Source organism: Salvelinus fontinalis, chromosome 23 (genome assembly GCF_029448725.1).
Source record: "Salvelinus fontinalis isolate EN_2023a chromosome 23, ASM2944872v1, whole genome shotgun sequence".
NCBI lineage: Eukaryota > Metazoa > Chordata > Actinopteri > Salmoniformes > Salmonidae > Salvelinus > Salvelinus fontinalis.
This window is the reverse complement of record NC_074687.1, coordinates 15,407,558-15,695,915: the sequence shown is the minus strand read 5'-3', so window position 1 is coordinate 15,695,915 and position 288,358 is coordinate 15,407,558. Positions and strand designations below refer to the sequence as shown.

Below are 288,358 nucleotides of genomic sequence, written 5' to 3'. Positions count from 1 at the left end.
AGCCACATTCCACCTGCGTTACACTTTAACCAGCAGAGAAGCAGAGTCAACATAGTATGTAGCCAAAATACACCACCCCTCCAAAATACACCACCTCTAGCACAAAATACACTGCAGTACACTGATAAAGGCTCTCCTCTGGGAAGGCTGGATTAACCTTAAGAGCTAGGCTAGGGGAACTTGTGAGGGATTTTTGTGTGAGACCTTTCTATAAATCAAATAGGGAGGCACTGCAATATGGTACTATGGGTACCTCTGAGAGAGGGATAAGCAGGCTGCAGTGGCCCTCCTCTCGACTGGCGAAGCATAGGTAGCTGTCGGTGGTGAAGAGTGTTCCTGTCGTGTGACAGCGGGCATGGGGCGTCCACACTGAACACAGCGCCACCTCCTGAAGACGTTCGCCCCGCGGTAGCCGAAATAGAGCCAGGACATACGTCCTTAACGCCTGCTCCTCCAGAACCCTGAGGGGGAAGAGTTAGAGGGACACTCAGAAATAAATACTTAGCTGGCAGGGGGGGAAAGAGATACAGTGTGACACAAACAGTGAAACGTTCTGTTGCAAATGAGTGACATGTAGGAATTCAACCTCCATGATAGAGAGAGGGAGAGCGTAAATGAGAGATTGTGGGTGAATCCTCACGGCCTTGTTGCCTTTAGTGACCCAGACATTTCTGACAGAGAGAGTCAGGAACACTTGAATGGTAATTCCACCAATTTTCAATCTCATTTTCATTATCTCCAGCACCATACAAGTGTCTACATATGTGGAAATGGCGTATTTCTACATTTACTTCTACTCAATGACATCATCAAAAGTTTAAACATTTAAAAAACATTGATTTTCAAACACTATGAGATTCACGGTGACGTGGGGAGCAAGAAAATACCCTCCCTATGGCTAGAAACTCATTGCAGGTTTTGGAAATCACAGTTTCTTTACTTTTAATCCAACCCTGTTTTATTAGGACCTTTTGTTCTTATCTTTTTAACCAATGATCATTGAAACGCGTTTTCAAATCAAATCTTATTTGTCACATGCGCCGAATACAACAGGACCTTACCAATTGGAGCCTCCCGAGTGGCGCAGCGGTCTAAGGCATTGCATTGCAGTGCTTGAGGCATCACTACAGATCCAGGTTCGACCCCAGGCTGTGTCACATCCAGCCGTGACCGGAGGTCCCATAGGGCGGCGCACAATTGGCCCAGCGTCATCCAGGTTAGGGGAGGGTTTGGCCAGGGGGGGCTTTACTTGGCTCATCGTGTTCTAGTGACGCCTTGTGGCGGGCCGGGCGCCTGCAGGCTGATTTCGATCGTCAGTTGAATTGTGTTTCCTCCGACACATTGGTGCAGCTGGCTTCCAGGTTAAGTGGGCGGGTATTAAGGAGAGCAGTTTAGAGAGTCATGTTTCGGTGGATGCATGACTCGACCTTTGTCGCTCCCAAGCCCATTCAAAAGTTGCAGCAATGAGACAAGATCGCAATTGGATATCACGAAATTGGGGAGAAATAGGTGGACAAAAAATAAATAAAGTAATAAATTATTAATTAAACTAAATAAAAAATAGTAACACAATAAATTAACAATAACCAGGGGTATGGGGTAGTCGCGGTAATTGAGGTAATATGTACACTACCGGTCAAAAGTTTTAGAACACCCACTCACACAAGGATTTTTCTTTATTTTTACTATTTTCTACATTGCATAATAATAGTGAAGACATCAAACTATGATCTGTTTCAACTGTCTTTGTGATTGTCTCCACCCCCCTCCAGGTGTCGCCCATCTTCCCCATTATCCCCTGTGTATTTATACCTGTGTTCTCTGTTTGTCTGTTGCCAGTTTGTCTTGCTTTTTCCAGTCTGCTTTTCTCACCCTCCTGGTTTTGACCCTTGCCTGTCCTGACTGAGCCCGCCTACCTGACCACTCTGCCTGCCCCTGAACCCGAGACTGCATGCCAACCTGTCCCTTTGGCCCCCTCTGGATCACCGACCTCTGCCTTACCCTGACCCTGAGCCTGCCTGCCGTTCGGTACTGTTGACCCACATCTGGTTTACTGAACCCTGCCTGCCTTGACCTGTCTATCGCCTGCCCCTGTTGAAATATGTTTATTCGACAGGGTCTGCATCTGGGTCTTACCTTCATACCTGATAATATTTTTTTTTAACAAATCTAAATATATTTTACATTTGAGATTCTTCAAAGTAGCCACCCATTGCATTTATGACAGCTTTGCACACTTTTGGCATTCTCTCAATCAGCTTCACCTGGAATCCTTTTCCTACAGTCTTGAAGAAGTTCCCACATATGCTGAGCTCTTGTTGGCTGCTTTTCCTTCACTCTGTGGTCAGACTCATCCCAAACCATCTAAATTTGGTTGAGGTTGGGGGATTTGTGGAGGCCAGGTCATCTGATGCAGCACTCCATCACTCCTGTTGGTAAAATAGCCCTTACACCGCCTGGAGGTGTGTTGGGTCATTGCCCTGTTGAAAAACAAATGATAGTCCTACTAAGCCCAAACCAGATGGGATGACGTATCGCTGCAGAATGCTGTGGTAGCCACAGTGATTAAGTGTGCCTTGAATTCTAAATAATTCACAGTGTCACCAGTAAAGCACCCCCACACCATAACACCTCCTCATTCATGCTTTACAGTGGGAAATATACATGCAGAGATCATCCGTTTACCCACACCGCGTCTCACAAAGACACGGCAGTTGTAACCAAAAATCTCCAATTTGGACTCCAGACCAAAGGACAAATTTCCACCGGTCTAATGTCCATTGGTCGTGTTTCTTGGCCCAAGCAAGTCCCTTCTTCCTATTGGTGTCCATTAGTAGTGGTTTCTTTGTAGCAATTCGACCATGAAGGCCTGATTCCCACAGTCTCCTGTGAACAGTTGATGTTGAGATGTGTCTGTTACTTGAACTCTGTGAAGCATTTATTTGGGCTGCAATTTCTGAGGTGTGTAACTCTAATGAACTTATCCTCTGCAGCAGAGGTAACTCTGGGTCTTCCATTCCTGTGGCGGTCCTCATGAGAGCCAGTTTCATCATAGCGCTTGATGGTTTTTGTGACTGCACTTGGAGAAACTTTCAAAGTTCTTGAAATGTTCCATATTGACTGACCTTCATGTCTGAAAGTTATGATGGACTGTCGTTTCTCATTTCTCATTCTCACGACTCATTGGGAGCTCACAGAACAGGGCTCCGGGCAGCCGAGCGGAAATGGAGGAAAACTCGCCTCCCTGCGGACCTGGCATCCTTTCACTCCCTCCTCTCTACATTCTCCTCTTCTGTCTCTGCTGCTAAAGCCAATTTCTACCACTCTAAATTCCAAGCATCTGCCTCTAACCCTAGGAAGCTCTTTGCCACCTTCTCCTCCCTCCTGAATCCTCCTCCCCCTCCTCCCCCCTCCTCCCTCTCTGCTGATGACTTCGTCAACCATTTTGAAAAGAAGGTCGACGACATCCGATCCTCGTTTGCTAAGTCAAACGACACCGCTGGTTCTGCTCACACTGCCCTACCCTGTGCTTTGACCTCTTTCTCCCCTCTCTCTCCAGATGAAATCTCGCGTCTTGTGACGGCCGGCCGCCCAACAACCTGCCCGCTTGACCCTATCCCCTCCTCTCTTCTCCAGACCATTTCCGGAGACCTTCTCCCTTACCTCATCTCGCTCATCAACTCATCCTTGACCGCTGGCTACGTCCCTTCCGTCTTCAAGAGAGCGAGAGTTGCACCCCTTCTGAAAAAACCTACACTCGATCCCTCCGATGTCAACAACTACAGACCAGTATCCCTTCTTTCTTTTCTCTCCAAAACTCTTGAACGTGCCGTCCTTGGCCAGCTCTCCTGCTATCTCTCTCAGAATGACCTTCTTGATCCAAATCAGTCAGGTTTCAAGACTAGTCATTCAACTGAGACTGCTCTTCTCTGTGTCACGGAGGCGCTCCACACTGCTAAAGCTAACTCTCTCTCCTCTGCTCTCATCCTTCTAGACCTATCGGCTGCCTTTGATACTGTGAACCATCAGATCCTCCTCTCCACCCTCTCCGAGCTGGGCATCTCCGGCGCGGCCCACGCTTGGATTGCGTCCTACCTGACAGGTCGCTCCTACCAGGTGGCGTGGCGAGAATCTGCCTCCGCACCACGTGCTCTCACCACTGGTGTCCCCCAGGGCTCTGTTCTAGGCCCTCTCCTATTCTCGCTATACACCAAGTCACTTGGCTCTGTCATATCCTCACATGGTCTCTCCTATCATTGCTATGCAGACGACACACAATTAATCTTCTCCTTTCCCCCCTCTGATAACCAGGTGGTGAATCGCATCTCTGCATGTCTGGCAGACATATCAGTGTGGATGACGGATCACCACCTCAAGCTGAACCTCGGCAAGACGGAGCTGCTCTTCCTCCCGGGGAAGGACTGCCCGTTCCATGATCTCGCCATCACGGTTGACAACTCCATTGTGTCCTCCTCCCAGAGTGCTAAGAACCATGGCGTGATCCTGGACAACACCCTGTCGTTCTCAACTAACATCAAGGCGGTGACCCGTTCCTGTAGGTTCATGCTCTACAACATTCGCAGAGTACGACCCTGCCTCACGCAGGAAGCGGCGCAGGTCCTAATCCAGGCACTTGTCATCTCCCGTCTGGATTACTGCAACTCGCTGTTGGCTGGGCTCCCTGCCTGTGTCATTAAACCCCTACAACTCATCCAGAACGCCGCAGCCCGTCTGGTGTTCAACTTTCCCAAGTTCTCTCACGTCACCCCGCTCCTCCGCTCTCTCCACTGGCTTCCAGTTGAAGCTCGCATCCGCTACAAGACCATGGTGCTTGCCTACGGAGCTGTGAGGGGAACGGCACCTCCGTACCTTCAGGCTCTGATCAGGCCCTACACCCAAACAAGGGCACTGCGTTCATCCACCTCTGGCCTGCTCGCCTCCCTACCTCTGAGGAAGTACAGTTCCCGCTCAGCCCAGTCAAAACTGTTCGCTGCTCTGGCACCCCAATGGTGGAACAAACTCCCTCACGACGCCAGGTCAGCGGAGTCAATCACCACCTTCCGGAGACACCTGAAACCCCACCTCTTTAAGGAATACCTAGGATAGGATAAAGTAATCCTTCTAACCCCCCCCCCCCTTAAAAGAGTTAGATGCACTATTGTAAAGTGGTTGTTCCACTGGATATCATAAGGTGAATGCACCAATTTGTAAGTCTCTCTGGATAAGAGCGTCTGCTAAATGACTTAAATGTAAATGTAAATGTTTCTCTTTGCTTATTTGAGCTGTTCTTGCCATAATATGGACTTGGTATTTCACCAAATAGGGCTGTCTTCTGTATACCACCCCTACCTTGTCACAACACAACTGATTGGCTCAAATGCATTAAGATGGAAAGAAATTCCACAAATTAACTTTTAAGAAGGCACACCTGTTAATTGAATTGCATTCCAGGTGACTACCTCATTAAGCTGGTTGAGAGAATGCCAAGAGTGGGCAAAGCTGTCATCAAGGCAAAGGGTGGCTATTTGAAGAATCTCAAATATAAAATATATTTTGATTTGTTTAACACTTTTTTTGGTTACTACATGATTCCATGTGTTATTTCATAGTTTTGATGTCTTCACTATTATTCTACAACGTAGAAAATAGTAAAAATAAAGAAAACCCTTGAATGAGTAGGTGTTCTAAAACTTTTGACCAGTAGTGTACATGTAGGTAGGGATAAAGTGACTGCATAGATAATAAACAGAGAGTAGCAGCAGCATATGTGAAGAGTGTGAAGGATTGTGAATGTATATCTGCAGTGGTGGAAAAAGTACCCAACTGTCATATTTGAGTAAAAGTAAAAATACCTTAATTGACCTTGGCTGCTGGTGCGGGGTGGAATGACAGGGCCCTGATGGACCACTACCGATGCAGCCTTCGGGAGGACGTCCGCCGGGAGCTAGCTTGTCGGGACACTACACTCTCCCTCGACGAGCTTATAGACAGGTCGATCCGACTGGACAACGTGCTAGCTGCCCGCGGGCGTTCAGAGGGGGTCCTGTCAGTTCCACCTCCCAGCTCTCCTGCTCCAACTCCGATGGAGTTGGGAGGAGCTGCATCTAGGGGGACCGGATCACGGACTCGCCCGTAAGTTGGGTATTCCGTTGGTGCAGATAGACCCACCTTTCCCCGTGCACTCCTTAGATAGCCGACCGTTAGGGTCAGGGCTGGTCAGGGAGGCCACAATACCGCTGGACATGGTAACGCAGGGGAATCATAGGGAGCGGATCAGTTTCTACCTTATTGATTCACCTGCGTTTCCAGTGGTGTTGGGGATTCCCTGGTTGGCTAGTCACAATCCCCTCATTTCCTGGAGACAGGGGGCTCTTCAGGGGTGGTCAGAGGAGTGTTCAGGTAGGTGTATAGGAGTTTCCATCAGTGCCACGTCGGTGGAGAGTCCAGACCAGGTTTCCACTGTGCGCATCCCCCCAGAATATGCCGATTTGGAGATCACTTTTTGTAAAAAAAAAGGCAACCAAATTACCACCCCATCGACGGGGGCATTGCGTGATAAACCTCCAGGAGAACGCTGCACTTCCCAGGAGTCACGTGTACCCACTGTCTCAGGAGGAGACGTTGGCTATGGAGACATATGTCACGGAAACTCTGAGACAGGGGTTCATTCGGTCCTCCATGTCACCTGTCTCCTCGAGGTTCTTTTTTGTGAAGAAAAAGGAGGGAGGACTGCGTCCGTGCATTGATTATCAAGGTCTAAATTCGATCACAGTGGGATTTAGTTATCCGCTACCTCTCATTGCTACGGCGGTGGAATCATTCCACGGAGCGCGTTTTTTCACAAAACAGGATCTCAGGAGCGCGTATAATCTGGTGCGTATTCGGGAGGGAGACGAGTGGAAACCAGCGTTTAGTACCACATCAGGCCACTATGAGTACCGCGTCATGCCGTATGGGTTGAAGAATGCTCTAGCCGTCTTTCAATCCTTTGTCGATGAGATTCTCAGGGACCTGCACGGGCAGGGTGTGGTGGTATACATTGATGACATCTTGATCTATTCTGCCACACGCGCCGCGCATGTCTCCCTGGTGCGCAAGGTACTTGGGCGACTGCTGGAGCATGACCTATATGTCAAGGCTGAGAAATGTGTGTTCTCCAAACGAGCCGTTTCCTTCGTGGGTTATCGCACTTCCACCTCGGGGGTGGTGATGGAGTGTGACTGCATTAACGCCGTGCGTAATTGGCCGACACCGACCACGGTAAAGGAGGTGCAGCGGTTTTTGGGGTTTGCCAATTACTACCGGAGGTTTATCCTGGGTTTTGGCCAAGTGGCGGCGCCTATTACCTCACTGCTGAAGGGGGGGGCGGTGCGTTTACGGTGGTCGGCCGAGGTAGATGGAGCTTTCAGCCAGCTGAAGGCGCTGTTTACTGACGCGCCCGTGTTGGCGCATCCGGACCCTTCGTTAGCATTCATAGTGGAGGTGGATGCGTCCGAGGCTGGGGTTGGAGCCATGCTGTCACAGCGCTCGGGCACGCCACCGAAGCTCCGCCCCTGCGCTTTCTTTTCTAAGAAGCTGGATCCGGCGGAGCGGAACTATGATGTGGGGGACCGGGAGTTGCTAGCTATGGTAAAAGCCCTGAAGTTGTGGAGACACTGGCTTGAGGGGGCTAAACACCCTTTCCTCATCTGGACTGACCACCACAATCTGGAGTATATCCGGGCGGCGAGGAGACTGAATCCGCGTCAGGCTAGGTGGGCCATGTTCTTTACCCGATTTAGATTTACCATCTCTTATCGACCAGGGTCTCTTAACACTAAGGCCGACGCGCTGTCCCGTCTCTATGACACTGAGGACTGGTCCATCGATCCAACTCCCATCCTTCCAGCTTCTACGCTGGTGGCTCTGGTGGTATGGGAGGTGGACGCGGACATCGAGCGGGCGTTGTGGTTGGAACCTGCGCCCTCACAGTGTCCGACCGGCCTCAGGTACGTGCCGCTTGGTGTCCGTGATCAATTGATTCGGTGGGCTCACACACTACCTTCTTCAGGTCATCCGGGGATTGCGAGGACGGTGCGTGGTCTTAGGGGTAAATACTGGTGGCCCACCTTAGCTAAGGACGTGAGGCTTTATGTCTCCTCCTGTTCGGTGTGCGCGCAGAGTAAGTCTCCTAGGCACCTGCCCAGAGGGAAGTTACAGCCCCTCCCGGTTCCACAACGGCCCTGGTCTCATCTATCGGTGGACTTTCTTACTGATCTTCCCCCATCTCAGGGGAACACTACCATTCTGGTCGTTGTGGATCGGTTCTCTAAGTCCTGCCGTCTCCTCCCATTGCCTGGTCTCCCTACATACTGCGGAGGCTCTATTTACCCACGTCTTCCGGCACTACGGGGTGCCGGAGGATATCGTATCTGATCGAGGTCCCCAGTTCACGTCCCGTGTTTGGAGGGCGTTTATGGAGCGTCTGGGGGTCTCGGTCAGCCTGACCTCTGGTTATCACCCCGAGAGTAATGGGCAGGTGGAACCAGGAAGTGGGTAGGTTTCTGAGGTCGTATTGACAGGACCGGCCAGGAGAATGGGCGAGGTACGTCCCATGGGTGGAGTTGGCGCAGAACTCACTCCGTCACTCCTCCACGAACATATCGCCATTCCAATGCGTGCTGGGCTACCAGCCGGTACTGGCTTCCTGGCATCAGAGTCAGACCGAAGCTCCTGCGGTGGAGGAGTGGGTACAGCGCTCTAGGGAGACCTGGCGGGCAGTCCAGGACCCTCTTCAGCAGGCCGGTGGACGGCAGAAGAAGAGCGCTGGCCGCCACCGCAGTGAGGCCCCTGTGTTCGCACCAGGGGACAGGGTCTGGCTCTCGGCCCGAAACCTGCCCCTCCGCCTGCCCTGCCGGAAGCTGGGGCCGCAGTGTGTGGGGCCATTTAAAGTCCTGAGGAGGATAAACGAGGTGTGCATCGAGGGGTCCCCGGCGTACACGGTACGAGCTATTCTAGACTCGAGACGCCGGGTGAGGGGCCTGCAGTACCTCGTGGACTGGGAGGGGTATGGTCCGGAGGAGAGGTGCTGGGTACCGGTGGGGGACATTTTGGATCCTTCCCTCTTGAGGGACTTTCACCGCCTCCACCCGGATCGCCCTGCTCCTCGCCCTCCGGGTCGTCCTCGAGGCCGGGGTTGGCACGCTGCGGGAGCCGCGCGTCAGGGGGGGGGGGGGGTGCTGTCACGAATCCCGCCGAAGATGGTGCCTCTTCCTGTTCGGGCGGCGCTCGGCGGTCGTCGTCTCCGGCCTACTAGCTGCCACCGATCCCCTTTTCTGTTTCATTTAGTTGTGTCTAATTTGTTGCACCTGTTTTGTGTTTAGGTCTGGTTGTGGGCTATTTAAACCCAGTTGGCCCGCCGACTTTTGTGCGGGCTTGTTTTTCTGTTTGTGGTGTTTCGTTTATTCTTGTGGTGTCTGTTCTTATTCAGTTTAGTCTTGTTTGTTTGGACTGGGACTTTACGCGCCCTTGTGTGTGTGGCGTGACCGTCTCTCTGGTATTTTGGAATATTAAATCCACGTCCTTTTTGAACTACCCTGCTCTCTGCGCCTGACTCCTTCACTCACCACTTTTGAAATCCTGACATTAATAGAAAATGACTCAAGTAAAAGTAAAAGCAAAATTATTCTTGAGTATGAGTCTAAAAGTATTTGTTTTAAAATATACTTAAGTATCAAAAGTAAAAGTATAAATAATTAAAAATTCCTGATGTTAAAAAAACCCGATTACACTATTTTTTTTTTTTTTTAAATTTACGGAAAGCCACGGGCACACTTCAACATTCAGACATAATTTAAAAACGAAGCATGTGTGTTTAGTGAGTCCACCAGACCATAGTCAGTAGAGATGACCAGGGATGTTCGGTTGATAAGTGCTTGAATTTCACAATTTTCCTGTCCTGCTGTAAGGTTCTGATTTTCTTTTCTTAGTCAACCTTGTGTTATTTTTCTTTGTGTTCTTGAACGTAGCCCTGTTTCTTTGTGTTCTGGAACATAGCCCTGTCTTTCATTTTTGGTCATTGATTTCACCAGCTCCCTATTTAGTTCAGTTCTTTCTGTTTGTATGGTTGTGAGGTATTGTTTTTGACTGCCTACCTGTGTTTGACCATTGCCTGTGACCACAATTCCTGACTTCTGCGAAGGCTTAATAAACATCTGCGCGTGAATCTACACCTTTTTCTACCTGAGGATTCATTACACCTGCTAAGCATTCAAAATTTAACGAGTACTTTCGGGTGTCAAGGAAAATGTATGGAGTAAAAAGTACAATATTTTCTTAAGGAATGTAGTGAAGTAAAAGTAGTCAAAAATATAAATAGTAAAGTACAGATACCCCCAAAAAGACTTAAGTAGTACTTTAAAGTATTTTTACGTAAGTACTTTACACTACTGTATGTGTGTGTGTTGGAGTGTCAGTGTAGTATGTGTGAGTGTGTGGCTAGAGTTCAGTGAGTGTACCTCAAGCCTGTGCAAGAGAAAAATTAGAAGAAGTAATGTAGACACTGTTTTGGTGCTGGAGATAATGAATATGAGGTTAAAAAGAGTTGCTCTTGAAATAATCCACATGTACCCACAGACAATTAGATAAAGGCAGACTATTTTGGTCACTGCAATGTAGATCAGGAAATTTTTCACTTCCTGTTATGGTATTGTGATGAGGAATTTACATAAAGTCACTAGTTTGAATGATGGGGGAGGGACAAAAAGATCACTCATTTGGGAAGGGTTGAATGTGAGGAAGTTACCAAATTAATTATTAAACAGTCTGTTACACCCATAGAGAGAGAACTAAATGCTCTAGCCCAGCTCAAGTACAATGTTTACCACCGCAAGCTGTCATTTTACACACAAAACCTGAAACTGAAAATGTTATGGTGAATGTACTACAGGTGGAACATAGACATGCATGCATGCATGCACACATGTACACACACACAGAGAACTAAGACTAAACGAAGAACAGGGGTGTATTTATGAGCTACCTTTCCAAGCGAAGGTATAATTTCCCACAGGATAGAGGTGAAGGGCCTTCCAGTCACACTGAGACAAACACTGATTTATAACGTTCGGTGCAGTGCTGTTTAGTGGAACGCGGCCCATCAATCACTACACAACTGTTCTGAGACCAGACGGAACTCAAAACACAGGCAGTGGAAGGAAGGAAGGAACATTGTAAAAAAATATATATTTTCCCATAGACTAACCCGATACGCTGTATTCCTGTTATGGCTGAAACACCTAGGGGCAAAGTCTAGGTATTTACAAGTCTTTATGAGCTCATCAGCCTCATATAATGTCTGTCTGAAGAACATGACTGAACGTCCCTCTCGGCTCAAAGGAAGATTAGTTGCACTATGATGCTATGGTTATACAAAGGATGGTCGGAAACTAAAGGGAAGTAAATCAGTTAAGATATGAGGGGTTTTCAGGAAGCGCTTGATGAGGTCTCTTTTGACCAAACAGATAAGAATGAGAACCTTATTAAATTACTGTTTATCAAACTGAATAATCAGGCAAGCAACTGTTCTAATCCTCTTAGATGATGTGAATCTGAACAAAGCGAATGATACAACCACACAAAATCCCCTGCCCTCCTTTACACTACAATACAATACAATTTAAACTTTTTCTGCGTTGCCTCCTGACCTCTTGGTGATTTTGGAGGACTGCTGGAGGACTCGGTCCAGCTCCAGGCCTTCACTGTCCAGCAGGCGTCGCAGGGCGATGTCAGCCAGCTGACCAATGACCCCAAACGCCTCATCCAGGCTCAGGAACATGGAGAAGTCCCGCTGGCACCGCCGCGTCATCACACGCACCATGTCCGTCATGAGACCCGTTGAGAACCGCTCCAGCCTCGTCACCTCCGCCCACGGGATCACAAACTTCACTGAGGGAGAGAGAAGCGGTCAACCATTCAAAGTTCACAACCATTTCACAACCAGTAAGACTGGGGGCTATTCTGTGTGCCAATGAAAGGAAGAGCATTTAAGGGGACTGACCTTCCTTTCCCAACAGGAAGGAGTAGAAGGCCATGTGGTTGATGCTGAGGTAGAGCCAGCCCTGCCGGGGGACCCGCCCCTTCCAGCAGCAGCAGGAGTAGGTGGTGACCAGCTTCTCTGAGGAGGGCAAGCCGAAACATAGCTCAAACTTCAGCAGCGCCTCCCGGAACTTCTCAGGCTCCTCCTCCTGAGCCGCCTGCCTCCCCCTTACCTCCTCCGCTATCAGACCCTGGGGGAGGAGGAGAAATAAATGAGAGAAAGAGAAAATAAAAGGAGAGCAAGAGACACAAATAGAAAAGAAAGTCAGGAGGAGAGAGATCAAAAGTTGAGATTAGGTTGAATACTGTGATTTTCGATAGTAGGCCTACAAAGTACAGTGTATCACAGGTCTATAGTAGGTCTTATTCTAATAGTACAGTACCTTGATTTTCCCTTTTACGAAGCTGGCGACATCCTCCTTGTTCTCAAACACTGAGAGAGAGTGGAGTAGGTTCTGTACCAGCCAGTCCCAATGTCTGTTCATCTCTCCGACAGCAGCACCTGTATAACAACACACACACACACACATACAACACCCATCAGAGAGATAGATACACAAAGAGAGCAAGAGAGAGAGCTAGAGAGAGAGACAGACAAATATGAGAATCAGAGAGATAGAAAGTAAAGGAGAGAAATGTCAGAGCTTACCACAAGCTATAGTCCAGCTGACCTGTGACCCAGGCATCTGTAGTAGGATACGGAACGGTGTGACCCGGGCATTGGAGTCCAGCACTGAGTCCAGAGCTCCCACCAGAAGACCTGGACAGACCAGAGCAGTCAGACACAGAAAGAGACCAGAAAATACTGAGAAATACCATCTGACAACACATACATGTCAATGAGCTCATTGACATATGGGAGAGAGAGGCCACATTATACCAACCCATATAAACTGAAATCACATTTTCAAAGGGTAAGACAGTTGTATTAAGCTCATAAGGCATTAATAAGATATACTCTAACATACATAATCAATGGTTAGCATTAGTGGAATGACTTTTGAACAGCAGGAAGGTTACAGATTGTGCCTTTAAGCAGATGGGGCACAAAGGTACCTATTACACATAACGGCAGAAGGCTAAAGTCATTACCATGTCTATCACAGACCAAGACATTCCACAGTGAGGTGCCAAGCAGAAGAAGATTGGCACTGGATAGGACATAAACTGGTACAACTTACGGTCACTAACGGTCTCATAATGGCCACATTATGTGAGAGCATAACATAGGCTTACAAGCTATTGAGAGACTCAACACAAGTATTGCGGTTCTCTGTTTGTCACTATATTGGTCCACTAGAACCGATGGCTAATAGTATTGGATTGGAGACCCACCCCCCAACCCATATCCACATATGAAGCCCCAAAGCCATGGCCTAAAAAATACAAACTTAACAGAGCCCCTAACATCCCATCCAATATGTTTGACAGTGACACCCCAGTTGACATTCAAGAGAAACTGCACTACTCTACCCCAAGCTTTCAATTTCCATCCAGACCTAACTAATTTGTACCTATTAGGCGTTGTGAAGGCTACATTAACCCTGGAACCAGCATTTAGGGAGAATTACACATCCAGTCATCCCCACCAGTCATCAGCCTAATGGAACCAGATAGGCTCACTAATACCCCGAGGTAACAGAGCCTACACTCATCATCATAGTATCTCTTTAACTCCACTGCTATTCATGGTCATGCTTTCCCACTGAGGCCAAAGGCACCAAACACTAGTCCCTCTTGTCTAGTTTTAATTCTGGGTTTTCTTTGCCATTTTCAACAGAATGGAGCATTTAAGGAGCGCTACTAAAAACAGTCCTAACAGCAACACATTACATCCCTCAACTACAATAAAAAATCAAGTTAGCAAGAACAGTCTGTTAATGACTTGGCCAATCAAATGTGTAATAAGCACACAGCAGGCAAGACAAGGCATTAGGCTTACTACGTTCAATAGGATACAGTCTAGTCTGTATGAGATCACTATCTAGTGTTTGGCATTCTCACTCCCGCCCAACCGCCCGCCACAAAAGAGGAGAGGGACGGAAGACAAACTGAACTCCTGACAAATAACCCTCTCCTGGAGCACTGCCCATTCCATTCCAGACCACACCACATCTATAAGCTCTGCCCATCTGCCGCTCTGAACCATGACGAGCTGGCAACACAAACTTATTTGTCACCAAACCGCTTACATTGTAAATCCCAACTTAAACTACTGTAAATCATGTATTTTGTTCTGCTTAGATAGTTCACTGAGTTTGTATGGCTGTGGACAATGGACATGTACAGTGTGCTCAGACGTAGAGAGAAAATAAACCCTATGTATATAAATAAATAAAAATTCCCTTGTAGCAAAGTGCTCTTTGTGAAATAAGAAGCAGAAGATAGTTTAGCTAGTGACACAAAATGATAGAGGTTGTAGATGTTTTTATGTTTTATCTTAATCGAATCATGGATTTCTTCTTCCAATTAATATTGTATTGTTATTCTCTTCATATAACAAAACATACTATGGTGTGGTTTTGTAAGAAGAGCCAACCCCAATACAAGTAGGACTTTATCTGACCTTTCACCATGGCGACAAACAAATACTGTAAATTATAACCAATTGCCGGAAAGTTTTTATATTGTTCCTTTTATGAGATGTCTACTCTATATCCTCCTGTCCTTGATGTGTTCAGTTATGTATGAAAGTCCCAATGATGATTAAATAAAAACTAGACCAGGTGGCACCTTATCAAAGTTCATCATCAGACAAATATTGTATCGAACTTAAAGAAATCAAGGAAGACCTGAAACAAAATAAATGTCTAAATACTATATGCAAAAAGTTGCCTGTTATTGCTCCAAGGTGTTGACGACACCAAATATGGAGAAAACACTTGTTTCCCAAGTAATGCTGTGTAAAAATCCTGAGCCTATTTAAAGTGATACATTGTAGCCCTGATTATAGCAAACTGCAACATTGTTTCTAAATGATTTGTTACTGTGTTGCAAGTGTATCCCGTAGACTGGTGTATCCATATAGGCTGCCAAAGCTGCTGAAATCAGACGACAGACAGTGAGATGAAGATGGGAGGGGGCGTATTACCTGTAAATTTCCCCCCTGTGTCCCCATGCCCTCTTCTGCGCTGCAAAAGGAAGAATTCGTTAGATTTTTCTGTAATCCAAAGCTTCAATGCATTTTTCAGCAAAACTTCCTCCGGATTCAACCACATTCTTTCAAAACAAGAGATTGACAAAGAGAATGGACGAAAACAAAACAAAGCCGATTGTAGTTTTTGTTGTGCTATTGATAGAATGCACACTTCTTCAGCAGTTCCACGCGTCGGAGAAAATTAGGTGATTTTCAGAATCATCCATGACTGATCTCAAACGCTGTCCGAGATAGCAGGCGTCTTGTGCTCATATTTTCTCTCACACCGGTTGCAACTGTAGCCTACACAGCGAGCGTCTTATTTCCGCATTTAACCCAACCTTTCCTTCCCAACATCCTTCCCATAGTTCCGGCGAAAGCGAGGAAGTTTAATTTCACTGTCCCTTTGCTTTGTGAATAGTTATTATGCAGTAGTAGCCTATTCATTGAACATCATACAAAACTAAATCTGGGAATATAATTGGATTGTAAACACATTGTTTGTCCATATTAAAAGGGTTTAGTCATGTGCCATATGCTGTCTGATGTGTGCAAAAAATACGTCAGAAGATGATGTACAGTATCTATTATATCAATGCTGCATTATGCTTACAATGACAGAATATTTGTTTGCATTCTCTTTATATTATAGTTTTAAATGTCATAGTCTTTGATCATACCACACATTCATTTAATGACATCAATGCCACTTTGCTTTTCAATGATAAAGTACCTATAGAGTCTAGACAATATAACAATTTACATAATGTTCTATATGGACTTATATATCCACCCCTATAGGCTACTTCTGTGTTAAAATAGAGGTTGCAACATGCATGCTTGACATGTAATCAACAAATACAGGATTTCTTTATGATGTCTGTTTTAAACTATGTTTGATTTGATTAGAATAAACACACATGGTCAGAGTTGTCAAAGGCCCCTATCATAAAATACTCTATTCAAATCAAATGTTATTTGTCACATGCTTCGTAAACAACAGGTGTAGACTAACACTGAAATTAAGAAAATGATCATATTTTAGAGCAGCAATCTTATCGAGTGTCACAAGATCAAGACTGACATAAAGATTTATAACCATACCCATAATAAAGGATTTGAAAATATATTTGCACAGTAGAAAATTTACCTAAGTATATGATTCATAAATGCGTTGTCTATACTTGCCTCTACTCATCAAAACTACATTGAAAATAAACAAATACAGTATAAGTATATCATATTGAAGCACATCTACACACCAAAAAACAGGCCAACAATTTTCAGAGATGTTTTGGACCTCTATGCCACCCCCATAAATTTATGCTCAACCCAGACACTGACAGCACAGCAGTGTGATTTTCAGGTGCAGCTGTTGTCTCAATCAGATGCCACACATGGAATGTAGTACAGCGTTCCCACTCCTAATATAGACATACAGGACCTAAACCGGATATTGGTGCAACCTTTATTATTGTCCCTTGAATGTCTTGCCCTAGCCAGGTTTATGATAATAATACATATAAAACAGGTAATAGAATAGATTTGTCATCAGAAAAATAAATTATTTTGTAATGATTGTATATTTGAGATATATGACAAGTATTTAAGTTTTGTCACATTAAAGATCTTGTTTTACTCCGGAAGAAATATGGGTGAGGTCCTTCTATTTCCGCGTCTGGGACGAGCAGTGGTGTTTTCAGCGTCTGGTTTGAACTGTTAAAAAATGCAGGTTGGTAAACTTAGATAGCTAGAAAAAGTTATAACTCTGATCGTAATTATGAAGGACATAGCCGATGTTTCGAGTAATAGGATTATCTGTTCGCACGCCACCTCGATTGGCACATAACGTTATTTAGCCCTTGATCATGACTCCCAGTTCCACTATAACGTTACATAAGTCATTGTTGGAGGAAGGCGTCTTCTGTACAGGGGCGTTTTGTTAAGAGCCCCAACGCTCAATCTGAACACTAACACGCGTCTCTTGCGGTACGGTTTTGGATGCATAAGGACCTTATCTTTCATATCAGCGATAATACATATTCTAAAAACCTAAATGTTACATGAATACACACAATGTTACTGTTCCCACATGGCGATATATCCATGTTGCAGCGCTTGTTTACGATCACGGAAGATCTGTGATAATTAGTGATCTAGCGTGCTCGAACACCTGTATGTAAACTAACTCGGGAAATGTAGTTTCGTCTGATGGATTCATCTCTAGCAGTATGAATCTGTGAAAAACTGCTACAGTAAAAGTGTATAATTTATCAGAATATTTTTTTTCTCGCTGATGAAAGATAAGGGCCATTTTAAAACAATAGTGTCCAGATTGTAGTTCACATGAGCCAGTCGGGGGCAAAGCTAATGACTAAAAACTTTAGGGAGAAGGCAGAATGCTTAGAGTTTGAGAGCTAAATGTTGGCTAACTAGATGGCTAAACATTAGGTAATGTTCGCTAGTAGTACTACCAAAGAGCCTAGCTATACAGATGCTTTTTTTTTAAACTCTGTGGTAGTACAGAATGGCAAACAGCCAAGTTACAATAAAATTCCAACATGATCTCTTATTTCTCAGGACCCCAATGCAGATACCGAGTGGAATGACATCCTGAGAAAGAAGGGGGTCCTTCCTCCCAAAGAGAAAACTCAGGATGAGGTTGAGGAGGAAGCTCTAGAGAAGCAGATAGTTCTTGAGCAGTCATCTGTTGGTAAGAGATGGCTAGTTATAGTTGGCTACCTCTATGGGACTAAGTTTCTACTGAACTGATCTAGGGAAAACAAATTTTGATGTTATTCTTCACTAACAGGACATGGTTTAGGAAGGCTGATTCTTGGCCAACATTTAAGAGCAACATATGTTAGTTGTTTTAATAACTTAAATGGTACTTTTTTTGACTTGCAATGCATATGGTGTTTTGTGACCAGTGAAAACCTATGAGAGCATGACTCTGGACGAGATGGATGAGAACGAGGATGACTTCAGTGAAGAGGACGAGGCCGCCGTCGAGATGTACAGGTCAGTGATCTCTTTAAAGCATCACTTAAATGGTACATGCAACAGGGGTTGATAAGAATGAACGGCTGCCGTATTGCCTGGGGCATGTGAGTTGAGCAATCAGGCAAGTTGACCCTGTTCTGAGATTGTTTGCCCCATTGGGCAGATGTTTTTCAGCACCCTAAACTGATCTTTCTGATTAGCCTACCTTTCTTTAGACTCTCTGCATTTCCCTCTTACCAGACAGAAGAGGCTTGCAGAATGGAAAGCCACCCAGATAAAGAATTGCTTCGGTGAAGTAGTGGAGATATCTGGGCAGGACTACATCAAGGAGGTGAACAAAGCTGGAGAGGGAATCTGGGTCGTGCTCCATCTCTACAAACAGGGGTGAGTCTTCTGCCATTCTCTACCCTCTCTCTCTCTCAAAGGATTGCAGTAGCAGTTGAGCACACCAAATCATGCTCTCAAAAAGTGATGTTTGATTTTTGACAAGATCTGATAGACCAGAAAATTGTGAAAACATTGATGACCAAGACCTTATTTGAAAATCATGATTCAAGGTTTTCATTTAGCCTAAGCCTGATTTACAGTGGTCCATTTTAATTTGCTCTGAATAGACCTGTCTACCAAAATATCTGATTTACCTAATTTACTCATTGTGACATCTGTTGTCTCTAACATGTCCTGTTCTAATCTTCTGTCCTCCCAGAGTACCTCTGTGTACCCTGATAAACCAGCATCTATCAGAGCTGGCCAGGAAGTTCCCCCAGACCAAGTTCCTCAAGTCCATCTCCACCACCTGCATCCCCAACTACCCCGACCGCAACCTGCCCACAATCTTTGTCTACCACGAGGGAGAGATGAAGGCACAGTACATCGGGCCTCTGGTCTTCGGAGGCATGAACCTCAAAGTTGAAGGTAAGAGACAGTCTCCTTAGCTATACTCTCAAGAAGGACGTTTTATTTATACTAAGTTAGGATGGTATTAGTTACATGATATGAAATCTAGCATAACACCCTCAGTTTTGTTTGTTTTATTAGTGACAATCTTTTAGATATTAAACTATCCATTATCCTATCATCCTCAGAGCTGGAGTGGAGGTTATCGGAATCTGGCGCTGTCAAGACAGACCTGGAAGAAAACCCCAAGAAGCAGATTGAAGACAAGCTAATGTCGTCGATTCGATCCACTCTCCCCACACGGAAAGACAGTGACTCGGAAGAAGAGAACTAGCCCCCTAACCCCCAAATAACATTAATCTAATGCTCCACTGTCACTGAATGGGGATGGCTCTCTCCTGTGGTGATGTATTAAAATGCACACCTCTTCCTATGCTTACCGCAGAAAGGCTCCATCAGAGTTCTATGCCTTCCCGGTTAAAGGATCTCTTGTGTTAAGTGATCATTCTTCTAAATCAGATCGGACTCTTCAATAGGGTTTCTACAGAACCTTTGGTTGAAGATTGTATTTCTTTTGCATATACATTTTATAATATGACAATAAAAATGTATACATCTAATTGTTAAATTAAATGTAAGTAGCCATTCACCCATGCCGTAATCACAGTTGACAGTTTTTTAAATAAAGTGTTTGCTGTGATCTGTGTAACCATCACATGAAGGACTGCTTTGGCTATATTTGACTCTTGTGTATGTTCACTGTTCTGATAGCGATGTACTTAATGCCTGTATGTGTAATTGCCACCTCATTTTAAATCACAACATATTTATGTTCACCAATGGTAATCAGGAAGACACTTTACATTCTGCAATGCAGTCACATTTATCTTAATTTATTTCTTAAAAATATCAAGTCCATTGCCAGCGAGAGCTGAGAATGCTGCTTCTGTCTGTCCACCATTTTGTGTTCAGGGGTATGCAGCTTGCTGGTGTTTGCCTTCCAGTTATTGCACAGTCAGATTTTTACATCACACCTTCAGGGAGATCCCGGAGCTTCTGTGTAACAGGGAAGAGCGAGAGCCTCAGTTATAGTTTTGGTACATTTGAATTGTCTTCCTTAAAATAATGGTCCTAACACCAGTCTGGGGATGCTAAATGGTCCGAGGTTCCATATACTGCGTGTCTTAAATAAATTTATGTATGCCTTGATTGAGCCTTACTGACTGGCCTCACCCACTGCAAAAATTGGTTGGATCAATGTGGAAAACTAATTGGATTTGCAAAAAGTAATCAACGTAAGGGAGTTCTCTTTCACCAAGCTTTTAACCTAAATCCAATGACATGGTGAAATGTTTTGTTGTTCACATTGAAATCATGTTATTTGATAACTCTACAAACTAAATTAATAACTAGATGTTGAACTGATGTCTGTGCCCAGTGTGCAGGCTGTGGTCCTCTGCATCGCTGACAGGGAATAACATTGTCTCAAAAGGAACTTTTTCAGTTTCCTAAACTTGAGCTTCAATAAGATGATTCTGCTAACCATTCAAGTTGAAAAGGGACAGAATTCTTACCAAAAGCAGGAGCTGCTTCTTTCTCCTCTGAGACAGTTTTGGTGACAGGCGCATCAATGGGTGCACTGAATGGGACTAGAGAGGGAAAAGGCCTGTTAGACCAATCACATATCAATCAATTGCATAATGTTGCAATATAATCTAAAGATACAGTGCATTCGGAAAATATTCAGACCCCTTGACTTTTTCCACATTTTGTTACGTTAGCCTTATTCTAAAATATGATTGTTTTTTCCCCCCTCATCAATCTACACACAATACCCCATAATGACAAGGCAAAAACAGGTTTTTAGAAATGTTTGCAAAGGTATAAAAAAAAGAATGGAAATATTACATTTACATAAGTATTCAGACCCTTTACTCAGTACTTTGTTGATGCACCTTTGGCAGCGATTACAGCATTGATTCTTCTTGAGTATGACGCTACAAGCTTGGCACACCTGTATTTGGTGAGTTTCTCCCATTCTTCTCTGCAGATCCTCTCAAGCTCTGTCAGGTTGGATGGGGAGCGTCGCCGCATGGCCATTTTCAGGTCTCTCCAGAGATGTTCGATCGGGTTCAAGTCCGGGCTCTGGCTGGGCCACTCAAGGATATTCAGAGACTTGTCCCAAAGCCACTCCTATGTTGTTTTGGCTGTGTGCTTAGGGTCGTTGTCCTGTTGGAAGGTGAACCTTCGGCCCAGTCTGAGGTCCTGAGCGCTAAAGCAGGTTTTCATCAAGGATCTCTCTGTACTTTGCTCTGTTCCTCTTTCCCTAGATCCTGACTAGTCACCCAGTCTCTGCCACTGAAAAACATCCCCACAGCCTGATGCTGCCACCACCATGCTTCACCGTAGGGATGGTGCCAGGTTTCCTCCAGACGAGATGCTTGGCATTCAGGCCAAAGAATTCAATCTAGGTTTCATGAGACCAGAGAATCTTGTTTCTCATGGTCTGAGAGTCCTTTAGGTGCCTTTTGGCAAACTCCAAGTGGGCTGTCATGTGCCTTTTACTGAGGAGTGGCTTCTGTCTGGCAACTACCATGAAAGCCTGATTGGTGGAGTGCTGCAGAGATAGTTGTTCTTCTGGAAGGTTCTCCCATCTCCACAGAGGAACTCTGAAGCTCCGTCAGAGTGACCATTGGGTTCTTGGTCACCTCCCTGACCAAGTTTGGCTATGCGGACAGCTCTAGGAAAAGTCTTAGTGTTTTCAAAGTTCTTCCATTTGAGAATGATGGAGGCCACTGTGTTCTTCAATCAATCAAATGTATTTATAAAGCCCTTTTTACATCAGCAGATGTCACAAAGTGCTATACAGAAACCCAGCCTAAAACCCCAAACAGCAAGCAATGCAGATGTAGAAGCACGGTGGCTAGGAAAACCTCCCTAGAAAGGTAGGAACCTAGGAAGAAGCCTAGAGAGGAACCGGGCTCTGAGGGGTGGCCAGTCCTCTTCTGGCTGTGCCGGGTGGAGATTATAAGAGTACATGGCCATTTAAGGCCAGATTGTTCTTCAAGATGTTCAAACATTCATAGATGACCAACAGGGTCAAAAAATAATCACAGTGGTTGTAGAAGGGGCAACAAACAGGTCAGCACCTCAGGAGTAAATGTCAGTTGTTTTTTCATAGCCGAGCATTCAGAGGGGACCTTTAATGCCATAGAAATGCTTTGGTACCCTTCCCCAGATCTCTGCCTCGACACAATCCTGTCTCGGAGCTCTACGGACAATTCCTTCGACCTCATGGCTTGGTTTTTGCTCTGACATTCACTGTCAACTGTGGGACCTTATATAGACAGGTGTGTGCCTTTCCAAATCAATCAATTGAATTTACCACAGCTGGGCTCCAATCAAGTTGTAGAAACATCTCAAGGATGATCAATGGAATCAGGATGCACCTGAGCTCAATTTCCAGTATAAAAGCAAAGGGTCTGAATACTTACGCAAATAAGGTATGTTTTTTTATTTTTATACATTTGGAAAAAATTCTATAAACCTGTTTTCACTTTGTCATTATGGGGTATTATGTGTAGATTGAAGAGGATTTTTTTTTTACTGAATCCATGTTAGAAGAAGGCTGTAACGTAACAAAATGTGGAAAAAGTCAAGGAGTCTGAATACTATCCGAAAGCACTGTAAGTTGACAATTTGTACAGTGAGGAGTCTTCCTTTACTTACCGCATGCTGTATAGAGCCTACCGAGTTTGCCTTTGAATAGTGAAACAGGAACTGACCAAAAGAGAATATACGAAGTAAACACTCTGTTCCAAAGAGTGTATTGCCTTTTTGAAGGATATGGTATATATGTACAAGGTAGGAATAACATTTTTATATTGTTGAGGAACTTACTCTTTTGAATACATTCTGAACTTGCTGCTGTGAGGGGAGAGGGAAAGGGAGAGAGTAAGCATCCTGACAGAACCGATATTATAAATGATTTGTGATAAGATTGAGTCATGCAGTTACTTAGCCTTACCTCATTCTGATCTCTCCACATATCTCCCACATCAGTCTGGATCCCAGGACCCTGCAGCAGGCAAACCAATGGTGATCAAACATAAGTCTATAAGACATCACTAAACCCAAGAAAACCTTAAATCTGTTGGACATGACATCCATTGTGTACTATACTATACAGGTTGCAAAGTAATAATCATGTCTCTGTAACCTGTGTATCCAGCTGATGAAAGTAGGCTAAAGTCATAAATGTTCTTATGCCCCTCATGTCCCTCTCATCCCCCACCAATCTAATTCAAGTTACAGTGTGACTCACTTCTGTGTTCTCTACCCCCTCAACACATCTACCCTGCCCCAGCCACCACAAGAAAACTATTTAATTTGAATGGAATTACCTGCAGACCACCTACTCAGACACAGAATAGATTTTTCTAGAGGTGTGCAAATAAAGCAGCCCATGATGTTTAAACAGTGAGAGGCTGCGTTTACACAGGTAGCCCAATTCTGATATTTTGCCCGATTATTGGCCAAAATATTGGCAAAATAATTATTGGCAAAAGATCTGATCTGATTGGTCAAAAGACCAATTAGTGGCAAAAGATCAGAATTGGGCTGCCTGTGTAAAGACAGCCGAAGATACAGACCGAAAGCCAATTTATGCTTGATCCGATTATGTGGTCAGAGGCTCCATAGGCATGCAGAGGCCAAATTGAGTTCCGTACGCAATGCAATGCGCCTCCCAATTTTTGTAACAATGAAGAGTGCTCCGTTTAGCTCTGTATAGCTCCGCATTGACATGATTGGTTGACGGTAGGTGGTGTATAAACACAAACTCACTTCCTTGACAACTTCCTTCACAGCTCAACTCAACAGCTCTGTGCTGCTTCGTGAAGCGCAAAAATAATGAATGCCCTGACTTCTGCAGAGGTCGTATCAACGTAAATGATGCACGGCCAATGCAGCGTCTTTAAGGCTACTCATAGACAGGGAGGCCAATTTCTGATATTTTTTCAGAGTTGATCGATGAAAAGACCAATTAGTGAAAAAAACATCAGAATTGGGCTGCCTGTCTAAATGCAGCCAGAATGATACGCATGTGATACGCAAAATGTTGACTCTGGTATCAAATAAGGGAATGTAATGGTAATAAATGAATAATTATTCGTTTGGAAACTCATTTTAAAATAACCTATTTGTTTAAAAACTAATTTAACAATGCCCAATTCTGATCTTTTTTTTCACTAATTGGTCTTTTGACCAATCACATCAGATCTTTTTCTCAGCTGATCTGATTGGTTTAATAGACCAACTAGCGGGAAAGAATCTTAATCGGGCTGCCTGTGTAAATGTAGCCTTTTCCCCATACCTTTGTCAAAACAATTCCATGTTCACACTCTTTGCTGGGATTAGCTTCTAAAGATAGATAAAAATTGTCAGTTTAAAAAACATATATTTATAATGTTATTAATCTATAATAAACATCAACATTAACAAAATGCATGTAATTGTCAACTATTATCAACAATATCAATGAATAGCTAAACCAAAAGAGAAATCAATTGAATGTTGAAAACCATTTTTAGAAGACTTACAATTAAATGATTCGTTTAAAATAAGTTATATTGAAATATTGAAGTTAACTTAAATTATATAAATAATATTCTCTCACCTGTCACCTTCCAACATCCAAGGCACCAGACCAAATGAAGGAGGCAAAGTTGTCGCAGATACGTTGCGCTCATCTCGAGCTATCAGATTCTCATGCGCTTTGGTGAGAGTATAGCTTCTCTGTGTGTGGTTTGGTGCTGCAGGAGTAAGTCTTGTTATATCGCAAAATCAGGTCCTAGAACTGAACACTAATGACTTTCTAAACCGAGAGAATTATATAGGCTATAACTTTGATGGGAGACGCATCATCTCCCACGTAGAAGTGACCAATCAACGTCCCACTGGTCTCCTTGATCATCATCTGAGTCTTAGAGCGCAGGTGTCCTCTCTCTTGCCTGTCAGACAATAACAAATTGTGTAAGTCAATTTTGATAATGGTTTTTAAATACATTTAGATAGGAAACTAAATAAAATAAAATTCATAAAAAACAGGATGCCGCTGAATATAAAATCAAAATGGAGGTTATAAAATTGGTCTCCAATTTCTTCCCAGTGCACTTGATTCAAGGAAATGATCTTTGGATGACCAGATGATGATCATGTTCAGTCAGTCAAAACCATGAAGTAGGCTACCAAATAAATGTATTATGTAGGCCTAACTGTTTAAACATCCTTTTTACTCTGTGATCCTGTGGAAGTGACACAGAGTTGAAATGTCGACATTTATTATCATATAATTTGTCTCCTCTAATCTCACTACATCAATTGATCAGTGTTGTGTACATTTACTGATAAAATTAGTATTTTTCATTAGATTGACTACAGAGAGTTATTGTGACTGTTGGGGCCCGGTTTCCCTGTGTAAGCATGAAAGCTGAATGTGTCGGTCAGTGAATCGAGTTTCTCCTGGATTAATCTGAAACAATATTCCAGAGAGACTGTGGATTAGCTGTACCTGCCCGGTGGACCTTGGATGGAAAATAGCGTAGAACACTCAAGGGAGAGACCCAGACCCCCACCCTCGAACATATAACGTCTCTATTCTGGGTCAGTTCAGTTTGTGTTAATTAGTAGTTATGGTTGCATATAACATGGTTATGAATGCTTATGAAATCCTATAGTCACTGCGCTCTATGATGGAACCAATAGAAAAACAAGAGCTTTTGCAGTTACACTTCAGCTCAACATATTGATCATTACATTTAGAACAGGTCTTTATTGTATGTTTGTCTTTGTTATAGGTCCCCTGAGCGGTGATTGTATGTTATATCAACCATATTGGAAAGGACTCTTCAGTTCATTTTAGAGACGAGTCACAGACAGGTGGGAGAGATTTATACCATTAATAAGCCATTGTATCGATTTGCCAGCACTTTCATCTGGACTGAGGGACCAACTACAGCCAACCCAGAGACATGATGGACACCCGTGTATGTGTCTATCTTTCCTCAGTTTTTTTTATTTTAACGACATTCATTGTGGAGGAATATTTTGTGTTTTGTGTTCCCTCATGGAAACTTACAATCAACAATCAGATGCTTTCCCAATCCCCACCACACTAGTAAAACAGCACACGTCACACAAAAGCATTTGAGACAGCAATCATCACCCCAATCATCCCACAGCCCCACACACAGACTGACATACAAACAAAATAGCATACACTCAAGCAAACACATTAATGCACAAACAGAAAGGAGTGTACTGTCTGAGATGACTTGACCCTCGGCATTGATCAGCCCCCTGCATTTAATTAATTAGTCCAACTGATTCTAATCACCGCTAGTCATCAACAGGAACCTTTCCTGTTCAACTCTATTAATCACTTCCACTGTTCCCACAGGAAACTCCAGAGAGATTCCACACATACAACTAAAACCTCACATGAGAGTGATAGAGTCGGAGATGCAGAGAAAGAAATGCCAAAAAGGAGAGAGGTAGAATGAGAGAGAGTGCAGCTGACTGATAGCCTATGCTTATATTCCCCATCAAGGGTGAACCATGTTTTGTATGTGCAGTGCTGAGACTGCCTCAGGGTCTGAAGAGTCCTCTAAAGAGGGCCACCATCTCTCTCGCCTCTTCATCACTAGATTCCTGTTTTTGCTGTTGCTGTTATTTTCAGGGCAATCACACTGTACGATGATTAAATCATTTGCATATGCTTGACACTGCATGACTATTGAGTGTTGCATTGACGCAAGTGTTCACGTCACAGAACTCATTGCTCCTCTGTTCGATGATAGCACACATGAAGAGTTTCATTCGAAAACGGTATATATCCATTTTCAGAAATGTTGGTAAATTAGCTTTTATTGTTTAAAGAAATTCTGAAAGATATTGGTGTGTTTTTTCATGATCTAATCATGGCATAGGGTTGTTCAATGACAGACATGTATTTGTTTGAAATTTTAATGGTTTAATATCAGAGACAAATAATCACGTTTTTTTTGTTGCTAACTGCTATATGTATATCCGCTTCACTTCCAGATAAATAGTTCTGCTAGGTACCTCAATTCAATACAGTAATATGAGATCTGTATGTAAAACATTTCCATTTTAAATTTGAGTCATTTAGCAGATGCTCTTATCCAGAGTGACTTACAGTAAGTGCATTCATCCTAAGATTGCTAGGTGAGACAACCCCATATCACAGTCAAATATTAGGATACGAACATTCCATTTCAGCTAAACAATGAATATGCACTAAGTGTATAAAACATTATGAACACCTGCTCTTTCCATGACATAGACTGACCAGGTGAATCCAGGTGAAAGCTATGATCCCCTACTGATTTTACTTAAATCCATTTCAATCAGTGCAGATGAAGGGGAGGAGACAGGTTAAAGACCTTGAGACAATTGAGACATGGATTGTGTATGTGTGCCATTCAGATGGTGAATGGCTTAAGTGCCTTTGAACGGGGTATGGTAGTAAATGCCAGGTGTACCGGTTTGTCATGAACTTCAATGCTACTGGGTTTTTCACGCTCAACAGTTTCCTGTGTGTATCAACAATGGCCACCACTCAAAGGAGATCCAGCCAACTTGACGCAACTGTGGGAAGCATTGGCGTCAACATGGGCCAGCATCCCTGTGGAATGCTTTCAACACCTTGTGCATGACCCGATGAATTAAGGCTGTTCTGAGTATAGCGTTTTGCAAAAAATCTAATTTTCATACACATCTAAAATCTATGAATAAAAAAATCTGAGAACAGTAATATTTTACACACACATTGTCACGTTCCTGAACGGTTTTCTGCTTTTTTGTATGTGTTTGACGGTCAGGGCGTGAGTTTGGGTGGGTAGTCTATGTTATGTGTTTCTATGTTGGTAATAGGGTGACCTGATATGGCTCTCAATTAGAGGCAGGTGGTTTTCATTTCCTCTGATTGAGAGCCATATTAAGGTAGGTGTTTTCACACTGTTTGTTTGTGGGTGGTTGTCTCCTGTGTCAGTGTATGTTACGCCACACGGGACTGTTTCGGTTTTGTTTGTTTGTTTGTTCGTTTTATGTAGTCAGTTTTCCTGTTCATGCGTTCTTCGTGTTTCATGTAAGTTCGTCGTCCAGGTCTGTCTACATTGTTTATTGTTTTGTAATTATTCAAGTGTTCGTCGTGTTTTCTGTTTTGTTGATTAAAAATCATGTCTTATCACAACGCTGCATTTTGGTCTAATCCTTGCTACTCCTCTTCGGATGAGGAGAAGGAGGAAGCCCGTTACAGAACCACCCACCAAACCCGGATCAAGCAGCGGGACCACGAACAGTGGTCCACGAAAAAAGGATTGCAGGATTTCTGGAGTTGGGAGGAAATCATAGAGGGAAAAGGACCCTGGGCTAAGGTGGGAGTGAATCGCCGCTTTGAGGAGGAGGAGGCAGCCACAGCCCAGGACCGCAGATATGAAGGTACGCGGCTAGCAAGGAAGCCCGAGAAGAAACCCCAAAAATGTCTTGGGGAAGGGGCTAAGAGGTAGTGGGCCAAGGGCAGGTAGGAGACCTGCGCCCACTTCTCAGGCTAACCGTGGAGAGCGGGAGTACGGGCAGACACCGTGTTACGCAGTAGAGCCCACGGTGTCTCCTGTACGTGTGCATAGCCCGGTGCGGGTTATTCCACCTCCCCTCACTGGTAGGGCTAGATTGAGCGTTGAGCCGGATGTCATGAAGCCGGCCCTACATATCTGGCCACCAGTACGCCTCCTCGGGCCGGCTTACATGGCACCAGCCTTACGCATGGTGTCCCCGGTTCGCCTACATAGCCCGGTGCGGGTTATTCCACCTCCCCGCACTGGTCGGGCGACGGGGAGTATTCAACCAGGTAAGGTTGGGCAGGCTCAATGCTCAAGGGAGCCAGTACGCCTGCACGGTCCGGTATTTCCGGCGCCACCTTCCTGCCCCAGCCTAGTACCACCAGTGCCTACACCACACACCAGGCTTCCAGAGCCCTGTTCCTCCTCCACGCACTCTCCCTATGGTGCGTGTCTCCAGCCCAGTGCCTCCAGTTCCGGCACCACGCATTAAGCCACCTGTGCGTCTCCAGAGCCCTGTACGCACTGTTCCTTCTCCCCGCACTCGCCCTGAGGTGCGTGCCCTTAGCCCGGTACCACCAGTGCCGGTGCCACGCACCAGGCCTATAGTGCGCTTCGAGAGGTCAGTGTGCCCTGTCCCTGCTCCCCGCACTAGCCTGAAGGTGCGTGTCCTTAGCCCGGTGCCTCCAGTTCCGGCACTACACACCAGGCCTACAGTGCGCCTCATCCGGTCTGAGCCATCCGTCTCCCCAGCTCCATCTGAGCCATCCGTCTCCCCAGCGCCATCTGAGCCATCCGTCTCCCTAGCGCCATCTGAGCCATCCGTCTCCCCAGCGCCATCTGAGCCATCCGTCTGCCCAGCGCCGTTAGAGCCGCCCGTCTGTCCCGAGCCGTCAGAGCCGTTAGTCAGTCAGGAGCCGCTAGAGCCATTTGTCAGTCAGGATCTGCCAGAGCCGCCAACCAGACAGGATCTGCCAGAGCCGCCAACCAGACAGGATCTGCCAGAGCCGCCAACCAGACAGGATCTGCCAGAGCCGCCAACCAGACAGGATCTGCCAGAGCCGCCAACCAGACAGGATCTGCCAGATCCGTCAGCCGGCCATGAGCAGCCAGATCCGTCAGCCGGCCATGAGCAGCCAGATCCGTCAGCCGGCCATGAGCAGCCAGATCCGTCAGCCGGCCATGAGCAGCCAGATCCGTCAGCCGGCCATGAGCAGCCAGATCCGTCAGCCAGCCATGAGCAGCAAGATCCGTCAGCCAGCCATGAGCCGTCCAGCCAGGATCCGCCAGAGCCGTCCAGCCAGGATCCGCCAGAGCCAGCCATCCAGAACTGCCCCTCAGTCCAGAGCTGTCTCTCTGTCCGGAGCTGCCCTTCAGTCCGGAGTTGCCCCTCTATCCTGAGCTACCTCTCTATCCTAACCTACCTCTCTGTCCAGAGCTACCTTATCCCGGTGCTGCCCCATATATCGACGGTACCCTTTAAATTAAGTGGGTGGAATAGGAGGGTGGTCATTCAGAGGGGAATACGGAAGCTGGGATTGACTATGGTGGGGTGGGGACGTCGCCCAGAGCCTGAGCCACCACCGTGGTCAGACGCCCACCCAGACCCTCCCCTAGACTTTTGGTGGTGCGTTCGGAGTACGCACCTTGAGGGGGGGGTTATGTCACGTTCCTGACCGGTTTTCTGTTATTTTGTATGTGTTTGACGGTCAGGGCGTGAGTTTGGGTGGGTAGTCTATGTTATGTGTTTCTATGTTGGTAATAGGGTGACCTGATATGGCTCTCAATTAGAGGCAGGTGGTTTTCATTTCCTCTGATTGAGAGCCATATTAAGGTAGGTGTTTTCACACTGTTTGTTTGTGGGTGGTTGTCTCCTGTGTCAGTGTATGTTACGCCACACGGGACTGTTTCGGTTTTGTTTGTTTGTTCGTTTTATGTAGTCAGTTTTCCTGTTCATGCGTTCTTCGTGTTTCATGTAAGATCGTCGTCCAGGTCTGTCTACTTTGTTTATTGTTTTGTAATTATTCAAGTGTTCGTGTTTTCTGTTTTGTTGATTAAAAATCATGTCTTATCACAACGCTGCATTTTGGTCTAATCCTTGCTACTCCTCTTCGGAGAAGGAGGAAGCCCATTACACACATGAAGGTACCGATAAGCAATCATTTCTGATGAAACATTGGTGGATATAATGTTTTGGAAATAAACTCTTCACTTGCTCCTTCATAAATATCAGAATACAGAACACCAATTAAACCTGTTTTTTGCGTTCTACTCATTTTGCCATCGGGCAGGGAGACATTTTTGCAGCTTTAAAGCTAATTTCCTGCAATTCTACACATTTTGCCATGCATTATGCCATGTTAATGATATGAGTGAGAGTGTCTAACAAAATCAATGGGGGCCCCCTTTTGCACCTTGTATATTCTGCTATTCTAACTCTCAACATTAAGGTGAGACCACGACTGAGTTCCCAGCGGCCGGGGGCCCTATGCGACCGCTTATGTCGCTTATTCCTGGAGCCGGCCCTACGTGTGTATGTGTGTGTGTGTGTGTGTTACAGTGAGTGGGAGAGAGTGTGTGTATTTGTGTCCTTGAAAGGATGTGTTTGTGTTGTGTGGGTGTTGTGCTCTCTAGTAGGGATTAAGTAAGCCCTCCCTTGGTCAGACCTGTCAAACAGCGAGTTAACAACAGCTGGGGGAGAGATGAATGCACAACAATAAGACACAAAGTGATGACCTAACCCATTTCAGTGAAGGACTCAAAGGACAGTGATGCACCTCTCCCACAGCGCAGCAACCCAACACACTAGTGTTAGGCTGCATCTAGTCCCCGATTTGCAATTGGCCTTCATGGGACTATGGGGATGGCTGAGGAATAAGATTTGCCTCAGGCACTGCACTCCAATGGAATCTCCCATGATTAATCCATTTCAGTTTAATTATACACAAGTATTTGATGTGATTTGATCCTGATCTCCTACGCACACTCAGCTGAGTAGTAAAAGTTAACATCACACAAATTGTTGAGTTTCCTTAATCATGTACTAATTATTGGCTCCCAATCCTTCCTGTGTTTTAGATGTGTCCGTAAATGTTACAATATCCACCTCACTCTCCCTGTCATTGCTCGGTCTTAACCTCTCAGGGAGTAGAGAGTGTGAACACCTAATTGAGTGAAGGTGTGAGTCCTTCAGCAGTGTGTCAATTAGCCTCACAGAGAGACATGGCTATAACGGAGTATGACATTAGCACATAGCAACATGACCAGTTCCAGGGACAGGGCACAAATGAGTCAAATGTCAGGGGAACCCTAGAAGGAGTCAAATCACCTGTCCCTGTTCTTTCAGACAGTGAATATTGTTTTATTGACTAAATGACTCCAAACACACTGTCTCACAGCTGAAAATGAATGTTGTCTTGCCTTAAAGGCCCAGGGCATTTCCTGTGTTTTATTTATATTTCCACACTATGTGGTTGGAATAATACTGTGAAACTGTAGGGGGTGCGTACTGGCGGCAGAGAAGTCAGGCGCAGGAGAGCAAAAACTGATTTACAACGGCGCAGTTTAATAAACAAAACCACAGTAAACAAAACACTAAATCAATGGGTAAACAAAACCTGTTACACACCAGCATAACGTGCACAAGCACTACAATAAACAATTCCGGACAAGGACATGGGGGGGAACAGAGGGTTAAATACACAACATGTAATGATGGAATTGAAACCAGGTGTGTGTGGGAAGACAAGACAAAACAAATAGAAAATGAAAGGTGGATCGGCGATGGCTAGAAGACCGGTGACGTCGACAGCCGAACACCGCCCGAACAAGGAGAGGGACCGACTTTGGCGGAAGTCATGACAGAAACTGTGAAAATGTTGATAATGTCCTTAAGTGTACGAGCTGTTTGAAAAGGCCACCTGAAATTTCAGCCTGTTTTGGCCTGCCTTGGGACATCCCTACCCTAAACCCAAAGCCTAAGCCTAAGCCTAAGCCTAACCTTAACCATAACCCTTACCTAACCATTTAAAATGTCAACTTCCACGGGGTAAGAACGTCCCAAGGATCACAGAGAGCATGGACCGTCTTATGTGTCTATTCTCACTGAAATGTCTATGAGCAAATTAGTTAGCATTTAACCCAAAACAGTCTAAGCCCTGTCTAAGCCGGGGGAGGGGGTACTACTAAGCAATTTGGAATTGTTTTAAGGTTATACCAAGGATCATTTAGCTATTTGATTTTGAATTTTAAGATCTGTTGAAGTATCTCAAAAATATATAAAAAAATGATTTGATGAACAAATATTTTGGGCCATACAGCTATTAGCCCATACAAACACATTGAAAAACAGATTCACTATGTGGAACAACCAACCGATTGTCACAATGGCGTGTATAAGTGGCAGAGGAAGTCAGGCGCAGGAGAGTCAAAATAGAGTGTAGCATGGAGTACTTTAATAAAAGTTCCAGTAATAAGCTCCATAACACTCACTAAAAAATATAATACAAAATCTGGGTATGAAGACCCATCGCACACTTATACACAAAACACACAACACTTGACAACGAACAATCTCTGACAAACACATGAAGGGAAACAGAGGGTTAAATACACAACAGGTAATGAAATGGGATTGACAACAGGTGTGTGGGAAGACAAGACAAAACCAATGGAAAATGAAAAATGGATCGATGATGACTAGAAGACCGGTGAAGTCGACCGCCGAACACCGCCCGGACAAGGAGAGGCAACGACTTCGGCAGAAGTCGTGACATTACCCCCCCCCTGACGCGCGGCTCCAGCAGCGCGTCGACACCGGCCTCGGGGACGACCCGGAGGGCGAGGTGCAGGGCGATCCGGATGGAGGCGGTGGAATTCTTTTAACATAGAAGGATCTAAAACGTCCTCCACCGGAACCCAGCATCTCTCCTCCGGCCCGTACCCCTCCCAGTCCACGAGGTACTGAAGGCCCCTCGCCCGACGTCTCGAATCCAAAATGGATCGAATAGCGTACGCCGGGGCCCCCTCGATGTCTAGAGGAGGCGGAGGAACTTCACGCACTTCAGCCTCCTGGAGCGGGCCAGCCACCACCGGCCTGAGGAGAGACACATGGAACGAGGGGTTAATACGGTAATTAATGGGCAGTTGTAATCTATAACATACCTCGTTCACTCTCCTCAGGACTTTAAACGGCCCCACAAACCGCGGACACAGCTTCCGGCAGAGCAGGCGGAGGGGCAGGTTTCGGGTCGAGAGCCAGACCCTGTCCCCTGGTACAAACACCGGGGCCTCACTGCGGCGACGGTCTGCGCCAATTTTCTGGCGCCTTATGGCACGCTGAAGGTGGACGTGGGCTGCCTCCCAAGTTTCCTCAGCGTGCCGAAACCAATTGTCCACCGCAGGAGCTTCGGTCTGACTCTGATGCCAAGGAGCCAGAACCGGCTGATACCCTAATACACATTGAAAAGGGGTAAGGTTAGTAGAGGAGTGACGTAGCGAGTTCTGGGCTATCTCTGCCCAGGGCACGAACTTCGCCCACTCCCCTGGCCGGTCCTGGCAATAGGACCGCAGAAACCTGCCCACATCCTGGTTAACTCTCTCCACCTGCCCATTACTCTCGGGGTGAAAACCTGAGGTAAGACTAACCGAGATCCCCAGACGTTCCATGAACGCCTTCCAGACCCTTGACGTGAACTGGGGACCCCGATCAGACACTATATCCTCAGGCACCCCATAATGCCGGAAAACATGTGTAAACAGAGCCTCCGCAGTTTGTAAGGCCGTAGGGAGACCGGGCAAAGGGAGAAGACGACAGGACTTAGAAAACCGATCCACAACGACCAGGATCGTGGTGTAACCCTGTGAAGGTGGAAGATCAGTCACAAAATCCACTGACAGGTGCGACCACGGCCGTTGAGGAACGGGTAAAGGTAAAAGCTTACCTCTAGGCAGGTGTCTAGGAGCCTTGCACTGGGCGCACACCGAACAGGAGGAAACATAAATCCTCACGTCCTTAGCTAAAGTGGGCCACCAGTACCTCCCATCAAGACAGCGCATCGTCCGACCTATCCCAGGATGACCAGAGGAGGGTGATGTGTGAGCCCAATAGATCAATCGGTCGCGGACAGCAGACGGAACGTACAGACGACCAGCTGGACACTCAGGAGGAGAGGGCTCTGCACGTGACGCCCGCTCAATGTCCGCGTCCAGCTCCCACACTACTGGCGCCACCAAACACGACTCTGGGAGTATGGGAGTGGGATCCATGGGTCGCTCCTCTGTGTCATACAGCCGAGACAATGCGTCTGCCTTGACGTTCTGGGAGCCTGGTCTGTAAGTAAGCGTAAACACAAAACGAGTGAAAAACATGGCCCACCTTGCCTGGCGAGGATTTAGTCTCTTCGCCTGCCGGATGTACTCCAGATTGCGGTGGTCAGTCCAGATGAGAAAAGGGTGATTAGCCCCCTCAAGCCAATGCCTCCACACCTTCAAGGCTTTTACGACAGCTAACAGCTCTCGGTCCCCCACATCATAGTTACGCTCCGCCGGGCTGAGCTTCTTCGAAAAGAAAGCACAGGGGCGAAGCTTCGGTGGCACACCCGAACGCTGAGAGAGCACTGCTCCTATCCCAGCTTCGGATGCGTCCACCTCTACTATGAATGGCAAAGAGGGATCCGGATGAGCCAACACAGGCGCCGAGGTAAACAGAGCCTTCAGTTTACCAAAAGCCCTATTCGCCTCGGCCGACCACTGCAAGCGCACCGGTCCCCCCTTTAGCAGTGAGGTAATGGGAGCTGCAACCTGACCAAAACCCCGGATAAATCTCCGGTAGTAATTGGCAAACCCTAAAAAACGCTGCACCTCCTTTACCGTGGTTGGAGTCGGCCAATTACGCACGGCTGTAATGCGGTCGCTCTCCATTTCCACTCCTGAAGTGGAAATCTGATGCCCTAGGAAGGAGATGGATTGTTGGAAGAACAAGCATTTCTCAGCCTTGACATATAAATCATGCTCCAACAGGCGACCAAGCACCCTGCGCACCAAGGACACATGCTCAGCGCGTGTAGCAGAGTATATCAAAATATCATCGATATACACCACTACACCCTGCCCGTTCAGGTCCCTGAAGATCTCATCTACAAACGATTGGAAGACTGATGGAGCATTCATCAACCCATATGGCATGACCAGGTACTCATAATGACCTGAGGTGGTGCTAAATGCCGTCTTCCACTCATCACCCCTCCTAATACGCACCAGATTGTACGCACTCCTGAGATCCAATTTTGTGAAGAAGCGGGCCCCGCGCATTGACTCCATTACTGTATTAATCAAAGGTAGCGGGTAACTATATTTTACCGTGATTTTATTAAGGTCTCGATAATCAATGCACGGGCGTAAACCGCCATCCTTCTTCTTCACAAAAAAGAAACTCGAAGAGGCGGGTGAAATGGATGGCTGAATGAACCCCTGACGCAGGGATTCAGAGATATAATTATCCATAGCCACTGTCTCCGCTTGCGACAGAGGATACACGTGACTCCTGGGATATGCAGCGTCTACCAGGAGATCTATCGCACAATCCCCCTGTCGATGGGGTGGTAATTGAGTCGCCTTCTTTTTACAGAAGGCGAGTGCCAAATCGGCATATTCTGGGGGAATGCGCACGGTGGAAACCTGGTCTGGACTTTCCACCGTAGTAGCACCAACGGAAACCCCTACACACCTACCTGAGCACTCTCGCGACCACCCCGTGAGAGCCCTCTGTGGCCAAGAAACAGTGGGGTTATGAGTAGTTAACCAGGGTAGGCCTAACACCACAGAATACGCAGGGGAATCAATAAGGAAAAGACTAATCTTCTCCTTGTGACCCTCCTGCGTTATCATAGACAAAGGTGCGGTGACCTCCCTGATAAACCCTGACCCTATTGGTCGACTATCTAAGGCATGAATAGGGAAAGGCATATCCACAGAAACAATAGGAATCCCTAAACTATAAGCTAAATTTTTATTAATGAAATTCCCAGCCGCGCCTGAATCTACTAGCGCCTTATACTGGGAATGCAGGGAAAAATCCGGAAAGGTGACAGAGACAAACATAAGTGCAGCAGAGGGCTCTGGATGAGTATGGTGCCTACTCACCTGGGGTGATGCCAGAGTGCCCTGCCTGCCTTCTCTATTCCCAGAGGAACCAACCCGGCACCGATCACCAGTGTGATCTCTGCGATCATAGATGGTGCTCGAGCGGGTACCCCCTCCAGTCTCCCTGCGCACCATCCCTCCCAATTCCATAAGTTCGGGAGAGAGAGTGCGAGAGGATGGAACAACCAGACCCCGATCTAGACGTCCCCGAGTAGCCAGCATGTTGTCCAGCCTGATGGACATATCCACCAGTTGGTCGAAGTTGAGGGTGGTGTCTCTACAGGCCAGCTCCCGACGGACGTCCTCGCGTAGACTACAACGGTAGTGGTCGATCAGGGCCCTGTCGCTCCATCCAGCGCCGGCAGCCAAAGTCCTAAACTCCAACGCGAACTCCTGAGCACTCCTCTTCCCCTGCCTCAGATGATAGAGGAGCTCACCTGCTGCTCTGCCTTCGGATGGGTGGTCGAATACCTTCCGGAAATGGCAGATGAGCTCCTCAAAATGGTCCAACGCCTTATCCTCTCCACACACAGCGTTGGCCCACTCCAGGGCTTTCCCGGTAAGGCAGGAGATGAGGGCGAAGCTTTTCTCACGGTCTGTTGGTACTGGAGAGACCGTGGCCAGATACAAGTTCAGTTTTAGGAGAAAACCCTGGCAGCTGGTAGTATCTCCATTGTATCCCGTGGGTAGGGACAACTGGATCCTGTTCTGTTCCGGCGGGGAAAAAACGTTCGAAGGAATTCCAGGGGGTGGTGGAGGTACTGGACACGCTCCCTGTCTCTCCCAGCGGTCCATACTCTGGACAATGCGATCCATGACAGCGCACAGACTGTCAATCTCCGCCGCGTGTTCCAGGACGCGTTCCTCAACCTCCATTAGTGAAGTGCCTCCTCCTGCTGACTTCATTTTTAAGGTCAGAGATTCTGTCACAATGGCGTGTATAAGTGGCAGAGGAAGTCAGGCGCAGGAGAGTCAAAATAGAGTGTAGCATGGAGTACTTTAATAAAAGTTCCAGTAATAAGCTCCATAACACTCACTAAAAAATATAATACAAAATCTGGGTATGAAGACCCATCGCACACTTATACACAAAACACACAACACTTGACAACGAACAATCTCTGACAAACACATGAAGGGAAACAGAGGGTTAAATACACAACAGGTAATGAAATGGGATTGACAACAGGTGTGTGGGAAGACAAGACAAAACCAATGGAAAATGAAAAATGGATCGATGATGACTAGAAGACCGGTGAAGTCGACCGCCGAACACCGCCCGGACAAGGAGAGGCAACGACTTCGGCAGAAGTCGTGACACCGATAGTCCCCCAAAATAATCTATAGGAAGTTTGTTCTGAAGTGTCTGTCCTATATCTGAGAGACATAAGAAAGATCAGAAAACATTTGTTATTTTTTTTATATATATATTTTTTACATGTATTTAATCACTCATTTTTGGTACTGGAGACTCATATCTCCCTCACTAGCTTTAAGCACCAGCTGTCAGAGCAGCTCACAGATCACTGCACCTGTACATAGCCCATCTGTAAATAGCCCATCCAACTACCTCCTCCCCATACTGTATTTATTTGTTTATCTTGCTCCTTTGCACCCCAGTATCTTTACTTGCACATTCATCTTCTGCACATCTACCATTCCAGTGTTTAATTGCTATATTGTAATTACTTCGCTACCATGGCCTATTTATTGCCTTACCTCCCTTATCCTACCTCATTTGCACATGCTGTATATAGACTTTTTCTACTGTATTATTGACTGTATGTTTGTTTATTCCATGTGTAACTCTGTGTTGTTGTATGTGTCGAACTGCTTTGCTTTATCTTGACCAGGTCGCAGTTGCAAATGAGAACTTCTTCTCAACTAGCCTACCTGGTTAAATAAAGGTGAAATAAAATAAAATAAATAAAAAACTAAACAATCTCCTGGTGAGGGCTGGGACTAAAAACAAGCAAAAGATAACTAATGTAAAATGTGTCCGATAAAATGTATATGTAAGTATTGTTGTCCATTGTTCACTCCAATTAGGGGAGGTGTGGTAGGGTTACAGAAAATAATAAAAAAGGAAAATATATTTAAAAAAATATTTATATTTAAAATTATATATATATTTACAGAAAAGATATATGTGGGACTGGAAATGATGGAGACAATTACATTGATAGAAGCGACAATCTATCTGCAAAATTAAAGCTGATCTGTGAGGCATGTGTGCGTCCTAGAGCAAAATAACTGACATGTAAGTGTTCATGAGTGTCTCACCTTTCCACAGAGGGGTCATATTAGTGGGTAGCCCAAACTGTTCGGGCGCTACTGACAGGACTTGACAGATTGGCTGTACCGACTACAGACAAGTCCCAAGACACTTGTGGGGAGTCTCATCTTTCCATAGAGGGGTCCTAACTGTTCAGACGCTACAGACGATTTCTTGTGATAAGAACGATTTTCGGGAAGTCTCATGGTCTGACAAACACCAGTCTAGCTCTGTCACCTTTTATCTCAGATGCGGAAGTGCGACATCGGAGGATGCGGTGGATTGAGACAGATATCACTAGTTTAAACAGACAGATTATTATGGTGATTTTTGTATTATGCTAATTAGATTTCCGCAGGGGCGGTGACATAAACTCTAGTTTTTTAAAATGTTTGTCTAGTCAGCTATTTAAACTTCCATTGGTCACATAACCACCTTTGTTGCAAAGTCTCCATGACAATATATTTTATGTACAACATTAACTAGGGGTGAGTCAGGCCAGACAGGGAAGAGCCAAGTCTAGATTTTATGATCCAGTTGATTGACGGTCATAAAACTTCCTTCCAGGAATTTGACACTGTGATGCTGTCATCATGAGTCTGTTAAACTGTATATAGATTGACTAGGTTTGTTATCATTGCCCAATCAATGACAGAACACTTCTCTCTTCAACAAGGGTCATATTCTCAGTTTATGCTAGGCTGGAACCTACGCATCTGTTGATGACTAAATGGTTTATTGTCTTACATCCAACGGTATAAAAGGGTTTAAAATGTAAAATGAAAACAAAACTGGAATAAGGAAGTAAAGGATATGGTGCCATCTTGTGGTGTAAAATGGTGGTAGACAAACCTATTCTGTTTAGAATCAGATAATGGACATGTTAAGAGGTTTAAGAGCTCTTGGCACAAGTCCTAAACAAGCACTAGTGTTTGCTTGAGCTCTGGCAAGATTTTTCATCTATCTCATCAAAGCCTAATTTATTTCATATGAGGGACATAGCAGTCTAATGAACTATGTGACTGAAATGTTACTGACTCAAGAATATGACAGTCCCCATGCTCCATGTCCCAGGACACTACATACACTACATGATCAAAAGCATGTGGACACCTGCTCGTCTAACATCTCATTCCAAAATCATGGGCAAAAATATGGAGATGGTCCCCCCTTTTGCTGCTATAACAGCCTACACTCTTCTGGGAAGGCTTTCCACTAGATGTTGGAACATTGTGTTCTTGACTCCACGTTTGTTTATCCCATGTGTAACTCTGTGTTGTTGTTTTTGTCGCACTGCTTTGCTTTATCTTGGCCAGGTCGTAGTTGTAAATGAGAACTTGTTCTCAACTGTCCTACCTGGTTAAATAAAGGTGAAATATATAATTATTTTTTAAATTGCTACGGGGACTTGCTTCCATTCAGCCACAAGAGCATTAGTGAGGTCGGGCACTGATGTTGGGCAATTAGGCCAGTCAACGTTCCAATTGATCCCAAAGGTGTTCGATGGGGTTGAGGTCAGGGCTCTGTGTAGGGCAGTCAAGTTCTTCCACACCGATTTCGACAAACCATTTCTGTATGGAACTTGCTTTGTGCACAGGGGCATTGTCATGCTGAAACTGGAAAGGGCCTTCCCCAAACTGTTGCCACCAAGTTGGAAGCACAGAATCATCTAGAATATCATTGTATGACATAGCGTTAAGATTTCCCTTATCTGGAACTAAGGAGCCCGAACCATGAAAAACAGCCCCAGACCATTATTCCTCCTCCACCAAACTTTACAGTTGGCACTACGCATTCGGGCAGGTAGAGTTCACCTGGCATCCTCCAAACCCAGATTCATCTGTCTTACTGCCAGATGTTGAAGCGCGATTCATTACTCCAAAGAACGCTTTTCCACTGCTTCATAGTCCAGTGTCGGTGAGCTTTACACCACTCCAGTCGACGCTTGGCATTGCTCATGTTGATCTTAGGCTTGTGTGTGTGCGGCTGCTCGGCCATGGAAACCAATTTCATGAAGCTCCCGACAAACAGTTCTTGTGCTAACATTGCTTCAAGAGGCAGATTGGAACTCAATAGTGAGTGACGCAACTGAGGACAGGCGATTTTTACGCGCTGTGCGCTTCAGCACTCCCGTTCTGTGAGCCTGTGTGGCCTAACACTTCAGGGCTGAGCCGTTGTTGCTCCTAGACGTTTCCACTTAACAGTAACAGCACTTACAGTTGACCGGGGGAGCTCTAGCAGGACAGAAATTTGACAAACTGACCTGTTGGAAAGGTGGCATCCTATGACGGTGCCACGTTGAAATTCACTAAGCTCTTCAGTAAGGCCATTCTACTGCCAATGTTTGTCTATGGAGATTGCATGGCGGTGTGCTCGATTTTATACACCTGTCAGCAACGGGTGCGGCTGAAATAGCCGAATCTACAAATTTGAAGGGGTCTCCACATAAATGTATATTTATAGTGTAAGAAGAGACAATAGGCAGTACATAGTGTGAATCATTGACTAACCTATTAGAGACTACGTCATCCACACATGACAACAGAAAAACTGCGCTTTAAATGAATTTAGATTACACAGATTATATAAAAAATGGACCATGCTATTTTGCTCTGAGGAGGATGAGGTAGTCAACACCAGTACAAAACATGTAGCCTATAGACACAAACATACGTCACAGTTTATAATGATTGCTTTTGGCAGGAAATACAATTACCTCTAAATGCTCAAGGGAATGGAAAAAGGGTTTGTAAAATTGATGAGCATTTGATGTGTCATTCTCAAGGATAATGTGTTGCTATTTTACCTGGATAGAATACGACATAATATAAAATTAGGTTTATTTTTGACACCTGCTACACTGGGGATCAACTGAACACTGCTGCCATAGCAACAACACCATGAGCACTCTAAACCCCCTGACTGCAGCTGTGTGTATGTGTGTGTGTGCCTGCGTGAGTGTGAGAGAGAAGAACTCATTAAACAATCATCCCACTCAGCCCCTCAGTGGGATAGATGGTTGTTGTGGATGTTTTGCTGCAGCATTTTCTTTCATAACCTCAGTGAAACACAGGCAGGAGGACTGGGAGGCTGTGTTCTTTAATGATACCCTGACTGCCACGTGCTGTGCTGCACGTGGTGGAGGTGAGGAGACCGTGCTGCAGGTGGGAGAGAATCTGACAGGTGATCATAGAGAGAGAACAGGGACATGCGGGGCCGGTTGCCTCGTCCAGCTGGGACTGCATGTGGTGAAACGGACTGGGGAAATGGACAACCTTAAAAGAACATTGTATGTATTCACTCCCTCAATTGAGTGAATTACAGATTTTTTATTTTTTATTCTGCCCAAAACAAATATGGGTTGTTGTTGAATTGCGTAGGCATTTGCATCTCTCTCTTTTGCAACCCTGAAAAACATTTTAAAATGTAAAATAGTTATACATCATACATGTTTTTGTTAATATTGAACTGTTGATGATAAAACATAATGCAAGTCCTTTATCGTGCAAAACTTGGTGTTTGTGCATTGTTTAAAGTTCTGAAGGTAAGCAAATTGGCTTGTTCCCGTAGATATCTATTATCTTGAATGCTACAATGTAAACAAAAATATTTAATATATTGTAGATCAATAAAAACAAAGAAGGCTATTGAACTACTTTTTTCTTTGTACAAATATATGTGTCTCTAAGTGTTATGTCATTGGTGTTAATGAGTAAATGTCTTGTAACGGGTTAATGACCTTAGATTTTGTCACGTTCCTGACCGGTTTTCTGTTATTTTGTATGTGTTTGACGGTCAGGACGTGAGTTTGGGTGGGTAGTCTATGTTATGTGTTTCTATGTTTGTATAAGGGTGACCTGATATGGCTCTCAATTAGAGGCAGGTGGTTTTCATTTCCTCTGATTGAGAGTCATATTAAGGTAGGTGTTTTCACACTGTTTGTTTGTGGGTGGTTGTCTCCTGTGTCAGTGTTTGTCGCGCCACACGGGACTGTCTCGGTTTATGTAGTCTGTTCCTGTTCGTGAGTTCTTCGTGTATTTATGTAAGTTCCATGTCCAGGTCTGTCTACTCCGTTTTGTTATTTTGTTTATTATTCAAGTGTATTTCGTTTCGTGTTTTTTCGTCTTGTTCAATAAAATCATGTCATTTCACAACGCTGCGTTTTGGTCGAATCCCTGCTCCTCCTCTTCGGATGAAGGAAAGCCGTTACAGATTTGAGCATCTGATTTGAGCATCTGTGGCCTCCATTCAAGAAAATTAAATTCTAAATGACCTATGATTTCATCATTGGTGTTACACCGATTACTGGTGGCCCAATGTTATCATAATTGTAAAAAAAAAATGCTTAAAATTAAGATGCCATATTAGTTGACTTAGTATGGGAAGATGTACCCAAATACATTTAAATATATATACAGTACCAGTCAAAAGTTTGGACACCTACTCATTCAAGGGATTTTTTTTATTTAGACTATTTTCTACATTGTAGAATAATAGTGAAGACATCAACTATGAATTAACACATATGGAATCACGTAGTTAGCAAAAAGTGTTAAACAAATCAAAATATATTTTAGATTTTAGATTATTCAAGGTGGCCACCCTTCGCCTTGATGACAGCTCTGCACAATCTTGGCATTCTCTCAACCAGCTTCATCTGGAATGCTTTTCCAACAGTCTTGAAGGAGTTCCCACATATGCTGAGCACTTGTTGGCTGCTTTTCCTTCACTTTGCGGTCCAACTCATCCCAAACCATTTTAATTGTGATTGTGGAGGTCAGGTAATCTGATGCAGCACTCCATCACTCTCCTTCTTGGTCAAACAGCCCTTACACAATGTGGAGCTGTGTTGGGTCATTGTCCTGTTGAAAAACAAATGATAGTCCCACTAAGCGGAAACCAGATGGGATGGCAAATCGCTGCAGAATGCTGTGGTAGTCATGTTAGTTAAGTGTGCCTTGAATTCTAAATAAATCACAGACAGTGTCACCAGCAAAGCACCTCCACACCATCACACCTCCTACTCCATGCTTCACGGTGGGAACCACACATGCGGAGATCATCCGTTCACCTACTCTGCGTCTCACAAAGACACGGCGGTTGGAAGCAAAAATCCCCTGAACAGTTGATGTTGAGATGTGTCTGTTACTTGAACTCTGTGAAGCATTTATTTGGGCTGCAATCTGAGGTGCAGTTAACTCTAATGAACTTATCCTCTGCAGCAGAGGTAACTCTGGGTCTTCCTTTCCTGTGGCGGTCCTCATGAGAGCCAGTTTCATCATAGCGCTTGACGAAACTTTCAAAGTTCTTAACATTTTACGGATTGACTGACCTTCATGTCTTAAAGTAATAATGGACTGTCGTTTCTCTTTGCTTATTTGAGCAGTTCTTGCCATAATATGGACTTGGTCTTTTACCAAATAGGGCTATCTTCTGTATACCACGCCTACCTTGTCACAACACAACTGATTGGCTCAAATGCATTAAGAAGGAAAGAAATTCCACAAATTAACTTTGAACAAGGCACACCTATTAATTGAAATGCATTCCAGTTGACTTCCTCGTGAAGCTGGTTGAGAGAATGCCAAGAGTGTGCAAAGCTGTCATCAAGGCAAAGGGAGGCTACTTTGAAGAATCTCAAATATAAAATATATTTTGATTTGTTTAACACTTTTTGGTTACAGCATGATTCCATATGTGTTATCGTAGAAAATATTAAAAATAAAGAAAATCCTTGAATGAATAGGTTTTTCCAAACTTTTGGCTGGTACTGTATATATTTTTTTATTAAATGAATTTCCCCCAAATTGCCATGCCCAAATGCCACCGCAATCCAAAGAAAAACCATTCATATTAGTAGTGACAAGCAATAAAAATAATAAAAGGAGATGGAAGAAATTCTGTTTAAAATAAAATATATAAATGTCATATGTAGTGTCAATTCAATTACGTTGCAGTCAATGACAATCAAAACAATAACTATGCCAATGGCATTCCACAAATCCAAATAAATCTTACAATGAAATAGGCATAGCCTTGATTAGAGGGGATTACATGGGGCCAGCCCAATGCACTGGTGGCTAAGCCTTCACTTCCTGAGTGAGTGAGTGAGTGAGAGAGAGAGAGAGAGAGTGAAAGAGAGAGAGAGATTGTATTCTGGAAGTACTGTATCTACCTGTGAGGGTATCTAACTGGGCTGGTGGTAGAATGTTTTTTATGTAAAATCTGTCATTTTATTTGACAATGGGAAAAATAGCTAATGGGCAAATACTGGAGTACAGGTTTAATTGAACTAAGCCATTAGAGGAAGTATAGCTTTCTTCAGCCTCAAGTCTCTGTCAGCCTAGTTACCAGACCTGACCGTCACATGTAGCCACTGAAGGCATATCCCAACCCTGGCTAATCACCTCATCAAGTGGTCACATCACGTGTAGCCACTGAAGGCATATCCCAACCCTGTTTAATCACCTCATCAAGTGTTCACATCACGTGTAGCCACTGAAGGCATATCCCAACCCTGGCTAATCACCTCATCAAGTGTTCACATCACGTGTAGCCACTGAAGGCATATCCCAACCCTGTTTAATCACCTCATCAAGTGTTCACATCACGTGTAGCCACTGAAGGCATATCCCAACCCTGTTTAATCACCTCATCAAGTGATCACATCACGTGTAGCCACTGAAGGCATATCCCAACCCTGGCTAATCACCTCATCAAGTGTTCACATCACGTGTAGCCACTGAAGGCATATCCCAACCCTGGCTAATCACCTCATCAAGTGGTCACGGCTGGCAATTTGAGGCTAAAGAAGTGCAAAACCAACATGACTGTTGTTCTCCCATAGCCCTGTTTGCCTCTTATTAAGCTCAACAACAAGCCCCTAGTTATAAACATGATATCTTCAGGGGAGGTGGTGATAGCATCTCTCACGGAACTAAACAACTGAGAGATTGTCTGGGAACAGCTTTATCAAAAACCATGCGGATGAGGCCTCAACCCTTTACTTTCAGATTTGCCCTGTTCTTTCTTTGTTTCGGACTATTACCAAAACCATTGATGTATGATAAAGTTGCCTATAACACAGACTATAGTATAGCAGTCTTGTTAGTGGACACGGACTGTCCACTATCTGAAGCTCTTTTCCAGCACACCTTGATCACACCATTACTTTTTAAATCTGACCGTGAGACTTCTCAATTTCAGGGCAATGGCAGCATACTAAAACCAAACACAGGGAAGCCATTATACTCAAACTTCTTTTGTGAATTTATTTTGTCCATTTGCAGGCTTGTTTAACATACATGGTCTGTCTGCGTACCTTTTAATTATATGTTAATGTTTCCGTTTTTAACATTGTGTCAGTATAAAGTGTCGATAGAAAGGGGGCTTTTTATTTACTTTTACCCCTCAGAACTACAGCTGTGGATCTCTGCTGATCTAGAATCATTTTTGCCTTTTTCAATCATAGTGAGTAAGATTATGTGGACAGATCCTGGATCAGCACTCCTACTCTGATGCGTTGTGGATACGGGCCTATTGCTAATGATATTACATGTTAAATGTATTTTACTGGTATTTCAAGATGGGCAATATAAACCAGTGACATGTCACTCCCTTAGGTTTCTACATCTATAAATATGTATTCTGAAGGATGTGTTTTCTTATTGTCATGAAATATAATTTGGAAGTTTGATGTACATTGGGGAGAACAAGTATTTGATACACTGCCGATTTTGCAGGTTTTCCTACTTACAAAGCATGTAGAGGTCTGTAATTTTTTATTATAGGTACACTTCAACTGTGAGAGACGGAATCTAAAACAAAAATCCAGAAAATCACATTGTATGATTTTTAAGTAATTAATTAGCATTTTATGGCATGACATAAGTATTTGATACATCAGAAAAGCAGAACTTAATATTTGGTACAGAAACCTTTGTTTGCAATTACAGAGATCATACGTTTCCTGTAGTTCTTGACCAGGTTTGCACACACTGCAGCAGGGATTTTGGCCCACTCCTCCATACAGACCTTCTCCAGATCCTTCAGGTTTCGGGGCTGTCGCTGGGCAATACGGACTTTCAGCTCCCTCCAAAGATTTTCTATTGGGTTCAGGTCTGGAGACTGGCTAGGCCACTCCAGGACCTTGAGATGCTTCTTACGGAGCCACTCCTTAGTTGCCCTGGCTGTGTGTTTCGGGTCGTTGTCATGCTGGAAGACCCAGCCATGACCCATCTTCAATGCTCTTACTGAGGGAAGGAGGTTGTTGGCCAAGATCTCGCGATACATGGCCCCATCCATCCTACCCTCAATACGGTGCAGTCATCCTGTCCCCTTTGCAGAAAAGCATCCCCAAAGAATGATGTTTCCACCTCCATGCTTCACGGCTGGGATGGTGTTCTTGGGGTTGTACTCATCCTTCTTCTTCCTCCAAACACAGCGAGTGGAGTTTAGACCAAAACACTATATTTTTGTCTCATCAGACCACATGACCTTCTCCCATTCCTCCTCTGGATCATCCAGATGGTCATTGGCAAACTTCAGACGGGCCTGGACATGCACTGGCTTAAGCAGGGGGACCTTGCGTGCGCTGCAGGATTTTAATCCATGACGGCGTAGTGTGTTACTAATGGTTTTCTTTGAGACTGTGGTCCCAGCTCTCTTCAGGTCATTGACCAGGTCCTGCCGTGTAGTTCTGGGCTGATCCCTCACCTTCCTCATGATCATTGATGCCCCACGAGGTGAGATCTTGCATGGAGCCCCAGACCGAGGGTGATTGACCGTCATCTTCAACTTCTTCCATTTTCTAATAATTGCACCAACAGGTGTTGCCTTCTCACCAAGCTGCTTGCCTATTGTCCTGTAGACCATCCCAGCCTTGTGCAGGTCTACAATTTTATCCCTGATGTCCTTACACAGCTCTCTGGTCTTGGCCATTGTGGAGAGGTTGGAGTCTGTTTGATTGAGTTTGTGGACAGGTGTAACGGCTTTCTTCTGTGGACGAAGGAGAGGACCAAAGCGCAGCGTGGTTAGTGTTCATCATGTTTAATAAAGACAATAAACGTGAACACTACAAAATACAAAACAACAAATGTGAAAATCCGAAATAGTTCTGTCTGGTGCAGACACACGAAGACAGAAGACAACCACCCACAAAACCCAACACAAAACAGGCTACCTAAATGTGGTTCCCAATCAGAGACAATAACTAACACCTGCCTCTGATTGAGAACCATATCAGGCCAAACATAGAAACGGGAAAACTAGACACACAACATAGAATGCCCACTCAGCTCACGTCCTGACCAACACTAAAACAAAGAAAACACAAAAGAACTATGGTCAGAACGTGACAACAGGTGTCTTTTATACAGGTAACGAGTTCAAACAGGTGCAGTTAATACAGGTAATGAGTGGAGAACAGGAGGGCTTCTTAAAGAAAAACTAACAGGTCTGTGAGAGCCGGAATTCTTACTGGTTGGTAGGTGATCAAATACTTATGTCATGCAATAAAATGCAAATGAATTACTTAAAAATCATACAATGGGATTTTCTGGATTTTTTTTTTAGATTCCGTCTCTCACAGTTGAAGTGTACCTATGATAAAAATTACAGACCTCTACATGCTTTGTAAGTAGGAAAACCTGCAAAATCGGCAGTGTATCAAATACTTGTTCTCCCCACTGTAAGTGTTTGTAGTAAATTCAAATGGTAAAAAGATTGTGATTAGTTTGACTTATGACTTAAGACATAAGACAATTGCCAGCAGCATACCACCCTTGCCCTGTGTAGGGTGCAGTCTTTCGGATGGGATGTTAAATGGTTGTGCTAACACTCTGGGCATTAAAAATGGCACTTATCTTAATAGTAGGGGGGTTAACCCTGGTGTCCTGCTTAAATTCCATCAAGGCCACCTAATCATCCCCCTCATTTCTAATTGGCATATCACTCCTCACCTGATGGGTGATGAGCGTTGTGTCACAAAAATGGTTGCCATGCATCACCCAGGTTGGTGGTGCACATTGGAGGTGGGTGAGGTGATTTCCCTCGTACTATGTAAAGTGCTTTGAGTACCTCAGTTGGTAGAAAAGCGTTATATAAATCTAATATATACAGTATAATACATCATCCACACAACATAGGTGATGAACCTTGCATAAAGTGTTAGGGAAAGGCAAATTAGTTAGTATTGTATTATCACTGTTTTACCCAAACAGGTATGCCAAGCGAACAACTTTCCTGTCTGATGCTCCAGATTGTTTTTTAATTCTAGGTAAGTGGCACCTGGGACTTTTCCCAAATATCTTTTTTCTTTTTTCTTTATACTTAAAAAAAAGGGCTACAAAGGGTTTTTCCGGCTGTTCCCATAGGAGAATACTTTTTGGTTCCAGGTATAATTTCTTTGGGTTCATCTACCTGGAACCATAAAGGGTTTGTTCAAATGGCTATCTTATTGGGACAAATATAACCCTTTAATAACCGAATAACCCTTTTAGGTTCTAGATAGCACCTTTTTCCCCCTAAGAGTGTAGGCATTAACATCCTACGTTATCCTGATAATGTCAAAAACCTGTTCTGTGTTTGTGGTCTCCAAATACCAGTAAATTATATGGTCAATAACCCCAACTGTATTACTGGCTCAAATCTGCCACTTTGCTCAAACAAGTTCAGCACCTCTTGGAATTATTTTATGCCAACTATTATGAAATCTAACTCTTATGTCAGCATCTTATAACATTACTACAGTAGTCATGGTGACTCATGAGATACTGTGTAAATACTCATTACTTAACTGTGATGAAATGCATATAATAGTGAGTTTCTTCCTTAGGGGAAACCTATGGACTACTCTTCTTAACAAGAATCTCAGGTTGGCCCTGGATTATTGTGCTACGGGGATTACATGGTTCTTGTAGTGGAGGTTTGGGCTTTCCTTCACCTCTCTGACTTCTGCATGCATACTGACCAGGAGACCCTACGGGCCTGTTCTGCTTTTGCCTTTGTCTGAGTTTCTGTGCCCTGTTATAAAACTGTTATACATTGTTATACAGTACATAACATGAAAATAACCCTAAGTATTTCATCAGATGTGAGCAATAGACCTCATGAACAGGGAACACTGTGTTCCTTCCTATGACAGATGGATTGTGTCATAGACTAGACAGGTCATACAAAATGAGAGAAGTAATGAGTTTACCCTGAGGAGTGCAACATCTGTGTCATATAACCTTAAAACAAAACATGTTTTCTTAAAGATAAAGGATTTATCTTTCCTGTGATTGTTAATGTCCGAATTTCTATTTTCTTTGTTAAGTTTAGACCATCCCCTCATTAAGATTGGTAGAGCAGCAGCATCATAAGTGTGTGAAATGTTGGGAGATGTGAGTCATCATAAAAGCTGAGGTCATCCTTATGCAACTTTGAAATTACATAAACATTGTTACCTGGTTTAGAGTTGGAGAGAGGAAGAGATAGTTAGGGAGAGTCATCCACAGCAATTACACATTGACTCTGAGATATGATGATTTGTGTTCTTATTTGTAGCTACTTAGCCTGCTACCTGAGGTGGACATATTCTTGTCATCATATTTATCATATTGAATAATGGCTAAAGTTTCTGTTTTGACAATGGCTAAATGTTCTGACATCCACCAGTAATTCTGCCCACATTTTCAAAGGATAGGATTGCACTCAGGACGATAGACATTGAATTTTTTTTAAATACAAATCCATATGCTAAGAGTATAAGAATGACAAAGCTTTTTTGAACCACAACAAAATAGATTTGTGCAAAATAGATGCACAAATTATTCAACAGATTGTTTATAGTATACAAATAGCCTGCTGCCTAAATTACATTTGAGAGGTACTGTATATCATTGTGGACATCGTTTTCTTTATCTAAAGCAATAACCTTTTGCTGTTTTCTGTGTCTTTTAAATCACAATATGTTTTGGCAGTGTTCTCAAACAAATGTAAGGGTAATTCTAGCGCTGCTTCTTATATAAAGGATTACATAAAACAATGCACCCCCCCCCCTCCCACCCCCCCGTGATATAACCAGTGCAATTCTAATGAAGATGAAACAAATAGGTCTAGGTAGTCTATTACCATACCTGGATAGTGTCGCTAGTCAGATATATTTCTCTAAAACATAGTGTAACGATGATAAATGTCAGGTTGTTACATGAACTGAGTGCCCGGCGATCAACACTGACGTTAAGTGGTTATGCAATGTTGATATGTTATACAAGTGAGCCATTTAATGGACCAATAATGTTTCACAGTTACCGTCACGTGCTTCCCTGCGCTTTGTTCGGCGAATCATCATAGCTGAATTTGAAGTCGCTAACTGAACAACAGTATGGAGTACGGCGAGGACCAGATACTTTCATTTTAATTGAATTTTGGCATGAATTGTTATAACCGAACAAGAAAAGTTTGAATGTCAAGACCTGGGCAGAGAAACTAACTAAGCTTTCCAGCTACAGTGAGCGCGAGAGGTTAGCCAGCTAGGGAAATTCATTGGGTTGTTTCAGGTCTTACATAAAAACAGGTAACGTGAAATTGCACTCGGAACTTTGCTCTACAGAACGTTACTCCCAGGAAACCGTCCTTTTGCCTTCTAATGACTTTTAAAGTCTGCCAACCTCCGATGAAGGATTTGAGTTGCCAACAATGTTTAGCTGACTAGAAGTACATACCTGGCGTTACTTGCTGTTATTTGGGGAGGCGTAACGCCGTTGTCAGCCAAACAAGAGGATTGACTCGACTTCTACTTCCTCAGTTCGTGAATTACTGTACTAGTTTATTCAGCAAAGCTGGGTAGGTAAATCGGCATTACAGTGCCGTAACAGAGTCCGAATATATCGCTTTTGAAAAACGGGATGTCTACATACAAACTAATTTGACATTTTAGCAAATGCTTGGTGCGTAATATATTCGGCTGTCGTGGAATGAGGCCTAACCAGCTCTTCTATTGGAAAACGACACTAATCGTTCAATATGGCACATGCAACGTTATAGTCTGAAATATTTGGGAAGTCTACATACAAACTATTTTGAAATTTTAGGAGTCACCAGTTTGGTGCGTATTCTATTCGGCTATCGCGGAACGAGGCCTAACCAGCTCTTCTCTTGGAAAACGACAGGAGTCTTTCACGATGGCACATGTAACCTTATAACGTTAGTCTGAAGACGTTTTGTGAGAAGGAGTGTTTTTGAACACAGTTTGCTATGTGTAATATTCCAAGATGAACATGGAGAACGTAATCCAATCTCACCAGTCGGCGCAGTTTGTCCACCCGGTATACAACCCTGGAGCAGCGGGTATATGCCCTGAAATGCTCGAGGTGGCAGAGGAAGCAAACCGGGCAGGTGACTACGACCTTGCTGCAGAGATCTATAGTTCTCAGCTGGCGGACCTCCAGCATCCAGACCGGGGCCTCTGTTTGCGCAAAGCTGAGGCTTTGGCCCAGACCGGGCGGATAGCAGAGGCGCTTGACTCGTACTGCACCGCGGCCAACATTGGCGAACTTCGGCCAGGCGAATTGCAGCTTCTGGTTGAAAACATAGCACGGACTCTTCGCGAGAAGGAGCTGACGTTAAACATTAATTCGAAGGCAACGAGTTGTCATAATAGTGGGAATGGAAACAATGGGGTTGAGGCCGATGGGACGTTTGAGGAAGAACCCTTGGACTTGTTTTCATGTCGCCTTTGTAGGTGTTTACTGTCAGAACCAACCACCTTGGAGTGCGGCCATACGTTTTGCAAACATTGTTTAGAAGAAGAAACTGTCAAAGACTGCATACAATGCAAACATAAACTGAACAAAAGAGACGGACAGATCCTGTCCATTGGGTTTAGAGTAAACGTCATTCTCAGTAGTTTGTTGGATAAATGTTTCGACTCTGAAAGTAAAGCCAGGAGACATTGGATAGAAGGTGAGGTCTCACGAAAGAAGCACGATTACACTGATGCCCTGGACAAATACAACAAAGCCGTAGAACTGGGTAAGATAATGTAACATTTACAATAAGTTTGAATAAGCAATTGTCGAATTCATATGTTTTAGAACAGATTGTGTATTTTATGTTTCCCTTTTACCTATTTAAAACCAAATATATGGGAGTCTAGATGACCTACTTATCACTACTCCGCATTGTGACTTGCCTAGTTAAATAAAGGTTACATTGTGTCACCGATAGTGGGTGACACTGTACCCATTTCAGTTCTCGAAGAAATCCTTTCATAAACCCAGTAGCCCCACCCCCCCTTTATTACCAAACCCAAATTTCTTTCCTGAGTCACATACCCCATGGATTTATTTAATAATGTTCACATAATGGTTATGCTGTTAAATTAAAATTGTCTGGACTACATGTTGTCTTTTTCTCACTGGCTATGTAGAATAAGTAGGCCTTTTATTGGGACAAATTACATTATTGGATGTAAGCATGTTGGCATTTGTCACGAATCTTGACCTGGAGGCAGCTCTGCAGAGTGGTCAGGTCACTAGCTAGCATGTTGCACCTTTAAAGCAAAAAAGAAAATAGTTGTTTTCTAGATTTCTATGATATAGCTAATTTTGACTTAGCAGCTGGCCCATCTAGTGAAAATTGCTCTGCCTCCAGAGCAAGATTCATGACAATCAATGTCAACCTGCCTTAGGCAACATGGTCTCTGGAGCAGAGGCCATGGCAGCCTAAATAAGTGGCACATCCTTTACATCTACATAGGTTATCTTTAAAATCAGCATTGCGGTGATTCTCAGTTTCAACCATGGCAGTAGAAAATTTTGTTTGAAAAACATTATGCATCTGCAACAATTAACTAATTTTGAAGACTAAGATGCCTAGTTTGACACAGTGTCTTATTTTAAATTACATTTGACATTTTTGCCTGAATTTTGTAAATTTTCACCCAAAATTCTTATTACAGAAATGCCTCTGAATTAAATTCTCTGGTTATTTTACACAATTTTACTTTACAAAAAAACAAATTTATTTGCATAAAACACAAAGTTGCTGCAGTTTCTTCCGTAACACTGATATGATTTATACTAGTTGAGGCTTACATGAAACTATAATATTTATTATCTAAAAACATGGGACATGCTTCTCATTACGTAACACTTAAAAAAAAAAGTTGCTGTAAAAACTCCAATCATTTTTTAAAACAGTTTTATTCACCCATGATGCATAATCTATTCTGAACAAAAATATAATTACAACATGTAAAGTGTTAGGCCCATGTTTCATGAGCTGAAATTAAATCCATCCACCTGACAGGTGTGACATATCAAGAAGCTGATTAAACAGCATGGTCATTACACAGGTGCACCTTGTGCTGGGGACAATTTTCTGATTCACGCCCCTACATTTTTTAAAGGTATCTGTGACCAACAGATTAATATTTCTATTCCCAGTCATGTGAAATCCATAGATTTAGGGCCTAATGAATTTATTTCAATTGATAGATTTCCTTACACTGTATGAACTGTAACTCAGTAAAATCTTAGAAATTGTTGTATGTTGCATTTTATATTTTTGTTCAGTGTTATTTTTGGTGATAGGTTGAAACACATGAAACACTCATGGACATTTTAGCTAGCATGCTGATGAAATTATTGAATAACATGTATGTGTAAATTTATTTTGCAAGTCTCACGCAGGCAGTGTGATCAGCATGTTACATGCTGACTAGACCCGGCACGAGCATGTTGATTTTGTCCATCCACACTAGGAGCAAAACTCTGAACCAACTATATGAAGTTGGGGACAGGTCGAAAAACATGAAACATTTAGCTAGCTAGCTTGCTGTTGGTAGCTAATTTGTCTTGGGATATAAACATTGGGTTGTTATTTTACCTGAAATGCACAAGGTCCTTTTTTCTGGATATTTTGTAGAATTTTCACCCATTTTGTGTCACACAAAATTGTGTGTTTTCTACTCCCAACAATTAATCCTCAGATAAAAGGGGAAACCTAATTAGTTTCTAGTAATCTCTCATCCTTCAGTCTTATTATTCTGTGGACTTTATATGGTGGTTGGAAACCAAATTTGACTGGAATGTTTACCTCAGTTCATCTTTCAATCACCCACGTGGGTATATGCTCCAAAAAAACAATAAGGAGATGGGAGAGGTTGGACTTTTAGGGCATCATGCGTCAAATGGAACCACATTCTATTTTAGCGCCTGGCTACGCATACGCTCGCTAGCAGTTTGGATGAAATGATTGAATAACATGTATGTGTACATTTATTTTGCAACACGGGCAGTGTGGTCAGCATGTACGCTAGCCTGGCAGACACGCGACCCACGTGTCTACACAGCCAGCTGCGAGGACGTAGAGCGGCTGGTGTTAGCAAGACTACAGTTACTCTCCATTACCACCCTTTTTACACCAGGCCAAAGAAAGTTATTTGGTTACCAGGTGATCCAGCATATGATTTCTAAGATGATAAAATGCTGCTACAGAAAGAGACCTGTTTTTTAAACATTCATTTAGTTTTGCATTTATTTCTGATTTTAAATGTAACCGTATTTCAAACCATGTACAAGTCCATTATTATATTGGCGTTTGGTAACTGTAGCATATTATTTGCTCCAAACACAATAAAAATGCAATGTGGTACGTTATGGCATCTCTTATTTCATTCCATCGGTGAGATTGTGTTGCATAGGGAGTTGTGTGTGCAAACAATTCCGTAATGGATTCTTGCCTGGGCTTTGTTTGCTCTTGTGATGGCGCTTGTTGGCCTCTTCCTAAGTTTTTGGCATTCATCCATCATGCTGTATTACATACCTGTGTTTCAAATGGTGGAATAAGTTGCATGTATTTCCTCGAGTGGCATCACCTGCAATATGGTCATTATTTAACCCAGTAATAACAAGTCCTCTTTTGCAACCCCTGATGAAAGTTAGACTCTTATGAAAGCTGTACCATGACAATTAATGCATTACCCTTATCTCTCTAAAAGACACTACTTTTTAAATTAAAGGGTTGTCCACTACTGCTATTGAAATATTCCTAAGTTATGTTAAGGTATTATTCATTTAGGTTTTCAAATTCACTCCCCTTTTGTATGAAAAACAGTATAAACCACAGACAGGCCCCAGTTAGTTTTATTTTCTCCAACATGCTCCACGTGTTTCTCATTTTAGGCAAGCTGCAGGCATGCAGGTCACTCCTAAAGTCTACTTGTTAGATTTTACTGCATGGTCGGAACCATAAGCTAACCATGTGTATGTGACCAATAAAATTTGATTTGATTTAAAGTTAAAACACCAGGTCAGCCCTGAACAGTTCACTCCATATAGATAGCCAGGAGTTGTTTTCCCCAACCTTGTGACCTGAGATTTACCAGGATAAACTTGGGCCCGTAATTAGCCTAACTCCCTAGAAAAAACTCCTGTGTTGACCCTTACTACAGAGAGAGCATTGAGGCATAGTCAGGAAGGAGAGCGAGCCAGGCTGAGGCCCTTTGGTGCTTCAGTAGAGGCCGGCCCAACAGCATAGCACAGAAGCTCTGACTGACCCCATTCCTTTTGCTTTAATGTCAGCTACTGACCTGCTTATTTAAGTCAGGAGAAGGGGGGGTGACACAGACTGCTTTTACCCACAGAGGCGTCATATCCACTGAGCCAAAGATTCATAAACTTTTACATGTTAAAATACCGCCTTTTTTATCCCCAATTTCGTGATATCCAATTACAATCTTGTCTCATCGCTGAAACTCCCCAACGAGCTTGGGAGAGGCTACGGTCGAGTCATGCGTCCTCCAAAACATGACCCACCAAACCGCGCTTCTTAACACCCGCCTGCTTAACACGGAAGCCAGCCGCACCAATGTATCGGAGGAAACACCGTTCAACTGACGACTGAAGTCAGCCTGTAGGCGCCCGGCCCACCACAAGGAGTTGCTAGAGCGCGATGGGTCAAGAACATCCCAGCCGGCCAAACCCTCCCCTAACCCGGATGACGCTGGGCCAATTGTGCGCCGCCCTATGGGACTCCCGGTCACGGCTGGTTGTGACACAGCCTGGGATCAAACCCGGGTGTGTAGTGACTCCTAGACCGCCGCGCTACTCGGGAGGCCTCAACTTTTTACATTTAAGTAATTTACCAGACATTCTTATCCAGAGCGACTTATAATAGTGAGTGCAAACGCCATGCTCTACCAACTGAGCCACACAGGACAGAATCATTCATCAGAATGTTGACCCTCTCGTCTCTCCCCTTCTCACTAGCCAGAAGGTTGTTGCATGTCATTGTAGACCTATTCCTGGCACAGACTGCATGGTCGACTATGGTGCAGTATTTTGATTCAAGGGAAATGCTCCGGATTGGTCCAGTGTTCCCTACTCATACTGTGTGGGGTGAATAACATCCAACGTCGCATTACATTTCTGCAGAAAAGACACATGAAATAAGTTGACATATTGTTGCATAGTAACTGATACTGTTCTTTGTGGTCTTGTATACACTGACAACATTGTACCTGTGTGGAAAGGTGTAAATGACATTTTGTCATTCTTCCTGTGTTCTCTCTGTTCTACAGCGCCATCTATAGGTAGGCTACTGGGACAGCGTGCTGAGCTGCACATGGACAGTAGGAACTACAGCCAGGCCATCCAGGACGCAGAGAGCTTGTGCAGACTCAAACCTCTCTGTCCAAAGGTGAGAGAAATTGATATGTAACGCAATCTACCTAACCCAGCAGAGTATAGACCTAGACCACCAGATGGTCTCTGTATATCTGGGCCTTGGATTAACCTGTCTCTAGTCGTGTCATGAACTACCCATCACATCTCCACAGCCACAGTCTAACCCAGTCAGCATCCAATACACTATACGTGCTCAGGACTGTAAGTCTGTGAGTTTCGATGCTACAAGCTTGTGTATGTTATAATGCAAATGACAGCAGCTGATAGACATGCAAAATAGATCATATAGACTTGAAAACCAGGCACTAGTGTCAATAGGGAAGAGCTTATGTTGACTAGGTTGAAGAGCCCCTGGAAATCTAACCCAGGGGTTATGACAAGAATTACCTTCTATTCCCATGTTTCCCCTGTTTTTAAATGGTTCTCTCTTAGGTCGTTTAGGCCGCTCACTGTAACAATATTTAGATGATAGATTATCAGTGTTTTGAAAATACTTTAGAGGTTTAGTTGAAATGCCATCAGAGTATTTCCTACTCACTTTGGTGTTTCCCTACTCAAAACACCCTCTCATCTGTGTTTTTCCCCAGGCCCACTACATCAAGGCCTCAGCCCTGAGTAAAGCCAACTACAATGATGAGGCCTTAAAGGAGTACTTCATGTGTGTAGCACTCAAGCCTGATTGGGTGAGAGTGAAGCTGGAAGCTCAGAAGGTAATACACAAGTTAAAAAAAACTTTTGTCCATCTACTTCAATTACAGACTTAACCACAAACGTAATGCCCCTTAATGTCACATCACAATTATATAAAAATGCAGTATTACTATGTACGATATGACAGTGTAAATCTGTCTCCATGCTTACCAGACCGGATTAGTTTGGTTTTAAATCCTGCTCTGCTCCACACTAGTTGATGACGCAATGCCCCCATTCCAGCTTTCTTAGCTGGGGAGCTATTCCAGGCCTATCCCCTGCTGTCACTGTGGCCTGTTTTAGTAGCTCCACTGCTGTTACATATTCACTGCAGCATGTACTGTCCGGTGGTGTAAAGTAAAAATACTACTTAAGTTGGTTTTTGTGGTATCTGTACTTCCTAATTTATATATATTTTTTACTTTTACTTTTCATTTTCCCTAAAACCCAAAAGTACATTTTGAATGCGTAGCAGGACAGGAAAATGGTCCAATTCACACACTTATTAATATCCCCTACTGTCTGTAATATGGCGGACTCACTAAACACACATGCTTCGTTTGTATATTATGTTTTACTTTGATACTTAAGTATATTTAAAACTAAATACTTTTAGACTTTTACTCAAGTAGTATTTTACTGGGTGACTTTCACTTTTACTTGAGTCATTTTCTATTAAGGTATCTTTACTTTGACTCAAGTATGACAATTGGGTACTTTTTCCACCACTAGTACTGTCACTATGACAAGGCAGTCTGTCCAGTTTGAGCCATTGTCCTGTATTTCCACCATATTCCCTTTTAAACTCTGGGTACTAGTTATAAGCTACTTATGAATGCTATGACATTGTATGAGCGTGTTGACTGACAGTGTGTGTTTCTGTAGCTGCTTAGTGAGCTGTTCTCGTCAGCGTTTGAAAAAGACGGTCAGCCCACTCCCCTACATCCCCTACAGGGTGGTCCCTCCACTCGCCGCCTTAAGCCCCCCGCCCTGCTCAGCTCTCTACACCCCCTCACCACCCGACAGAGGCCTGGCTGCTCCTCTCAGGTCGGCACACACACACACACACACACTTACCTCCCCACACACCTACTTCTCCTAGTAACTCCAGTCTTCTCCTCTCCAGGACCCAGCATTCAGTGCGAGTTCTCCTTGCGAGGGTCCCTCCTACTCCTCCAAACACCCCCTGTCCCCCAGCAGTGAAGCTGAGAAGCCTCTGCTAGAAGACGCCAAGAGCCTGGCCAGTGTCCTGGCTGCCCTGCCTGCCCCCCCAGGAGGCCTCAAGAGGAGACATAGTGGGGACAGCCCAGCCTTCAACGCCCCCTCCAAACTGCCCAGACCAGATCAAGCCTATTCCTCCTCTCACCCTCCTGCTGCTTCCCCCGGGAGGAGGACAGTGACTGCAGACCTGCTCGACAGTAGAGATATGGAGTGCTCCCTCTGTATGAGGTAAGAGGACCACCAACCAACCACCACACAATTATGCATTTACGATTAGCCACTCAGTGTTTGATTTTCAGTCAATACTGACAATTACTTCAACTGATAAAGCCTATGTTATTGTGTTTCCTTCAGGCTGTTCTATGAGCCCGTCACCACCCCCTGTGGACACACCTTCTGCCTCAAGTGTCTGGAGCGCTGTCTGGACCACAACCCCAATTGCCCTCTCTGCAAAGAGAACCTCTCAGAGGTAAACACACACACACAGGAAGTAGCTGTACTCTGTATGTGGATAGATGGCTTAAGGCAGACCTGGTGATTATGAAAAATGATGGCTTAGGGCTGTCTGTAATACAATATAATCTCTGTTCTGTGTTTGTTGAGTGTCTGAGGTATGGTTTAGCGTGACCAAAACAAAGTTAGCACAAAGCTTCCTCCGACACAGGGAGTGAAGTAGGATATTGGGACAATATATAATTAAAGGATAATTCACCAAAGACATGGATGATCCAGTAGAATGTGAATGTAACGTCCTATTCCTTTGTGTTCTGTATAATACCAGTATCTGGCCACTAGAGGGTACAACAAGACCCTGCTGATGGAGGAGGTGCTGCAGCGTTACCTTGGAGACGAGCTGGAGGAGAGGAAGAAGATCCACGAGGAGGAGATGAAGGAACTGTCGAAGTGAGTCTCTCGCACTCACAAACGCATTAGCACACAAACACAAATATAATCACTTTACATAGCCATTGATTTTATGGTAAATTAATCACGTAGTAGCATCGTCAGTGAGTTAACTGCACTTCAACAGCCCTGCCTTTTCAGCTAATTGCTGACCAATCTTGTATCCCTCCTTACACCCTAGCTTGAACCAGGAAGTGCCAATCTTTGTGTGCACCATGGCCTTCCCCACCATCCCCTGTCCATTGCACGTCTTCGAACCATGCTACCGCCTCATGATCCGCCGCTCCATGGAGACCGGAACCAAACGGTTTGGCATGTGCATCGCTGACGAGTTGAAGGGTTTCGCTGACTATGGCTGCATGCTGGAGGTCCGGGATGTTAAGTTCTTCCCCGATGGGAGGTCCGTGGTCGACACCATTGGAGTGTCCCGCTTCAAAGTGCTGAGCCACGGTCAGAGAGACGGATACAACACGGCCAAGATCGACTACCTGGAGGATAAGAAGGTGTGTGTGTTGGTGTGTACTGGCTAATGCTGTGTGTGAGGATGGTTTTGCATGCATGTGGATACAAAGAGTGCATTAGAGGTATTTGGATAGATCTAGATAGATATTCATATCCTCACTTTTGTACGTTTTGTGTATGTGTTTGATATGTGTATGATTGGAGTGTGTATGTGATCCTCAGTCTTCCATCCCAACCGTGTGTGTTCCATTGTGTGTGTACTTTGTGTGCTAACTGTATTATATATTTTGTGGTCAGGTGGAGGGCCAGGAACTAGCAGAGCTGCAGAAGCTTTATGTCTCTGTGTACGACCAGGCCAGTGGCTGGTTCACCTCCCTCAAAGATAACATGAAGAGCCAGATAATCAGCCACTTTGGACACTTGCCCTGGAAGGACCCTGACCCACAGGTACGACACTAACCTAACCATTTCACACACACACACACACACGTCTCTCCTGGTGAGAATCACACTTGTATGTCATATAGGGATTGAATGGGCTGCATTTATCCCTCCCTCCAGAGTAATCCCAGTGGTCCAGCGTGGGCTTGGTGGCTGTTGGCTGTTCTGCCTCTGGATAACCGTGCCCAGCTCACCATCCTGGCAATGCCGTCCCTCAAGGACCGCCTCATTGCCATCCGCAGGGTCCTTATCTTCGTCACGCGCAAGAGACCCCGATGACCGCTCAGCCGCCTCCATAACCGCTAGGACCATGCATGGTCATTCACTTGTTCATTAAACCCACTCATCAGACTTGATATGAGGGCGATGCCTTTGACTCCCTTAGACATTAGGTTTGACTGAATTATGTCACGCTATCTCTCAGCTTCCTCTGTCCCCTCTCTTAGGGAGGGAATAAGATGTCAAGATAATAGAACTGGTGACTGTCATGATGCACCAGAACTAAGCTGACCACATAACTGTGTCGAGTCCATGATGGTGTGACTTATACAATTTTCTTAATATTGTACATTTAGTATAAAAACAAATATTTAAAAAAGACCTGACACGTACCAAAAGATAATTTGTTTGACTGAAAAATAATACAAATCGGTATTGTATTGGGTTGTCTTTAGTTTGGATGTTGTTATGTTTCTGTTCAATCCCTGCTGACTATGGTGAGAGACACATGTAAGACCAAGAGAGATAGAAACCACCGAATGGAGTAGAAGGTCTACATATGAGAATGTGCTCCTGTTTAAATGGCTTTTCTGCACTCATTTCTACATGACTAGGGATATAGATGCAAAACCTGAAGCTCTGCGTCTAGCCCAGGCATGTGCCTCAATAGAGTGGTGAAGTAGTAGTGCATCTGAAAGAAATGCAAGCGTCCTGAAATTGGTATGTATGTAGATGGAAGAGATTTGGGGTTAAACTCAGTTATTGGTAGACATAATCTAAATGTAACTTTTTTTTATTTTATTTATTTTTTACTTTCAGTAAAATTAAGACATTAAAACAATTTCCCTACTGTAACTTGACATTGTTTATGAACATGTAATCAAACTATGATAATCTGAATGATAGTCCAAAACAACAATGGTAATGTATGTACTGTAAGTGTCTCTGGGAAGGAAATGGGGTTAAACTATTCTGTTTCATGTCTTGTTTCTCTTCTGCTATGTATATTATGTGTGGTCAATGTGAATTGGATGATTTAACTGTGTGATTATCAATGTTAAATCTGAGGCCTTTACAATGTCTTATTTAAGTGTAATTATTTAGTTGTTTCTCCTGATCTGTATGACACGTGTAGCGCCTCTTTTGGCTGGTGTTATGACTTGTTTATTTCTGAAAGGAGATATAGCAATTTTTTTCTGGATCAAGAGATGCCTGAGATGTATTTGGTTTCTGATTGTTTTCCTTGAAGTGTTCAGAAAGAAAGATTTAGCTATCGTCATTTCATTGCAATGTGACATTACATGACCAAAAGTATGTGGGCACCTTGTTGAACATCTCATTCCAAAATCATCGGCATTAATATGGAGTTGGTCCCCCCCCTTGCTGCTATAATAGCTTCCACTCTTCTGGGAAGTCTTTCGCAGCAATGTTCCATCATTTAGTGGGTGACTTGCCTCCGTTCAGCCACGAGCCTTAGTGAGGTCGGCACTAATGTTGAGCGATCAGGCCTATTTCGCAGTCAGCGTTCCAATTAATCCCAAAGGCGTTAGAGGGGGTTGCGGTCAGGGCTTTGTGCAGGCCAGTCAAGTTCTTCCACACCGATCTTGACAAACCATTTCTGTATGGACCTCGCTTTGTGCACAGGGGTATTGTCATGCTGAAACAGGAAAGAGCTTTCCCCAAACTGTTTTCGCAAAGTTGGAAGCACAGAATGCCATTGTATCCTGTAGAGATTTCCCTTTACTGAAACCAAGGGGCTTAGCTCGAACCATGAAAAATGGCCCCAGACCATTATTCCTCCTCCACCAAAATGTATAGTTGGCACTATGCATTCGGGTAGGTAGCGTTTTCCTGGCATCCGCCAAACCCAGATTCATCCGTTGGACTATCAGATAGTGAGCATGATTCATCACTCCAGAGAGTGCGTTTCCACTGCTCCAGAGTCCGATGACGGCGAGCTTTAGACCACTCCAGCCGATGCTTGGCGTTGCGCATGATGATCTTAGGCTTTTGTGCAGCTGCTCGGCCATGGAACCCCATTTCATGAAGTTCGTTGAGAGCAGTTCTTATGCCGATGTTGCTTCTAGAGGCTGTTTGGAACTTGGTAGTGAGTGTTGAAACCGAGGACAGACAATTTTTACTCACTACGCGTTTCAGCTCCGATGTTCCGTTCTTTGAGCTTGTGTGGCCTACCAATTTGCGGCTGAGCCGTTGATGCTCCTACACGTTTCCACTTCACAATAACCGCACTTACAGTTGTTGACCAGGGCTGAAACTTTATCAATTGACCTGTTGGTGTCTTATGACGGTGGCACGTTGAAAGTCACTGAGCTCTTCAGTAGGGCCTTTCTACTGCTATGTTTGTCTATGGAGATTGCATGGTTGTGTGCTCGTTTTAAAAATTTTATACACTTGTCAGCAAACGGTGTGGCTAAAGTAGCCGAATACACTAATTTGAAGGGGTGTCCACATACTTTTGTGTGTATATATAGTGTCTCTGAAGAGGAAGCTGAACCAACTAAGCCACAATACAAAACGTATTAAGAGCATGTTTTGAGGAGACCGAGAACATTACATGCAAATGACTAATCGAGGAAGATAAATCTCTGGAAGTATTTATTAAATTTTTTGTAGAATACCCTAAAACGTGTCTACTGCGAGCCGTTTTGAGTCATTTTCTTAGTGTTGTCTCTACTTTCAACCTGGTAAGTATGGGATAGATTAAATAGGAAATGTTCTGGGACTATTGTTCTTTTGACATCTGCAGCTCCATTTGGCTTGTTTTACTTAAATGTCTTGTTTTATAACCTGTTTACTTGCTGTTGTCTGTTTTATCCTGGAAGGTTTTATTGAATGTTACTTTCTGGCCTTGATGTGGACGCTCTGCTTACGTAACTTCACAGGGACTGTTTCACTTCAGGCAGTGTCTGTTTGGGCTGATTTATAAACCAGCCATAACAGACTCGGTCTCAATCAGTCTATACAAATCTCAGCCCTTGGTTAGAAAAATACACAACTATAGATTGACTCCCAATTATGCTTGCCCAATGATGTATTAGGGTCAGGAGTTTTTGCTCTTCAGGAATAACTCCAGACCCAAACTGAAGGGCAGTCTAACACTGGCCTGGAGTGAGGCCTGCTCAGATTAAAGGGCCACCACCTACTTGGCTATGTTAGTTTTCTAACACAAAGGAAGAGGATCATTTATTTTCCAAGACATTAAGATTTAGTTTGGGTCACCCTTCTGTTTTTGGGTATGGCTTATATGAGCAGCTCAGGGGGAATGACAGAATTTCAAAGTTTTTCATTTTTCTCCTGGGCTCTGTCATTGGAGGTGATTTTTATATAGACTCCACAGTGTGGCTGTTGCTGGGCAAGGTGAAGTTGCGATCATAGTTATGGTGGCAGTGGAGAGTTACAGTAGATGAGTCACTGTGTGGATTTTTGGGGTGCTGAGTTGACAGACATACAGACAGAAACAGCTCAGGTTCTCCCTTTGTAACAACAGGCCGACAGATAGACCAGACCACACCCCAATCTGACTTTGACGGTCACCTAGATGCTCAGCACAAATGTCAATATCAGGCCTTGGTTCATAAGGTGAACATGTTGATTCAGAACAGTAATCTGTTGCCCAATAGATTTGAGTAATTTGAAGTATGTGTGTATTGTGCAGTGTGTTTACATCAATCAGCTTGAGAAAGTGTATAGCTTACAGTCTATGTATGTTTATATATGGTTTAAGGTATATCTAAACGCATCTATACATGAGACAGAAGCACTAGGGTTGAGGGGTCTCTGTAAAATATTTGTGTGATATTTTTGTTGTGGTAGGAGACTTGTGTAAGTCATCATCCAACTGTCATCTCAGGCTGATCCTGCTGCAGCCCTTTCCTGTTTCCGTCAGGCTGATCCTGCTGCAGCCCTTTCCTGTTTCCCTCAGGCTGTTTCCCAAAATAACATGACCAACACACCCTCAAACACGAAGGTGCGTACTCACTCACTCAGTGCTGCCTGACAGTACAGAAGCCTGCAACCGTAACCTCTGATCACTTTATCTTGGCATGATGCTTGAACCAACAGATCCCATGAGATATTATGTTTGATGGCATCTCATTTGATTTTGATTATATTTTTGTAATGAACCTATGTGTGCGTGCGTGAAATTGGAGGTGCGTGAAATTGGCTGAGGGTTTTGAGTTACACACGCACCTGTTTGCTGTACAGGTCCAGAACCAACAATGCCTGTTTTCCCCTGCCTGCTGCCCAATTATGCAAACAGTTCCTCTTTTCTGCTTTTCTCTGTGGCTGGAGGAGGAAGAAGTAGATGAGCACGGTGTGACTAATCTACTGTAACTCTCCACTGCCACCATGTGGTCAAACATTACTGTGGGCCTCCACAGCTATGAGCGTCACTTCACGCGTGTGAGCAAGGTGTGACTGTTATCAAACACCACAGATTGTGAAGGTAGTTAACTGTAAGGCTGTAAAAATGGGAAGAATTTAATCGCTCTGAGTGTTCGTTCATTTGCGCTCCCAAGTCGGTGCCTCCCGCCTCTTCAATGTGTCTGCTCGTTTTCCATTCTTGCTTCCAAGTAGGTGCTCACACACACACTGCCAGGCATCCCCCCCCCCCCAGGTTAATTTATGTTGCTTGGCACTGGTCTGACTTGATCGACGGCTTCAGTTGGGTCACAGTGTGTGTGTATGGAAGGAGGGGGCTCACTGTTGCTGGGACAGACCACACACACAGTTGAATCTCTTCTGTTTACCCAACCATCTACAGTATCTTTTCTGATGGAAGGGCAGATCTGTTGCGATAGACAATGTTCAATTATTATGTCTGGATGCTTAGATATTGAACTTTACTGTACTTTTATAGACTGTAATTATTGATGAGACATTATGGGAATCTTTTGGATCTGCTTGCATGAGAGAAACATAAGAACTGTTTTATTCCCATTTTGCCAATTTAGATTTTATGAGGGAATACAATTTGGAAAGTGACATCATTGTAATGTATAGGGTATTGACATTGAAAGTACATGATACACAGTGTACAAAACATTAAGGACAACATCCTATTATTGAGTTGCACCTCCCCCCTTTTGCCCTCAGAACAGCCTCAATTCGTCAGGGCATGGACTCTATGAGGTGTCGAAAGAGTTTCACAGTGATGCTGGCCCATGTTGACTCCAATGCTTTCCACAGTTGTCAAGTTGCTTGGAAGTCCTTTGGTCCACCATCCATTCTTGATACACACCAGAAACTGTTGAGTGTGAAAAACCCAGCAGCGTTGCAGTTTTTGACACAAACCGGTGTGCCTGGCACTATCTACCATACCCTGTTCAAAGGCACATCTTTTGTCTTGCCCATTCACCCTCTGAATGGCACATACACAATCCATGTCTCAATTGTCTCAAGGCTTAAACATCTTCATTTAACTTGTATCCTGCCCTTCATCTACACTGAAGTAGATTTAACAAGTGACATCATTAAGGGGTCATAGCTTTCACCTGGTCAGGCTGTCATGGAAAGAGCAGGTGTTCTTAATGTTTTGTACACTCAGTGTATATGAGATAGAATAACAATAGACTGCAGTATGAGTGATGTCGCAGTGCAAACACAGAATGAAATGCTCTTATGTTGCAATGACAACCCTTTTGACTGAGATGATCAAATCATAAAAGCCATGTGATGCCAGAGAAATAGAATTCAACCATGTATTACATCACCTACCTGCCTCCAGCCCACACACTCAGGAATCCCACTATTACAACCCCACAGAAGTGAACCAGTCATGTGGCATGTAACATACATAATTCAATACATTTTCCCACAGTCCAGGGCCTTAGCAGCCTGGTCAAACAATACCCAGCATGTCCTATTTCTGGCAGCTAGATGAACTGTGATGTCGCCACATTGTATAGGCAGCTGTGGCCATGAGAACTAGGGGGCCACTTTTAACGATGGCTGCAAGATAAACACGGTTACAGCCTTTAGTACTGTAATGTTGATGGGACAGTTAGACTAACCTAGTTCATCATCGAAGACTACTGTTATATAACTTTATGAATTTTGGGCCTGTCTTAGTTGAGTCACGGGGTACATGTAGGGAACTGATCTGTGTAAAGAGCACCAGGATTTGGGACACAGGGACTGCCTGCACACTGACAATTCAGCCATTCCGGATGACATGAGAGGAGCTTGCAAAAATTCTGCTGATATCTGTTGTGGTGGAAACAATGGGACATGATGCAGGAAAGGGGACAGAACCCAAGAAAAATACCAGGGTTGACATCAGTGGTGAAATATTTATCACTGCTTCCATTTCACATGCTCTAATTAACTCATCTGACAGAGCTGGCGGTTGGTGACATTCCCAATGTTACTGTGTACCCTACAACACAGGCCTCTGAGAAAGATGGAGGGTGTTCTTGTAGGTTGATGTTGGTTTTGAGAGGATGTATTGATTCAGGATGATTCAGCCGTTTAGCTCATTTACCATTGTAAATATTGTCTGCACTAAGGCGACAAGACTTCCTTTTCTGAATGACAGACTGTTTGTGTAATGGACACGATGGGAGACAGAGAGTTGGTTTCAAGCGCAGGGCGCAGCAGGAGTTTATTTGTAAAGGACCACAGGAGGAGGCAGTTAGCTGGGTCCAGGGGCATGCAGAAGGTCATACACAGGGGGTCCAAAAAGGCAACAGGACAGGCAAGGAAAAGGCTAGTAACGTCATCCGGGAGATCAGGCAATTGGTTGATAACAGGAAATCTGATAGGCTAAAGTACAGGCAGGGAATAGCAAAAGGCGTAGTTAGTGAGGCAGGCAAAAACTATCATACACAGGATTAAATTACAGGAAAAACAGCGCTCCGTCACAAAACAAACAACACCTCACAATAACGGGGTGCAAAGAACTGAACAAAATAGTGCGTGTGTAACAGTATAAATTTAAACCGTCCCCTCGCCCCGACACGGGCGCGAACCAGGGACCCTCTGCACACATCAACACCCACGAAGCGTCGTTACCCATCGCTCCACAAAAGCCGCGGCAACATTACTTATAGGTTTCAGAGCAAGTGACGTAACTGATTGAAAAGCTAGTAGCGCGTACCCGCTAACTAGCTAGACATTTCACATCCGTTACACGTGATAATGACATACAGGTGTGTGACCAGGTGATCAAAATTCAGGTGATTGGAATCTGGGCTGGGGATCTATGTGTTTGAGAGTGAGTATAACTTTAGTACGTCCCCTCACCGAACCAGGGACCCTCTGCACTCATCAACAACGGTCGCCGACGAAGCATCGTTACCCATCGCTCCACAAAGGATACGGCTCTTGCAGAGCAAGGGACAACATTACTTCTATGTTTCAGAGCAAGTGACGTAACTGATTGAAACGCTAGTAGCGCGTACCCGCTAACTAGCTAGCCATTTCACATCCGTTACACGTGATAATGACATACAGGTGTGTGAACAGGTGATCAAAATTCAGGTGATTGGAATCTGGAGAGTGGGCTGGGGATCTATGTGTTTGAGAGTGAGTTGGAAGCAGACGTTACAGTTTGTCGTTCTTTTTGATTGATATCAAATCAAATTGTGTTGGTCACATACACATATTTAGCAGATGTTATTGTGGGTGTAGCAAAATGCCCATGTTCCTAGCTCCAAAAGTGCAGTACTATCTAACAGTACACACAAATCTAAAAGTAAAAGAAGGGAATTAAGAAATATATAAGTATTAGGATGAGCAATGTCAGAGTGGCATTGACCAGAATCCAGTATATACATATGAAATGAGAAAAAACAGTATGTAAACATTATTAAAGTGACTAGTGATTTAATATCTATGTACATAGTGCAGCAGCCTCTAAGGTGCAGGGTTGAGTAACCGGGTGGTAGCCGGCTAGTGATGGCTATTTAACAGTCTGATGGCATTGACATAGAAGCTGTTTTTCAGTCTCTCGGTCCCAGCTTTGATGCACCTGTACTGACCTCGCCTTCTGGATGATAGTGGGGTGAACAGGCCGTGGCTCGGGTGGTTGATGTCCTTGATTATGTTTTTGGCCTTCCTGTGACATCGGGTGCTGTAGGTGTCCTGGAGGGCAGGCAGTGTGCCCCCGGTGATGCGTTGGGCAGACCGCACCACCCTCTGGAGAGCCCTGTGGTTGCCATCCTAGGCGGTGATACAGCCCGGCAGGATGCTCTCAATTGTGCATCTGTAAAAGTTTGTGAGGGTCTTAGGGGCCAAGCCAAATTTCTTCAGCCTACTGAGGTTAAAGAGGCGCTGTTGCGCTGCCTTCACCACACTGTCTGTGTGGGTGGACCGTTTCAGATTGTCAAATCAAATTTTATTTGTCACATGCGCTGAATACAACAGGTGTAGACCTTACAGTGAAATGCTTAATTACAAGGCCTTAACCAATGATGCAGTTTTAAGAAAATACCCCAAAAATGTAAAGTTAAAAAAAGTAAGAGATAAATAAGAAAAACAAATAATTAAAGAGCAGCAGTAAATAACAATAGCGGGGGTACCGGTGCAGAGCCAATGTGTAAATGTGCGGGGGCACTGGTGTTGAGGTATTTGTGATAATTATGTACATGCAGGTAGGGTTGTTAAAGAGTCTTTGACGGCAGGTAGGGCTGGCTGGAGTCTTAGACGATTTTTAGGGCCTTCCTCTGACACCGCCTGGTATAGAGGTCCTGGATGGCAAGAAGCTTGGCCCCGGTGATGTACTGGGCCATACGCACTACCCTCTGTAGTGCCTTGCGGTCGGAGGCTGAGCAGTTTCCATACCAGGCAGTGATGCAACCAGTCAGGATGCTCTCTGGTGCAGCTGTAAAATCTTTTGAGGATCTAAGGACCCATGACAAATCTTTTCAGTCTCATGAGGGGGAATAGGTTTTGTCGTGCCCTCTTCACAACTGTCTTGGTGTGCTTAGACCATGTTACTTTGTTGTTGATGTGGACGCCAAGGAACTTGAAGCTCTCAACCTGCTCCACTACAGCCCCGTCGATGAGAATGGGGGCGTGTGATGTGTACACTGAGTACACCGAGGAACTTGAAGCTCTTCACCTTCTCCACTGCGGTCCTGTCGATGTGGATCTAGGGTGTCAGGTAGGGTGGAGGTGAAATGATCCTTAACTAGCCTCTCAAAGCACTTCATGATGACAGAAGTGAGTGCTACAGGGCAATAGTCATTTAATTAAGTTACCTTTGCTTTCTTGGGTACAGGAACAATGGTGGACATCTTGAAGCAATAAGATAAGAGTTAACTGATAAGAGAAAACTGGCTGAAAGCCTAATCTAACAGACAGAAGAGAGAGAGAGCACATAAATATATTGTGAGTTACACCTTACCGTAATATAATAAACGGTTTATTGATACATTGTAAACAAAATATACTGAACAAAAATATAAACGCATTGGTCCCATGTTTCATGAGCTGAAATTCAACTCTTAATGATCGGCTATGAAAAGCCAACTGAAAATTATTCATGATTATTATTTGACCATGCTTGTCACTTATGAACATTTTTGAACATCTTGGCAAAGTTCTGTTATAATCTCCACCCGGCACAGCCAGAAGAGGACTGGCCACCCCTCATAGCCTGGTTCCTCTCTAGGTTTCTTCCTAGGTTTTGGCCTTTCTAGGGAGTTTTTCCTAGCCACCGTGCTTCTACACCTGCATTACTAGCTGTTTGGGGTTTAGGCTGGGTTTCTGTACAGCACTTTGAGATATTAGCTGATGTACGAAGGGCTATATAAAATAAACTTGATTGATTGATTGAATTAAAGATCCCATACACACACAAAGCTTGTTTCACTCAGAGTTTGTGCACAAATTAATTTACATCCCTGTTAGTGAGTATTTCACCTTTGCCAAAATAATCCATCCACCTGACAGGTGTGGAATATCAAGAAGCTGATTAAACAGCATGATCATTACGCAGGTGCACCTTGTGCTGGGGACAATAAAAGGCCACTCTAAAATGTGCAGTTTTGTCACACAACACAAGGCCACAGATTGACAATTGGCATGCTGACTGCAGGAATGTCCACCAGAGCTATTGCCAGATAATTTAATGTTCATTTCTCTACCATAAGCCACCTCCATCATAGTTTTAGAGAATTTAGCATTACGTCCAAACGGCCTCACAACCGCAGACCATGTGTATGGCGCTGTGTGGGCGAGCGGTTTGCTAATGTAAACATTGTGAACAGAGTGCCCCATGTGGTGGTGGGGTTATGGTATGGGCAGGCATAAGCTACGGACAACGAACACAATTGCATTTTATCAATGGCAATTTGAATGCACAAAGATACCGTGACGAGATCCTGAGGCCCATTGTTGTGTCATTCATCAGCCGCCATCACCTCATGTTTCAGCATGATAATGCACGGCCCCATGTCGCAAGGATCTGTACACAATGTAAGCTGAAAATGTCCCAGTTCTTCCATGGCCTGCATACTCACCAGACATGTCACCCATTGAGCATGTATGGGATGCTCTGGATCGACCTGTCCAGTTCCCGCCAATATACAGCAACTTCACAAAGCCACATGAAGAGGAGTGAGACAACATTCCACAGGCCACAATCAACAGCCTGATCAACTCTATGCAAAGGAGATGTGTCATACTCATGAGGCAAATGATAGTCTCACCAGATACTGACTGGTTTTCTGATCCATGTCCCTACCTTTTTTAAGGTATCTGTGACCACCAAATGCATATCTGTATTCCCAGTCATGTGAAATCTTTAGATTAAGGACTAATTTATTTATTTCAATTGACTGATTTCCTTATATGAACTTTAACTTGGTAAAATCTTTGAAGTTGTTGCATGTTGTGTATATAATTATTGTTCATACCTAGTTTAGACGTAATTTAGGTTGGCTATATGCATGGATGGCAGGTAGCCTAGCAGTTAAGTGTGTTTGGCCAGTAACCGAAAAAGGTAGCTGGTTTGAATCCCCAAGCCGACTAGGTGAACAATCTGGTAATGTGCCCCTGAGCAAGGCACATAACCCCAATTGCTCCTGTAAATCGCTCTGGTTAAAACGTCTGCTAAAATGTAAATTGATGTCGTTTTATGAAGACTACAAAAAAAAGCTTAAAAATACATTATTGTGAGCTAATCAGCATGGCACATAAATTCAGCACGTTTGGATTAATTTCTGTTGGGGATAGGGGGAGCAGCGGCTCCCTCTATCTCTCTACTGCCCTCACTCAGGCCCTGACCGATTCAGCTTCCTCTGTTGGTGATGCTTTACAGGGGAGTGAGTGAGAGAGCGACAACAAGAGAGGGAGGCAGGGGGAGAATAGAGAAAGCAAGCAGTACTGCCAGCCGCGGTAGCTCAATATGGAGTAACAGCGTAGGCTCGACAACGACGGGAGTACAAAGAACAACCCGCTTTGGATCGAAATTACATTAACAAGGAATAAGGGATCACTTCCAATAATGAGATTCGACATTGCATATACACAATCAACTTGAAGGGAATAAAATAGACTTTGCAATTTCTATTTATTATTGAAAAATGGCGAACGAGTCTCCAGCTAAAAGTCTAGTTGACATAGACCTTGCCTCTTTGCGGGTGAGTGCAATACATCTTATCTGAGGATGTACATTGTTTGCTGCCCAAATCCATTTATTGACGCAACCATGGGCTAAACCAGGGTAAAATGTGTTACAAATGGGATGTGTTGTTCTTGGTAGGATAGGGGGATAAATTCCTATTTTTCCTTTGTTGGCAATGCACTGGCATGTGAGGCAAATCTGGCGCTACTGCCTAATTGAACGAGTTGTAACGTTGGCCATGATACTATGAAAACCACCCATCTTTCAAAGTTATTTGGTAAATGTTAACCATTTGTTAATTTCATTTTACAGGACCCAGCTGGTATTTTCGAACTGGTGGAAGTGGTCGGCAATGGCACGTATGGACAAGTATACAAGGTTTGTTTGCGTTTCCCAATTCCATATAGGCAATATATAGCCTACTGTAGGCTGTCAGAGGCCACCGAAAATAGGCGGAAACTGTAAGCGCAAACATGTATTTTTTTTCCCAGTTTGAGAGAAGTGGCAAATAGCCTATAGACGGTTGGACCGCACTGGTCCGCACTGGATTATTACTGCGCTGAGATGTAAGGTATAGACTAAAGATTTAGACATGTGCATTTCCTTTTCTTTACAATTTTGTTGTGTGTTTTATTGTGTTAGGACTAACTAACTGCAACCCATCAGATTTAACAAGCCAAACCAGCTCTAATTTGTCTGGCGATCCTTATCATAGGCGCCTGACCGACTTCTTCCCGTGCGCTACTGGGTGTGCACCGTTGCGCATACTGTATTCAGATCCAATGCAGTGTTGAGCTATTGACATGCCACTTACAGTCGATTAGCAAAGTATGGGATTCGATGTGGAAGCGATTGACCCGTGTAGCCCAGTTGGTAGACCATGGACAGGGTTGTGGGTTCGATTCCCACGGTGGACCAGTACGAATAAAAAATATTAGAATGTATGCACTCACCACTTACTGTAAGTCATTCTGGATAAGAGCGTCAGCTATATGACAACATGTACAATTGTACCGATAGTATCTAGCTACAGCCATCACGTCTCACCGGAGTGGATAGAGCAGCCTACCTAGGCTACATCACATCCTGTTGTTTTGAAGCTGCTGTTATCTGGTAGAACGGAAGGGAGATTGGGAGAATATGTCCAGACCTGTTGTCATCTGATTTATTGGCCACAAATGGATGCCGATGGAAAATGATCAGACCTTGGTCAAATGTATTGCTTAAAAACTTTTGAATGGCCAATTTGATCCTCACTTGATTTAGCTTGCCTGGCAGTCTATGCAATGGGATAGTCCCAAAAGTGCAAACTCAAAGCCAAATCAATTGTACCATATTAATTTTCTTATATTAATATTTACATATGTAAAATTCTTTCAAATATATAAAAGCATTTAAAATATGCATTTGATCCGTATCAAATAATCTGTTAAATGAACATTTGGACAATTGAGCCCTCTTCCGAGTGGCACGGTCTAAGGCACTGCATCTCAGTGCTAGAGTCGTCACTACATAGGCACAGACACATGCATACAAACGCATGATAACATACGCACTATACACACGCACACATGTATTTTGCCTTGTAGATATGTGGTAGTGGAATATGGGCCTGAGGGCACACACTTAGTGTGTTGTGAGTTCTGTAATGAATGTATTGTAATAAAATAAAAACATGTATAACTGCCTTAGTTTTGCCGGACCCCAGGAAGAGTAGCTGATAATAAATACAAATACTACAGACCCTGGTTCGAGTCCAGGCTATATCACAACCGGCCGTGATTGGGAGTCCCATAGGGTGGCGCACAATTGGCCCAGCGTTGACCGGGTTTGGCCAGTGTAGGCCTTCATTGTAAATAAGAATTTGTTGTTAACTGACTTGCCTAGTTAAATAAAGGTTAAATAAAATAAATAGTGTTTTATTTATTCATTAATTAATGGAAACACTCCAACATGGATTCATAATAATGTACACTATACCCTACTGTATACCATGACTGGGCTGACCAGGCCTGATTCATTGCAGATCACAGTCAGGGGCCTAGTAAAGGACTGAGTCAATATCCCCTGGTCCCTTGGTGGGGTTTGTTATTCACACACAGTGATCAAAGCAGACCTCCATCAGCCCTACATAACTGTTCAGCAGCAGGGTATGATAAAAAACATGTAATAATCATACCAGAGGACATTGAGAGTGGAGATACAGACCGCTCCTTCCGCAGAAGGTCAACATCAAGATCAAGATGCAACCATGAGTTTTCTGTAGTGTCATTATCTTGATTCTGGGTCATTCCAAATGATTTCAATCACTTTCTGACCTCACCCCTTTTGATTTGAATGAAACCTTTCATACATGTTTGGCCACCATCTTTTCTTTCTTCAAGCGTATGCAGGCACAACAAACACCTCAGATCATGTAAATAGGGTTTAAGCTACAACATATTTGAACATCATTTTTTCATATTTAGGTGAGATGACTCGTATTTAGATCATTTACTTTAATGCTTAAATTTTGTAAAAAAATGTAACACTTTTTTCTCAACTAAATCATGAAGCAGTTTGACAACCCTGTTTAGAAGCTTTAAAATTATATCAAGCTGAAGCGATTATCTTTTTTAGTGATGAAGGGTGGGGTATGCCAAATGGGTCAACTTTGAGCACCTCTATCTCCAAAAAGTCACTTTCTGACCACTTCTACCATGGGCAAACATGTATGGAAGGCTTCATTCAAATCAAAAGGGGTGAAATCAGAAGGTGATTGAAATCATATGGAATGACCCTTCTGTCTAAAATCATCCACTTTGCATTTGGGTGTGTGCTGACAGGAAGTCTTCCTTTTAGGGACAGTAGCACTATTCTCTGTACAGAAATCTGAAAACATACATTCTGTAGCAGCCATTTTCTCTTTAGAGCAGATGGTATCCTTCACTGAATGATCTTGGTTTTATATGAAATCATTTCACCATAAGTAGCTAGCTACAATGTCTTCTTACATGCTGACTACACCTCTCACGTCACGTGTGCGAGAGTTGTAATTTAAATGTACACATACATGTTATTCAGGCATTGCACCTACAGTGCTCAACAAGCGTCTGCGTAGCCAGGCACTAAAATAGAACTTGTCTCTAACGCTTGACGCGCTGCAAGTCCCGCCTCTCCCATCTCCTCATTGGTTTTTAGGAGCATATATGTGGGTGAAAGACGAACTAATGTTCACACTCCATGTCACGCCCTGGCCATAGAGAGGCTTTTATTCTCTATTTTGGTTAGGCCAGGGTGTGACTAGGGTGGGCATTCTAGTCTCTTTTTCTATATTTTCTATTTCTTTGTGTTTGGCCGGGTATGGTTCTCAATCAGAGGCAGCTGTCTATCGTTGTCTCTGATTGGGAATCATACTTAGGCAGCCTTTTACCCACCTATGTTTCTGGGTAGTTGTTTTCTGTATAGTTTAGTTACCTTACAGAACTGTTCGTTTTTCTCGTTGTTATTTTTGTTCAAGTGTTCTGATTTAATAAAATATCATGAACACGTACCACGCTGCGCTTTGGTCCAGTCATTTCCAGGAAGAGGATCGTGACACTCCAGTCCAATTGGTAGTGGTAATGCAGCTTTATGTTGGTTGCCAATTACCATATAATGTCCGAAGAAGAAGAAGCGTGGAGGAGGAGAGATTACTAGAAACAAACTCGGTTTACCCTTTTATCTGTGGATTAATTGTTGGAGTAAAGGACCTTGTGCATTTCAGGTAAAATTACAACCCAATGTTTATATCCCAGGACAAATTAGCTAGCAACAGCAAGCTAGCTAGCTAAATTGCCATAAATCAAAACCAAATAATATTTTATTAGTCACATGCTCCAAATACAACAGGTATAGATAGACCTTACAGTGAAATGCTTACTTACGAGCCCCTAGCCAACAATGCAGTAAAAAAAAATACAGATAAGAATAACAAATAAAAGTAACAAGTAGTTAAAGATCAGCAGTAAAATAACAATAGCGAGACTATATACAGGGGGGGTACCGGTACAGAGTCAATGTGTGGGGCCACCGATAAGTTGAGGTAATATGTACATGTAGGTAGAGTTATTAAAGTGACTATGCATAGATGATAACAACAGAGAGTAGCAGCGATGTAAAAGAGGGTGTGGGGGTGGGGTGGGGGGGGGGGCAATGCAAATAGTCTGGGTAGCCATTTGATTAGGTGTTCAGGAGTCTTATGGCTTGGGGTTAGAAGCTGTTTAGAACCTCTTGGACCTAGACTTGGCTCTCATGTACCGCTTGCTGTGCAGTAGCAGAGAGAGCAGTCTATGACTATGGTGGCTGGAGTCTTTGACAATTTTTCAGGCCTTCTCCTGCCACCGCCTGGTGTAGAGGTCCTGGATTGCAGGAAGCTTGGCCGCATTGATGTACTGGACCGTTCGCACTACCCTCTGTAGTGCCTTGCGGTCGGAGGCCGAGCAGTTGCCATACTAGACAGTGATGCAACCAGTCAGGATGCTCTCGATGGTGCAGCTGTAGAACCTTTTGAGGATCTGAGGACCCATGCCAAATCTTTTCAGTCTCCTGAGGTATAGATTTTGTCATGCTCTCTTCATGACTGTCTTGGTGTGCTTGGACCATGTTAGTTTGTTGGTGATGTTGAAACCAAGGACCCAAGGAAATGTTGAATGCTTTTCGACCTGTCCCCAAATTAAGATAGTTGGCTCAGAGTTTGTTTTGATATTTCAAACTGTGTGTCCTGATTGTGTCTGGTGTGGGTGGACAAAATCAAAATTAGCGCGATTTCGGTCTGGTCAGCATGTTAGCTCTGGGGAGTGGCACAAACAATTTGCATTCGAGGATGCATAGGCTATACATGTGTTTACTATATATAGCCGGGTGGAGAGTCAAATCATATTGACTTGTCTGCCAATGTCGTGAAGGCCCTTAAGGCTGCCGATGGATAAAGCCTAATCATTCCTGTGTGTGTGTTTTACTACTATGCAATGCACACTTTGAAGACTGCCTATGCACGTCTTGGTGAGCTAGTAGAGGCCATAGACTGAATAAACTGTTCTGAGTTCCCCTGGTATTGGTGTGTGTCTCTGGAAACAACACAGCATGAAGAATAAGTCTATATGCTTTGGGGGTTTAAAAAGCGTAATTTTGCTCTAGCGCAGGGCGGGCATGGCAGTAGTGAGACCATGTCATTAACTGGGAGCCAGGCCGTTTAGAAATGCTCTGTAACACAAATTGGCCTTGACTTTTGGAGTTTAACTTCCTTAGGTCTTAGTGAATCATCTCACTTGCTGCAAGTTTGGCAGGAATAAACCAAGCTTTTCTTCCATGAACCACATTCATTTAGTGGCTAGGTGTGTGTGTTTGGAGTTTGCACATGTTTTGATCTATGGCTGTGTGTTTGTGTTAGGATCTGCATGTGTATATTCGATCCACAACCCATTTTGATTGGCCATCATACTCAGACTAGCCAATGGCAGCTGTGTGCCTTTGTAGCTGTGTGGACTGCAGCTGTTCTGATGGTAAGAGGGAGAGGGAGAGAAAGAGACATCCCTTAATCAAAGGTGCTTTTGTTTTGAGGGTAAGTCCCTGCAGGAGTTGTAATGGAAAAACAGCATGCATGTCTCACACTATCTGGTCCTAAAAACATCCTACCCACACTGCCAACAGTCAGCAAGGAAATCTGGCATTCCCCCGTGTGGGTAAATGGTTTAACCCAATTATAACTCCTCATAATAACCATCTAGTCCAGGGGTTCTTAAACTTTTTCAGCCTGGGACCCAAATGAGAAATTCTATGTTTTCCTGGGACCCAAGCTTACAAAACACGCAACTATACGTAATATCGGTACATTTCATTGCCCTTATGCCCATTAACAAATGCAACATAACAATTCAATTAAATACCCATATAAATAGCTACTCATGTTTCTTTCCCCATTAAAAACACTCTTACATATTTGTCTAGGTTGGAACTGTTGCTGTTAAAATACAATAAATAATTTAAAATCTGAACTGGAATAAACTGATTGATCACATCACACAGATGTAGACCAGAAAACACACAGTCCTAATGAGAGGTGTGTGACTGGTGGAAGTTTTCAACAAGCAGGTCTATTCTGGGCTCAGTTTTTGACAGTGTAACCCTGAGGTCATGTTCAGCATTGAGTCTGTTGCATTACTTGTTTCTGTCACGTTCTGACCTTTATTTTCCCTTGTTTTGTCTTTATTTAGTATGGTCAGTGCGTGAGTTGGGGTGGGCAGTCTATGTTATTTGTTTCTATGTTTAGGTTTGTTCATTTAGCCTGATATGGTTCTCAATCAGAGGCAGGTGTTTTGCATTGTCTCTGATTGGGAGCCATATTTAGGTTGCCTGTTTTCACTGTTGGTTTGTGGGTGTTTGTTTCCGTGTTAGTGTTTTTCACCACACGGTACTGTTTCGGTTTTCTGCACATCATTTATTGTTTTTATATTTCAGTGTTCAGTTCGTTTTTAATAAATCATCATGAGCACTTACCACGCTGCAAATTGGTCCGATCCTTGTTACACCTCTTCAGAGGAAGAAGAGGACGAGAGCCGTTACAGTTTCTTAAGTATGCCAGAGTTGAGAACCCTGACTCACATAGGTATGTGAAGCCAAACTGTATCAGAACATCTACTGCTTTCTCAGCCAGGCAGGAGACAGCAACCTGCTGTAGATGAGCAACCCAGAGGTGTGTGAGTGTGTTTGCCTCAAAAAGCATCTTGCGTCAATCAATCTATTCCAGTTCAGAATAAAAATGATTACTTGTATTTTAACAGCAACAGTTTTTATTTTTTTCATCTTCATCTGTGTTGTTACTTAGGGTAGCACTATCAGTAGCTAGATAGCTTGCTTTGGCTAACGTTAGCTAGCTAGCTATTAGCTGTGTAGAAGGGGATTGTTTGAAAGAGAAACTCACATTGACTACTATGAGAGATAGTATACTCCCTTATTTCTGCTTATCATCACCTGTTATAAAATGACTATAATGCCTTGCTAGCTGACTTACTTTTCCACTGTCGAAGCACTGTTTCCTGAAGCATTCTGCCCTGTTCTGAAAGAACTCCCTGGGTTTACCATCATACTGTGGATGTTTGGTCAGGACCTGTCATTTTTTATTTGTTCGTTTTGAGAGACTCACTTCCCTGCACAAAACACATTGTTGGCGCTCCTTGTTATTTATCAACGTTTGTATTAAACCAAGAGAGAGAAACTCATTGCTGTATTTGCGTTTCATGACAATTGAGCTCAGTCAGAACTGGCTAGTTTGCGTCAATTTGATGATGGCGGTTAGTGATGGCGAGTGGGAATGATAAGCCAGTGGCTGAAAGCGCTTCATCTGCTGCTGAACAACAGCACTGCAGTGTGTGGGTCGCAGAGTGATCCTCTGCCAAAAAAGATCTGGTAAACCGTGAAGCACACGGGCATCTTCCACCCACTCGCGCAGCTGCCAAACTGAGCCGAGACACCGCTGCCAAACTGAGCCGAGACACCGCTGCCAAACTGAGCCGAGACACCGCTGCCAAACTGAGCCGAGACACCGCTGCCAAACTGAGCCGAGACACCGCTGCCAAACTGAGCCGAGACACCGCTGCTAAGCAGAGAGTGCACTGAACAGAGAATGCAGTTGTACTTGGCCAAAATCAATTCCAGTAATTAATGAAATAATTATAAATTTACCCTGACACATCGCGACCAACCATTTAACAGGTTTGGGTCGCGACCCAGACTTTAAGAAAGGCTGGTCTAGTCCATTCTACAACTATAATGGGTTGGCAGCATTTGAATGTCTCCATTATAATCCATTATTGATCAACAGTTCAGTTAATTCTAGTTAGTCTGACATGGTTATTTTTAAGGAACTTGGTCATTGTCATCTTTGCTGTAGAGGATGTTGGATGTTAGTCAGACGTGAGGAAGTAGCAAAATGGTGGAAGTCATCCATGTAATGATGAGAAGTAGGTTGCTTGGCCCGCCACAGTGTATACCACAAGGTAGTTCTCCACACTGTCTGATTCATTGTCATTCTGAGTTTCGATTTTGGACACAGAGAAAGACATCAAATGAGTCCAATTTATGTGTAGATGATTGTATGCATCATCAGAGATTCTTGAATTTGCTATGCACATACTTACATGTATGTGCCTCACCCACACCTATGCATAACGCATCCGTTTATGGCTGCACCTCAAGATCATATCCCGTAGTTATCATTACGTTTACAATGGAAAACTCCAGTTCACATTTTTGGATCATTGCGGAAGGAAGGTTCTGTGTCAGTCTTCATCTTTTCCATTCATTTGAAGCACTTAGGCGTGATTGGCTGAGCTTTCTAATTGAACTGTGGCTTCTTTTTTTTCTCCGCCTTCTCTCCGGGACCAAGGGCTTTTGTTGGGGTCGGGCAGCAGTACTGTACATCACAGAGGAAATACTGGCAGAGACGGCGTTGGATCACTTTACAGATGGGCCAGGGGGATGTTGGCTTGGCTCCGCAGAAGCTGTCAGCTTTAGAGATCTCACCCTCTCCTGACCCTCCACCTCCTCCTCCTCCACCTCCCCTAGGTCTACAAGAGATGATAGATAAGGTTGATGAGGGAGAAAGTGAGCTAGGACTAGGAACTGGAGGAACAGGGTTAATGGTCCATGGTGGGAGGTGTGATACGGTGCAGTACCAACTACAGACTCTTGTCCATGTAGTTTGTAGTGGGTGCCTGCACTCCCTTAAAGCAGTCTAAGGCTAAAGGTACTATAAACCTGGCAAGAAGGAAGGCCTGATTTTAACCTGATTAATTTCCCCCCTCTGCTGATTCAAACCATCATCCCTGGTGGTGCCTTTAAAAAAACAGTGAGCGAAAGTGTCAATTAAACACTGGCTTGCCCCTTCTCACAGTAATCTAGTGTTCACCAGTCAATGTTGTTAGCTACAACCTAATTTACTCACTGTTTGTGGTTAACACATAGTTTCCCCCCTATTACCTGCTCAGGTGTAGGTCCTTCATGAACATACCGGCTTTCTACCCAGATTAAGTCACTGCTACTGCATACTGAACCACTGGCTCGACTCGCACTAAACAAGAGTTTAATAGAGGGACTGCTGTTCTCCTTTCCTTCCCAGAGCCAGCCCACCCAAGCACAGAGGCTCTGCCTACTGCCTAGCCCCCTGACAGCCTGCTGTGAAAGGTGGAAAAAGCTGTAAACACACAGTGGTCTACCTCTCTTCTCTCCCTCCGCTCTGGCAGTAGTGGACCATCCCTGACTGTGGAATGCAAGGCCTGGGTAGTGTCTATGAGAATGTAGAAAGGGTACGGGGGTAGAGAAGGGAGGAAAGGGGGAAGACGAAGTAAAAAAGAAAGTAAAGACGGGAGAACAGGAATGGAGAGGGAGAGGGACAATGAGGTTAAATGGGAGAGGTTGAGTGGAAGGTCATTGGTTTGTGGTCACTGAGCAAATCTAGCCTACTTCACAGCCCAGGTCACATGACTCAGTGAGGAAGATGGGGGAAGGGATGGTGGGCATTATGGCTGCAGTAATCCCACAGCAGGTGACGCCACATGCCGAGAAAGAGGGAGATAAATAAATGGAGACAGACAGAAGATGCGGAAGAGAATAGGCAAGGTTCTGGGGAGCTACTTGGTAAGGAGGGCTTTCAGTCCATCCAGTAACACACACTTGCAGTCTAGTTTCATTTTATAGACTGTGGCCTGGCCTTTGGCCCAGCATTGACTGCCCTCAGGTCAGCTGCCTGGCTGGCTGGCCGGCCCATTATCTCGCCCCATTCATAGCCACATTTAATGAGCAGCTTGTGGGCCTTTTACCCCCTAATTTAGATCTTACCCCCATCTTGTCCTTTTACCCCTCCCTCTTTTAACTTGTCCCCCTGATTATTAAGATGGCTTTGGTCCTTCCATCTACCCAGCTAGACCTCCTGGCTTACTAGCTAGTGACCCCTCCCCTCACCCCCCCTGCCCCTCCATGCACCATGCACCATGCCCACCCACTCCCCCATATAAAGGTCATGATAGGATTATGAAGATGCAGTGAGGCGAGTTGAGACGTGATCAATAAGGGCCAAGCATTGATGTTCGCTCGCGTGCCTCCAACAAAATAGAATTTTCTCAAGCACTAGCTGCTTGTTTGTCCTGATCGCCTTCAATGTAATTCATTTCCAAACCATAAGCATCTTTATGTCCCCTGTTCTCTGTGGGTGAGGAGACAGATTGTTACACAAAGCACTTAGTATGTTAATGTTCTGTAATAGAGCGCGCAATTGAATAATACGTTCTCAAAATGAGGTAGATAGAGTGCTGTTCTAGCTCCCAGAGACAGGAACAGTACTGATCTTTTCCAGTGTGTTTCTGTGAACACCATTTCCTCTGTGAGGACAGTTCACTGGATAGTTTCTTCACATAATTAACATTGTGTCTTTAAAAATGAGGCTGCAGCTCTATCCTAGAGAGGATTAGCTAGACATGAAGCCTGCAGGAGTCCATAGGAAGGAGACCAGTGGATGGCTAAGTATGCGTTGAGTCATAGGTCTAAACAGGCACGCACATACATCCAAGGGAACCCATGTCACTGTCAGTTCATCGTGTCATGTGTGTTCGATGTGTCTTGATAGGCCTCCCGTGTGACACACCACTCATGTCTATGTGGGGTGGTAGGCTTTAGCTAAGTCAGATGTCTCTCCATCTCTCTTTCTTTCTTCCTCCCTCTCTATCTCTCTCCCTCTCTCTGAGACCAGGCTAGATTGATTCTTAATAGTGGTCTGTTAGACCTAGAGAGCCTGGCACTATCTGGCCTCACAGACAACTCCTCCTTCATTCTGCTATCTATCTCTGACCTCCTCCTGACTGATAAGGCCTCTGTCCCACACCAAAATGGCCGCCGTGGCCGGCCGGCTGCTATCAGCTCCATGTGTAGCAGAAAGACAGAAGCTCTGGAGAAATCCCACGGGGCTACCCTCTGCCTTAGAGCCCAGCTCGGGCATGAATTTTAAGCCCGAGCCCTAGCCATGTCCGTGACGTTCAGGCCCTACCCTACCCAGGCCCGATTGCTTCTGCCAAATTGAAGGCCCCAACCCTGCCCGAAACCCAAAATAACTTCCTTGTTAGTAAATCCATTAGCTGCTCCTATCTGTCTCTCCTTCACTCTGCATGCACTCTGCTCGCTCTGCATGCGCTCTGCTCATGGCGACATAGCAACGGCTCCGCTTGGGCTTCTCGGCTGCCCTGCTTAATGATGAGACATTAGACAGCAGTTAGCTGTTAGCTCATTTTCGTCACTCTGACCAAACTCAAGGAACATTATTATTTTCTGTGTAATAACCTCTCCTGTCTTATATTTGACAAGGTCAAAGCACTTCTAACAACATTTTATGATCTTAGTCAGATATGACTGTACAGCGCAGCAGAGCACAAGTAAACGGCTCAGCTTCAAAATGTTAATGATCAATTTAGTGATACCCGAGCCCTGCCCGTACCCTAGTTACTGAAGAAAAAAATAAGCCTTACCCTGCCCTAACCCGATGTATAATGTTGGGGCCCGTCGGGCTCGGGCCGGGCAGCTGAGGTGGGTTTAGACACAAGGAGATAGTATGGCTGGCCTATGTATTCGGTCCATTAGTGTTGTCAATCAATCACAGTCCGATGAATGGTGATACTAGCACTTTTAGGATGAGAGACATTGTCCTGTGGCTGCTGGCTGCATGACATGCACTAGCTCTTGGATATATATTCTCAGGATCTAGCTCTTGGATATATATCCTCAGGATCTAGCTCTTGGATATATATATCCTCAGGATCTAGCTCTTGGATATATATATCCTCAGGATCTAGCTCTTGGATATATATTCTCAGGATCTAGCTCTTGGATATATATCCTCAGGATCTAGCTCTTGGATATATATCCTCAGGATGTAGCTCTTGGATATATATCCTCAGGATCTAGGTCTTGGATATATATCCTCAGGTTCTAGCTCTTGGATATATATCCTCAGGTTCTAGGTCTTGGAAGTGTAACTCATTTTCTTGTGTGGGGTTAATGTCAGTTCTGCATTGTCTGAGGTTTTAGGGTTTAGCATTCTACTGTATGGGTGGCGATTTGCCATCTGGACTGGGTATAGGGGATAAAGGAGGGGGGTTAGAGGCTGATGCAGTCTGTCTGGTCTATGTGGGCACAAGGATTTAGGGAGATATTGGGGAATGTAGTGGAACTTGAATAAAAAAAGAAGACTAAAAACAACAGGTGTCCATGGTATATAGTCCAACTCTCAGTATTGAGATTGTGTTGTGAATAAGGCTGTATTCGTTTCCCCTATATTAATTTAGCAGTGGTGACTTGACACCACTGCTGAAAAATCATACGGGAAACACTGCTGTAGTGTTTCACCCCACAAGTGCTTTGGTTTGTTTTAATGGCATTTTGTATTTACCTGAAAGAGAATCGTGATGGATTACATAAAAGTTGTATCTCCTGGAAACACATTTCTGACCATGCCCCTATTGTCTTCCATTTTGTTGAACTTACACTGACACAAACTGATCCATTTTATCAGTTTATTTGTAAATACAAAGTTTAATTTATATTTTATTTAGAAGTTGTCCTTCACATAACCCTCCCTCCCACCCACCACACACACACACACACACACACACACACACACACACACACACACACACACACACACACACACACACACACACTTTAACATACTTCCATGCGATCTCCATCTGTCCTTGATTCTTATAATGGCTGTTTTTCTTTATTGAGGACAGCCTCTTTCCTTTCAGACCCTTCTCCACAGTCAGGGCCAGGCAGCTGGTTGGACTGAACGGTTTGACTGACTGACGGAATGACTGTGGGCCTCGTTAAGTTTGTTTTCATCTGATTCACAATACTTGAGCGCTGCCCAGGTCACCTGACTAGAACCAATGCCTGTGATTTGAGCAGAGTACCAGAGCACTTCCTCCTGTAGCTGGGCAGACTCTCTAAACACCCGAGAGAACGGGGGCTTCAAACGCACATATACACACAAAGATACATCCTCATAGTCTATCTAACACATACATACTCCCACACACTCTGATGCAGATTCACAGAGTTGAATATTGACACTCTCTCGCATGCACTGACTGTACACACATGCTTGTTTGGAGAGACTGACTTGCTCTCTCTCAAACACAGACACACACACACACACTCTCTCCCACACAAACACTTATACAGATAGGACCTACAAATGCACATTTAAATGATTTGAATACACAGAGTAGCACACGGATATAGACAACCAACATGTTTGCTACAGTGGAAGTGGAGGCGGATAGTGAAAGCCTCGTCTCATCGTAGGCAGTAGTTGTGGATGCAGCCGTGGGCATGTTGGCAGGAGAAGGGCAGCCTCTCTTGCCCTTCCTCCTCCTCTTCTCTCCTTTGTCTGTACCAACTCTGTGCTCTTAACTGAGACACATTAGCAAGGTGTTCTACACGCCAGCACTGCCTCTCTCCTCTCACCTTTCGCTCTTGTCTCTCTCCTCTCCTCTCCACCAGCCAGCTTGTATACAGCACTGCCTCTCTCTCTCTTGCCTCTGTCTCTCTCTTCTCTGCCAGCCAGCCAGCTTGTATACAGCACTGGGACTCCCTTCACAAGGGTGCTGCTGAGGTATTGAACTGAATTCACAAAGACCTCCTTGCTCTCTCCACAAAAGCCTTGCAGTTCCGACTAAGTTCGGCTCAGTTGCACAGGTGGTGGGGGTGTATTGATTGAGGGGGAGTGGGTGGTAGGTTAGGGGGGGTTGTATAGTTGTCATGGCGATGAGTTGCCGTGGTTTTGGCTCTGGGTTTGGGCTGAGGATGGCACTGAATTTAAACTCTGGCTTTCTGTCATGCAGCACTGTTGTCTCTAGCGAGGGTTAGTGTGTGTGTGTGCACATTATTTTTTTTGTGTAAAGGGTCACCTGCTGTTTCCAGTTCCAAACATAGATTTTCTGTGTAGTGAAAGTCAGGTGTAAACTGACATTTAACTAAGTGGCCTGTAACTACTACTCAACCCCCAACCTCCCCTCCCCTCCCCTCACCCAAAAACAAAAACACACTTTCAGCCCTCACCACATAACCCACAGGGCAGAGGCCAGACAGAAAGCAGGGCTAGCACCTGCCCCCCTCATCTCTCTGTCTGCAGGTAAGCCCATCAGATGGTGTCTTGCTCATCCCCTATCAGTTTCATGTGGAGCAGGGCCGTACCCTGAGGACACAGGGAGGTAGAGGAGTTTAGGCAGGTCTTTAAATGCCTGTGCTCAAGGACCAGCTGGCAGAGGACGGGTGGGGAGGAGAGATCTCTGGGTGGTGTAATAGAGAGAAGATGGACCAGGGTTTCATTGGATAGAGGTGTGTCACTGATGGTGAATCCCTAGCTCTATTGAATGAATGGCCATGCCCTTGAAGGTGTCCCAAGACTTCTGGCCTGCTGGCTGTTAGTTTTCACCCTTCCCTCATTCTCTCTGTTATTGTCTTTCTCTTTTATTCTTTCATTTTAAATCCCCCATTTCCCTCCCCCTTTCATCCTCCCTTCCTTCTCTCATCCCGACATAGCGGTAGCTGTGCTGTGTACTAGTTATGTGCCAGGGGGCAGACAGATGCAGTAGCAGACAGTGGTGGGTTAAGGCTGAGGGTGAGTGCCCTGCCCTAAATAACTACTTCTGCACTGTACTCATCTCAGGGGCTGAGACTGGTGTCTGTTGCGTGTGCGTGGGTGCCGGTAACACACGTTTATAGGGCAGACTCACTGAAAAGACTGAGACTGACATAGTGCCTTCTGCATGACCAACAAGTCACCATATTATGTGTGCACATACGTTAGGTGCCTCATGTGATGTCGTGTGAGAAGGTCACATTGTTTTATCTCGTTGGTTCTGAAGTACTGTATGTACTTGACATGGCCACTTTAGAGATCTGAACAGTTGAGGCGTTACAAGAAACTGTTTCAATGACCAACTGTGCCAGCTGATGTTGCTCATTAGTTCAGGTTCACGTTTTCCATACACACACACACGCGCGCACACAATATCCCACTTACTTATGAGGGAAAAACAGACCCATGATTGCAGAGCTTAAGGTTGGGTCAGAGGTGATATTCAACAACAGTAATGCATTACAGTAAATATTCTGTGCATAATTGGTGTGTGTGTATTTGTTAGAGGTCGACCGATTAATCGCCATGGCTGATTTAATTAGGGCCGATTTCAAGTTTCATAACAATCTGTAATCGGCCTTTTTGGACACAGATTATGGCCGATTACATTGCAATCCATGAGGAAACTGCGTGGCAGGCTGACCACCTGAGTGCAGTGCAGTGTCAAAAGGCCCTTGTGGCTGCAAGGAGCCAAGGTAAGTTGCTAGCTAGCATTAAACTTATCTTACAAAAAACAAATTAGTCTTCACATAATCAATAGTTAACTACACATGGTTGATGATATTACTAGGTTAACTAGCTTGTCCTGCCTTGCATATAATCATATCGGTGCCTGTTAATTTATCATCGAATCACAGCCTACTTCAACTTCGCCAAACGGGTGATGATTTAACAAAAGCACAATCGTTGCACAAATGTACCTAACCATTATCATCAATGTCTTTCTTAAAATCAATACACAGAAGTATATATTTTTAAACCTGCATATTTAGTTGAAAGAAATTCATGTTAGCAGGCTATATTAACTAGGGAAATTGTGTCACTTCTCTTGCATTCACTGCAAGCAGAGTCAGGGTATATGTAACAGTTTGGGCCACCTGGCTTTGCGAACTGTGTGACCATAATTAATTTGCCAGAACTTTACATAATTATGACATAACATTGAAGGTTGTGCAATGTAACAGCAATTTTTAGACTTAGGGTTGCCACCCGTTCGATAAAATATGGAACGGTTCTGTATTTCACTGAAAGAATAAACGTTTTGTTTTTTAAATGATAGTTTCCGGATTTGACCATATTAATAACCAAAGGCTCATATTTCTGTGTTTATTATATTATAATGAAGTCTATGATTTGATATTTGATAGAGCAGTCTGACTGAGCGGTGGTAGGCAGCAGCAGTCTCGTAAGCATTCATTCAAACAGCACTTTACTGCATTTGCCAGCAGCTCTTAGCAATGCTTGATGACTTCAAGCCTATCAACTCCCGAGATTAGGCTGGCAATACTAAAGTGCCTATAAGAACATCCAATAGTCAAAGGTATATGAAATACAAATGGTATAGAGAGAAATATTTGACGTGTCATAATTCCTGTAATAACTACAACCTAAAACTTCTTAACTGGGAATATTGAAGAACTGGGAATATTGAACCACCAGCTTTCATATGTTCTCATGTTCTGAGCAAGGAACTTAAAACTTCTTATGGCTGCAATCCCGTTAACGGGATCGATATGACAACAGCCAGTAAAAGTGCAGGGCGCAAAATTCAAACAACAGAAATCTCATAATTAAAATTCCTTAAACATACAAGTATTATACACCATTTTAAAGATAAACTTGTTGTTAATCCCACCACAGTGTCCGATTTCAAATAGGCTTTTCAGCGAAAGCACCACAAACGATTATGTTAGATCACCACCAACTCACAGAAAAATTCTGCCATTTTTCCAGGCAAAGAGAGGAGTCACAAAAAGCACAAATAGAGATAAAATGAATCACTAACCTTTGATCTTCATCAGATGACACTCATAGGACTTCATGTTACAGAATACATATACAGTGGGGAGATCAAGTATTTGATACACTGCCGATTTTGCAGGGTTTCCTACTTACAAAGCATGTAGATGTCTGTAATTTTTATCATAGGTACACTTCAACTGTGAGAGACGGAATCTAAAACAAAAATCCAGAAAATCCCATTGTATGAATTTTAAGTAATTAATTTGCATGTCCAAAAGTTCCGTAACAGTCCGTAGAAACATGTCAAACGATGTATTGAATCAATCTTTAGAATGTTTTTAACATAAATCTTGAATAACGTTCCAACCGGAGAATTACATTGACTTCAGATGAGGATGGAAGAGAGCTCCCTCATGTGAACGCGCATGGTGAAAGCATGGTCAGGTCATGGCAGACCTGACTAATTCCCCTCTCATTCGGCCCCCCCTTCACAGTAGAGGCATCAGACAAGGTTCTACAGACTGTTGACATCTAGTGGAAGCCGTAGGAAGTGCAAACTCATCCATATCTCGCTGTGATTTCAATGGGATCTTGGTTGAAAATCGACCAGCCTCAGAATTCCCACTTCCTGTTTGGATTTTTTTCTCAGGTTTTTGCCTGCCATATGAGTTCTGTTATACTTACAGACATAATTCAAACAGTTTTAGAAACTTCAGAGTGTTTTCTATCCAATACTAATAATAATATGCATATATTAGCAACTATGACTGAGGAGCAAGCCGTTTACTCTGGGAACTTCTGTGCACCTTTCATCCAAGCTACTCAATACTTCCCCTGCAGCCATAAGAAGTTAAACATTAGCTTTTTTACATGGCACATATTGCACTTTACTGTGTTTTTGCAATATTTAAACCAAATTGAACATGTTACATTATTTATTTGAGACTAAATAGATGTTATTTATGTATTATATTAAGTTAAAATAAGTGTTCATTGTTCATTCAGTATTGTTGTAATTGTCATTATTACAAATATATATAAAAATCGTCCAATTAATCGGTATTGCCTTTTTTTGGTCTTCCAATTATGGGTATCGGCGTTGAAAAATCATAATCAGTCGACCTCTAGTATTTTTATTTATTTTTGATCCCCACTCTTCCTGGGGTCCAGCAAAATAAAGTAAATGTATGCAATTTTAAAAACACCACATATCTACAGTATTAAATCTGCGTGTGTGTGTGTGTGTGTGTGTGTGTATGTCTGTGCCAATGTTTGTGTTGCTTCACAGTCCCCGCTGTTCCATAAGGTGCTTTTTTTCTGTTTTTTAAATCTAATTTTACTGCTTGCTTCAGTTACTTGATGTGGAATAGAGTTCCGTGTAGTCATGGCTCTACGTAGTACTGTGTGCCTCCCATCTCTGTGAAGTGACCTCTTGTGGCATGTCTTGTGGCGTATGCATGGGTGTCAGAGCTGTGTGCCAGTAGTTTCGACAGACAGCTCGGTGCATTCAACATGTCAATACCTCTCATAAATAAAGTAATGAGGAAGTCAATCTCTCCTCCACTTTCAGCCAGGAGAGATTGACATGCATATTATTAATATTAGCTCTTTGTGTACATCCAAGGGCCAGCCGTGCTGCCCTGTTCTGAGCCAATTGCAATTTTCCTAAATCCTTTTTTGTGGCACCTGACCACACGACTGAACAGTAGTCAAGGTGCGACAAAACTAGGGCCTGTAGGACCTGCCTTGTTGCTAGTGTTGTTAAGAAGGCAGAGCATCGCTTTATTATAGACAGACTTCTCCCCATCTTAACTACTACTGTATCAATATGTATTGACCATGACAGTTTACAATCTAGGGTTACTCCAAGCAGTTTAGTCATCTCAACCACATTATTTATTACAATATTTAGTTGAGGTTTAGGGTTTAGTGAGTGTTTTGTTCCAAAGACAATGCTTTTAATTTTAGAAATATTTAGGGCTAACTTATTCCTTGTGTATGTGTGGTCTGCCCTAGCAACAGTGGCCCCCTCCCTCTTCTGTGTGTGTGTGTGTAAGCATTGGATGCATGGAAGATCTATGCACTCATAAAACACTCTCCTTCACTACCTTTCTCTCCCTTTTTTCCTCCTCCCCTCTTCCCACTCTGTAAATCTCTGACTTTCTTTTATCGTCATGGCATCACTCTGCACTGTAATCATTCTGTAATTGCTCTCTCTCTCCCTCCTCTATCTCTCTCCCTCTCTCCCACCTTCACCCTCCCCCCTTTTTTCTAACACCCCACCATCCCCTCCATCTGATTAAAACAAGCCCTTGACAACCACTGTTGTTTGGTCCCATGGCAACTTGAGAGGCAGGCTGCGATAGCTGCTATATTTGGCGGTTCCCCGGAGTGAAACAAGAAACTGAGCTAGTGAATCTGATGATCAGGCCCAGTAGGTAAGGGTTAAGGGCTTCAGGGGTGTTCATGGCAAAGTCTTGCCGAGCTCTGTCTCTCTGTTGTTGTGCACAGTTGCTTTGGGACAATTTTTGAGCTCTGGCGTCTCGAACCTACAGTGCTTTATAGGGGAGTTTGTTGCGTTTGTACCAGCACTATTCCATTGCTGAGAATCAGGGAACCCCGCTAAAAACCACAGTAATGTAACATTTCGGTGAGGCAGGAACAGATCATGTTGTGCTGATATGACTCCTGTCTGCCCACCTGCTGAGTAGTGGCTACTGTTGTCCTTTGAAGTGCCTTCCAACCACCACTCTGTTTTACCCCTCAGCAGTATCCATTCCTTCCATACCATTATAATCACACCCAAACTTCTCTGTCCTTGTGGACTGTAAGCCCAGGGCAATGTTTTTTTTTATTTTTAGGAAGGATTCATTTTGTTTGTCTTCTGTCATCTCATGCAAAGCATTCTGGGAGGATAATGGAGGAGGGGGAATTGGGGACAGACAGGCTGCTGATGATGATGATGAGAGTTGAATGATGATGCAAGGGCGAGGCAAGTTCACCTGAACAGATCTCTACAACAGGAGCCCCTACTGTTTGCTCAGTTAAAGAGAAACAACATTTCATCAATGCTCAAATCTGTGTTTCTGCAGGAGATTTAATGCTAAGCCCCTGAACAGAACGCTAGTCTATCGCAGTGCCTTACCCCGAATCTATCTCCTTAATGCCAAGTAGAGATGCATCAGGTCCCATTCTTACAGCCTTTGGTATGACTCGGCCAAGGACTGAACTCACAACCTCCAATCTCAGAGCAGACACTCTAACCACAAGGCCACTGAGTTGGCCACCATTACATACAACGTCATGTATTGCTTTAACACACACACACACACACACACACACACACATTGAAAGAACCTTTGCACTGTGTGCATGTTTATAGAAGGAAGAACCCAGGGTGGAGCTCTGCTCCAACATTAGGGGTCAAAATGCAGTCTGCTATTATTAGCCTTGGAGTTATAATGGTTGGGTGTATGATTAGTATGACAATACACATATACATACTTTATCTAAGACAACCAGGTTTCAGCCTCCTCCTGAGTGTATAGCTAACAAAGCACACAAGAGAGTCAGCTTGTTTCATATGACATTGTGCTTTGACTGTATGCTGTTCTGTAAACCCCCACCTTAGTGAGTGGTACCAGTACAGGACTCTGAGGTACACCCAGGCTGAGGACTTGTTATTGGGTCACTGGCGTCAACTGGCTCTAAGCCCCTGGTCTGGAGGTGGATGTGTGTTGAATGTGTCACCCTCTCACTAAGAGGGCTGGGGTTTGACCCGGTGTGACAACGAGCATTAATATCTCCTTGTTGACATGTTGGTATGTGGGGTCATTTTGGAACAGAGAGGGTGGATAAGCTTCATGATGTTTACTCCCCATCCTCTACCTCCCAATGCTAAGGCTTCAATGGGTGTCACAAGGACCACATTGCAAACTTTCTTTTTTGGTAGAGGACAGGACCCACACAATTTGGGCTCTCCACTGTATTGCCCGAACAGAATGCTCAGTCTATTTTATCACAACTTCTATGGACCACGTCACATTTGCTGTCTATGCCTGTTCAGTTCTTGGTAAAGAAAGTCAAATCAAACCATTTGGGCTGTCTATACAGCTACTCAGCTTTGGGGGAGAAGCTCTTCTCTGAAGCGGCTCATTGTCAGAAGAGCCACCATGGAGTGCCGCGAGGAAGAACATCTCTGTGAAACAACACCGTGCACTATGTTCTTCTCAAGGACTGTTATCCGATCTCCATTGTATTGTTTCTCACTCGCCACTTTTCTTTACGTTTGTTTTTACTGGAGGTTAAAACAGCTCTGTCTTAATTAACTGAGCCTCGCCCTTCCCTGTACCAAAGAGACACTTTTTGTTACAGCCTGCTGTGAATACGAAACCTCCTCATCACAAGACCTAGATTTAGCCCGGCCCTTTGAGGAGGTGATAAAAATGCCTGTGTAAAAAGTTCCAGTGGTTTAGATATCACCCTCCTCGTTCCCACAAAATGGAGGGTTATGGAGCTGTGAGGCCTGGTGGATCCAAAGGCCCCGACAGCAGCTTCCTGTCTGGAAGATGTGGAGAAATGACAGAGCAGGATAGATCCTAGAGAGACAGAGTTTGTAATTTGGGTTTCAGAAGCTCTTGACTCTCCCTGTCAAGATGCTGTCATGTAGTGGAGCTCTGTGCTACTTTTCCTATAGCATCCACTGACACAGGTCCAGAATAGCTCTTCTTTCTTTAGAACACATAGTTATCCAGGCTCCTACCCTTCCTAGCCACTCCTTAAGGAATGACGAGTCCAAAGAACTTCCATGGAGGTAGGCTAGGAAGCATGAATCCTGATTCGTCATTGTCCGGAGTGTCTTCCATACCACCCTCTATATACGATCCTCTGTGATTGGAGCTTGGCATGTGCATTGACATTATGGCTCAGTACACTTAAAATGATCTGGTATGAGAGGTCTCCTAGGCCATGGGAGGTTGGTAGTGTGTGTGCCCACGTGTGTGTGCGTGCAGCGCTCTCTCTCTTTACCTGTCCTCTCAACCTTTCCATCATATTACTGCCACTCAATAATGCAAACACATAAATATATACGTACGTAAGTGATTAGAAATAGTGTGGATGTGACCTTCGACCTCTATAGATTGCTTATTACGACAGAGCTAAATCAGGGTTATGACATTGGCTTGTTTCCACAGTGATGCAATCCTTGCGCTCTGTAGTGCACCTGAAGCCTTATGTTTTATGGGAATGTGCATATAGGTAGTCCCTCAACACAGGCGCCAGCACAACCCCAGCACTGGTGTGTGTCCAGTCAGGAAGGTCACTAACACGGCACACACACGCGTCCAGTCACACATTAATTTACGAATTTACTGATACTTTACACTATGCGCTCGCATGAGAGCTGAATATAGGACTACACACACACACACACACACACACCTCCCAAATGGCTTGATTAAGAACACACATGCTTTCTGGATTAACCCCCATAACCCAATGGAATGGAATGAAAAGAAGAGAAAATACTTCCATGTGTCTGCTCTCTCTCTTCAGTGGGCATGTACTGTAGCTCTATTGGATAGTCAGTTGAACAGTAATCATGCCTGTGCTTTTAGAACCCAACAGAGGTTAATAGATTTCTGTAACAGATAGGGCCGGCATGAGAATGAGTCAGGTGGATGGGCATTTGATTTCCATGGGAGTCAGGTTTTTTCACGGGACCGCCTATGTGTCAGCGCCATCATATCAGATGTCGCCAACAGAGATGGTCACCTCGCTTCGCGTTCTTAGGAAACTATGCAGTATTTTATTTTTTTATGTATTATTTCTTACATTGTTACCCCAGGAAATCTTAAGTCTTATTACATACAGCCGGGAAGAATTATTGGATATAAGAGCAACATCAATTTACCAACATTACAATCAGGAATACAACTTCCCCGAAGCAGATCCTGTCTTCGGACCACTACCCAGGACAATGGATCTAATCCCAGCAGCTGTCACGATCGTGTGGCGGATTGATGGACCAAAACGCAGCTTTTGGAAAGTAAGCCATCTTCTTTTATTTTTAAAGATGACGAAAAATAAACACGATACGAAACACTTTAACAAAACGAACAAAAACAACAAACGACCGTGAAGCTAAATAATGTTGTGCACTTACACACACAGGCTACAAACGTTCTGACATAGACAATTACCCACATCACATGAAAGCCTATGGCTACCCTAAATATGGCTCCCAATCAGAGACAACAGAAATCAGCTGTCTCTAATTGGGAACTCATTCAGGCAACCATAGACTCTCCTAAACAACTAAACCAACATAGACAACGCTAGACACATGCACTACACACAAACCCATACAATACACCCAACATCCCCTTTACCATATAATCACCCAAAACCGACAAAACACAAACATTCCCCATGTCACACCCTGACCTAACTAAAATAATAAAGAAAACAAAGAATACTAAGGCCAGGGCGTGACATAACCCCCCCCTTAAGGTGCGAACTCCGGGCGCACCATTACACAGTCTAGGGGAGGGTCTGGGTGGGCTTCCATCCACGGTGGTGGCTCCGGCTCTGGTTGTGGTCCCCACGTCACCATAGTCCCTATCCGCCTCCTTAGCTTCCTCCAAATGACCCCCCTCCACATTAACCCCATAGCATTAAGGGGCAGCTCCGGACTAAGGGGCAGTACCAGGGTAAGGGGCAGTACCAGGGTCAGGGGCAGTACCAGGGTCAGGGGCAGTACCAGGGTCAGGGGCAGTACCAGGGTCAGGGGCAGTACCAGGGTCAGGGGCAGCACCAGGGTCAGGGGCAGCACCAGGGTCAGGGGCAGCTCCGGACTGAGGAATGGCAGCTCCGGACTGAGGAATGGCAGCTCCGGACTGAGGAATGGCAGCTCCGGACTGAGGAATGGCCCATGACTGGCTGACGGATCTGGCTGCTCATGGCTAACTGACGGATCTGGCTGCTCATGGCTGGCTGACGGATCTGGCTGCTCATGGCTGGCTGACGGATCTGGCTGCTCATGGCTGGCTGAAGGATCTGGCTGCTCATGGCTGGCTGACGGATCTGGCTGCTCATGGCTGGCTGACGGATCTGGCTGCTCATGGCTGGCTGACGGATCTGGCTGCTCATGGCTGGCTGACGGATCTGGCTGCTCATGGCTGGCTGACGGATCTGGCTGCTCATGGCTGGCTGACGGATCTGGCTGCTCATGGCTGGCTGACGGATCTGGCTGCTCATGGCTGGCTGAAGGATCTGGCTGCTCATGGCTAGCTGACGGATCTGGCTGCTCATGGCTAGCTGACGGATCTGGCTGCTCATGGCTAGCTGACGGATCTGGCTGCTCATGGCTAGCTGACGGATCTGGCTGGTCATGGCTAGCTGACGGATCTGGCTGCTCAAGGCTAGCTGACGGATCTGGCTGCTCATGGCTAGCTGACGGATCTGGCTGCTCATGGCTGGCTGACTGATCTGGCAGATCCTGTCTGATTGGCGGCTCTGGCAGATCCTGTCTGGTTGGCGGCTCTGGCAGATCCTGTCTGGTTGGCGGCTCTGGCAGATCCTGTCTGACGGACGGCTCTAGCGGCTCCTGTCTGGCTGGCGGCTCTAGCGGCTCCTGTCTGGCGGACGGCTCAGTAGGCTCATGGCAGACGGGCGGCTTTGCAGGCTCATGGCAAACGGGCGGCTTTGCAGGCTCATTGCAGACGGATGGCTCAGATGGCGCTGGGGAGACGGATGGCTCAGATGGCGCTGGGGAGACGGATGGCTCAGATGGCGCTTGGCAGACGGGCAGTTCAGTCATCGCTGTGCAGACGGCAGACTCCTGCCGGCTGAGGCGCACTGTAGGCCTGGTGCCGGGACTGGTGGCACCGGGCTGGGGACACGCATCTCAGGGCTAGTGCGGGGAGCAGCAACAGGACGCACAGGACTCTGGGGACACACAGGAGGCTTGGTGCGTGGTTTAGACACTGGTGGTAAAGGGCTGGAGACACGCACCATATAGCTAGTGCGTGGAGGAGGCACTGGTGGTACTGGGTTGGGGCGGGGAGGTGGCGCCGGAAATACCGGACCGTACAGGCGTACTGGCTCCCTTGAACGCCGAGCCTGCCCAACCTTACCTGGTTGTATGCTCCCCGTCGCCTGACCAGTGCGGGGAGGTGGAATAACCCGCACCGGCCTATGTAGGCGAACCGGGGACACCATGCGTAAGGCTGGTGCCCTGTACGCCGGCCCGAGGAGACGCACTGGTGACCAGATGCGTTGGGCCGGCTTCATGACATACGGCTCAACGCTCAGTCTAGCCCGGCCGATACGTGGAGCTGAAATGTACCGAACCGGGCTATGCACACGTACAGGAGACACCGTGCGCTCTACTGCGTAACACGGTGTCTGCCCGTACTCCCGCTCTCCACGGTAAGTACAGGGAGTAGGCGCAGGTTTCCTACCTGACTTCGCCACACTCCCTTTAAGGCCCCCCCCAAGAAATTTTTGGGTTGTACTCACGGGTTTCCAGCCTTGTCTCCGTGCTGCCTCCTCATATCGCCTCCTCTCGGCTTTAGCTGCCTCCAGCTCTTCACGAGGAAGGCGATATTCTCCCGGTTGAGCCCACGGCCCCTTACCATCCAGTATCTCCTCCCATGTCCAGGAATCTTGTGTAGGTAGGTCCTGTTGCCGCTTTCCATGCCGCTTGGTCCGATGGTGGGTAATTCTGTCACGATCGTGTGGCGGATTGATGGACCAAAACGCAGCTTTTGGAAAGTAAGCCATCTTCTTTTATTTTTAAAGATGACGAAAAATAAACACGATACGAAACACTTTAACAAAACGAACAAAAACAACAAACGACCGTGAAGCTAAATAACGTTGTGCACTTACACACACAGGCTACAAACGTTCTGACATAGACAATTACCCACATCACATGAAAGCCTATGGCTACCCTAAATATGGCTCCCAATCAGAGACAACAGAAATCAGCTGTCTCTAATTGGGAACTCATTCAGGCAACCATAGACTCTCCTAAACAACTAAACCAACATAGACAACGCTAGACACATGCACTACACACAAACCCATACAATACACCCAACACCCCCTTTACCAAATAATCACCCAAAACCGACAAAACACAAACATTCCCCATGTCACACCCTGACCTAACTAAAATAATAAAGAAAACAAAGAATACTAAGGCCAGGGCGTGACAGCAGCTGAGCGAAAACAACGGCGACACAGAAGGGGCAGACGGAGTGGTCTTCTGGTCAGGCTTCGAAAACGGGCACATCGCTCTCCTCTCCCGAGTATACTACAAGCCAATGTCCCGTCTCTTGACAACAAGATAGACGAAATTCGAGCGAGGGTTGTCTTCCAGAGAGACATCAGAGATTGTAACATTCACTGTTTCACAGAAACATAGCTCTCTCTGGATATGTTGTCGGAATCCGTTCAGCCACCGGGCATCTCCATGCATCGTGCTGACAGAGATAAACACCTCTCTGGGAAGAGGAAGGGCGGGGGTGTATGTTTTATGATTAACAACTCATAACAACATACAGGAACTCAAGTCCTTCTGCTCACCCGACCTAGAATTCCTTACAATCAAATGTCGGCCATTCTACCTACCAAGAGAATTCTCATCAGTTATAGTCACAGCTGTGTACATCCCCCCTCAAACGAACACCAAGTTCGAGAACAATGAGAACAAGAGAACAATGCTACCTAAATTTTATCAGCATATTGATTGCACGACACATAGGGCTAATACTCTCGACCACTGCTACTCTAACTTCTGCGATGCATACAAAACCCTCCCCCGCCCTCCCTTCGGCAAATCCGACCAATCACGCCATCTTGCTCGTCCCAGCTTATAGGCAAAAACTCAAACAGGATGTACCAGTGACGAGAACCATTCAATACTGGTCTGACCAATCGGAAGCCACGCTCCAAGATTGTTTTGATCACGCAGACTGGAATATGTTCCGATCAGCCTCGCTGGACAATATTGACCTATACACTGACTCCGTGAGTGCGTTTATAAATAAGTGCATTGGAGACGTCGCACCCACTGTGACCATTAAAACCTACCCTAACCAGAAACCGTGGATGGATGGCGGCATTCGCGGAAAACTGAAAGCGCGATCCACAGCATTTAGCCATGGAAAGAGGTCTGGAGATATGGCTGAATATAAACAGTGTAGTTATTCGCTCCGCAAGGCAATCAAACAAGTGAAATGCCATTACAGGGACAAGGTGGAGTCGCAATTCAACGGCTCAGACAAGAGACGTATGTGGCAGAGTCTACAGGAAATCACGGACTACAAAACAAAAACAGCCACGTCACGGATACCGACGTCACGCTTCCAGACAGACTTAAACACCTTTGCCTGTTTTGGGGATAATACAGTGCCACCGTTGCGGATCGCTAACCAAGACTGCACCCCCCCCCCCCCCCTCTCCTTCTCAGTGGCTGACGTGAGTAAAACATTTCAACTTGTTAATCCTCGCAAGGCTGCTGGCCCAGATGGCATCCCTAGCCGCATCCTCAGAGCATGCGCAGACCAGCTGGCTGGTGTGTTTACAGACATATTTAATAGCTCCCTATCCCAGTCTTTTGTTCCAAAATGCTTCAAGATGGCTACCATTGTTCCTGTATCCAAGACGGCAAAGATAACTGAACTAAATGACTACCGCCCCGTAGCACTCACTTCTGTCATCATGAAGTGCTTTGAGAGGCTAGTCAAGGATCATATCACCGCCACCTTACCGGCCACCCTAGACCCACTTCAGATTGCATACCGCCCCAACAGGTCCACAGATGACGCAATCGCCATCACACTGCACACTGCCCTATCCCATCTGGACAAAAATAATACCTACATTTGAAGTCGAAAGTTTACATACACCTTAGCCAAATACATTTAAACTCAGTTTTTTACAATTCCTGACATTTCATCAAAGTAAAAAATCCCTGTTTTAGGTCAGATCACCACTTTATTTTAAGAATGTGAAATGTCAGAATAATAGTAGAGAATTATTTATTTCAGCTTTTATTTCTTTCATCACATTCTCAGTGGGTCAGAAGTTTACATACACTCAGTTAGTATTTGGTAGCATTGCCTTTAAATTGCTTAACTTTGGTCAAACGTTTCGGGTAGCCTTCCACAAGCTTCCCACAATAAGTTGGCTGAATTTTGTCCCATTCCTCCTGACAGCTGGTGTAACTGAGTCGGGTATGTAGGCCTCCTTGCTCGCACATGCTTTTTCAGTTCTGCCCACAAATTTTCTATAGGATTGAGGTCAGGGCTTTGTGATGGCCACTCCAATATCTTGACTTTGTCCTTAAGCCATTTTGCCACAACTTTGGAAGTATGCTTGGGGTCATTGTCCATTTGGAAGACCCATTTGCGTCCAAGCTTTAACTTCCTGACTGATGTCTTGAGATGTTGCTTCAATATATCCACATAATTTTCCCTCCTCATGATGTCATTTATTTTGTGACGTGCATCAGTCCCTCCTGCAGAAAAGCACCCTCACAACATTATGCTGCCACCCCCGTGCATCTCGGTTGGGATGGTGTTCTTCGGCTTGCAAGCCTCCCCCTTTTTCCTCCAAACATAACAATGGTCATTATGGCCAAACAGTTCTATTTTTGTTTCATCAGAGCAGAGGACATTTCTCCAAAAAGTACTATCTTTGTCCCTGTGTGCAGTTGCAAACTGTAGTCTGGCTTTTTTTGTGGCGGTTTTGGAGCAGTGGCTTCTTCCTTGCTGAGCGGCCTTTCAGGTTATGTCGATATAGGACTCGATTTACTGTGGATATAGATACTTTTGTACCTGTTTCCTCCAGCATCTTCACAAGGTCCTTTGCTGTTGTTCTGGGATTGATTTGCACTTTTCGCACCAAAGTACATTTATCTCTAGGAGACAGAAGGTGTCTCCTTCCTGAGCGGTATGACGGCTGCATGGTCCCATGGTGTTTATACTTGCGTACTATTGTTTGTGCAGATGAATATGGTACCTTCAGGCGTTTGGAAATTGCTCCTAAGGATGAAAGAGACTTGTGGAGGTCTACAATTATTTTTCTGAGGTCTTGGCTGATTTCTTTTGATTTACCCATGATGTCAAGCAAAGAGGCCTTGAAATACATCCACATGTACACCTCCAATTGACTCAAATGATGTCAATTAGCCTATGAGAAGCTTTTAAAGCCGTGCCATTATTTTATGGAATTTCCAAGCTGTTTAAAGGCACAGTAAACTTCTGACCCACTGGAATTGTGATACAGTGAAATAATCTGTCTGTAAACAATTGTTGGAAAAATTACTTGTGTCATGCACAAAGTAGATGTCTTAACCGACTAGCCAAAACTATAGTTTGTTAACAAGAAATTCGTGGAGTGGTTGAAAAAATAGTTTTAATGACTCGAACCTAAGTGTATGTAAACTTCCGACTTCTACTGTATGTAAGACTGCTGTTCATTGTCTACAGCTCAGCATTCAACACCATAGTACCCTCCAAGCTCATCATCAAGCTGGAGGCCCTGGGTCTCAACCCCTCCCTGTGCACCTGGGTCCTGGATTTTCTGACGGGCCGCCCCCAGGTGGTGAAGGTAGGAAACAACATCTCCACTTCTCTGACCCTCAACACTGGGGCCCCACAAGGGTGTGTGCTCAGCCCTCTCCTCTACTCCATGTTCACCCACGACTGCGTGGCCATGCACGCCTTCATCTCAGTCATCAAGTTTGCAGACGACACAACAGTTGTGGGCTTGATCACCAACAACGACGAGACAGCCTACAGGGAGGAGGTGAGGGCACTCGGAGTGTGGTGTCAGCAAAACAACCTCTCACTCATCGTCAACAAAACAAAGGAGATGATCGTGGACTTCAGTAAACAGCAGAGGGAGCACCACCCTATCCACATCGAAGGGACAGCAGTGGAGAAGGTGGAAAGTTTTAAGTTCCTGGGTGTACACATCACAGACAAACTGAAATGGTCCACCCACACAGACAGTGTGGTGAAGAAGGCGCAACAGCGCCTCTTCAACCTCAGGAGGCTGAAGAAAGGATGCCTGTTACCCAAAACCCTGACAAACTTTTACAGATACACACTCTAGCGCATCCTGTCGGGCTGTACCACAGCCTGGTATGGCAACTGCATCGCTCTCAACCACAAGGCTCTTCAGAGGGTCTGCACAACGCATCACAAGGACAACAACCACCCAAGCCACTGTCTGTTCACACCGCTATCACCCAGAAGGCAAGGTCAGTACAGGTGCATCAAAGCTGGGACTGACAGATTGAAAAACGGCTATCTCAAGGCCATCAGACTGTCAAATAGTCATCACTAACTCAGTGAGGCTGCTGCTTACACTGAGACCCATCACTGAACACTTGTGACTAACCTACAAACAAATAAAAGTACGAACGGAGACGGATCCACAGTCCCTTCCCCGATTTCATGAAAGGGGGGGACAATAGACCACCCCAAATGGGTAATTTTCTACATTTGCAAGCAGCGGGACAGGTACTTCTATGTATGCTCAGGCGTGCACACTCCCTCAACATTATCAAGACAGAGAAACCCGATACATGCTCATTGATCACATGGAGCACTCCACACAAAAGACAATTAAAACATTTACTAAACTTGTAATTGATGGCTATGAAATAAACCCAAACTGTAGCAGGTTGTGAACTCTGCGAACAATGTTTCCATTCCGATAATGAAAAAAGTAAATTACGGTCATTAATACATACATTAACAGAAATGTATGTAACCAAACGATGGGGATTAACGGTACGTTTACTACTGGTGACATATGTAATGGGGAGTTGATAAAAGTAATCAGGGCAAACGGATAACACAATGAAACAATGAATGCACAGGGATTGTAGGGAGACAGTTGAGTGCATTCTGGAGAGAGACTCGCCAAATCTAAGCCACACACCACTCCCCTTCTTGCCTCAACATTTTAAATTATACTCAACACATTACCTTCACACATTTTAGATGCTTTTCACTGACAGCTGCAACTCAATGACCAGCTAGGCCTATTGTCATGCGCGCTGCCCAAATTGTGGGATTCCCCAAATAGGTGTAACGTCCTGACCAGAGTTATTATGTGTTTTGCTTGTTTAGTGTTGGTCAGGACGTGAGCTGGGTGGGAATTCTATGTTGTGTGTCTAGTTTGTCTGTTTCTATGTCCAGCCTAATATGGGTTCTCAATCAGAGGCAGATGGTAATCGTTGTCCCTGATTGAGAATCATATATAGGAGGCTTGTTTTTGGTTGGGGTTTTGTGGGTGTTTGTTTCCTGTCTCTGTGGTTGTCTGCACCAGATAGGTCTGTCTCGGTTTTTGCACATTTTGTTATTTTGTATGTTTGTAGTGTTTCACTTGTTCTTTTATTAAACATGTTGAACACTAGCCGCGCTGCACTTTGGTCCTCTCCTTCACCTATGGAAGAAAGCCGTTACAATAGGCATAGGCCTATCTACAATCAACAGCTATTTTTTTAAGAAGCTAATGATCCTCGGTGGCTAAGTCATGCTCTCTGGTGAAGAATTTTGAATGATTTTATTTAGACAGGATTTATTTTTGGCAAAACATCAATTTACTTTAGGGGAAGCCAGCATCCGAACAATACACCTGCCAACTTTCCTTTCCAATTCGCAAGTGGCTGAAACCAGAGATCTGTATATAATGATGAGATGCTCATGTCTCCGCTCCCTAACAATGGGAGTTGTTGTCCCAAAGGCAGAAAGGCAGGCTTATTCTGGACATATTTTGGCAGAGTGAACCCTCTCGCTTCGCCTCTTCCTCTCTGCTAAAACTATCTCATCTGGAGAAAGCATCCGAGCGATCAAAACAGCGCCCCTCTGTCTTACTATATGTAGCCCATGTATCTGATGCTGTCTGGCCAAAAAGAGTATGACATGCCATACTCCAGACAGCATCAGATACATGGTCTACACATACTGAGACAGAGGGGTGCTGTTTTGCTAGCTCTGATGCTTTATCTGAGATTAATGCGTTTTTCTGTCGGCACGTGTCTCTGTCAAATAAATGATAAATATGTATATATTTTATTTGGACGAAGGAGGGTATGGTAGGGCAGGCCCCCCAAGGCTCGCCCATAACTCCAGTACTGGTAGCAGTGCTCTTCTTGCTTCACTACCCAGTCAGAGAACTAGGCCATTGGCTTCTCACAGACTGAAACAAAAAATACCAAGCAGGCAGGCAGGATGAACAGCTGACCACTATTGGCACACGCGTGTAGTCAAACAGAGCTCTGTCAGACAACAGACATGCATCAGTGTTTCGTAATGGTTGCCTGTATGACTAGCTGGCTGCACTCTATCCGATGGGGCTTCTGTCCTTGAAATGGTTGATGTGTAAAATTCTTCTGATACGCCGTTATCTGGTCATGCTAACGGTGCTGTGAGTTTATCTGTTAGTTGATTGGTTGACTGGTGGTGATGTATTTCGGGTTGCTCAACAGTGCAGTAGGTTAGTGGCTAGATGGCATCGGCAATTTCAATCAGTAATCATGTTGTTCTGGGTTGTCTTGCATTTATGGTCTGGTTTTATTCAGTTCCCCCGTCTGATGTTGAGGGCAATTGTCACTTCTCATAGCAATAATGCATAATAAAGTCAGAGCTTGTAGTATAAATCATACCAGAAAGCCAGACCTAGCTTCTCCTCTTATTCGCTAAGAGCTAGGCTAGCGCAGCTATTAGCACTCCCCATCAGTTTGAGGGCATAGGGGCTAATAGCTAACACAGACAGCTCCTGCTAATCAAGTTAGTGCTTTCACCTGCTCTCCCCTCTCTGATTAGCCGTAATATTGGTTCCAGGTTTGAATCAATCAGGTTCGGGCCCTTAAGGGTATAGATTCCATTGCAAAATCAGGCTTCACTTCTCTATTCTCTCAATTTCTCTCCCTTTCTCTATTCTCTCAATTTCTCTCCTTTCTGTTTTTTTTGTCTCTTTCCTCTTACCTAAATACTCTGTCCCTTCACTGACCCTGACTGTGTTTACCAGTGTGACGTAAACGGTCAGCTGATCTGATTGGATGTTGGATCAGAGGGCAGTATGGGATGGGAGGAGAGAACATGCTCTTTGAGACTATTGTATCATAACCCTTTCCCTGATACAGGATGTAAATGTTGAACACAATCTTTCTGTAGGCGTCTCCAGTGACTCCATAATAGTTTGCACCTCATTGGATGAGAAGGGGGTAGCTGCATCCCAATATGGCGACCGGCGTATGGGTGGGTGTGTAGAAAGGAAAGTAGTGGGCGTGTGGAAAGGAGTAGGTGAGTCGAAAGTGCTCTGCTATAGGTTAGACATTTTTGATTGAGTGGTGTTTTTTCTTTCGTTTCTTACGACACAACTACCGTACATTGAGCTACCGTACCGTGAGAGTTAGGACTTCTGTTTTTAATAAGCCAGAGGATGAGTCTAAGTCGTATTTCACTGTTAGTTTTACAAATAATTGTAGAATTTTAGTTATACAACTGGGTGTACTTGCGTTGTATGGTTGTGCAGCTGTCACCCTGATATTGGCTACTAGGTCGCTACTTTCCACACCGTTGCCGTTCATTCCCTCCCCATTGAGTGGTAGACTATGTATGCATCAAGGTGACATCTAGATGGTTATCAATGTTAGTTATTTGTTGTGTAGGCTGCTATTCTACTCGAAAATAAAATAATGTAAGAGAAAATAATGTCCACGTTAGCTACTGCCGGCGACACGACTGTGGTACCGAGTAGGAAGCACTTCAAGCTTATCGACTTGTTGTGCTGCCCAATCAGCCACACAAAACGGTCTTGAGTGGCAACAAATACCCTGGTCGCCATATTGGGCTACCCATACATGCATTGGAAAACAGGAATGCCAACTAGACTCTAATTTGGGGCATAGAAAATAGTGTCAAAGGTCGTAGAACAGTAGTTGGATGCCCATAGTGGTTTGGGAACGCTATTTGTTCCTTGGACAGTTTGTTGCAGTAATTAGTAAGCACTCTGGACAATGGATCTGATTTGCATCTAGCAGCCGCTTTAGTACCCATCTTCCTCAGCCTCCAAATCCTCATTATTTTGTTTCTCAGTGTTAATATAAGAACGTTTTCATTTGAGCCCATTTGTTTTATGAATTCTCTCTGATTCCTGTCTCTATAATTCACTCATCCCAGATCCACACTCTCTGAATGAGTCATAAATCATAAACATTTCCCATCTCTCTCTGGATGAGGTGGATCTGACGGGGCGAGGCGGCGCTCCAGACGATAGCGCTCTGTATTAACGTGAATAATAGTGTTGGACAGCGCGGTAATCCTCCTGTGTGCTCAAGGCTTCACCAGGCTTTATTCAAGGGCTCAGGCCTGGCCCAGGGAGAGAGGGGGGACTGGGGGGAGAGAGAGCAGCACTGCCCCTGCCTCTCCAGCTCCACCCTTCTGGCTGTTTTCACTGGTGATCCTCCTGCTTCAAATGAGGAATGTGAGGAGGGGATGGGTGGATGATTGGGGGGGGGGGTCCTCTTTCTGTCTATGTGTGTGTCTGTCTGTCTGTAGGCTACACACCATAGAGCAGGGAATGCATAGTGGAGCTGCAGTCTTTTCCTAGCTTCTCGCTCCTGATGGCTGGTAGATGGTTGAAGCAATGCTTCCCTATAAGGTTCTAGGCAGTACAAATAGGAAAGCAAAGCAGCAATCAGGGCCTCTGGGCCCAACATATTCACTGGGTTGAAGATACCAGTCATGCCTTTGGAAACCAAAGCAGCCATTTTGAGCCGTATGTACAGTCAGCCAGTCAGTAAACTCACAATGTTAAAGTGTATCATTTAAAGCCGCTGCAAAATGGATGTCCATTTCCCTGTCTCCAAACGGTCTTATGTTTAGATCTGAAGGTGTTTAGAATGTGACTCTGTGGTACGTCTGGTGGATGCGTGATGATTTACTTCACACTATCCAGAGTGATGATTTTGGAACACCTTTCATGTTGTGGTCTGTCACCGCTTTTAAACCGTATCCATGTCAGTGTGTGTAACTCAAACCCCAGTGTATCTAAAAATGGGCTGAGCACCCTTAGGTGATGGAAAGTTGTGCCACTGCCCAGAATTGAACTTCTTACTTACTAGTTAGTACTTGACCTGATAGCATGCGCAACACACACTTTCACCAATAACAGACCAATGCACACATGCATGCACTCCCTCCTCCCATGCCTCTCTGGTCAATTTTTGCAATTTATTAACATGCATTTTTGTCCTCAACTAATAGATAGCCTATTTATCTCCTCACGGCCTCTCCCCACCCAGCTCATATTATAGATATTGTATGTCTGAGAGTGGTATGCTTTTTCATTCTTTAACTCCATAGATCTTACCTGAATAGCAGAAGCAGCAGCCCAGCCGCTCTGTGGGAGTGGAACAGCAGTACTAAGAGATTTCTATCTGTTTACAGGCCAGCCGGTACTCCTCCTGGCTTGTTGCAGCTGCACTGTAACGATCAATAGAGGTTTATTATTGACCTGGAGGACTCCCACACCCCTCCCTGTCTCTCTCTCTTCTCTTCTCTTCCCCTCTCTCTCTCCCCCTGAGCAGGGCTGTTTTCTTGGCCTACTTACACAGAGCTCCCTGTTCAAACATCCAAGACACAGCAGACCAGACCAGATCACTCTCTGCATCTCAAATCTCCACATTTCTACCTCTCTCCCCGTGGCTGGAAGAGCAAGCAGCATCTCTCCATCTAAAACCCCCTTCATTTCAGACCATTTTCTTAAACCATCTCCATTTCAAAGCAGCATCTCGTTTGCTTCGCCACATCCCTGTTTTCATCACCAGGGCCATTCAGCAGTTCACCACACACCTCTCCATCTCCCTCAATGGAGAGTGGTAGTGGTGTAATCCCCTGAGTCTCTTGCGTATGACTCTACATGACTTTACAGACCGGTGCTGCACTAAAGTGCAGGGTGGTTGCATGTGTTTGTGTGTAAATCAAGTCAAATCAGCATTTATTGGTCGCATACACAGATTTGCAGATATTATCACAGGTGCAGCGAAATGCTTGTGTTTCCAGCTCCAGCAGTGTAGCAATGTTCCCTCACATTTTTTTCGCCACTGAGCTAATTTCAGGTCTGCTGAGCGCAAACTTAAATGTTGTGAAAATTCTGTGCAACTTCCAGCGCCATTTACTGTGAACACTGAGGCTGTACCTGCTTTAAGTTAGTTTTAACAATGACCATATAGGCTACTGTGGCTATTTGATCATAATGTAGGCCTACCATAGTGGACTACCATAAAAAACAATGGAGAAAATGCACCCCATATCATTTTAACATGGAAATAGCTGTTCTATCATTCAGCCTACAGTAGCAGCCAATGTGTGGTGTTCAATGTAGGCCTACATTCCATGAGACTTTAAAAAAAACATACAGGGCTTGACATGAACTTCTTTATCCAAGGAGGTTACTGAAAATGTTGTGTTTGACGCAAGAAACCACTTTACAAAATAAAATGCATTATTATTCCCATACCATTATTACAGAGAATAAGAATCATTTTGCTACCCTCTGCCTACTGGCTACTTAGCTTATTCAAGCCTGTCTCAAAATACAACACAGCCCCTTTAAGACAAAAAAAATATCTAGAAATGTACACGTTTTGTGCTTTTGTAGGAAGAAATCACTCCCCTATTGCTGACTACAAATGATCTATAACAGGGCTAATAACTCACTAACTAGCAAAGGATATGAACAAAATGTGCACACGTGGCTACATGCAGCTCTCGCTTTGATCTCAGAACAGGAGCATGTACTCAGAACCGCTCATGCTGTAAACACAGTCCAGTTTAAAGATCAGGCACAGATCCATATATGGCAATGGTCTATTTGCATATAGGCCTACTGCAGCTTTGATTTGTTTATGCCACACCGGTCTGTGTAGAGTACGGGCTGAGTAGTGTGTGTCAATGCAATAGAATCCTACTCCGATGCGTTCTGCCTACAACAAAATCTTTTGCATAGTTTGTTTTGTTGCATTGAAAGTGGCTACAGTAAAGGTAAACGTTGATAGTGTTAACAGGGAAAACTCTAGAACAGAGTTCACCAACCTTTTCTGAGTCAAGATCACTTTCTGAGTCAAAATGCAAGCCGAGATCTACCGCTCCGATTGTTTTTTTTAACATGACTTAAAAAACGTAAGCCTGTGCAACATTAACCAATTTAAAACAGTACTGTAGCAGTGAGGTTTGTGCAGTAAGCTATGGCCCAATACATTATCAGCGCATATTGGATTTGCTTGAATTGCCCTGCCAATTCTTTGTTCTTCAGGTCGTTTAAAAATATATATATTTGGGGGCCTCCCGGGTGGCGCAGTTGTCTAGGGCACTACATCCCAGTGACTCTGGGTTCTTGTTGTAGCGCTGAGTGGAAATGGGAAGAACGTGCATTTTATGGCTTATAAAGGTGTTGAATACAAAGTGTTGACAGTGCTGAGTAAGAATTTAAGCATGAACTCACTCATAAAAACAGCAGCTCTTTGCTGTATTCATTGACAGTCTCTCTCTAATCATTGTTTTAAACATTTTGAAATCTCATTTGTTTGTAGATTTCTTATGCCTGCTATACGTTACTGCAGACACGGTAATCTGAGGCATCCGATTGGCCAGCGGTAAGCTTAAAGTGCACCCTTTGCTCTCAGGGCCCACTGGGAAGACAGAATTTGTACCTTCAGACACATGAAATGGTTCAAAATCGCAACCTTTTGCCTAACTGGCACACAGAGCAGCTGAATCGGGTACACCTACCGCCAAACAGCCCAGAGGAATAAAAAAAAAGATAGAACACAAGGCTTTAATGTTGGGTTTTTTACATAAAGGTTTGGTGGTCGACTAGGAATGCCTTGGAGATCGACCAATCGATCCCGATAGACTGGTTGGTGACCACTGCTCTAGAAAGTTGAGTGAAGTTCAATCTCGTGCTTCTCTCTGTGGGCTGATATTTCTGTGCGGCTGCACACGCACAGCTTAGATGGAACATTGCAGTATAGTAATACTACCTAAAAAAACCTCAACCATATGCACATAATCCAAAAAGAAATACATTTAGAAATATCAGAACGAGACATGCCAAAGTCCGGAAAATAACTATACAGTACTAGTCAAAAGTTTGGACACACCTACTCATTCAAGGGTTTCTCTATATGTTTACTATTTTCTACATTGTCAAAATAATAGTGAAGACATCAAAACTATGAAATATGGAATCACACATATGGAATTATGTAGTAACCAAAAAAGTATTAAACAATTCAAAATATATTTGAGATTCTTCAAAGTAGCCACCCTTTTCTTTGATGACAGCTTTGCACACTCTTGGCATTCTCTCGGCCAGTTTCATGAGGTAGTCACCTGGAATGCATTTCAATTAACAGGTGTGCCTTGTTAAAAGTAAATTTTGGTGACTTATTTCCTTCTTAATGCATTTGAGCCAATCAGTTGTGTTGTGACAAGGTAGGGGGATGGGGGTATACAGAATATAGCGCTATTTGGTAAAAGACCAAGTCCATATTATGGCAAGAACAGCTCAAATAAGCAAAGAGAAACTACAGTCCATCATTACTTCAAGACATGAAGGTCAGTCAATACGGAAAAGTGCAGTCGCAAAAACCATCAAGCGCTATGATGAAACTGGCTCTCATGAGGACCGCCACAGGATAGGAAGACCCAGAGTTACCTCTGCAGCAGAGGACACGTTCATTAGACTTACCAGCCTCAGAAATTGCAGCCCAAATAAATGCTTCACAGAGTTCAAGTTACAGACACATCACAACATCAACTGTTCAGAGGAGACTGTGAATCAGGCCTTCGTGGTCAAATTCCTGCAAAGAAACCACTCCTGAAGGACAACAATAATAAGAAGAGACTTGCTTGGGACAATAAACACGAGCAATGGACATTAGACCGGTGGAAATCTGTCCTTTGGTCTGATGAGCCAAATTTGAGATTTTTGGTTCCAACTGCTGTGTCTTTGTGAGACGCAGAGTAGATAAACGGATGATCTCCGCATGTGTGGTTCCCACAGTGAAGCATGGAGCAGGAGGTGTGATAGTGTGGAGGTGCTTTGCTGGTGACACTGTCAGTGATTTATTTAGAATGGAAGGCACACTTAACCAGCATGGCTACCATAGCGTTCTGCAGTGATACGCCATCCCATCTGGTTTCCGCTTAGTGGGACTATCATTTGTTTTAAATGTCAGGAATTGTGAAAAACTTGAGTTTACTGTATATACAGTTGAAGTCGGAAGTTTACATACTACACCTTAGCCAAATACATTTAAATTCACTTTTTCACAATTCCTGACACGTAATCCTATTAAAAATTCCCTGTCTTAGGCCGGTTAGGATCACCACTTTATTTTAAGAATGTGAAATGTCAGAATAATAGTAGAGAGAATGATTTATTTCAGCTTTTATATCTTTCATCACATTCCCAGTGGGTCAGAAGTTTACATACACTCAGTTAGTATGTGGTAGCATTGCCTTTCAATTGTTTAACTTTTGTCAAACGTTCTGGGTAGCCTTCCACAAGCTTCTCACAATAAGTTGGGTGAATTTTGGTCCATTCCTCCTGACAGCTGGTGTAACTGAGTCAGGTTTGTAGGCCTCCTTGCTCGCACACTTTTTTTCAGTTTTGCCCACAAATTTTCTATAGGATTGAGGTCAGGGCTTTGGGATGGCCACTCCAATACTTTGACATTGTTGTCCTTAAGCTATTTTGCCACAACTTTGGAAGTATGCTTGGGGTCATTGTCCATTTGGAAGACCCATTGGCGACCAAGCTTTAACTTCCTGACTGATTTGACATAATTTTCCCTCCTCATGATGCCATCTATTTTGTGAAGTGCACCAGTCCCTCCTGCAGTAAAGCACCTCCACAAAATTATGCTGCCACCTCCCCGTGCTTCATGGTTGGGATGGTGTTCTTCGGCTTGCAAGCCTCCCCCTTTTTCCTCCAAACATAACGATGGTCATTATGGCTAAATGGTTATATTTTTGTTTCATCAGACCAGAGGAAAAAGTACAAAAAGTACAATCTTTGTCCCCATGTGCAGTTGCAAACCATAGTCTGGCTTTTTAAGGCGATTTTAGAGCAGTGGCTTCTTCCTTGCTGAGCAGCCTTTCAGGTTATGTCGATATAGGACTCGTTTTACTTTTACGTTTTACTTATTCTTCCAGCATCTTCACAAGGTCCTTTGCTGTTGTTCTGGGATTGATTTGCACTTTTCGCACCAAAGTACATTTATCTCTAGGAGACAGAAGGTGTCTCCTTCCTGAGCGGTATGACGGCTGCATGGTCCCATGGTGTTTATACTTGCGTACCATTTATACTTGCGTACCGTTTGTACAGATGAACATGGTACATTCAGGTGTTTGGAAATTGCTCCCAAGGATGAACCAGACTTGTGGAGGTCAACAATTTTTTTTCTGAGGTCTTGGTTGATTTCTTTTGATTTTCCCATGATGTCAAGCAAATATGCACTGGGTTTGAAGGTAGGCCTTGAAATACATGCACAGGTACACCTCCAATTGACTCAAATTATGTCAATTAGCCTATCAGAAGCTTCTAAAGCCATGACATAATTTTATGGAATTTTCCAAGCTGTTTAAAGGCACAGTCAACTTAGTGTATGTAATCTTCTGACCCACTGGTATAGTGATACAGTGAATTATAAGTGACATAATCTGTAAACAATTGTTGGAAAAATGACTTGTGTCATGCATAAAGTAGATGTCCTAACCGACTTGCCAAAACTATAGTTTGTTAACAAGAAATTTGTGGAGGGGTTGAAATTCGAGTTTTAATGACTCCAACCTAAGTGTATGTAAACTTCCGACTTCAACTGTGTATATGTATATATACATAAGTTTATGTCTACATGTAAGAAAAGCAACCAAACCATATGGTGGGCTAATTCATAGCACTAGAGATTGATTGGTTTGGTTCTGTTATCTGGAATGCAGTGCTTCTACATGAATTCCTCCTCTGCGCTGGTCCTCTTGTCTCTTCTCTAACCCTTAGTGTGTGTGTGTCTCTGGGAGTGGGCTGGAGTGGTATGCAGCTACTGTATGTCACCCCACTGTGTGTGTGTGTGTGTGTGTGTGTGTGTGTGTGTGTGTGTGTGTGTGTGTGTGTGTGTGTGTGTGTGTGTGTGTGTGTGTGTGTGCGCGCAAGCACTGTAGCTCGTACGGGGATGGTTATAACGTCACATTCCAATAATCATCCTGTGATGAATCGTTGTCTCTGCTAACTCAATGATTAGCATAATTAACATAAGTATCGTGACATGCATTACTGGATCGATCAATAATGCCTTATTGTAGATGCAATAGCATGTTAACGCTGTGGGACCTAATAATGCTAGAGATTTACTTGCTGAGATAGAGAGAGTATGAGGCAGTCTTAGTAAGCTGCATGGACAGTTAGCTCTTAGTTTGTATGTGTGTGTGTGTGTGTTTATGCCTCCAGCTTTGGGACAAGGGGTTCTTTATTGCAACCGTCTGGGCTTGGGGGACGGGACAAGGGGTCCAGGTGCATGCACCCCTAAAGGGGTCTAGGTTTTTGGTCACTCGAGGACTCCATACAATTCCATGTCCAGGACATAGGTTTGGTTAAGTTTAAATTTTAAAACAATCCTAATGTGACTTGGATTAAAGGATAAGCGCCTAGACTGGTGCAAGAAATATGGTGGAAGGAAACTTTTTCCCACGTTTACACCAATCCAATGCTTTTTTAACTTTAGTAGTAGATGTAAGAAGAATCAAGTACCTCAACCAATCAATATTTTCTGGTTCATCTTGAAGAAGACTCTGTGTTCCATAGAGGTGGTCATTCGGTATGCCAAACCTGATGACAAGCTTAGTATTCTCTCCAAGAATGCTCAGGATGCAGGGGAAGAAACCAGATCCAGTGCCACAACTTTGGATAAACAGCCATCCTTGCCTTGCAGAACTGGAGCGGTGACTCTGTAAGCATACCCCCCTTTACCTCTTCCAGGTATTTCCGCAGCCCACAATGGGCACTTAATGCCCTGCCAGGTTGAGCCTCTGGCTGGACAGTGACCTCAGACACAATCTTCGATGTGATTAAGCTATATTTCTGAAGAACTGGTTGAGATGCTTGCTGGATTCAACGTGCTGGAATCTTGCTGGTGTCCTGCTGCTCCACTACTGTACTCTCTAATTTGCTGAAGTACAAAAGACTCTGCTTCCCTCATCAGTGGCTCCATCTCTGTTGAGAGAGACTTGGGTCCATCAGGCAAGCTGCTCCAGGGGTTGAATCAAAGTTGGCTGCCAGATGATTCAGTATGCATGCAAAGCGCTCACTCAGTGACTTCAGGAGGACCTGTGCCAACTGTTTTACAACAGTAGTTGACTGCAAGTGTGCCTCAAAGTTGAGAAGGCAAGGCACCGCAACTGGCTGTCAGTTTGAAGTTGGTCGGTGTGGATTGCAAACGACTCCAGCAACTTCACAAGCTGCTCTAGCTTGGCCCAATCACACTCTGTGCTCGCCCTCAGATTTTCTTACCTATTAGCTACTGATACCAAGTGATACTGATGCACTAGCTAGGCATATTTGAAACACCGGCATCTACTGGCAGCATTTACCTGCCAGATTCAGAAGCTCGAAAACCCCATTAGAAATAAAAGCTTAACACCATTACATTTTAGCCCAAAGTCTAGAAGAAATAAACTAAAACTAAACATAATTTATGATCTATTTTATTTTACGATTTTTATTTTTTGCATGTTTGCATTGGCTTATTGATACACACAGAAACATATTAATGTATATGTGTTCGAGAGCGTGTGTGTGTGTGTGTGTGTGTGTGTGTGTGCTGGTCCAGGATGACTATACTCCCCTGGTATTTCCTGAGGGAAGTGGCTTTCTGGGCTACGTCTAATCTTGCTTTCATCTTCCTCAGACACGAGACGCTGAACGACACACTTCCTATACTCTAATGCTTTTTCAACTTTTAACTATTTTTCAGTTTTCTAGTTTGGTGTGTTCTGTACTTGATAGCGCTGCTTTTGTGTTCTGTTGCGTTCTTTGTTTGTATTGATTTCCTCCTATTGTGTGTTGGCTTCTGTGTGTTTCTTGTAGTTCCACTCCAAGTCTAATGGGCACGTTCTATTGGCTACTACATAAACAACAGACTGACACATTAATGCTAGTTGTCATCACCATCACTGATATCATTGCCTCCATGACTTTTAACGTCACTATCGTCGTCATCAGTAGCAGCACTGTCATCATTGCCAATATGACTACACTTATTTTCCATTTGTTCACCTTAATGTCCCTTTCCTCTACTCTGGTGAAGACACACTGCTGCTCCCCTCTCTACTGCTCTCAGTCAGAACAAACACCCCTCCCATCCCCCATCTCTGCCTCCAGTCAAACACAACAACAGAAATCGAAAATAGTCTCACAGAACACTCATAGGTCCTCCTCTCACAGCATCTGTACTAACTAGTCCCAGTCGGTCCTGGACTGTCAAGATTATTTACTGCATATCAGCATAATTCATGTTCCTCTATTTGTTGCCATTTGTAGAACAAGAGGTGAGGTAAGATAGTTGGGGATGGGGGTTGGGTTTTGGTTTGGGAGGTTGACCAGACAGGAAGCCAAATTGTGCTCTGGTCCTTTAATGAGGACTCCAGATGAACCCCCTGTGTGCTGGGGTCAGAGGGCAGAGGTCAGATTCTCATAAGTATTATCTTATGAACTGGTCCCCATCGTCCTAGAAGGCTTCATTACCACATCTCCTTCCCTTGGTGATTACTGATAGGTGAAGGGGTAAGAAGGCTGAAGGAAAAGAGGCCTTCGAGACTGTTATGGAGGAAGTCACTCCAAAATGATCTGCTTGTGGTCAAAGATGCAGGTTTTCCACAGTCAACTGAGACGGTGGATTTTTAAATGTAAATTAAACACAGAATCCAGTGTTTCCCCGATATTCATTTAGCAGCGGCTGGTAAGTAGAAAACAGTGCAAGATTTTGGCAGTTAAGCCCACCCCTTTAAGATCAGAGTGACAAGTTACAACCTATATCTTTAGCAAACAGAGTGAGCAGTGGTGCAAATTAGAGCCAGGATTGCACAGCCACTGTGTGTTCTTTATCATCTCCCTACAGTGCATTGGCATGAATCAGTTATATTTCCGATGGTGTCAACATCATTTTGCCACCTGCTGAAAACAATCCTAGGGGAAACACTGCAGAAGCCCATCTGTTATATTTGATTTTATATACTGACTATATTTGACTGTGACTAGATGCAGCTGGGGAAGGGAACTCATAGTGACTAGATGCAGCTGGGGAAGGGAACTCATAGAAAAAAGAAATACTCACATGGCTGGGGTATTATTGTCCTTTGTGTGTGCGTGTGTGTGTGTGCGCACGCCTGCGCCTGTTTGTGTGTGCACCTGTGTGTTAGGCAGATAGAGGGCAGACACAAGGCTGTGTGTCTGTGGAGTAGAGGAACCTGAGCAGATGATGTCATAGTGGAGTGGGCCTCCTGTGATTGGTCTGGGTGCTGCCGATATCACCTCTCTCACCTTGGAGAGGACACACACACACACACACTTCTACACATACTCCTAAACACACACAAACACACAAACTCCTACACACACTCCTAAACACAAACACACGTCCACAAATGCACACACGCACACATGCAAGCACATACACAGCTTTGAGAGTGAACTGGTTGGGTGCCAATCACTTGTGGGTTATTTAACTTCAAAGAGACCTGAAACCAAACCTCACGATGGAGGGATGGAGTAAAAGAGTGAATGAGAAACAACTCATTGAGACAAGCCAAAGGCTGACACTGACATCATGACAGGTAGTGATGAATTCTGATCTCCAGTCAGGGGCGCCTATACCAACCCTCCTTACCATATGCACCCAGTCACCCTCAGGCCCTGTGTGTTAGTCTATGGGTGCGTGTGTGTGTGAATCTGGATAACCGCTAAGATCCGCAGAAACACTTGGCCCTCAGCCTCTTTCTTTCTTTGCTCCCTCTTATTCCCCATCTCCCTCTATCTCCCTCTTCTCCCACACCACCTCTGCACGCCCACGTCTCTCTCACACACTCATGTACTTGAAATTGCTAAAAAGCCCTTGGAGGGAGAAAATGTGTTCTACAAATTCTCAAGGTGAGGAAATAAGGCTAGACTGATTAGGCAATAAGCACTGGATATGTATTGTGTGTGTCTGCATGCTCATACTGTGAGTGTGTGCTTCATGTGTTGTACGTGTGTGTGTGTCTGAGTGTATGGTGTTTGCCCAGAGTGAAAGAGCCCAGTGGTCAACCTCCATCAGGTTCCATTAAACAGCAGCATCCATCTTCCTCCAGCATGTGTGGCCATTACACCAGCTCTGCTGAGTCATCCATTACCCCCTGACATACACACACACACAGGTGTGTGTCCATTACAGTCCCCAGAAAGCAACACAGCAAGTGACAGAAGAGAGTGATCGAAGCCATTTACTGGTCTTCAGCCAACCCTTCTCACACTGTGGTTAGTGATGCACCGATATGACATTTTTTGCCGATACCGATATCTGATATTTTCCTTGCAAAAACAAAAAAACAATACGAAAACCGATATTTACAGTTTTAACAGTCTTTTAAGCATTCTAGTACAGTTAAATAGTTAACACACACATGGACGCAGCGGTCTAAGGCACTGCATCTCAGTGCAAGAGGCGTCACTACAGTCCCTGGTTCAAATACAGGCTGTATCACATCCGGCTGTGATTGGGAGTCCCATAGGGCTGCGCACAATTGGCCCAGTGTCGTCCGGGTTTGGTCGGGGTAGGCCGTCATTGTAAATAAGAATTTGTTCTTAACTGACTTTCCTAGTTAAATAAAGGTTACACACACACACACACACACCACACTGACCAAAATGTTATTTTGTTGGCATTTACGTATGTCCCCATTACCAGTAAAACACAATAAAAACCTATTTCTTTCACTTACTTGCTGTACTGCAAACCGCAAATTCCACTATTGTGCCTAATCCTTATTGTGGCTAGCTTCACAACACATAACCCGGTCAGGTCGAGCCTCACTAGCCAGATGAAGCTCGCTGGCTGCTATTTATTTTCATGAACTGAAGTTCAATTTCAATAGGTGAACAAGTGGCTACCTTGCTAATACTTACTCACAATAATTCCTAAATCATTGCTAAGAATAGTGAAATGACTGCAGTTTCTACTGGTCATTGTTTTCAGGCTGGTTGTATTGGTGCTATCTAGGTACCAAGCTAAAGCTAGCTAGCTACCCCAGAAGTTGCGGTCAAACAAATAAATCTTTATTACCAACGTTCGTGGCCGGTGTTTGCTTGTTTGCAGACTTTTTTGTTCAGCTTTGACAGTGCTACTGATAGTTGTTCAGCTTTGACAGTGCTACAGAACACACAACATTCTATAATAGAACTGTGTTATTTGACGTCTCAAATTAAAAGCGTATTTAACGTGTCAAATAGTGTTATTTGACGTGTATCTTTTTTGACACGCAAAGACCCAAACGGCGTTCCCTAGTATGTCGGGAAGCTAAGAGTAGTGACTCTATTACTCTGTAACTCTGGTAGGGCAACATCTGAACAATAGCGCACTTGGTAACGTTAGTGTGTACCGGTGGTCGACCAGTCGAGAAAGCCAACATCACCCACGACAGAGGACGGTTGATTGTCAATGGCAATGAATTCCATTATCTTGGCGTTAATGGATTTTGCCCTTGAGTTGTCTCACTAAAATGTTCTTACTCTTTCAAATGACTGTTTGACTTGTTGACTGCTCGATCCACACAGCAGACATTGTGGGCTAGGTTAGGAATGCTGTGTTGCACGTGTAGTGCAAAATTTTACATGGCGTCATTACGTCATGTACCTACGTTATATAGGTATGCACGTCAGCTTTGACATTGGTTTTGCACATCGGCGTTAACCTGTTTGGGCTGCAGGGGCAGTATTGAGTAGCCAGATAAAAGGTGCCCATTTCAAACGGCCTCGTACTCAATTCTTGCTCGTACAATATGCATATTATTATTACTATTGGATAGAAAACACTCTCTAGTTTCTAAAACCGTTTGAATTATATCTGTGAGTCAAACAGAACTCATTTGGCACAAACTTCCTGACCAGGATGTGGAAAGTCTGAAATCGAGGCTCTGTTCTACTTCCTGCCTATAAATTGGCATGATACGTATTAGTATACGTGCACTTCATAGACCTTCTCCTGGATGTCAAGAGGCGGTGAGAGAAGACATTTAGTGTTTATCTTGGTCTGAAGTGGAATACAAGCTCTTTGTATGATGTGTCCCCCATTTCTTGTTTTCTGGAGAGCGCGAAGAGGGACCTGGATTTGCCTTCTGTTTAGCTTCTGTTATAGGCGACTAATATCTCCGGCTTTGATTTTATTTGATACATGTGACCATATCATGGTAAAGTATGTTTTTTCAATAAAGTTTCATCAGATTATTGAACTTTTTTCGGGAGTTTTGCCGTGTTCCGTTCTCTTCCGTTTGTTGACATGGAGAGATTCGCGCTACTTGGCTAGTGTGCTTGCTAAATCGAGAGGGAAAATGGACGTTCTAAATCCAAACAACGATTGTTCTTGACAAAGGACCCCTTGTCCAACATTCTGATGGAAGATCAGCAAAAGTAAGAAACATTTTATGATGCTATTTCATATATCTGTCGTACATGTGAACTAGTCGTCGGCGCCCAACTTTGGGGCACTCTAGCTATACCGAAGCTGGATGTCGTAATGAAGTTATTTTTTAGAATTCTAACACTGCGATTTCATTAAGAACTAATGGATCTATAATTTCCTATACAACATGTATTTTTTAGTTATGTTTATGAATAGCTATTTGGTCAGAATATGTGTGTCAGAAAAAGTGTCAGAAAAATATCCGGACGTTGTGGAAAAAGTAGCTACGATAGCAACATGTATAACCACTGATTTCAGCTCTAAATATGCACATTTTCGAACAAAACATAAGTGTATGTATAACCTGATGTTATAGGACTGTCATCTGATGAAGAATATCAAGGCTAGTCAAAAATTATGTATCTTTTACTGGTTTGTTACGATCGCTAACTTTTACTGCTGGGAAATGGCTTGTCTTTCTGGCTTATGTGGTAAGCTAATATAACGCTATATTGTGTTTTCGCTGTAAAACACTTAATAAATCGGAAATATTGGCTGGAATCACAAGATGCCTGTCTTTCATTTACTGTACACTATGTATTTTTCAGAAATGTTTTATGATGAGTAATTAGGTATTTGACGTTGGTGTCTAATTATTCTGGCTGCTTTCGGCGCAATTTCTGATTGTAGCTGCAATGTAAACTATGATTTATACCTGAAATATGCACATTTTTTCGAACAAAACATAGATTTATTGAATAACATGTTATAAGACTGTCATCTGATGAAGTTGTTTGTTGGTTAGTTTGGTTGGTTCTTGGTTAGTTAGGTTGGCTTTGTGCATGCTACCTGTGCTGTGAAAAATGTCTGTCTTTTTTTTGTATTTGGTGGTGAGCTAACATAAATATACGTGCTTGTTTCGCTGTAAAACATTTTAAAAATCGGACATGTTGGCTGGATTCACAAGATGTGTACTTTTCATTTGCTGTATTGGACTTGTTAATGTGTGAAAGTTAAATATTTAAAAAATATATATTTTGAATTTCGCGCCCTGCACTTGAGCTGGCTGTTGTCATAAGTGTACCGACGTCGGGCTTGCAGCCAGAAGAAGTTCAACTAGACTTCTAGCCGATACCGATGTTGGCATTTTTAGCTAATATCGTCCGATTCCGATATGTTCACCGATATATTGTGCATCCCTAACTGTGATGGTTTCATCAAGGTAATAACATTGCTGTTCGATGACCATTCTACACTATTGTTGAAAGACCATTTCAAGGCATGAACATCATATGAACAGTATAGGAATTATAAACCTGCAATTTAGATTTATCTAGGTACCGGTATGTAACAGTGATGGGACTTTTCCTGTTATGCTTACAGGCTGCTCTTTGTGTTGTACCTATGTGTGTTTGTGTGAATGTGGACTGGTGAGACATTCTTTAATCCCCACAGTCATTAGACAGATCACCAGATTAGATTACCCCCTCTCCCAGACAGAATCCCTCAGGACCACAGCTGCCTTACCCCCTGCCTGACATTAAACAGGGAAATAGGCAGTCCATTCTGTTTGATTGGGGGTTGTGAGGGTTTGTGAGTGTGTGGTTCATTTATGGGGCCTTGCTGAGATTTCTGGTCTGGTGTATCCCTGGGCAGCCAAGGGTGGAGTGTTAAAGTCTGTCTGGTAGCTGGCAGTGTCCTCGTGGGGTGCTGTGCGGTCCTGTGTTGCTGCAGCTTGGTTGAGTTCCCTGCCCTAAGTGGGGTGTCTTTGTCAGTGCCTGAGTAATTTTAAATACGCATCTCGACTCAGGCAGGGTTGCCAAGTGCTGAGGATGGACACACACACTAGACCTGTCACTCTTCTCCTTCTTTCCTTCAGCCTTCTCTCCTCCCTATCGGTAAAAATGTGGTAGGACACGTTGTCATGGTGACTGTTGCATGCAGGGCACTGAAAAGACTAAGCAGACTGGCGCTGAGAAACAGACCCCCAAACTTAGCACTGACATATGGCCCATACAACTGTCATGACTATGGGATTCTCTGTCTTTTCATTCTCCATCTCTCTCTCTTATATCTAGCTTACTGTATTCTATTCAGCATTTGATTCGGATTTTGCAAGGAGGTTTTTTATTGAGGTTGTGAACTCATGTCTTTCTTTGCTCTAGTCATCCTTTTAGTCTGCTCATGCTCCCAGTCAGACCAGCAAAGCCCTGTAACCCCCCCATTAACCACCTCCCTTACTATTCCGCTACTTCCTCTGTTAACAGAATATATTATGTCATTGAAGATTGCAATGGTTAGAATGATTTACATTCTGAGGTAACTAAAGGCTAGCATGGGGCTGTAAAGATGGACGTAAAGATGATATCTGCATTATAGTTTCCATGATTATCATGTGAGGTGTCCACTCATGGTTAGGAATGAAATAATCACCAGTACTGTGTCTGGAATCAAGCACTCAAGCTCTTTCTGACTGAAACTACGTCACTTGGATACTTTGCATATCAGGGCTGAAATTATGTTGTTCACTCATCTCACTCTCTGTCTCTCTCCCGGTCTCTCTCTCTGTCTTTGTCTCTTTCTCTGTCTGTCTCTCTCTCTCTGTCTCTGTCTCTCCCGGTCTCTCTCTCTGTCTTTGTGTCTCTTTCTCTGTCTCTCTCTGCAGGGCCGACATGTCAAGACAGGGCAACTGGCGGCCATCAAGGTCATGGATGTCACAGAGGTAAGCCTTCGCTCGATTGGGAGAGTTTTGTGTGTGATATAACAGAGCGCTGGTTTGACATTCACTTCCATTCATTAGGAGTTCCATGTTGGTTCCCAGTGCTCATATACTACTACTTCCTGAATAATCCAGGGATTTATGACATCACTGTCTAATCCTTTATTGGACTTATTTTAGACATTATATTCCCTCCAATAGGCTCCTCAGAGGAACATTTCCTTTTTAAGAACCAAAGGAGTAGATAGTAAAATTACATCCCATGTCAGACCTGGTGTCAAGACCAAATCGGGTTAGAAGCTAGGATCACAGAATAGTACTTGACTCAAGGTTCCAGCTATGTTTGATCATAAATACTCTATAGCCACCCACATTATAGCCCATGTAGATTTGGGACATATCCCAAGTCGATTTTTATTGCATCTGAGGCCCTAGATATGTCTTAAATATAACCAAAACACAAATAGCTCGATAGTAGTAGTTGCCAAGATTAACCTCCACCGCCCCCCTGCTCTCTCTCCTTTCCTCAATTCCCCTAGTCAATATTTTCCCTCCTAAAATAGCTATAATATCAGGTTTATATGAATGTAGGGCTTCAACCTCCGTAGTATTTTTCCTCTTCATGCCACAAAGCTGAGTTTGTGTTTGGAGCTGGATGGAGTGAATAGCTAGCTTTTCACGTGGCGCTGACTGGTAAGACACTTCAGGAGAGCGGTCACTTCCGCTAGCAAGACAGAGGTCCGGAGTTCGTGCCAGGTATGGGCTGAATCGGGAGGAAGTGGTACTCGATAAGCAAGCAGCGTGACATCCTTTAGAACTGCGTATTCAGATCATCTGGGGTCTTATGTTACGGGGTGAAAACTGTTTTCATGGGCACACAAATCCAAAATGATGCATGCGATTGCAAAATCGAATGAATGCACCAATTTGTAAGTCGCTCTGGATAAGAGCGTCTGCTAAATGACTTAAATGTAAATGTAAATGATGAAACCGCGTCTCATGAGGATCGCCACAGGAAAGGAAGACCCAGAGTTACCTCTGCTGCTTAGGATAACTTCATTAGAGTTAACTGCACCTCCGATTGCAGCCCAAATAAATGCTTCACAGAGTTCAAGTAACAGACACATTGCAACATCAACTGTTCAGAGGAGACTGCGTGAATCAGGCCTTCATGGTCAAATTGCTGCAAAGAAACCAATACTAAAGGACACCAATAATAAAAAGAGACTTGCTTGGACCAAGAAACACGAGCAATGTACATTAGACCGGTGGAAATCTGTCCTTTGAGTCCAAATCTTAGATTTTTGGTTCCAACCGCCGTGTCTTTGTGAGACGCAGAGTAGGTGAACAGATGATCTCCGCATGTGTGGTTACCACCGTGAAGCATGGAGGTGTGATGGTGTGGAGGTGCTTTGCTGGTGACACTGTCTGTGATTTATTTAGAATTCAAGGCACACTTAACCAGCATGGCTACCACGGCATTCTGCAGCGATACGCCATCCCATCTGGTTTGCGCTTGGTCCCACTATCATTTGTTTTTCCACAGGACAATGACACAAAACACACCTCCAGGCTGTGTAAGGGCTATTTGACCAAGGAGAATGATGGAGTTCTGCATCAGATGACCTGGCCTCCACAATCACCCAACCTCAACCCAATTGGGATGGTTTTGGATGAGTTGGACCGCAGAGTGAAGGAAAAACATCCAACAAGTGCTCAGGATATGTGGGAACTCCTTTAAGACTGTTAGAAAAGCATTCCTCATGAAGCTGGTTAAGAGAATGCAAAGAGAGTGCAAGCTGTCATCAAGGCAAAGGTTGGCTACTTTGAAGAATATAAAATATATTTTGATTTATTTAACTTTTTTGGTTACTACATGTTATTTCATAGTTTTGATGTCTTCACTATTATTCTACAATGTAGAAAATAGTACAAAATTAGGAATGAGTAGGTGTGTCCAAACTTTTGATTGGCACTGTATACACAACACATAAAATGGCACATAAACAGGCCAAAACGGCTCCTACAGTGAGAGTGAAGGTGGTGTCAAGAATCTGAGCTCAACACAGTAATACACACTGGATGTGACTCAGCAGTTTCCTACACTACGTGTTGAAGAAGAACTTGTGAGTCATCACTATTTGCGTTACACACTCATCTTATCTTGGCATACTGCATATAAGAAGTTTGTGTGTGTGTTTGTGTGCGTGTATACTAAGTGTGAACAGAAAGACAGACCCAGACTATTGTCACTAGGCAAATGTTACAGACAGTATTTGTCTACATGACAAAGCATATTCCTACTCTGTTACTAATTGAGAAAAAAACATCCAAGCACCCTCCTTTTATTTCACATGTCAATAACGCAAAAGACAATATTAAGAAAATAACGATTAGGACAGGGAGAAGGATGGATAGAGTGAGTAGGAGGACAGAGAATGAGAGACGGATTCTGTTTGCCAGACTGTCTGAGTATTGGCGTGTGGCTTGTATTTATACAGTCCTACTGGTGATCTACACTTGTTAGAGATCTTTCACACATCAACTCTTTTCTGTGAAGAGAGTTTTGGAAAGGGGTAGTTTTCTCCCTGTTCAGCTGTTTTGTAAAATAAACACTTCAGTTGGGGTTTGGGCATTTGCCAAGAGAGGGATTTAGTTGGGTTGTGGTAGCATGTTTATTTTTGAAAAGCTTGATCTTCTATCGTTGTCCTGCAGGGGGATAGGCTAGTCTAGTGGATTTACAGGATTCAGTACATATGATATGCGTCATCCAGGAACTCCTGGTCAGCAGAAAACATCTGCTTGTAGAGCATGGAAACAGAGACCCAGATTTTTCTCTTGAAAATGTATTCCTAAAAAAAAGCTATTGATTTCAAAGTTTAACAAACCATACACCTCTGTAAAAAGGCAACTTTTAAAAATTTCCACAGAGTTTACCAAGCACATTTACAGGAAGAACTGTGCAGATACAATGTTTGGTAACAGAATAAAACTGAGGGAGATTGTACTGCATCTGCAGTTTTTCCAGTAAATATATATTTTTTAATTTACTTTGTAAATTGTTCAAAGTAGTCATTGTGCATATAGTTGTATGGTTTGTTAAACTTGAAATCAATGTTTTTTGTTTGGCATACATTTTTCCGTTACAGTGGAATTGCCCAGTACTATTTATCTGTGTATACAATGGTATAGTACTACTTTAAGAAGCAGAGAGCCAGGTAGCATCATTGATGTATGTGTAGTGGTGGTGCACACCAGTTATAGGGTCTACGCCTAAGATGGGAACATATCTTTGTATTGTAAACCCAGTACTTCTGCCCAAGCTCCCTACCATGTATGTGTGTTCCGTGTGTTCCTGTGAATATAACATATTACAGTAAAGCTACAGACAGCTCCAGTATAGTTTTAGCTTCACTCTACTCTACAGGCTCATTTCAGCATATGTGCTCTGACCCAGATACCACTTCCTGTCCTACATACAGCACAGAGAGAGAGGGAGGGAGAAGAGTGGAAGAACGAAAGAGTTTGTTTTTCTTTCCTCCTCTCAGAAGGGTCATTTGAAGTGCAGTGGGATCATGGGAGGGTTTTAAGTCGCTCAGTCACTCGTCTCTCATCACCTCTCCTCCCTGCTGTCTCCTTTCTCTCTCTTGCTCTCCCCTTTTCTCTTGCTCCCTTTACCGTCCTCTTTCTTGCTCCTTCTCTCTCTGTCTTGCTCTCTTCCCATCACTACCCATCTCTCTTCTCTCCCTACCACTCCTCTCCCTGCCTCTCTGACTGTATAACTTCTAATCACATTAGCTGTACTAGAGCCAGAGGACTGTAGTATCTAGAGTCCTGCTCCTCAAGCTAACCTAGCAGAGAGGCTGCTGTTGGAGGCTAATTCACTGGGATTCAATAGGAGTCAGAAGTTATTAGAAAAATCCCTGATTCAAACAGTCTCTCCATCTTTCCTCTCTCCCTCTTGTTTGCTCTCTTCTTTTTCTCTCTCGTGCACTGTCTCTCTCAACTCTTCTCTTCTCACTGTCTTGGCTCACTCTCTTAGCTGAATATCTTTATTGTAGAAAGTGAGATAATGATGGTGGGAGGTAATAAAAAGGGTGACCCATCCCCCTTATTCTTTCCATTGTGTGTGATACTATCTGTAAAATGGCCACCCTTGTTAACACCACCATCATTATCTCACTTCCTACACATGATTTAGAGTTGTGAAAATGGCATCCGGACTATGAGAGAACTGGGGGATAGAAGATGTGGTGCTGAAAATATGAGGTTATGGAGAGTGCAGACTAAGAGAAGAATGGCACTGGAATGCATAGCGGATGTTTCACGTGCTCCTGACCAATTCTGCTATTTTGTGAGCTCAATTTTTTTGTACATAATGTCTCCTCCTCCATTTCCATGACCGAAAAGAGCTTTTGGACATCAGAACAGTGAGTCAGCGGTACAGGACATACTGCTCACCCCCGACCTGGCCCTGATCCGGAAGAGAAAGAGACAGCGATATAGAGGCCGATGCGCGTGCACCCTAATGAAGCTACGGCGGAAAGTAAATAATCTGCCTCTACCCTCTGTTCTATTGGCGAATGTACAACAATCACTGGAGAACAAACTGGATGAGCTCCGTTTGAAACTATCCTATCAACGGGACCTGAAAAACGAATATCCTATGTTTCTCAGAAACTAGGCTGAACAAGGACATGGATAATATTCTAGCTGGTTTTTCTATGCATCGGCAGCACAGAATAGCAGCATCAGGTAAGCTCAATGGATGTGTGTCTTATTGTTAACATCAGCTGGTGCGCAATCTCTAATATTAAGGAAGTCTCAAGGTTGTGCTCGCCTGAGTTAGAATACGTTATGATAAGCTATAGACCATATTATTTACCAAGGGAGTTTTCATCTATATTTTCCATAGCCGTCTATTTACTGCCACAAACCGATGCTGGCACTAAGACCACACTCAACAAGCTGTATAAGCAAACAAAACAATGCTCATCCAGAGGCGGTGCTCCTAGTGGCCGGTGATTTTAATGCAGGAAAACTTAAATCTACCAGAAATGTCACCCTAGCAACTGGAGGCTACAAAAATCTAGACCACCTACCTTTACTCCAAACACAGAGACACCTACAAAGCTCGCCCTCAATTTTGCAAAGCTCATTCCTGCTTACAAGCAAAAACTCTTAACAGGAAGTACCAGTGACTCGCTCAATACAGACGTGGTCCAATGAAGCCGATGCCAAGATACAGGACTAGAATATCATCAGGGAGTACCACATAAGTCACCGGCTTCATTAATAAGACGATGAGTAAAAAAAATGGCAGGTCATCCCAGCAATAGGAAGACAACATGTTGAGGGAGCATTATACAAAGTGACGCTAAATCAATGTTTTACCACTGCTAAATCAATGCTTTACCAGCCAGAATGGTTTGAGTGAATCATACACTGTGTGTGCGCGTGCCTGTGTGATAATATTGGTTTATTTGGCTCCATTATCATTTACGATATAGAACGTGCCATTTTCACTTCCATGCTCGTCAACATTCTCGTTGTGACTGAAAGTCAATAAATGGTGGTATTTACCAGGCTCAATCTGGTTGAATAAATAGCAGTCTGTTTCTGTTATTGTTGTCATGATTACAACAAACTTCCCCTCTGGAAATGCCATGAGGGGTAAACAACCTATGGAGTGTCAGTTCATAGACCATCATACACAAAACAAAGAGCTCATTAGGGTGTGTGTGGTTGGTTGTTTGTCACCGGGGGCTCTCAGATGAGACTGTTATCAGTTCACATTTCTCTAGGACGTGTTCCCTGGCCAGGACAAATAGAACAATGAATATTTGTTTTGTTTGTTATGATTCGCTCCATTACTTCATAAAATTACTCCCCCCCCCCTCCCTCAATTCTCCAGGGCAATGGGAATTTATTAGCTCTATTAATGTTCTTTCTCGCTCTCTCTATCTCTCTTTTTCTCTCTCACTCTGTGTGTGTGTGTGTGTCTAGGATGAAGAAGAGGAGATTAAACTTGAGATTAATATGCTGAAGAAGTACTCCCACCACAGAAACATAGCCACCTATTACGGAGCCTTCATCAAGAAGAGCCCACCAGGACATGACGACCAGCTATGGGTGAGTGTGTGTTTACCTAGTCTATCCCTCAGTCCCAAATACCTTTACCTAAAACTCAAGCCTAAACTACTTGGACATCTCCAGCATAAGGCCTTCATAACGGTGTCATAGAATGACATTGCTAGTTTGGTTCAATAGGAGGTACCATCCTCACTCTACCTACCTCGCCATCCATAGTCCTTGTCATGTGTTGCTGCCTTGATATGTTGTTGTCTTAGGTCTCTCTGTATGTAGTGTTGCGGTGTCTCTCTTGTCGTGACGTGTGTTTTGTCCTATATATATTTTTTTAGCCCCCGTCCCCACAGGAGGCCTTTTGGTAGGCCGTCATTGTAAATAAGAATTTGTTCTTAACTGACTTGCCAAGTTAAATCAAGGTTCAATTTAAAAAATGAACAGTCCTCCCTAAAGGCTGGGTGGTTTGAACTCCCCCTTCCTCTCCTCCTTTCTCTGTGGATCAACAATAGCCCTCCCTCCCTCCCAGGTCAGTCCCTGTGTGTTTGCCTGCTAGTGTTACCTTTAATGGCCCCTTTCAGACTCTGGGGCTTTATATCTCTCAGAGATAGAGGTGCTGCTGAGAACGAGCGACCAGCAAGATAAGGGAAGGAGGAGGGATGGAGCGAGAGAGAGGGATTTAACTATAGGTTTCTCCAGGCCAGAGTTACTCCCAGTATATTGCCATCCATCTCTGCTTTACTTAGAAAGAGAGGGAGGGAAAGGGAGTGAGGGGTTCTCTCGCTAGACTCAAGTACCATGCAGTGGTGTAAATGACTTGAGTAAAAATAATTAAGTTGTTTTATTTGTAAAAACATTTTTTTACTTTACTATTTATATTTTTGACAATTTTTACTTCACTACATTCTTTAAAAAAATGATGTACTTTTCCTTCATACATTTTCCCTGACACCCAAAAGTACTCATTACATTTTGAATGCTTATCAGGACAGGAAAATTGTCCAATTCACACACTTATCAAGAGAACATCCCTTGTCATCCCTACTGCCTCTGATCTGACAGACTCACTTTGTTTGTAAATGATGTTTGAGTGATGGAGTGTGCCCCTGGTTATCTGTTAGTAAAAAAAACAAGAAAATGGTGCCGTCTGGTTTGCTTAATATAAGGAATTGTAAAATATTCATACTTTTACTTTTGATACTTAAGTATATTTTAGCAATTACATTTACTTTTTATACTTAAGTATATTTAATACCAAATACTTTTAGACTTTTACTCAAGTAGTATTTTACTGGGTGACTTTCACTTTTACTTGAGTCATTTTCTATTAAGGTATCTTTACTTTTACTCAAGTATGACAATTGGGTACTTTTTCCACCACTGGTACCACGTCTATTGTTTTCACCTTTTACATCTCCACTGTTATGGCTGCATTGTGTGTGTGTGTGTGTGTGTGTGTGTGCGCGCGACACGCAAATGTGTACATGACTAATTGGCTCTCTCTCTCTGGGTCTCTAGCTGGTGATGGAGTTCTGTGGTGCAGGCTCCATCACAGACCTGGTGAAGAACACCAAGGGCAACACACTGAAGGAGGACTGGATCGCCTACATCTCCCGTGAGATCCTCAGGGTGAGTCTACTTTTACTTCCTACACGTTCCCCCTGCTGCTGCATGCTGGTATCTGTGGTCTCATGATGGTCTGTGTTTCTCCTCAGGGGTTGGCTCACCTGCATGCCCACCATGTGATCCACCGTGACATCAAGGGCCAGAACGTGCTGCTGACTGAGAACGCTGAGGTCAAACTTGGTAAGTTCACTGGTTTCAACCGGTTTGAGATGATTTGATACAAGAGGCTAGAATAGTTTAAACTGGTTGAAATTACTCTAATTCAAACTGAGGCTGGTTTGAAACATAATACAATGGACTAAACTAGTTTGAACTGGTTCTGACTGGTCTTCTCCCCCCCTCCTCCAGTGGACTTTGGTGTGAGCGCCCAGCTGGACCGGACAGTGGGCCGGAGGAACACCTTCATCGGGACACCCTATTGGATGGCGCCCGAGGTCATTGCCTGCGACGAGAACCCAGACGCCACCTACGACTACAGGGTAAGATGCACTCAATAACACCGTGCCACTATTTGCTAATGGCTGTCAATGTCTTGTTGTATGTAAAGTTAGTTGATTGATAGCTGCTTGCGTTTGTGCCATTGTATGTGGCTGTGTAGGCTGATGGGACAGTACAGACAGTACAGTAGCAGGTTGGGGTAGATGTTGTCATGACCAGAGAGGGTGGTAATTACCACCCTATATAGATGCATGCACATATAGATTCATATACACACACACACACACACACACACACACACACACACACACACACACACACACACACACACACACACACACACACACACACACACACAATGGTAGCTGTGTCCATGTCTCTCATAGTGTATTTTCTCCTGCAGAGTGACTTGTGGTCCACTGGAATCACAGCTATAGAGATGGCTGAGGGAGCTCCTCGTAAGTACAGCCACTCTATTACCACCCATAGGGCGGCGCACAATTGGTCCAGTGTCGTCCAGGTTAGGGGAGGGTTTGGCCGGGGTAGGCAGTCATTGAAAATAAGAATTTGTTCTTAACTGGCTTGCCTAGTTAAATAAAACATCTCCCAAAAAATTATTATTGGACTTCAACAGTACTATTTTTTCCAGCGAGCTAACCTGGTTGAAATGATCGGTGTTTGTGTTGTCTTGTCTTCCAGCGCTGTGCGATATGCATCCAATGAGAGCGCTCTTCCTCATCCCCAGAAACCCTCCTCCTCGACTCAAATCAAAGAAATGGTATGTAACTAATCTATGCCCTTATGATTTCAGACATTTAAACCACCTTTTTACAATCCCACTGTGAAAAATGATACTGGTGAAACTCTTTCATAGCTCAGCTGACATCACCTGGTAGATACAGCATAGGCTCATAAAAGTAACAAATGGCTCCTCTCCGCTCCTCAGGTCTAAGAAGTTTTGCAGCTTCATCGAGGGCTCCCTGGTGAAGAACTATACCCAGCGCCCACCCACCGACCAGCTGCTGAAACACCCCTTCATCAGGGACCAGCCCAACGAGAGGCAGGTCCGCATCCAGCTCAAAGACCACATCGACCGCACCAAGAAGAAGAGGGGGGAGAAGGGTGAGTCTTAGACATACTAATACACACTTGTCTTCTCTAAGACATCTCTAGAAGACATCTGAAACATTCTCACCCTTTCCTCTCTTCTCTAGATGATACAGAGTATGAGTACAGTGGGAGTGAAGAAGAAGAGGAGGAAGCTCAGGAGCAGGAGGGGGAGCCCAGGTAACTAACTCACATGGATCAATCCCAAAAAATAGCCAACATACTAATAGCAAATGCGTTAGCTAACATGTCTTTTCGGTCCATAGCGCTCTATATTAACGTATGTCTTTGTCCTGTAGCTCTATAGTGAACCAGCCAGGGGAATCAACCCTGCGTAGGGACTTCATCCGTCTGCAGCAGGAGAACAAGGAGCGCTCGGAGGCCCTGCGCAGACAGCAGCTCTTGCAGGAGCAGCAGCTCCGGGAGCAGGAGGAGTACAAGCGCCAACTACTGGCAGAGAGGCAGAAACGCATCGAGCAGCAGAAAGAGCAAAGGAGGAGGTTGGAGGAGGTATGAGAGAGAGCGAGTGTGTCTGTGTGTGTCTAAGTTTGTGTATGTGTGTGTTCTTCCACCCTGTTTAATTGTGTGTGTGTGTGTTTGTTCCTCCAGGCTGCACCCATAAATTGTGTATGTATGCATAACATGTTTGTGACCGTGCTAGAACAGTCAACACACTCCCCATAGACGTTTCTCTCCTCTGTTGTGTTTTCAGTAGTGATTAGTGTGTTTGTGTACAGCCTCTGGGTTGTGTTCCCTAATTGGCCTTTATCTCTTCCAGAGGAAGACCAGAGAGCTCTGTCTCTATCTTCGCCTCTCTGGGAGACCTGGGCCAGAGAGACTCTTCTTCCTCAGTCATTAGTTACTAGAACATGCTAGAGGGAGAAAGCTTCTGTTTGTCTGTTGTTTTAGTCTGCAGAAATCAGCACAGCCAATTCTCTGACCTATGCCCTATATGCAATAGTCCCCATGATATTACCATGTCTAATGTCTCAGCTTGGAACCTCTTTAAAAGACACACACCCTGTAAAATGGAGTCAGAAAATATATCCTTCCATGTGTGATTTTGACCTACTGTACATTTTTCCATACAGTTTCACATACAACTTGACAGCCTCAAGCTTTCTTATGATTAATGAGCAAATGCATTTATGAATCATATTATACTGTAGGTTCAGGGAATCCTTTTGGGCTAGTTGACCAAGGGGCATGAGAATGTGTGCTCCTGTTTTAGATATCCCCATCTGCCAGTTGAAAGGTTAAAAATGGAGACATGCTACTTCATGATGCAGCCAGGGACCACCATAGTGTACTTAATAAAACTAGAGACCACACACACAGTGTCCTGCAGGTCTTACTCTACTGGTGTAGAGCTACTTACTGTACTTATAGAGATGATTTAATAAATCAATGCTAATGAGCCAATTTTTAAGAGACTGCCAGCCATACTGTAATTTGATATGGTGATGATAAGCCTACAGGTAAAAGTTGACACCTCCATAGTGTAGTTAACCAACTCTGAACCCTGGAAAGCAGGACGAGCACAATAAGAAATGGCTAGCTTATCTCATAATGGCCAGATATGGTGACCATAAACAAGACAGCTAACTAGCTCAGTGTGTTAACTGATAGTGATGTCAGTGCTCCTGATACCTGCTCTCTGTTGCCCTCTGTGGCTGTCCATAGCAACAGCGTCGCGAGCGGGAGATGAGGAGGCAGCAGGAGCGTGAGCAGCGGCGCCGCGAGCAGGATGACAAGAGGCGTATGGAGGAGGTTGAACGCCGGCGTAAAGAGGAGGAGGAGCGCAGGAGGGCAGAGGAGGAGAAGAGGAGGGCTGACCGCGAGCAGGTAGGAGAACTCTCCATTGACAACACTCTCCTTCATAGTACTTGTAGTCTTCCCTGACACTTGATGACCTGTGTGTCTGTGTGTGTGTTTTTATTGTCAGGAGTACATCCGTCGCCAGTTGGAGGAGGAGCAGAGGCACCTGGAGATCCTGCAGCAGCAGCTGCTCCACGAACAGGCCATGCTACTGGTGAGACCAAACTCTGTAAGCCTATCTATCTACTTCTATCCATCTAGATATCTCCCATTATCCATCTGTTCTTCTAGCCTTCTAAGTCATTGGATTGTAATTTATGGGTTTCGCTCCGTAGTAGCGTGTTGGAGAATGGCTAGCAAGTTTTAGATTTATTGAAGTCACACTACTCTAACTGTCTCAAGAAAATCTGGTTCGAGTATGTCACAGTATGGCAGATCTGAAGGGAGCTAACTATTGAGCTTGGAGGTTATGAATTCTCTGGGCCAAGTTGTGGAAGTCAGTGTTTATTACAGTTCTTAAGTGATGTCACCAGGATGTGTCCTATCTACAGGAAGAGAGGGGTTTCATTGTTTCTTTCCCAATGTTCCTAATTCTGCTGAGACGGTGTGTTAGCGGATCTGCGTGGCAACGTGTTTATGTTGTGTATGTTGTTGAAGGCCTATGTTCCTCCAGGGGTTTGAGAAGAGGACATTAGATCATGTGAGGATATGATCACTCACCTCCTTCCACACCATCACTTAGTTCACACCAACATTGTGTGTCATTGATTCTGTTACACGGTCTTACTGTCCCCCACCATGTCTTCTTACTCATCATCAACTTTTAGCTCAGTCATTTTTCCTTTACACTTTAAACCAATATTTGGGCTACACTGGAATAGTCGATATTCTCAAAGCATTCAAACACTTAGAATAATTGGGTCCCGGTGAAAATACAAACCCATTAATCAGTTTCCTGGTTACATGGATACAGCTTCCACCATTAAGACACCACCCTTCATTCTACAGAACTCCTTCAATTAGAACAGCACACGCCATGGAAAGTTTAGATGATGCACCACCACACCTCCCTGCACTCAGGAGCACAAGTGGAAGGAGCTGGAGGAGCAGCGTAAGGCCCAGAAGCTCCAACAGCAGGATCAGTCCTACCTACTGCTTCTCCAACAGCAGGATCAGTCCTACCTACTGCTTCTCCAACAGCAGGATCAGTCCTACCTACTGCTTCTCCAACAGCAGGATCAGTCCTACCTACTGCTTCTCCAACAGCAGGATCAGTCCTACCTACTGCTTCTCCAACAGCAGGATCAGTCCTACCTACTGCTTCTCCAACAGCAGGATCAGTCCTACCTACTGCTTCTCCAACAGCAGGATCAGTTCTACCTACTGCTTCTCCAACAGCAGGATCAGTCCTACCTACTGCTTCTCCAACAGCAGGATCAGTCCTACCTACTGCTTCTCCAACAGCAGCCCAAACCCCTGCCGCCAGCCACCAACAGGCCTCAGTCCCCACAGCAACTGTTGATTCAAGAGAGGACCAAGTCCCCACAGCAACTGACTTCTGACCCCAAAGGCCCCGCCACAATCGGAGAGGTGAAACCCAGCTCCGTTGCCATGACACTGCTGCTGAATGCTACCATTGCTTGTGCTGCTGCTGTCATAAACAGCTTTAAGAATACTATCTACTGTAGGGGGTGCACCTCTGTGGGGCATGTGGCTTGATTGCTGGTGTGAGGGACTTTCACTTTATTGGTCATATTAATATTCTTGCTCAGGATGAGACAACGCTCAACAGTTTCCTGTGTATATCAAGAATGTTCTACCACCCAAAGGACATCCAGCCAACTCGACACAACTATTGGAAGCATTGGACTCAACATGGGCCAGCATCGCTGTGAAACGCTTTCCACACCTTGTAGAGTCAATGCCCTGACGAATTGAGGCTGTTCTGAGGGTAAAAATTTGGGTGGGGGGGTGGTTGTAAGCAACTCAATATTAGGAAGGTATTCTTAATGTTTTGTACACTCAGTGTAGAAACTACAGATACAGCCCTGTCTAAACTACCGACCCATATCCTTTCTACATTCAAATGGCAGTCTATTAGCATTTCACCATTCCCCAATCTGTCCAATCAAATATTCAGTGAAGAGTACAGTTTGGGATTTACATTAGCAGACGCTCTTAGTGAGTTACAGTTAGTGTATTCATCTTAAGATGGATATGTGGGACAACCACATCGCACACATCACATCACAATCACTTTATTGAGGAAAAATACATACTCTATCAGCTAACATGCTGACAAGACTGGACACGTCGCGTGCGCGAGCGTCGCAAAAATAAATGTAGAAATCCATGTTATTCAATTATTGCACCCACACTGCTTGCGCACGCCAACGAGCGTCTGCGACACCAAGGGCTAAAATAGATGTCGTTCCTATTTCTGACGCAGATCGCGCTGCAAGTCCTGCCTCTCCCATCTCCTCATTGGTTTATAGAAGCAGGTACCCATGTGCCATCTTCTCATTGGTTATACCCATGTGGGTGATAGAAAGACGAACTGTTTTGCCGGTAGTCGTGGTAATACAATGAAGGTTTAGATGCGATCACCATATAACTTAAACAATGAAAAAGCCTGGAAGGAGGAGAGATGACTAGAAACGATTCGGTTGGCCATGTTATGTGTGGATTAATTGTCGGAGTAGAGATCCTTGTGCATTTCAGGTAAAATAACAACTCAATGTTTATATCCCAGGACAAATTAGCTAGAAACAGCAAGCTAGCTAAATAGGACAAATTAACGTTAGACAGCAAGTGCAAGCTAACTAGCTAAATTACCATACATGTTTAATGCTTTTCGACCTGTACCCAAATGAATGTCATTGGTTTAGAGTTTGTTTTGATATTTTAACCTGCGTGTCGTGATCGCGTTTGGTGTGGGGGGGCAAAATACATTTATGCACGATAGCGCACGATGGCACACGCACGCAGCCGGTTTGGGCAAGGTGTAAGTCAGCGCTAGTAAGGGGGGGGGGGGGGGGGGGGGGGGGGGGGGGTGTTTGATGGCACAAGTGGGGAGCCCAGCCGACAGCGAGTTGCAGTAGTCCAGACGGAAGATGAGGAGTGCCTGGTTAAGGACCTGTGCCGCTTCCTGTGTGAGGTAGGGTCATACTCTACGGATGTTCAAGAACATGAACCAGCAGGAGCGAGTCACTGCTTTGATGTTTGCAGAGGACGACAGGCTGTTGTCCAGGGTCACGCCAAGGTTCTTTGCACTCTGGGAGGGGGACACTGTGGAGTTGTCAACTGTGATGGAGAGGACTTGGAGTGTGGAAGCTTTCCCCGGGAGGAAGAGCAGCTTCATCTTGTTGCGCTTGAGGTGGTGGGCCGACATCCAAGCTGAGATATCTGCCAGGCACGCAGATATGCGTGCCGCCACCTGGGTGTCAGAAGAGGGAAGGAGAAAAGAAGTTGAGTGTCATCTGTATAGCAATGATAAGAGAGACCATGTGAGGATATGATGGAGCCAAGTGACTTAGTGTATAGAGAAAAGAGGAGAGGACCTAGAACCGAGCCTTGGGGGACACCAGTTGTGAGACTACGTGGCGCAGACACAGATCCTCTCGATGTCACTTGGTAGGAGCGGCGTGCCAGGTAGGATGCAATCCAAGAGTGTGCAGAGCCTGAGACCTCCCAGCCCTGAGTGGGTGGAGAGGAGAAACTGATGGTTCACCTTGTTGAAGGCAGCAGATAGATCCATAAGCATGAGAACAGAGGAGAGAGAGTCAGCTTTGGCAGTGCAGAGAGCCTCCGTGACACAGAGAAGAGCCGTTTCTATTGAGTCAGCCGCCTTGAAGCCTGACTGGTTAGGGTCAAGAAAATCATTCTGAGAGAGAGTGCGAGATTTGGCAAGAGACAGCACGCTCAAGTGTGTTGAAAATAAAGGGATACCAGTCTGTAGTTTGACGTCAGAAGGGTTGAGTGTTGGTTTCTTGAGGGGAGTGACTCTGGCCATTTTGAAGTCAGAGGGGATGCAGCCAGTGGTCAGGGATGAGTTTGAGGAATGGGAGAAGGTCTCCAGAGATGGTCTGGAGAAGGGAGGATGGGATGGGGTCGAGCGGGAAGCTTGTCGGACTGCCGGACCTCACTAGTTGCAGGATTTCATCTGAAGAGAGAGGGGAGAAAGAGGTCAAGGTGAAGGGTACTTCTGTGTGAGTGGGACCATTGGACACAATAGGCTGAGTGAATGAGGAGCGGATGTCGTCAACCTTCTTTTCAAAGAGGTTGACAAAGTCATTGGCACAGAGGGAGAGGGAAGGTGTGGAGAATTGAGGGTTTAAAACGGGTAAAATAGTTTCCTAGGGTTAGAAGCAGAAGCTTTACATTTAGAGTTATAGAAAGTGGCTTTAGCAGCAGATACAGAGGAAGAGAAGGTATAGAGGGAGTGAAAGGATGATAGGTCCTCCGGAAGTTTTGTTTCCCTCCATTTAAGCTCAGTGAGTCACTCAGCCACGGAGCAGGAGGGAAGGGCCGAGCCAGCTGGGAGGAAAGGAAACAGTGTGAGTCATAGGATGCATAATGGGAGGAGAGGAGGGTTGAACAGGCAGAATCAGGAGACAGGAGGAGAGAAGGATTTAGCAAAAGGGAGAGAGGACAGAAGAGGAGAGAGTAGTGAGAGAGAGAGCAAAGATTGTGATAGCGCATGACCATCTGGGTAGGGTTGGAGTAGAGGGAGAAACAAAGTAGTGATCAGAGAGACCTGGAGGTTGGTTGCAGTAAAACTAGTAGGCGTACAGCCTCTAGTCGTGCGAGGGGACTGGGAAATGGTGGGAGGGGACTGGGAAATGGTCCGTTCAAAAGAGGCAAGGAGGGGAAAGGAAGTTGGAAAGAAATTAGGCAGCGATAGATGACAACAATGTTAAGCTTGAAATGGACAAGTGACAGTGACAGCATGGAATATAAATGAGGGTGAGTGAGGGAGAAAAGAGAATCCCCACTTAGGAGAAAATAGTAGCCCTGTGCCACCTCCACGACGACCAGATGCTCTTGGACTATGAGAGAAAACATAGTCATATGAAGAGAGAGTAGCTGGAGTAACAGTGTTCTCTGGTGTGATCCATTTCTCCGTCAGAGCCAAAAAGTCAAGGGACTGAATGGCAGCATAGTTCCAAACGCTGCCAGTGACCAGGAATTCCACATGGGTTTTGTGCCCATGGTACACTAAATTAGAAGGGTTGCAGCCAAGGGGTGGGGAGTGTCTGTAAAGCCTACAGGGAGAAGAGCAAACAGGTATAGAAAACAAGTACATAGTTGCCAAAGATACAAAAGACTATGCAGAACAACTCGGCAGAACCATCTTTGTTTTTTCGGCAATGCTCTTAATTTTGCAACGAGCCGTCGCTGATAGCTCCCGCTGAAAAAACGGGAGCCTGAAGTACTAACACTAGTTGCTGATTTCCTTGTAGAGGTAAAGAGCACACCTCCCGGTACCTATTGCCGGTACCAAATTGGATGCAGTCTATCACAGTGCCATCCGTTTTGTCACCAAAGCCCCATATACTACCCATCACTGCGACCTGTACGCTCTCGTTGGCTGGCCCTCGCTTCATACTCGTCGCCAAACCCACTGGCTCCAGGTCATCTACAAGTCTCTGCTAGGTAAAGCCCCGCCTTATCTCAGCTCACTGGTCACCATAGCAGCACCCACTCGTTGCACGTGCTCCAGCAGGTATATCTCACTGGTCACCCCCAAAGCCAATTCCTACTTTGGCCACCTTTCCTTCCAGTTCTCTGCTGCCAATGACTGGAATGAACTGCAAAAATCACTGAATCTGAAGACTCATCTCCCTCACTAGCTTTAAGCACCAGCTGTCAGAGCAGCTCACAGATCACTGCACCTGTACATAGCCCATCTGTAAACAGCCCATCCAACTACCTCATCCCCATACTGTATTTATTTATTTATCTTGCTCCTTTGCACCCCAGTGTCTCTACTTGCACATTCATCTTCTGCACATCTACCATTCCAGTGTTTAATTGCTATATTGTAATTACTTCGCCACCATGGCCTATTTATTGCCTTAACTCCCGTATCTTACCTCAATTTGCACTCACTGTATATAGACTTTTTTTTCTTCTTTTTTTTGACCGTATTATTGACTGTATATTTTGTTTATTCCATGTGTAACTCTATGTTGTTGTATGTGTCGAACTGCTATGCTTTATCTTGGCCAGGTCGCAGTTGCAAATGAGAACTTGTTCTCAACTAGCCTACCTGGTTAAATAAAGGTGAAATATATATATATATTTTATATATATATATATATATATATATATATACTTTTTTTGATAATTGCCTAGGAGAGGAGAAACCACTCCCCCTCCAATACAGCCACTGATTACAACGGCAACAGTCGCAAATTGCCCTGCTACTTAATCCTGGTTAATGTGTCAACAATCATCTGCAAGTTAATATCAGTCAGCAGTTCCCACACCAAGTAGGCTACTGTGAAGACAGGCAGCACTTAAAGTAGATGGACCTAGATAGCAAAAAGACGGTACTAGACAACAACCGATTTAAGACAAAAATGATACTTATCACTCATGGAGATATCAGGAGTCGTCTGGCTATAGAATGAAGCACAGCTGATAAATGGAGACAGACGCCTGTTGTCAGATAGAGATGCAGCATCTTGGACATTTTTTAACTGCCCACTTCTTTATATTTAGATCCTCTTCAAACTAAATGATTATGAACATAAAACTTGAAGCTGTGCTTTGTCAGTCAACGCCTGCTTTGCAACTACTAAAACCTTTTATGATGTTTTAGGTTTTGAATCAATTACCAGAAAGATCTCATCGTCTCTATTCATCATTCAATTAAACCTATGTAGATAGATCATTTGGGGGGGGGGAAACATACTGTATATGAAATGTGTAGGGTTCTGTCCACTTTCAGTCCACATCCATCTGTACTTATTTCGCTTCCTCACACTTCTTAACATTTTACACACATAATGCCATTATTTAGTCATCATTCCCCACCGCCCCAGAGGTTTGTAAGACAATGTCGTTAACATGATTGCCACGTTTTCCTAACAGACATGAAGATTACATAAGTATTATTTCCAGTCATTGAAGCCCTTTCGAGGGTATAGTAACATGGACCACTCTGTTCCGGGAGGGGGGGTCACCTCAGCAGTTCTAATAAATGCTGCTGTTGTCGCTATCCTAGAGCTAATGACCCAGTCTGATGTAGAGGCGGCTCATTTGGCATTGCTCTGCTGTGTATCCCTGGTTCTACCCTCTACTGCCTGACCTGCTGCTTACATTATCACCTGCAGGGAAAGAGTCAGGAGGACAGGGGTCTAGAGTCTGGATTTTGTCTGCTGAATGGTTGAAACTAACCTGTCTCTCCTATCCTCAGGTGCAATACTAAACAGGTCTTGTTTTATTGACTGTCTTCTGCCAGCAGGCCTCCTTTGATGCACTAATACATGATGAACAAGCCTCCCCTGTTGTTCTTCGTGTCATAATATCTCTCTCTAGTTGTCATGTTGTGGTAATGCTTTCTAGTCCCTGCTAGTGTGCCTGTTCTTCATGGGGGTCCTAACTGATCTTACTACTGACCCTCCCACTGTTGCTGTGGCTCCATCCTCTTTGGTCTGGTGACGGTAAATGACTGTCCCTCTCTCTGTCCTTGCTGTCTGTCCCTCCAGGCCGATGAGAGGTACCGTAAGAACATCCAAGGATCTCCTCAGGCTGTCCAGGTTAAGGTCCAGCCCCCAGTTCCTCCCCGCGCCGCTGAGACCGTCGCTAATGGAAACGCCCTCGTGGCCGCCCCGCCCGCCATGCACAGACCCATGGAAGCCCAGGTAACCAAGACGGCAACCAAGATGGCCTACCGGCAGTAGCTTATTCCTCCTTTAGCTACACTGTCCTTTTCCGTAATTATTTTTTCCAATCCCTAATTCTTTCCAGGTAGTTCTAACAGGGCGGTCTCTCTCCCTCTCTCTCACTCTCTCTCCGGGTTGTGTATCAGTAGTGGTGTCTAACTAGCTACATTAGATGACTGTTTTTGTGTTCACTATCTTTCTCTTCTCCCCCTCCCTCTGTTCTAGCCTCCGTTCTAGGTGAATTATTTCACTGTGCGGAGAAATGTGGGCGTTGTTCTCTGTCCCTTAATGATGACATAGTTGAACTTCCTGGTTCCTTAATGGGTTCCTCCAATGTCTTTGATGCTTCCCTGGGTGACAGCCTATCCTCCACCACTGTGTTAGTATGAAGTCCAGGCTGCTTGCTTCTGATCTGGCCACTGTTCAATACCAGCTTCACCCACTCACTCTACCTCTGACTGCCTTCTGTATTATGTGAGTGTGTGTGTGTGTATGTGAGTGTATGCATTGCCAGGTTGGTTGAGATGGTGAATTATTTATAAAAGTATAGCTGTTACATTGGGACTGTGTGCTAAACAACACAAACACATCCAGAATTCATCTTTCTGTTTTCACAGTGACTCAGTATATTTCTCATCTCATCTGCTCAGGGAGAAAGACTCAACCAGCTCAGCCTGATTACAGTCATTGTTACAGTTCACCATTCAGGGCAACATTCTTTTTTTGGATAATGTCATGGTGATTAGATGAAACATTGTTGAATTTGGTGGCGATGATGATGATGTAATTGATTGCTACATTTTTTAACAGAGCCATTTAAATGCATTAGTCATTTCACTCGTTAGTGACACGTCATTAGAGACCGATATGAAGCGTGATGACATGGGCTCGTTACAAAAGACTCATTTGTTGAGGGATACGTCTCTTTCTATGGGGCTTCATGTCTGAGGGCTTCTCAGTGCATATTTGAAAGTAATAGGACATGGAATAAATTCAGCTATAAACCTAGTATTGATATGTTCCTATTGGATGATACTCTTCTCAGTTACTTTTCACCAAAAAAGTCTCCTTGAATATGTGCATGCCATATGTGAGTGTGTGTGTGATTGTGTCTGTCCATGCATGATGCTAGCTCATCTGTGAATAGCTTGTTTATGTGATCCATGCTCATTTTCACAACTGGTGATGAGACTGACGCATCATGAGCACCAAAACAGGTGGAGCTGTCATTGGCTGTCTGTGATGTGAACCAATCAAATCTGTCTTCCTAAGACTTCATATTGGTTGCATGACTGCTCCACCCATTTTTATGCTTCCTGAAGCTTCAGTATCCAATCACTGTCTGCTGCCTGTGTTTGTGGTCTTGTTCTCTAGTTGTGTCTCCCTCCTCCTCCCCCAAACCTCCCCATTCCTCCCAATGTGTCCTCCCCCTCTGATGAACCCCGTCTGTCTATCTGTCTCTGGAAGGTCCAGTGGTCCCACTTGGCCGCTCTAAAGAGCAGCATCGCCACTCCCCCTGTCGCCTCACGCTCTCATTCCTTCAGTGAGCCCATCGTTCCTGGCTTTGCACACCTCAACCTGCGCTCTCAGGAGCAACACCATCAACCTGCACCATCACCATCATCATCATCGCTCGCACGCACTGACCTGCAGCCCCACCCCCAGCCTAGGGCCACTCCCCTCGAGAAGGCCCCCACAGACGTCTCCCCTCCCAGGGTAAGAACAGGCCTATCCCCTGGCAAAGGCGAGTAGACTGTTAGTCATTTGATGACTTTACTAGGAAGTCTAAACTGTAGACAGGTAGTCACTAGATGGCCATGCTGGAGAGGACAATATTGGAGTGAATGAGCAGAGTGACGTTGTCTCAGTAATAGCTAAGATGGGGCGACCTCCTCCTAGAGCTCTGCTGCCCGACCCGAACCCGACGGGCCCCAACATTATACATCGGGTTAGAACCCGACGGGTTAGGGCAGGGTAAGGCTTATTTTTTTCTTCAGTAACTAGGGTACGGGTAGGGCTCGGGTATCACTAAATTGATCGCTAACATTTTGAAGCTGAGCCATTTGCTCATGCTCTGCTGCGCTGTACAGTCATATCTGACTAAGATAATAACATGGCGTCAGATGTGCTTCAACCTAGTCAAATATAAAACAGGAGAGATTATTTCACAGAAAATAATTGTTGCTTGAGTTTTGAGTGATGAAAGTAGCTAACAGCTAACTGCTCTCTGTCTCGTCATAGAGCAGAGCAGCCCAAGCGGAACCGTTGCTATGGATACTCAGACCCAGAGCCGCCATGAGAAAAGCACATGCAGAGCAAACAGAGTGCATGAGCGAGTGACGGACAGAGGAGCAGCTAATGGATTTACTAATAGAGGAAGTTATTTCTGATTTCGGGTTTTGGGCCGGGCCTTCAATTTGTCAGAATCATTCAGACCTTAACGTCGCGGGCATGGCTCGGGCTCTGACTTAGAGCTCTGCACAGGCTTGAATTTTACCACCTCCTCACCCTGGCCTGCTGAGAGGATTCAGAGAGAGCAGAACGTTATGAAAGGATTAGAGGTCCATTTTCTGTTCTCTATTCCCCCTCTATTGTCTCTCCTCGCAGAACCTTCTCTCGTTCAGCCTCCCAGACCTCAGAAGGAGACTGTTTTAGAAATAGCAGAGAAAGAAAGCTGCAGCAGCAATCACTTGAATGCTGAGTGCTTTTGCATCTCAGCATTTTAGAAATGCTCCCAAATGAATGGGACGCTGGAGGTTATCACAAATGAGGGGTAGGATTCCGTCTGTTCAAGGAAAATATTCATCCTGTTGAAATCCAGACGTTGGCCCCTTTTTTGCCCCCATCTGCACAAATTAGAGATGGAATTATTGTCCTCTCTTCACACAGGGCCTACCTATCAAACATCACTTCCTCTTCGTTGGTGAGGTATGAGTATGTCATTTCATGTCCTGCCCCCTCCACTTCCCAAGCGAGCCTCTGTTAGTGTCTCAAATCAATGTCAGTGTTAGTTAGTATTCTTCTGAATGGAGTGGCTGTTTGTTCTGCTCTGCTTTGGATACTGCGCCCTGTTCTTAGGCTATTTTCCCTCCTGTCCCCTGGAAACTACTACAGAGGAATGCTAACAAATCAATAATATAACCTGACAACTGTGTTTGTGTTAAGTCAGGGGTTGATAAGGGAAGAGTGTGGATATAATGCTGTCTTTTGCTGTGTATCAGACCTAACTCTTTCAGTGGGGTGACTTTACACAGTGTGGGTATGGGTGGAACATAATTTGGACATTGTAGTAACATTGTCGGGACCTTGTAAGGACGTCTTAACAGTGTGTCCAGCGTTTCTGCTCCTGGCACCCCTATGTCACGCTATCTCGTGCATACACGCACTCCGAGTGTGTGTGTGTGGCCGTAGAGTTTGTGTGAGAGCTGGCATCTGTCTGTATGGAAGGTTCCTGTGAGGACAACGTCCAGGTCTCCAGTACTGTCACGCAGGGACTCCCCTTTCCATGGCAATGCCACGCCTAGCAACCCGGTGAGCCAGAGGATAGCCAGCAGGTACCTTTTCATGTCCCTCTTTCTTTTTCTATCTGCCCTTTCTCTGTTTCTCTCCGTCCGTCTCTCTGTGTCTGTCTCCCCCTCTATTGTACTATTTCACCATCCCCCTCTCCTCTCCTCTCCTCTTGTCTTCGAGTGTTCAGTACTGTAATGTAAAACCTCTTCACTGTGTGTCTGCCTGTTCTCTGTGGAGTCCTGGTCTTCTCTGTGTGTGGATACTGTGTGGGAGGGTTTTATGTAACATTACTCACTGCTCTGCCCTGTGATACATATCCTTGTCTCCTATTTGTTTGTTACCTTTTCTCTCTTAGCAATTCTCTATAATGCTGAGCCTCATCTCCTGTGAGACTTTGTGTGCATGTCTGTGTCTATGAAAATGTATGTGTCTATATGTGTCTGTCTATTAAAATGTACCGTATCAGGCAAAAGTTTGGACACCTACAAGTTTTTTCTTTATTTTTACTATTTTCAACATTGTAGAATAATGGTGAAGACATCAAAACTATGAAATAACACATATGGAATCATGTAGTAACCAAACAAAGTGTTAAACAAATCAAAATAGAATTGAGATTTGAGATTCTTCAAAGTAGCCACCCCTTTGCCTTGATGACAGCTCTGCACACTCTTGACATTCTCTCAACCACCTTCATGAGGTAGTCACCTGGAATGCATTTCAATTAACAGGTGTGCTTTTGTTAATAGTTCATTTGTGGAATTTCTTTCCTTAATGCGTTTGAGCCAATCAGTTGTGTTGTGACAAGGTAGGGGTGGTATACAGAGAATAGACCTATTTGGTTAAAGCCATATTATCACCAAGTCCATATTATGGCAAGAACAGTTCAAATAAGCAAAGAGAAATGACAGTCCATCAATACTTTAAGACATGAAGGTCAGTAATTATGGAACATTTCAAAAACTTTGAAAGTTTCTTCAATGGCAGTCACAAAACCCATCAAGCTCTATGAGGAAACTGGCTCTCAAGAGGTCCACCACAGGAAAGGAAGACCCAGAGTTACCTCTACTGCAGAGGATAAATTCATTAGAGTTACCAGCCTCAGATTGCAGCCCAAATAAATACTTCAGAGAGTTCAAGTAACAGACACATCTCAACATCATCTGTTCAGAGGAGACTGTGTGAATCAGGCTTCATGGTTGAATTGCTGCAAAGAAACCACTACTAAAAGACACCAATAAGAAGAAGAGACTTGCTTCGGTCAAGAAACACGAACAATGTACATTAGACCGGTGGAAATCTGTCCTTTGGTCTGATTAGTCCAAATTAGAGATTTTTGGTTCCAACCGGCATGTCTTTTTGAGACACGGAGTAGGTGAACGGATGATCTCCGCATGTGTGGTTCCCACCGTGATGCATGGAGGAGGAGGTGTGATGGTGTGGGGGTGCTTTGCTGGTGACATTGTTGGTGATTTATTTGAATTCAAGGCATTCTGCAGTGATACGCCATCCAGTCTGGTTTGTGCTTAGCCGGACTATAATTTGTTTTTCAACAATGAGTTGGGATGAGTTGGACCGCAGAGTGAAGGAAAAGCAGCCAACAAGTGCTCAGCATTGGTGGGATCTCCTTCAAGACTGTTGTAAAAGCATTCCAGATGAAGCTGGTTGAGAGAATGCCAAGAGTGTGGAAAGCTGTCATCAAGGCAAAGGGTGGCTGCTTTCAAGAATATAAAATATAAAATATATTTTGATTAGTGTAACACTTTTTTGGTTACTACATGATTCCATATGTGCTATTTCATTGTTTTGATATCTTCACTATCATACTACAATGTAGAAAATAGTACAAATAACTTAAAACCCTTGAATGAGTAGGTGTGTCCAAACTTTTGACTGGTATTGTATATATTTTGCCTATATGTAAAGTATGTGTGTCTGTAATATAAAACCTCTGTCTCTCTCCACAGTGCTGCAGCGGAGCCGCATCTGCTGTGGGAACGGGTGGAGAAGCTGGTCCCCAGGCCAGGCAGTGGTAGTAGTGGTAGTACTGGCAGTTCCTCTGGCTCCAGTAACTCCAGCTCTCACAGCGGCTCAGGGGAGAGATTCAGAGCCCGCTGTGAGTCTTATGTTCCCTTGATACACACACGCACACACACATGTATAGTCTCATGAGGAGTTTCTTACATACACACTCTCAAGACACACACACATAACTATTGTATACAAAGTACTCAGTTATTGGTAATCAAATGATAATACATTTAGCACCACATTGCAGCATTGGATTACAGTATATGATTCATTAGAGTACATTAGCCATTGAATACACTACAAAAAAATTCTCCACATAGCTCTTTAGTTTACTGACCAGTATCCCCGCTGTCCCCCTCTCAGCTTCATCAAAGTCTGAGGGTTCTCCCCTTCAGCGCCCAGAGCATGCTGGGAAAACCCCAGAGGAGAGGAAGGAATTGGTCAGACCTAACCAACCGGTGGTGAGATCTTACCACCGTAAAACTATTGGACTAGCTGACTAGTGTACAAGCTAGTGTACTAACTAGTGTTGAATGAGACCAAGTGTTGTGAGAATTCAAAAAGCGGTGGAAATAACAGTTTTGAGTGGGAATGACGGTTTTACAATGATCTGACATAGTACTTTGTGTGTTTCGCCCTCTGCGCTGTGGATTACTGGTACTCATGTGAATTCTGTAGGGGAAGTGGTAAGCTAGAGTGAAATAGTGTGTGTTTGTACTGACAATCTCATTGGCTGAAGGGTTCTGTACTAATGACTTGCCTCTCTCCTGATTGGTGCTTTTTTACTCATGCTCCTTTTAACCTCTGTCTCCTCCCCTATACTTCTTATATTTATTTCTATTGGATCATTCAATCTCTCTCATACTTGCAGCCCCTTCCTTCCTTGTATGCTCTGGTCTGGTCTTGTCATCTAATGACTCACTAACCTCTTCCAGCCTTGTGGACAGATTGGAATTATGGCAGCAGTGTGTAATTACTCATGTGGCGGCAGGGTATCCCGAGCTGACAAGGTACAAATCTGTTGTTCTGCCCCTGAACAAGGCAGTTAACCCACTGTTCACTGTTCCTATCATTGAAAATAAGGATTTGTTCTTAACTGACTTGCCTGGTTAAATATATAAATCTCTTTTCTCATCTCCTGTTGGCTTTGCTACTCACCGGCCCACTCCTCATTGGCTGGCGCACCTGTGATTTCACTTCCTCCCCAAGCAGCTTCCTGCATCCTGTCTCCTGCATTTAACCCTGCAAATGACCCGGCAACAAATCCACAACCCGGAAAACGAGAGCTAAAAAGAGAGAGAGAGAGACTGAAAGAGAGGGGAAAGGAAACAGAATTTGACCTCTAACCTCTGACCCCCATCCTCCTTTCTAGGACCTGACGGCACTGGCCAAAGAGCTGCGTGCAGTGGAGGATGTTCCACGCCCCCACAAGGTGACGGACTACTCCTCATCCAGTGAAGAGTCGGGGACCACAGATGAGGATGATGATGAAGAGGTGGACCAGGAGGCAGGGGAGGAGTCTACCTCAGGACCAGAGGACTCTCGGGCTGTGTACGTAGAGGAGGACTTGTAACTGAACCCTATCCCTACTCACAATGACATCATATTGCAATGACATTTGAGCGTGTGATTGCGGTGAAGGGAAATGAATGTGATTAGAACAATCTCCTCCTGATTCTCTGTTTATGCCACCTCCACCTCCAGCTCTTCGAGGCTGAGCAACGGTGAGACGGAGTCGGTGAAGACTATGATCGTTCACGAGGAGGGCGAGAGTGACGCTAAAACCACACCCTGTAAAGATGGCACTCAGATCGTCAGACCGGTAAGGCCAACACCCAGGCCACACCGTCCACCTTTCTTATAACAACATATCAGTCACACACTGTAAACGTTTTTAGTTATTTTATTGTGATATTTCATTCACTCATTTGTCCCTTTATGGTTTATCCACTGTGTTTAATATTGTGTTGGACCTTGCTTTGTTATTTGTTCTTTCATTGTTTACTTTGTGTTGCTGGTGAAGCCAAGGGGTCAGGGTTAGAATGGAAAGGGCTTTGTTAACCTGAAGAAATGCACCGACTCCCAGTATTAACCACCGGTTCTCCCATTGGACGACAGCATAGTCCTGCAACAGATTGAACATCATAAAATGCCTCCAATAAAGTCATAGAAATAATTTAGAGTAAAATTACACGTTTGGTCTCTGTTATTGACAATTCTCCTTTCCTTAATCCCCAAATGAATGTGTCTGAAGTCTCTTACGGTAGTAGACTGTAGCTTCAGTAGCCTACTTCAGTAGACTAGTCTTCCCTTAACACAAGTAGCCAATAGAATCCCTCCTCCTCAGGGAAAGAAACTTAGACCCAAAGTGTGCCCCTGTTCTTACTTCCAGAGTGCAGGTGACAGCAAAAAGCGACCTGTCCCCAGCCCTGGTCAAGGCCCTGTCCTTGGCTTTGTCCCCAGCCCCGGGCTGATTCACCCTGCCCTCCAGGGCCACCCCGGTCTCCAAGGCCATCAGGAGAGAAATGGCTTTGCAGGCCGCATTCACCTCCTGCCTGACCTGATCCAGCAGAGCCAACACTCCCCCTCCTCCTCTGCCTCCTCCTCCCCCTCCTCCTCCAGCCTGACCAGCCCCACCATGTCAATGTCCCCCCAGAGCCCCCTGGACAAGCTCAGCATGCTACTGGAGGTATGTCCCTCTTAGCCTCCTTCTGGCCCATGGTCCCTGGTCCTCCCTCAGGCCTGGGTCTGTTAGGAACTGGTTGCATCTGGTAGTGCTCTCTCTCTCTCTGTCTCTGGCCACCTAGTGGTGTTGTCTCTCTCTCTCCCTCTCTTTCTCTCTGTCCACCTGGTAGTGCTCTCTCTCTCTCTCTATCTCTCTGTCTCTGGCCACCTAGTGGTGCTCTCTCCCTCTCTTTCTCTCTGGCCACCTAGTGGTGTTCTCTCTCTCTGTCTGGCCACCTAGTGGTGTTCTCTCTCTCTCTGGCCACCTGGTAGTGCTCTCTCTCTCTCTCTCGCCACCTAGTGGTGTTCTCTCTCTCTCTGTCTCTGGCCACCTGGTGGTGCTCTCTCTGTCTCTGGCCACCTAGTGGTGTTCTCTCTCGCTCTGTCCACCTGGTAATGCTCTCTCTCTCTCTCTGTCTCTGGCCACCTGGTGGTGTTGTCTCTCTCTCGCTCTCTCTCTCTCTCTGGCCACCCGGTAGTGCTCTCTCTCTCGCTCTCTGTCTCTGGCCACCTGGTGGTGCTCTCTCTCTCTGGCCACCTAGTGGTGTTGTCTCTCTCTCTCTCTCTGGCCACCTAGTGGTGTTCCCGCACTCGCACTCGCACTCGCACTCTCACTCTCACTCTCTCTCTCTCTCGCTCTCTCTTTCTGGCCACCTAGTTGTGTTCTCTTTTCTCTGGCCTCCTGGTAGTGCTCTCTCTCTCTCTCTGTGTCTCTGGCCACCTGGTGGTGCTCTCTCTCTCTCTCTCTCTCTCTGGCCACCTAGTGGTGTTTTCTCTCTCTCTCTCTATCTCTCTGGTCACCTAGTGGTGTTTTCTCTCTCTCTCTATCTCTCTGGCCACCTAGTGGTGCGCTCTCTCTTTCTCTCTCTGTGTCTCTGGCCACCTGGTGGTGTTTTCTCTCTCTCTCTCTGGCCACCTAGTGGTTATCTCTCTCTGGTCACCTAGTGGTTATCTCTCTCTGGCCACCTAGTTGTGTTCTCTTTCTCTCTGGCCACCTGGTAGTGCTCTCTCTATCTCTCTCTCTTGCTCTCTGGCCAGCTAGTGGTGTTCTCTTGCTCTCTAGCCACCTAGTGGTTATCTCTCTCTGGCCACCTAGTGGTTATCTCTCTCTGGCCACCTAGTCGTGTTCTCTTTTCTCTGGCCTCCTGGTAGTGCTCTCTCTCTCTCTCTGTCTGTGTCTCTGGCCACCTGGTGGTGCTCTCTCTCTCTCTCTCTGGCCACCTAGTGGTGTTTTCTCTCTCTCTCTCTATCTCTCTGGCCACCTAGTGGTGCACTCTCTCTTTCTCTCTCTGTGTCTCTGGCCACCTGGTGGTGTTTTCTCTTTCTCTCTCTCTCTGGCCACCTAGTGGTGTTCTCTCTCTCTGGCCACCTAGTCGTGTTCTCTTCTTCTCTGGCCACCTGGTGGTGCTCTCTCGCTCTCTCTCTCTGGCCAACTAGTGGTGTTCTCTCTCTCTCTCTCTCTCTCTCTCTCTCTCTTTTTCTCTTTCTCTTTCTCTTTCTCTTTCTCTTTCTCTTTCTCTTTCTCTCTCTCTTTCTCTCTCTCTTTCTCTCTCTCTCTCTCTCTGGCCACCTAGTAGTGTTCTCTCGCTCTCTGGCCACCTAGTGGTTATCTCTCTCTGGCCTCCTAGTTGTGTTCTCTTTCTCTCTGGCCACCTGGTAGTGCTCTCTCTATCTCTCTCTCTTGCTCTCTGGCCAGCTAGTGGTGTTCTCTTGCTCTCTGGCCACCTGGTGGTCTTTCTCTTTTTTTTTCTGAGTGCAACTACTCTAGTTTCCTCCATGCTCTGTAGGTGTGGTGTTTCTCCCCCTCATTTTTAATTTATTTTTGACCAAGTTAATGGAATTTCACATAATTTCTTATTTTTTAGACTTTTTTTGAGACTAGGTTGTGCTGGCTTACATATCCTCGAAGGCACATTTTGATTATTATTTGTGGCTTTTAGTCACAGATGATTAAAGACATCTTCCAGAAACCCTCGTAGGACTAGGCTACAACATAGCATATTTCAGGAATAAACACAGGTCATTATTTTACCATGAAAAGCCATTCCTTGAGATGTTTTTGTTCCTCAACTTTTGTTATTTCCTGAACATTCCATCTGTTTTACCCACCACCATAGATACTTCTTGTTTTTGCCTGTTTCTCTTTAATTCACTGTGTGATTTTGTGAATAGTTTTTCCTGTACCTGATTTCTCTATGCTCCTTACACCTTACCCAGTTTCTTGGTTCTGTATTTCTATTTTTTAGTTTTGTGGTATTTATGGAGCTATGGGAAATGGTGTTTCATGTTTATACGTACACAAACTGCTGCCATTGTAGCCTTGGTCTAGGAGTTGGCTAGTAAGTCAATGACATAATGATTCTATATGTCTGTTGTTCTATTTACCTGCTCCTCTAGAGCCATTCTTCAAGCAACAGCATGCAGAAACACAAGTCCTCCTCCTCCTTCACTCCCTTTATTGACCCACGCCTCCTCCAGGTCTCTCCATCCGGCGCCGCTCTCAATAACCTGGGTAAGCCCCTCCCACCAGCTCCCAGCCCTCTTACTGGGCGACCAGTCCCCATCAGCAATATCTGAGGGGTTCTCTCCAGTGTCAACAAACATTGTGTTAGTTTCTGAGGCAACACCAGAGAACACCCGTTTATTCCAAACAAACGTTATAGAAATGTATACTAAATTTAGAACATTTATAGAAACGTATACTAAATATACAGAACTGAATATATATGATAGTAATACATAATCATGTATTTCCAACTGAATCCCTTCCTTGTCCTCTGCAGCTTTTGGGAACGACGCTAGGCTGGCAGAGGCACTGAGGGCGGACCCGTCGCGTAAAGGCTCCGTGGTCAATGTAAACCCTGTCAATACACGACCACAAAGCGACACCCCAGAGATCCGCAAGTATAAGAAGAGGTTTAACTCTGAGATCCTGTGTGCAGCACTCTGGGGTGAGTGGTCACAATTATCTCTGCTATGTAGTTATCACAGTAATATCAGTCTTCACTACCAGGTGACAGCAATCTAAATGCAAACCTGTGTGTGTGTGTGTGTAGGAGTGAACCTCCTGGTGGGCACAGAGAGTGGTCTGATGCTGCTGGACCGTAGCGGTCAAGGGAAGGTTTACCCCCTAATCAGCCGACGCCGCTTCCAACAGATGGACGTCCTAGAGGGACTCAACGTCCTGGTCACTATATCAGGTACACACACACAGTTACTATGCATAGATGGGAAAACAGACATTCAAATACGTGTGTGACACACACACACTATACGTACACATTTAATACACGTACATGGCTAGGGCTGATTACAAGGTTTTACTGCTAACCTACAAAGCATTACATGGACTTGCTCCTACCTATCTTTCGGAGTTGGTCCTGCCGTACATACCTACATGTACACTACTGTTACAAGACGCAGGCCTCTTTATTGTCCCTAGAATTTCTAAGCAAACAGCTGGAGGCAGGGCTTTATCCTATAGAGCAACATTTTTATGGAGTGGTCTACCTATCCATGTGAGAGACGCAGATTTGGTCTCAACCTTTAAGACTTTATTGAAGATTCATCTCTTCAGTAGGTCCTATGATTGAGTGTAGTCTGGTCCAGGGGTGCGAAGGTGAACGGAAAAGCACTGGAGCGACGAACTGCCCTTGCTGTCTCTGCCTGGCCGGCTCCCCTCTCTCCACTTGGATTCTCTGCCTCTAACCCTATTACGAGGGGTGAGTCACTGGCTTACTGGTGCTCTTCCATGCCATCCCTAGGAAGGGTGCGCCACTTGAGTGGGTTGAGTCACTGATGTGATCTTCCTGTCTGGGTTGGCACCCCCCTCGTGTTTGTACCGTGGGGGAGATCTTCGTGGGCTATACTCAGCCTTGTCTCAGGGTAGTAAGTTGGTGCTTTGCGGATATCCCTCTAGTGGTGTGGGGGCTGTGCTTCGGAAAAGTGGATGGGGTTATATCCTGCCTGGTTGGCCCTGTCCGAGGGTATCATTGAACAGGGCCACAGTGTCTCCCGACCCCTCCTGTTTCAGCCTCCAGTATCTATGCTGCAATAGTTTAGATGTCGGGGGGCTAGGGTCAGTCTGTTATATCTGATGTAGTAATTATCCTGTCTTATCCGGTGTCCTGTGTGAATTTAAGTATGCTCCCTTTAATTCTCTATCTCTCTGCCCTCCCGGAGGACTACCTGGCCTGATGACTCCTTGCTGTCCCCAGTCCACCTGGTCGTGCTGCTGCTCCAGTTTTAACTATTCTGCCTGCGGCTATGGAACCCTGACATGTTCACCGGACGTGCTACCTTGTTCCAGACCTGCTGTTTTCGACTCTCTCTACCGCACCTGCTGTCTCGATCTCTGAATGCTCGGCTATGAAAAGCCAACTGACATTTCTCCTGAGGTGCTGACCTGTTGTACCCTCTACAACCACTGTGATTATTATTATTCTATCCTGCTGGTCATCTATGAACATTTGAACATCTTGGCCATGTTCTGTTATAATCTCCACCCGGCACAGCCAGAAGAGGACTGGCCACCCCTCAGAGCCTGGTTCTTCTCTAGGTTTCTTCCTAGGTTCTAGGGAGTTTTTCCTAGCCACCGTGCTTCTACATCTGCATTGCTTGCTGTTTGGGGTTTTAGGCTGGGTTTCTGTATAGCACTTTGTGACATCTGCTGATGTAAAAAGGGCTTTATAAATACATTTGATTGATTGATGGAAAAACAGACATGCACACAGACATAAGGGGTCTAAGTGATCTCTCTGAGACCGTTCGTGCAAAGCAGACATAGTGTCTGTAGGTTCCTGCTTCTCTTTCCTGTGCTGTGGTCACATAATTGACTGTAGCAACCATCCAACGCTCGCTGGTCTGTGTCACCCAGTGTTGCGTCGGATGTCACAACAGACAGAGGAAATTGAGTAAATGGCCAGTTAGTGTAGGACGTCATACACTGAGTGTCCAAAACGTTAAGAACATGTTGAGTCCACCGCTTCCCACAGCTCTGTCAAGTTGGCTGGTGAACCATTCTTGATACACACGGGAAACTGTTGAGTGTGAAAAACCCAGCAGCGTTGCAGTTGTTGATGCAAACCGGTGCGCCTTTTGTCTTGTCCATTCACCTTCTGAATGGCACATGCACAATCCATGTCTAAATTGTCTCAAGGCTTAAATCCTTCTTAAACCTGTCTCCTCCCCTTCATCTACACTGATTGAAATGGATTTAAAAGATGACATCAATAAGCGATCATTTCTTTTTCACCTGGATTCACCTGGTCAGTATGTCATGGAAAGAGCAGGTGTTCATAATGTTTTGTACACTCAATGTATACATGTATTGCATGTCCACTGACACACACACACACACACACACACACACACACACACACACACACACACACACACACACACACACACACACACACACACACACACACACACACACAAAAAATGTCTGAATGGACCAAGCTTTGTGCACAGGGGCATTGTCATACTGAAACAGGAAAGGGCCTTCCCCAAACTGTTTCCACACAGTTGGAAGCACAGAACCATCTAGAATGTCACTGTATGCTGTAGTGTTGATTTCCCTTCACTGAAACTAAGGGGCTTAGCCCGTACCATGAAAAACATCCCCAGACCATTATTCCTCCTCCACTAAACTTGACAGTTGGTGCTATGCATTTGGGCAGGCAGGTAGCGTTCTCCTGGCATCCGCTAAACTCAGATTCGTCCGTCGGACTGCCAGATGGTGAAGCGTGATTCATCACTCCAGAGAACACGTTTCCACTGCTCAAGAGTCCAATAGCGGCAAGCTTTACACCACTCCAGCCGACGCTTGGCATTGCGCATGGTGATTTTAGGCTTGTGTGCGGCTGCTCGGCCATGGAAACCCATTTCACGAAGCTCCTGACAAACAGTTCTTGTACTGACGTTGCTTTCAGAGGCAGTTTGGAACTCGGTAGTGAGTGTTGCAACCAAGGGAAGAATATTTTTACACACTTCAGTGGTCCCATTCTGTGCGCTTTTGTGGCCTACCACTTTGCGGCTGAGTCGTTGTTGCTTCTAGACGTTTCCACTTCACAATAACAGCACTCTCAGTTGACCGGGGCAGCTCTAGCAAGGCAGAAATTTGACGAACTGACTTGTTGGAAAGGTGGCATTCTATGACGGTGCCACGTTGAAAGTCACTGAGCTCTTCAGTAAGGCCATTCTACTGCCAATGTTTGTCTATGGAGATTGAATGTCTGTGTACTCGGTTTTCTACACCTGTCAGCAACGGGTGTGGCTGAAATAACAGAATCCACTAATTTGAAGGGGTGTCCACACGGTTTTTGTATATATAGTGTACCTCCATTCATTGCAATAAGTTTGTACAATAAAACATCCTCTCTCCACCCATTACATGGAAGTATGATGAAGGTCCCCCTACACACTGATCTTGGGTCAGTTTGGCATGGCCCACACTAATGGTGGCTTTGGGGAGCGGAAGCTGATCCTAGACCTGTACCTATGGGAAACTTCACCCCTGTGCCATTACATTTAGATACTGTATCGTAGGTGCATTGTAGGTACCCAGACCCTTGACTATTCCCTTTGTCTGACCCTGTCTCGTGCAGGCAAGAAAAACAAGCTGCGTGTTTACTATCTGTCCTGGCTGAGGAACAAGATCCTGCACAACGACCCTGAGGTGGAGAAGAAACAGGGCTGGGTCACTGTGGGAGACCTGGAGGGCGCTGTGCACTACAAAGTTGGTACGTTCCATCTTCAACATGCATCTGGCCAGTCGGGTTAAAAGGATGGAACGTTATGATGTGGGGAGAAAATAAAAAATGTAGGACCGTTTTTTCATAGAAATTGATGCTATGGTCATGTGTCTGCACAACATGTTTAGGAACCACCAAAGACTGTTGATTTTTCATATGACCCTCCAAATGAACCAAACAATGTTTTCTCTCAGTTGGTCTTCATCCACTATGTTAGAATCACTATCTTAAAGACAGCCTGAGTAGGGTGCATAATACACTGGCACAGCACGTCATGTCATGACTGCAACATGGAAGAGAAAAAGTCAGAGTTTTGCAATGATAGGTACATCAACTTCCTGGAAGAGACGAGACCAGAGCGTTATCTCACGCTCCATCTCCCCAGATTAGTGATGTCACAGGCCAAAGTCCTGAATTTGCTGTTGTAAACCCCGCCTCTCTGTCAGAGCTGTCAGTCAGGCCATCTATGTTCTGCCCGTGAGTTTAAGCCATAGAATCGTGTATACTTTTTTTGTGGGAAAGTATACAATTGCTTCCTAATACGAAATACCCTCGGTCTACCCAGCGAACGCCATGTCCCAATTCTGTCACTTCTCTGAGTAAGATAATAAGACTGTAATATTATGTCAGCTAAAAGTATTTTGGTAGAATTACATCTCCTACTAATAATAGTACTGGGACAGAGAACTTAAAAACAATAAGACTGCTGAACAATTAATGAAATTACCCCTCCTCCTTTTAAAACATGAATTAAAATTGCATTGCTTGCACACATTTCACGGTAACATCTACATCTGTTGCATTTAGCACAGATGTAGATTTAGATTTTGATACTGTCATTAAAAGTCTTGAGGATGCTCTGAATTAACCCTGTCAGTTGGTGCCTCTTATGACATCTTCCTCATGTATCCCAACTGTTTTATTTCCCAGTGAAATACGAGAGGATCAAGTTTTTGGTTCTGGCCCTGAAGAACTCGGTGGAGGTCTATGCATGGGCACCAAAGCCCTACCACAAGTTCATGGCTTTCAAGGTGAACATTAAGGAAACCTAAGATACCTATGGGAGCTAGTCACTTCCATCTATTCAATCAGTTATGCAGCTATTGTGAATTGTTATGACAATCATACAATGACACACACACTACTGTATGTGAATGACCTTTGCCCCCTGGTTGACCCCTGCAGTCGTTTGGTGACCTCGTGCACAAGCCCCTGCTGGTTGACCTGACGGTGGAGGAAGGTCAGAGATTAAAGGTCATCTATGGCTCCAGTAACGGATTTCATGCCGTCGACGTGGACTCGGGGGCAGTCTACGACATCTACCTGCCCACCCATGTAAAAAAAAACACTAGTGTCTATGTAACCTCCTCCCTCATCCCCTTCTCTTTTTCCTCTATTTTTCCATGGAAAACTTCACTATTGAATTAACATTATTGAATTAACATGTTTCCCCCTCTTTCTCTCAACCTTCTCCCTCTGTCTCCCTCTGTAGATCCAGACCAGTATCCAGTCCCATGCCATCATCATCCTGCCCAACACAGATGGCATTGAGCTGCTAGTGTGTTACGAGGACGAGGGTGTCTATGTCAACACCTATGGACGCATCACCAAGGACGTGGTGCTGCAGTGGGGCGAGATGCCTACTTCTGTGGGTAGGTGGAGACACACACACGTACAAATACACATACACACTCACACAATAGGTCCTTAAATTAAGTGTTTGAACATGTTAACTCGGTTGTCATACCACCCACTCACCCCCCTGTCCCCCTCTTTGTCTTTCTCTGTAGCCTACATCCGTTCTAACCAGATCATGGGCTGGGGGGAGAAGGCCATAGAGATCAGGTCTGTGGAGACCGGACACCTGGACGGGGTCTTCATGCACAAGAGAGCCCAGAGACTCAAGTTCCTGTGTGAGAGGAATGACAAGGTTAGACCCCTAGACACATGCACATGCCAGTGTTTCCGTTAGACGGTAATAACTGGCTTTTGTCCGATACAAAAAAAATTGAAAATCAGATAAATAAAAATGTAACTTATGTATGTCACGTTCCTGACCTGTTTTCTGTTGTTTTTGTATGTATTTAGTTGGTCAGGGCGTGAGTTGGGGTGGGCATTCTATGTTATGTGTTTCTATGTTGGGTTAAATGTGTTGCCTGATATGGTTCTCAATTAGAGGCAGGTGTTTGACATTTCCTCTGATTGAGAACCATATTAAGGTAGGCTGTTCTCACTGTTTGTTTGTGGGTGATTGTTGCTGTGTCTGTGTTTTGTTGCACCACGCGGTACTGTCTCGTTCGTTCATTCGTTTTTCCTGTTCGTGCGTTCTTCGTTATATGTAGTTCTCATGTTCAGGTCAGTCTACGTCGTTTGTTTGTTATTTTGTAAATTATCAAGTGTAGTTCGTGTCAGTGTTCGTCTTGCCTATTAAATTCATTATGTCTACATACCTCGCTGCGTGTTGGTCCGATCCATGCTCCTCCTCGTCTGAGGAGGAGAACGAATATGACGACCGTTACAATGTAACTGGTTGTATGAATTTGGGATCTATCATCCCACAACGGTCCCAGAATCTGTTTTGAATAGGCTATTTCTTTCTCGATAAGCTGACCAATAGAATCGGTAGCCTAAACTTTTCTAGTATAGTAGATTGACGTAGGCTATCCTCGACTTGCATGTTCTGTTAACATGAATTACCATATTCTAAATGTGATTTCTGTCATTCTAAGCCCCGTGGGTGGACACCCTAATCAGGTTATACACCAATGCGTATGGGTGCGGTAAATTTCTCAATTGTCCGGTAAATTAAAATGTTGCCTGTCAAATGTTCGGCGCCACATTTTCCTAACGGAAAACCTGGCACGTACACACACACACACACACACACACACACACACACACACACACACACACACACACACACACACACACACACACACACACACACACACACACACACACACACACACACACACACACACACACACACACACACACACACACACACACACACACTTGGAGTTAATTACCTAGGTTGAGGGCTGTTTACACTAATAACTCTGTCCCTCTCAGAGCTCTGTCTCCTGTTAGTGTGTCACAAAGCGCTGACTCATCCTGTGTCCCAAGCAGACTCGGGACCCCATTCACTGAGTCTATCAATCGATCAATCATTCCATTGAAACATAGGGTATTTTTAGACAGACAGCAATTAGGCTAAAGTGGCCATCAAAGCTAGTTTCTGACCCTTCACTCTCCTTTGTTGACTAGTGGAGTAGGCAGAGTAATGCACAGCTATACACCAACTATACCCCCTGCTTCATTAAGAATGGCAAAATAAGGCTTTTGGTGCCTTTTTGTATTTCATGTTTGGAAACTTTTTAGCCTCTGTTGGATTTCTGTTATACACACCAATTAAGAGCTGAACTAGCTAGTATGTTAGATGAGTGGGACCAACCACAAAGCAGAAGCAGCTAAACTGGTGGAGAGAGCTAGTCTAGCCGTAGTTTCCCCATTTCCTATAGTCTCTCACTGATGGGAAAGATGTACAGACATTATGTGAGGTTGAAAAACTCCAAGACACTCGTTGTTTAGTTATAAAATCCCAATATCATTTTCAGTTTCTATATCTGGTAGGAATTAATATGTTTGTACCTTTTATTTAACTAGGCAAGTCACACAATTCTTATTTACAATGGCGGCCTACACCGGCCAAACCCAGGCAACACTGGGCCAATTGTGCACCGCCCTATGGGACTCCCAATCACAGCCGGTTGTGATACAGCCTGTATTCAAACCAGGGTGTCTGTAGTGATGACTCTAGCACTGAGATGCAGTGCCTTTGACCGCTGCTCCACTCGGGAGCCCAATATAGTGTTTCTGAGAATCACCAAATTCTACACTGAACAAAAATAGAAACACAACATGTAAAGTGTTGGTCCCATGTTTCATGAGCTGAAATAAAACGTCTCAGAAATATTCCATACTCACGAAAAGTGTATTTCTCTCAAATTTTGTGCACTAATTTGTTTACATTCCTGTTAGTGAGCATTTCTCCTTTGCCAAGATAATCCATCTGCCTGACAGGTGTGGCACATCAAGAAGCTGATTTAACAGATTAAACATTATACAGGTGCATCTTGTGCTGGGGACAATTAAAGGCCACTGTAAAATGTGCAGTTTTGTCACACAACACAATGCAACAGATTTCTACATTTTTGAGGGAGTGTGCAATTGGTATGCTGACTGCAGGAATGTCCGCCAGAGCTGTTGACAGAGAATTGAATGTTCATTCCCCAACATAAGCCACCTCCAACGTAGCTTTAGAGAATTTGGCAGTACGTCCAACTGGCCTCCCAACCGCAGACCATGTATATGGCGTCTTGTGGGCGAGCGGTTTGTGAACAGAGTGCCCCATGGTGGTGGTGGGGTTATGGTATGGGCAGGCATAAACTGCCGACAATGAACACAATTGCGTTTTATCTATTGGCAATTTGAATGCACAAAAATACTGCAATGAGATTGAGGTCCACTTTTTTTTAAGGTATCTGTGACCAATCTGTATGCGCAGTCATGTGAAATCCATATATTAGGGCCTAATGAATTGATTTGACTTTATTTATTTTAATACACATGGAATGTTTTAATTTTCCAGATGTTCCCTTAACATTAATCCAGCTTTGTGGGGACATTGTAGTGATGTACAGTCCGTTTCCTGCAGGCTTGGATGTCAGTCAGGCTTGGGTGTTTTTCTCCAGTGTTTCTGCCATGCTACTCTAATTTACAGTAACAGTCAAAAGTTTGGACACACCTACTCATTCAAGGGTTTTTCTTTATTTTTATTATTTTCTACATTGTAGAATAATAGTGAAGACATCAAAACTATGAAATAACACATATGGAATCATGTAGTAACCAAAAAATTGTTAAACAAATCAAAATATATTTTAGATTCTTCAAAGTAGCCACCCTTTGCCTTGATGACAGCTTTGCATACTCTCAACCAGCTTCACGGGGAACGCTTTTCCAACAGTCTAGAAGAAGTTCCCACATATGCTGAGCACTTGTTGGCTTCTTTTCCTTCACTCTGCGGTCCAACTCATCCAAACCATCTCAATTGGGTTGAGGTCAGGTGATTGTGGAGGCCAGGTCATCTGATGCAGCACTACAACACTCTCCTTCTTGGTCAAATAGCCCTTACACAGCCTGGAGGTGTGTTCTGGATCATTGTCCTGTTGAAAAACAGCAGCCCCGTTCTGTGAGTGTGTGTGGCCTAACACTTCGCGACTAAGCCGTTGTTGCTCTTAGACGTTTCCACTTCACAATAACATCACTTACAGTTGACCTGGGCAGCTCTAGTCACTGAGCTCTTCAGTAAGGCCATTCTACTGCCAATGTTTGTCTATGGAGATTGTGTGGCTGGGTGCTCGATTTTATACACCTGTCAGCAATGAGTGTGGTTGAAATAGCTGAATCCACTCATTTGAAGGAGTGTCCACATACCTTTGTATTATAATGTATATACTTTTGGGAAGTTGTTAGACTTCTTGATGTTTGATATAGCTAGGGCTTTACCATACCTTGTTTGGGTTGTATTACTGACTGCATATACAGGAATTCTCTGCATGGGGTTCACTATTGTCACAATCGTTATATGGTTGAAGAGAGGAGGACCAAGGCGCAGCGTGATAACAATACATCTTCTATTTATTGAAGACAAAAATGAAGAACACTTTACAAACTAAACAAAACAACAAACGTGCCGCTAAAGCTAAACAGTGCAGACACAGGCAACTGACATAGACATAGACAATCACCCACGAACTACCTAATGAATATGGCTGCCTAAATATGGTTCCCAATCAGAGACAACGATAGACAGCTGTCTCTAATTGAGAACCAATCTAGGCAACCATAGACATACATACACCTAGACTAGACACTGCCCCATAAACATACAAAACCCCTAGACAATACAAAACACATACATCCCCCATGTCACACCCTGACCTAACTAAAATAATAAAGAAAACTAAGATAACTAAGGCCAGGGCGTGACAACTGTTTTCTTATGATTCATTTTTTACCTTTTATTTATACAGGTTTTTCTCATTGAGATAACATCTCTTCTCCAAGAGAGACCTGGTCCAATAGCAGCAGGGGGAACAACGTTTCAGACAAAACAACTAACACAACATTAAACAAAACTATAAACACACATACAGTATAACAAAAACATTTTACGTTAAAAACACGAAAGTCTTGACTTAAAACAGCTGGCCTAAAAACAATTACTCTTCTATGACATATACATCGATCACGTGTTTAAACTCCACCATGGGAAATTTTAAAATGTTCAGGAGAGAATTCCAGGACCATGGTGCTAAGTAACTAAAACAATTTCTACCATGACCTGTTCTAATTTTTGGTACTGTTAGAAGTAAATGAGAATAGGACCGTAATTTATATTTATTTACCGACCTGACTACAAAAGAACAGAGATAAAATGGCATTTTACCCAATATGGCCTTATAAATCAGTGTATACCAGTGTTTAAGCCTACGCAAGGTCAATGATGACCAGCCAACAGCGCTGTAGAGATCACAATGATCTCACAATGATGTGTTAGACGTTTTTGATTTGTAATGAACTTGAGGGCTGCATGATCCACTTATCATCAACCCACACACCCAAATATTTGTACACTTTAACTTGCTCTACAGTATGTCCAGCCAATGTAGCAATGACATGATAAGTAACATACCTGGCATTTGAAAATACCATGCATTTTATTTTACCTGAATTTAGAACCAGCTTTAAATCATACAGATTCTGTTGTATGATGTTAAATGCTCTTTGGGCATTTTCAAAAGCCAAAGATAAACTACTACCACTTGAATAAAGAACAGTATCATCTGCATAAAAATGAACATCCGCTGTTTCAATAAGATCCCCAATGTTGTTGATATACAAAATGAACAACAGTGGGCCCAAAATAGAACCTTCCGCAACACCTGCGCACACCTCTATGGACTCAGATTTACAACCATCCACCATTAAACATTGTGTACGAAATATTAACATGACGACACACGTCTTGATTTCCTTTGTTACAATGGATCAGTGATTGTAAATTACTCAATCAGAAAAACATGATGGTCGTATGCATCTCTGTGTAAGAAGTTCACCCCTACCTTTATGATGTATCATTGAGGATGTGTCACTGATTCGTTTAGTTATTTATTGAGGTGTTTGTGTGTGTTTCCATCCGCAGGTGTTCTTTGCCTCGGTGCGGTCCGGAGGAGCCAGCCAGGTGTACTTTATGACCCTGGGGCGTACCTCTCTGCTCAGCTGGTAGAGAAAGACCATGCCCTCTCTACACTGGAAACCAACCAACCACGTTTTACCCAACGTTCAGTGATGCCAACGGACAAAAGCCAACCATCTCCGTCTTAGCTACGACCTTCGACCCGGAGCATCATGTTATATTGAGGATACATACAACATCCAGATGCTGTCTCCCCAGCCGTGAATACCAGATATGAGAATTGTTCAAAATTAAGTTAATTGATTATAAAACAACAAAAATAAAGGGGGAACGGTTTGCCCCGCTGTGGTGCTCAACTGATTGTGGACACGTCTGTGCGGGGTCGTTGCCCTGAACACCTGTGACCTCTGTGTGTGTCGTTCCTAGTTACTAACTGTGCTGTGGGCTTGAAGTTTACTAACTACTCTCTGCATCTTCTGCTCGTATTTCAGGAACCCCCCTCCACCCCACCCTTTTCCTTGGCGAGGGAGGAGCAAGGGTGGAGCATACAGTGTTAATGCTACAGTAGTGTATGTAAATGTTTTTCTGTTTGGTGCAATGATTGCTGACTGCAAGGGGGCAGGGGGGGGGGGGGGGGGGGGGGTTGTTGAAGCTGTCAGTCATGGAGGAGGCGGGAATAGAGAAGTCAAGCAAGGGAGCCAATTTGTTCTATGCCATGATGACAGAAGGTGGAAGGGGCCAAGGCGTTTTACCGTAAATCTGGTAGTATCTGAGAGGACTCAGCTGGACTGTGTGTTGATACAGTTAAGACAGCTACAATATTTTAATGGGCGGGGTCAAAGAAAAGGGTTTTATCCAGATTCAGACTTCAGACTAGTATTTTTTATTATAAATTCCCTAAAAAAAGTGAAACTGTGGAGTTAATATTTATTTTACCTTATTTTCTAAAATCACATTTGCACAGTCTCCAGTTTGCTTGATTTTATTCCAACCCACAACACATTGAAGTGTTTTAGGAGTTAGAGAGAGTGGGTGGGTTAGATAAAGGAAACAATGTCTATGTATAATAACATTTAATTTAATCTCATCCATAGTTTCAGTGGTCATGGTAGTGGATCCCTCGGTGATCCGGCTTGGACCATCAGAGGGTCCAGGATGGAGGACATGGTCCGGATGTGAATAGACAGATATAATAAAAGAGAGTGGAGGAGAAGGGTAAGGTGATAGTATAGTATTTTGTGTGTGTGTGTGTGTGTGTGTGTGTGTGTGTGTGTGTGTGGTTGTAAAGGGGCCAATAGATGAGAGAGGAGGGGTGTTGATGTACGTTTTTGTAGCAGAAAGGTTACACATGGTCAGCACAACTCAATGGACTCCTAGTCAGTGGATGGAACAAAACGGTGTTTTATTGTTCTTTTGATATTTCAGCTTTTTGTTTTTCATTTGTATCTTTACATGAATGAGGTGCACTAAGTGTCAAGAATGTAGAAAGAAGTATACTGTGTGGTGGTCAAAGGCATGAGACTTTTATTTGTGTTCCTTGTCACAAGTGATTGATTTCGATGTTCAATTTCAAAGTAACACAAGTGAATACTAAATGATGGCGCCTCTATTAAAGATGTTGATTTTCCTTTCACAAACTCAATGTTTTAAAGTGCATCAGAGCTGGAGAGGGAGCAGCTCTGAGTTGAGACGTTGCTAGGTTATAGTAGTTTTCTGTGGGGCCAGTATGCTCACAGTAGCCTAATCAACCTTATTCACCAACAGGGCTTAGTCCTCAGTGTAACTGTAAACAACATGACCACGCTTAGCTAAGTCGTCTTGAGCGCGGTACGTTTGTCCATCGTGTGCAATGTCAGCTTATCAATCAAGGGAAGGCAATACAATACAAAACAACTTGTTTCAAATCAGAGGAGAGCAGTTTGGTCACCAGGAGCCAGAGCACCATTGACCTGACCGTTGTGATTCTACAGCTCTCGTCTGAAGGTGTTCATGACGGAAACCCACTTTGGGCTGAATCTTTTTTTTCACTGTTAAAGGTTATAGTCTGTACAGATATGTGAAGAAGACTATTCAATTAACTGCAATATCCCCTGCTACGGCTCTCCCACAACAGTGTATCTAACCTTCGTTGATCATGGTGACCAACAACAACATCAACAGCAGGCTATTATCTTGAGGAGGATTTTCCTAGTTTTCCCACAGAACACAACTGTGTTTTAATGGTGGTGATGGATCAAAGCTATTTCACCCAAGGGGACAGACTCTGTACACTCACTATGTGTCCGACAGTGGGTCAATGATCTCTGAGTTGGGTCTTTCTCGTACTAACAGTCATGTCATGATGTGTGTAGAACTGTGGGAAAGGCATTGCAAATTACATGTCACAGAATTGTTTCACGAGCCAAATTCTTGAATATGGAAGAAGAAACCAGTTTGAAGAGCGAACCCCAATGCTGTATGTGTGTGTTTAATAGCCTCCCAATGCTGACCCACTATGTCTTTCTGGTTGCATCAAGGCCTTCATTAGTGGCATAAGTTACTTTATTAAGATTATGATTATTGATATTCTTATTAATGGAAAAAAAAATACATTTTTGCAATCTGAAAAGCAGTCGCTTGCTGATTTCACGTTTTAAAAAAAGTGTTAAGATGGCAACATAAAAAAAAAAAAATAATTACAAAACCACTTCGTTGATCTCACTTGAAGCATTTTGTATTCTTAAATTTTAACTTGGTTAAGAAGCTTAATAATGGTTTCTGTAAGTTTATGTACTCTGCAGTGGTTGAATATTATCATGCTTACGTTAGGTCGAGAAAATTGAAATGTTTACAGAGGCAACGTTTTGTTACACTAATGTGCATCATAATATTTATGTTTGATTCTGAATTTCTTTTTTTTTTTTTGCTTGTTTTGTATTGAATGTTATTTTAGTCAATAAATCCTAAATGATGCCATTTTTCTCTCTCTCAAATAACCAACTGACAACACAATAAAGAATACACATGCAATATTTAATTTTCCAGATGTTCCCATAACATTAATCCAGCGTTGTGGGGACATTGTAGTGATGTACAGTCCGTTTCCTGCAGGCTTGAATGTCAGTCAGGCTTGGGTGTTTTTCTCCAGTGTTTCTGCCATGCTACTCTAATTTATGTCCTCTCTATGTATGACAGGAAGTCCTGTATTTTCCTGAAGGTTTTTTTTCTTTGAATAAACGAAAGTAATTTAAAGACTTTCTGGAGTATAATTCTCTACATCTTTTTCCTAGGGTTGCCTGTTGGTTACCCCTTTGCAGCTATAATAGCCTCCACTCTTCTGGGAAGGCTTTACACTAGATGTTGGAACATTGCTACGGGGACTTGCTTACATTCAGCCACAAGAGCATTAGTGAGGTCAGGCACTGATGTTGGGCGATTGGGCCGGCTCGCAGTCTGCATTCCAATTCATCCCAAAGGTGTTTGATGGGATTGAGGTCAGGGCTCTGTGCAGGCCAGTCAAGTTCTTCCACACCGATCTCGACAAACCATTTCTGTATGGACCCCACTTTGCATGGGGGCATTGTCATGCTGAAACAGGAAAGGGCTTTCCCCAAACTGCTGCCGCAAAGTTGGAAGCACATAATCGTCTAGAATGTCATTGTATGCTGTAGCGTTAAGATTTCCCTTCACTGGAACTAAGGGGCCTAGCTCGAACCATGAAAAACATCCCCAGACCATTATTCCTCGTCCACCAAACTTTACAGTTAGCACTATGCATTGGGGCAGGTAGCGTTCTCCTGGCATCCGCCAAACTCAGATTCGTCCGTCGGACTGCCAGATGGTGCATTTCACTACACCTGCAATAACATCTACTAAACACGTGTATGTGACCAATAAAATGTGATTTGATTTGAAGCGTGATTCATCCCTCCAGAGAACACATTTCCACTGCTCCAGAGTTCCACGGCGGCGAGCTTTACACCACTCCAGCCAACACTTGGCATTGCGCATGGTGATCTTAGGCTTGTGTGCGGCTGCTCTGCCATGGAAACCCATTTCATGAAGCAGCTCGGTCAACTGTTTGTCTATGGAGATTGCATGGCTGTGTGCTCGATTTTATACACCTGTCAGCAACGGACGTGGCGGACATGGCCAAGTCCACAAATTTCAAGGGGTGTCCAAATACTTTTGTTTAAATAGTGTATGTCCACACAAATCAATGGCCTGGAATTTATATTATGATGGCCTTGTTCATCTAAAGAAATTCTATGTGTTTACTAAACTGTCCATAACTCAACTTCTGCAAGGAAGTGGTTGGAATATACCAGACCTGCACTTAAAGATTTGGTACTAGGGATGGTAGAGCCAGTGTCATGAAGGTCTGTAGCTGTTCTCTAATATACAATATCTATGTTATAAGTATTGTGTAACTGTGTATCTCTTAAGGTTTGTTTGAGGCGAGTGTGTAGGTGGTAGACATGAATCTGGATTGGTGTGTGGGTGTGAAAGCTCAGATGGAAAGGAGAAGTCACGATAATGTCATGTTTCTGAACAGAAAATGTTACTTAACTTTAACTTATGTAAGGTAGCTTTGTCTGTTTCAGAAAAACCATTACGTCTGGAGACGCATCATCATCCTCTTTCTTTCATATATAAATCCCTCTATATTTTCTCCAACTGCACCCGGTGACCTCATGAATAGGAATAAATAGAGTTGATCTATGACATCACGGTTTCTGGGATATCAGCCCCTGCTCTTCAATAGGATTCAGTGTTAATGTTAGCCGAGTCGTATCAAAACCAATCTAGTTGGAGAGTTCCCAAAACATGCAATGACGCTTAGTCAATTGCCGCTACAAGTCACTGAACCCTACTGCCGTCCTAGAGATGATGCATCACTCCCCATTGTTAACAAATATTTGTTGGAGCAGATGATTGTGCGTGACTACAATACACTGAGTTAGTTGGCACTTAGTATCAGCACAGTGGGGACAGATACTATCTTCCAACATGGTGACTAATATGAGACTAATCTTGGTTAATAGCATGCTTATTACTACAGAATTGAGACATGCAGTGAGTCAGACGCCTAACTATAAGTGCTGTCACTCACCTGGTAAGTGTCCTGGGGAATTTGATGGGCATATGACACCCAACACCAAGAAAACTAACAGTTTAGTCACATGGTGGACGTGTACGTGGCTGCACACATACTCATGCACACGGACACACACACCCCACAGCTATGGGAGTTCAGTTACAATTGCAGCAATCTACACAGACAGACACAACTGCTTTTCATCCCTTCTGTCTTAATCTTTGCAGTTTGTTAGTGAACTGGATTGCTTAAACTGCTGTTTATTTCCTCAGTGTGACAGTATAACATGCCTGTGTTCTCATAAAGCAAACATGTTTAAACAGCAGATGTCTAAGGGAAGAGGAAAACAACAGATGTAAATAGTTATACCCGATGTCTGTCTACTACTACAAAGCAGTTAATCAAACTGAGGTGAACCAATATTGGGTTAAGTTGGAAAATATATAAGAGTACATTTGTACAATACAAGCCAAACATACCTTATTGACTTTGTGTATGTTTGTACTCATGTGTGTTAGTGTGTGTGTGGGTTTTTTGTTTTGGAAGTGGTGAGATGTCTTCATCATGAGCTGAGCTGTCCATTTTATTGGGAAACGTCAGAAATTTCTACGCTGGGAGGGAAATCTTTAGAATTTTCCGGAAGCGGCTAGTCTGACTGACAGTCACATATACTGTATATAAGAAGGAACATGTCACACTCAGAGGTCCACTGTGTCTTCTTCACTCTGGTGGTGTGGATTTACTGGAACTGAGCCACTGTCACTACCTCATCACTGGCACCATCATGGTCACCTGGGCAAACGTGAGTACTGATTCTATTCAGTAGTGGAAACTGTGTGAAGTACATAGAGCAAGCTGGGGTTAGTGCTTTAGAATAAGGAACACTTTAGGAACTTTAGAATAAAGAACACTTTAGGAACTTTAGAATAAGGAACACTTTAGGAACTTAAGAATAAAGAACACTTTAGGAACTTTAGAATAAGGAACACTTTAGGAACTTTAGAATAAAGAACACTTTAGGAACTTTAGAATAAATAACACTTTAGGAACTTTAGAATAAAGAACACTTTAGGAACTTTAGAATAAGGAACACTTTAGGAACTTTAGAGTAAAGAACACCTGAGGAATTTTAGAATAGGGAATAGTAGGTAGATAGATATTTAATTGTCTTTTGTCAATGCTATACATCAATACTATATTGATTTAAACTTTTAGTTTGTTCTGCTGTTGTTTTTATTAGTGTAGTCAGATATTTGCTGTTAAGACTTGTTTCACTATATTCAATATTTTTACATTAAAATATACACTGAATGTACAAACATTAAATATACTGACCAGGTGAATCCAGGTGAAAGCTATGATCCTTTATTGATGTCACTTCTTAAATCCACTTCAATCAGTGTAGAGGAGGGGGAGGAGACAGGTTAAATAATGATTTTTAAGCCTGGAGACGTATTGTTAATGTGTGGCATTCAGAGGGTGAATGGGCAAGATGAAAGATGTAAGTGCCTTTGAACAGGGTATGGTAGTAGGTGTCAGGCGGACCGGTTTGAGTGTGTCAAGAACTGCAACATTGCTGGGTTTTTCACGCTCAACAGTTTCCTGTGTGGATCAAAAATCGTCCACCACCCAAAGGACATCCAGCCATATTGACACAACTGTGGGAAGCATTGCAGTCAACATGGGCCAGCATCCCTGCGGAATGCTTTCGACACCTTGTAGAGTCCATGCCCCCTACGAATTGAGACTCTTCTAAAGGCAAACTGAATATGAAGTTGTTCGTAATGTTTTGTACACTATGTGTTTATATTACACCATGTCTACCTGGGTGTAGCTCTAGAATAAATGTATATTACTGATATTATTAGTCTCTCCATGAGAAGCAGAGAGCAGGTACTCTTCTACTAGATCAGCTGACTTCAGAATTACATCAAATCACATTCCTGCTGAACATTTGCTATTATATCATTTACTGAACTGAAACTTTGACAATACACGTTTTTTATAACTTCCAGCAGTATAGATAGATATCGGGTTTTACCCTCAGAGTTCTGTTTTTCATCAGAGCTACCCCTTTGTCAGCGACTTCTGTCTGTGTGGGTGTGTCAAAAAGGATTTTATGTCACATTACTTTTTTAAGAGAAGTGAAAAGTGTCTCCTGATCTCAGACACACTCCAACATTACAAATTTAGCATGTGATTATAACAACACTCTGGATGCAAGGTCTACACATATGTTATTATTCCTCCAGTATGCCATGGTTATCCTCCATCTGCTCTCGGCATTGTTCATCGCTCGCTCTGCCTGTGGACTACGACTACCTCCGCTACCTATGATAGGTAAGTGTGTGTGTGTATCTGTCTCTCTTTCTCGCTCTCTCTCACACATTTGCGTCTATATATGAATGTGACTGGTCTATGACTTTTTCCTAAGAATGTACAGTGCCTTGGGAAAGTATTCGGACCCCTTGACCTTTTCCATATTATGTTAGGTTACAGCCTTATTTTAGAATGGATGAGAAGAAACATGTCATCAACCTACACACATTACCCCTTAATGACAAATCAAAACAGGTTTTTAGAAAGGTTTGCTAATTTATTAAAAAAATAAACGGAAATATTACGTTTACATTTTGGCAGCGATTACAGTCTTGAGTCTTCTTGGGTATGACGCTACAAGCTTGGCACACCTGTATTTGGGAAGTTTGTCCCATTCTCTGCAGATCCCCTCAAGCTCTGTGAGGTTGGATGGGGAGGGTTGCTGCACAGTTATTTTCAAGTCTCTCCAGAGATGTTTGATCGGGTTCCAGTCCGGGCTCTGGCTGGGCCACTCAAGGACAGTCAGAGACTTGTCCTGAAGCCTCTGGTTGTGTGCTTAGGGTCCTTCGCCCCCAGTCTGAGGTCCTGAGCGTTCAGGTTTTCATCAAGGATCTCTCTGTACTTTGCTCAGTTGATCTTTGTCTCGATCCTGACTAGTCTTCCAGTCCCTGCTGCTGAAAAAAATCCCAAATGCATGATGCTGCCACCACCATGCTGCACCGTAGGGATGATGCCAGGTTTCCTCCAGATGTGACGCTTGGCATTCAGGCCAAAATCTTGGTTTCATCAGACCAGAGAATCTTGTTTCTCATGGTCTGAGAGTCTTTAGGTGCCTTTTGGCAAACTCCAAGCGGGCTGTCATGTGCCTTTTACTGAGGAGTGGCTTCCGTCTGGCCACTCTACCATAAAGGCCTGATTCGTGGAGTGCTGCAGAGATGGTTGTCCTCCTGGAAGTTTCTCTCATCTCCACAGAGGAGCTCTAGAGCTTTGTCAGAGTGACCATCGGTTTCTTGGTCAACTCTCTGACCAAGGCCCTTCTCCCCTAATTGCTCAGTTTGGCCGGGAGGCCAGCTCTAGGAAGAGTGTTGGTGGTTCCAAGCTTCTTCCATTTAAGAATGATGGAGGCCACTGTGTTCTTGGTGACCTTAAATGCTGCAGACATGTTTTGGTACCCTTCCCCAGATCTGTGCCTCGACACAATCCTGTCTTGGAGCTCTACGGACAAATCCTTCGACCTCATAGCTTGGTTTTTACTCTGATATGCACTGTCATCTATAGGACCTTATATAGACAAGTGTGTTTTATTTTTTTATTTCACCTTTATTTAACCAGGTAGGCTAGTTGAGAACAAGTTCTCATTTGCAACTGCGACCTGGCCAAGATAAAGCATAGCAGTGTGAACAGACAACAACACAGAGTTACACATGGAGTAAACAATAAGCAAGTCAATAACATGGTAGAAAAAAGAGAATCTATATACAATGTGTGCAAAAGGCATGAGGTAGGCAATAAATCGAGTAATTACAATTTAGCAGATTAACACTGGAGTGATAAATCATCAGATGATCATGTGCAAGAAGAGATACTGGTGTGCAAAAGAGCAGAAAAGTAAATAAATAAAAGCAGTATGGGGGGTGAGGTAGGTAAATTGGGTGGGTAGTTTACAGATGGACTATGTACAGCTGCAGCGATCGGTTAGCTGCTCGGATAGCAGATTTTTAAAGTTGTTGAGGGAGATAAAAGTCTCCAACTTCAGAGATTTTTGCAATTCGTTCCAGTCGCAGGCAGCAGAGAACTGGAAGGAAAGGCGTCCAAATGAGGTTTTGGCTTTAGGGATGATCAGTGAGATACACCTGCTGGAGCGCGTGCTACGGGTGGGTGTAGCCATCGTGACCAGTGAACTGAGATAAGGCGGCACTTTACCTAGCATAGCCTTGTAGATGACCTGGAGCCAGTGGGTCTGACGGCGAACATGTAGCGAGGGCCAGCCGACTAGGGCATACAGGTCGCAGTGGTGGGTCGTATAAGGTGCTTTAGTAACAAAACGGATGGCACTGTGATAAACTGCATCCAGTTTGCTGAGTAGAGTATTGGAAGCTATTTTGTAGATGACATCGCCGAAGTCGAGGATCGGTAGGATAGTCAGTTTTACTAGGGTAAGTTTGGCGGCGTGAGTGAAGGAGGCTTTGTTGCGGAATAGAAAGCCGACTCTAGATTTGATTTTGGATTGGAGATGTTTGATATGAGTCTGGAAGGAGAGTTTGCAGTCTAGCCAGACACCTAGGTACTTATAGATGTCCACATATTCTAGGTCGGAACCGTCCAGGGTGGTGATGCTAGTCGGGCGTGCGGGTGCAGGCAGCGAACGGTTGAAAAGCATGCATTGGAAAGTGTGCCTTTCCAAATAATGTCCATTCAATTGAATTTACCACAGATGAACTCCAATGAAGTTGTAGAAACATCTCAAGGATGATCAATGGAAACAAAATGCACATGAGCTCAGTTTCGAGTCTCATAGAAAAGGGTCTGAATACTTATGTAAATAAGGTATTTCTGTTTTTTGTTTTTTTAAATACTACCGTTCAAAAGTTTGGGGTCACTTAGAAATGTCCTTGTCTTTGAAAGGAAAGCACTTTTCTTTTTTTTTTAAATAACATTGAATTGATCAGAAATACAGTGTAGACATTGTTAATGTTGTAAATGAATATTGTAGCTGGACACGGCAGATTTTTTTATGGAATATCTATATAGGCGTACAGAGGCCTATTATCAGCAACCATCACTCCTGTGTTCCAATAGCACGTTGTGTTAGCTAATCCAAGTTTTTCATTTTAAAAGGCTAATTGATCATTAGAAAACCCTTGCAATTATGTTAGCACAGCTGAAAACTGTTGTCTTGATTAAAGAAGCAATTAAAACGGGCCTTCTTTAGACTAGTTGAGTATGTGTAGCATCAGCATTTGTGGGTTCGATTACAGGCTCAAAATGTCCAGAAACAAAGGACGTTCTTCTGAATCTTGTCAGTCTTTTCTTGTTCTGAGAAATGAAGGCTATTCCATGCGAGAAATTGCCAAGAAACTGGAAAAAGTCAAGGGTTCTGAATACTTTCTGAAGGCACTGTATGTATACATTTATTGATTGTAAGTGATGTGTTTCCCCAGATGGCTGTTTCAGGGTGTCTCCAGAGCCGGAGGTGTTCCGTGTGCAGGGTGAAGCGGTGGTCCTAAGCTGCCTTGTGTTCGACAGGGTCCTCTACAAACGATTCTCCCAGGCTAAGGCTGGTTACACCTATGTCATCGCCAAGGGAAATGGGACGAAGGGCATTGACCCTGACGAGGGGAAAGAGGGGCGAGTCCTGCAGCGTGAGCGACAGCTGTGGCTCCTCCCAGCTCGAACTTCTGACTCCGGAGAGTACCCCTGCATCTACAGGTAGATAAATAGTCACAGCCATTTGCATAAGGCTTTCCCTTTAGTTACTTACTTTTACTGCAGTATGTACAGTATGTAAATATGTCTACCTGTCGTATATTGATGTCTGTCAGTTGAACACTTTATTATATTTTGACATGGACAATGTCATGGAATATCTAACATATCCTAAGCACAGGTTGGTTATATCCTGTGGTATCAGTGCTTAATATGTATTGCTTTTTCTTCTGTCATTTTCAGAAATGAGACATTATGTGTAATTGGAAGCATCACTCTACAAGTTTATGAGACCAAGCAAACTGATATTGAGAAGTTGTCTTATCCCATCTCTACACCCGTGGGACGAAATGTGTTAATCAGATGTCCTCATTTAAAAGACTTCAACAGGACTGACGAAATAGAGTGGTATAAGGTGTGTGCCAACAATAGGCTACCTTTATTGCAGTCTTCCTTTATGGTTTGGTTTGTTTTGTAGTTTGTGCATCTAGCTATGAACCATCTACCTAAAGCATGTCTGGAGTTTTCTTTACTCAACTGTTTCCATTCACACAGGACTCCAGCCCGACAGTGCTTCCTCTTGGCAGTGGGCGCTACCAAAGACAGAGACAAGACGTGATCCTCATCTCAGACGTGAGGCCAGCAGACCAGGGCCTCTACACCTGTCAGCTTAGAGTCCACGTCAACAACCTCCAGTACACAGTCAGCAGGACCATTAACCTCAATGTAAAAGGTGGAATACCATAGCACGACAACAGCTTTATGGCTTTATCTGAGAACCCACTGACTGAATCCTGTGAATACCTCTTCATAGTTGTCCCATCATTTGCTCAATATTTTTAACCCACCATTTTGACAGTTGCTATGCTCCTGACTTATGTGCGGCTGTATTGGTCTACTATGTTTTGTAATGGTGGTGTGTTCTGTGGACCTCTCTCTCCAGTACCTGACCCAGTTCCCTACACTCAGACCACCAGGCCCATCTTTGACCCAGACACAACCCCTACCCCTAACCCTGGTCTCAGCACTGTGGAATGTGAGTGGATCTATCATTATGCGGCTCAGAAAACAAATGTCAATAACAGGACTTTCTATTTTTGACCAATTCACCTCTTCAAAAGCATAAATAGCTTTTTGGTGTGTGTCACTTTATGTTGTTGATCGTATACTTATGCTTAGGCTAGTGTAGTAGTCTTGGTCCTGGCTTTGTCTAACGCCTGTTTCTTTCCTCTTTTAGCCCCAGCAGTTGTGTCCCCTAAGATTGTGTCCCCTGCCAATGGAACAATCTTTGAAAGTCCATTGGGTTGGTGAAACACATATGCATACTCTGTTTAACTTGAAAACCTATGTTTTGATTTTGGCTTACCTCAGTATTCTAACTGTACCACCTCTATCTAACCACATCCAGGCTCTGTTTTGGAGATATCCTGCCAGGTTTTCACAGGGAGCCAATCAGCGGACGCCACAATGGTCACATGGTTGGTGGACGGCCATTCATTGGATTCGTCCAACCTTGGTGGGCGGGCTGTGTTGAGTCAGAGGAGGTAATACATATTGCATGTGTCTCTTTAATTGTGTACAAATATAATGTGCAAGCAAGCTCAATGAAGATTATTGCTTTGTTACCAGGGTAACCACAGTGGCTGGGGGTTGTTATGTTGAGGTGAATCTGTACATCATTGAGCTGTGTGAGGAGGATACAAGGGCAGAGCTGAAGTGTGTCACTCAAAACCAGGGAGGAAGACAGGAGGTCATTGCACAGTTCAGAGTCGAAGGTAGGCCCATCTCAACTAACATATGATACATGCATTAAACCTGTACATATTGATCATTTTAAACCAGGCAATTTGGGTCCTGGATGTTGATTGACTGAAAGCATGTGGTATATCAGACAATATACCACAGGTATGACACAAAATTACTTGTTTACTGCTCTAATTACGTTGGTAACCAGTTTATATAGCAATAAGGCACCTCAGGAGTTTGTGGTATATGGACAATACGCCACGCACGGCTAATGGCTGTATCCATGCACTCCGCGTTGCGTCGTGCATAAGAACAACCCTTAGCCATGGTATATTGGCCATATACCACACCTCCTCAGACCTTATTTCTTAAATGTACCATTGATTATGTGATTGAAACTCAAAGCAAGCCATGAAATGTGTGTGTGTTTCACTCGCTCTCTCCCTTTCTCAGACCCCAGGTCCACATGGCTGATGATGGGTGTAGCAGGGTCTGTTTGTTTCCTGACTGTGGTCTCCGTCTTCCTTTACCTCCTCCTAAAACCCAGAGGAAAGGCTGACTACTTCCTGGCTCGACAGAACAGCACCTTTAGCTCCACTTTTAGCTCCACATAAACACCTCCCAAGTGATCTCGCTGGCTATTTTTCTGTTGTTTTGTTACACAGTGTATACAAAAGTTGACTTACTTTAAACATAATGTATACAATGTATTATTGTTATTAAAACACATTTTTTAATGAATATAATAAATAAAATATTTTATTTTTATATGAACATGATCCATTTCTGATAAAGAATAAGGAGCTGAGGTGACAATGACAGAAGGTTCTGGTAGGCTATAAGAGCATTCACTCCTGTTCATCAGTGACCCGTGAACCACAACAGCAATAGTCACACAGGGATTCCAAGGTAGTAAGAAGTATCACAAAATTATATTTTAGCATGTAGGCCTACATATGACAATAATTATATTTGTATCATTATTTTTGGTGGAATGAAATGAGACCCCTTCAACCATGTTATGGTTAAGCAATAAGGCCCGAGGGGGTGTGGTATATGACCAATATACCACGGCTAAGGGCTGTTATTTAGCACAACGCAACGCGGAGTCCCTGGACACAGCCCTTAGCCATGGTATATTGGCCATATACCACAAACCCCAGAGGTGCCTTATTGCTATTATAAACTGGTTACCAACGTAATTACAGCAGTGAAAATACCTGTTTTGTCATACCCGTGGTATACAGTCTGATATACCATGGCTGTCAGCCAATCAGCATTCAAGGCTCGAACCACCCAGTTTATTATATACCTTTGCTAAGATACCACTAGATGGTGATACATTACAAGGTGATGAGACTCACACTCAATACATTCTCTCTGTGAAGTCAATCACAAAAAATTCTGACCTGAGTCATGCTGTGGTTAAAAGTTGGAGGTAATTTTCTACAGCAAGAAGGAATGGAATGAGATTTACCCTGCTGTCTGCCTATTGTTCTCTCTCCCTCCCTCTGTACTTCTCTATGTGCCTATAGTTTTATAATAGCAATATAACAAATAACACACAGATAGGCGTGTGTCTCCCCTTCTTGGTGGAATCATGCCAGATTCCAAGTCCCTCCCTGCCGTGTTGCACAACACTGCATTCTTTGCTTTTGAGCAGAAAGGTTTCCTAAGATCCAGAGGAAATTGTAACACATTCGCCCAGAAACAGCCCCAGACTACAGAAGAACTTCTGTTTGGGAAAACAATGTTTTTGGGCATGTCTGATGCTTTTTAAATATATATTCTTCAATATAGCCTTTAGGTTAAAATTGAAGATGGTGTTTTTACAGTCGTTTACTAGACAAAGTACACGGGGAAACCTGTTTAATAGAAAAGGAATGTGACATGGACTTCAAGCTGTTCGGATAAGGCGTGGAACCAGAACTAAACTTCAGGTATGCAAACTTTTCCGCTCTGTATCAGGCGGATAGGGAGGGATACCGTGGCACAGATCAGTCAATATGTCACTCTCTTTTCTGGTGGTGTTACATAGTGTGTCCATGTATAGTGTTTTCAATGTATTTGTGTAGTATCCTATCTGTGGTTGGTTGAAATTGTTTGTGTTGGTTTTATAACATTTAGGTTGGACTATTTCCCTTGAGGACAGCAATGCTATGTAAAAATCAAACCAAAATGAGGGAAGAGAATGAGGGAAAATTGGTGGTTGCATTTCCCCCCACCCATGTACTTACCACAGTGTGTGTGTGTTAACCGGAGCGTCACCGGGGAACCCAAGAGCAGACTTAGATGAGGAAACAGGGATGACATTTATTGTTACACAGAGAGATATGGAGTGCAGATCTGGGGAAGCTCGGATGTGTTGGAGAAAAACCAGATGTGGAGACTGAGGTGGAGTTGGCTGAGTAGAACAGGGTAAACAGATCCTGAGGGGAATCCAAGGTAGTGGTGGTGAGTAAAATCCAGAGCAAGGTAGTTGGGTGGTGAGATGTGGAACAGGAGACAAGACCCAGAGACAGAGCGGTAACTACAATGAGAGGATAAACGGTGTCAGGCAGGGAAACGGGCACAGCAGAGAGACAGGATCTTGAGTAATCATAAATGGCTAGAATAATAACTGACTGAGCAGAGATTACGATCTGGCAGAGTGGAAGTGGCAGGACTGAGTATTTGTAGAGGTCTTGATTATGGAACGAGTTGCAGCTGATAGGGATTTGCTCTGACTCCAGCACACCCGTCTCCCCCCCCCCCCCCACGGGCACAACCTGGTGCACGACCCGGCATGTCTGGGTGTGAGGTATGAAAATCCTGTACGGGGGATCCAGAATGTGACGACGGGGCACCCGGCTGCGCTCCTCAGGCCCATATCCCTCCCAGTCCACCAGACACTGGCAACCGGAATCACAACGGCGCACATCCAAAAGCCGCCAGACGGTGTAGGCAGGATGGTTGTCGATGAGCTGAGAGGGTGGAGGAGCAGCTGCAGGAGGACAGTGGACTGGAGCAGACTGGTGTAATTAAGGACACATGGAAGGTGGGGTAAATTTTGAGAGAGTCTGGGAGTTTCAGATGCACCGCAGAGGGGTTTATGACACGAACAATGTCAATGGGGCCAATGAAACGGGGAACTAGTTTTTTGGAAACGACTTTCAAGGGCAAGTCCTTAGATGAAAGCCATACCCTTTGGCCTGGAGTGTAGACTGGGGCTGAAGCACGACGACAGTTAGCTTGGGATTGGTTTCTGGCGGAGGAACGAAGAAGAGTAGCCCGGGCCTTCCTCCAGGTGCAATGACAACGGCTCATGTGGTCCTGGGCTGAGGGCACCGCTACATCAACCTCTTGGGCAGGGAACAAGGAAGGTTGGTAACCCAGAGCACACTCAAAGGGTGATATACCTGATGAGGGTGTTGTGGGCATATTCCAGCTAGGGTAGCTGAGCACTCCAGGTGGAAGGGTTAGCCGAAGTCACACAGCTTAGGGCAGTTTCCAACTCCTGGTTGGCCTGCTCGTTCTAGCCGTTGGTCTGGGGGTGATATCCAGACGAAAGGCTAACATTAATACCCAGAGCTGTGTAGAAGGCTCTCCATACCTGGCATGTAAACTGGGGTCCTCTGTCAGAAACAATGTCAATAGGGATGCCATGCAGCCGCAAAACATGGAATACCAGCAGGTTTGCAGTTTTCCGGGAGGAAGGAAGCTTGGAGAGGGGAATGAAGTGAGCAGCTTTGGAAAATCGGTCAACAACAGTTACCATTCGATGGGGGAAGGCCATTGACAAAGTCCAGAGCTATATGTGACCGGGGCGACTGGGTATGGGAAGAGGGCAAAGCAGACCAGATGTAGGTTTGGTGGAGGTTTTGTTCTGGGCACAGACCAAGCAGGCTGAGATTAATTCCAAAGCATCTTTATCCAAGGTGGGCCACCAAAATCCCTGACGCAGAAAGGCGACAGTCCGGTTCATGCCAGGGTGACAGGTGAGGTGAGTAGAATGGGCCCATTGAAGAACATCAGAACGAACTGAATCTGGCACAAACATAGCCTTACAAGGACCCTTTCTAGGATCAGGCTGGTTCAGCTGAGCCTGACGAACACGGGACTCAACCTCCCAGAAGACAGCAGCAACAATGCAGGAGGAAGGCATAATGGTTTCTGGCTCGGAACCTGTGTTGTCAGCGGTGAACTGATGGGAGAGGGCGTCAGGGTTGGTATTCTTAGATTCGGGGTGATAAGTGAGTGTGAAGTTGAATCTTCCAAAAAACAATGTCCTCCTGGCCTGCGGAGAGTTCAGACGTTTGGCGGTCTGGATTTAGGCTTAATTTTTGTGATCCGTCCACACAATGAAGGGAAGAACCATACCCTCTAACCAGTGATGCCACTCCTCAAGAGCCAACTTAACATCCAGAAGTTCCCGGTTACCTATGTCAAAATTTCTCTCTGCAGGGGAGAGCTTGTGGGACAAGAAGGCACAAGGATGGAGCTTCTGATCCAAGGGAGAACATTGAGACACGACTACACCTACTCCGTTGTCGGAAGCCTCAGAAGTGAAAGCGGTGCTTCACACCGCAGAAGTGAAGCGGTGCTTGAGTTCCTGGAACGCTGCCTCTGCTGCAGGGGACCAGTGGAATGGAGTGGAAGTGGAGGTAAAAGGAGCTGCCAAACGACTGTAGTCACGGATGAACTGTCTATAAAAATTGGCAAACCCCAGGAAACGCTGTAACTGCTTCAGATTAGCGGGTACAGGCCACTCTGTGACTGCCCTAACCTTGGCAGGGTCCGTTGGTAGCTGTCCTTGAGCAATAATGTAACCCAAGAAGGACACAGGAAACATGAAACTCGCATTTCTCCGCCTTAACAAACAAACAGCTTATTCTTCAACAGCCTTTGGAGAACTTGGTGGACGTGTTGCTTTTGAGCCTCAAGGCCCTTCGAAAAAATAAGAATGTCATCCACATAGACAAAAACAAAATCGCCCAATGACATCCCTCAGGACATCATTAACCAGGCTCTGAAAAACAGCAGGGGCGTTAGTGAGACCAAAAGGCATGACCAAATACTCTGAATGTCCAAGTGACGTGTTGAACGCCGTTATCCACTCGTCCCCTTCTCTAATGCAGACAAGGTGGTAAGCATTCCGGAGGTCCAGTTTAGTAAACACTGTGGCCCCATGGAGGGGGGCAAAAGCAGCACTGATGAGAGGCAAGGGATACTTGTTCCTGACAGTGATACTATTCAACCCACGGAAGTCTATGCATGGCCTGTGACCCATCTTTTTTGTTAACAAAGAAAAACCCAGCTCCCACTGGAGAGGAAGGCCTGACATGTCCGACAGCCAGGGAGTCCTGGATGTATTCTTCCATGGCCTGTTGCTCGGGGCGAGAGAGGTTAAACAACCTGCTATTAGGAAGAGGAGCTCCAGGCTGAAGCTCAATAGCACAGTCGTACGGCCGATGAGGCAGCAGAGATGGGGTGTGGTGCTTACTGAATACAGGAGCTAGACTGTGATACTCAGGAGGAACAGAAGACAGGTCTGGAGGTTGAGGAATGGACTGGGGTGCAGACAAGGCAGGTGGAAGGGCAGAATGTAGACAATTGGAATGACAAAATGTACTCCAAGTAGTTACCCTCCCAGTGGATCAGTCAATCTGTGGGTTGTGTGGTTTTAACCATGGATGACCCAGAACCAGGGGAGTAAGGACTGTTGATTATGTGGAAACGGATCTTTCCAGAGAGACGCAGGATAACAGCAACAGTTCTCTCCAAAACCCGGAAGAGTAGCTTTCCATTGAGAGCGTTGGCATCCAGAGGTGAAGCGAGTGAAACTGTGTCCAAAACCAACTGCTTAACAACCCCTCGGTCCAGAAAGCTCTCGTCAGCGCCTGAATCGATGAGCGCTGACAGAGGAAAATCCTGGCTCTGCCACACAAGGTTGGCCTCAAGCAGGGGTCTGGGAGATGATGGGCAGGAGATTTGGCTCAACAGTATATCCCCCACTACTGCTGAGCCCCCTCTTTTGCTGGACACGGGGAACAAGTGGAGACCAGGTGACCAACCTGGCCACAATAGACCGCTCCTAGTACTGAAATGCCGCTGCCTCTCCTCTGGAGATAGACGGGTCCGGCCTCGCTGCATGGGTTCAGGGTTAGAACACGTCTGGAGATGTGATGCAGTCTGATAAAGAGAGCAAGGCACGGAAGCAGATGTTATGGGACATGCAACCCTACCTCCCCTCTCCCTCCAACGCTCACGGAGACAGTTGTCAATGTGGATAGTCAGAGAAATGAGAAATGATATACCAAGCCCTCCGCATTGTTTCATGATGTTGGAGGCGCACGGTGATGCTGTATGGAGCTCGAATTGGTCTCTGCATGCCTCCAGAGGCTCCACAATTGAGTCACACCCTCCCTAAGGAGCCTCCGACCACATTTTCGGATCAGGCAAAATTGGCTTTGATTATTCACACTTCTGAGTCAATACATGTTAGAATCACCTTTGGCAGCGATTACAGCTGTCAGTCTTTCTGGGTAAGTCTCTAAAAGCTTTGCACACCTGGATTGTACAATATTTTCACAGTATTCATTTTTAAATTCTTCAAGCTCTGTTAAGTTGGTTGTTGATCATTGCTAGACAGCCATTTTCAAGTCTTTCAATAGTTTTTCAAGAAGATTTAAGTCAAAACTGTAACTAGGCCACTCATGAACATTCAATGTCGTCTTGGTAAGCAACTCCACTGTATATTTGGCCTTTTGTTTGTTTTAGGTTATTGTCCTGTTGAGATTTGCAATCATCTTCCAGTTGGAAAGCAGACTGAGCCAGGTTTTCCTCTAGGATTTTGCCTGTGCTTAACTCTATTCCTTTTTCTTTATTTTTTTCACTTTTACCTCCTTTTCCTCCCTAATTTAATGATATCCAATTGGTAGTTACAGTCTTGTCTCATCGCTGCAACTCCCCTACGGACTCGGGAGATGCGAAAGTGGAGAGCCATGCATCCTCTGAAACACAACCCTGCCAAGCCGCACTGCTTCTTGACACATTGCTTGCTTAACCCGAAAGCCAGTTGCACCAATGTGTCGGAGGAAACACTATCCAGCTGGCGACTGAAGTCAGCTTGCAGACGCCCGGCCCACCACAAGGAGTCGCTAGAGTGCGATGGGACAAGGAAATCCCAGCCGGCCAAACCCTCCCCTAACCCAGACATGCTGAGCCAATTGTGCGCCGCCTCATGGGTCTCCCGGTCACGGCCGGCTGTGACACAGCCTGGGATCGAACGTGAGTCTGTAGTGACGCCTTTAGACCGCTGCGCCACTCGGGAGGCCTATTCCTTTTCTTTTTATCCTAAAAGAACTCCCTAGTCCTTGTCGATGACAAGCATACCCATAACATGATGAAACTACCACCATGCTTGAAAATATGAAGAGTGGTATTTGTATTCTGTACAGGCTTCCTTCTTGTCACTGTCATTTAGGTTAGTATTGTGGAGTAACTACAATGTTGTTGATCCATTCTCAGTTTTCTATCACAGCCATTAAACTCTGTAATTCATGGTGAAATCCCTTAGTGGTTTCCTTCCTCTACAGCAACTGAGTTAGGAAGGACTGGGTGTATTGTAGTGATTGGGTATATTGGTACACCATCCAAAGTGAAATTAATAACTTCACCATGTTCAAAAGGATATTCAATGTCTACTTTAATGTCTAACAATAGGTTCCCTTCTTTGCGAGGCACTGGAAAACCTCCCTGGTCTTTGTGGTTGAATCTGTGTTTGAAGTTCACTGCTCGACTGAGGGTCCTTACAGATGATTGTATGTGTGGGGTACCAGTGATGTAAAGTACTCAAGTAAAAATACTTTTAAGTACTACTTAACTAGTTTTTTGGGGTATCTGTACTTTACTTAACTATTTCTATTTTTTATTACTTTTTCTTTTACTCCACTACATTTCTAAATAAAATAATGTACTTTTTACTCCTTACATTTTCCCTGACACCCAAAGTACTCATTACATTTTGAATGCTTAGCAAAACAGGCAAATGGTCTAATTCACGCACTTATCAAGAGAACATCCCTGGTCATCCCTACTGCCTCTGATCTGGCACGCTCAATAAACACAAATGCTTCGTTTGTAAATTATGTCTGAGTGTTGAACTGTGACCCTGGCTATCTGTACATTTAAAAAACAAGAAAATGGTGTTGTCCGGTTTGCTTAATATAAGATATTTTAAATTATTTATACTTTTACTTTTGATACTTAAGTAAATATAAACCAAATACTTTTAGACTTTTACTCAAGTAGTATGTTACTGGGTGACTTTTACTTTTACTTGAGTAATTTTCTTTTAAGGTATCTTTACTTTTACTCAAGTATGAAAATTGGGTACTTTTTCCACCACTGTTGGGTACAGAGATGAGGTAGTCATTCAAAAATGATCTTAAACACTATTATTGCCACAGTGAGTCCATGCAAGTTATTATGTGACCTGTTAGGCAAATCTTTACTCCTGAACTTATTTAGGCTTGCCATAACAAAGAGGTTGAATAGTTATTGACTCAAGATATTTCAGCTTTCCATTTTTTTATACATTTGTAAAGATGTCTAAAAACATGATTCACTTTGACATTATGGGGTATTGTGTGTAGGCCAGTGACCTAAATCTCAGTTTAATCCATTTTAAATTCAGGCTGTATGTAACACAACAAAATGTGGAAAAAGTCAAGGGGTGTGAATAATTTCTGAAGGCACTGTAACCCACAGCATACTGTAATTATTAAACTTCACCATGCTTAAAGAGATATTCAATGTCTGATTTGTTATTGTTACCCATCTACCAATCACTGCCCTTCTTTATGAGGCTTTCGAAAAGCTCCCTGGTCTTTGCAGTTGAATCTGTGCTTGAAATTCAATACTTGACTGAGAGGCCTTAGAGATGTTGTATGTCAACCCCTATTATTTCACACAGAGTGAGTCCATGTAATTTCTTATGTGATTTGTTGAGCAATTTGACTCCTGAACTAATTTAGGCTTGGCTCAACAAAGGGGCTGAATAGTTATGCAATGACTATATTTTAGTTATGAATTTTGTAGATTTTTTTTATTTTTTTTTTATATTCCACTTTGACATTATAGAGTATTTGTATAGATTGACAAAAAAAGACAATTAAATACATTTTTGTCCCACTTTGTGATCCAAGGGGTCTGAATAGTTTTGCAAGGCACTAAGAGTAAAACGTTATGGATTTTAAAATGGTCCAGCAGCTATGTCATAAGGCTCACCTGGCTACCAAGAAGCAACTCCACGGTTGGGCCACTTGTGGTCACTCAACTGCACTAGCTTTTTACCTAGTCCCCAGCATGCAGCTCTGCCTAGAGGCCCTCTAATGGTTTAAAATTAATTTGTAGTCCATGTGATGCAGCTACTGTGTTATCATTGGTTGAGCTTCATCCCAGGACCTCCTGCTGAGGTCGAGTCAGGCTTCCTCTCTAGGCTGGACTCCTAAAGAGAACACACTCTTTTGCAACCGGTCCTGTGTGGATCCCTGCAGTGTGGATAGGTGAGGACATTCACATTGTTTTTGTGACTGAAAAGTCATATGTAAAAAAAGAATGCTACTAAATTATCCTGCGTAGGTTAACTAGTGATAACTACAGAATATAACTTGAACCATTTGTTTCTTGCAAGATTAATATTCTTTAAGATTTCAGGATTTGAGGAACTCCCTCATGATGTTGTAACTCTTACCACAAACGGCACGCTTCCTGTTGTCATTATTTTGCTTGGAGAGCATTGTTCAGAAGGCGTGGACACCCTCCACAAATTAATTTTTCAATCAGGCATTTGTGCTCTGTGTGCAAGTGACAGAAATATTAGCCTTATCTTACCATGTGCTTTGCTATAGTGCTAAGAATGTGTTAGTGGTTGCTAGTTTGTGCTTTGTATGTTCATGGAGTAAGAAGCATGGGCCATGCACGTGTTCCATGCACTTGTGCAAAGTTGTGGCCTTGTTTGATGATCTGATGAGCAACCTGCTAAAACCTGCTTTAACTGTCAACCCCAGGAGTGGAATTTCTGGAATTGTCTAGTGGTGTGTGTGGTTGACATAGGAGTATAGTGTTGACTAGGATTCAATCAGTTAGTTTACTTTTTTGTTGTATCTTTTGCAACGTGTTGATGTTCTTCTTGATGTTGTTTTGTGAGTTGTGTTTTTTCTTGTTTTGTAGTCTGCTGTGCTTCCCCCCAGACTAAATCTGCTCATTGTTTTAGTCAATCACATCTCTAATGTAATTTATCAGATTTATTGTGAGATGTCAGATATGCGTAATTATATGAAGCCAGTGTGGGAGAGAAATCTCCATTCACTTTCACCTCTGCCAGATCTGGTGATCGTCCACTAATGAAATGATTATAACTGTACTCGTCTCACCAGAGAGCTTTCCCACCATCCATTTCAATAGGCAGACATCGTTACTGTAGTAAGTGAAAGGGGGATACCTAGTCAGTTGTCCAACTGAATGTATTCAACTGAAATGTGTCTTCCACATTTAACCCGACCCCTCTGAATCAGAGAGGTGTGGGGGGCTGCCTTAAAACAACATCCACGTCTTCGGCGCCTGGGGAACAGTGGGTTGACTGCCTTGCTCAGGGGCAGAACGGCAGATTTTTACCTTGTCAGCTCGGGGATTCGATCCAGCAACCTTTCGGTTACTGGCCCAACGCTCTAACCACTAGAACTGAAGACGTTAACTGGCCATTTCTTTGGGATATGAAGGCCATTGGGAGTGATCACCAAGCTTCTGACAGTCTGTCACATTGAGTTGACTTCCATCATCTCAATATCTGGATATTCCCACGTGACCCTTCTGTCTCTCTGATCCAATCATGATAATGGTTGATACATGAAGACGAATCTCTCTCTCCAAAAAATCTGTGTTTACCCCCAGATACATTGAAACAACACAGTGAGGTACAGTAAACATACTGTAGGTGAGAGTGCTTGCTGTCAATGATCCACACCTTGTAGCAGGGCGTGTGCCCAATGTGAACAAGCCAATGCGTATGTCGCGGCTGTAGATTCTTTGCAGGTATGTTCTGGTAACAGTATAATTATTCTCAATGAGCCTTTTGTCACAGTAGAATGACACCCTTTTAGATTAGCCTATTCATGTCTGATCAAATACACGTCAGCATACTTGCTCCTATTTCTGAGCAAACGTTTCATCTGCAAACTGCTTAATCTTTTAGGTTATCTAGAATGACTCACAGGCAACTGAGACATTGCCCTCTGGTGACAGTTTTAAATCACAGCTAGTACAATATCTTCATACACTACAGTATTCATAAACACTCTTCATGCAACACAATCCTTCACATATGCATATGTAATTGTCTCTAGAAACCCAGTTTTGGTTAACATTTTAAGAGTAGATCACGAGGGTGTTGTTTACAGGTGTTGTGTATAGATTGTTTATATGTTGTTTAAAGGTTGTGTACACATGTTGTGTAGAGGCTGTCTACAGATGTTGTGTAGTTTTTCTGTATGTGTGTTGTGTAGAGGTTGTGTAGTGGTTATGTACACATGCTGTGTAGAGTTTTGGTACTCTGGCAGATGCAAGAGGGTTCATGCTCCCTTTTTTGTTGACATTTCTCCTAACTTTGACCCCAAAAACGGACGGTAAAAAGTCCAACTATGTTGTGTTTGTTTGGACAAACAGCACCACTTACTGTGTACCCAGAGTTAACTAAACTAAATAGCCCTGCAATGACCGTTTGTCGTTATGTAATCACACATTTCATAAATGTGTTCAGTTAGGGGCTCTTGCAACACCACAGCAGGTACGTTTTACCATGTAGGCATGTTCTGTTCTACACCTGGGGCTTGTTCAGTAGGATCTTTAAAAAAAAAATGCATTGGCAGTTATTACCTGATCTTGCCCAAAAATAACACACATTTTTGTTGTCTGTTACAAAACATTATGTTACGCTATGTCCTACCGAACACAACAGTGGGTGTTTTTGGAGGGGTTGGAAATGGCCATGAAAGTTGAGTCTACAACTGGATATGTCTTAATCCGTAGTGGAACCAAACACCTTCAGTCAAATAAAGAAGCAAAACAAGACAGAACTCGTTCAGACAAGGTTTCTGATGGTTAGTGAGTCACAGCCCTTGGCCCCTGTATCCTGCATGTCCCTCCTACGCCTAGTCCTATCCTCTCTCTTCCCACGCTCCTCTCTGTCTGTGCCTCTCCCAGCCAGCACTGTCTTTACCCCCTCCTCCTCCTTCTCCTCTTCCCACTCCAGGCTCTAGAACTAGCTCTGTCAATTTCTCTCATTTGGATCTTTATTAAATCAACTTGACCAGGGTTCCCCAACTGGCAGCCGCAGGCCGAATTTGGGCCACGAGTGGTTTTATTCGGCCCCCTAAGTTTTCAAAAAAATATTAAAAATACAATTACATAAAAGACTGTAAAAACACCAGGAAATGAGCTCCAAGTGATTTTAATTCAATAAATCTCTTCCCAAGTATTCCCACACATAATAGAGAGACAAGTGATCGTATTCAAATGTAAGCAAGGTTAGAAATAATTATGTTTTAGTCAAACACTAGATCTGTTTAGGGCTTCTTGCAGTCAATATGCAGTAATTATACACTGTGTCAGAATGTGTGCGTACCGGTAGCGAAGTCAGGTGCAGGAGAGCAGAGATCTGTGAACAGGCGCACACTTTATTTAGGCAAAAGTGCAAAACGCACAAAACAGTCACAAGAATGATGTTTAACAATAAACATCTTTGTGAAAAAATAACACGGAAAAAACAAGCCAGTCTGGCGCGTCAACAATACACACGTAACACAAACTATCGTACACAAAGACATGATGGGGAACAGAGGAATAAATACATGTACATTGATTGGGGAATGAAAACCAGGTGTGCAGGGAACAAGACAAAACAAATGGATACAAAAATGGAGAGGTGATGGCTAGAAAGCCGGTGACGTCGACCGCCGAACGCCGCCCGAACAAGGAGAGGAGCCGACTTCGGCGGAAGTCGTGACACACTGGGTGGTTTGAGCCCTGAATGCTGATTAGCTGACAGCCGTGGCATATCAATCCGTATACCACGGGTATGACAAAACATTTATTTGTACTGCTGTAATTATGTTGGTAACCAGTTTATAATAGCAATAAGGCACCTCGGGTTAGTAGTGTATGGCCAATATACCACGGCTAAGGGCTGTATCCAGGCACTTCGTTGTTTTGTATATATGAACAGCCCTTAGCCGTGTTATATTGGCCATATAGCACACACCCTCGGGCCTTATTGCTGAATTATGTTCCGCCAACTATTCGCTCAAGAAAAAAATCGTCCCGCGGCTGAATCTAGTTGATCTCTGAATTAGACTTTTCCTGTCTTTTGATTTTATTTCCCATGTTTTGATTTTTATACATTTCTCATTCTATCCCCGTTTTTTGCAAAACCAAGACTGCTAGGTGGTTCTACTTCAACATGTTTTCAGTTGTATTTCCTCTCTCTACACTAGGTGTACTGGAATACTGGAACTCCTCTTTTTTCTTTGATACTAATCTAACCTGATAACTTTTATCAATCATATTTCTCTCTGTTTGTTGCACAATTCATTTTCATTCATTCTCAGTCTGTGTACACCTTTTGCTATTTATATCTTTCTATCAGTTAGCTGTAATATCTCTATTAGTGTGTTTTCCTGTGGTTGTGCTGAGAGGTAGATAGGGAAGAGAAAGCACTTCCTGTATGGCACCACCAATCATTGTGGTTGACACCCCGCCAATCAGATTCAGGCACCTACTACCACTCTTGTTTCCACATCCTGTAGTGCAGGGTTCGGCAACTAGATTCAGCCGCAGGCAGGTTTTTCTTGGAGAGGATGGTCGGGGGGCCAGAACATAATTATAGTAATTTGTACAATGCAAATTGACCCAAACTAAGCCCAAAAAGAGATTATATTTGAAAATAACTATAATTTCATACCTTGATTACATTGAGACACAATCACATCCCATTGGGCAAAGATGTCAGTTCAACGTCTAGTTTTGATTTATATTTGGTTGAGTTGCCAACTAGCATGAATTCAATGTGAAATCAACCAAAAATGGCACCATGTCATTGGATTTATGTAGTAAAAGTTGGCAAAAAAAAATTGTTTTAATTCCCAAACTAATTCCTTTAGTTGCAGAATTTACATGTGATATCACATTACAAGTGGATATACAGTGGGGCAAAGAAGTATTTAGTCAGTCACCAATTGTGCAAGTTCTCCCACTTAAAAAGATGGGAGAGGCCTGTAATGTTCATCATAGGTACACTTCAACTATGACAGACAAAATGAGAAAAAAAAATCCAGAAAATCACATTGTAGGATTTTTAATGAATTTATTTGCAAATTATGGTGGAAAATAAGTATTTGGTCACCTACAAACAAGCAAGATTTCTGGCTCTCACAGACCTGTAACTTCTTCTTTAAGAGGCTCCTCTGTCCTCCACTCGTTACCTGTATTAATGGCACCTGTTTGAACTTGTTATCAGTATAAAAGACATCTGTCCACATCCTCAAATAGTCACACTCCAAACTCCACTATGGCCAAGACCAAAGAGCTGTCAAAGGACACCAGAAACAAAATTGTAGACCTGCACCAGGCTGGGAAGACTGAATCTGAAATAGGTAAGCAGCTTGGTTTGAAGAAATCAACTGTGAGAACAATTATTAGGAAATGGAAGACACACAAGACCACTTATAATCTCCCTCGATCTGGGGCTCCACGCAAGATCTCACCCAGTGGGGTCAAAATGATCACAAGAATGGTGAGCAAAAATCCCAGAACCACACGGGGGGACCTAGTGAATGACCTGCAGAGAGCTGGGACCAAAGTAACAAAGCCTACCATCAGTAACACACTACGCCGCCAGGGACTCAAATCCTGCAGTGCAAGACGTGTCCCCCTGCTTAAGCCAGTACATGTCCAGGCCCGTCTGAAGTTTGCTAGAGAGCATTTGGATGATCAAGAAGAAGATTGGGAGAATGTCATATGGTCAGATGAAACCAAAATAGAACATTTTGGTAAAAACTCAACTCGTCGTGTTTGGAGGACAAAGAATGCTGAGTTGCATCCAAAGAACACCATACCTACTGTGAAGCATGGGGGTGGAAACATCATGCTTTGGGGCTGTTTTTCTGCAAAGGAACCAGGACGACTGATCCATGTAAAGGAAAGAATGAATGGGGCCATGTAGCGTGAGATTTTGAGTGAAAACCTCCTTCCATCAGCAAGGGCATTGAAGATGAAACGTGGCTGGGTCTTTCAGCATGACAATGATCCCAAACACACCACCCGGGCAACGAAGGAGTGGCTTCGTAAGAAGCATTTCAAGGTCCTGGAGTGGCCTAGCCAGTCTCCAGATCTCAACCCCATAAAAAATCTTTGGAGGGAGTTGAAAGTCCGTGTTGCCCAGCAACAGCCCCAAAACATCACTGCTCTAGAGGAGATCTGCATGGAGGAATGGGCCAAAATACCAGCAACAGTGTGTGAAAACCTTGTGAAGACTTACAGAAAACATTTGACCTCTGTCATTGCCAACAAAGGGTATATAACAAAGTATTGAGATAAACTTTTGTTATTGACCAAATACTTATTTTCCACCATAATTTGCAAATAAATTCATATAAAATCCTACAATGTGATTTTCTGGATTTTTTCCCCTCATTTTGTCTGTCATAGTTGAAGTGTACCTATGATGAAAATTACAGGCCTCTCTCATCTTTTTAAGTGGGAGAACTTGCACAATTGGTGGCTGACTAAATACTTTTTTGCCCCACTGTAAGTAGTATGACACCTCATTAGTTGATAACTTAGTTGTTATAACACCTGGCTTACAGTTATACAGTTAAATACCACTGTGAAGTGTGTCTGTCAGATAGTATGAAATGCCTGTCAACCAACCATTTCCCCTTAAAAACTTCTCTATGATAGGGGCAGCATTTGGAATTTTGGATGAAAAGTGTGCCCAAATTAAATTGCCTCCTACTCATGCCCAGAAACTAAGATATGCATATTCTTAGTAGATTTGGATAGAAAACACTCTGAATTTTCTAAAACTGTTTGAATCATGTCTGTGACTTTAACAGAACGTATTTGGCAGGCGAAACCCCGTGGACAAACCATTCAGAATTATTATTTTTTGAGGTCACTCTCTTTTCAATGAGTTTATAATGGGAATCCAGATTTCTAAGGGACCTTCTTGCAGTTCCTATCGCTTCCACTGGATGTCAACAGTCTTTAGAAATTGGTTGAGGTTTTTCCTAAGTAACACTGTTCAGAATGAGGCTCGAGGGAAGTTTACTCTTTGTTAGAGGCGCGTTACACAGAGGCTCGCTACATGTTGTTTTCCTCCGGTATTGAACACAGATCATCCCGTCTTCAATTTTATTGATTATTTACGTTAAAAAATACCTAAAGTTGTATTACAAAAGTAGTTTGTTTGGAAAAATGTTTGGACAAAGCTTACAGGTAACTTTTGAGATATTTTGTAGTCAAGTTGCGCAAGTTGGAACCGGTGTTTTTCTGGATCAAACGCGCCAAATAAATTGACATTTTGGATAACTCACGTAAACTCGTACATCGCCTTGGTCCGTACAATTGCCCTTATTTTAGCGCCCCAAAAACGTAATACTTCCAGATCAACTGTAATGTCAATACCATTGTAAAGCACAATTTCTCCCCTTTCCAACAGAATCAATTACATGACCTAAACGCTGCCCGTTTCTGCATAATTCAAGCAGGCAATGAGCCCCGGCGGGTCTTTTTAAAAATGGCGAGTGGGGAAGCGAAACCAATGAGTGATAGTGAGAAGGATAGATGTTGTGTGGGAAAATAGCTTTTTTTCACTCGATCTGTCCAACTTATCACCTTATCGCCTCTAAAAAATGTAAATAAAACACTATAAAGAGTTTATATAATGTGTCATTACATACCTATTTGAAAAAAATTACTAGGTATCCCCCCTTACCCCCGTCACTGTCCATTTCTTGTTTTTAAACGATGAGAGAAGTGCTACACCTGGTGGAGAGAGATTGTAAGACAGAAATAGTTGCTTTATGCGTGCTGTACGTTACGACATGACACGTCACGATGTAACGGAGGTTTGTTTTTTCAACTTTTCTCCAATACTATAGAGCCATTACCATGTCGATCAACACTTGAATAGAAACCTAGTTCACACCCCCGATTTTGAAGTCAACACAGTCGCTACAGTCCCATTAGTTTTCTTTGTAGCCTCGTTTGAATGTTGCGGTTGCGCACATTTGTACGGAATGGGGTGAGTTTATGTTAAATATCGAAGTAATTAATCGAACAAAAGGACCATTTGTGATGTTTATGGGAAATATTGGAGTGCCAACAGAAGAACCTCGTCAAAGGTAAGGCATGAAATATATCTGTATTTCTGCATTTTGAGTCGCGCCTGGAGGGTTGAAATATGATGGTCTGTGTTTGTTTGCTTGGGTGCTATCCTCAGATAATAGCATCGTTTGCTTTCGCCGTAAAGCATTTTTGTAATCTGACACGTTGGATGGATTCACAACAAGTGTAGCTTTAATTTGGTATATTGAATATGTGATTTCATCAGTTTAATTGTTATAGTAATTTATTTGAATTTGGCGCTCTGCATTTCCACTGGATGGTGGCCAGTTGGGACGCTAGCGTCCCACATATCCCAGAGAGGTTTTAACAAAGTGTCAAGCTTGTGTTATAGAAGGGGATTGAAATGTACTATATAGTCAAGTCATGTAGTGAGTCAATCTAGACCAGCTGGGATCAGGCAGTTAAGCTTTCATAACCTTGACTGACCTCATGACTCTTAGGCCACACACTATCATCACTCCAGGGCTGGCCAACCCTTCTCCTGGACAGCTACTGGGAATGCAGGATTTTGCTTTAACCCTGCTATAACACACATGATTCAACTAATCAACGTCCTATTGAGCAGCTAGTAAAATCAGGTGCTGCAGGGTAACACTCCAGGGTGGGGGTTGCTGACCCCTGCTGATCATTTTCTCTCTTGGTTTTTGTTATTTTATGTCTTAGCATTACTCATTCAGTTACCGGCAGAGCCCTGGAGACGTCCCCAGTCAGTTAGTCAGCCAGTCTTCCTGTGGTGGACTGGGGAATGTGTCTGTCCCTCTAGGCATGAGGTATTATCCTGCCTGCCTGCCTTGCCGTGGTGACTCCTGTAGTCAAATATGATTCGTTTTCCATAAAGGCCTGCCCCAGATTGCCTGTGGCGTGTTTGTGTAAGAGATTCAGTTGACAAGTGAGGTATTCAGTGGAAGGTCGGGAAGCGGAATGATACTTTTTTGTGTGCGATCATTTCACTTTTTTTGAACAGTGTTATGATGTGTCCTGTTGGATTCTGTTAGTTTGTTTGAGCTTATTGTTCACTGTTGCTTTGGTAATGAGTGTTCCCTATGTCTCTCTGTTTCAGCTATGGATTGGAGTCAGATGTTGCAGATCTTCCTCTTCTCACTCCTCTGTCTCACTGGCAGCTCCAAGGCTGTAGGAGGTAGGTAGGACACACTTTACCAAAGACTTCCAGTCAGCCATCAATCAATCAATCAAGCAGTAGTTATGAGGACAGCTAGAAGCATGGTTTGAATTACCAAAACTGGCTCAATTCAATTTAACAGCCCTAACTATAATCTGAAACATGGCCCTTCACTTCGGGATAACTCAACTTTGACCTCTGGTGGGCGTTGATGGAATTAGTCTTTGATACAGCGGCCGTGCAAATATAGTATCTGTGTGCACTTTTATTTGTGTGCTAAAACAGGTACTCCCAAACTCGGTGATGGGGCCCGCTATGGGTGCACGTTTTGGTTTTTGCTCAAGCACTACACAGCTGATTCAAATAACCACCTCACCATCAAGCTTAGATTATTTGAATTAGCTGTGTAGTGCTTGGGCAAAATACAAAACGAGCACCCGGGGGAGGGGGCAGAACCCTGTTATAAAAGGTTTCAAGCACAGATATTTTTGATGAGACCCTCTCTGTACAAAATCTATACTTACATGACATCTATACTTACATGACACACATAATTGCATAATTTACAAAACCACATTTATTGTGTGCGCATCCACATTCCACAAGGGAGGGCTCAAATAGTCTCTGTGCCACATGTTTGTCTTCACTCTATGTACTCTTTGTGTACAGAGCTCTGTAAGGACTATGGACGAGAGTTTGAGCGGGTCTTTTCAGTCCCGGGTGATGCCGCCATGTTGACATCCACCCTGTTGGCCCCCAACGTGTTCAACTATGACACCGTCCCCTATAACATCTCATGGTACGACCCAAGAACTGGGAGAAAGCTGACCAGTGAGACGGGAAAAACATTGGTGCAGGGGAAGATACTGTGGATGTTTAACATCGAGATGGACGATGCTGGGGACTATGTCTGTGTTGTGAGGTAGGATATATACACTACATGACCAAAAGTATGTGGACACGTGCTGGTCAAACATCTCATTCCAAAATCATGGGCATTAATATGGAGTTCGTCCCCCCCTTTTCTGCTATAGCAGCCTCTACTCTTCTGGGAAGGCTTTCCACTAGATGTTGGAACCTTTCTGCGGGGACTTGCTTCCATTCAGCCACAAGAGCATTAGTGAGGTCAGCACTGATGTTGGGTGATTAGGCCTTGCTCACCATTGGCGTTCCAATTCATCCCAATGGTGTCCGATGGGGGTGAGGTCAGGGCACTGTGCAGGCCAGTCAAGTTCTTCCACACCGATCTCGACAAACCATTTCTGTATGGACCTCGCTTTCTGTACGGGGGAATTGTCATGCTGAAACAGGAAAGAGCCTTCCCCAAACTGTTGCCACAGAGTTGGAAGCACAGAATCATCTAGAATGGCATTGTATCCTGTAGCGTTAAGATTTCCCTTCACTGGAACTAAGGGGCCTAGCCCGAACCATTAAAAACAGCCCCAGACCATTATTTCTCCTCCACCAAACTTTACCGTTGGCACTACATTGGGGCATGTAGCGTTATCCTGGCATCCGCCAAACCCAGATTCGTCCGTCTGACTGCCAGATGGTGAAGAGTGATTCATCACTTCAGAGAATGCGTTTCCACTGCTCCAGAGTCCGATGGCGGCAAGTTTTACACCACTCCAGCGACGCTTGGCATTGCATATAGTGAATTTAGGCTGCATTTCATGAAGCTCCCGACTATCACGACTCAGGATATGACCCAGAGGCAGACACAGGAGGCAGATTGTTATAATAAACATTCTGAGAACCAAACTAAGGGGCAGGCAAAGGGCAGGCAGAGGTTCGTAATCCAAGGCAGTGTCAATCAAGGACAAACGGCAGGCAGGCTCAGGACAGGCAGAAAAGTCAGAACCGGGAAGACTAGAAAACAAGAACTTGAGAAACGGAAAACACTCTGCTAAGACCTGACAAAACAACACGAACAGACAAACAGAAACCACATGTATAAATACACAGGGGATAATGGGGAAGAATAGGAGACTCCTGGTGCGGCGTGGAGATAGGCACAAGACAGGTGAAACAGATCAGGGTGTGACACCGACAAACAGTTATTGTGCTGACATTGCAGAGGCAGTTTGGAAATCGGTAGTGAGTGTTGCAACCGAAGACAGACGATTTACGAGCTTCAGCACTCCGCGGTACCGTTCTGTGAGCTTGTCTGGCCGACTAATTCGCGGCTGAGCCGTTGTTGCTCCTAGACATTTCCACAAACTGACTTGTTGGAATCTTATGATGGTGCCACATTGAAAGTCACTGAGCTCTTTAGTAAGGCTATTTTACTGCCAATGTTTGTCTGGAAATTGCATGGCTGTGTGCTCGATTTTATACACCTGTCAACAATGGGTGTGGCGGAAATAGCCGAATCCACTAATTTGAAGGGGTGTCCACATACTTTTGTGTGTGTGTGTGTGTGTGTGTGTGTGTGTGTGTGTGTGTGTGTGTGTGTGTGTGTGTGTGTGTGTGTGTGTGTGGTACAGTACAGTGCTGTAAATATTGCCTGCTATCTTGGATGAACAGAACTCCCTCCCAGTGCTACAAGCAGGCTACCTTACTGATTGTGAACCAGAACAACCCAGAAGAATGCGGTCGACCACAGAATGAGGTTGAACAGGTCCTGACCAATACAGCCAGCGCTTTCCTGTCCTGCCCATTGAGTGACCAGATCAGGAAAGTGGACAATTACTCCATCCAGTGGTACAAGGTGAGTCCTATATGGTAAACAGATGGGAGGGAGAATGTTGAGGGGAACCAGGAGGCCTGACAGTGATGGAAAGTTTGTCTCTTTGTATTCTTCATTTATCTTTAAAGCTATAGGAATGTAGGGTGACTACATGTGAGAGAATGTTCCATCAAATATACACTTTTTACATTGTTCTAACACATTTACATCAAATTATTCTCATAGAAGGCTTACTGTAGGTCTTCTTGGGTAAGACATTATCTTAACTGTAATATTGTATATTTAGTATTACTAGGGTAATTCTTGAATTTTGACCAAAAAAGTAAAAAAATGTTAGTTCAAAGTTAAAAAAATGTTAAATGTTTAAACGTATTTTGATACATCTTCCCATTCTAAATCAACTAATATGGCAGCGTGATGACTTAAAATGTTTTATCATTATGATAACTTTGTGCCACCAGTAGGACTAGTAACACCAATGATAGTAAAACCAATTACAAATGTTTGGTTATTGAGGATTTTCTGAAATGGAGGCCACAGATGCTCAAATCTAAGGTCATTAACCCTTTAAAAAAATAATTTCAAATTTGATATGATTAATAATTTTGCTCACAATTAAATTTCCCTTCATTGAAGTTGAGTAACAACAATTACACATTGTATTTAGACACAGTTTTCCTATGCAATCCTCAAATGTATCACATACTAAAAGGGTGTGATTTGCTAATAATTTTCTTTAATATAGACCCTTCCCCAAATAACAGCCACTGGAGGGAATGCTCAAGGTCCTTTATGTACTGTATATCATTGTAATGAGTGATTTTCAAGGCGTTAACTCCAATGACATAAAACTTAGGGACATACATTATACTATATAAAAAAGGCGTTTTAATATACTTTTATTGATCTATAGAATATATGAAAAACCTTTATTCACTTTCTAGAATTCAAAATAATAGATATCTCTAAATCCCCAAAATATATCACTAGAAACCACTACTGGGACGAGACAATTTGCTTACCCTAAGTACTTTAAACAATGCATAAACAACGTTTTTGCAGTATAAATGACTTGCATTATGGTTTATTATTGATGAACAGTTCAATAAACAAAAACATGTATGATGTGGTGTAACTAACTATTTGTCATTTTAAAGTGTTTTTCATGGTTGCAAATGCAAGGGATGCAAATGCCACCGTATTTTCAAGAAAGACCCATGAGCCGTATTCCATTTCCATTACCTTTCAGTGTGCATTTCTACTTGAAATCTTTCAGGGATGCGAACGCATTGTGGAAGATGACCCATTGTGGCACAGGTTTACCTATGTCAGTGATGGCCAGAGACTCTTAGTAGCTCAAGTTAGCCCTGAAGACCATGGGTTCTACACTTGCACCATGACCTTTGACCTGGAAGGGCTCAGCGGCAGGATTTCAGAGACCTTTGTGGGTACGGTGAAAAGTGAGTACTGTTGGCACAGCTCATAGAAGTTGCACCTAACCACAGATCTGGGATCAGATTATTACCATATACCCACAATCCTTAACCTAGCCATTACATAGATATCTGACCCTGTATACGGGGTTATGGGCAACTTCATGATTTCATACAGGCTGCTTTGCTCAGAGCTTAGAAGTGGTTGTTTTCTATAGGGTCAGGTGACTGCATATTTTTGTGTCTGTTTATAATGTTAATGAATCATTGTCATAATTTCAGAGGACTATTGCCTTGTCCCCAAAGTGGTTGAACCTGCTAATAAGATAATCAAAGCAGATTTGGGTAAGACACTATGGAACATGTACTGTGTGTGTGTGTGTGCATGTGCATGTGCATGCTCCTACTATATCTGTATGACTTCTATATCAGAATCACCTTTATTTGACAAGTACATTAACATATACTCCGAATTTTACTTGATGATGCGGTGCTGCTAGTGATAGACAACATTTAGAGACAGAATGCAGACAAGAGTTTACACAAAGTTTACATAATTACACTGAGTGTACAAAACATGAGGAACACCTCCCTAATATTGAGTTGCACCTCCAACATTTTGCCCTCAGAACAGCCTCAATTCGTAGGGGCATGGACTCTACAAGTTGTCGCAAGTGTTCCACAGGGATGCTGGCCCATGTTGACTCCAATGATTCGCACAGTTGTGTCAAGTTGGTTGGATGTCCTTTGGGTGGTGGACCATTCTTGATACACACGATCCCCCTGATCAAATGCACTTAAATCTTTTGTCTTGCCCATTCACCCTCTGAATGGCACACATACACAATCAATGTCTCAATTGTCTCAGGGCTTGAAAATAGTTATTTAACCTGTCTCCTACCCTTCATCTACACTGATTGAAGTGGATTTAACAGGAGATATCAATAAGGATCATAGCTTTCACTTGGATTCACCTGGTCAGGCTATGTCATGGAAAGAGCAGGTGTTCTTAATATTTTGTACACTCAGTCTATATACAACTAGTTGGGTCCTTTGTACACATTATTTAATGTATGAACTTTACAAAGAATTCAATGTTTTCCCCCTAGGCTCTTCCTTCAGTAAGATGTGTCGGGTGTTTGTGCTGAGTGTGGGGGGACAATGCGCGGATTTGATTTGGATAGCTAGAGATGACTTTATTCCCGAAAATGTCTCAGAGCGCGTCTTTCAGGAATCACAAAGGTAGGTTGAGACAGCAGCATCACAACACATACTGTAATACTTCTATATACCTGTATTCTGTGTCATTCAGATGGATGTTCTACTGTATAGTATAAAAACTGTTGGTATCGTATCAAGGATATACCATTAAGATCAAGATGGGATCCATATCCCTGAATACAAACAGTCTAAAGCTAGATTTCCATTCAATTAGTGACATATAATCATGCAAATATAAAAAAATCTGCATAAAAACAATATGCACAGAAAAAACACTTTTGCGGTTAAGTTCCCATGTACCAAATAAAAAATATATATGAAATGGGTTTCCATCGCATTTTCAACTCTACCGATGGTTTTATCAAAAAAACTGTTGCGATATATAGCTAACTTTTCCAATCTGGTTTTGGCACATACTCTCTAGACAACAGTTTGCTGATAAAGTAGACAGGTTATATGATGAGATATAAATAATAGCAAAATCATTTTATTTGATAATTGGCAGCCAAGCAAATTATGATAATGCCCCTTTAGTGTAAGAGCTGTTTGAAAAGACCACCTGAAATTTCAGCCTGTTTTGGTGGTATGGAGTTTTCGCCTGCCTGGTGACATCACCAGGCGGTAAATTAGTTAATAGACCAATAAGAGAGTGAGTTCTCGGCTACCAAGTGGCACAGCGGTCTAAGGCACTGCATCGCAGTGCTTGAGGCGTCACTACAGACCCGGGTTAGATCCCAGGCTGTGTCGCAGCCGGCCATGACCGGGAGACCCATGAGGCGGTGCACAATTGGCCCAGCGTCGCCTGGGTTTGGCAGGCTGGGATGTCCTTGACCCATCGCACTCTAGCGACTACTTGTAGCGGGCCGGGCGCATGCGCTATGATTTGCTCAGCTGAACTCGGATTGATAATTATTTTATTTATTTTACCAAGGGAGGCCAAATGCATCAATCAATCGAATGCTACGGCGGCAACATGTTATACTCTTTTGGTCAAGACAGCATCAGATACATGGGCTACACATACTGAGACAGAGGAGCGCGTTTCCCTAGCTTGGATGATTTCTCCGGTGAGATTCAGCCACTTGCGAATTTAACAGAAAATTATAAAAACACAGACGAAGACGAATAATTGATAATTCGATTTTTTTTATTGGTCAAATATTTGGGGAAACATGGTTTTCCTTGGCATCCATGAATACACACCACTGCTTTCCATGTTTTTATCAGGATAAGGTAAGACCCAGATGCAGACCGTGTCGAAGTAACAATGTTTATTACAGCAACAGAGGCAAAGGTACAGGGGGGCAGGCAGGCTCAGTGTCAGGGGCAGGGAGAGTGGTCAGGCGGGCGGGTTCAGGGTCAGGACAGGCAAGGGTCATAAACTATGAGGGCGAGAAAAAGAGAGGCTGGGGAAAAAACAGGAGCTGACAGGACAAACGCTGGTAAGCTTGACAAACAAGACGAACTGGCAACAGACAGAGAATACAGGTATAAATAGACAGGGGATAATGGGGAAGATGTGCGACACCTGGAGGGGGGTGGAGACAATTGCAAAGACAGGTGAAACAGATCAGGGTGTGACAGCTTTTCCACATTGTGGTGGTAGGCCTACAACATAACATATACTCGTGTGATTCCAAGTTTACTTCCATATGGTTGTTATTATATAAATATTAGCGCATAATCTGTTTCCACCGGCCTTTCTTGCATAATTAATTTGACAGACAAAACGATCCCACCATGTCAAACGAACCAATTGTCTGTCGACATTTATGAAATTGAGCCGACTTTGATTTCTTGTTTCCATCAGCCCTGTTGTAACTTTTTTTATGCGTCAAGAAATGGTTGGATGGAAACCGGGTTTATGTCAATTCAATTGCGGACATGGATGTATTATTTGTTCACGGGTGGAAACGTTTTACATCTTCTCTCCCTCTCTCCCCCCCAACCAGCGAGTGGAGAGAAGAAGAGAAGAAGGGTGTGTGGATTGAGCGTCAATTGAATTTCTTGGAGGTGGAAGAGGAAGACTTTTACATTGACTACACGTGTCAGACCTGGAGCGACAGAGGCTTTTATTCAGCCTCCTTCACACTCCAGCCTACAGGTTAGACCAGTGATCACCAGCCTTTTGTGTCAAGATCACTTTCTGAGTCAAAATGCAATCTGAGATCTACCGCTCAGATTTTTTTGGAACATGACATAAAAAAAACTTAAGCGTATGCAACATTAACCTATTAAAAACAGTGCTGTAGCAATGAGGTTTGTGCAGTAGGCTATAGGCCCAATACATTATCTCTGCATATTGGCTTTGCTTGAATTGCCTGCCAATGCATTGTTTTAAAATTAGATTTCAAATTTTAGGTAGGCTATATGATCACACAGGTAATAGATTAGTTGTTATATTATTTGAGGCACAGCTGAATGAGCATACATTTAAATCATTTACTTTTTATTTTACTAGGCTGATGGTGCTTGCATCTGATGGTCAGTCTCAGTGGAGGGAGAACAGCAGACTCCGCCACTGACACTGACTAAAAGGGGACACCGTCTTCCAGCAGATAGTGACATTCGAATCTCACCACATTATTTCTGCCTCATACACAAATTCATGTTGTTCCTATGAACAGAGAAAGTGAAATATTCCTCTATTAAAAAATACCCTAATAATAACAACACAAGCCTATCTATATACTTTCCTACTCATTCATTACAGCTGCAGTGCTGGTTGTAGCACTAGTGGAAGTAGGAAGAACGCTCATTTTATGGCTTATGAAAGTGTTGACCAGTGGAGGCAGCTGAGGGGAGGACGGCTCATAATAATGGCTACAACGGTGTAAATGGAAAGGCATCAAACACATGGAAACCATGTGTTTGGTGTATTTGATACCGTTCCACTAATTCCGCCGCCGCCTATACCACGAGCCTGTCCTCCCCAAGTAAGGTGCCACAAACCTCCTGTGGTGTTGACAGTGCTGATTATGAACTTAAACATAAACTCACTCATAAAAAACAGCAACTCTTTGTTGTATTCGTTGACAGTCTCTCTCTAGTCAGGGTTATAAAAGTTTTAATCTCACAGTATCAACTTTCCTTCAGCGTTCTTTTATGCCTGCTATGTTACTGCAGACACGATAATCTGAGCCAGCGCTAGAACTTTAGTGCACGTGATTTGCTCTCTGGGCCGACGGGAAGGCAGAGGCTGCGTTTCAAACTCATAAAAGACACACCCTTGTCCACTTACCCTCTACTTATGCCCTTGGGGGAATGATTGGTCAAGCAAGGGAAGTTTGCAACGTAAGCCCCTCAGCCCTCATTTTTAATGGAGTTTGTGAGTGTACAATTATGTTCACTTCTGAAACGCCCCATAATTCAATTTGCGATGATTGTACATCCGCTAAGTAAAGTCCACCAAAGCTTAAAACCTCAACGTCAATATGGAGAAGTCAAAATACAAGTGTAAGTAAAAACTATATAAATAAGTTAGAAGTTGTGCTACTAATACACAAACACGTCTCGTAACAGTAATTATGATTTTGTTTGGTTAGTTTTTGGAAATTGTAGAAATAAATCATTTAACTTCAGAAGTAGCAAGGCAGGCTAACGTCAGTTAGCTAATTAATTTGATATCTATCATACAGTAGGCATATATTAATAATTATATAGTTAATATAAGTAGACATGCAATCATAATTGACTGTAGTGCATACATAGCACCCACAAGCTACTGGTGGCTGAAAACACAATAATCGCGGGATGAACGAGCGCCGAATGTCCATTTAAAAATCATTCCTGGCCTCCAGGGTGGCGCAGTGGTCTAGGGCACTGCATCGCAGTGCTAACTGCGCCACCAGAGTCTCTGGGTTCGCCCCCAGGCTCTGTCGCAGCCAGCCGCGACCGGGAGGTCCGTGGGGCAACGCACAATTGGGCCAGCGTCGTCCGGGTTAGGGAGGGTTTGGCCGGTAGGGATTTCCTTGTCTCATCGCGCTCCAGCGACTCCTGTGGCGGGCTGGGCGCAGTGTGCGCTAACCAAGGGGGCCAGGTGCACGGTGTTTCCTCCGACACATTGGTGCGGCTGGCTTCCGGGTTGGAGGCGCGCTGTGTTAAAGAAGCAGTGCGGCTTGGTTGGGTTGTGCTTCGGAGGACGCATGGCTTTCGACCTTCGTCTCTCCCGAGCCCGTACGGGAGTTGTAGCGATGAGACAAGATAGTAATTACTAGCGATTGGATACCACGAAAATTGGGGAGAAAAGGGGATAAAAAAAAAATTATAATATAAAAAAAAAAATCATTCCTTCCTCCCTTGCCCAGCAAATGTATACTCGTCAGACGTCATGATACGTCATCAGAAGTGTCCACTTAATTTGAAGACTGAGGGGATAGGGTGTGTCTTTTAAGTGTTTGGAATGCAGCCAGAGTTTTTCTGGGTACATGAAATGGGAATACTTTGCTTACCCAGCGTGCAGGGCCGCTGAATCGTGTGCACCTACGGCCAACAGCGCAAGACCAATAAATAAAATCAGGAACGGAAGGCTTTTCCTTGTTTTCTTTTTATAAAAATGTTTGGCGATTGACTAGCAATGCCTAGGAGATGGTTGGTGACCACTGACAATACTGCCTGGAAGACAACATAAAGGTGTTCAAAAAGAGAAGAGTCACATATTCTCCTGTCCCTTTACCCTTGTTTTGATAGTGTAATATATTACATAACTTTGCAACCTCACCACACCAAAAAAAATGTTTTAGAATTAAAACCAGTCAGCTTGACTTTGGTTTTATAATAAATAATAAATGCTATCTTCTTGACTTTTTTTTATTTTTTGACTTTTTTTTTTTTTTTTTTCTGCACAGATCCAAACTACCTGCTCCCTATTGGGGTACTACTGACGAGTCTGGTATTGATGTTTACTGTTAGTGTTGTTATTTACCATCGCTTCAAGATTGACATAGTGCTGTCGTTCAGGAGGATGTTCCCGTTTCTCTACACAAACACAGGTATGTAATGAGAGACGCTTTACCGCACATACAGTACCAGTCAAAAGTTTGGACGCACCTACTCATTCAAGGGTTTTCTTCATTTTCACAATTTTATACATTGTAGAATAATAGTGAAGACATCAAATGTATGAAATAACACATATGGAATCATGAAATAACCAAAAAAGTGTTAAACAAATTCTTCAAAGTAGTCACCCTTTGCCTTGATGACAGCTTTGCACCCTCTTGGCATTCTCTCAACCAGCATCACCTGGAATTCTTTTCTTAGTCTTGAAGGAGTTCACACATATGCTGAGCACTTGTAGGCTTCTTTTCCTTGACTCTGCGGTTCAACTCATCCCAAACCATCTCAATTGGGTTGCGGTCGGAGGATTGTTATCACGTTTAATCCCGCTCCCCCTCTCCGGCGCTCGATGTCTCCAGTTGTCTCATTATGCAAACCTGCCAACATAGTTATGCGCACCTGCGCCTCATGACACTCACCTGGACTCCATTACCTTCCTGATTACCTTCCCTATATCTGTCACTCCCCTTGGTTCTTTCTTCAGGTGTTATTGGTTATGTTCCTGTGTTATGTCTGTACGCTGCTCGTGTTAATTGCTTTGTTCCATGTTTCATTTATTATATTCACTCCCTGTACTTGCTTCCCGACTCCTAGCGTACTCGTTACAATTGTGGAGGCCAGGTCATATGATGCAGCACTCCGTCACTTTCCTCCTTGATCAAATAGCCCTTACATAGCCTGGAGGTGTGTTGGGTCATTGTCCTGTTGAAAAACAAATTATAGTCCCACTAAGTGCAAACCAGATGGGATGGCGTATCATTGCAGAATGCTGTGGTAAACATGCTGGTTAAGTGTGCCTTGGATTTGAAATAAATCACAGACAGTGTCACCAGCATAGCACCATCACACCTCCTCCTCCATGCTTCACAGTGGGAACCACACATGCGGAGATCATCCGTTCACCTACTCTGCGTCTCAGAAAGACACAGCGGTTGGAACCAAAAATCTCAAATTTGGACTCATCAGACCAAAATACAGATTTCCACCAGTCTAATGTCCATTGCTTGTGTTTCTTGGCCCAAGCAAGTGTCTTCTTATTATTGGTGTCCTTTAGTAGTGGTTTCTTTGCCGCAATTCGACCATGAAGGCCTCATTCATGCAGGCTCCTCTGAACAGTTGATGTTGAGATGTGTCTGTTACTTGAACTCTGTGACGCATTTATTTGGGCTGCAATTTCTGAGGCTGGTAACTCTAATGAACTTATCCTCTGCAGCAGATGGGTCTTCCTTTCCTGTGGCGGTCCTCATGAGAGCCAGTTTCATCACAGTGCTTGATGGTTTTGCGAATGACCTTGAAGAAACTTTGAAAGTTCTTGAAATTTTCTGAATTGACTGACCTTCATGTCTTAAAGTAATGATGGACTGTCGTTTCTCTTTGATTATTTGAGCTGTTCTTGCCGTAATATGGACTTAGCCCTATTTGCTAAAATACCATCTTCTGTATACCACCCCTACCTTGTCACAACACAACTGATTAGCTCAAATGCATTAAGAAGGAAAGAAATTTGACAAATGAACTTTGAACAAGGCACACCTGTTAATTGAAATGCACTCCAGGTGACTACCTCATGAAGCTGGTTGAGAGAATGCCAAGAGTGTGCAAAGCTGTCATCAAGGCAAAGGGTGGCTACTCTGAAGAATCTCAAATATATTTTGATTTGTTTAACACTTTTTTGTTTGTTGGTTACTACATGATTCCATATGGGTTATTTCATAGTTTTGATGGCTTCACTATTATTCTACAATGTAGAAAATAGTAAAAAGGATGAAACCCTTGATTGAGTAGGTGTGTCCAAATTTTTGACTGGCACTGTATATTGCAAACGCCCACTCATGGAAACATTCACAAAAACATGCCTGAGTGCACTCACGCAGGCATAAATGCACACACACACACACACACACACACACACACATCTGCAGACTGATTGCGTACTGCAGTGGTTACCAAGTCACTGCCCTAGCAATAATTGATTTAATATTCAACACATCTTTTATTCCTTTGTTCTCCTTTAGAATCAGGGTTCCGTAGTTTGCCACGCGTCTTCATTCATAACTAAATTAAACTTTCAAGAACAATGCAATTCCTTTTGCACCTCAGTGTGTTATGTGTAAAGTATAATATGAAATGTTGTTAGTGGTGTAGCCTCCAACCAGTGCTAGGACCCCTCCCCCCCCTAGCTTCCCAAACTACCTCCCCATATTGACATTTGCTCCGCAGTAGAGTGGGCGGGTTCAAGCTGTCAATCATGGCTCAGGTAAATAAGTAACCATAATATGGGAAGCTCATCTAAATAATAATGCATATCCTTCTAATTAATCATAAATTCGAATTATTTTTTAAAGGGCCTTGTGGCTCCTACATTACCGGACCCTAATTGTGGCTGCCATTAACAAAACAATTTTAATTTAACTGAAATCTTCAAGGAGCCATAACTTATCTTCATATTCAAAACTGAATTTCTTCCTAATTTCATACGGTACACTTCAAAATGTATTTAATACATCATTCTGTATGAGGGTGTACTTTTCTGTATATTTAATTATCTGCTGCTTCCTGGAGCAGACCTAGTTTGGTGATGGGTCGTTCCAAGACAGATGTTTTGGACCAAAAAGGACTACGCTCTGAATATGACCTTTTGAGTCTTGAATAGGTTTAATGACTCTTCCCATCATCCAAGTGTTCCTGGGTGTTGTGCTGTCCACGATAAGCACAAAATCATCTGTTCTGAGAATCCTTTTCTTGAGGTTCCACTTTTACCCCTCTTGCGTCAAAGGAAGGTACTCTTTTATCCATCTAATCCAGAACAGATCTGTCTCCATCTCCGTCTGGAATGTGTGTCCTCCTTCCTGAATAGTCCAGGACGCATGATGGTTTTACTTTAAACTGCAGTAAGTGATTAGGTGTGAGAGCTTCAAGGTCATTGGGATTGTCAAATACAGCAGTGATTGGGCGATTTGGGCAAGATTGCTTCCACTTCACATAAAGCTGTTTGCAAGCCGCCTTCATCCAATGGCTGCTGTCTCAGGGCCAATGTTAGTATAGACCTCACCTGATGGATCAGTCGCTCCCACACACCTCCGTGGTGGGATCCAGGGGGTGGAATGAATACCGCTTTATTCCATCAAGCAGCAAGTTATTTTGAATCTTTCCACGATTCAATCACTTCAGAGCCCACACCATTTTTTGCTCAAAGCCAATATAATTTGTGCCATTATCTGACCTAATTTCCTTCACTTGACACCTCCTGCAGATAAATCTGCAAATGGCTCTAATACATTAAAATCTCTTAAATGTAATGGTAAAATGTAGATTTCTGCCTAAATAGACATACCCAAAAGTAACTGCTATTCATGTGTAATTACATGGTTCTGACATGCAAAAATATGGTATATTTGGAAAGAAGACATCTGGGAGATTATGAGGAAATGATCAGAAGATGGATAGCCGTCACATAGTTCAGAATACACAAGATCAAGCACACACAAAATAACTTTTTTTTCATTGACAAGCTATAAGTGAATTATTGATGACCAGAGCTGAAAACACATCAGATGGCTTCCACAACATGTGAACAATATCAGAATAAAAATGGGATTGATAGACCTAACAACTAGAAATGGGCAGATGTTTTAGTAAGTTGTGTCAGGTGTGGTCACGGGAGGTTTCCAAGTGTCCCCAAGTGTCACTTCTAGGTGGATGGTGCGGCTGGTTAGACGTGAATATAACACCATATATTTTGATGTTGGAGCGGCCACGCTTCACCTCTATCGGTTCAAAGTAGTCAGTGCCTACATATGTAATTGGTGGCAGGTCAGGTGATACACGGCTCTTGGGGAGGTCAGCCGTCTTCTGTTCTCCCACTCTGGCTGTCTGTCGTCGAAAGAAGATGCATGCTTTTAAGATCTTCCCTATAGCAGAGTTAGTATGCACTATCCAATACCTCTGTCTTAACTTGGAGAGCATATGATTCCGTCCACTGTGTCCAATCTGATTGTGTATGTTTCTCAAGATGAGTGTGGAGAGGTCGCTGCCTTTACCAAGAATGACTGGATGTTTAATATCCTCTAGCATTGCAGCCTTCCTTAACCTTCCTCCAACTCTCAGTAGTCCATCCTGCAGAATAGGATCCAGTCTGAAGATGGTGCTATTTCTTTTGACATGCCCATCTTCCTCCAGATCAGCAATCTCCTGAGGGAAAGATTGCCACTGGCTGCATCTTACAATGGATTTCTCAGCCTGTGCCATGTCCTCAACAGACAAGCTTTGAGCACCTAAGAAAGCTCTGAACTTCTTCATATGCTTTTCTACAGACTTTTAATCTTTACTTTCTGTCAGTTATTTTTCTGTTCTGACACAGTTGCTGCAGAACAGGTCTTACTTTCAGTAGCCATGTTACAGCTCTTTTTAAACATCTCCACTCTGAGAAGTGTTCCAGCAGTTGGATCCTGGAGTTCCTTGGCTGTTACATGATTCATAGTGATCTTCTTGACCTCTGGGTCATCTAATGACGTCTCTTTGATTTCCCCTTGCAGTTTTGTCTCCAACTTGATTTCAAGCTCATCTCTCAGCATTGAATCCATTCTCACAGCCAGAACAGCAGCCTCCAACTCCAGCCTGGGGATGGTGTCACGATCGACTTTAGGTGAAAGAGAGGACCAAGGCGCAGCGTGATATAAATACATCTTCTATTTATTTGAAGATGAAACGAACACAAACACTAATACAAACTAGACAAAACAACAAACGACCATGAACCTAACCAACAAAGGTGCAGACACATGGCTATGGTTCTGTCTGCTCCTGACTGACGGACAGCTCTAGCGGCTCCTGACTGACAGACGGCTCTGAAGGCTCAGGACAGACGGGCGGCTTTGAAGGCTCAGGACAGACGGGCAGCTTTGAAGGCTCAGGACAGACGGGCAGCTCAGACGGTGCTGGGCAGGCGGCGCTGGGCAGACGGACAGCTCAGACGGCGTTGGGCAGCCGGGCAGTGCAGGCGACGCTGGGCAGACGGACAGCGCAGACGGCAGACTCTGGCTGGCTGAGGCGCACAGTAGGCCTGGTGCGTGGTGCCGGAACTGGTGGTACCGGGCTAAGGACACGCACCTCAAGGCTAGTGCGGGGAGCAGCAACAGGACGCACAGGGCTCTAGAGACGCACAGGAGGCTTGGTGCGTGGTGCCGGAACTGGTGGTACCGGGCTGGAGACACGCACCATAGTGCGCCATCTGCGCTATCCGTCTGCCCAGCGTCGCTTGCACTGCCCGTCTGCCCAACGCCGTCTGAGCTGTCCGTCTGCTCAGCGCCGCCTGCGCTGCCCGTCTGCCCAGCACCGTCTGAGCTGCCCGTCTGTCCTGAGCCTTCAAAGCCGCCCGTCTGTCCTGAGCCTTCAAAGCCGCCCGTCTGTCCTGAGCCTTCAGAGCCGTCCGTCAGTCAGGAGCCACTAGAGCCATCCGTCAGTCAGGAGCAGCCAGAGCCATAGCCATGTGTCTGCACTTTCGTTTGTTAGCTTCACAGTCGTTTGTTGTTTTGTCTAGTTTGTATTAGTGTTCGTGTTCGTTTCATCTTCAAATAAATAGAAGATGTATAATCAAGCATCCAAAGCATATGCATTTAGAAACGCTACCTTTTTCTTTATGTGGCTTTGACCTCATCCTTTTACATGCTTCCATAGTGTGGTCGCCACAACAGAACATGCATAGTTTTTGCAGTGTAACTTTCTGACTTGTTTCCTTTTCACTTTGGTGAAAGTGTAGCATAGACTCCTTTTGCTTCCTGACTTCAGCTGAAGTTTTGGTTTTAGAGTTTGGGGTTTGGAGTTTTTTTCCCAGTGAAAGGGTCTTGGACATCTCCAAAGATCGGATGAGAACAATGAGAACAAGCTCCTTGGTTAGTTCATTCTTGAATATCACAGGCTACAGATCTCCAGTCGTCTCTAAGTTTGAATGGTAATTTTTAAATGATTATTCTCAGATTATTCTCTGCTTTCTCGATGTAAGCGGTTGATATTCTCATTCAATTTCCAAAATGCTGTTCTAATAACCTCCTAGCTTCCCTGTAATCCACCCCAGGTTCCATATGATGACAGCTGCAGACTAGTTCTCTTGCTTGACCATTTGTAATTTATATTGCTCTAAGAAATAAAGCTTGTCTCGACTGCTGTCAGCTTTGCTGCCAATACTATGTTCAAAGGCTATTATGAATGACTGGTATTAAAGTAGGTCACCTGTAAACACAGAATTTTTCTGACAGGATGTGGTGACAACCTTTGCTGCTTGACAATGAGTTCAGTCACTTCATTTTGTCTGTGTAGATCAGACATCAGCAAATATAAACTGCTCAGAATTGCTTGGCATATTGGTGCCACCTGCTGGCCATGATTATTTGTTGGGGGCTACTCCTAGGCCATGCATCTTGACTGGCTTTGGGTTCAGGTGAGGACTAGTGTACATTTCATCCTCCTCTGGTGAGTTCAATCCGTCTTCTAAAGAGAACTTTTCCAGGGTTCTAAGAGGCTTCATTCTTCTGGACTCCTCATGATATAAATGCATTGCATCCTTTGGCGTCTTTGGTCACATTTTGTAAGGAATCTTCATGTTCTTCCATACCTTTTTGAGGTATTAGATGCTGCAATTTGGGTGTGCATTTCCAGGTTTAACTTTTTGGCTTTTAGCTCAGCTAGTATTTTTACTTCTTCTATCTCAACTTGGTGCTTATCTTTGAGTGCATCTGCCTTGGCCAAGAGAGCAGCTCTTTCAGCTTCAGCTCTTATCCGACTTGAAGTTGTGGATGAAGCCTTTGAGAATTTTCTAGAGTTTTTTTGACACACTGTCATCGGCATCTATTTCAGGGGGATGTTTGCATCACCAACCCATTTATCCATAAATTCATCAAACCTTATCATTTTGGGTCGAACCAATCCATTTGATCCCCACCTTTTTCATCATCGTATAATAGAGCTTGAATAGATTTATGAAGATGTATGAATTCATTCAGAAACCCATCAGCAAAAAAAGTCACTTGGTCAACATTTTCTTTATTAACCATGAGCGCATTTATTTAATTCCGTTAATATTCTAAGCTTTGCCCTACAATAGCCAATAAGCTTAGTCAGTTTTTGCTCAGCAGCCATGGGCTCAGACATTTTTATCCATGTCGTCTTCGGTTGTCATCCATCATTTACGCAAAAACCCATTTCAATCACGATCATTTCCAATCCAAACTGTATTTGCAATCTCGTGTTTGTTTCAGTTGTGTTGATCAGGCGCACTGATTTAATGTTTCCATTCCATGAGTGCGTATTGAGCAGATTTACGACAAACACGTTTCAACGATTTTCCTAATATTTACAATCCCCACCATTAGCAACAATCAACAGCAATTGTAAACATTCCTTTATTCCATGTAGTTATTGTATCCTTACACGCACAATTAATCTATTTATCGATAGCTTTTACTCTGTTCATTCATAAATCCCGCATCTGCATTTCATTATTTAATGCGCTCCATGTGCTTTGTTTCCCAATAGTCAGTCACTGGCATTTGAAATCCATAGATACAGTTTCCAACTTGTAGCAGCTTCCAAGTCTAAATTTGCCACTTCCCTAGCAATAGTTGATTTAAGTTTACACATTTTTTATTACTTTCTTCTCCTTTAGAATCAGGGTTCCGTAGTTTGCCACGCGTCTTCATTCATAACTAAATTAAACTTTCAAGAACAATGCAATGCCTTTTGTACCTCAGTGTGTTGTGTAAAGTATAATATGAAATGTTGTTAGTGGTGTAGCCTCCAACCAGTGCTAGGACCCCCCCCCCCCCCCCCCCTAAACCTTCAAATTAATCATAATTTATAATTCTTCTGTAAAGGGCCTTTTGGCTCCGACATATACTGTGCATTCACACAATGGAAACAACTTGCACTAACATAAACGTACATTCCGACACCAGATTACATAAAGTAAATCTCACCACAACCTCCCAGGCCCACACACACGCACGTTGCATTGCTTGTTTCACACTCCCCACCTGACCACAAGTAAAATCAGCAGCAAGTGTAGCGAGGTACTGTAGCACATCCCACAGCGATGCCAGCACATCATTTCCATGACTCAGAGGAAAGAGAGATGCAGTTTTCTACGAGGCAATGACTAGGCCATGTAACTATGGTGTCAGACATAACCAAGCCTCCTCCGTTTGGCAGTTCTGTGGAGGCTTTTGTTCTAACCCAGTACTAACACACCTGTTGTTTTTGACCCTCTTCTGCATGCGGCAGAGTCTGATGGAAAGCTGTATGATGCATATGTGGCGTATCCCCATCTGTCTGGGAGCGTGGCCAGTGGGGAGGTGGAAATGTTTGCCCTCCACACGTTGCCCCAGGTTCTCGAGGGGAGGTGTGGCTACAGGCTCTTTATTCTGGGCAGGGATAGCCTACCAGGGGAAGGTAAGACATCTGCATATGTGATTGACTGGGTTCGAACCTGGGGCTCCTGGGCGTAACAGGACTGTGTTAGTCCGCTGAGCTAAAGCCTTGGCATTAGTACACATGTATGATGATTAAATATGTGGAACCTTTCTGAAATCATAAAGAACTTCTGAAACCATCTTAATCATAAAACAGTGTTTTAATACCCATTGTCCCTCTTGCCCCTCCCTCTTCTCCTCCCTCGCCCACACCCTCTAGCCGTAGTAGATGCTGTGGAGGAGAGCATGTGGGCCAGCCGGCGTCTCCTCCTGGTCTACACTGGCTCTACGTTCTGCAGTGGAGGTCAGAGTGACAGCAGCAGCAGCGATGTCCTGGAGGCCTGGAAGAGCTTTGAGAGGCAGATGGCTATGCACCGTGCACTGCTGGAGGGTTCCCTTAAGGTGGTTCTGGTGGAGCTGGAAGAGATCACCCCCACACAGCTCGCTTTCTTCCCCGAGTCGGTGCGCCACCTCCGGGAGAGACAGGGCGCTGTCTGCTGGTGGAAGAGTAGCAGGACTAGGAGGACCAGAGGGTTGAGATGTGGGAGGTGGGGGGAAGAGGAGGTGAAGGAGAAGAGAGGGGAGCTGGCTTCGCCCTCTTTCTCCTCACCCTCTCTCTCCTCATCCTCACACTTCTGGAAGGAACTGAGGTATTATATGCCTGTGAGGGGCAAGAGGACAAAGTGTCCAGAGAAGAACAGTCTGTTGAACATCTGATGGGATAGATGGGCTGTTGGGAGAGGACAGTGTTGTCATGTTATGGATGGATGTTCAAATGACCAACGTGAGGAGGAAATCTGTTGAATGAAAGATCTTCTGATACCATGGAGAGTATAAAATAACACTTGGTAGTGACCATGTTGGCAGAGCCAGTCACACACGCATGCACGTATGCTCACGCACACACGCGCACACGGACACACATTATGGAACACTGCTACCATGTTGTACATACACATCAAATCTGTGTGAGAGCTTTAATAAAGATTTCACACTACATTCTATTATTTATTTGATGTCTTTGTTTCTATTTTAAAAATCCTCCCACCAAAATGTTCCTTTATTTATTAAGGATTGTTGAAAGAATGGTTTCTCAGATTGATGTTAATCATCCATTGAGCTATAAGTGTAATATTTATGAATGCAGTTAATAATGCATAAGTAGGCCTAAGTATTTATGAATAACTTACTGACATTTACTATTATAGCATTAATGTTTTATAAATGGTGTGCCGACTATTAACAAATACTTTATTAAAGCAAATTATTGTAGCGTTCCCTGTAAATTACCAGAAAACTTTACAGAAAGGGTGTGGCGTTTGCAGAAGCTGGTTGTAATCTGTGACTGCTAACCTGTTTTACTGTAATCCAATGTGATCATAAAATAGGCTAGATCATTTAAAAAAAAAATATCTAAAAGACTTAAACATCTAATATATATATAATTTTAGGTAGCCTATTTTAATTAATGTCAAGTGGAGTTAAAGTGAATATTAAAAATAATCAAATGGTTAATTATAGTAGTTCAATTAAACAATGTTAATAAGTTGAGACATCTTGTCTTCAAAGATCATGATCAGTGAAAATATTGCTGACATTTAGTCCTATATTGCTTAAAAATGCATTATTAGTGTGATATGTACTGTAGGAGTAGTAGTAGGCGTATAGGCCTACCAAAACTTTGACAAGTGTTTTCACAAGTAGACTTATGGGAAGTAACGTTTAGCCACTTTAGATGGTGAACGGCTTTTCTTTAATAGTTCTACATACACGTCACCTTCCAATTTCTTTCTAGGCCAAGTTTAGTTGCCTTGTCTGATGTACTTTTTACTATGTTATCTATAGTCTATCTGGGGCACCCAAATTAGTATGATATGTTACGTTTGGTATAGTTACATGAGACCAAACTTAAGGCAAAAATGCGTATCACGAGAATGTCTAGTTGCATGTTCGGATCTCATCACGGACAATTTTTGCTAATAACAACTTTGCAACTAATTTCTACTTTGCAACTATTTAGCATGTTAGCTAACCTTTCCCCTAACTCTAAGCCTAATCTGAACCCTTTTAGCTAACCCAGAGTTTTCCAAACTCGGCCCTCAAGACCCCAAGGGGTGCACGTTGGTTTATACCCTAGCGCTACACAGCTGATAAAAATAATCAACTAATCATAAAGCTTTGATTATTTGAATCAACTGTGTAGTGCTAGGGGAATAAAATAAACATGCACCCCTTGGGGTCCCCAGGACCGAGTTTGGGAAAAGCTGAGCTAACTCTAACCCTATCCCCTAGCCTAGTTAATGTTAGCATTAGCCACCTAGCTAACATTAGCAACAACAAATTGGAATTCGTGACATGTTTTACAATTCGTAAAATATTGTACGTTTTGCAAAATTGTAACATATCGAAGTATTGCAATTTGTAACATATCATGCAAAATGGATGATGGACATCTTCAAAGTAATACATACAGTAACATATGAAATATAACATATACTAAATGGAGCATCTCGGATTTACGATTGAAGTCGGAAGTTTACATACACTTAGGTTGGAGTCATTCAAATTCGTTTTTCAACCACTCCACACATTTCTTGTTAACAAACTATAGTTTTGGCAAGTCGGTTAGGACATCTACTTTGTGCATGACAAGTCATTTTTCCAACAATTGTTTACAGACACATTATTTATCTTCTAATTGACTGTATCACAATTCCAGTGGGTCAGAAGTTTACATACACTAAGTTGACTGTGCCTTGAAACAGCTTGGAAAATTTCAGAAAATAATCTCATGGCTTTAGAAGCTTCTGATAGACTAATTGACATCATTTGAGTCAATTGGAGGTGTACCTGTGGATGTATTTCAAGGCCTACTGTAACGGCAGCCTTCCTCTTCGTCTGAAGACTGTGAACACTTACAACGATACAAAATAACAAATGTGGCGAACCGATACAGCCCTATCTGGTGCAGAGAAAACACAGAGACAGGAAACAACCACCCACAAACCCCCACACAAAACAAGCCACCTATATATGATTCCCAATCAGAGACAACACAAAACATCTGCCTCTGATTGAGAACCATATTCGGCCAAACATAGAAACAGACAAACTAGACACACAACATAGAATGCCCACCCAGCTCACGTCCTGACCAACACTAAAACAAGCAAAACACACAAGAACTATGGTCAGAACGTGACACCTACCTTCAAACTCAGTGGCTCTTTGCTTGACATCATGCGGAAATCTAAAGAAATCAGCCAAGACCCCAGAATTTTTTTTGTAGACTTCCACAAGTCTTGTTCATCCTTGAGAGCAATTTCCAATCGCCTGAAGGTACCACGTTCAACTGTACAAACAATAGTACACAAGTATAAACACCATGGGACCATGCAGCTGTCATACAGCTCAGGAAGGAGACGCGTTCTGTCTCCTAGAGATGAATGTACTTTGGTGCGAAAAGTGCAAATCAATCCCAGAACAGCAGCAAAGGACCTTGTGAAGATGCTGGAGGAAACAGGTACAAAAGTATCTATATCCACAGTAAAACGAGTCCTATATCGACATAACCTGAAAGGCCGCTCAGCGAGGAAGAAGCCACTGCTCCAAAACCGCCATAAAAAAGCCAGACTATGGTTTGCAACTGCACATGGGGACAAAGATCGTAATTTTTGGAGAAATGTCCTCTGGTCTGATGAAACAAAAATAGAACTGTTTGGCCATAATGACCATCGTTATATTTGGAGGAAAAAGGGTGAGGCTTGCAAGCCAAAGAACACCATCCCAACCGTGAAGCACAGGGTGGCAGCATCATGTTGTGGGGGTGCTTTGCTGTAGGAGGGACTGATGCACGTCACAAAATAAATTACATCATGAGGAAGAAAAATTATGTGGATATATTGAAGCAACATCTCAAGACATCAGTCAGGAAGTTAAAGCTTGGTCGCCATTGGGTCTTCCAAATGGACAATGACCCCAAGCATACTTCCAAAGTTGTGGCAAAATGGCTTAAGGACAACAATGTCAAGGTATTGGAGTGGCCATCACAAAGCCCTGACCTCAATCCTATAGAAAATTTGTAGGCAGAACTGAAAAAGCGTGTGTGAGCAAGGAGGCCTACAAACCTGACTCAGTTACACCAGCTCTGTCAGGAGGAATGGGCCACAATTCACCCAACTTATTGTGGGAAGCTTGTGGAAGGCTACCCAAAATGTTTGACCCAAATTATACAATTTAAAGGCAGTGCTACCAAATACTAATTGAGTGTATGTAAACTTCTGACCCACTGGGAATGTGATGAAAGAAATCAAATCTGAAATAAATCATTTTCTCTACTATTATTCTGACATTTCACATTCTTAAAATGAAGTGTAACTGACCTAAGACAGGGAATTTTTACTTGGATTAAATGTCAGGATTTGTGAAAAACTGAGTTTAAATGTATTTGGCTGTAAAGGCTTTCCTCTTCATCCGAAGAGGAGGAGCAGGGATTGAACCAAAATGCAGCTTCTTGATATGACATGATTTATTAAATTAAAGACGAAAACACACGAAAACACTTTAACAAACTACAAAACAACAAACGACGTAGACGCACCTGAACATAAGAACTTACATGACACGAAAAACGCATGAAACAGGAACAGACTACATAAACCAAACAAACAAACAAACAAACCGAAAACAGTCCCGTGTGCCGCAAAGGACACAGACACAGGAGACAACCACCCACAACAAACAATGTGAAAACACCTACCTTAACATGGCTCTCAATCAGAGGAAATGAAAACCACCTGCCTCTAATTGAGAGCCACATCAGGTCACCCTTAACAAACATAGAAAAACACAACATAGACTACCCACCCAAACTCACGCTCTGACCGTCAAACACATACAAAATAACAGAAAACCGGTCAGGAATGTGACATTGGCTAAGGTGTATGTAAACTTCCGACTTCAACTGTAAGTACAGAATAATACGAAATAATGTGACACCAGGTTGAGTTTAGATAGGCCTACAATACTAACCTGACAAAATGAGTGGTGGAAGCAGAAAGTAGAATAGTCTACCTGCATCTAGCTGAGTCGGCGGCTTGTAGTGGAACCAGGCATACGACGCGCGCCCCGAGACGTAAAGTAGGCTAACGTTAGTCATATAGGTTAAAAGTTTCGGGAAGGGGATTTCCGCCAAACCATTACTCTTATAGACCAAATGAGGAGACGGTGTTTATTCCACTGACGCCAAATAAAGCACAACGCATCAAACTACATTGCTAAGGTAAGTTTGACTGCCAAATGTACAAACAATTATTATTTAATATAGAATGTATTAACTTAATTATGGTGTCTAAATAACAACATAGATAAATGTGTGGTTAGTTATAAAGACTCACTGACATACAGAGGCGCACTGAGAGAGTAGCGCTCTAATGGAACAATGCGTATAGCCTAATGAAATATATTTTTTTGCAAGTTAACAGTAGGCTTACAATTCCCCCTAACTGAAGTCTGGGTTCAGTTCAGTGCTGACTGGGGCTGTATATTCCTTGGGTTTTCACTGGCGTGTTTTTAAACGCACTTTGTCTTGCGGCGCCATAATCTGTTTCATTTCCCTATACAGCTGGGAAGTCATCGAGGAGTTGGTTTAAAAGACAGGATATTTCTCAAGAGCCAGCGGTGTTTTCGCTTTGTGTTTGCGAACGACTGCTAATAGGCTATTTCATAGAGTTTAAGAGATTCATTTTAAAGTCGTGTTAAATGTGATGCGAGGTCTATTTCTCTGTCTCAGATTCGGAACATCATGATGGGGGAGTTCTACATTTGCTTTCTCAATATGACTCTGTTGCTCCACCTCTCCCATTGCCAAGGTAAGTCAGGATGAAAGCGGGTACAGGGAAATAGAATAGGCTACAATTCGTAGAACTGAACAGCAGCGCTCAGCAGCCACTCAACAGAATTACGTGAGGTGTGTCATTTGTGTTATTCAGTTGGAATAACAGGTTGGTTTGAGTGAGGGTGCATTCACATGAAACAAAAAAACAGCAAACCAGCTGTTTTGAATAACAATCCCCTATAAAAAAAAATACTACAGTTTACTATAGGATGCTATAGAATTCTGTAGTAATCTAAAGTAAACTGTAGTGCAGTGTAGAAACCTATACACACTAGTATCCCTCGACCGTGTAGTGCTTACTATAGACTTGTGGTATACTGTAGAATACTATACTACACACTATACTATCCCTCGGTAATGTGTAGTACTTAATTTTTTATTTTGTTGTATACTGTACGATACTATACTCCACACTGTAGTATCCTTCAATTGTGTAGTGCCTACTATAGAATGTTGTCATATACTGGAGAATACTATACTACTCACTAGTATCCCCCTTCGATCGTGTAGTGCTTACTATAATATTTTTTTGTATACTGTAGAATACTATACTACCCACTGTAGTATCCCTCGATCACATAGTGCTTACTTTATAATTTTTTACTGTAGCTTCTAGCTTTGTCGATGCCGTTTTGATTTGAACGTGCTGTCCCTGGGGAGCTCATGCTGGGATTTCTTCAGAGGTTCCCCTTCGATCAATTTTGTAGATTATTGTAGAATACTATACTCCACACTGTAGTATCCCTTGATTTATTTATTTTATTTTACTATTTAAAAACCCCATACAACCACATACAGTATTTGGAAACAATTCATTTATACATTTGTCGAGAATAATACAAAAAAGTTTATAATGTATTTCCAATGTGTTGCTAGTTCAAACATTACACATTTACAGCTAACCCTCATGGAAAAATACTATACTATGGTACTATGGTCTTAAATACTGTAGTATTACCATATTAATATACTGTAGTGTTTACTGTAGTATTTTTGCGACCATGCCTGTAGTATACTTTAGTATCAATGTAGTGTTTTTGCAGACATTACTGTAGTATACAATAGTATTCACTGTAGTGTTTACTATAGTGTTTTGTGGACTTGACTATAGTATACTGCAGTATTTACTGTAGATGACTGTAGTATACTGTAGTATTTACTGCAGTATTTTTGCGGACATGACTAGTATATTGTAGTAACACCTGCCGACTAGGTTTTTTTCTCTTTTGGGGGGTGGATTAGCTTTAATATTGCAGATGGATTGTGGCTTCCATCAATGTAATTGTCTGCATCATTTGTAAATCCTGTAACAATCTTCTTCATCTGAGGAACAGGAAAGATCGGACCAAAACGCAGCATGGTAAGTGTCCATGTTAATTTATTATAACTGAACACAAAAATACAAAATAACAAAGTGAATGTAAGAAACGAAAATCGAAACAGTCCTGAAAGGTGCAAACACAAAACAGGAAACAACTACCCACAAACACCAGGTGAAAAAAAGGCTACCTAAGTATGGTTCTCAATCAGAGACAACGATAGACAGCTGCCTCTGATTGGGAACCATACCAGGCCAAACACATGGAAAAGAAAACATTGGAAAAAAACATAGAATGCCCATCCCAACTCACGCCCTGACCAAACCAAAATAGAGACATAAAAAAGGAACTAAGGTCAGGGCGTGACAAATCCTGCATATATATATATATTTTTTTTTTACCAGTTAAAAGTTTGGACAAACCTATTCAAGGGTTTGCCAAGAGTGTGCAAAGCTGCCATCAAGGCAAAGGGTGGCTACTTTGAAGAATCTCAAATATAACATGTATTTTGATTTGTTTAACATTTTTGTTGGTTACTATGTGATTCCATACGTGTTATTTCATAGTTTTGATGTTTTCACTATTATTCTACAATGTAGAAAATGATAAAAATAAAGAAAAACCCTTGAATGAGTAGGTGTGTCAACTTTTGACTGGTACTGTATATAATATATATATATATATATATATATATATATATATATATATATATATATATATTTTTTTTTTCCTTTATTATTTTCCCCTAAACCTACCACCCCTACCCTAATTGGAGCAAACTACAACACTTAGGGTTCTACTTCCAGTTTATACATACTATATACATTTTACAGACACAATATCATGTTATCCAGAGTGTTGGTGACTGTAACTGTGCTGCTGGCAACAATTTAATTACACTTTTTTTTTGCCGATGTTTACTGATACTGGCCATGAGCGTTCGTAAATTCTTCAGTTATCCTGTGCGAGAGTGCTCTGAATTCGGAATGATAGCCATTGATTCGCACGACTATACCACTTAGCTAAGAATTATGTAAATAATCAAGTCAATAAACGTTGGGTAGTTAGTTAGATAGCAGATAGTTAATATTCTGCCTGGCAAGTTTGATGTATTAGTAGCCAACTAACGTTAGATAACTAGCTAACATACTGGTACATACTGCTGTAATGCTATGCGGTTCGTAAGGATAGCGTAGCTACTGTAACAAATTGTCAGCCAACATAACGTGTAACTTATTTGAAAAGGCATTACATTTTTTTGCATTTGTCATAATTAGTTAAAGCAATGAATTTGTATCCACTCTCGTCGGACTTCGGCTGCCATTTACTTAAAAACTGAAAAATAATGAAGCCACGCCCATTTTCTGAAGTATTACATTATGGGCTCTAAAAGCACAGAAATAGTGTCCACTGCATGTATACTTCGCATTTTGGCGAATTTAGTTCATCATCCAGGAACTTTTGACATACTAATTATATCCATACTATGACCAATAAGCATACTATATACTCAATTCACGTCACAAATAGTATGGTTAGTGCTGTTAGTATGGGTATTTGAAACACAGCTCAATTCTAGATTTAAACTTAGCCTGTAGCTTTGATATGTGCTGAGAGAAGGACAGTGTACCATCTAGCCATACTCTCAAGTACTTGTATGAGGTGACTACCTCAAGCTCCAAACCCTCAGAGGTAGTAATCACACCGGTGGGGTTAACATGGTTGAGTTGACAAAAACAGATAAGATATAGGTCAACGTCATTGACTGTGGTCTACCATACCGGTGTCATCCTCAAGTGGGTGTCATGGATAATATACAGTTGGCTGGGTTTTCCGTCCATCGGAAAGACAGAACAGCTGCCTCCGGTAAGACGAGGGGTGGTTGTCTGTGTCTATTTGTCAATAACAGCTGGTGCGCGAAATCTAATATTAAGGAAGTCTCAAGGTTTTGCTCGCCTGAGGTAGAGTATCTCATGTAGACCACACCATTTGCCAAGAGATTTTTCATCTATATTTTTCGTAGCTGTCTATTTACCACCACATACCAATGCTGGCACTAAGACCACACTCAACAAGCTGTATACGGCCATAAGCAAACAAGAAAATGCTAATTCAGAGGCGGCGCTCCTAGTGGGCGGGAACTTTAATGCAATCAAACTTAAATCCGTTTTACCTCATGTCTACCAGCATGTCACATGTGCATCCAGAAGATAAAAACTCTATACCACCTTTACTCCACACACAGAGACACGTACAAAGCTCTCCCTCACCCTACATTTAGCAAATCTGACTATAATTCTATCCTCCTGATTTCTGCATACAAGCAAAAACTAAAGCAGGATGTACCAGTGACTCGCCCAATACAGAAGTGGTCCGATGCCGCAGATGGTAAGCTACAGGAACTTTTTGCGAGCACAGACTGGAATATGTTTTGAGATTAATCTGATGGCATTGAGGAGAACACCACATCAGTCACCGGCTTCATCAATAAGTGCATCGATGACGTCCCCCACCACAGTGACTGTACGTACATACCCAGCCAGAAGCCATGGATTACAAGCAACATACGCACGGAGCTAAAGGGTAGAGCTGCCTCTTTCAAGAAGCGGGACTCTAACTCTGGCGCTTATAAGAAATCCCGCTATGCCCTCCAACGAAATAAAATAGGCAAAGCGTCAATACAGGACTAAGATTGAACCCTACTACGCCGGCTCCGACGCTCGTCAGATGTGGCAGGGCTTGCAAACTATTACAGACTACAAAGGGAAGCCCATCCGCAAGCTGCCCAGTGACACGAGCTTACCAGACAAGCTAAATTACTTCTATGCACGCTTCGAGGCATGCAACACTGAAGCACGCATGAGAGCATTACCTGTTCCGGACGAATGTGTGATCACGCTCTCTGTAGCCGAAGTGAGCCAATATTCCCAAGGCCGAAGAGCCAGACAGATTCCAGGATGTGTACTCTGAGCATGCACTGACCAACTGGCAAGTGTCTTTACTGATTGTAATACCTACATGTTTCAAGCAGACCACTATAGTCCCTGTGCCCAAGAACACCAAGGTAACCTGCCTAAATTACTACCGACCCGTAGAAATCACATCTGTAGCCATGAAATGCTTTGAAAGTCTGGTCATAACTCACATCAACACCATCATCCCAGAAACCATAGACCCATTCCAATTTGCATACCGCACCAACAGATCCACAGACGACGCAATCTCTATTGCACTCCACACTAGGGGTACTTAATTTTGAGTATTGTGTACTTAAAGTGTGTTACCCATCCTGACAATCTAATCCTTAGCTTCTGAAAGTGCAATTCAAGTGAGAAAATAAACACAGTAATACATCACAGAGTAGATATCTGTAATATCTGCATAAGTACAAGGTCGTCGTTAGTTGTAACACAGGATTTGGCTATATAAAGTTAAGTAACTTCAAAGTTACCGATGAGCAATTTCTATATAATTACTTACTACTCATTACCAAATGAAAATACCTAAAAACAAAGATGAACTTCTCCTTTAGTCAACTTTATTGCAACATGTAAAAAGACCTTACATTTCTTACAAAATTACAAGGATTTCTGTTAGATTAATAATTTGATTCATTAGATGAAACGTAGATAAAGGCCTACTCAATAACATATAAAATAACTATTCTAGTGGTTGTGTGTAGTAGTCTAGTTAGCTAATTTAGAAAAACAGGATTGTCTTTTTCTTCCCTATTTAACATTACAAGTAACAATGGAAATCGACAACTCTAGGTCTTCATCTGTTTCTTTGTTGTAAGCATTTACCTATCCTGGACTCTGAGACCTTGTGGGAATCTGTGCTAGAGAAGAAGAAGAAGAAGAAGAATGTAGCTATGACAAACAGAGGGGTTGGGAAACACTGTGGCACTGTTCAACTGACATGGCCAATGAGGAAGGAGCTTACCCAACCACTTTGAGGCACAGTCAGCCTAGATATTGTATGGAAAAAACAATACTATATGGTGCAATAAAACATTAGCAAATCAGTTTAGCTGTAGCAGCTAATGACATTGACACAGTCATGATACTGGTGGTGGAGTTGATAGCAGAGCTGTATGTCTCATCCACCCCCTTCAGGATGTCTTTCTCCATGTGGTGCTTGGCCAGGAGCCCATCAACGAAAACTTTCATGGTGGGCATTGTCTATTGGTGGTCAGCATGGGGAGATGATGTCAGAGGCAGAGGTGTGCTTGGCAGATCTGAAAGAGAGGCACAAAGTTATTTAAATTAGAGTTTATTTCACTTGACAATTCAATATAATTCAAACTTCATGCTGATGATCTGTACAACATGAGACAGATAGCAATACAGTATAAATATATTAAAACATATGGAATATAATATAGATACAGATAATGCGCATGTGGTGGTTTAAAATAATATTTTTACTACTACTAGCTAGCGTGCTCTATTCCTGCATTTCCTGAAACTGTCTGATAAAACTTGCTAGTTGTTATTGTTCTATAGGCTTTCCTCCTCCTCGCTGGTCTGCAGATGCTTGACTACTTGATTATTTTGTTGTGGCTTTAACATTTTATGGACATTGCGTTAGAACAGTGGTTCCCAAACTTTTTATAGTCCTGTACCCCTTCCAACATTCAACCTCCAGCTGCTTACCCCCTCTAGCACCAGGGTCAGTGCACTCTCAAATGTTGTTTTTTACCATCATTGTAAGCCTGCCACACACACACTACACGATACATTTATTAAACATAAGAATGAGTGTGAGTTTGTCACTCCCCATGTGCCGGGTTGTGACAAAGAGCTCTTATAGGACCAGGGCACAAATAATAATCCATAATTTTGCTCTTTATTTAGTCTTCTTACATATAAAACTTCATTTGTTCATCATAAATTGTGAATAACTCACCACAGGTCAATGAGAAGAGTGTGCTTGAAAGGATGCACATAACTCTGCAATGTTGGGTTGTATTGGAGAGAGTCTCAGTCTTAAATCATTTTACACACAGTGTCTGTGCCTGTATTTAGTTTTTATGCTAGTGAGGGCCGAGAATCGTCTCTCACATAGGTACGTGGTTGCAAAGGGCATCAGTGTTTTTGCAACCACGTAAACGTCCAAGTCAGGATACTCTGAGCACAGCCCAATCCAGAAATCTGGCAGTGGCTTCCGATTTCGATGAGGCTCTCTTGTTTAGATATCGGTAAGTGGACTGGAGGCAGGGCATTAAAGGGATAACAAATCCATTCGTTTGTGTCATCCGATTCGGGAAAGTACCTGCTTAATTGCGCACCCAACTCACTCAGGTGCTTCACTATATTACATTTGACATTGTCCGTAAGCTTGAGTTAATTTGCACACAAAAATCATACAATGATGAAAAGACCTGTGTGTTGTCCTTGTTAATGCAGACAGAGAAGAGCTCCAACTTCTTAATCATAGCGTCAATTTTGTCCCACACATTGAATATAGTTGTGGAGAGTCCCTTTAATCCTAGATTCAGATCATTCAGGCGAGAAAAACATCACCCAGATAGGCCAGTCGTGTGAGAAAGTCATCATCATGCAAGCGGTCAGACAAGTGAAAATTATGGTCAGTAAAGAATACTTTAAGCTCATCTCTCAATTTAAAAAGAAATTGTCAATACTTTGCCCCTTGATAACCAGCACCAACTGTATGTTGTAAAAGTGTAACATGGTCGCTGCCCATATCATTGCATAGTGCAGAAAATACATGAAAGTTCAGGGCTCTTACATTTACATTTTAGTCATTTTGCAGACGCTCTTATCCAGAGCGACTTACAGTAGAGTGCATACATTTTATTACATTTTACATACTGAGACAAGGATATCCCTACCGGCCAAACCCTCCCTAACCCGGACGACGCTATGCCAATTGTGCGTTGCCCCACGGACCTCCCGGTTCGCGCCCAGAGCCTGGGCAAAGGCACTCTTCCCAATATAAGTGAACCCAAAATCAATGTAGTTCTCATCATATTTGCGCCTCTTCGATGATCCAACGTCCTTGTCTGTTGTTCGGTGCTTTCCCGGGTAAGGGGGCAGTAGCTCTTCGGCTGCATCAGATTCACAACTGTCAGTGTCCATGCTAGCTGGACTAACAACAAATGTAGAATTACTGATGCTAGCATTGGTTGTGCTCGTGGAAGCAGAACAACTTGTGTCGTCGACTGGTGCAGGTGTAGTACTTCTGGTAGTAGCAGTACTACCAGTAGAGCTGGTATGTATCTCTATGGATGCAGGCCTTACTTTTTTTGACCAATTATCAATTTTCGAGCAAACAGAAAAAGCAGAAGCTACGTTTGGCTACATATGGACCGTTAGTGGAATTCCCGTGAGAGAGTAACGGTTAATGTGATTGGATGTTAATTATTTGACTAGGCTACCTGTATTTGACATTGTGTTGTTATTTCGCTGAACACTGGATGGTTTAATTTTATTTTTGTCAGAGAAACGAGGCTACTCAGGTGAGAAAAAAAACTTGAAAAAAAACTTGAAAATGTGAAAAAAAGGTGAATCACATATTTATTTGGTGTACCCCCGACGGCATTACGAGTGTACCCCAGTTTGGGAATACCTGCATTAAAACAACAACAACTAGCTAGCTTTATCAGATACACATTTTGAGAAAAATAAGCTAATTTAGCAAGCCAATACATTGTTTATCTTTACATTAGTTCAACATTGAAATCTAGCTGAGAAAACTGACCTCTTTATCTCTGAAGCAGTTTGTGCTCACCTTGTCAGGGCACTGCAACAGCAAGATAGAAGCAGCTGCAAATCTGATCTTTTTACCTGCAGTCTTGTCTAAATTCTACAGGGAGCTAGCCTATTATACTCAAGACATTAGCTAGCCAACTTGAACAAAGAGATCTCAGCTCGCTAACTAGCAAAGACAACCAACTACACAACAAATATACACAGCACAAACAATTATTTTCTAAACTAATGTTAGTCTCAACCAAATGACAAGTACATAGACCTATTGCTCTGTTACACAGGCTAATGGTAGCTAGTTAACCAGCTTAGTAGTGGTAAAACAAGTGTTTTCACAGCATTTTTATCAAATCTTCTCACCAACGCCTTGCTGTAACAAATTTAAACCATATTTAGCGACATCTCCTCCCTCCCCAGAGTTAACGAAGCATCGAGGCGGGCCGGAAGTCAAACGGAAATTAAACCCCTGGTAGGAAGTGGAATGGAATGTGGGAGGTGCTAGAATGCATTAACTCTATGTAAAGTATTTGTTTTTTAATGTGAGCTAGTTTTTTCATTTGGCGTGGGTAATCAGACTACAGAGCCCTTTATTTCAGAGGTGTGTCAAAGAGGTGGTCGGTTTTAAATTGGCTAACACTTATCACATGGTTTAGCAGGCTAAAATATGCAGGCTGAACAATTGTGCCCCAAACTGCATGATAACAGTGCCTAAAGGTAGTTGATTCATCACTACAGTCATTTTATCTGGAGTATTTGGCTGCTCTAACAAGGCAAGAAAGACAACGGGAAAAATATGTTTACAGATTCCCCATAATCATGAAACACCATTGGTAATACCAATGAGATAAGACTCAACAACTGTCAGAAAAGCAAAGAAACCTTTTTTGCCTGTCAAGACCAGAACCCAGACTGCTGTCAGTACAGGGTCTGCTACGATAATTTTATCACTGGTAAGTCAAGTCTGATCGATTTCGAGTTTAGTTTAGCAGTTATGCTAACCAGGTGTTAACAACAACACTACAGTAATTTAGCCAGCTAGATGGCTTGTAAGTCTAGTTATTAGCATGTTGCGTAAATTTCAAGTTTTGGGGGAGCTATGTATAACAAAGGATTGCATGCCTATCATCGCATTCACAGACTAATGTAAGCATACTTTTCCTAATGTGATCAGTAGATTGGATAGTGAAAATTTTGGCTATTCATAAGCCCGTAGTGGCATAGCTTTTGTCAAATTAATGTCAAAAGTAAATAAAATAAAATGCATTTTAGCAAACCCTAACTTTTCCTAACCTTAACCTAATTCTCCTGACCTTCTACGTAAATGATCCTAATCTGCTATGAATTGTTACATATTAAGTTCATTTGACAAAAGCTGGATCCCTTCTAGACATGACAATGAAAAGGGGAGACACAAATTGTGTATCTCCCCTTTTCTTGCTCGTACAATATGCATATTATTATTACTATTGGATAGAAAACACTCTCTAGTTTCTAAAACCGTTTGAATTATATCTGTGAGTAAAACAGAACTCCTTTTGCAGCAATCTTCCTGTCAGAAAGTGAAAAATCTGAAATCGATGCTTTGTTCTAGGACCTGCCTATGAATGTGCTTGATATGTATGAGTATACATGCACTTCATACGCCTTCCACTAGATGTTCCATAGGCTGTGAGAGGTGAAATGGGGTTTCTAGGTGTTTCTATGGTGAAAAGAGAGATCTTGGAATGACATGACCCCAGAATTCCTCTGTCCAGGAAGCGCATAGAGGTCACCGGTAATGGCTTCTGAAAAGCAATCGTTATAGACGTGTTATATCTCCGGCTTTGATTTTATTTGATAAATGTGATCATATCATCGTAAAGTTTGTTTTTTCAATATAGTTTCATCAGATTATTGAAATATTTTCGGGAGTTTAGGCATCTTGCGTTCTCTGGGTATGGTGAAGATGGAGAGCTTCGCGCCACTTGGCTAGTTAGCTTGCTAATTCGAGAGGGAAGAAGGCCGTTCTAAAACCAAACAACGATTGTTCTGGACAAAGGACCCCTTGTACAACATTCTGATGGAAAATCATCAAAAGTAGGACCCATTTTATGATGATATTTCATATATCTGTCGGAATATGTTGACAATTATTTTGCGCACAGATATTGGGCTCTCTCTCGTTATAACGTAAGCTGGATGTGGTAATGAAGTTATTTTTAGAATTCTAACACGGCAATTTCATTAAGAACTAATGTATCTATCATTTCCTATACAACATGTATTTTTTAGTAAAGTATATGAATAGTTATTTGGTCAGAATAGGTGAGTGTCATAAAAATATCCGGACATTCTAGGAAAAAGATGCCACGTTAGCACAATGTATAACCACGTATTTCAGCTCTAAATATGCAAATCTTCGAACAAAAAAGAAGTGTATTGTATAACCTGATGTTATAGGACTGTCATCTGATGAAGCTTATCAAGGTTAGTCAAAAAGTATATATCTTTTGCTGGTTTGTTACGATCGCTAACTTTTGCTGCGGGTAAATATCTTGTGTTTCTGGCTATTGTGGTAAGCTAATATAAAGCTATATTGTGTTTTCGCTGTAAAACACTTTAAGAAATCGGAAATATTGGCTGGATTCACAAGATGCTTGTCTTTCATTTGCTGTACACTATGTATTTTTCAGAAATGTTTTATGATGAGTATTTAGGTATTTCACGTTGGTGTCTGTAATTATTCTGTCTGCTTTCGGTGCAATTTCTGATTGTAGCTGCAATGTAAACTATGATTTATACCTGAAATATGCACATGCTTCGAACAAAACATAGATTTATTGAATAACATGTTATAAGACTGTCATCTGATGAAGTTGTTTGGTTGGTTCTTGGTTAGTTTGGTTGGTTTTGTGCATGCTACCTGTGCTGTGAAAAATGTTAGTGCTTTTTTGTATTTGGTGGTGAGCTAACATAAATATATGTGCTGTTTTCGCTGTAAAACATTTAAAAAATTGGACATGTTGGCTGGATTCACAAGATGTGTACCTTTCATTTGCTGTATTGGACTTGTTAATGTGTGAAAGTTAAATATTTCTAAAAAATATCTTTTGAATTTCGCGCCCTGCACTTGAGCTGGCTGTTGTCATAAGTGTACCGACACCGGGCTGCAGCCATAAAAGGTTTTAACTTGGTAGCAGTAGTTGTGTTTATGTTTTAAGCTAAGGGCCCCATCATCTCCTGCTTCCAGCCATTTCACAACCTAGATTACAAGGGTTGAATTTGCAGTAAACAATTTCATGTCAGCACAAGGCATGTACAAAATCCGGTATAATTAGCCTCATATACATTGTCTACTGGTATCGTTTTTAAATTGAGAACATATAGCTGAACAATATGAAAACAATATGTGAGTAAAGCTATTATTTGCTTCAGATGCACATTGTCAAGGGGTGCATTGCAAATGCCAGTAAGGCTAATGCCAATATACTGTAGGCCAATGGTTCTCAACGCCGGTCCTCGAGTACCTCCAACAGTACAGCTTAATGTAGCACCGGACACCGGTGTAGCAGAGTTCTGTTCCAGTGCAGCGATAGCACACTTGATTAACTATTTAGGTTTGATTCATTTAATTAGGTGTGTTAGTGCTGGGTTTGGAACAGCAGGGTTGGCCTGCTCCAGTTGTAATAGGTTTATACATTGTGTGTGACTTTTAAACTACTTTTGTTCACAAAATATGCTAGCATAGGTATACATATTTGTATTTTGTATTTATCATGGATCCCCATTAGCTGCTGCCAAAGCAGCAGCTACTCTTCCTGGGGTCCAGAAAAATTAAGGCAGTTTAAACAATTTTAAAAACATTACAATACATTCACAGATTTCAAAACACACTGTGTGCCCCCAGGCCCCTACTCCACCACTAGCACATATCTACAGTACTAAATCCATATATATGTGCGTGCGTGCGAGGGTGCGTGCATGTGTCTGTGCCAATGTTTGTGTTGCTTCACAGTCCCCGCTGTTCCATAAGGTGTTTTATTTATCTGTTTTTAAATCTAATTTTACTGCTTGCGTCAGTTACTTGACGTGGAATAGAGTTATATGTAGCCATGGCTCTATGTAGTACTGTGTGCCTCCCATAGTCTGTTCTGGACTTGGGGACTGTGAAGAGACCTCTTGTGGCATGTCTTGTGGGGTATGTATGGGTGTCCGAGCTGTGTGCCAGTATGCATGGTTATTCGAGCTGTGTGCCAGTAGTTTAGACAGACAGCTCGGTGTATTCAACATGTCAATACCTCTCATAAATAAAAGTAGTGATGAAGCCAATCTCTCCTCCACTTTCAGCCAGGAAAGATTGACATGCATATTATTAATATTAGCTATCTGTGTACCTCCAAGGGCCAGCCGTGCTGCCCTGTTCTGAGCCAATTGCAATTTGCCCAAGTCCTTTTTTGTGGCACCTTACCACACGACTGAACTGTAGTCAAGGTGCGACAACTAGGGCCTGTAGGACCTGCCTTGTTTATAGTGTTGTTAAGAAGGGAGAGCATCGCTTTATTATATTTATTATACAGACTTCTCCCCATCTTAGCTACCACTGCATCAATATGTTTTGACCAAGACAGTTTACAATCTCCAAGCAGTTTAGTCATCTCAACTTGATCAATTTCCACATTATTTATTACAAGATTTAGTTGAGGTTTAGGGTTTAGTGAGTGTTTTGTTCCAAATACAATGCTCTTAGTTTTAGAAATATTTAGGGCTAACTTATTCCTTGCCACCCACTCTGACACTAACTGCAGCTCTTTGTTGAGTGTTGCAGTCATTTCAGTCGCTGTAGTAGCTGACGTGTATAGTGTTGAGTCATCCGCATACATAGACACTCTGGCTTTACTCAAAGTCAGTGGCATGTCGTTTGTAAAAATTAAAAAAAGCAAGGGGCCTAAACAGCTACCCTGGGGAATTCTTAATTCTAACTGTATTATATTTGAGAGGCTTCCATTAAAGAACACCCTCTGTGTTCTGTTAGACAAGTAACTCTTTATCCACATTATAGCAGGGGGTGTGAAGCCATAGCACATACGTTTTTCCAGCGGCAGACTATGATAGATAATGTCAAAAGCTGTACTCAAGTCTAACAAGACAGCCCACACAATCATTTTATCATAAATTTCTCTCAGCCCAATCATCAGTCATTTGTGTAAGTGCTGTGCTTGTTGAATGTCCTTCCCTATAAGCATGCTGAAATTCTGTTGTCAATTTGTTTACTGTGAAATAGCATTGTATGTTGTCAAACACCATTTTTCCATAAGTTTACTAAGGGTAGGTAACAGGCTGATTGGTCAGCTACTTGAGCCAGTAAAGGGGGCTTTACTATTCTTGTGTAGCGGAATGACTTTAGCTACCCTCCAGGCCTGAGGGCCCACGCTCTCTAGTAGGCTTCAATTGCAGATGTGGCAAATAGGAGTGGCAATATTGTCTGCTATTATCCTCAGTAGTTTTCCATCCAGATTGTCAGACCCTGGTGGCTTGTCATTGTTGATAGACAACAACAAAACATTTAACCTCTTCCACACTGACTTTACAGAATTCAAAAGTACAATTCTTGTCTTTGATAGTTTGGTCTGATATACTTGGATGTGTAGTGTCAGCATTTGTTGCTGGGATGTCATCCCTAAGTTTGCTTATATTTGAAAAAGTAATTAAAGTAGTTTGCAATATCCGTGGGCTTTGTGATGAATGAGCCAACTGATTCAATGAATGAAGGAGCAAAGTTGTTTCCCAAAAATGTCATTTAAGGTGCCCCTGTAATGCGATGCTACTGGCGGCAGAGAAGTCAGGCGCAGGAGAACGGAAACTGATTTACAACGGTTGTGTTTAATAACCAGAAACCACCGTCAACAGAATAATACAATAAATGGGTCAAACAAAACCCGGTAAATACCAGCATACCGTGCACAAGCACTACAACAAACAATTACAGACAAGGACATGGGGGGAAAAGAGGGTTAAATACACAACTTGTAATTGATGGAATTGGAACCAGGTGTGATGGAAGACAAGACAAAACCAATGGAAAATGAAAAGTGGATCCGCAATGGCTAGAAGGTCGGTGACGTCGACCGCCGCCCGAACAAGGAGAGGGACCAACTTCAGCGGAAGTCGTGACAGCTCCAAAGCTTTATACTATCATTCTTTATATAATTTATTTGGTTCATAGTGTAGTTTATTTTTATTTAGTTTAGTCACATGTTTTCTTAATTTACAGTACGTTTGTCAATCAGTTGGGCTGCCAGACTTAATTGCCATACCTTTTGCCTCATCCCTCTCAACCATACAATTTTTCAATTCCTCATCAATCATCAAGGGGATTTAACTTCTCTAGGATAGGGGGCAGCATTCAGAATTTTGGATGAAAAGCGTGCCCAAATTAAACTGCTTGCTACTCAGGCCCGGAAGCTAAGATATGCATATTATTAGTAGATTTGGATAGAAAACACTCTGAAGTTTCTAAAACTGTTTGAATCATGTCTGTGAGTATAACAGAACTTATTTGGCAGGCAAAACCCTGAGGACAACCCATTCAGAATTTTGTTTTGAGGTCAATCTTTTCAATGGGTTTTCATTGGAAATGCAGATTTCTGATCGACTTTCTTGCAGTTCCTATCGCTTCCACTGGATGTCAACAGTCTTTAGAAATTGGTTGAGGTTTTTCCTTTGAGAAATGAAGAAGTAGCACTGTTCAGAACGAGGCTAGAGGTAAGTGTAATCTTTGTTAGAGGCTCGTTACACAGAGGCTCGCTACACATTGTTTTCCTCCGGTATTGAACACAGTATATCCCGTCTTAAATTTGATTGATGATTTACGTAAAAAAATACCAATAGTTGTATTAGGAAGTAGTTTGAAATGTTTGGACAAAGGTTACAGATTTGTTGTCATGTTGCGCGGGTTGGAACCGGTGTTTTTCTGGATCAAACGCGCCAAATAAATGGACATTTTGGATATATATCAACGGAATGAATCGAACAAAAGGACCATTTGTGATATTTATGGGACATATTGGAGTGCCAACAGTAGAAGCTCGTCAAAGGTAAGGCATGAATTATATCTGTATTTCTGCGTTTTGTGTCGCGGCTGGAGGGTTGAAATATGATGATCTGTGTTTGTTTGCTGGGGTGCTGTTCTCAGATAATAGCATCGTTTGCTTTCGCCGTAAAGCCTTTTTGAAATCTGACACGTTGGCTGGATTCACAAGTGTAGCTTTAATTTGGTGTATTGCATGTGTGATTTCATGAAAGTTGAATTTTTATAGTAATTTATTTGAATTTGGCACTCTGCATTTTCACTGGATGGGGGCCAGTTGGGACGCTAGCGTCCCACATATCCCAGAGAGGTTAACAGTTTTTACAGTCATTTTCTTAATGGGTGCATGCTTATTAGTAACTAGAATAAGTGGTTTCATAAATGTGTCAAGTGCAGTGTCTGGTTGCTCCTCATTACACACCACAGACCAGCAAATATTATTTACATCATCACCATATGAATCACTAGAAAACTTCTTGTATGACCGCTTATACACTATATTAGGCCCAGCCTCTGGATCTTTGGTTTTCCTAGATATGGCTATTATATTGTGATCACTACATGCTATGGATTTGGACACTGCTATAAAGCAAATTTCTGCAGCGTTAGTAAAGATGTGATCAATACACGTTGATGATTTAATTCCTGTGCTGTTTGTAACTACCCTGGTAGGTTGACTGACAACCTGATCCAGGTTGCAGGCACTGGTTACAGTTTGAAGTTTTTTCTTGAGTAGGCAGCTTGATGATAGCCAGTCAATATTTAAATCACACAGAAAATGTACTTCTCTGTTGATATCACATACATTATCAAGCATTTCACACATATTATCCAGATACTGACTGTTGGCACTTGGTGGCCTATAGCAGCTTCCCACAAGAATGGGCTTAGGTGAGGCAGATGAACCTGTAGCCATATTACTTCAACAGTATTTAACATTAGATCGTCTCTAAGCTTTACAGGAATGTAGTTCTGAATATAGACCGCAACCCTGCCTCCGTTAGCATTTCTGTCTTTTCAGTAGATGTTATAACCATGTATTGCTACCAATGTATCATCAAAGGTATTATCTAAGTCAGTTTCAGAGATTATCATGACCCAAGGCCAGACCCAGATGCAGACACAGGAGGCATATGGTTGGAGTTTAAGATGTTTAATAATCCAAAAAGGAGTAGGCAAGAGAATGGTTGTGGACAGGCAAAAGGTCAAAACCAGTTCAGAGTCCAGGAGGTACAGAGTGGCAGCCAGGCTTGAGGTCAAGGCAGGCAGAATGGTCAGGCAGGCGGGGACAGAGTCCAGAACAGGCAAGGGTCAAAAACGGGAGGACTAGGGAAAGGAGAATAGCAATGGCAGGATTACGGGAAAAAACGCTGGTTGACTTGGATAAAATAAAAGACGAACTGGCACAGAGAGACAGGAAACACAGGGATAAATACACTGTCACAGAGAGACAGGAAACACAGGGATAAATACACTGGGGAAAACAAGTGACACCTGGAGGGGGTGGAGACAATAACAAGGACAGGTGAAACAGATCAGGGTGTGATAGAGATAGTCAGAATATGAATGTCATCTGTTACAAGCAAGTTATTGACTTCATGGACCTTGTTTCTTAGGCTACATATGTTAATATGGGCTATTTTTAGCACTTTTCTGGGTTGCTTGATTGTTTTTAATGCTTTACTGGGAAGCTTATCAAAGGTAGACTTACACTGGAGCTGGTAGTGCAGGGTGAGCTGCATAAAGGGGTCTTCCTACTATTGCACACCGCCTCAGTGCTAACAGTGTAACTCTGGTTTATAGGCTCATGATTACTGCTTACAATAGCTGTAGAATAAACATATGTATTCAGTGCAATTAGGGGTACATAAATGAAGTTACTTACATTGTGTTTGCCAATGCCCCTAAGATCATGTACATTTGATGCAGCATTATGACGACTCATTGTCACAATGGTAGGGATTAACTGAGCTGGTCTTGGATCATTTACCAGTCATTATTTCCACGCGGCCTTGAAATGCGTGGACAGAGTCCATCCAAATCATCCATGGTATACAAGGATCTACCCATATTCTCTTGGGACATTCATTGGGACCTCTTCATCTGCAGACAGGGTTTTACGGCTCTCTCTGAGGACAGAAAACATCACAAAAGAAACAGGCTGCATTATACCCAAATTAGAAAGCACTGAATATTATGTTGCTACACCTTTCTGTCCTCAGTTTTTCTTGCTAGGGACTGGAACTGAATAATATTTTCATAATGTCCTCCCACAAAGGACCTGCCCTATCCAGAGTAGCCTACTCTCCCTTCTCTGACAGCTGGAACTGCTAGCTAACCATTTCACCCTCTTCCATAGCTGATACCTAACTACAAATGCATTGAGTTACAACAAATACCTCAGGATAGCTACAGTGCATTCGGAAAGTATTCAGAACCCTTGACTTTTTCCACATTTTGTTACGTTACAGCCTTATTCTAAAATTGATTAAATTGTTGTTTTTTCTCATTAATCTACACATAATACCCCATAATGACAATGCAAAAACAGGTTTAGAAATGTTTGCACATAAAAAACGTAAATATCACATTTACATAAGTATTCAGATCCTTTACTCTGTACTTTGTTGAAGCACCTTTGGCAGCAATTACAGCCACGAGTCTTCTTGGGTATGATACTACAAGCTTGGCACACCTGTATTCAGGGAGTTTCTCGCATTCTTCTCTGCAGATCCTCTCAAGCTCTATCAGGTTGGATGGGGAGCGTAGTTGAACAGTGATTTTCAGGTCTCTCCAGAGACGTTCGATCGGGTTAAGGTCTAGGATCTGGCTGGGCCAGTCACGAACATTCAGAAACTTGTCAGAAAGCCACTCCTGCGTTGTCTTGTGTGTGTGCTTAGGGTCGTTGTCCTGTTGGAAGGTGAACCATCGCCCCAGTCTGAGGTCCTGAGCGCTCTGGAGTAGGTTTTCATCAAGGATCTCTCTGCACTTTGCTCCATTCATCATTCCCTCAATCCTGATTTATCTCCCAGTCCCTGCCGCTGAAAAACATCCCCCCAGCATGATGCTGCCACTCCATGCTTCACCGTAGGGATGGTGCCAGGTTTCCACCAGACGTGGCGCTTGGCATTCAGGCCAAAGAGTTCAATCTTGGTTTCATCAGATCAGAGAAAGTGGACTCCTGCCTTTTGGCTGACCCATATGAGGTATGGCTGGGTGAAAAAGGAGTTGTTTACTGTTGAATCGGTGAAGGTAACCCGAAGTGGACTTGTGATTATTTTTTGTGTTCCTTCCACCCAGAAGGAGCGGGTGTTCCACGCCATAAGATTGGGGAAAATACCTGTTACTTGCTTTGCTCTCAGGAACAGGGTGCCATTGAAAGGATATATGTCTTTATTATATTTGTGTATTGTCTAAAAACCTAAATACAATAATACAAAAAAGAAAGGAGTGATTACTGGAGTGGTGGTGAGGGTGGATCAACTGATAAATGGAGAAAAAAATGGAGATGGGGTGTCAAAGTAGATTGATGTCAAGTGCAAACAGAGTGAGCCAAGCGCCAGACTGAGTTGTAGAGGTGAAATGGAAGTGAATGAGGGCGAGTTAAGTGAGGTTTAAGTTGAGTTCTAGAGGTGAAATGGAAGTGAATGAGGGCGAGTTAAGTGAGGTTTAAGTTGTCGTGAAGATCTTGGAACCCAAGCCTAGTATCAATGGAAATGATAAAGAAGAATTTGGTCCAGTAGGAGTGACATTTTTTGGAGGATGTGGATCTTTGCCTTTCGGTGGATCCATTTGTGGTTTCAAGGTGGGTGGAAAAGGAGTTGGGTGCAAGTGAATCAGTGAAGGTAACCTATACTGGACTTGAGGACGCGGGCGCTCCGTTTCACGCAACTTGAGTCAAGATCTATTTCTTGTTTTGCTCTTAGGAACAGGGCGCCATTAAAATGAGTCATTTCTGGGGTATCGTTAAGTGTGGAGGTGGAGCAATTGAAGTTGAAGATTCCAGGTGTTTGTGAGTCTTTACCCGACAAAGTCATGTTATGATATATCAGTTATCCTTTTAGAGCTTTTGGGACGAATCCACTGCACTGTTTCCGGTGCAACGTTTATGGTCATGTCGCAGCAGTTTGTAGGAGGGAGATTCCAAGATGGGAAGTGTGGGACGTGTGCAGGAGGGTATGAGATAGAGGATTGTGTAGTTTCGGTGGATAAAATTGTGTGTCAACTGTAAGGGTGCCCATGTTGCTGTGGATTGGAAGTGTCAGGTGTGAGAGTGGTTGGCTGAGGAGGCTAGAGTCGGAGTAGTGCAGGAGGTGTTGTATGCTGAGGCAGTGAAGAAAGTAGAGGAGGATGGGTCAAAGGTGAGGAATCCTGAGAGGATCCCTGTGAGTAGTAGATCTGTGCCAGCACTGAGGGATAAGCAAATGAGTGATATATGCGTTTTAGCATTTTTAGTAATGGTTATCTACTGTACCGCAGAAATGGAATGTAAATCTCAGAAAATAGATGTTTTGGTGGCAGGGAAGTATTTGGGTATACAAGATTTGACTTCAGAAGAGTTAGTTTGTGTTGTGTGGTGGTGGCCTGTCCTCCCAGGTTGTTGGCATGGTGCAGGAGCAGATCGGGTCAAAGTAGTTTTGTTAGCTTTATATTGTTTGTTTGCTTGCCATGTTATGCTATGTTGCCATTGATACATTAGCCTGCTATAGCTTCGGTCTACCATGCCGCATGCTATTGCACCCCCTTTCTGGCCATTTATTGTTAACTCCTGCTATATTTATGCATAGCTTTACCTTTACCCATTTATATGCATTGATTATTGTCATTAACAGACAATTTAATTATGTATGTTCATTGCTGTTATTGACAGTTATTATTTGCACCTCTCTGTCTCCTTTTTAGATAATCCATACTCCATACAAAGCCAACGAATTCTCAATAAGTCTAACATCTACAACTTTCAATCATTCCCTGCCATGTATCATCTCCATTATCTGAATCTGTAAAGGCTCTTAAACTTAACTGCATCTCTGCCACTGCATGCACTCTAACTGGAGTCCCACAGTAGATGGGCATCACCACAATCTTGTATCTGAGCAATATTGTGTGACAGGCTAGGAACCAAATTTTAGGGGAGAACATGCAGGAAATGTATACAATGGAAAGGGGGATACCTAATCAGTTGTACAACTGAATGCCTTCAACTGAAATGTGTCTTCTGCATTTAACCCAACCCCTCTGAGTCAGAGAGGTGCAGGGGGCTGCCTTAATCAACATCCACACGACCCAGTGAACATTTGGTTAACTGCTTTGCTCAGTGGCAGAACAACAGATTTTTACCTAGTCAGCACAGGGATTCGATCCATCAACCTTTCAGTTACTGGTCCAATGCTCTAACCACTAGTCTACCTGCCGGACATGTAGAGTGTCTGCAGGCGAAGGAATCCGAGATGTGGAAATGAAGGTCATGGTAAATGTTTATGAAGACTGTGAAGTGTTGCAACTGTGGTGGAAGGCATGAAGCTACATCTTTGGAGTGCCCGACAATTGTGAAAGAGAATGAGGTTGCCAAAGTCAGGGCTGTCCAGAACACTTCATATGCAGAGGGTGACAAAAGGGTGGAAGAAACTAAAGGTATTCTTGAGGACTCCATGGTATTGAAAAGGCCTTCAATACAGCCTGCAGAGTTGGCTTCTTTCCAGCAGGATCCAGGGATGTGAATTGTAAAGATTGTGATTTTTATGGCATTTTATGGCATTTTTATGATAAAGCGGAGGGAAATTCTAGGAAGAAGAACATTATTGTGGATTCGGCAGAGTGGTTACTGGGACTAAAATATTTGTGTGTGTGTGTGTGTGTGTGTGTGTGTGTGTGTGTGTGTGTGTGTGGACTGTATGCCGTCGTTGCTGTTTTATTTCTGTGAGCAACCATTTTGTGACCATGCTGTCTTGAAGAAATGTTTGAGGTGTGGTCGATTGTTCATAATGGTATGTGCTGTTTGATCATCAGTGAGTTTATTCATGTCACAATATTCGAGATGTTCATTATAAAGCCACTTGTAAAGCCACTGCAATAATGTCCTTTTGGTTTCATTCAGTTGGTTTGTTTGGAGAGGCTTTTTGCTGGTTTGAGGTCCAGGCATTTTATTGGCAGCGCCCTCCAGTACCTGCCTCTACAGTTTCCCTTTAATGGGCCTTGAACCTGTCTTACGTTTAGATGTTACAGTTGTAATCAAATGTTTATATTTTTGCTAAGGTGTTGTCTGGTCCGTCCTATTGCTCAGAACTGTTGACCCAACTTAATAGGCAGCCTGTCACACACCTGTCACACACCTACTACACCTGTCACACACCTACTACAGTCATGTCCGCAAAAACACTTCAGCAAATACTACAGTCATGTCTACAAAAAACACTACAGTTATTACTACGGTAAAGTCTGCAAAAACATAACACTTTACTTTGGAATTGAGCTCATTAATTCAACCATTTTGAATAGAGAAAAGGAATCATTCTCCTGTTTTGTGTTACTGTGTGTATCGCAATGAGCATGGAAAAAAGAAAGAAAACCAGAGAATTATCTGAGGAGGTCCGACACAAGGTTGTAGCCAAGCGTGGACAATCTCAAGTCTACAGAGACCTTGCTGTTCCTGTTTCCACTGTATGTAATGTTGGCCCATGCCACTGTAACCAACCTCCCTGGATGTGGCAGCAAGAGAACTTGATGGAAGATTGCAGCAAAGGATTGTTTGGATGGCGGAGAAGCATCTCGGTCAACTGACACCCAGATTCAAGCTGACCTTCAGACACAATGTACAACAGTTTCAACTCGCACCATCCGTCACCAACTCAATGAAAGGGAGTTATATGGTAGGAGACCCAGGAGGTCCCCACTGCTGAGAGAAACACATAAGAAAGCCAAACTGCAATTTGCCAAAACACCTGAACATGCCAAAATCCTTCTGGGAGAATGTCCTGTGGACTGAGACCAAATTAGAGCTTTATAGTAAAGCACACCATCTCTATGTTTACAAAAAAACAATATTAATCCTTCAAAGAAAATACCACCTTCCCTATAGTCAAACATGCAGGAGGTTTAGTGATGTTTTGAAATTGCTTTGCTGGCATCATGAAATCAGGAGAATACCAAGGCATTTTGGAGGCATTGTGGAGCGCAATGTCAGACCAAGTGGCAGAAAGCTGGGTCTCCATCGTGAGATTTTGAGTGAAAACCTCCTTCCATCAGCAAGGGCATTGAAGATGAAACGTGGCTGGGTCTTTCAGCATGACAATGATCCCAAACACACCGCCCGGGCAACGAAGGAGTGGCTTCGTAAGAAGCATTTCAAGGTCCTGGAGTGGCCTAGCCAGTCTCCAGATCGCAACCTCATAGAAAATCTTTGGAGGGAGTTGAAAGTCCGTGTTGCCCAGCAACAGCCCCAAAACATCACTGCTCTAGAGGAGATCTGCATGGAGGAATGGGCCAAAATACCAGCAACAGTGTGTGAAAACCTTGTGAAGACTTACAGAAAACGTTTGACCTCTGTCATTGCCAACAAAGGGTATATAACTGTTAGGAATTTTGTTAATAATAACTAAAACAACTTCTAGATTTAGATAAAACTATAACTAATTGAACTCTGCATGCCTAGTGAAAAGAGATTTGTGCTGTGGGTTATAAAGTAAGCACAAAGGGTCGTTAAACTATGGTTGAACTGACCCAAGTTAGCCCTGAGATGTTTAGATAGGCAGTGAGTAACTTTTTAGGTCTTCCATTATCTTGAGTTGTCTGCTAAAGTGGTAATACATTATAGTGAGCCTTCAGGAGAATAGATTACATTGTGTGTCATGTGTGTGCGCTGGGAAGTTGGAATGAACTTTTGAACCTGTTTTATATTGGTCAGGAGGAGGAGATTTATTCTGTAACCTATGATGTCATATCTTGTATATAAACTGTTGTTTATGGTCAAATGGTAGCATGCTCCGAGAATGAATACTATTATCTAATTTAATAAGACTGTATCCTGTCTATTTTATGTTAATAAGTATCTTACAAATTCTTATAAATAGACAGATTGATTTTAATTAATGAGTACATTAGAGGAATTATTTAATTCCCTCAACAATAACAAAGTATTGAGATAAACGTTTGTTATTGACCAAATACCTATTTTCCACCATAATTTGCAAATAAATTCATTAAAAATCCTACAATGTGATTTTCTGGATTTTTTTTTCTCATTTTGTCTGTCATAGTTGAAGTGTACTGTCGTGTCTTTGGCTATGCCGGATTAATTGCTATGACATGCTATTCTATAAAATACTTTCTCCGTAATTAATATCACCTGATTGAGCTAATCGGGTAAATGTAATTAACTAGAGAGTCAGGCACCACGAAATAATATTTATAGAGCTGTTATCTTCCGAATAAACTCTAAAAGATTTAGCAATATTTTACATCAATAGCAGTCAACATCAATCGTCATCTTACTTCAGTCTCATATTCTGAAAGTTGTAAATTCTTGGTTATCTGCAAGAATCCTGGCTAACAAGTTGAATCGGCAATACAAAATTGGGTTTAATTATTTATTTACTAAATACCTAACTGATCACACAGAATCACACATACACAATTAAATCATAACTTGATTACAAATTGCTATCATAAAGGAAAACGTCCCTAGCGGGCGGAACAGATATGACAGCTTGTTACACAAAGGAAAGGGGGCTGGGTTTTAGTGAAAGAGCGGGAGACTGGAACAGAGGCGAAGCTGTGCTATCGTAAATACAATATCTTATGCATTCTAAATTACCGCCCATTTGGAAAAGGAAAATGCAATAAATATTTACTCTGAGCTGCGCTTCAGTAGGTTGGTGGTAGATGGAAGACCGTGTTGCCCAACCGAGTCCTCTGTCCTTTGAAGAATGTCTCTGGTTTCACTGGATACGTTGTAGTAACGTCGTTGTGTAGTAGACGGGATACTCTGACTGTCCTTCCTAACCTGCGTTTGTAGCAGCTGTTGCTAACTCAACGGCTAGGAGGTATCACTTCTGTAGTGAATACGAGTTCAAAGTTCCTACCATTCACAACCAAAGCTCACGCTGAAGTTGGCTTAGTTCTGTAGTTATTACCTGAACCATTCTGACATGGGATCGTCACCCTCATATCCTCGGAACAGTTATTACCTGAACCATTCTGACATGGGATCGTCACCCTCATATCCTCGGAACAGTTATTACCTGAACCATTCTGACATGGGATCGTCACCCTCATATCCTCGGAACAGGAAGTTATATTTTTGTCAATGGCTTTATATAGTGGAGGGAGAGGGGTGTGTCTGAAAAGTTTGTAACCCATGTCTCTTCACAGGGGCGGGCCACTGGTTGAGCAGAGGCCCAAACTTATGAAAACACAATCTCTAATTTGGAAGCTAAAATTACATTTAAGCTCTTCACAAATAATTTCATATTCAAACATTTGAATTAAACAACAATTCCATGTGAATCTGATACCTCTGATGTTTAGACTTTCCACAGTAGAGTTTATGTCATCCTATCATTGATGAGAATGTCTCAGATGACAACCGAACTGACATAATATACCTTAAGTACCACCGCGTATATGTTCAGTTGGTCGGATTACCAGAATATAGTTCATTTCCCTCCAACTTCTGATGTTCCCAGAATCTCTATGTTAACCAAAGGTTTTTTTTATGTCACATCAGTATAGTAGGGAGAGGGAAAAAGGGGGAAAGAGGTATTTATGACTGTCATAAACCTACCCCCAGGCCAACGTCATGACAGTACCTATGATGAAAATTACAGGCCTCTCTCATCTTTTTAAGTGGGAGAACTTGCAGAATTGGTGGCTGACTAAATACTTTTTTGCCCCACTGTATACTACAGTCATGTTCGCAAAAACACTACAGCAATTACTACAGTACAGTGGTTGCCAACCCTTTTCAGTTATTGTACCACCAACTGAATGTTGCTCTGTCCGGAGTACCCCTGAAGTACCCCCTTGTGCATTGTAGTAGTAGGCCTATGGTCTCATGTGTCTTAAATACCCCCTGTGGATAGGCCAAGCACCATCCTAGTACCCCTGGTTGGGGACCACTACTATATTATACTACAGTAAAGTCCGCAAAAACACCACAGTGAACACTAATATTCTACAGTCATGTCCGCAAAAACACTTCAGTAAATACTACAGTATACTACAGTTATGTTCGCAAAAACACTACAGTAAAGTGCACAAAATCACTGCAGTGAAAGTATAGTATAAAAATATAGTAATACTACAGTATTTAGACCTATAGTATTTTTTTCATGTATGATCATTCTAATGGTTTATCCTAAACCAACTGTTGCTTGCTATGATCTGTATTATGCTTTGTAAAAGCCCTAGCATCCAAAATAAGGTATGGCTATATAGTGTTCCCTATGTTCACTTATTAAGCAGTAGTGGAAAAAGTACCCAATTGTCATACTTGCGTAAAACTATAGATACCTTAGTAGAAAATGACTCAAGTAAAAGTGAAAGTCACCCAGTAAAATACTAGGCTTACTTGAGAAAGTCTAAAAGTATTTGGTTTTAAATACACTTAAGTATCAAAAGTAAAAGTAAATGCTATAAAACCTTTCAAATTCCTTATATTACGCAAACCAGATTTAATTTCCTATTTTATTTATGGATAGCCAGTGGCATACTCAGACATTTACAAACGAAGCATGTGTTTACTGATCAAATCAAAGGCAGAAGTGATGACCTCGGTGTACGTTCTCTTGATAAGTGTGTGAATTGGAAAGTGAGTGAATCCTGTCTTGCTAAGAATTTGAAATGTAACGAGTACTTTTGGGTGTCAGGGAAAAGATATGTGAGTAAAAAGTACATATTATCTTTAGGAATGTAGTGGAGTAAAATTAAAGGTTGCCCAAAAGAAGTACAGATACCCATAAAACGACTTAAGTTGTACCTCAAAGTATTTTTACCCAATTACATTACACCACTGTTATTAACCTGTCTGGGACTGGGGTTCCGCTAGCGGAACTCCTCCCACATTCCACTGAAAAGGCAGAGCGCTAAATTCAAAAAATATTTTATAGAAATATTTAACTTTCACACATTAACAAGTCCAATACAGCTAATGAAAGATACACATCGTGTGAATCCAGCCAACATGTCCGATTTTAAAAAAATGTTTTACAGGGAAAACACAATATATATATTTATGTTAGCTCACCACCAAATACAAAGGACAGACATTTTTCAGACAGACAAGTAGCATGCACAAAGCCAACCTAACTAACCAAGAACCAACCAAACTAACCAAGAAACAACTTAATCAGATGACACTCTTATAACATGTTACACAATAAATCTATGTTTTGTTCGAAAAATATGCATATTTGAGGTATAAATCAGTTTTACATTGCAGCTACCATCAGAGTTACCGTCAAAGATAGCACCGAAGCAGCCAGAGCAATTATAGAGACCAACGTGTATTACCTAATTACTCATCATAAAACATTTTTTTTAAATACACAGCGTACAGTAATTGAAAGACACAGATCTTGTAAATCCAGACACTATTTCAGATTGTCTAAGTGTTTTACAGCGAAAACACAATATATCGTTATATTAGCATACCATATGTGCAAACATTACCCCAGCATTGATTCACGGCAAAAATAGCGATAACGTTATCACCACCAAAATGTCTTAATTTTTTCACTAACCTTCTCAGAATTCTTCAGATGACAATCCTGTAACATCATATTACAACATACATATAGAGTTTGTTCGAAAATGTGCATATTTAGCCACCAAAATCGTGGTTATACAATGAGAAAAGTAGCCAAGCTGGTCAAATGTCGGGCGCCATATTGGACAGTGATCTAGTCTAATGCATAAATACTCATAAACTTGACTAAAAAATACAGGGTGGACAGCGATTGAAAGACAATTTAGTTCTTAATGCAATCGCTGAATTACATTTTTTAAATTATCCTTACTGTGCAATACATGGTGCGCCAAAGCAAAGCTACCCCAAAGAAAATGGCGGAATATGCGTTTAACATTTTTCGACAGAACAACGATTTATCATCATAAATAGTTCTTACTATTAGCTGAACTGCCATCAGAATCTTGGGCAATGAATCCTTTCTCCGGTCTAATCGTCTTTTGGTCCAAAGATGTCCTCTTGTTCTGTCGAAATGGCCACTAACGTTCAGCATGAACAAGAAAAGTGCCCAGCTCTTCGAAGTGCGTCACACAGAAATGCCATAAAATGGCACTAAACGGATATAAATTGCTATAAAACGGTTTAAATTAACTACCTTATGATGTTTTAAACACCTATAACGAGTAAAAACATGACCGGCGATATATTACTGGCTAAACAACAGCTTGGAAAAAGGCCAGTCCGACGTCCATCGTGCGCCAAGCGCAGGGAAGAAAAGACATGTACTTCCGGTCTTTGGTGTTTTATACAGTCCCAGATTGCGCAATCGACTCCATTCAAATTGTCACCACTTACTGACATCTAGAGGAAGGCGTAGGCAGTGTTTGTATCCTCATAGCATTCACAGGGACCTAAAAACTGACCTGGGAGCAGAGGCCAAGATTTCTGAAATCTCACTCCATGTCAGGGAAAGTGCTGTAGAATGAGTTCTGTTTCACTCAGAGACATAATTCCAACGGTTATAGAAACTAGAGAGTATTTTCTATCCAATAATAATAATAATATGCATATTGTACGCAAGAATTGAGTGGGAAGCCGTTTAAATTGGACACGTTTTCCAGAAAAAGTGAAAACAGCACCCCCTGTCCTCACTCAGGCTCACGAGGGGTGTAGCACTCTAAGGCACTGCATCTCAGTGCAAGAAGCGTCACTGCAGTCCCTGGTTCAAATCCAAGCTGCATCACATCTGGCTGTGATTGGGAGTCCCATAGGGTGGTGCACAAATGGCTGGGTTAGGCCATCATTGTAAATAAGGATTTGTTCTTAAATGACTTGCCTAGTTAAATAAAGGTAATAAAAAGCTCTTATCAGTAACTTGTACATAAATTATTAAATTCTTCAAGGCTTTATTAAAATGTTCAAAGGTGGGGCTTTAATTTAGGTGTGCAAAATGGTGTAATATGTTTGATTTGACTGTTTCTGTCATGGGAGACAGGTGGTATTATGCTGTCTTTCTTTCTCTCTCTACCCCCCTCTCCTCTTCCCCCCTCACAGTTGAGTTTTGAAAGGCTCTCTTAAATGTTTGTCTTCTTCTATACATCCTGTCTCCCTAAATGGGGTCAAAATCTGAAATGTGCGTCAGAAGAAAGGCTGATTGGTTTGCCCTTCTTTTTATGCATGTAGACGGATTTTGCAAACAATAAGGTCAAGCAACCTCTTAAAGTGTAACAGCAGCAGTTTCATTTCCTGCTTGGGGTGCCTTGAAAAGTGCTCTACATTGGTATTTTACTGTCAATGCTCAATATAGATTTGCTCTAGCACAGATAGCCACTGATGAAGAGTAGTAGCTAACGGGGATTTGGTCAGGACTCACTGGAGGGTCACAGCTGATGGTTTGTGGGTTGCAGCTGACTGGCCATCGGGTTCCAGTTTTCTCAGCTAGTCATATAGTGCTAAACCTCAAGCCTATACTGTTTTAAGTACTCCTGTCCTCCTCCTTCTAAATTGCCCCTGAGGGAATTGATGGTCGTATTGAGTTGACAACAACAACCTCTTCATTGTGTCATCCAGAACACCAGGGGGCCATAGAGGTCCACCACATCAGTGCAGGTCAAGGTCACTTCTTCCAGCTGAAGTGTAGTGATGACGATGACACTGAGGACCGAACCACTGTGACCTGGAGTAGAGGGGGGAACCAGACCCTTAACATGACCTCTGGGGTGGAGGTCAGAGGGGAGGTTCTGTGGTTTCTACCAACCGACACCTCCCATAACGGACACTACACTTGTGAGAGCAAGTAAGAAACCTCTCTAGGTTACTGTATGTAGTTGAGAAAATGCCTTTGTTAAAGCATATCAGATATTTTAGTTCCTAAAGTGATTTCAAGAATGTTTGGAGATAATTCCAATATCGCACACAGATTGAATCAGGATGATTGGTATGAATCAAATTCACTTTCCAGATCCTAAATGTATTAATGTCTAACATTAATAATTCTCAACATTTTTGTTTCAATAGTAAATGGAGAGCGCTGGTCATATGTTCATGTGTGTTATGACACAGGTACCCCACTGGATTGTGGGAAATGAAGTTTGTGTTGTCTGTGGACCCTGGGCCCTGTCCTGTCCCAGCTGAGAACAGGGCTGTATCCCAGGGGATGAGTGAAGTGGTGTTCTGCAGACAGCAGGATGTCCTCGGTCTAGACCCAACAGCACACATCCGATGGTTCAAGGTAAGAGTAGACGCCCATCTAGACATACCCGTGCCATAAGGCCTGCATTACAATGTCATAGTAATGACATAACAGATGTCATGAACAATCATAAGAGCTGACATCAGCTTATGACAACGGGCATGATACCTTGTGTCATTGCTGTCAAGTACTCAAAATTGGTAATAGAAAAGACCATTGAAGACATTAGGGATAATTAGATACGATTGCGTGAGCTAACTTTGACATACTATTCCAAGATGGCGTAGCAGTCAGACGTCCTTTGTCCTCATCTGGTCGTGTCCCGTGTAACGTTATATATATATTTACATCTTTCTTCGCATATCTTTTACAAATTTTATTTTCCAAAAACTCAACTTCAAAACACTCTCCTGCAACCCGCCTCACCAATAAAAAAAGGTATTATTTAACTCAAATCTGAACTCCACAATAGAAGCTAACCAGAAGCTAGCCAGAAGCTAGCCAGTTTACTGGCTAACGTTAGTATTCAGCTAATCACGGTTTGTGGTCATCAGCTATCCTTTAGCTCGAAAAGCTATCGGCAGTTTTGTACAACGCGACTCAGACCAGAACATACCGGACCTATTTTTCTCTCCATATCCCCGGATTTCAACCGCAAGCTCTGGACATTTACAACTGGATCTCGCAGCTAGCTAGCTGCTATCCGTTTGTTAATTGGCTTACGTCGATCACGGAGCAAACATAAATTATTCCGGAGCTAGCCAGCTGAAGAGTTCCATCAGCCACTCCTGGGCTACAATCACCTATCCGGACCCGTTTTACTGCCGATGCGGAGCCCCACCGGGCCTTCACGACTGGACTACCGACGTTATCTGCCCGAGGGAGTTATCCAACTGGCCACTCCATCGCGACGTTACCTGAACGCACATCTGCGGCCCGCTAATCGTTAGCTGTCTTATCTGCTGCTATCTGAATAGGTCTATCGGACAATTTTTATTGGGTCACTATAACTATATCTATTTTGCCAACTGGATTGATCCCCTCTACCACACGGAACCCCACTAATCTACCGTCGGAAACGCACGAGGTGGCTAAAAACAGACCTCCATCCTATGCTAGCTTGCTACCGATGGCCCGGCTAGCTGTCTGAATCGCCGTTACCCCAACCAACCTCACTACTCACTGGACCCTTATGATCACTCGACTAAGCATGCCTGTCCTTAAAACTTCTTGATGCACGGATCCCTTTAGCGGGATCATTTTCATCAACAACCGCTGAATTGCAGAGCGCCAAATTCAAAAACATTTGCTAAAAATATTTATATTCATGAAATCACAAGTGCAATATAGCGAAACACAGCTTAGCTTGTTGTTAATCCACCTGTCGTGTCAGATTTTGAAAATATGCTTTACAGCGAAAGCAATCTAAGCGTTTGTGTGAGTTTATCGATCACTAGACAAAACAGTAAGAACACCTAGCAGCAATGTAGATTGGTCACGAAAGTCAGAAAAGCAATAAAATTAATCGCTTACCTTTGATCTTCGCATGTTTGCACTCACGAGACTCCCAGTTACATAATAAATGTAATTTTTTTTCCGATAAAGATTATTTTTACATCAAAAAACCTCAATTTGTTTGGCGCGTTGTTCAGTATTCCACAGCCTTAGGCAGGTCATCAAGGGTTGACGAACATTCCAAATAGTATCCGTAAAGTTCGTAGAAACATGTCAAACGTTTTTAATAATCAATCCTCAGGTTGTTTTTAACATAAATTATCGATAATATTTCAACCGGACTGTAAACTATTCAATACAAGAGAGAAAGAAAATGTCTAGCTACCAGTGTCGCGCGCATGAACTAATGGAAGGACATTCAGCTATCCACTTTTTCAGAATAAAAGCTTGAAACTTTGTCTAAAGACTGTTCACACCCTGAGGAAACCATAGGAAAATGAATCTGGTTGATATCCCTTTAAATGGACGAAAGGCAGGCCATGGAACAGTGATTTTTCAAAATAAGAAGCACTTCCGGGTTGGATTTCCTTAGGTTTTCGCCTGCAAAATCAGTTCTGTTATACTCACAGACAATATTTTGGCAATTTTGGAAACTTTAGAGTGTTTTCTATCCTACTCTGTCAATTATGTGCATATACTAGCATCTGGACCTGAGAAATAGGCAGCTTACATTGGGAACGTTATTTTTACAAACATAAAAATTCTGCCCCCTAGCTTCAAGATTATTAATGTCAATATGCCTTGTCCATTTCTGTGTTGGTTAGTGTTTATTGGCTTATTTCACTGTAGAGCCTCTAGCCCTGCTCATTATACCTTATCCAGCCTTTCAGTTCCACAGCCCACACATGTGACGACATCGCCTGGTTTCAATGATGTTTCTAGAGACAATATCTCTCTCATCATCACTCAATTACCTAGGTTTACCTCCACTGTATTCACATCCTACCATACCTTTGTCTGTACATTATACCTTGAAGCTATTTTATAGCCCGCAGAAACCTCCTTTTACTCTCTGTTCCAGACGTTCTAGACGACCAATTCTCATAGCTTTTAGCCGTACCCTTATCCTACTCCTCCTCTGTTCCTCTGGTAATGTAGAGGTGAATCCAGGCCCTGCAGTGCCTAGCTCCACTCCTATTCCACAGGCGCTCTCTTTTGATGGTTTGTGTCTTCCCTGTAAAACATTTTAAAAATCGGACATGTTGGCTGGATTCACAAGATGTGTACCTTTCATATGCTGTATTGGACTTGTTAATGTGTGAAAGTTAAATATAAAAAAATATATATTTTGAATTTCACGCCCTGCACTTGAAGTGGCTGTTGTCATAAGTGTACCGGCGTCGGGCTGCAGCCATAAGAAGTTAACCTGTCTCCCACATTCCACTGAAAAGGCAGAGCGCGAAATTCAAAAAATATTTTTGAGAAATATTTAACTTTCACACATTAACAAGTCCAATACAGCAAATGAAAGATACACATCTTGTGAATCCAGTCAACTTGTCCGATTGTTAAAATGTTTTACAGCGAAAACACCACATATATTTATGCTAGCTCACCACCAAATACAAAAAAGGATAGACATTTTTCACAGGACAGGTAGCATGCACAAAGCCAACCTAACTAACCAAGAACCAACCAAACTAACCAAGAAACAACTTCATCAGATGACAGTCTTATAACATGTTATACAATAAATCTATGTTTTGTTCAAAAAATGTGCATATTTGAGGTATAATCAGTTTTACATTGCAGCTACCATCACAGCTACCGTCAGAAATAGCACCGAAGCAGCCAGAGTAATTACAGACACCAACGTCCAATACCTAAATACTCATCATAAAACATTTCTGAAAAATCGATGTTGTACAGCAAATTAAAGACAAACATCTTGTGAATCCAGCCAATATTTCCGATTTTTTTAAGTGTTTTACAGCGAAAACACAATATAGCATTATATTAGCTTACTACAATAGCCTACCACACTACCACATTCATTCATCAAGGCACGTTAGCGATAGGGAATAAACCAGCAAAAGATTAATTTTCACTAACCTTCATAAACCTTCATCAGATGACAGTCCTATAACATCAGGTTATACATACACTTATGTTTTGTTCGAAAATTGCATATTTAGAGCTGAAATCAGTGGTTATACATTGTGATAACGTAGCATCTTTTTCCCAGAATGTGCGGATATTTTTATGACACTCAACTATTCTGACCAAATAACTATTCATAAACGTTACTAGAAAATACATGTTGTATAGGAAATGATAGATACACTAGTTCTTAATGCAATCACCGTGTTAGAATTCTAAAAATAACTTCATTACGACATCCAGCTTAGTTATAGCGAGAGCGTGCCCAAAATCTGGGCGCAAACTACTAGTACAACATGTTCGACAGATATATGAAATAGCATCATAAAATGGGTCCTACTTTTGATGATCTTCCATCAGAATGTTGTACAAGGGGTCCTTTGTCCAGAACAATCGTTGTTTGGTTTTAGAATGTCCTCTTCTCCAGTCAATTAGCACGGAAAGCTAGCAAAGTAGCGCGAAGCTCTCCTTCCTGAACAAAGGCACACAACGCAACACGCCTAACGTCCCGAATAAATTTCAATAATCTAATAAAACTATATTGAAAAAACATACTTTACGATGATATTGTCACATTTATCAAATAACATCAAAGCCGGAGATATTAGTCGTCTATAGCGACAGCTTTTCAGAAGGCAATACCAGGTCCCTTCACGCACGCTCCAGAAAACAGGAAACTGGTGACACGTCATACAAAGAGCTTTTATTCGACCCCAGATCAAGTTATACACTCCATTTCTTCTCTCACTGCCTGTCGACATCTAGTGGAAGACGTATGAGGTGCATGTATACTAATAAATATCAAGGACATTTATAGGCAGGCGCTAGAACAGAGCATCGATTTCAGATTTTCCACTTCCTGTCAGGAAGTTTGCTGCAAAATGAGTTCTGTTTTACTCACAGATATAATTCAAACGGTTTTAGAAACTAGAGAGTGTTTTCTATCCAATAGTAATAATAATATGCATATTGTACGAGCAAGAATTGAGTACGAGGCTGTTTAAATTGGGCACGATTTTCCCCCAAAGTGAAAACAGTGCCCTCTGTCCTCGACAGGTTAACATTAGAAGCCTCCTCCCTAAGTTTGTTTTATTCACTGCTTTAGCACACTCTGCTAACCCGGATGTTCTAGCCGTGTCTGAATCCTGGCTTAGGAAGACCACCAAAAATTCTGAAATCTCCATTCCTAATTACAACATTTTTAGACAAGATAGAACGGCCAAAGGGGGCGGTGTTGCAATCTACTGCAAAGATAGCCTGCAGAGTTCTGTCCTACTATCCAGGTCTGTACCCAAGCAATTTGAACTTCTACTTTTAAAAATCCACCTCTCTAAAAACAAGTCTCTCACCGTTGCCCCCTGCTATAGACCACCCTCTGCCCCCAGCTGTGCTCTGGACAACATATGTGAACTGATTGCCCCCCATCTATCTTCAGAGCTCGTGCAGCTAGGCGACCTAAACTGGAACATGCTTAACACCCCAGCCATCCTACAATCTAAGCTTGATGCCCTCAATCTCACACAAATTATCAATGAACCTACCAGGTACCACCCCAAAGCCGTAAACACGGGCACCCTCATAGATATCATCCTAACCAACTTGCCCTCTAAATACACCTCTGCTGTTTTCAACCAAGATCTCAGCGATCACTGCCTCATTGCCTGCATTCGTAATGGGTCCGCGGTCAAACGACCTCCACTCATCTAATCGGCTTTCTAATCGACCTGGCCGGGCTTTCGACTCTGTCAATCACCACATCCTCATCGGCAGACTCGACAGCCTTGGTTTCTCAAATGATTGCCTCGCCTGGTTCACCAACTACTTCTCTGATAGAGTTCAGTGTGTCAAATCGGAGGGCCTGTTGTCCGGGCCTCTGGCAGTCTCTATGGGGGTGCCACAGGGTTCAATTCTTGGACCGACTCTCTTCTCTGTATACATCAATGATGTCGCTCTTGCTGCTGGTGAGTCTCTGATCCACCTCTACGCAGACGACACCATTCTGTATACTTATGGCCCTTCTTTGGACACTGTGTTAACAACCCTCCAGATGAGCTTCAATGCCATACAACTCTCCTTCCGTGGCCTCCAATTGCTCTTAAATACAAGTAAAACTAAATGCATGCTCTTCAACCGATCGCTGCCTGCACCTGCCCGCCCGTCCAACATCACTACTCTGGACGGTTCTGACTTAGAATATGTGGACAACTACAAATACCTAGGTGTCTGGTTAGACTGTAAACTCTCCTTCCAGACTCACATGAAACATCTCCAATACAAAGTTAAATCTAGAATTGGCTTCCTATTTCGCAACAAAGCATCCTTCACTCATGCTGCCAAACATACCCTTGTAAAACTGACCATCCTACCGATCCTCGACTTCGGCGATGTCATTTACAAAATAGCCTCCAATACCCTACTCAATAAATTAGATGCAGTCTATCACAGTGCCATCCGTTTTGTCACCAAAGCCCCATATGCTACCCACCACTGCGACCTGCACGCTCTCGTTGGCTGGCCCTCGCTTCATACTCGTCGCCAAACCCACTGGCTCCAGGTCATCTACAAGACCCTGCTAGGTAAAGTCCCCCCTTATCTCAGCTCGCTGGTCACCATAGCAGCACCTACCTGTAGCACGCGCTCCAGCAGGTATATATCTCTCTGGTCACCCCCAAAACCAATTCTTCCTTTGGCTGCCTCTCCTTCCAGTTCTCTGCTGCCAATGACTGGAATGAACTACAAAAATCTCTGAAACTGGAAACACTTATCTCCCTCACTAGCTTTAACGTCTTGTGGCTGCAGGGGCAGTATTGAGTAGCTTGGATGAAAGGTGCACAGAGGTACCCAGAGTAAACGGCCTGCTCCTCAGTCATAGTTGCTAATATATGCATATTATTATTATTAGTATCCAATTAGTATTGGATAGAAAACACTCTGAAGTTTCTAAAACTGTTTGAATTATGTCTGTGAGTATAACAGAACTCATATGGCAGGCAAAAACCTGAGAAAAATCCAAACAGGAAGTGGAAATTCTGAGGCTGTTCGATTTTCAACCAAGATCCCATTGAAATCACAGCATGATATGAATGAGTTTTCACTTCCTACGGCTTCCACTATATGTCAACAGTCTGTAGAACTTTGTCTGATGCCTCTACTGTGAAGGGGGGCCGAATGAGAGGGAAATTAGTCAGGTCTGCCATGACCTGACCATTCTTTGACCATGCGCGTTCACATAAGAGGGAGCTCTGTTCCATCGCTCATCTGAAGTCAATGTAATTCTCCGGTTGGAACGTTATTCAAGATTTATGTTAACAACATTCTAAAGATTGATTCAATACATCATTTGACATGTTTCTACTGACTGTTACTGAACTTTTAGACATTTCGTCAGCTTTTAGGGAACGTGCTTTGTGACTTTGGAATTGTTTACCAAACGCGCTAACAAAAGTAGCTAATTGGACATAAATAACGGACATTATCGAACAAATCAAGCATTTATTGTGGACCTGGGATTCTTGGGAGTGCATTCTGATGAAGATCATCAAAGGTAAGGGAATATTTATCATGTAATTTCTGGTTTCTGTTGACTCCAACATGGCGGCTAATTTGACTATTGTTCTGAGCGCTGTCTCAGATTATTGCATGGTTTGCTTTATCCGTAAAGTTTTTTTGAAATATGACACAGCGTTTGCATTAAGGAGAGGTATATCTATAATTCCATGTGTATAACTTGTATTATCATCTACATTTATGATGAGTATTTCTGTTGAATCGATGTGGCTATGCAAAATCACTGGATGTTTTTGGAACTAGTGAACGTAACACGCCAATATGAACTTTATCAAACAAAACATACATGTATTGTGTAACATGAAGTCCTATGAGTGTCATCTGATGAAGATCATCAAAAGGTTAGTGATTCATTTTATCTCTATTTGTGCTTTTTGTGACTCTGGCTGGAAAAATGGCAGAATTTTTCTGTGAGTTGGTAGTGACCTAACAATTGTTTGTGGTGCTTTCGCTGAAAAACCTATTTGAAATCGGACACTTTGGTGAGATTAACAACAAGATTACCTTTAAAATGGTATAAAACACATGTATGTTTGAGGAATTTTAATTATGAGATTTCTGTTGTTTGAATTTGGCACCCTGCACTTTCACTGGCTGTTGTCATATCGATCCCGTTACCGGGATTGCAGCCCTAAGAAGTTTTAAGCACCAGCTGTCAGAGAAGCTCACAGATTACTGCAATGTACATACATTTTTCTACTGTGTTATTGACTGTATGTTTGTTTTACTCCATGTGTAACTCTGTGTTGTTGTATGTGTCAAACTGCTTTGCTTTATCCTGTCTAGGATCAGCGTGGCGCTAGCGGCACACCCCCCCCCCCCCCACTGAAAAACCAGTGCCGCGAAATTCAAAAAAAATATTTTTTTAAAATATTTAACTTTCACACAAAGTCCAATACAGCTAATGAAAGACACAGATCTTGTGAATCCAGTCAACATGTCCGATTTTTAAAATGTTTTACAGGGAAGACACAATATGTAAAGATGTACATCTATTACCTAAAAACACATTAGCATAATCCACCATCTTTTATTTGTCCACCAACACCAGTAGCCATCACCAATTCGGCTAAACTAAGATATTTATAGCCCCTAACCAACAAAAAAACTCATTAGATGACAGTCTGATAACATATTTATGGTATGGGATAGGTTTTGTTAGAAAAAAGTGCATATTTCAGGTAGATGGCATAGGTTACAATTGCACCCACCGTCACAAATGGAATAGAAAAACTACTTAGAGCAACGTGTTTACCTACTTACTAATCATCAAACATTTCGTAAAAATACACAGCATACACGAATCGAAAGACACAGATCCTGTGAATACAGACAATATTTCAGATTTTCTAAGTGTCTTACAGCGAAAACACAATAAATCGTTATATTAGCATAGCACATACCACATAGCAGCCCAGCATTGATTCTAGCCAAAGTGAGCGATAAAAGTCAACATCGCCAAAAGATATTAATTTTTTCACTAACCTTCTCAGAATTCTTCCGATGACACTCCTGTAACATCACATTACAACATGCATATACAGTTTGATCGAAAATGTTTATATTTAGCCCCCAAAATCATGGTTAGACAATGTGAAATGTAGCTCAGTTGGTCAGAAAATGTCCTTGCGCCACTTAGACAGTGATCTACTCTTATACATAAATACTCATAAACGTGACTAAAAAATATAGGGTGGACAGGGATTGATAGACAATTTAATTCTTAATACAATTGCGGTATTACATTTTTTAATTTATCCTTACTTTTCAATACAGTTTGCGCCAAGCGAAGCTACGTCAAAAAACATGGCGTCCTAAGCCACTAAAATGTTTCGACAGAAACACGATTTATCATAATAAAAATGTCCTACCTTGAGCTGTTCTTCCATCAGTATCTTGGGCAAAGGATCCTTTCTTGGGAGGAATCGTCTTTTGGTGGAAAGCTGTCCTCTTGCCATGTGGAAATGCCAACTGCGTTCGGGATGAACTGAAAGCGTGCCCACCTATTCACAGCGTTAAAGAAATAAATGTCCCAAAATCGCACTAAACGGATATAAATTGCTATAAAACGCTTTAAATTAACTACCTTATGATGTTTTTAACTCCTATAACGAGTGAAAAGATGACCGGAGAAATATAACAGGCTAAACTAACGCTTGGAACAGGAGAGGGTCGGTGTCCTCCACGCGCGTGACGCACCAAGAAAAGACTTGCTAGCTACAGGGTTTTTTGATTTATAGGGCGCGCAATCGACCCCATTGGAATCGTCATCACGTAAAGGCATCCAGGGGAAGACGTAAGAAGTGTCCGTACAGTCATAGCAATATCAGTGCCTTTTTAACTGACTTCAGAACAGTGGCCAACATTTCTGAAATCTGAATCCATGTCAGGGAAATTGCTGTAGAATGGGCTCTGTTCCACTTAGAGACAAAATTTCAACTCCTATAGAAACCATAGACTGTTTTCTATCCAATAATAATAATAATATGCATATTGTACGATCAAGGAATTTGTGGGAAGCCGTTTCAAAAATTACCCAATTAGCATAAATAGTCTAAACAGCGCCCCCATCCCCAACAGGTTAACTTGGCCAGGTCGCAATTGTAAATGAGAACTTGTTCTCAACTTGCCTACCTGGTTAAATAAAGGTGACATAAAATAAATAAATAAAATACAGCATCTCTGATGGAATGTGCAGGACTGTAGTCCTGTCGACAAGCATGGAGAGACGATCATTGAAGAAGATTGTCCGAAGAGGCTCCGGTTGGTCAATGCTACTGAGAGCCATGCTGGAGTTTATACCTGCCTGGTAGAGTTCTCTCTGCAGGGGAGAAACTACACCGCCACCCACAGCACTCAGCTCAAAGTCAACAAAGGTAAAGCTAAACCTCCTTTTCACTTCTATGCCGTGAGCATATATTTCTTCTCACCACACTTTCTGTGGCTGTAACCGAGAGTGAAATTGTAAATTCTTTATATTTTCCTTTTATTTGTTATTCTCTGTTTGTTACAATTAGGTGATTTGTAACTTTGTAAGGATTGTAGCATTTCTGTTTACCTGTACGTTATCGATACGGCTTTGTTTGACTATCTTGCCATACCTGTGTGGTCTTTGTATTGTCAGAAAAAGTCCTGTTGAATCCCCAAATAACCTATCCCAGAAAAGAAACCGTTACGGTTGAAACAGGTGAGAAATGATGACATCATGCTTTTTCGTAGACAATACTAAAAAGGGCCATGACATAGCCACTGACTCAAGAGTGTTTTCTGTTTGACGGCAGGCTCAAGAGTAGAGCTGGTGTGTTCAGCGTTTCTGGGGGTCGGTGAAGGTACAGAGTCAGAGAGCTCTATGTTCTGGACGGTAGATGGAATACATACTGACCACATAGAACAGCTCAACGTGACAAAGACAACAATGTGAGTACCCCTTTTTAAAACTGTAGTTTACACTCTGTATCTCAGTCTGTGTGTTTGTGTGCGTGCTTGCGTGTGTGGGTACACATGCGTGTGCATGAGTATGTGTGTAGAGCTCTGTCCTACACTGTGACTGTGATCATCTCACTCTCTCACCACCTGAACCTCAGCCTTCATAGGAGTAGTGGGGTCTATGGCCGGTCCACTCTGTCTATCTATGAGGTCCGTCCTGAGTTCCTCAACGTGACCATCAGCTGCATCGCCAGGAACGCCCTGGGTCGGGACATAGGGTTTCTGTGGCTCCAACCAGGTAGGATCCCAAACATAGTCCTAAGTAACATGGAGGACTTCAAATCACCCATAAGAGTCTGTGTTTGAACAGGACGTTGGCCATGTCATTTGTGAGAGACTTGATTTAAGGTGCTGATATTGTTACAGTAACTTAGACTAGCTACTGTCAGTCAGCATATAATGTGATAACCTCTTCATAGCTCACTTCCTTCCTTTCTAGCCAATCACAGTGGTTTCTACACATGCCTGTGTCTCTGCCTGGCCTTTTCTATGGTCGTTCTTGGAGTAGCGATGTGCTGCCTCTTTAAAGTGGACCTGGTGCTGGCCTATAGGAGACTGTGCCCCCTAGTGTCCAAAAAGAGAGGTGCGTAAACAGATCTTCCACGATCACAAAAGATTCCTGGCCTTAACTGGACCACCCATCCCGGATAACTGTCATCAGAAACGCTGACTAGCATAGCCTAGCCTAGCGCCACAGGGATATAATATAATATAATTTCATGAAATCACAAGTCCAATACAGCAAATGAAAGATAAACATCTTGTGAATCCAGCCAACATTTCCGATTTTTAAAATGTTTTACAGCGAAAACACAACATATAGCTCACCACCATATCCCAAAAAACACAGCCATTTTTTCACAGCAAAGATAGCTTTCACAAAACCCACAAATAGAGATAAAATTAATCACTAACCTTTGAACAACTTCAGATGACAGTCATATGACATCATGTTATACAATACATTTATGTTTTATTTGATTATGTGCATATTTATAGACACAAATCGTGGTTTTACATTGGCGCCATGTTAAGAATTGGCTCGAAAATAGCGAAAGTAATTACAGATAGCCACGTGAAATACAGAAATACTCATCATATACTTTGATGAAAGATACGTTTAACATATAATTAAAGATACATTGGTTCTTAATGCAACCACTGTGTTAGATTTAAAAAATAACTCTAGTAAAAAGCACAGCATGCAATAATCTGAGACAGCGCTCAGCCATTCTCCGCCATGTTGGAGTCAACAGAAATACGAAATTACATCATAAATATTCCCTTACCTTTGATGATCTTTCATCAGAATGCAGTGCCAGGAATCCTAATTCCACAATAAATCGTTTTTTTGTTTTATAATGTCCATTACTTCTGTCGAATTAGCAACTTTGGCTAGCATGTGTAGTTCACGTGTCCATAGAACTTTACGCTAATGAACGAAAACTTCAAAAAGTGATATTACAAATCGAATAAACTGGTCAAACTCAGTTGAGAATCAATCTTCAGGATGTTTTTCTCATATATATCCAATAACGTCCCAGACGGAGCATTTCTTCATGTCTATCTAACGCATTGCAGACAAGGACATGACATTCCCAATGTGCATGGCCAAAAACTGGCAATATGCCTGACCTGTCACTCCAAAGGCTCTCATTCGGTCCCACATCAGGCTAGACGCTTCATTCCACGTTCTACTTACTGCCTGTTGACATCTAGTGGAAGGCGTATGAAGTGCATACAGATCCATAAATATAAGGCAATTGAATAGGCGATGCCTTTCACAGCGACCCATTTCAGAATTTTCACTTCCTGTTTGGAAGTTTGCCTGCCATATGAGTTCTGTTTTACTCACAGATATAATTCAAACAGTTTTAGAAACTTCAGAGTGTTTTCTATCCAATAGTAATAATAATATGCATATCATAAGATCTAGGACAGAGTACGAGGCCGTTCAATTTGGGCACCAATTCATCCAAAAGTGAAAATGTCGCCCCCTAGTCTTAAGAAGTTTTAATTAAAGGTCTCTGGCCATTTTCTAAATATATATATTTATAATGGATAAAATGTTTATCTTCTCTTCTCCTCCTCTCCGCTCCTCTTCTCCTCTTTACTTTTCCAGCACCAGATGGAAAGCTGTATGATGCCTATGTCAGTTATGTCCATGGTGATGGGTTGTCCAGGGCAGAGATGTTTGCTCTGCAGGTTCTACCTGAGGTGTTGGAGAGACGATACGGATACACACTTTTTGTCAGTGGCCGGGATGAACTCCCTGGGGAAGGTACACACACACACACACACACACACTTTAATTGATGTGATTGTTGATCTAGTGCATTGTCCCTGTTCACAAAATAAAGTCCAATGTTTCCCTGTAGCGATCCATGATGTCACCTCAGAGACAATGAGGAGAAGCAGACGACTCATCATCATCCTGTCAGCCCAGAGTGCATCCCCTCTACACCCCAAAATGGATCCTGAGGACCAGTTACCACTGCACCAGAGCCCGCAGGACCGCCCTTGCTACGACCAGCAGATTGGCCTGTACGACGCTTTGATCCAAAATGGCCTCCGGGTTGTCCTGGTGGAGATAGATGGCAAGGTGGACTACACTTCCCTGCCCAAGTCACTGCACTACATCAGGAGGAAGCAGGGAGCTCTGAGGTGGAGGAGGCCCAGCTCTGGAAAGAGCAGCTCTACTGCGTCCCCTAATGGCCACTTCTGGAAGTGTCTGAGATACCACATGCCCTTCAAGCCCAAAGGGGCTCTGAAACCGCAGCCAACACCTGGGATAAACTGTAGTATAGAACTGTATTAGTCATGTCTCTATTAGACATTATCTGACAATGTGTATATTGATGTATTCACATAGCTATTATGCCTATGGCTGGTGAGGCCAACCCTGATCCTGGAACCCTTGAATTATTGAAATATAGATTTTTTTTTATATGTTTGAGATACCAATGTGATCGATTGTCCTAAGAATTGTGCAAGAGCACTTGTGCAAATTGAGAGGCTTTTTCTTGTAGCAATCCGGCCTACAAGAAACAGTTACAATCCTCCTGAATAGAGTTTTGCTAATTTTGCTCATACTTTGCTCATTCTAGTTCCAGTGTAATCGAGTGTCCTCTAAGAATTGTGCAAGAGCACTTAAGAGGCTTTTTCTAGCAATAACAGTTATTTGTGTAATGAGTCAGTGCAGTGGTACTGGTACAGCTGGCCTGGCGCTATGCTGTCTCAGTATAAACAGCATGGTCTCAACCAAGGTTTCCACTGATTTAGTAAGTATATTTTCAATTAAAGAAGTAATCTCTAAATGGTACAGTAACTACATCTGTTTTGTCTTGTTTTTATTGTATAACTACTGTACTTTATTAGTTCACTTTACACTGTACATTTGATAAATGATGAAATGTGATGAACTGGACTATTTTCTTCCAACAGTTCCATCAATAGTTGCTGAATATTATGATAGATATGTTTGAGACCTTTAAGTTAATGAAGTTTAATTAATGTTTGCCTCTGTGTGCATGTTTGAAGAAGAGTGTATGCTCTTGTGAATGCTGCATGTCAATTAAAAGTGTGTGTTTGATGGGTTAGATGAGTGATTCATTTATGAGAAATCATGAAACCATAATCTCTAACCAATACACCTCCCTAGAACTAAGAAGGTGTCATGAGGTTGTAGGATTAGATCACTGATGACTGTATGTAATTATTATCACCAGTAGTTTACACAGGAACAGCATGTATGTATTTGTATGTTGTATTTGTATTTATAATGGATCTGCTCAGGCAGCAGCTACTCTTCCTGGGGACTAGCAAAATTAAGGCAGTTATACAATTTTAAAAACATTACAACACATTCATAACAGATTTCACAACACACTGTGTGCCCTCAGACCCCTACTCCACGACCACATATCTACAACACAAAATTCATGTGTACGTGTGTGTATAGGTCGTATGTTATCATGTGTGTGTATGCATGTGTCTGTGCCTATGTTTGTGTTGCTTCACAGTCCCCGCTGTTCCATAAGGTGTATTTTTATCTGTTTTTTAAATCTGATTCTACTGCTTGCATCAGTTACCTGATCTGGATTAAAGTTCCATTTAAACATGGCTCTATGTAGTACTGGTGCGACAAAATGAGAGCCTGTAGGACCTGCCTTGTTTAATAGTTCTGTTAAGGCAGAGCAGCGCTTTATTATGGACCGACTTCTCCCCATCTTAGCTAATGTTTTGCTAGCACAGACTGGAATAGGGTTCTGGGATTCTTCCGATGGCATTGAGGAGTATACCACATCAGTCACTGGCTTTATCAATAAATGCATCGAGGACGTCGTCCCCACAGTGACTGTACGTATATACCCCAACCAGAAGCCATGGATTACAGGCAACATTCGCACTGAGCTAAAGGGTAGAGCTACCGCTTTCAAGGAGCGGGACTCCAACCCGAAGCTTATAAAAAATCCCGCTATGCCCTCTGACGAGCCATCAAACAGGCAAAGCATCAATACAGGACTAAGATTGAATCGTACTACACCGGCTCCGACACTCGTCGGATGTGGCAGGGCTTGCAAACTATTACAGACTACAAAGGGAAGCCCAGCCGAGAGCTGCCCAGTGACACGAGCCTACCAGACGAGCTAAATAACTTCTATGCTCTCTTTGAGGCAAGTAACACTGAAACATGCATGTGATCATGCTCTCCGTAGCCGATGTGAGTAAGACCTTTAAACAGGTCAACATTCACAAGGCCGCAGGGCCAGACGGATTACCAGGACGTGAGTCTGTAATACCAACATGTTTCAAGCAGACCACCATAGTCCCTGTGCACAAAAACATTAAGGTAACCTGCCTAAATGACTACCGACCCGTAGCACTCATGTCTGTAGCCATGAAATGCTTTGATAGGCTGGTCATGGCTCACATCAACACCATTATCCCAGAAACCCTAGACCCACTTCAATTTGCATACCACACCAACAGATCCACAGATGATGCAATCTCTATTGCACTCCACACTGCCCTTTCACACCTGGACAAAAGGAACACCTATGTGAGAATGCTATTCATTGACTACAGCTCAGCGTTCAACACCATAGTGCCCTCAAAGCTCATCACTAAGCTAAGACTAGGACTAAACACCTCCCTCTGCAATTGGATCTGGACTTCCTGACGGGCCGCCCCCAGGTGGCAAGGGTAGGTAACAACACATCCGCCAGGCTGATCCTCAACACGGGGGCCCCTCAGGGGTGCGTGCTCAGTCACCTCCTGTACTCCCTGTCCACTCATGACTGCATGGCCAGGCACGACTCCAACACCATCATTAAGTTTGCTGATGACACAACAGTGGTAGTCCTGATCACCGACAACGATGAGACAGCCTATAGGGAGGTCATAATCTTGACCGTGTGGTGCAAGGACAACAACCTCTCCCTCAACGTGATCAAGACAAAGGAGATGATTTGAAGTTGAAGTTGAGAGCGTCAAGTTCCTTGGCGTCCACATCACCAACAAACTAACATGGACCAAGCACACCAAGACAGTCGTGAAGAGGGCATGACAAAACCTATTTCCCCTCAGGAGACTGAGAAGATTTGTCCTCAGATCCTTAAAAGGTTTAACAGCTGCACCATCGAGAGCATCCTGACTGGTTGCATCACTGCCTGGTATGGCAACTGCTCGGCCTCCGACCACAAGGCACTACAGAGTACTATATCTCAGGCATTGGTAAACTAAGGGATCCGTTTGTAGATACACACAATGTGGCGATGAAGGGTCAGTCACAGGGGATGGAGCGATGACAGATATTTCTATGTTTAGAGTTCAACCCATTATACAGTGTGTGCATATGGTTCAGTACATCACTGGGTCCAAGCTTCCTGCAATCCAGGACCTCTATAAAAATATATAAAAATTGTCAAAGACTCCAGCCACCCTAGTCATAGACTGTTCTCTCTGCTACTGCACGGCAAGCAGTACCGGAGCGCCAAGTCTAGGTCCAAGAGGCTTCTAAACAGCTTCTACCCCCAAGCCATAAGACTCCTGAACAGCTAATCAAATGGCAACCCGGACTATTTTCATTTCCCCCCCACCCCACCCCACCCTCTTCTACGCTGCTGCTACTCTCTGTTATTATCTATGCATATGTCGTGTCTTTGCTATCGTTAAATTGAAGACTTATAGTTTTTATCATAGATTCCTGTAATTAGGGATTACGCTATCATTTGAGTAATAACATAACTAATTAACTATGAATTCGAGGGCACCAGGGAAAGTTATTAGATTACAAAGTTATAATTTCCCAATATAACCTTTCAGATATTTTCATATCTGATCAATAGTCTTCTAATTAATGATTTATTTACTCTACCTCACGTCAGTCTCATTCCAAATGTCGTAAATCGTTGATTATCTGCACAAACCCAGTCTTCACTATGAGTCATCCATACATCAATTGTCTTAAATCATTTATTTATTACTAACTAATTAATTCACAGAAATGCATAAACAAACAAACAAACTTAAAATAGTTACATGAAATGATAGGAGAAAATATGCCCTAGTGGGCCGAACCTGCATGGCGACTTGTTAGACAAAAGGGATGGATGGGGGTCGATTCAGAAGTCACTACAGAGTATACTCTTTATAACAATTGACATGATAATCCTTACACATGAACGCTCACTCATTCGGGAACAATTGCAATCAATATATATATATTTACGCTCATTGTTTGTGTCGTCTTGATCGGCGGAGAGGAAGTTCGTTTTGTTGGAGCTCCTTCTGTCGTAGTTATTGTGGATTGTTCGGGGAGTGACATTCGTTATAGAATGCTTGTTTCGGCGGTTGTCTTTCTTCGCGTTCAATGATACCGAATTCCTAGCTGCAGACTAGTAGTCAATATCAAAGACTTGTTCTCATTCGTCTTAAGAGTTTAACCACGTGGTATGGTTAAAGATGCACCAATGGTACTTTAACCTTCGTTCCCCTCCTAATGGAGAAAAGCATGGTCTAAATGGTAATTTCTTAAAGTTGGCTTTTATTCAGATAGCAGAGAGGGGTGGTCCCATGGTCTCTGACCCAACTGGCTCAGGGGCGGTCCTTGGATTTAGTTCAAATACAACAGGGAGTTGTATTTTCCTTCATTAAACAGTTCAAAATCATATTACACAATTATACAAACAGTCTCATACTCACTCATTCATTTTATACAACACACGGGATGTAAACCTCATATCTGAGGTTATTATATAAACAGCGGTATGGTAATGTGGTCCCACAGTCTCACATGAGGTTCCCACGTGGTGACAAATGGACCGGTTCATAGCTGGACTGTCCACCGATCTTTCATACTTTTGCAGGAATATGAAATATGTTCGTACCCCAAGTTCTGTGAGGTGGAAGAGAATTCCTTTGTCCGGAAAGTTTACCCTCTCTCTTAATACTGTTTGTGGTGGGGGGATTCTCAGGAATTTACGACATCTGTCACGATCGTCTTGACAAGAGAGTGAGGACCAAAATGCAGCGTGTGGAAAGTACATCTTCTTTTATTATAGAAGAGAGAAAAAACAAGAAACGAACAACTATACAAAAACTAACAAAATAACAAACTGACGACCGTGAAGCTATTCAAACATAAGTGCTGACACTAAACACTTAGACATAGACAATTACCCACAAATGCATGATGCCCATGGCTGCCTTAAATATGGCTCCCAATCAGAGACAAATGAAAGACATCTGTCTCTGATTGAGAACCACTCAGGCAACCATAGACATACCTAGACACATTCACTCAACCATAGACATAACTAGAAACATTAGCTCAACCATAGACATACCTAGAAACATTCACTCAACACAAACTCATACACTACACCCAACACCCCCTTTACCATATAACCACCCAAAACGACAAAACACAAACATTCCCCATGTCACACCCTGACCTAACTAAAATAATAAAGAAAACAAAGAATACTAAGGCCAGGGCGTGACAACATCTCTCTGTGATCACCGCATGGGTTGTGGTAGGAAAGGGAGAGGCAGAGAGAGGGGGATGGGGTTTGAAGTACCCAAGCAAGCAACATCATGACACATAGTCATTTTAATAACTCTACCTACATGTACATATTACCTCAATTATCTCGATACCGGTGCCCCGGCACATTGACTCTGTTCCGGTACCCCCTGTATATAGCCCCGCTATTGTTATTTACTGCTGCTCTTTAATTATTTGTTATTCTTGTCTCTTACTTTTTTTTGGGGGGGGGGGTATTTTCTTAAAACTGCATTGTTGGTTAAGGGCTTTTAAATAAGCATTTGACTGTTGTATTCGGCGCATGTGACAAATAAAATTTGATCTGATTTGTTGTATCAATATGTTTTGACCATGACCGTTTACAATCCAGGGATACTCCAGGCAATTTAGTCCCCTCAACTTTCTCAATTTCCACATTATTTATTACAAGATTTAGTTGAGGTTTAGGGTTTAGTGAGTGTTTTGTTCCAAATACAATGCTTTTAGTTTTTGAAATATTTAGGACTAACTTATTCCTTGCCACCCATTCTGAAACTAACTTCAGCTCTTTGTTAACCTGTTGAGGACAGAGGGCGCTGTTTTCACTTTGGGGGAAAATCGTGCCCAATTTAAACGGCCTCGTACTCAATTCTTGCTCGTACAATATGCACATTATTATTACTATTGGATAGAAAACACTCTCTAGTTTCTAAAACCGTTTGAATTATATATGTGAGTAAAACAGAACTCATTTTGCAGCAAACTTCCTGACAGGAAGTGGAAAATCTGAAATCGATGCTCTGTTCTAGGGCCTGCCTATAAATGGCCTTCATATATATCAGTATACAAGCACTTCATACACCTTCCACTAGATGTCGACAGGCAGTGAGAGAAGAAATGGAGTGTATAACTTGATCTGGGGTCGAATAGAAGCTCTTGGCATGACGTGTCAACAGTTTCCTGTTTTCTGGAGCGTGCGAGAAGGGACCTGGTATTGCCTTCTGAAAAGCTGTCGTTATAGACGACTAATATCTCCGGCTTTGATTTTATTTGATAAATGTGACAATATCATCGTAAAGTATGTTTTTTCAATATAGTTTTATTAGATTATTGAAATTTATTTGGGACGTTAGGCGTGTTGCGTTGTGTGCCTTTGTTCAGGAAAGAAAGCTTTGCGCTACTTTGCTAGCTTTCCGTGCTAATTGACTGGAGAAGAGGACATTCTAAAACAAACAACAATTGTTCTGGACAAAGGACCCCTTGTACAACATTCTGATGGAAGATCATCAAAAGTAGGACCCATTTTATGATGCTATTTCATATATCTGTCGAACATGTGAAATAGTAGTTTGCGCCCAGATTTTGGGCACGCTCTCGCTATAACTAAGCTGGATGTCGTAATGAAGTTATTTTTAGAATTCTAACACGGCGATTGCATTAAGAACTAGTGTATCTATCATTTCCTATACAACATGAATTTTCTAGTAACGTTTATGAATAGTTATTTGGTCAGGATAGTTGAGTGTCATAAAAATATCCGCACATTCTGGGAAAAAGATGCTACGTTAGCTCATTGTATAACCACTGATTTCAGCTCTAAATATGCACATTTTCGAACAAAACATAAGAGTATGTATAACCTGATGTTATAGGACTGTCATCTGATGAAGGTTTATGAAGGTTAGTGAAAATTAATATATTTTGCTGGTTTATTCGCTATCGCTAACTTGCCTATTGCTATCGCTAACGTGCCTTGATGAATGAATGCGGTAGTGTGGTAGGCTATTGTAGTAAGCTAATATAATGCTATATTGTGTTTTCGCTGTAAAACACTTAAAAAAATCGGAAATATTGGCTGGATTCACAAGATGTTTGTCTTTAATTTGCTGTACACCATCGATTTTTCAGAAATGTTTTATGATGAGTATTTAGGTATTTGACGTTGGTGTCTGTAATTACTCTGGCTGCTTCGGTGCTATTTCTGACGGTAGCTGTGATGGTAGCTGCAATGTAAAACTGATTTATACCTCAAATATGCACATTTTTCAAACAAAACATAGATTTATTGTATAACATGTTATAAGACTGTCATCTGATGAAGTTGTTTCTTGGTTAGTTTGGTTGGTTCTTGGTTAGTTAGGTTGGCTTTGTGCATGCTACCTGTGCTGTGAAAAATGTCTGTCCTTTTTTGTATTTGGTGGTGAGCTAACATAAATATATGTGGTGTTTTCGCTGTAAAACATTTTAAAAATCGGACATGTTGACTGGATTCACAAGATGTGTATCTTTCATTTGCTGTATTGGACTTGTTAATGTGTGAAAGTTAAATATTTCTCAAAAATATTGTTTTAATTTCGCGCTCTGCCTTTTCAGTGGAATGTGGGAGGAGTTCCGCTAGCGGAACCCCGGTGCCAGACAGGTTAAGTGTTGCAGTCATTTCAGTTGCTTTAGTAGCTGACATGTATAGTGTTGAGTCATCTGCATACATCGACACACTGGCTTTACCCAAAGCCTGTTGCATGTCGTTAGTAAAGATTTTTTAAATGAAAGGGGTCTAGACAGCTGCCCAGGGGTATGCCTGATTCTACCTGGATTATGTTGGAGAGGCTTCCATCAAAGAACACCCTCTGTGTTCTATTAGACAGGTAACTCTTTATCCACAATATAGCAGGGGTTGTAAAGCCATAACACATTAGTTTTTCCAGCAGCAGACTATGATCAATAATGTCAAAAGACGCACTGAAGTCTAACAAAACGGTCCCCACAATCTTTTTGTTATCAATTTCTCTCAGCCAATCATCAGCCATTTGTGTAAGTGCTGTGCTTGTTGAATGTCCTTCCCTATAAGTGTGCTGAAAGTCTCTTGTCAATTTGTTTACTGTAAAATTGAATAGCATTGCAAGTTTTTTCCAGAACTTTACTAAGGGTTGCTAACAGGATAATTGGTTGGCTATTTGAACCAGTAAAGGGGGCTTTACTATTCTTAGGGGATCATTGATAAGTCAATGTCTCAATGCAGCCTTATAATGCTGTGAAAGGATCCAGGAACCCATATGATTTGGGTGGATCCAATCCTCCTTATAAAACGTGTTTTGTTTCCAAAAGGTATCGAAATTGTCAACAAAAGTTACACCCATTGAGCTGCAATAATCACGTAGCCAGTTGTGAAGAGAAAGAATCCCGCTAAAGCGTTCAATACCACGATTCAGAGAGGGCTCAGGGCCATATATGATGCGCATTTTATTAGTGTCTAGCAGAGAGTCAATCAGCTCTTATAAAAATCCAGTTTCAACTGTTCAGAGCGATAGAATCGATAGAATCGATGTCAATGTCCTAGCGTAATACATTCAGGAGCAGCTTAGTAATGTAATTTTCTTGTGCTCTGGGATAGGACATCGTTTTTGCACCAGGAACAGTTACATTTCTTACCATGGAGCTGCCCAAAATCACGGCTGGTGAGAAGGATGAGGAAATCCGCCCACTCCCACGCGTCACAGGATGGTGCAGGTCTCCATCAGATGGAAGGTTGCCGATGTCGACTTCTAAATTGTAGGTGAAGTAGTAGGAGTAGGCCCAGCGGCCGCAGACACAGGTACCCCGAGCGACGAAGGTGCAGGAAGATCAGGCTCCAGGGCGGCGAAAATTTGTTTTGTATCCGTTGTTTGTATCTGCTCCGGGCCTCTTGTTGGGGGTGTAGACTGCTTTGCGGGAAGCTACTGTCTTCGACTTCCACGGCTCGTGACATGCTACCATCGTTGATTGCCATGCTCCTCTTGCTTTTTTTCTTCGACTCTGCTATTAGATGTGGGAGGAGAGGCAGGAGATGGCTCCCCTGGCACATGAACTCCGGGCAACACTGGCCAGTTGGATAAAGACAAACAACAAGATGGACATGCATCCAACCCATCTAGCAACCGCCGTAGAAAAGGTAAACATTCCACTCTGCAGTTTCTTATGTAGGCTGGCGACCTGCGTGATCAAGGAAGCCACCTCAAGCCTACAATCCTCTCAAGGAAACAATTGCTGCATTGGAACTCTGAGTGATCCAGTTTGTCCAGAAAAAAAGCGTAGTAGATACAGCTCCTACAGTGCTGGAACCGTTCATTTACTTCTCCAGACAAAGAGGGCTCCATTGGAAAACTCATATGGGACTAACTTCGTTAGCTTGATGGCTAACGTAGGCTGACTAACTGCTCCTCCCTATTTAAACCCCCTCCCTCTTATGCAGTACTGATGTTATCAAGGCAATCAATGTAAAAGCGATGGCTATGTGTTGAGATTTACGCCTAGATTGAATCAGATCAAGTATTAACCGGCGATAGCAGACACCTGCATAGTGGATGTTTTGGCGGTGTCGGAGGTGAAACTGAGTTGGATCCTTCAAATCGGTGAGCAGCTGCTCTTGCGATCATTAGCACGAAGCCAAACCCACCCCACTCGCATTAGAACACGTGTCAAACTCATTCCACAGAGGACCGAGTGTCTGCAGGTTTTCGCTCCTCCCTTAGTTGATGAATTAAAGTCACTGATTAGTAAGGAACTCCCCTTACCTGATTGTCTAGTGACACTGAGCTCTCCGTGGAATGAGGTTGACACTTGGTGTAGGGCCTTATTAAGCAATAAGGCCTGAGGAGGTGTGGTTGCAGAGTGCCTGGATATAGCCATTAGCAGTGATGTATTGGCCATACTATATACCATAAACACCCAAGGTGCCTTATTGCTATTATAAAATAGCTACCAACATAATTAGAAAAGTAAAACATTGTTTTGTTTTTTGTCATACCAGTGGTATACAGTCTGATATACCACTACTTTCAGCCAATCAGTATTCAGGGCTCAAACCACCCTGTTTAAAACATAAATAATCAGTGGCGTAGTGGAGGGTATATGCAGGTCTGTCACGACTTAAGTCGGTCCCTCTCCTTGTTCGGGCGGTGTTCGGCGGTCGACGTCACCGGCCTTCTAGCTATCACTGATCCACTTTTCATTTTCCATTTGTTTTGGCTTTGATTTCTACAGACCTGGTTTCAATTCCCCTCATTACACGTTCATTATTTAACCCTCTGGTTTCCCCCATGTTTGTGTGCATGTTTGTTTTATTGTCAGGCTACGATTCTGACGGCTGGTATTATTGTTGCCGGGTTTTGTTGTTACGCCCGTTTATTCGTGGTTCCGGTATTTTTCCTGCACCATTGTATTGTGTTTGTTCTGGTGTTTACTTTATTAAATACCTTGTCCACGCATCTCAGCTCTCCTGTGCCTGACTCCTTTTCACCAGTTACCCACAGCCTTGACAAGGTCACTTATTTTTCAGTGGGCATTGCTTATACTCACAATGCATATCAAAGTAGTGTAGTGGTCTAGTGGAGGTATATTAGTATCAATTAATAAGGTTCATGGAAGAGATCAGAATATTTAGCCTAAAATGATGGTGAACTATGATTTATTTATATTTTAGGTGCAGCAATCTGCACGGCAGTAGGACTACCCGCTAATGTTCCAAAATGCAATTTGCAAGAAAACACCCTTCTAAAATGTTCACTTCACATGGGAGCGGTTTCATAGACAGAGATAGAAATATCCATTAGAAATTTAGAAAGATGGGAGATCTAAAGATGCAACAACTGTCATGGGTTGCTAATATGACTAGGATAATGCCTTTGCCTGCTAGACAATGAAATAAAGTTTAAAGAAAACCAATAGAACAGGAGAACGCATAGTCTTTATAAAATAATTGCCTCCACGTTTTATGGTGGGATTTTGGCTAAAAACTACTTTTTTTTTTTTTTTTTACCTTTATTTAACGAGGCAAGTCAGATCCCGGATCCGGGAGCATCCTCATCAAAAAAGCTGACTAGCATAGCCTAGCCTAACGGGACAGGGATATCATATAATATCATTTTCATGAAATCACAAGTCCAATACAGCAAATGAAAGATAAACATCTTGTGAATCCAGCCATCATTTCCGATTCTTTTACATAAACACAATATGTATTTATATTAGCTAACCACAATAACCAAACACACCACGCCATGTTTTCACCATGTTTCCACCGCATAGGTAGCTTTCACAAAACCCAGAAATAGAGATAAAATGAATCACTAACCTTGAACAACTTCATCAGATGACAGTCTTATGTTATACAATACATTTATGTTTTGTTAAAAAATGTGCATATTTGAGGTATAAATCGTAGTTTTACATTGCAGCCACCATCACAAATAGCACCAAAGCAGCCAGAATAATTACAGAGAGCAACGTGAAATACATAAATACTCATCATAAAACATTTATGAAAAATACATGGTGTACAGCAAATGAAAGATAAATATCTTGTGAATCCAGCCAATATTTCCGATTTTTTTAAGTGTTTTACAGCGAAAACACAATATATATTTCTATTAGCTCACCACAATAGCCAAACACACAACGCCATTTATTCACCGCCAAAATAGCTTTCACAAAAACCAGCAATAGAGATAAAATGAATCACTGACCTTTGGACAACTTCATCAGATGACAGTCTTATAACATCATGTTATACAATACATTTATGTTTTGTTCGAAAATGTGCATATTTAGAGCTGAAAATCGTGGTTATACATTGTGAATACGTAGCAACAATTCACCAAAATGTCCGGAGATATTTTGGACAGTCACCTAATCTAACCAAAGAACTCATCATAAACTTTACTAAAAAATATATGTTGTACAGCAAATGAAAGATACACTGGTTCTTAATGCAACCGCTGTGTTAGATTTTTAAAAATAACTTTACTACAACATACAGCATGCATTATTGTGAGACAGCGCTCACCTATTCTCCGCCGTGTTGGAGCCAACATATTACACAAAAATACGAAATAACATCATAAATATTTTCTTACTTTTGTTGATCTTCCATCAGAATGTTGTGCAAGGAGTCCTAGGTCCAGAATAAATCGTTGTTTGGTTTTAGAATGTCCATTTCTTCTGTCGAATTAGCAACTTTGGCTAGCATTGTGGCGCAAACATGCCCATCAACTCTTGGCGCCTGGAACGAAAAATTCCAAAATTCCCAATAAACGTTGAATAAACTGGTCAAACTCGGTTGAAAATCCTACTTTATGATGTTCTTCTCATATGTATCCAATAAAATCAGAGCCGGAGCAATTCGTTGTGTATACCGAACGCTTTTCAGAAGACAATGTGAGGTTACCCTGCGCGCAGTTGAAAACTGACAAAAGAGCGGACCTGTCACTCCAAAAGCTTTTATTCGGCCCCACATCAAGCTAGACACCCCATTCAACCTTCTACTGCCTGTTGACATCTAGTGGAAGGCGTATGAAGTGCATACAGATCCATAAATAAAAGCCAGTTGAATAGGCAGGCCCTGACACAGAGCCTCATTTTCTGAATTTTCACTTCCTATATGGAAGTTTGCTGCCAAATGAGTTCTGTTTTACTCACAGATATAATTCAAACAGTTTTAGAAACTTCAGAGTGTTTTATATCCAATAGTAATAATAATATGCATATTGTATGATCTAGAACAGAGTACGAGGCCGTTTAATTTGGGCACAATTTTTTCCAAAGTGAAAACAGCGCCCCCCTATTAAGAAGAAGTTTAATAAAAAGTGCAATAATTTATGTCTTTAGCTAGCAACGCACTACTACCAAAGTTCCCTCTAAACGCACGTGTGTGCGCCTGCAGTAGACTGGAGACTGCCACGCAGCTCCCCATGACTGCTGCACAGAAATATCAGCCCACAGAGAGAAGCACAAGATTGCACTTCACTCAACTTTCTAGAGCAGTGGTCACCAAACGGTTGATTGCGATTGACTGGTCGATATCCAAGGCATTCATAGTCGATTGCCAAACATTTCTGTAGAATAACCAACCATAAAGCCTTGTGCTCTTAATTTTGGGCTGTTGTCGGTCGGTGTGCGCAATTCAGCTGCTGCGCGCCGGGTAGGCGAACTGTTGCCATTTTGAACCATTGCATGTGTCTGAAGGTACAAACTCTAATCTTCCCAACGGGTCCAGAGAGCAAAGTAAGTGCTGTTTTTATGTATAAGCTCATGTTTAAATTCTTACTCAGCAGTGTCAACACTTTTTATTCAACACTTTTATAAATCATAAAATGTGGGTTCTTCCTACTTCCACTCAGAGCTACAACAAGCACTGCAGCAGTAATGAATGAGTAGGAAAGTGTATCTACAGGCTTGCATTATTGTTATTATTAGCATCTTGGGTCGTTTTTAATATCGAGAAATATTTAACTCTCTCTGTTCATAGGAGTAACAACATGAATTTGTGCATGAGGCAGAAATAATGCTGTGCTACTCGAGTTTCGCCAGTTTCACCCTTATGAAAAAATATTGCAGTCAGAAGTGCAGTATAACGTCCAAAATATTTTTTTTTACTGCAGAAACTTTGCAGTGTAACTGCAGTTAGAGTGCAGTATAACTGCAGTTCAACTACTGCGTCCAAAATACCACAGTCGACTGCAGTTAATGCACTTTTACTGCAGTTTCAAAACGGCAATCTTTTTATGTAAGGGCAGTGGAGTAAAGGGAGAGCGGAGGGATGTTGAGAAGCAAACCCTCAGTCTGCTGCTCTTTCCCATCGCTGAGACTGACCATCATATGCAGGCACCATCAGCCCAGTAAAATAAAATAAAAAGCAAATAATATAAATGTGTGTCCAGTAACCGAAAAGTTGCTGGATCGAATCCCCGAGCTGACAAGGTAAAATCTGTCGTTCTGCCCACTGTTCCCCGGGCGCCAAAGACGTGGATGTCGATTAAGGCAGCCTCTCTGATTTAGAGGGGTTGGGTTAAATGCGGAAGACACATTTCAGTTGAAGACATTCAGTTGTACAACTGACTAGGTATCCCACTTTCCTTTTCAGTACTGTTTTAAATTGGTTAATGTTGCATAGGCTTACGTTTTTTTAAGTCATGTTTTTTTTTTAAAAGTGGTAGATCTGAGTGGTAGATCTTGGCTTGCATTTTGACTCAAAGTGATCATGAGGTTGGTGTAACGGCCATCGTATGAAGAAGGTGTGGACCAAAGCGCAGCGTGGGAAGTGTTCATGATATTTATTTAAAAAACTGAACAGAGACAAAATAACAAAATGTAACAACACAAAACAGTTCTGTCTGGTGAAGACACAAAAACAGAAAAACAACTAACCACAAAAACCATGTGGGAAAAAGCTACCTAAGTATGGTTCTCAATCAGAGACAACAATAGACAGCTGCCTCTGATTGAGAACCACACCCGGCCAAACAACAAAGAAATACAAAACATAGAAAATGAACATAGAATGCCCACCCAAATCACACCCTGACCAAACCAAAATAGAGACATAAAAAGATCTCTACGGTCAGGGCGTGACAGTTGGTGACCACAGTTCTAGAGTTTTCCATTTTAACTATCAACGTTTCCCTTTACTGTGGGGCAATTGTGATTGAATCAACACAATGTTATCCACTTTCAGCATACTGAAACAAAACAAACTATGCAAGAGATTTTGTTGTAGGCAGAAGGCTTCGGAGTAGACATGCACTATTCAGCCCGTACTCTACACAGACTGGTGCGACATAAACAATCAGAGCTGCAGTAGGCCTATATGCAAATAGACCATTGCATATAGGCCTACTGCATTGTCTATATTATATGGATCTGCATTGTCTATGTTATATGGATCTGTGCCATTTACTTTGAACTGGACTGTGCTTACAACATGGACTGTGTTTACAGCAGGAGCGGTTGTGAGTCGATGCGCTTGTTTTGCAATCAAAGGGAGAGCTGCCTGTAGCCACGTGTGCACACTTTGTTCATGTCATTTGCTAGTCAGTTAGTTATTAGCCCAGTTATAGAGCATTTGTAGACAGCAATAGGGGAGTGATTTCTTCGTGCAAGAGCACAAAACGTATACATTTCTAGACATCTTTGAAAAGCGAGTCAGGTAAAGAGCGTTTTTTTGTCTTCAAGGGGCAGTGTTGTATTTTGAGAGAGGCTTGAATAAGCTAAGTAGCCAATAGGCAGAGGGTAGCATAATTTGTCTGATTCTCTGTAATAATGGTATGGGAATAACAATGCATTTTATTTTGTAAAGTGGTTTCTTGCATCAAACAACACAACAACATTTTCAGTCACCTCCTTGTCTGAAGGACAAGTGGATAAACAGGTTAATGTCAAGCCATGCATGTTTCATGGAATGTAGGCCTACATTGAACACCACACATTGGCTGAAACTGTAGGCTGAATGATAGAACAGCTATTTCTATGTTAAAACGTTATGGGATGCATTCATTCCATTGTTTTTGATGGTAGGCCACTCTGGTATGGCTACATTATGATCAAATAGCGACAGTAGCCTACATGGCCACTGTTAAAACTGTAACTTAAAGCGGGTAAAGCCTCAATATTCACAGTAAACGCTTGTTGGAAGTTGCACAGAATTTTCACAATGTTCAAGTTTGCACTCAGCAGACCTGTGCCAAACATTTTGAGGGAACATTGACTACTACTACTTTTACAGATCCACTGCCCAACCCTGCAACTTATAAACTTGATCTCCACGGTAAAAAGCATATAGACATTATCTCCAAAATGTGCAAGATTGTTGCAATATTGAAATGAGATTTCCACTGTGTCCAATAGCAATGAATGTGTCAGGAGGAGACAGACAGGCAGCTTTTATCAGTCAGCTGTAACGTTCGTTATCCTCCTCGTCTGAGGAGGAGCAAGGATCGGACCAATATGCAGCGAGGTATGAAGACATAATAATTTATTTAAAGAAAGACGAACACGAAAAAACTCTTAACAAACTACAAAACAATAAACGACGTAAACAGACCTGAACATGAGAACTTACAGACAACGAAGAACGCACGAACAGGAACAAACTCACAAACGAAACAGTCCCGTGTGGCATAAACACTAACACAGGAACAATCACCCACAAACAAACAGTGTGAACAGCCTACCTTCATATGGTTCTCAATCAGAGGAAACGTAAAACACCTGCCCCTGATTGAGAACCATATCAGGCTAATTGAAAAGAACCCAACATAGAAACACATAACATAGAATGCCCACCCAGCTCACGCCCTGAACATACTAAACAAAGACAAAATAAAGGAAATAAGGTCAGGAACGTGACACCAGCTGAAATCATAAATCAGCATAATTTTTATGGATATACAAAGAAATGCCAATAGAAAAACATGTAAAATGAAATGCAGCTGGTTTGCTGTCTTTCCATCTTCAGTCTGAAGTGATTGTGTTGTAGTTGGATAGCTAGCATGGGGGGAAGAGCCTACATAGCAAGCATTTTTGTTTGCCATAACAAACTGCAAAGTTCTCGAACTATCAACCAGCGTTTGGTTAGTTTTGCTTTACATGGCAGTCTATATGAATAGAACTAATGACCAGAGAACGCCTGAAATTCCAATGTTCGTGAATGTAGCATCACATTTTGTTAAATTGAGGGTTCAGGAAAGAATCTTACTTTTTAATGCTGGTAACCCATTGTATAAAATAAATAATATACGCCAGTCCATGTGTTATGGCATTTTTATCATGGCTTTGCCTCATGGCTATGACCACATCACAGCCATGATAAAAATGTCATAACACATGGGCTGTTATGTATTATTACTTAAATAGCCTACACTTTCCTCATTCTGAACTTCTAACGCGAGTAGGACGGGTGTGGCTTCCTGAAAATGACCCAGAAAAGCAGCTCACAGATTTGACAGCTCAAACCGCCAAACACCAGCTACTGTATGTGGAGCCTATGTAACGCCGTTTGGGTCTTTGCGTGTCAAAAAAGATACACGTCAAATAACACTATTTGACTGTTAAATAAACTTTTAATTTGACACGTCAAATAACACAGTTATATTATAGAATGCTGTGTGTATGGAAGGCCAAAAGGTTCAAATCGTGTTACCCGGAACACGTCTTAACACTTGTAATTATAATTTTTCACTTGCTTTTTTCAAGTGTCAAATGTCATTTTTTGTACACGTGTTCTTTACACCTGTCCATTGTGCATTTACAGGTGATTAGAAAGCTTGTTATGGTAATTTTTACACACGTTCATTACATCTGTTCAGTGTGCATTTACAGGTGATTAGAACGCTTGTTATGGACATTTTTACACGCGTTCATTACACCTGTGCAGTGTGTATAACATGCGTTCATTACACCTGTTCATTGTGCATTACATGCGTTCATTAAACCTATTCAGTGTGCATTTACAGGTAATTATTAACGCTTGTCTGTCTAGAGTCTCGCTCCAGAGACTGGGGGGTCCGACCCCCGCCCGTAGCCACTTCATCCAGCCAGCTCCCTGTCCCAAGGAGAAGGGGGAGAGGGCCCAGTGAGGGCCACCAGGGGACGCCACTACATTCAGCCAGCTCCCTGCATGGGCTGGGGCAACCCAGGGGGCGCTACTTCATCCAGCCAGCTTCCTGTTCCAGCTATAGAGAGAAATAGTATGGCGTATTTTTGTAGGTATTAACTCCGCCATGGTTCGTTCAACAGCCTATAGGGTAATAAATGGGGGTTTTGTAGTTTTTCTGTATTATTGCCGAAAACAACATATTTGGCAAATGCAGGCTTATTAAATGTTATATGTTTTGTTCTATGAGATAATCTTCGTCAGCTAACATCACATTTTGAGATTTCTTTTTAAGCATTTATGCACATAAAACACAAAGGCTTCATAATTGATAAAGGTCATGTTAAATGACTGATATTATCTCCTAGAAGAAAACTTATAAGATCTTCTAAGCCCTTCTTATCCTGACCTTATTTTCGTCATTTTGTCATATTTCTTCCATTATTACATTTACATTTGAGTAATTTAGCAGATGCTCTGGTAATATTTTACTAAATACATATACTGGGATATCTTTTAGCATTTTCCTCACAGTAACACTTTGCCTTTATTAGTCCTATTACACCAATTACTTATATATCGGTGGGTCCCAAGCGGGATGGTTGAGCTAACGTGGGCTAATGTGATTAGCCTGTCTAGGACAGGGGTTCCGCTAGCGGAATGAAATAGCAGCCAATGAAATAGCAGGGCGCCAAATACAAATCAACAGAAATCTCATAAATCAAATTTCTCAAACATACAAGTATTAGGCACCATTTTAAAGATAAAATTCTCGTTAATCCAGCCACAGTGTCTGATTTCAAAAATGCTTTACAGCGAAAGCTCTACAAACGATTATGTTAGGTCACCACCAAGTCACAGAAAAACCCAGCCATTTTTCCCGACAAAGAGAGAAGTCACACAAAGCACAAATAGAGATAAAATTACTCACTAACTTTTGATGATCTTCATCAGATGACACTCATAGGACTTCATGTTACACAATACATGTATGTTTTGTTCGGTAAAGTTCATATTTATATCCAAAAATCGTATTTTACATTGGCGTGTTACGTTCAGTAGTTCCAAAACATGCAGTGATATTGCAGAAAGCCACATGAATTCCCAGAAATACTCATAATAAATGTTGATGAAAATACAACTATTATAAATGGAACTTTAGATACACTTCTCCTTAACTTCTTTATGATAGGGGGCAGCATTTTTACTTTTGGATGAATTGCGTGCCTAGAGTGAACTGCCTCCTACTCAGTCCCAGATGCTAATATGCATATATGCATATTATTAGTATTGGATAGAAAACACTCTGAAGTTTCTAAAACTGTTTGAATGATGTCTGTGAGTATAACAGAACTCATATGGCAGGCAAAAACCTGAGAAAAATCCAAACAGGAAGTGGGAAATCAGAGGTTTGTAGTTTTTGAACTCACCCCTATCGAATACACAGTAGGATATGGGTTAATTTGCACTTCCTACGGCTTCCACTAGATGTCAACCGTCTTTAGAACGTTGTTTCAGGCTGCTCATGTGAAGGGGGGCCGGATGGGAGCTGTTTGACTAAGGGGTCTGCCTACAGCCTCGTTCTCAGTCACACGCTTTCACTTGAGAGGTAGCTCTCGTTCAATTGCTTTTCTACAGACAATGGAATTCTCCGGTTGGAACATTATTGAACTTTTCCGATAAAAATATCCTAAAGATTGATTCTATACTTAGTTTGACAAGTTTCTTCGACCTGTAATAAAACTTTTTGAACGTTTCGTCCAAATGGACCAGATCGCGCTTTTGGATTTGTTTACCAAACGCCCTAACAAAAGAAGCTATTGGACATAAATGGACATAAATGATGGACATTATCGAACAAAACAAGCATTTATTGTGGAACTGCGATTCCTGGGAGTGCATTCTGATGAAGATCATCAAAGGTAAGTGAATATTAATAATGCTATTTATGAATAATGTTGACTACCCAACATGGCGGATATTTCTCTGGCTGGTTTGGGCTCTGAGCGCCGTTCTCAGATTATGCTTTTTCCGTAAAGTTTTTTTGAAATCTGACACAGCGGTTGCATTAGCATGAGGTTGTAAGTAACAAGAAAATTTCCCAGGACATAGACATATCTGATATGGGCAGAAAGCTTAAATTCTTGTTAATGTAACGGCACTGTCCAATTTACAGTAGCTATTACAGTGGAAGAATACCATGATATTGTTTGAGGAGAGTGCATAGTTATGAACTTGAACATGTATTAATAAACCAATTAGGCACATTTCACCAGTCTTGATACAACATTTTGAACAGAAATGTAATGGTTAATTGAATTAGTCTAAAACTTTGCACATTCACTGCTGCCATCTAGTGGCCAAAATATATATTGCACTTAGACTCCTAAGTGACATAATGGCCTTTCTATTGCATTTAAAAGATGATGGAACAAAAGAAAATCATGTTTTTTTCTTTGCATTATCTTTTACCAGATCTAATGTGTTATATTCTCCTACATTAATTTCACATTTCCACAAACTTCAAAGTGTTTCCTTTCAAATGGTATCAAGAATATGCATATCCTTGCATCAGGTCCTGAGCTACAGGCAGTTAGATTTGGGTATGTCATTTTAGGTGAACATTTTAAAAAGGGGTTCTTAAGAGGTTATTAATTTATGCTCTGAAAAATCTATTCAGTTCCTCCACATTTAAATAAATGACGGCCAACTTGAAAACAGGCTGTTGTGACTGATTTTACATTAAATCTATGATGACTCTATGAAACTTTTCCAATGGGGCTCCTTGTTCTGTGGGAAGTTTGGTGTAGTTATCATCTATGGTACGATGTGATAATAAAGCACATCCCAGAGCTGCCCAATCTGTCTCATCAATATACCCTAAAAATGCATACAGTATGACCTTAGACCCTCCCAAAGTGGACCCATGGAGATGTCATTAACATTCCAATTCTTTTATACATTATTTCATACCTCAAGTTAATAACATATCAAGTACCTTATTTTGCAAATATTGTTCCCGGATAATACAAAATTACATTGCATATCCTCAATCCTGTTGTTCCAAATAACCAATGCCATTTAGCTACCTCCTATAAGTGGTTATCATACCAAAACATAACCCACAGACATGGACCTTAATGAAAATTGTCGTTAGACTTTGCCACAACAAAGTAGGAAAATGTGTGAAATTTGGCCCTCTGGGCCATGTACTTATCTGGGATGCATAATGTGTCTTCAATCATTGTGTAATCCATATTTGTCTCTTATTGTTTTTTATGCAATTTTTATTATGGTAACTTTTTTTTACTGTGAGCAATAAAACCAAATTCTGTTGTCATTGATATCAGAAAAGTGTCAAATTGACTGACTGACTGCACTACACAGACTCCCTTTGATGACAAACAAATGCCATTCTAGAGCTCAATGCCACGAATACAGTTGATCTTTTTTAATTTCCATACATCAACAATTTTGCCTCTTAAGTAACAAGCTATGAGTCCATGTGAAAATAAATCCCTTCCATCATTTATTCATTATGGTTGTGTATTGATATTCTAGTTTTGCCCCTTTAGGGCACCTGTTACACCCCCTTGCTTACTTACCTACGTTGAAATGCTTTTAATGTTCTTCTTGTGAAACGCATAAAAAAATGCCCACGTTAATTTCTACTCCCGTCTCATGTCCTGTCCTTATATTAGTTGTATAAGTAATACAGTGTGCTATACAACAAAACTGGCGACGAGGAAGAAACGTTCTCACGTTTGTGCTCATCATCTTTGGCAGAAAGTCTGAGTTAAAGTAGTTTATATTTCTTCACCGTAGAAAGACGCAAACAACGTGGAGCTAGCCAGTCGAGTGATGCTAGCTAGCTTTTGATGTCACGGCAACGAGAGCCTCGAGGGATAGGAAGAGTTTCGCTGCAGGAGAAAGTGAAGTCAGCTTGAGTTAAAAGAAAGAAAGAAAGAAAAGGGTCTGGGAGTAAGGGACCGTCTGAAAAGTGTGAGAAATAAATAAACCGAAAATGTCTATATTGATTGGAAATATAGGATCATTTGATGAATCCTCTGAACAATGGAGTTATTACACAGAACGTTTTGAGTGCTTTGTGTTGGCAAATGGAATTAAAGCAGAAGTCGTTGTGCCAACATTTTTGACTGTTAAGGGAGGAAAAACATTCAATCTACTGCGCAGCCTAGTGACGCCTGAAAAACCAGGTGATAAATCATAAGATGACATTGTGGCTACCTTAAAAGGACATTATTCTCCCAAACCACTGATAATCGCAGAGAGATTCCGGTTTCATAAGAGAAATCAAGATGAAGGGGAATCAATCTCACAGTTTGTGGCTGTATTGAAACAGTTATCTGAACACTGTGAATTTGGGAGATCAATGAGTGACACTATACGTGATAGGTTAGTGTGTGGCATGCACAGCGAAGCAATTCAGAAACGCCTTTTGACTGATTCCAAGAACACAGGATGAGATGTTACTATCCTTTGTGCAAGCACTTCCAAGAGTTCATGAACAGTGAGACTGGTGAAATTTGGGGAGCGCATTGTCAGTAGTGTACCTTTGGTTCCTAGGGTGTTTCGGCCTTTCACACTATACACCCTCCCCAAAGGCGGCCAGCGACAGGGTGATCAATCCTACGCTTGCGTCCCATTCCCAATTAGTCATAGGAGTTGCGTTGTTGTTGATAGCCAACATCCCATTGAACTATGCATGGCAGGGGCGTCTTCCTCCCTGAGTCAAGCATTGTTGACCGCATACCTCCTGGCCCTCTCACTTCGGGGCCCAGCTGGGGTCTTTCCTCTTCATCCAGAGCCATTGACTGCTGCCTTCTGCCGCCTCTGATACAGCTTTGATTGCCGAACGCTGGCTCTGGCCCTTAATTCCCAGGTCTCTAAGCAGTCTGGTTGTAGATGTCGCCACAAAACCTCTGCAGCCCACCTCCACTGGTCGGACTTCTGTGTTCCAGCCATGATGCCGTGCTTCGGCAGCTAGATCGGCATAGCGCAGATGTTTCCGCTCATAAGCCTCATCTACTGAGTCCTCCCAGGGTACTGTGAGCTCAATGATGAAGACCTTCTTGAGCGAATGGGACCAGAGCACCATGTCAGGTCTTAGGGTGGTGGTTGCGATCTCCGGAGGAAACACAAGTTGCCGGCCAATGTCAGCTAGCATTTTCCAGTCGCGGGCCAAGCGCAGCTGGTCTCGCTCTAATGGTGTAGAGCCGCTCTTCGGTGGTTTAGCCCCTTCGCGGACAAAGGTCGTCCGTAAGGGGTGTGATGCTGCTGGGGGTGGTAGGGAGTTGGTGGCAGCTCGCTTGTCCTCCAGGGCGGACGCAAGGTTTTTAAGGACTTGGTTGTGACGCCAAGTGTAGCGTCCTTGGGTGAGGCTTGTTTTACACCCTGTGAGAATGTGACTGAGAGTAACTTAACATTGCAGAGAGCAATAGAAGTGAGTACGTCAATGGAAATGGCAAATAAAGACACACAACAGCTAAGTGCATTGACCAAAGTGCATAAGCTGTCTACGTGGTTAAAAAAACAAGGCAGGAGGTGGCAAGCCATGCTATCGCTGTGGGAAACCAGGTCACCAAGCAGAGGAGTGTTGGTGCAAAGACTTAGACTGCAGAAGTTGTGGAAAAGGGTCACATCGAACGTGCATGTAAAAACAAAAAGACACAATCAAACAAAAGTACTGAACAAAGGAAAAGCGACTTCAGGAAGTACAAAAAGAAAGTGCATAAAATGGAGCACACAGAGGATGAACAAAGTGATACCCTGTCTGAAGGGGAAGAATCTTTGCATGTTATGTCCATTTCAGACAATGGATACGGCTACTGGGTGACACCGCTACTGGATGGAAACGCTGTACGGATGCAAGTGGACACTGGAGCAGCCATATCTTTGCTGTTTGAGGCTGTATACAAGGATAAACTACATCACCTCACACTACAGCCCACAAAGATGATGCTGAAAACATACACCGGTGAGTTTGTTCCAGTGAGAGGAAGCGTGATTGTTACGGTGGAGCTCAACAAACAGAAGGTAAAGCTACCACTCTACATTGTGAAAGCCAACCATCCAGCATTGCTAAGACGCACATGGCTGGAAAAGATCAAACTAAACTGGCAGGAAAATTACATGGTTGCAAAAGAGGACACAAACCTACAAGGGATATTGAGGAAACACGCGGATGTGTTCAAAGGAGAACTTGACAGTATGAAGGACATAACAGTTAAACTGACCGTGAAACCAGACAGCAAGCCAAAATGCTTCAAAGCTAGACCTGTCCCATACGCCATAAAACCAAAAGTTGAAATTGAGCTACACAGACTAGTCGAGAGTGGAGTATTGGATCCAGTGAATGTTAGTGAATGTTAGTACACCCATTGTTCCAGTCATAAAAAAAGACGGATCACTCAGACTCTGTGGTGATTTCAAAGTCACCATTAACCCAGTCTTGACTGCTGAAAAATATCCACTACCCCTCATTGACGACCTCTTTTCTGGTTTAGCTGGAGGACAAAAATTCAGTAAGATAGACTTATGTCAGGCCTATCTACAGATTTATGTGGACCAAGAGTCACAAGAACTGTTGACCATACTGACTCACAAAGAACTGTACAGGTACTGGAGGCTTCCTTTTGGAATCACCTCAGCTCCGGCCTTGTTTCAGAGAGCTATGGACCAGATACTGAGCGGGCTCACTAGGGTCCAATGTTACCTCGATTATCTACTCATCACCGGCAAAGACGAGCAGGAGCACCTGAGAAACCTGAACGCTACACTACAGAGATTGGAGGAGTACGGTCTAAGGGTCCGGAAGGACAAATGCGAGTTTTTCTGGCCCTCTGTTGAGTACCTGGGCCACGTCATCGACAGTTCGGGGCTCCACAAGGTGCCATCGAAGGTGAAGGTCCTTGTGGAAGCTCCATCCCCACAGAACGTGAGTCAGCTGAGATCATTCTTAGGACTACTGACATACTACGCAAAGTTTGTGACAAACCTAGCTAACATGTTAAAGCCACTGCATGAACCTTTGAACAAAACCAAACAGTGGAAGTGGACAGACAGATGTGAGGAGGCCTTCAAGAAAGTGAAAACAG

General features: G+C 43.1%; 8 protein-coding genes across 17 annotated transcripts in view; 6 read left to right on the top strand and 2 right to left on the bottom strand.

Moving 5' to 3' along the window:
• Positions 1-15,572, bottom strand: part of LOC129820902 (TBC1 domain family member 8-like) — a 36,677-nt gene extending 21,105 nt beyond the window's left edge. The window contains exons 1-6 of one of the 2 annotated variants that reach the window (XM_055878004.1): positions 15,167-15,572; positions 12,725-12,835; positions 12,459-12,577; positions 12,038-12,266; positions 11,685-11,925; positions 254-461 (exon numbers count right to left, since the gene is read on the bottom strand). In XM_055878004.1, coding sequence (XP_055733979.1) covers positions 254-461; positions 11,685-11,925; positions 12,038-12,266; positions 12,459-12,577; positions 12,725-12,835; positions 15,167-15,293 — 1,035 coding nt within the window. In that variant the 5' untranslated portion in view covers positions 15,294-15,572. The remainder of the gene's footprint in view (positions 1-253; positions 462-11,684; positions 11,926-12,037; positions 12,267-12,458; positions 12,578-12,724; positions 12,836-15,166) is intronic. The other variant, XM_055878005.1, reaches the window with a different exon arrangement.
• A 1,264-nt stretch (positions 15,573-16,836) lies between these two features.
• Positions 16,837-19,826, top strand: LOC129820900 (phosducin-like protein 3). The gene is made up of 6 exons (XM_055878001.1): positions 16,837-16,943; positions 17,792-17,924; positions 18,142-18,232; positions 18,455-18,598; positions 18,921-19,129; positions 19,300-19,826. Exons 1-6 carry the CDS (start codon positions 16,938-16,940, stop codon positions 19,443-19,445), a joined length of 729 nt encoding a protein of 242 aa, XP_055733976.1. The 5' UTR covers positions 16,837-16,937; the 3' UTR covers positions 19,446-19,826.
• A 157-nt stretch (positions 19,827-19,983) lies between these two features.
• On the bottom strand, positions 19,984-25,119 carry LOC129820901 (neuromedin-U-like). The gene is made up of 7 exons (XM_055878002.1): positions 24,789-25,119; positions 24,486-24,532; positions 23,139-23,189; positions 23,012-23,038; positions 22,841-22,891; positions 20,686-20,760; positions 19,984-20,167 (listed from the first exon to the last, which is right to left on the bottom strand). The coding sequence occupies exons 1-7, from the start codon at positions 24,859-24,861 to the stop codon at positions 20,135-20,137; spliced, it is 357 nt and encodes a 118-aa protein (XP_055733977.1). The 5' UTR covers positions 24,862-25,119; the 3' UTR covers positions 19,984-20,134.
• A 26,375-nt stretch (positions 25,120-51,494) lies between these two features.
• On the top strand, positions 51,495-64,590 carry LOC129820898 (LON peptidase N-terminal domain and RING finger protein 2-like). The gene is made up of 10 exons (XM_055877999.1): positions 51,495-53,185; positions 57,738-57,856; positions 58,431-58,553; positions 59,419-59,580; positions 59,660-59,982; positions 60,109-60,223; positions 60,536-60,657; positions 60,839-61,160; positions 61,417-61,566; positions 61,681-64,590. The coding sequence occupies exons 1-10, from the start codon at positions 52,426-52,428 to the stop codon at positions 61,837-61,839; spliced, it is 2,355 nt and encodes a 784-aa protein (XP_055733974.1). The 5' UTR covers positions 51,495-52,425; the 3' UTR covers positions 61,840-64,590.
• An 8,475-nt stretch (positions 64,591-73,065) lies between these two features.
• Positions 73,066-167,988, top strand: LOC129820897 (mitogen-activated protein kinase kinase kinase kinase 4-like). Of its 8 annotated transcripts, none has more exons than XM_055877991.1 (31): positions 73,070-73,388; positions 73,685-73,750; positions 123,455-123,511; positions 129,515-129,640; positions 131,111-131,221; positions 131,308-131,398; positions 131,567-131,697; positions 132,060-132,114; positions 132,356-132,434; positions 132,603-132,778; positions 132,871-132,943; positions 133,063-133,273; positions 134,447-134,608; positions 134,709-134,795; positions 142,297-142,452; positions 143,941-144,189; positions 145,921-146,027; positions 147,951-148,099; positions 148,378-148,475; positions 149,387-149,565; positions 149,719-149,836; positions 150,407-150,703; positions 153,136-153,250; positions 153,522-153,689; positions 153,795-153,938; positions 157,347-157,481; positions 158,424-158,524; positions 158,679-158,828; positions 158,986-159,145; positions 159,284-159,423; positions 164,764-167,988. In XM_055877991.1, the coding sequence occupies exons 1-31, from the start codon at positions 73,332-73,334 to the stop codon at positions 164,845-164,847; spliced, it is 4,032 nt and encodes a 1,343-aa protein (XP_055733966.1). In that variant the 5' UTR covers positions 73,070-73,331; the 3' UTR covers positions 164,848-167,988. The 8 variants fall into 8 exon arrangements, with proteins under 8 accessions (XP_055733973.1, XP_055733966.1, XP_055733965.1 ...); XM_055877990.1 differs by having other exon boundaries at positions 134,709-134,810; XM_055877992.1 differs by lacking the exon at positions 143,941-144,189 and having other exon boundaries at positions 73,071-73,388; positions 134,709-134,810.
• A 2,501-nt stretch (positions 167,989-170,489) lies between these two features.
• LOC129820899 (interleukin-1 receptor type 2) lies at positions 170,490-178,054 on the top strand. The gene is made up of 10 exons (XM_055878000.1): positions 170,490-170,636; positions 172,087-172,174; positions 175,315-175,582; positions 175,823-175,994; positions 176,135-176,312; positions 176,523-176,615; positions 176,817-176,882; positions 176,988-177,123; positions 177,209-177,354; positions 177,779-178,054. The coding sequence occupies exons 1-10, from the start codon at positions 170,619-170,621 to the stop codon at positions 177,937-177,939; spliced, it is 1,326 nt and encodes a 441-aa protein (XP_055733975.1). The 5' UTR covers positions 170,490-170,618; the 3' UTR covers positions 177,940-178,054.
• Positions 178,055-179,000: 946 nt separating this feature from the next.
• Positions 179,001-215,757, top strand: LOC129820896 (interleukin-1 receptor type 1-like). Of its 2 annotated transcripts, none has more exons than XM_055877988.1 (11): positions 179,001-179,265; positions 195,831-195,908; positions 196,560-196,812; positions 198,417-198,600; positions 199,856-200,039; positions 200,295-200,357; positions 201,122-201,254; positions 203,186-203,337; positions 206,081-206,224; positions 214,566-214,733; positions 214,974-215,757. In XM_055877988.1, the coding sequence occupies exons 2-11, from the start codon at positions 195,833-195,835 to the stop codon at positions 215,468-215,470; spliced, it is 1,854 nt and encodes a 617-aa protein (XP_055733963.1). In that variant the 5' UTR covers positions 179,001-179,265; positions 195,831-195,832; the 3' UTR covers positions 215,471-215,757. The 2 variants fall into 2 exon arrangements, with proteins under 2 accessions (XP_055733963.1, XP_055733964.1); XM_055877989.1 differs by lacking the exon at positions 179,001-179,265 and adding an exon at positions 186,798-186,873.
• Positions 215,758-219,650: 3,893 nt separating this feature from the next.
• On the top strand, positions 219,651-264,416 carry LOC129820895 (interleukin-1 receptor type 1-like). Its single transcript, XM_055877987.1, has 11 exons — positions 219,651-220,034; positions 220,545-220,623; positions 249,519-249,744; positions 250,011-250,179; positions 260,021-260,198; positions 260,447-260,509; positions 260,604-260,739; positions 260,907-261,046; positions 261,248-261,391; positions 262,931-263,089; positions 263,187-264,416. Exons 2-11 carry the CDS (start codon positions 220,557-220,559, stop codon positions 263,624-263,626), a joined length of 1,722 nt encoding a protein of 573 aa, XP_055733962.1. The 5' UTR covers positions 219,651-220,034; positions 220,545-220,556; the 3' UTR covers positions 263,627-264,416.
• The last annotated feature ends 23,942 nt before the right edge of the window (positions 264,417-288,358 follow it).

Bases quoted from the DNA above. Each gene is read 5' to 3' on its own strand.
- LOC129820900 (XM_055878001.1), top strand. The intron at 18,599-18,920 runs GTGAGTCTTCTG...CTGTCCTCCCAG, and splicing joins CTCCATCTCTACAAACAGGG to AGTACCTCTGTGTACCCTGA. The intron at 19,130-19,299 runs GTAAGAGACAGT...TATCATCCTCAG, and splicing joins CATGAACCTCAAAGTTGAAG to AGCTGGAGTGGAGGTTATCG.
- LOC129820901 (XM_055878002.1), bottom strand. From the start codon at position 24,861: ATGAGCGCAACGTATCTGCGACAACTTTGCCTCCTTCATTTGGTCTGG. The intron at 24,533-24,788 runs GTGAGAGAATAT...ATCTATCTTTAG, and splicing joins TGGATGTTGGAAGGTGACAG to AAGCTAATCCCAGCAAAGAG. The intron at 23,039-23,138 runs GTAAGGCTAAGT...CTCCCCTCACAG, and splicing joins TGTGGAGAGATCAGAATGAG to CAGCAAGTTCAGAATGTATT.
- LOC129820898 (XM_055877999.1), top strand. From the start codon at position 52,426: ATGAACATGGAGAACGTAATCCAATCTCACCAGTCGGCGCAGTTTGTC. The intron at 61,161-61,416 runs GTGTGTGTGTTG...TTTTGTGGTCAG, and splicing joins ACTACCTGGAGGATAAGAAG to GTGGAGGGCCAGGAACTAGC. The intron at 61,567-61,680 runs GTACGACACTAA...CCCTCCCTCCAG, and splicing joins GGAAGGACCCTGACCCACAG to AGTAATCCCAGTGGTCCAGC.
- LOC129820897 (XM_055877990.1), top strand. From the start codon at position 73,332: ATGGCGAACGAGTCTCCAGCTAAAAGTCTAGTTGACATAGACCTTGCC. The intron at 131,399-131,566 runs GTAAGTTCACTG...CCCCTCCTCCAG, and splicing joins GAACGCTGAGGTCAAACTTG to TGGACTTTGGTGTGAGCGCC. The intron at 142,453-143,940 runs GTAACCAAGACG...TGTCTCTGGAAG, and splicing joins ACAGACCCATGGAAGCCCAG to GTCCAGTGGTCCCACTTGGC.
- LOC129820899 (XM_055878000.1), top strand. The intron at 175,995-176,134 runs GTGTGTGCCAAC...CCATTCACACAG, and splicing joins ACGAAATAGAGTGGTATAAG to GACTCCAGCCCGACAGTGCT. The intron at 176,313-176,522 runs GTGGAATACCAT...CTCTCTCTCCAG, and splicing joins CATTAACCTCAATGTAAAAG to TACCTGACCCAGTTCCCTAC.
- LOC129820896 (XM_055877988.1), top strand. From the start codon at position 195,833: ATGGATTGGAGTCAGATGTTGCAGATCTTCCTCTTCTCACTCCTCTGT. The intron at 196,813-198,416 runs GTAGGATATATA...TTGGATGAACAG, and splicing joins GACTATGTCTGTGTTGTGAG to AACTCCCTCCCAGTGCTACA. The intron at 200,358-201,121 runs GTAAGACACTAT...TTTTCCCCCTAG, and splicing joins GATAATCAAAGCAGATTTGG to GCTCTTCCTTCAGTAAGATG.
- LOC129820895 (XM_055877987.1), top strand. From the start codon at position 220,557: ATGATGGGGGAGTTCTACATTTGCTTTCTCAATATGACTCTGTTGCTC. The intron at 260,199-260,446 runs GTAAAGCTAAAC...TTGTATTGTCAG, and splicing joins TCAGCTCAAAGTCAACAAAG to AAAAAGTCCTGTTGAATCCC. The intron at 260,740-260,906 runs GTGAGTACCCCT...CCTGAACCTCAG, and splicing joins AACGTGACAAAGACAACAAT to CCTTCATAGGAGTAGTGGGG.